This window comes from Myodes glareolus, chromosome 20, assembly GCF_982192425.1.
Source record: "Myodes glareolus chromosome 20, mMyoGla1.1, whole genome shotgun sequence".
Lineage (NCBI taxonomy): Eukaryota > Metazoa > Chordata > Mammalia > Rodentia > Cricetidae > Myodes > Myodes glareolus.
The window spans coordinates 63,454,982-63,743,339 of NC_142045.1; the positions used below are offsets into that span (position 1 = coordinate 63,454,982).

The 288,358-nt window shown below is 42.1% G+C and overlaps 3 protein-coding genes, 2 long non-coding RNA genes and 1 pseudogene across 10 annotated transcripts; 2 read left to right on the forward strand and 4 right to left on the reverse strand.

Moving 5' to 3' along the window:
- Positions 1-53,086: 53,086 nt before the first annotated feature.
- Positions 53,087-53,384, forward strand: LOC125412131 (large ribosomal subunit protein eL36 pseudogene; annotated as a pseudogene).
- A 5,668-nt stretch (positions 53,385-59,052) lies between these two features.
- On the reverse strand, positions 59,053-126,101 carry LOC148118872 (myeloid cell surface antigen CD33-like). The gene is made up of 5 exons (XM_087899414.1): positions 126,096-126,101; positions 114,038-114,209; positions 113,454-113,732; positions 112,517-112,628; positions 59,053-59,164 (listed from the first exon to the last, which is right to left on the reverse strand). The coding sequence occupies exons 1-5, from the start codon at positions 126,099-126,101 to the stop codon at positions 59,053-59,055; spliced, it is 681 nt and encodes a 226-aa protein (XP_087755540.1).
- Positions 126,102-136,094: 9,993 nt separating this feature from the next.
- LOC125389776 (uncharacterized) lies at positions 136,095-144,001 on the reverse strand. 2 transcript variants are annotated; one of them, XR_015735803.1, is made up of 3 exons: positions 143,889-144,001; positions 142,031-142,096; positions 136,095-136,468 (listed from the first exon to the last, which is right to left on the reverse strand). It is a non-coding gene; the product is annotated as an uncharacterized LOC125389776 (long non-coding RNA). The 2 variants fall into 2 exon arrangements; XR_015735802.1 differs by lacking the exon at positions 142,031-142,096.
- Positions 144,002-144,065: 64 nt separating this feature from the next.
- On the forward strand, positions 144,066-183,666 carry Tubgcp5 (tubulin gamma complex component 5). 5 transcript variants are annotated; one of them, XM_048452595.3, is made up of 23 exons: positions 144,066-144,224; positions 145,610-145,663; positions 145,757-145,877; positions 147,260-147,356; positions 148,108-148,187; positions 149,188-149,323; positions 153,132-153,249; positions 153,841-153,930; positions 154,734-154,827; positions 155,487-155,733; positions 157,268-157,470; positions 162,242-162,357; positions 162,915-163,183; positions 170,523-170,721; positions 171,322-171,510; positions 172,251-172,433; positions 174,121-174,205; positions 174,289-174,409; positions 175,526-175,704; positions 177,105-177,230; positions 177,694-177,782; positions 182,114-182,214; positions 183,061-183,666. In XM_048452595.3, the coding sequence occupies exons 1-23, from the start codon at positions 144,109-144,111 to the stop codon at positions 183,105-183,107; spliced, it is 3,060 nt and encodes a 1,019-aa protein (XP_048308552.3). In that variant the 5' UTR covers positions 144,066-144,108; the 3' UTR covers positions 183,108-183,666. The 5 variants fall into 5 exon arrangements, 4 of the variants coding, with proteins under 4 accessions (XP_048308552.3, XP_048308553.3, XP_048308554.3 ...); XM_048452596.3 differs by having other exon boundaries at positions 153,135-153,249; XM_048452597.3 differs by having other exon boundaries at positions 145,757-145,865.
- A 21,019-nt stretch (positions 183,667-204,685) lies between these two features.
- Positions 204,686-206,901, reverse strand: LOC148118873 (uncharacterized). Its single transcript, XR_015735804.1, has 2 exons — positions 206,701-206,901; positions 204,686-205,314 (listed from the first exon to the last, which is right to left on the reverse strand). It is a non-coding gene; the product is annotated as an uncharacterized LOC148118873 (long non-coding RNA).
- A 44,192-nt stretch (positions 206,902-251,093) lies between these two features.
- On the reverse strand, positions 251,094-252,218 carry LOC148118874 (endogenous retrovirus group K member 5 Gag polyprotein-like). Its single transcript, XM_087899415.1, has one exon. The coding sequence runs from the start codon at positions 252,216-252,218 to the stop codon at positions 251,094-251,096; it is 1,125 nt and encodes a 374-aa protein (XP_087755541.1).
- Between the last annotated feature and the right edge of the window lie 36,140 nt (positions 252,219-288,358).

Sequence of the window (288,358 nt, forward strand, 5' to 3'; positions counted from 1 at the left end):
CTGTTTGGGTGGAATGTTCTATAGATGTCTGTTAAGTCCATTTGATTCATTACCTCCAATAATTCTCTTATTTCTCTGTTAGGTTTCTGTCTGATTGACCTGTCCATTGGTGAGAGAGTGTTGAAGTCTCCTACTATTATTGTGTGTGGTTTGATGACTGCCTTGAGTTCTAGAAGAGTTTCTTTTACATAAGTAGGAGGCTTTATATTAGGGGCGTAGATATTCAGGATTGAGACTTCCTCCTGATGAATTGTTCCTGTTATGAGTATAAAATGCCCATCTCCATCTCTTCTGATTGATTTTAGTTTGAAGTCAATTTTGTTGGAAATTAGAATGGCCACACCTGCTTGTTTCTTAGGTCCGTTTGCTTGAAAAACCTTTTCCCAACCCTTTACTCTGAGTAGATGTCTGTCTTTGTGGTTGAGGTGTGTTTCTTGTAAACAGCAGAAATGTTGGATCCTGTTTTCGTATCCAGTCTCTTAGTCTGTGCCTTTTTATAGGTGAATTGAGTCCATTAATATTAAGTGATATTAATGACCAGTGGTTGTTGACTCCGGTTATTATTATTATTTGTTTGTTTGATTAATAGAGTTTGTATGTGTCCCTTCTTTGAGTTAAGCTCGTGAAGGGTCGCTAGATGTCTGAGTTATTTTAAGCAGTGCTGGCAATGTTGGACTCCTTGGGTTGTGATTTTCCTTCTATTACTTTCTGTAAGGCTGGGTTTGTGGCTGCGAATTGTTTAAATTTGTTCTTATCCTGGAATACTTTGTTTTCTCCATTGATAGTGAATAGTAGCTTGGCTGGGTATAGTAGTCTGGGCTTGCATCCATGGTCTCTTAGTTTCTATAGTACCTCTATCCAGGACCTTCTGGCTTTCATGGTTTCCATAGAGAAGTCCAGTGTAAGTCTGATAGGTTTACCTTTATAAGTTACTTGACCTTTTTCCTTTGCAGCTCTTAATATTCTTTCTTTAATCTGTTTGTTTTGTGTTTTGATTATTATATGGCAAGGGGATGTTTTTTTTTTGATCAAGCCTATTTGGTGTTCTGTATGCTTCTTGAACCTTCATAGGAATATCATTCTTTAGGTTGGGAAAGTTTTCTTCTATAATTTTGTTGAATATATTTTCTGGTCCTTTGATCTGCAGTTCTTCTCCTTCTTTAATCCCTATTATTCTTAGATTTGTTTTTTTATTGTGTCCCAGATTTCTTCAATGTTTTGTGATGAGAATTTGTTGGATTTGCTGTTTTCTTTGATCAGAACATTTATTTTCTTTATGGTATCTTCAGACTCTGAGATTCGTTCTTCCATCTCTTGTATCCTATTGGTTATGCTTGATTCTGTAGTCTCTGTTCGTTTACCTAGATTTTCCATATCCAGCTGGCCCTCGTTTTGTGTTTTCTTCATTGATTCCATTTCAGTTTTCAATTCTTGAACTGTTTCCATTACCTGTTTGATTGTTTTTTCTTGGTTTCCCAGTGTATCATTCATGGATTTACTCATTTCTTCGATCTTTTTGTTATATTTTTCACCCATTTCTTTACTCATTTCTTCAATCTTTTTGTTATACTTCTCATCCAGTTCTTTAAGGGAGTTATTCATATCCTGTTTAAGGGACTCCATTGCTTTCATAATGGCATTTTTTCCTGCTTCTTCTGAATTAAGTGGTTCAAGTCCTTCTATTGTAGGGTCCTTGGGATCTGGTGTTTTCAGGTTGTTTTTCAGATTGTTGGATGAGGTCCTGCCTTGGCGTCTGCCCATCTCTTACTTCAGATGTTCTCTATTGGAACTTCTGTTACCGGGTCAGGTTCCCTTCTTGGGCAGGGACTTCACTGACAGAATGCCCACCTTTCCTCAGGCAGGCTATTGAAGCACAGGCACTCCCTCTTTCCGGGATGTGCTTACAATGCAGGCCCAGCTTGCAAGGCAGCTGAGCTGGGGAAATTTTATGGCCCCAGGAGGAAGGGAGAAATATAGGAATTCGTACCTGAATGGGAGCTGGGATGGCAGGCGGGAGGCGGTAGCCAGCACTGCAGGGCGACCTGGGCGTCTATGGGGTCGGGGAACGCCCAAGCTCCTCCTCACCGGGACCCTGCCCTGGCCCGAAGGAAACTCACCCCTCCGATGGCCCTCTGCTAGAAGTCAGGGCCCCTGCTGGTCAGGAATGTGGCTGAGCTGGTCCCTGGTCCACCTGTCCTCAGGGGGGCCTTTAAGACCCAGCAACTGCCTCCAGCCGGTATGCACCTGCAGCCCAGGTCCAGCTCGCAAGGCAGCTGAGCTGGGGAAATTTTATGGCCCCGGGGGAAGGGAGAAATATAGGAATTCGTACCTGGATGGGAGCTGGGATGGCAGGCGGGAGGGGGTAGCCAGCACTGCAGCTGACAACTTTTTTATTTGCCTGTTTTTATATTAAAATCCAATGGAGTTGTTTGACATTTTAGTGACTTCAAAAGAATGCCTTTTTCAGAAAATCCGGCCACATTCAGAGAATCTGGTTGGATCACATGCTCGTTCAGTCACGGTCCATCTGGCCTTGGTAAACTCTCATTAGATCCGACCCCTTGTATCAGTGGGTGATAGTATCCCTCGCAGTCCTTCGTCATTTTCTTCCTTCCATTTGGATTTTTGGGATCCAGTCTGTTTGGATGCTCACCTTCCTGGACCTGGAGGGAGCGGGGAGGAACTTGGACTTCCCACAGGGCAGGAGACCCTGACTGCCCTTGGGGACAAAGAGGGAGGAGAAGAGGGAGGGGGGGGAGTGGGAGGGCGTTGAGAGGAGGGGCGTAAATGGAAACTCTTTATAATTTAATAAAATTACTTTCAAAAAAAAAAAGAATGCCTTTTTGTTGAAGACAAGGCTTAAAGACTTTTTTTCACCATAAAGGAAAGAAATCTGGAGCTTAATGGCAAATAAATGTTTCTATTTAAAAAAAAATTCAACCACTCAGGTGACGGTGCCCATGCATGGCTTAAATTCCAGCACTTGGGAGGCAGAGGCAGGTGGATCGCTATGAATTTGAGGCCAGCCTTGTGTACAGAGTAAGATACAGGACAGCCAGGACAATGTAGAAAGACCTATCTCAAAAATAAAAAAAAATCAACCCTAATATAAAGAAAATTTTATACCAGTTCTGAAAAGAAAGGTCAGTGATTAAGATATATAGGGGTTATTTATTCTTTTTTTTCCTATATGTTGGTAATTGGGTTTTAAAATATAGTTTACCATACTGAGGTGTGTATCTTCCCTGGAAGGGAATACTTTATTAAAATATCGACAGTATATACGGCACTAAGCTATTGACCTTCAGGAAAATAAAGGCGTTAAGAAAACTCTTGTCTATCCTAGTGTCTCAAAGAATATTATTCTTGAAGCTTTAGTTTTTGTCTAGAAGGTTCAGTATTTCTGTGTGCGCATGTGTGCACGTGCGTATACATGTGTGTGTGTGCATGTGTTGGGATGTAGGATGTACTCTATTCACAATAAGACAATGCAGATGTTTATTTTATCATCCAAATTTTCCTTTCTTTTTTTGTTTGATTTGAGTTAGGATTAATCATTTTATTGGTTATACAGCATACTAAGTTTATGAAAACACTCTTTCCTCTAAAATAGTATGAATATTTTGGCAATATTTATTTATTGACATACATCAAGATAAAATTCTCTGTTTTGTTAATATTCAGTAGTCAACTTAAAATTGATTAATTCACACATACAGCTGAGAAGTATTCACACATACTTCTGGAGCTCTAGAAGGTGGAAGTTGGTTCCCCCTCTAGTGGTTAAAGTCTTCATGCTGATAGCACACATACACAGGAAGCTCTCAGACTTCAAGGGATTGTCTTTAAACACTGTCGTGTTTACTCTTACCTCTGCTATCAGGTATATATAAAATGTTTCACTTTTGCAGTCGATACATTACTATTCAATCTAAATTGCTTCTTAAATTAATCTACCAAAAATGTACCCACTGTTTGCTGAATATAGAAGAGCAGCTGGTTGAACAGTGATGGATCCCTTAAGAAGTGAGTTAAGAATCTACTCTTTAACTAATAAGAGTGAATTCATCTTTCATTTTATTTTGTGCAACAAACACAAAATAAAGGATGCAATCTCTCATGTCCCCCAACCTTAACAATAACTCTGTCGAAATTTGAAATACGACCATAATTGAATAAATTTATATCAAATTCATTCTAAACTTATCTAATCTTTAATGAGAATACTTAAAAATCAAGTCAGAAAATGATTTATAGTGAAGCTTTTCAAAAACTCCTTCTGCTAATCTATAAAATCCCTATCCAAGGGATAGTTGGATGGCCATGCTGTATGTTGGAGGTGATAAACCTTTACTATTTCCGAGGCAGTTGCTAGTTTTCCTTCTGGACTTTGACCAAGCTAACTTTTAAGGATTTTTCCATCCTATTGCATGCCTGCTCTCACAGCAATATTTTCCTGATCATTTTAGTTTCCACTCAAAATAATGACTGAAAGTCATTCAAAAAGAAAGTGGATCATAAAAATGGGGCACCTGTACACAATGAAACAGTGAAGTTTTGTGGGGAAGCTAAAGGAACTAGAAAAGGTTGAGTGAGGTGATCTGGTCTTAAAAAAAAACAAGCATGATGTATTCTGTTTCCCACACAGATCCTGACTCTTAATGCTTGTTGCAAGCCAACTCTTTCTATTTCCCCCATGTGACCAATTAGAATTTTCTCAACTTTCTTCTGGGATTGGGAAGAAAACAGGACAATGTAACACTCTGCTCTGATTATTGTCATCATTTTTTTTAAACAAAAAGATTTTTAAATCAAAAAAGTGTGAGAAACAAAGCATACAGAGAGAAAAGGACAGCATGGGGAGATGCAATCCCTTTGTGTATTCTTCCAGTCAATGAGTTATCTCTTTCCTCTACCTTTTCTTTATTTAAATTTGACTTCCTGCTGTCTCTTTTCTTGCATACATTTTTGAACAGTCAGTTCTTATTCCTCATTTAAATTGCTCTGCCTTTCTAAATTTTGCATCGTGATGAGATAGAGAGCCTCAAAACTCCTTTATCATTCCTTAATACTGAAACTTAAATTCAAGCCTCTTTTATGCCCCAGACTTGAACTAGGTTGTGAGGTTAGTAAAAGATCATCACATGTGGTGGTCAGCTTGGAAGCATGAGGTCCAGCCTGCAGTTCTTTTCCTTCTGACATCAATCTTTGTGCAATTTTGCCATGAGTCAGTGGCCCAGTGTGACCATCTTCCTCCTTTTAGTCTCATAAACAGGTCACGGTCATAATAACTTTATGGACTGAATAAAGTTCATAATCATATAGCTGTGGTTTCAATGGAGAGGACTCCAGAATTTGCAGCCATCAAAGTATTAAAATGCTTAAATTTTGAATTAATTTAAACATGATATGTTTTTATATGTGTGCATGTATGGACTCTCCTGCACCTGTTGTACATGTACATGTGCAGGCAGGAGATTACCCTCAGGTCTCTTTCCCAACTCCTCTCTACCTTATCTTATGAAACAGGGTCATGAACTAAACCTGAAGCTCAGTGATAAAGCTAAACTTGCTGGACACCAAGTCCCATAGTTCCATCTGCCTTTGCCTTCCCAGTGCTGGGGTTGCAGGTAGATGGTGTGGTACCTGGCTTTAACACAAGTCCTGGGGATTGAACTCAGGCCCTCACATCTATGCACACATCTTTACTGCTCTGTTACATGTTTGTATCCATTCGTTGTTAGACTTATTTGTAAATAATATTTTTTTTTCTCTGAGATCAAAAAGTAGAGTCCAATAGGAGTGCTGGAAGATTTTATATTTTTAATACAGTCTTTAGAAACTGTGGTATAAACTGTGCTGTGCAGAGTCTGACATTTTTGATCTTACAAATAAAGTACAGCACCCAGCCACAATGCACTCTCAAGGCTGTTCACTTACGTGCTCCATCCTCTTCAGCATTATATGGCTTTGTAAGGAATAAAAGGAAAATGACAGAATCATAAATCCTAAGATTCAGAAAGCCTTTTAAAGGTCACACTGTTCCACATTTCATAACTTGTGTGAGTATCTAATATACCTTATAAATTTGACATTGTTTACTGTACATTGGTGAAGACTTGTGATCAGACTTTACACATATTTTGTGCTAGAGATAAGGAATTAGATACAGCCTCAGATACACTTTTATGGAATTGTGTGTGTGTGTGTGTGTGTGTGTGAGAGAGAGAGAGAGAGAGAGAGAGAGAGAGAGAGAGAAAGAATGAGAGAAAGAAGAATGCCAAAATGCCTCCTAGCAAGAATATCCAGAATAGCCAGTAGGTGAAGAGAAGTGTCTATCATCGACAAAATGATAAAAAACATGGGATATTACAAGACAGTGAAAATATTACTTGACAACAAATAGAATGAGTGTCAGTGAGAATCGTGTTAAACCTGTTTCAGTTTTAAAACACTATGGTAAGGGAAAGGTCTGTCACAAATAAGCATCTAATTAATTTATATAGAATTATAAATAAATGTATATATTTGTAATTAGTGATAATGAAATGGAAATCCAAAGGGAGGCAGAGTAGAGGGGGCCCAGTCTTTGTTAACTTTTTGTTGATTCTTTGTGGATTTCACATCATTCATCCTGATCCCACTCATCTCCTTGTCCCTCTCTCCCACCCTCTGCCCTTGCATCCTCCCCCTGCCCACACCAGAACAAAATTTAAAGTAAAAACAAAAAAGAAAAAGAAAAAAATCTTGGCATGGAAGCTGTCATATGGCCCAGTAAGTCACACAGTATACCTTTTACTCCATACATTTTTACTTATTTATTGCATTGAGTCATTGGCCTGGTCAAGGCCTCTGGATTCTGCTACACTATCGATTGTGGACCCTCACTGGGCTTCTCTTGGATATCCTGTTGTTGCCTTGTGTCATGGAGATTCTGAAGCTTTGGATTTGTAGGTTGATCCCCTTCACATGCTCCCGCAGATCATAGATGAGGGGAGCACTGGTGTGGTCTACATCATGGCACTAGTTCTAAGCCTGGGTGGTAGCTGAGTTGGTCAGACTGCCAGTTTTCCCTCATCATCACCACCAGGGCAAACTCTCCTTCCCTAGTCAGTCAAGTCACCCAACGTAGCAGGCAGCAAGGAGTGGGCAGGTTCTCCTGCTCTCACAGCCTGGTATCTAGCTCACCACACTCATACCACAAGACCAGCTCTACTGTTTTGCCCAGCCGAGGTGCAGGGCCCACTCTCCAGACTGTTGGAGTTGGTGAGGGGCAGGGACAGCTCTTCTGTTCTTATGCCCCTGATATTGGCTTTCCCACCTGTTGCAAGGGTAGGGGAAGGGCATATTTTTCCTACTCCTGTCATCCGTGACATAAAAGGGAGTCAGCAGGAGATGGTCTAATGAGCTGTCCAGGTGAGGGTTCAGGCATGCTCTCCTGTGTGCTGCAGCTGATGAGGAGCAGGGCCAATCCTCCCTCCCTCATGGCCCCAAAGGCAGCTGTCTCACCTGCAGCAGGTAGCAAGGAATGAGGGGAGGGAGGACATTCATTTCCTCACCTATGCCAAAGTGGCCCTTTTAAAATTAAACTTATAATTTAAATATTAGAGAGTATTTGTATCATTTTATTTTTGCAATAATTTTATTTTGAATCTCTTTTTTTCTATCATTCAAAGCTGGATCCAGAATCTACACTACCTTCCTATAGGCTAAAGAGCTGTCCACAAAAATGTATAGTAGTTTTATTCCACTGTATCATAGACTAAAGCCCTATGTAAAGCTTTCCTTAAAAAGAATTTCACAGACTGGAGATCCACTTTAGTGAATATTTGCTGAGTAATTATCACTGAGTTAAAAATTCCAGAAAACACATGTAATTTTAACTGACAAGTTGACACTATCAAAAATTACCTATAAGAAGAGATTTCTCGCTCATTTCCTGGCTGCTCAGACCCAAATAATCACACAGAAAGTACATTCATTGTTATTCCTTTGCTCTGGTTCCTTTAAGGGCAAGCCACTCCCACTCCCAGCCATTTCTGACCTCCTGGTCGCCATCTTAACCTCTTCTGTACCTTCCTCTCGGTGTGTGCACACATGTCTCCTTTGTCTCTATGTTTTTATGTCTTTATGTCTCTCTGTCTCTGTCTCTCTGTCTCTCTGTCTCTTTTTTTAAGTAATAAATGTTTAGCTTTATGTTTAGCCTTATGTCTATTTACTATTATCCGCCGCACCCGCCCACCTGTCTCGCCCTGCCACATGGCGGGACCAGCCTGCCACCCTGGAGATCTTGCAGGGACCCACAGCTGTCCTTGTTGGACTAGCAACTGCTCTGCGAGCCTTCCAGGGAACATGCCATCATTAAACAACAACATTGGTGCCGCGGACTCGAGAGATTCACCCGCCCAGGGCCAGGGTCCCGGATTCGGTTATCGTCCGGGACTCTGAGCTCCAATTTCCGGGATTGAATCAGGACCGAGGACTTTCTCAACACCAACCCACATGTTCCATCTGCCTGGACTCATTCCTACAAACAACACCGGCTTCTAATCGTAAGTTTCCCCACTCTGGTCAGCTTAACTGAGTCTTTTAACCCAGGATTGACATGTTTTCCCGCTGTTTTTAGACTGGGGGGGGACTTCTCTGCCCCTTCGCTGGTGTTCATTATGGCTTGTATCCTCTGTTAAACCCATACCTGGGACAGCTGGCTTGGCCAGCTCCCAGCACTCCTGCACCTGGGGACTCGGGGTTCCCAGCTCTCACCTTTCCTCCTTTTTCATTCCTTTCTTTCTTTCCCTTTCGTTCTCAAGGTCAGCTCATGGTCGGCTCACGGACTGGCGGATAAGGTTCAGCCAATAGCATCCCACATGTGTACCTTGGATGCCTGGGCACATGTCCAGATATTCACTTGCATCTCACCTAAACGGGGAGCCGTTCCCGCTGTAGGCTCAAGATGCCATGGTTTTGTGGGTTTTTTCACGGTCTTGACCTGGGAAAGCAAGTCGTTCCAGCCTCAATATGCCTTACTTAAAATCTTCCACACTTATCCATCTTTAAATTGTCTGTTTGCGTGGATTTTCACAATTCAAGACTCTGGATAGCAACCGCCCATGGCAGGTGGCCCCCAGCTTTTAACCTGCCGGCTTTTCCTTTCCAGCCGTGACATGGTGCAGTTTTTTCAGTTTCAGCATTTTGTCCCCCTCTGTGGCTTATGGTTCAGCATGGTGGCTCAGCAACAGGGCAGGTCATGCCTTTAGGTCACTCTTTATTAAGCTTAGAATCCTTACAGCTCAAAAATTGTAACTTTTCCCCCACAACACGTGGTTGCCACCATGTTCACTGGGGTCAGGTAACTTTATTGCTATCTCGGCTGAGAGCCAGGTCACATGACCAATTCTCCCATTCTTATGTATGTCCTGCCTTTCCTCTCTCCCTCTCTCCTCGGTGTTCACTGAAATCCTCTCATTACAGGTGTTTTGCATACTGACATGTTTTTGATAGGGCCCATCAAAAGCATGCACGTTGCCTAATTCCTGTTCAATCTTTCTATATATAATAATTGTTCATTACATCTCATTTTAGACTACAAAATCATAAGTCTCATATTTTAAACTGGTATGTACTTTTAACTCTCTTATATTTAATATTAAGCTGCTCTCTACCATTGTCAGTTCTGCCACTAATCTTAATGTTACAGACAGTTTTTTTTCTTTCTTTCTGTCTTTTTACAAATATGAATCTTACCTGTTAAGAGTCAGTACAGTCAAGCTCAGACCCAAACTTCCAGACAGATTCTATACTGCAGATATATCTAATAAACAGCCCTCAACTGCTCAGAGATCTGGGGAATGTGATATTTAAGTATTTAATTATTTAAAAAAACTTTTCATGACAAAAAAAGACAGGTTGGCTCCTAGAAAGCACTCTCTTTGCTCCAAGAAGACAGAAGATAAACGGTCACAGACCAGCATCCATCTACAGTTCGCTTCAACTGCCAAATGCTGACCATTGGGCAAAACTGCCTTTCACCTAAACTGAAGACCTCCAGATGTGGACAAAATCACTGGAATTGACAGCTAGCTGCCCGGGTAAGGTAGGCCTGTCTTCCTACAGATTTCTTAGCCCACAGGGTCTTCTGGAGCCTGACAGGCTCTGTGCTAAACAGCAAAGGTCAAATGCAACCTTCAGCGACAATGGAGGACCCAAAAGAGTAGCTCTGGGTGCCAACCAAGTAAGTTCTCTGTCATTTTTTAATCAGTAACTCAAGTAAAATCTTATCCTTCTCAAAGATCTCTGACAGTTTGATAGCTGAGAGGTTTTGCCAGACTGCCTCACCAAATAAAATACCTTTCATTGTACAAAAATATGTCACAGCCATTATACAATACATATGTCTAAAATTTCTGTTTTTACAAACCCAAGGAGTTCTTGTGAGTTCCAGGGAGCTGAATTAAAGAACTCACCGTAAACAGGTCAGATACATACCCCTCAATTCCCTGGACCTAAAATTTTTTTCTTAATTTAATTTTGTCCTCTGTCCATACCCTAACCAGGTACAAAAAACACCAGACATTTCCATGCCACAGACACCTGTTGGGAGCAGAGACCAACTATGCCAAAATGTGACCAGCACCCAGCCTTCTCTCGGATCTCCCCCCCTAAAGACGATGCCCACAAATCAGCCGGAAGCAGTCTTGAGAATTCGCCGCCCCAATTCTTTCAAACTGTAATGTCTAACCTTCTACTTTTTATTATAAAAAGGATCCGGGAATGTTATTCCTTTGCTCTGGTCCCTTTAAGTGCAAACCACATCCACTCCCAGTCACTTCAGACCTTCTGGTCACCATCTTAACCTCTTCTGTCCCTTTCTCTTGATGTGTGCACACATGTCTCCTTTGTCTCTATGTTTTTATGTCTTTATGTCTCTCTGTCTCTGTCTCTCTGTCTCTCTATCTCTTTTTAAGTAATAAATGTTTAGCTTTATGTTTAGCCTTATGTCTATTTATTATTATCCACCGCACCCGCCCGCCTGACTCATCCGGCCGCATGGTGGGACCAGCCTGCCACCCTGGAGATCTTGCAGGGACCCACAGCCATCCTTGTTGGACTAGCGACTGCTCTGCGAGCCTTCCAGGGAACATGCCATCATTAAACAACAACATTCATTACAACACTGCTTGACCAAAAACTTAGGCAAATTCCTAACTAGCTCTGCATCTAAACTAACCCATTTCTATTGATCTGTGTATCACCACGAAGCGGTGTCTTATCAGTAAGGTTATGACATCCTCCCCTCCAGCAAATACATGGTATCTCTTTGATTCTGCCTGCTCTCTCTATATCTTTGTTTAGTTTGTTTCTCTGCAAAGCCATTGGCCCAAACAACTTTATTCGCCAACCAATAAAAGCAACACATACACAGAAAGGCATCTCACATCACCTCCCCTTTTCTGTCTAGTAAAAGTAAAATTTTAAATTTAACATAGTAAAATGACATATAACAAAATAGGTATCAAGCAAAAATTACAGTTACAATATTTCTTTGCGAATCTAAAGTTTCATATCTAATTTATATTTATCATAACTAAGGAAAACTATAATTGTCTGTCTTTAAAAACCCAAGAAGGATATAGTAGTACCTAAATAAACAGGAAGTGCATTTTAAGCAACTTTCAAAGTTCTAGAATTGACAAAGACATCTTGATATCTAGAGAGTCACTCAAAGGTCTTCTGTAATATTGGGGTTTCCATCTTCAGCCTACAGGTCCATAATATCTAGCAGATTTCTTCATGAAGCAGGAAATTTGAAGATCTGTTCTGCCTTGTAATGGCAAAGTTCATCAGTAGCTTTCTTCTGCATTCTATAGAATGTTTGGCAGTTTTCTCTGTGAAGCAGGAACCCTGAAGGAGCATCCCATCTTCTGGAAAGTTCAGCAGTCACCTTTCTGTGGGTCCCACATGTCCAGTTTATACAGCATAACATTAAACAGTCTAGGCAAGAACAGTTTCTTGTACAAATGGCTATCATCGTCACATGGAAGACAAATTTCCATAATGAGTTTCTTGAATGCCCATCAACTTCTCTGAAGTAATTGGTGCTGCCAGAAGCAGACATGTCTCATTGTCAGGAAAAGGCTAAGTTCTTAAAACATTTTAAATGCTGTATTCCATGGGTCTTTGAAGTGTTAAAGATTGTCTATCTAACTGAAATATATCTCTGTATATCTAGAAAACCTAACTAATATGACTACAAGTTTGATTATTATAGATGACTGTCTATTAACCTATATTTCTTAATTACACATTACATTTTTAAGTGAATTATATAAACTTAATACTTTTTAAATGAGATTTATAAGCAAGAGCAGAAATACATATAAACAGTATAACAAAATTGACCTCAAATCTGTATCAATAGACCAAGATCCATACCAATGCAAAGTATTCATCTCTATATCATATCCTCCTTTATGTGAAAGCAAACATTTATAAACAATCATTTTGGGAATTTGGGCATTGTTTTCTCCAAACTTCTTTCTGCTGCTTGCTGGACAAAGTATTTTTAGGGTTCACAGAGAATTTTTGGGGGGTGGTGGTCTTGCTCCATCAAAAAAACAATTTCATCCACATTAACCTGGAAGGAATCCACAGGTTCTCATCTTCTGTGGAAAGGAAAAAAAGCAAAATAAACCTCTTTTTCAAAGTAACATATCCTTATACTCAAATTTTGAAGTCAAGATTATATTTATATATATATATATATATGTGTGTGTGTGTGTGTGTGTGTATACATATATATGTGTATACATATACACACACACATACATACATACATATATACATACATACATACATACATACATATTGGTTTACCTTGGCCACCCCCAGAATCAAATGTCTCTCTGTGGTCAAAAAATTCAAAGAAAACACTAATATCCATAATTCAGACTCACTGTATATATTCCATCTTTACATGATTTTGTTTTTTTACTCCTTTAATGTATGACTGCCTGTACTCTTATATATTACTTTTACTATCTCTTTAAAGACTTTGCTTTATTTTTTTAAGAAAATTACTTTTTTTTAGAACTGTCTATACTCTTTTCCTCTCTCTCCCAATCCTATGTACATTTTTAAGCACACTGTGACCCATTCAGTAGTTTACTTTTGTCTGTCATCTTTATTTTATAACTGTAATCATTTCCTGACCAGGAGTGCTGACTTTTTAGATGCTTAGTGAACATAGCTAGGATTAACTCCATGCCCTGTCTATTGGCTCAATCCTGTCCAACATGGCAGAGGTATGTTCAGCACCTCTGTGAGCCATACTCACTGCCCCCACTCCAGGGACACAGAGGGTCTACATTGCCATTAAGAAACTAATAGCATGCTGCTCACAAACTCTATTTATGTACAGGACCTTCTGAAAGTACTGGTTTGTGTTGGAAGTATAGATGGAGCGACCAAACTAAGAATGATGAGACAGAGAATGGTGGAGTCAGAAGATAACATAGCCACTAAGCAAGCAAGGTATGTAAACAGTGAAGTATCAAGTCATGAGTTGCATGGCAAAGCATAGATAGAAAGATGGGTTAATTTAAGCATAGGAGTTAGCTAGTAACAAGCCTGAGCTATTGGTCAAGTATTTATAATTCATATTCAGCCTCTGAGTTGATTATCTGGGACCAGAAAGCTAGGACAGGAATTGTTCATTTACAATCCAGTCAGCAATTGAAATTCCTATTTCTGAAGTGTTTTTCCAATGTTTTCTTGCTCAAAATCAAATTTATATCTTATGCTAATGTTTTTGGGGCATTTCAAATGAACTCTTCGGCAGGTGTAGAAATAAGGATGCAGTTTCATTCTTCTACATATAGAAATCCACTTTTCTCAACAGTATTTTGTTTATTGAAAATAGATTTTTTTTTATACAACACTTTCTGGTAAGGGTTTCCCCTCTCCCAACTCCTCCAAATTCCTCTCCCCTTTTCCTCCCATCTGGATCCAAACCCTTTCTGTCTCTCCTTATAAATCAAATCATCTTAGTGGTTAAAAGCAGTGGCTGCTCTTCCTGAGGTGATGAGTTCAATTCCCAGCATCCAAATAGTGGTTCAACAGTAAATAATTTTGCAGTGCATGTGTCAGGAATTTCGTTAAATAAACCATGGGTTTATTTCTTCATCCTTTAGTTTTATGCTACAAGTAAGAAGAAAAGCAAATTACACTGTGAGCTAACTGATTTGTGGCATGTTCTCACAAGAGTTATACTTCAGAATAGAGCAACTGGTATAATAATGAGTAATTTGAATGAAAGTATAATAATTTGTTTAACAAATTGTGATATATCATCATTATTCTCATGTCAAAACCCTTGCCTCCCTCTCTCTTAAGACCTCATCATTATTTTGCCAGACTCTTGATTTATATTTTCCTGCCAACTCTGCCATCAATTACACATTAAGTCCACTGTCTGTGTTGTTTGCATTATACACTCAGGAGACTCACAGCCTGGCTTTGAAAATTAGAATTCATGGAAAGTGCTTCGTTCCTGGACTTTGCCCTTTAAATGCTAGCTTTGCAGCAGCCTGTACAATTTTATTCTGTGGTTTAATTATCTTAAACTCAGTCAATAAAACTGCTTTCATAAGAGTTTCTTTAATCCCAAAAGTACCCACCAAATTTTGAAAACTTACCCCAATATTCCCAGTAATCTCTCAGTACTACTCTGTCATTAATTCTAATGAATATTGGCAGTTCTGTGAGTGACAATATCAGTAAATACCTCCATGGTTTTAACTTTCACTAGCAGTTCAAACCAAAGAAAAAATACTATAATGCATTTGCCATGGTTGATGCTAAGCTTTTTATAGTTAAATGAAAGCAATGTGAGAAGTTATAAAAATTCAAAAGAAAAACGTCCACCTTTGTAAGAGGAAACAGCAAGCTGAGGTCAGATAAATGTGCATATGAGAACAGTGAAACATTTTTACTAATACATTGTACGAAAATTAAATTTTTGCATCCTACTGGGGTATAGTCTTTTGAAAATAAGTTGTAAGGTTGTAAGTAGCAATGTTTCTATTTACTCTGTAATCTGTACATAGGAAATACACTTAATCACTGTAATTCCAATGAAGTATAATTTTATATGCAGAACTTTTCATTAGTGCATCATTAATTAATAAAACTATGCTGAAAATGGAGTTAAACAACAGTGGAATGCTATATCAATAAAATCTATCTATGAATTACAATTGCTATAAATAATGAAGAAAATCGGGCAATATATTTTTCATATTATATGAATACAGAATAGCTATATTTAAGTAACACAATTATGCATTTTTGCAGAAAATATATATTTTCATAATTTAGTTGGAAATCAGAAGTGAAAACGATCAGAAAGTGATTAGATCAATATATTTTATTTTGATTATAGTTTACTTGACTGAAGTAACTTCAAACTCTTCCAAGAGTATTCCTTGTGATAGATGAACCAAGCACCTGCCAAATGTATTCCAGTGATTAATTTCTTCATATCCATCTTCAGGGACTCATGATATTTGAAAATCTTCCTTATTCTTTTATTGAAATATATTCTTTGATATAATTTATCCTGATTATTATTTTCCTTCTCTCTACTCCTCTCAGTTTCTCCAGGTCTTCCCTCCCATTTAGATTTACTCCCTTTCTGTCTCTCATTAGAAAACATAGAGGCTTCTAGGTAATAATGATAAAATAAGATAAGATGAAATAAGAATATTGAAATGAGACTAAACAACAAACAGAAGGACAAGAATCCAAGAGAACACACAAAAAACAAAGACACACTTGTTCACACTCAGAAATCTCATGAAAATGTCTGGGACTGGATGAGCATGTGATCAAATCAGACTCTCTGAATGTGGCAGACAATGCTTTTTGAAGGGATACCTCTCTCAGCCTAAATACATTGGGTAGGGCCTTGGTCCTTCCTCAAAATGATGTGTCAGACTTTGCTGACACTTCATGGGAAGCCATACCCTATCTAAGGAATGAATGGGGTGGGGTGGGAGAAGGTGGGGGAATGGGAGAAGGGGAGGGAGTGAGAACAGGGATAAGTATGTAAAATGAGAAAAGATCTTTCTAAAAAGACAAATTATAAAAATATTTTATCTATGTTCATAAGGTAAGTCATCTGTAATTCTCTTTTTTTGTTGGGTCTTTATGTTGTTTAGGCAACAGAGTAACTGTGGCTTCAAAAAATAAATTGGGCAGTGTTTCTTCTGTTATATTTTATACTAAAAATATCAGGTCCTGGACTTTTTTTTGTTTGGAGACTTTTAATTACTATTTCTATTTCTCTGAGGTTTATAGGTCTGTTTAAATTGCTTATCTAATCTTGATTTGTATTTGGTAGTTGGTATTTATAGAGAAAATTCTCCATTTTTGTTATTTTCCAATTTGGTGGAGTACAAGTTTCTAAAGTTAATTTTTATGATTCTCTGGATTTCCTCAGTATCTGTTGCTGTTTCCCCTTTCCATCTCTAATTTTGCTAATTTTAATCTTCTCTCTGTGTCTTTTAGTTAATTTGGATAAGGGTTTAGTTAATTTTGATAATTTGTCAATCTCATTGATTTTCTCAATAAAACAACTCTTCTTTTTCACTGATTCTTTGTACTGTACTGCTTTTTGTTGGTTGGCTTACTACTATTTTAATGATTTAAACCCAGAGTTTGATTATTTCTTGCTGTTTAATCCTTTTTCATGTGATTCCGTTTTTTTTTTTTTTTTGCTCTAGAATTTTCAGGCACATTGTTAAACTACTAGATTGAGATCTCTCCATTTTTTTATGTAGGTACTCAGTGCTATGAACTTGCCTCTTAGAATCTCCTTCATTATGTGCCATAAGTTTTGTATACAGTGTAGTTTTCTAGTTCATTTCTAGAAGGTATTAATTTTTTCTTAATTTTTGTCTTAATCCATTTTTCATTCAGTAATCAGTTTCTCTGTTTCCATGAGTTTGTAAGTTTTCTATCTTAGCTTTAATCTGTGGTGGTCCAATAGGAAGCAGGTTGTTATTTCAGTCCTCTTGTGTCTGTTGATACTTGCTTGGTATCTAAGCACATGATCAATTTTGGACAAACTGGACATGGACAGCATCCATGAGGTGCTGTCACACTGGTGTATTCTTTTGTGTTTGGGTTAAATATTCTGTAAATATCTGTTAGGTCCATTTGGTTTATAATGTCTGTTAGCTCCAACAATCTATGTTTAGTTTTTGTCTTGATGGCATGTTTATTGGTGGGGTATTAAAATCAGTGTATGTGGATCAATATGTAATTTAAGCTGCAGTAGTGTTTCTTTTACAAATTGGGTGCCCTTATGTTTAGTGTATAGATATTAAGAATTACAATATCCTCTTGGTCTATTTTTCCTTTGATGAATATGTAGTATTTTTCTGTATCATCTGACTGCTTTTGGTTTGAAGTCTACTTTGTTGTATATTAATATAACTATACCAGCTTGTTTCTTAGGTCCATTCGCTTGGAATATGTTTTTCCATCCATTTACCTTTAGGTGATATCTATCCTTGGTGGTAAGGTATGTTTCATCAATGCAATAGAAGGGTGGATCCTGTTTACACATATATTCTGTTAAGGGTTTGTGACTCTTTATTGGGAAATGAGACCATTGGTCTTGACAGATATCAAATAGCAATGTTTATTGGTTCCTGTTTGTAAAGTCTCATATGTAGGTCCTTGTGATCACAGATACACACTAAGGAAACCAGGAATGTTAAACACATGGAGTTGTCTCATCAAAGGGAGAAATGTCTAATTTGTTTTGTGTGCAGAAACTATCAGCAGAAATGTTTAACAGCCTGGTAACCTCTGAGCTATCTGCTTTGTTGCACACACCACAAGATTGAGTTAATTGTCAACAGGACTCCTTTTCCCCAAATTTTGTTGCGCTTAAATATGCCTAAAATCAACTGTTCAGTGTCAGATTCTTGAACGTTGTTTTATTGATTTTTATTGTGCTCTACATTTTTCTTGAACTTTAAACCAAAACAAACACCTGCTACTGAGTCATGTTGAACCAGCTGTCCTTTCTTCTCTCACAGAGATCAACACTCTGCTGGCCTTTATGGTCATAGAGACACTTGAGCCTGTTATTTTGCTGTTTTGGTAGTGGTGGTAGGGGGTAGTGTGTGTGTGTGTGTGTGTGTGTGTGTGTGTGTGTGTGTGTGTGTGCACTTCCCATATGATTTGCTGATCTGGAATTCTTTACTCCCTGTGATTTCTTTGGTGTGGTTAACACCTTTATGTTGGCATTTTCCTAATTTCAATAAATATTTATTTGTAACCTTTTTAGAGACCTCAACTCTACAGATTCAAAAGAGTCATGTTTGATTTCAGAATCACATAATAATAAAATACTAAATAATCTAATCTCCTGAGCTTGGAGGTATTTAATAATATATGGCCTTAAGTAGCTAAATGTGATTATTATTTGAGAATTACTATTCTTCACCATCTGCTCATCATTTCTCAATTCTCATTCTGAATCCTGCCAAAAAGAATTTTTCATTAATAATAATAAGTTTTAAAAAATTAGTCATCTAACTGTGTTGTTTAAATTTGATAAAGTTTTGGTTCTCTAATTCTTAAGGGAGCTCAAGTAAATATCTTACATGAAAAATACAATCAAAATACATGCAACAGTATTATAAAGTCCCTGTTAGCTAATTTTACAGACAAATTAGGCAATGTGGATTCAATAATTTGTTGCTGTGCAGGAAATGGTTTGAGGTAACAAAAGTAATTCTTTGTAGTCTTATACTCTTGCTACTATGAAGATAGGGCCTTTTATGTAACATGAGGGAGGCGACTTGTTGGGGTTTTCTTCCTGCCCAGTTCCCACAGCTGTTTAGCCCCAAAGAAAATCACATAAGTTATAAGTTGATAGGCCCATTACCTCAGGCCTTTTATTAGCCCTTGTAGCTTATATTAACCAATTATTCTGATCTATTTTAGCCATATGGCTCAGTACCTTTTTCAGTTGGCAGGTCACATCCTGCTTCTTTGGTGATCTGGGTAGGACTGGGAGGAATCAACTTCCTCCTTCCCAGAATTCTCCTGTTCTCATTGCATCATTTCGATTTCCTATCTGATTTTCCCACCTATACTTCCTGCCTGGCCAATCAGCATTTATTTAAAACATGATTGACAGAATACAGACAATTCTCCCACACCACTTCCCCCTCTTTTTAAAAAAAACGGAAAATATTCATAGTCCATTTTTTTGGGGGGTGGGTGAATATGGGCGTAGTATTCTGGGCTACTTCCAGCTGGTTGGGGGCACTGATAATCTTATAGGGACTTAAAGAAAATTTATAGTTATGATCAAGTCCTGACTGAAGTATCCTGAGTCTTGATCATCTCAGGCAGCAGTCCTGAATCTGTTCTGGATGAAGAACTCAGACATCTGGGCCATCTATTCCTGCCAGAGATTTCTCAGGTGGTCTTCCTTGATCAAAGCTGATTTTTCTTAAAACTGAATAAATCCAGAGCCTCTCATTTTCTGTAGAGAAACAAAAGCAAAATCTCTTCTCCAAAGTAACATATCTTTTTACTTCAATTTTGAAGTCAAGGTATTTTCAAAATACCTATCTTGGATTAATTCTGCAGCATTTATAAACATTTATAAGCTTTTATAAGCAAATATCTTATAAAATATCCTTCCTCAGCATTCAAACAATTTAAAAAGAGCATAATAGCTTACAGTATCAAGATTCTCTGTGTATTTTCCATCTTTATTTGACTTTATTTTAGCCACTATTTCTTTTATTTTTACTTTTAACTTTTGGCTTTTTGAGACAGTGCTGGAAGCAAAGACCTGTATTTTGAGATCTGCATTTTGTTTACAGCCATCTTAAGCTCACAAGTTAAGAAAAATTTTATCTCTCCCCCTTGCAGGGTCTTGAAAATTAACCTGGGGGCTCATCTCCTAACAGAGACCTGCAGGAACCAGGTTCTGGGAACTCATTAGCATTTTACTTTGTTAGTCAATAATCACAGACCCTCAGTATTTACCTACCAGCTGAGAGTGCCTCCGGACCTGAATTCCAAGAGACCTGAGTTTCCTGACACCCTTCCCTTCCCCCTTTACCCTTTTGCTATATAACAGCTTCTGAGGAAATAAACTGAGGCGGCTTGATCAGAAATCCTGTCTTGCCATCATTTCTCATGTTTCTTGTCTCCTTTCATTCCTCTCCATTAGCTTTATCAGGGACCCCCGTTTGTATCCTGCTGGCCAGGATAAGACAGGTTCTCTGTGTATCTTCTTCCGGGAACTCCCTCTGTAAACCAGGCTAACCTTGAAATCACAGAGATCCATCTCTCTCTCCCTTCCAGGCAAATCCTACCTACGTGTGCCAACATAACTGGCTTCTTTCTTTCTTTCTTTCTTTCTTTCTTTCTTTCTTTCTTTCTTTTTAGTTTGTGAACTTTAACCTTTAGCCTGTATATATTTTGAACACACTGTAAACCATTTAGAGGTTTTCTTCCTTTTTGAATCTCTCTTTACTGTATATCTCTCTTTTTCTGACAATGTGGATCTTTAGTTTGCTAAGGAATATGGAGAAGATTAAAGCCCGTGGCTTTGATGACTAGATCCAGCCCATTCCTTAGCTTTATGAAATTCCACTTTCATGGTGGAGGAACTGGTTGTAGCCACATTTCTTGCCACAGCTCTATAGTGTTTTAAGGTCCTTGCCAGTAAGCAAGCTGCAACTGTATGTCCATAAACAACACTTAAATCTCCTATGGCATTTCAACATCCTTGCCAGAAAGCAAGGTGCAACAGTGTGTCCATTAACAACACTCAAAAGTTCCATAGTCTGGACCGCCTGCTTGAAAGAGTCAGAGTTTTCCCTGGCAGGATGGCCCAGAAAGCTGGCATTTTAAAACAGTGCAGCTTTTTTTTCTGCTATGGCTGAAAACCAAAATGCTTTACGTTAGTCTTTTCCAAGCTTTCTCAGGCTTTCTGTGGATCCAGTTATCCACATGGGTGCCATTCTGTAACATGAGGGGGCTGGCTTGTTGGGGTTTTCTGTCCTGCCCAGTTCCCACAGCTGTTTAGCCCCCCCAAAAAAATCACACAGAGGTCTCCATAAGTTATAAGTTGATAGGTCCATCAGCTCAGGCTTCTTATTAGCCCTTGTAGCTTATATTAACCCATTATTCTGATCTATTTTAGCCATATGGCTCAGTACCTTTTTCAGCTGGCAGGTCACATCCTGCTTCTTTGGTGATCTGGGTAGGACTGGGGGGAATCAACTTCCTCCTTCCCAGAATTCTCCTGTTCTCATTGCATCATTTCTACTTCCTGACTGGTTTTCCTACCTATACTTCCTGCCTGGCCAATCAGCATTTATTTAAAACATGATTGACTGAATACAGACAATTCTCTCACACCACTTTTAAGCCTCTGGAATCTACAAGTGTAAATGATAATAAGATTTTAATTGTGTTTGATTAAAGTATAGTTTTACTCAAGAGTCTGGGATCAAATCTGAATCCTAGGCCATAATATGTTCTTAGAAAGTGTTTTGTAGAATTCACCATTTTTATTTTCTAAATGATATCAGAGTAGAGAATAATAGTTTTTAGCAAATATCACTTATCTCACCAGTTAGCGGGAAGCAATGTTAACCACTTATCAATCTCTCCATCCCTACAGCCAAATAATTTTTAAGTGGCTTGCTGATACCCAGGAAGCTAGAATTATAAAGAAATAAAGCATATGTCTTTTAAGATGATTATCACTTACTGTAACTAGCACAACAAGGAACATCTAACCCATCAGTGCACTGTGGAGTACTACAGTGGAAAAGTTCACAAAGTTAACATTTCAACATGGAAACAACAACTAGTTAAATACCTTAAAGCATATTACAGATAATACAATATGCCTAATTGTTTTTATAATTTTATTCTGTAGAGAGGTAGGTGTGTGTGTGTGTGTGTGTGTAATTGTACAATAAAACCTTGAGCTGTTAAATTAAAACACATGGATACCTAGTGGTGGCATACATGATGAACGTGAGCTAGTAATCTCTATTGGATAGGTTCATTGAGAAAACTCTATGTAGACATTGTCTGCCCACTAAGAATCAACTTTTGTGCTATCTTCTGTAGGACAGAGCATAGATAAGGTGACCTTGAAAGGCATTTTTGAAAGCAGACTCTCCTAAGTCTATGACTTATCAATTGTATTAAAACAACTAATAAGAGCTAGGTTAAATACTTCAAATTAAATGGCCAGTGGGGACCCTTCTTAAGCTACTGTGTACAGAAGTACTGAATTCTCTAGCATTAGTTAAGTTACTACAAAATAATACAAGAAACTTGATGAAAAATGTCATCAGAAAATGATGAGTCTCAAGTACAAACCAGACCAATGCTATTTTCCTTTATAAAATAATGGCCTAAATTATTTCTTTTGATATTAGTAAAAACTAGATTTGATGTGTATTAATAGAAAGTATATTACCCTATTTGTACCTTGATGTCCTTACTTAAAAGTTGAGCAATGTTAGTGTCACAAGATTGTCGCCAAGTGGTGTAGCATAAGCCTTTAATCCCAGCACTCAAGAAGCAGAGGTAGGCAGATTCCTATGAATAGAGGCTAGCTTTGTCTATAGAGTAAGTCCCCAGATAGCCAAGGCTACACAGAGAAATCCTATCACAAAAAACAAAAACAAAAGCAAAAAAGTCACAAGACTGTCATTAACACTAAATATCACAGTATATATATATATATATATATATATATATATATATATATATATATATTAATAACAGCAATAACTTTGTGAGGAAAAATCCTAAAAATATTTATACTGAAACAAGCTATACATAGAGGAAAGCAGTTAAATGTCTGCTATGACCTTAATTAGAAATCTGCATTCAATTCACTGTTTTCTATAGTAATTGTGATATTAAATTATGACTTCAATTTCAAGTTATTTTAGTCAAGGAATTTGGAAAAATGCCATTTTTATTTTGTTTGAAATTATCATCATCAATACCTAGGAGTAAAATCTTTTACAACAAACAAGTACTTTTTATAGACATTTATTGGAAGACAATCTATAATATCCATCACTAATTACATAAGAGAACAATTTACAGAAAGGCAGTAATTTTTCCCACTGTGATGTTTAACACCAAGTTTAAAATAATGGTATAAAATGAAAATGTTATAGTTGTCAAAAACAAATAATTATAACTTTCAGGTTTAGAATTTTCTAAAGAATATGACTTCCAAGTGGAGATGTGATCATTTTAAGTACACAGTCAATCACTTTTGAGATCTAACAGGAACAATTCAATTTAGAAAGTCTTGACTATAAAGCTATACAAGTATTTTAAAAATTATGTTAATGTCATTGCTTCAGTAGTTATCATACAACCTCAGATTTTACAAAATATGTCTCTCATAACCATTTCAGGAAACTGAGAAATTAAATATTTTCTGTTTCACAAGAAGTGTGCTACTGAAATTTATTTGTAATTATGATCACCTTGCTCTAAGCTAAATGGAAAACCTTGCAAAACAAAGGGAGTGTATAACTTAGCGGGAATAAAAATCTACAAGGAAGTGTTTAGCAGTAGTTTGCAAATCATCTCAGCTCTTGAGCATCTGAGGCAGCAGGATCCTAAAGAGTTCAAGACCAGACTGTGGTACATAGGAATTCCAGGAAAACCTGGGATACAGCATGGGACCATGCCTTAAACAAACAGACAATCAAATTAATCAAGCACAACAGTGAACGGATGATTGCAACTGAGCTAGATATGGGGACAAGAGTCCCTGGTGCCACACCTTTCTCTCAAAGGAAGCTGCTCAATACAGTTTTGTCCAGAGACTCTGTATCACCCTTTCTCACAGACTCACGTTAAGAAATCAGCAAATTAAGAAATGAATTCCCTATTAATGATTCACTAGCAAATATTGTCTAACTATAATTTTAGATAGAGAAAACCGGAAAACTTATTCAAACATGGTTTTATATGAGATACGGATGTAACATGCTGGTCCTCTAGTTCACTTGCCTTGAATAGGATTTGATGCTTTCTCAATTTCTGTATCTTTTAGGTAGGAAATTACTATCATAAACACATTGCATACACATTTGTGCAAGGCATTTGGGGGGCGACTGACTGCTGTGAGGACTATATTTCACTTTCAGAGGCCACCGCTTATGAGTGATTATGAAAATCATTATTTGAAGCAATCAAATTAAATAGGAGACTTTCTTGCTCATCTTCTCCCTCCTTCTGCTCTTCAACTGGACCTTGTTTGTAATGAGAAATTTTATCATTATTTCTTGTGTTTATTTTGAATTGTTCAGATCTCCTCCACTTTATGCTAGTTAACAAAAGTCACACTCCTCTGGCATTGGCAGTACAGATGACAAGTTCTGTCAGTCTCATCCAGAGGTACTTAATCAGATCCACAGTGCAAGAGGAGCCACCAATCGCCACAGGTTCCCTGTCAGTTCCTGTCTGTGGCATTAATAAAGAAGTAACTGAAGGGCCATAGACACCTGTCCATGATGGGGCTGCAGTCTAATCTCTCACAGATGATTGCCTTACAAACTTACAAAACCACCTTCATCATCCAAGAACTTGCTTTTTAACATTTCATTGAATCACTGACAAAGGACACCAATTATTAACAATTGTTTCTCTGCACTCTGCAATGTGGGGCTGTCTATATTCGTGAGAGAGGGACATCTGAATGTACAGTTACTACCCAACCGATCTCTAAGTGAGAATCAGTAAGTCTGAGAGAGACCCCAACATCACTTATTACTGGCATTTACAGAGCATGGGGGTCCTCACAGATGGACCTCAGGAGACTGATTATGGAGATGGCATTTCATCTTTGTATCAAAAAATGTTAAAATTACTATTTTACTAAAATCACTTCATGTTCTCATAAATATAATTAATTTGAGAATTTTTCATAAGTTTTGAGAAATCATTTTCTGTACTGAAAGCTCCCAGTTGTGTCATGCTGTCTTTCATCATGCCCACGTTCGCCACTCAGGACCACGTGGCCATTTATACGCTGTCTTAATTCATGTTGGGTATCATCTACAGGGAAGATACATCCTTGACAGTGAAAATCACCAATTGTTTAGCTGCTCAGCATACTGTAAGACAGTCTTAAAATATCACTATGACAAAGCAAAATGAACATTCTCAACAAAGCAAAGCTGGATGGCAATATTGAGGTATCATTTAGTGTTAGAGCAATGTTATACAGAACATTCTTCGAGGGCCTTAAACATTAGAATTTTGCTCTAAAATACAATTTCAAAGTTTCATTGAAATTTAAAAACATGTTTGATCATATTTTCTTTTGGGTCACTCTATTAATAAATAAATAAATAATAATTTAGCTACTATTGAGAGTTTCAAACTTGTATATAAAGTGTTTTGATCAATTCTAATGCTATTCCCTCACTTCCAATCCCTCCACTATCTCCTCCACCAACATACTCTCCCAACTTCATGGGTTTTAGTTTTCAAACCACTTAGTTGTGGTGCTGCCAGTGTGTGCCAGTGTAGAGGCCACCTGCGGGAACATATCTCTCCTGGCATGTTTTCCTTACCCCCTTTCCAGCAGCCATCAACTGCCAATAGCTCCTCAGGCAGTGGTGTGACCTGAATGCTTTCAACTTCCATGCTGGGATTTCATCTGGCTTAATCTTTTTTTATTAATAACCATCAGTGTATTTTACTATTTATCACATCGAAGTGATAATTTGATATGTCAAATTTGTTTTTTCTAACTTTTATTTTTAATTCTTCTCCTGACAGTACATACCGACCATTCCCCTTCTCCAACCTCCCAGTTCCTCCCACTTTCCCTCTCCGCAGATCCATTAACCTCTATTTCCCTTCAAAAAGGAGCAGGCCTCCCAGAGATAGCTACACAACTAAGCCTAACAAGTTATATTAAGACTAGACACAAACCCTCGTCTGAGGGCTCGGCTAGGCAACTCAGTAGGTGGAAAAGGGTCCCAAGAACAGTTGAAGGAATCAGACACCCTCACTTCCACTGTCAGAAGTCCCACAAAAACACCAAGCTAAACAATCATAACTTATTTGTTGAGGACCTAGCTTAGTTCATATAGGCTGTGTTACTGTCACGTTAGTATCTGTGAGCCCCTATGACCACAGCAAGATTTAGTTGATTCTGTGATGTCCTTACCCTTCTGGATCCTACACCTTCGCCTGGAAAACACAGTAGAGCTGGCCCTGAAGGTGTAAGTGTGGAAGAGCTGACCCTGAGGGCATGAAAACAGGTTTTTTCTCTTAAATTTTATTTCATTTTATTTGGGTGAGGGAGGTTGCAAGGGCAGATGGTGGTACAAAGGGAAAGGAAATGAAAGGGATCAAGATGCATGATGTGACTGACACAAAGAATAAATAAAGAGAAAGTTTAATAGAAAATAGTGGTGAAAATAAATGAACGATGCTTTATTGCCATTCTGAAACAGAAAGAAAAAAGCTCCTAGAAATATTGTCCCAGAAATACTGTCCATCATTCATTTTATGGTACAAAAAAAGTGCCAGACATAATCCCAGGGCTTGGAAGGTTGGAAAATTGTGAGTTGGATGCCAGCCTGGGCTATATAATAATATAATTATTATATATATTTGAGATATATATAAAATATAAATATATTATATATATTTTTGAGACTATATAATTGTCACAAAACAATGTAGATTGTAATACATGCATTTTTATATACATAAAACCATGCTTCTATCCTTCAAAAACTGCAAGAAGATATCTTAATGAAGAATGACTTTTCTTATTTAAAGGGAAATGCCATATTAGAGAAATTGTGACACATTTTTTGGTTTCATAGAAAAATACAATGTGTTCTTATTACATCCTTTATATGAAGAAGGCTATTCTCATGTTACTGTTTTACTGACTGTACAATTAAAATGTGTCAAATATGACATGCTAGTCACTGATAAGCCTGGAATTCCAACTCCAATAATTCCATGGTTGTAATAAATGTTTAGTTTCTCTTATCATAAATTTCTAGTCTATACAAAGTCAACACAATATTGATCCCACTCAGTGCCTGTCTTCATTATGATACTTTGTTTCAATATGTATCTTCACCTATCTCTCAAGTTTACAGTCAATTATTATATAATTACAATCATTCTGAAAATAACAATTAAATAATGTCAATAATTTACATAGATTATATGGATAAAGATTCATATTTCATTTCTATATAGAATCTTGGCAAAGGATTCAGAGATTGAGGGTCCCTCATCATTATCAATATTACTTTGCTGTTTATCCATGAACTGTAGCATTTTCACTAATAAGAGTAGGCTTTCAGAGTGGTAAACATATTTTAAGGAAACAGTTTTCTCAGCAGAGGTCACTGCAAAAATATGTGTGCCACATTTGCTTACATAATGTGTCCCTTTATTTCTAACTTACATAATTGGATCATTCCTGCTGGGCTACTGATCAATATGATATTCACAGACTCAGTCAAAAAGACAATCTCTTAAAACAAGAATATGAAAAACATGAAATCCTTTCAAATTACTTTTTTTAGTATCATGCACTATCTGATGGTTATTTTGGATTAATCTGCATTTTTATATCTTATTCTCTAATTGACTGTTTTCATATTAAATGAGCAGGATATTGAATAACTGAGTATACAAATTGCCATAATTATTTTTAAGCCCAAAGTATATACTTAAATGTTATCAATTATGTACTGATAAGTAAAGATATAGTTTAATCAGAGCTTGAAACCCCAAAGCCCCATCATTTGCAATTTGATTGTCTAATATAAAATGTGAGGCCTCTCAAGTCATTCTGACTTTCTCCTACAATCCATTGCAGCAAGACTTTTTTATTATTTTGCATACAAAATTAAGGACCTTAGCATATTTTTTCTTAAAATGTGATTCTTATGAAATTTACTGGCCAAAGCTTCCTGATTTTCTAATTCAAAAAAGAATAAGAATGAGAAGGAGAAGGAGGAGGAGGAGGAGGAGGAGAAGAAGAAGAAGAAGAAGAAGAAGAAGAAGAAGAAGAAGAAGAAGAAGAAGAAGAAGAAGGCGAAGAAGAAGAAGAAGAAGAAGAAGAAGAAGAAGAAGAAGAAGAAGAAGAAGAAGAAGAAGAAGAAGAAGAAGAGGAGGAGGAGGAGGAGGAGGAGGAGGAGGAGGAGGAGGAGGAGGAGGAGGAGGAGGAAGGAGAAGAAGAACAAGAACAAGAACAAGAACAAGAACAAGAACAAGAAGAACAAGAAGACATTCAAAAGCAGTAGGTTACATGGAGTGCATTTGCTGTTTATAGAAACAGTGGGGACTAAAGAAATCTATAATTTCTAGGAATTGCTCCCCACAACCCTAAACAGTTTCTGAGGAGTGGGAAGCTCAACCATGCATGATCCCACTTACCAAGGGATTCCAAATAGCAGTGGGGTTCATGGGGTAAGCTTGGGAGAACATTCTGATTCCAGGAATGAAAGAAAGGCAAAGATTGACTTCTTGTTCATTTCTTTCTGGGCCTTAGATCCTACATTGTCAGTTAGGGACAAGAAAAGAAGCTGGGATTTCCTGTCAGCTTCTCTTTTATCTGTTGCATCAGTCAAACATCCCACTACTATCCTCATGCAGTTTTAGGAAGAAAATGAAGACAATTGTCCTCAATTATCAACTTCACCAAAACATACAGAGTAAAGCATACAGTACCTAGCATACCCTAGCATTCATTGGGACCCACCTTGCCATCCCCGTAAACCTCATGATTCACCAACCATGGCCTCATTGTATCAATTTTCATGGACTACATTTTCAAAGGAGGGTATGAACAAATGTCTATGAACCCAGACAGGACACTGACCAGAAACCAAAAAGGCCAAGTCAAACTTAGGGAGTTTTTTGTGGGGGAGGGGTTAGTTTAAAAGTTTCCTTAGTTTGGTGAGTTTTATTACTTAATGTTCTTTATAAGCCCCACTTTTCTCTCCTAAGGAGAATGTTTCCTTTTGGAAGAAAGAACTAACCCACACCAGTATAACCATGAAACAAATTCTATGAGTTATTCAAGGTCACACCTAGAAAATCTTCAGACCATGGAATGGTGCCAATCACATTCAGGATGACTTTTTACCCTTTGTTTAACCATTTCTGGATCCTGTCATGCTGACATGTTTTAAAGTATGTTTTCATACTGCCATTAAACCAGTCCTGTTGGCAAATGAAGGTTAACCAGAACACTTAGCAGTCCCTGGACTCCAGAAATTATGTAGGTGATGGAAAACTGTTTTGAAGAGGAAATATGCTCATAAGAATCACACTGGGAGAATGCCTTAATCATATGTCAAATAGACCAGAGTATGAGACATAGGAAATGACAGGGTTGTGTCAGAAGTCATGTTGTAGGATTCCCCTCTGTACACTATGAATATGTTTTATTACCATTGGATAATAGAGAAGTTGCTTTGGCCTGTGGCAGGGTAGAATATAGATAGGCAGGAAAATTAAACTAAATGCAGGGAGAAAGGAGGAGTCAAGCAGACACTATGTAGCTACCCAATAAGCAAGATGTGAGGTAACAAACCACAAGCCTCATGGTAAAATATAAAATAATACAAATGGGTTAATTTAAGAAGAAGGAACTAGAACTAGCTAGGAATACGTCTGAGAGATTGGCCAAAGAGTATTTTAAATATTATAGTTTCTTTGTAATTATTAAGGTCTTGGAAGTCAGGAAACAAAAGTGCAGTCTCCAACTGAAGATGGACACTAAAATGAAATCCCATACTAGCTCAGAATTGAGTATAATAGAGAGTTATTTGGTTAGTGGTAGATTCACAGTCCTCTGCTCAAACGAGGTACAGCAGCCGAATCCCACAGCTGGAAGAGAGGACAATCACATGCTTTACATCAGCATTTATAGCATAAGAAGCCATGCCCAAGTTGGCAGGTAACTTAAAGGCTACTGGCTGTAGGAATTCCTACAGCACCTCCTCCTTTTGTTTAAATAAGAGAGTTCTAAGCCTAATACAAAATTATATACAATAAGAACAAATATCAGGTATAAAAATTAGAATTATAACTAGCATAAACAATATCAAGCAAGAAATATGTGATAATTGTTTCAATAATTAGGGCTACCCTGAGTAGTTTAAGTCTTGTACTATAAATAACTTGGCTGAGTCACGAGAGGAAAGTAACTACAACTATCTAGTCTTCAATTCCATTGATGATCCGAGAAGGAAAATAATATTACTTGAGTAAGCAGGAAGTACAATTAAACAACTTCCAAAATGTACAACAAGTGACAGAGACAACTGGATACCTGGGAAATCACCCAAAATCTCATTTGTGATTTAATTGAAGAGGAAGTCAGGCATTGAAGAGGCTCCTTATGGAATTTGCTAGGCATTTGGGAGAGAAACTGCTCTTTTCTGGACTGCTTGATGTTAGGCTGTATGAACTGTACATGCAGTACCCACAGAGAGATGACTGCTGAACTTGCCTAAAGGTAAGATGGTCCTCCAGGGTTCCTGCTTCATGAAAGAGTCTGCAAGACATTCTGCAGGACACAGAAGAAAGTGACTGACAAACTGCCAATATAGTTGGAACTGTCTCCTGCTTTGTGGAAAAGTCTGCTGAATACTTTGGGCCTGTAGGGTGAATATTGATGCCCCAACGGTACAGAATAACTTTAGGTGACTGTCCAGGCAGCAAGATGTCTCTGCTAATTCTATAGTTTTCAGAGTTGTTTATAATGCACTTCCTGTTACTTAGGTAATCTTATATCCTTCTGGAGTCTTTGTTGGAGTTGAAGAATAGATACTTATAGTTTTCCTTAGTTGTGATAAAAGATAAAGTAGATATAAAAATTGTAACTGTTATTCTTGCTTGGTACTTGTTTTGTTATATGTAATTTCATGGTGCGAGAGAATTGTCTGTATTCTGTCAATCATGTATTTTGATAAAACGTTGATTGGCCAGACAGGAAGTAGAGGTGGGGCGATAACAGGAGAATGCTAGGGAGGAGGAAGCTCCCCTCACCATTCCTGTCCATACCACCAAAGAGGCAACATGTGAGCTGACAGTTGAAAAAAGCACCAAGCCATATGGCTAACATAGATCAGAATAATGGGTTAAGATAAGTCATAAGAACTAATAAGTAGCCTGACCTAATGGGCCAATCAGTTTATAACCTAATGTAGACTCTGTGTTATTTTCTTTGGGAATTGCCAGTTGTGGGGTACCGGGCAGGACAGATACCCCAACAAGCCAGCCCTTCATGCTACAGATGTCTCCCATGAGGATAACTGAATCCACAGAAAGCTTGAGAAAGTTTGGGAAAGAATAGAGTAAAGCATGTTTTCTTGGTAGCAGCAATTTCTCGGGTCTGCTCTGCTTACTAGCGGCAAGCAATCACTCTCATCTAAGAGAAGCTTCCTGACTCAGCTTTAGCTGCAAAACTGCAGCTCCTTTAAGAGGTCCTGTCTCTAAACATTTAAACTGTGTTGAGGAAAAGCTGAACACATGCTTTCGATTTTCAGCCATAGCAGGAAAAAAGCTGTGCTGTTTTAAAGTTCTGTCTTTCTGGGCCGTTCTGCCAGGACAAACTCTGACTCTTGCAGGCAGGGAGTCCAACTGAGTGTGGTCTGTGAGCAGAATGCTGCAGCTTGCTTGTTGTCAGGGACCTTGAACCGCCACAGAGTTGTGCTAATAAAAATGGCTCCAGCGGTACCTCTGTCATGAGGCTGGAAAGCTAAGGTATGGGCTGGATTCAGCCATCAAAGTCATGCCTTTAATCCTCTCCAAAAAGACTCATGTAGTCAGAAAGCGAGATATACAGTAAAGAGAGATTCAAAGATGAAGAAAACCTCTAAATGGTTTACAGTGTGTTAAAAATTTATGCAGGCTAAAGGTTAAAGTTCTTAGGGTAAAAAAAAGGAAGAAGAAAGTAGTTGGGTGTGGAGGTACACACCTGTAATCCCAATGCCTGGGAGGCAGAGACAAACAGATCTCTGTGAGTTCAAGGTGTTGTAGCACACACCTTTAATCCCAGCACTGGGGAGGCAGAGACAGAAGGATCTCTGTGAGTTCAAGGACATCCTGGTCTACAGAGTTATTTCAGAAAAAAGATATACAGAGAACCTGTCTCAAAAAGTAAAAGTAAAAATAAAAGAAATAGAGGTTAAAATAAAGATGGAGAATACACAGAGAATCTTGATACTGTTTGTTATTATGCTCTCTTTGAATTGTTTGAATGCTGAGGAAGGAGAAACAGCTGCTAAAAGACTTTTGTTTATAAATGCTGCTGAACTAACCCAAGATAGGTGTTTTGAAATTACCTTGGCTTCAAAACTGAAGTCAAAAGGCATGTTACTTTGGAGAAGAGATTTTGCTTTTGTTTCCATGGGAAATAAGAGGCTGTGGATTCATTCTGAGCTAAGAAAAATCAGACTTGATCAAGGAAGACAATCTGAGAAATCTCTGGTAGGAACGGATGGCCTGGATGTGTGAACTCTACATCCAGAACAGATTCAAGACTGCTGCCTGATGTGATCAAGACTCACAGGATACTACAGTCAGGACTTGATTATAACTCTAAATTTTTTTAGGTCCCCATAAGATTATCAGCGTCCCCAACCAGCAGGAAGTAGCCTGAAATACTATGCCCACATTCCCAACAAATAGACTATGAGAATTTTCCTTTGTTTAAAAAAAAAAAGAGAGGGAAATGGTGCGGGAGAATTGTCTGTATTCTGTCAATCATGTATTTTAATAAAACGTTGATTGGCCAGGCAGAAAGTAGAGGCGGGTCAACCAGACAGGAAGTAGAGGCGGGGCAATGAGAACAGGAGAAGGCTAGGGAGGAGGAAGCTCCCCTCACCATTCCTGCCCAGACCACCGAAGAGGCAACATGTGAGCTGACAGCTGAAAAAGGTAGCAAGGCATATGGCTAACATAGATCAGAATAATGGGTTAAGATAAGTCATAAGAACTAATAAGTAGCCTGACCTAATGGGCCAATCAGCTTTATAACTTATAGAGATCTCTGTGTGATTGATTTTTCTTTGGGACTAAACAGCTGGGGGGCCGGGCAGGACAGAAATTCGAACAAGCAGGCCCGGCCCCTCATGTTACAATTTCACACTGTTAAAGTTAAAGCGTTCCTTTTTGTTTAAACAGAAAAGAGGAAATTGTGTGGTAGTTCCTTCTGTGTATGTGTTGCTTTTATTGACTAATGAATAAAGAAACTACTTTGGCCTATAGCAAGGCAGAACTTAGCTAGGCGAGGAAAACTAAACTGAATGCTAGAAGAATGAAGGCAGAGTCTGTGAGAAGCCATGTAGCCCCACCGAAGACAGATGCCAGAACTTTACCTGGTAAGTCACAGCCTTATGGCGATACACAGATTAATGGGGATGGGTTAATTTAAGATATAAGTTAGCGAGAAATAAGCTTAAGCTATTGGCCAAAGAGTATTGCAAATAATATGGTTTCTGCTGATTATTTCAGGGCTGACCAGCTGGGAGCAAACAAGCTGCCTCTTACAACATCCAATTACAAAGACCCAAGCTGAATAATATAAGAAGCTAAGCTAAATTTCATCATTTATCTGTCTGCTTTCTGAGTATAGATGCAATGTGATCTGCAGCCTCCTGTCCCTGATACCATACTTTCACATCTGTGATGCCCTGTGATTTCGAACTGTGAATCCCAAGAAAGCCTTCCTCCTTTATTTTTCATCAGAGAGCAACACACAACTATTATTTTAGAAGTAATAGGTCCCCAGCAAGCAGTTTTAAACTGGAATTTAGAATTATTCCTGAAAAATGATAAAAACAAATCTGCCTTAGAATCAGATCTCCACATGCTACATATACACCTTTTATTCTTTATCCCATGTCTCAAGATTTCATTAGGAAACACTCAATAGTGGCCAAGAGGATCTCATCCATCCTCCCCAAACCAAAACATCTATTATTGTCCCTACTTACCCACATTTGTGTATTTCTTCATGCAGACATCTATTGACAGAAAAGAAATCCTAAGTGACTTAAAAATCAACATAGTGTTTGCTATAGGGTGGAGTGAGGGAACAGCTGATCCTTTCTGTTATCACGTATGCTAGATTCCAAGGAAAACTGCATTGTTTCCTGATTTATTAACTTTAACAAACCTGAATCCATAAAGCATTACTCCCTAGAAGTCATGTGGTAAGATGCACAACTCATTGATATAACAAAGATGCTTCTCAACTTGGGCAATCACTACTGGGAAAAGCAGCCCTTTGAATAACACTGTGGAAGCATCACCACTCTGCATCACCAGGGCAAATGGGATTAACGGCGCAATCCTGGGGATTGCTACCGAAAAGGGGAGTCTCAAAGGATTATTGTCACTTATATTTTATAAATAAAAGAGATGAGGGACAAACATATTAGATAAATTTTACATTCAAAAATTATAATCATTGAAATGCAAGTCCTCTAGAACTAGAATTTCTAGTTTGTACAAATTCGTAGAGACTTTTCCCTCTTTTTCCTGTATCAGCGCAATGATGATTTTCTCTTTTAAAGGATGCTCTATAAATGCACTTTGTACAATAGCGTTGCTTTAATTTCTACTACCATTAAAGAATTTGAAAAATGAGTTTCCAATTGCAGCCACTGCTGTTTTGCTGATTTTCATAATTTAGGATGTAGATAAATTACTTATGGGGCTCATTTTAGACATATATTATTTAGGAGATTTATAGTAGAAGCCAATCCAAGCCAGCTGATTCACATTGGGGAAATATCTTAGAGGAAAATGTTCATATAAGCCCCAAAAGAAATTTCTCTCAAGAAGAACTTTCTAAAGAAAAGGAATAACCTGAAAGGTTGAGATGTTCCTCACTTGTCTTTGTGTCTCACAAAACTCAGCACTGGTTATTTCTCTTCATTATTTCCAAATGGTATAGATTTTCTTTGTATTTTTTCCAGAACGCGGGGAAAGGTCATGTCCATCTCCATTGCTGTTTTTCATATAATTATACGATCTTTATAATGATACTCATCTATGTCTTATTAGTAATTTGAGTGATCTAGGTAGAGCTATGTGTTTGGCTCACTTTCTATCAAGCTGCAGCTCACCACAGGGAGCTCCTGTGGGAAGAGTGTGGCTATAGAAGAAAACAAAAGCTTAGATTTTCAGACAGATATGTGAGGAAAACGAATTATTTTATGGATATGGGTCTGTCATTGCTCATATTTTTCCAATTCCATGAATAGTTGATATTCCAGAAGGCAAAATGAGTCACTGTGATTTGGTAAATATTACAAATTTATATGTGAAATTAATGATAAAATTCATACAGGATTTTAATATTTTTATTTTATTTTAATATTTTCTATTTATCTACAAACCTTATCTGTTAAGCATTAATAATTAATACTCTGGTTTATCTGATATCCACCATAACTGTCTTCAAAAAGTGCAGAGTTAAATTGCGAAGAGTGTAATTGTGAAATCACTGTGGCAGAGAAATGTTTCTCCTGGAATTCTACTCTGCCTAGGTTCCAACTAGAACTGGCCAACAGACATTAAAAGGCTCATGTGCTATGGCAGCCAAAAACCACAGGACACCATTAAAGTCATATTGAAACACGGGTAAATGCAGAAGCATTTGGTGCATTCCAGGTCTCAATTTCACATTAGTTTTATAATCTCACTTCCTAAGTCTCTGCAACAATTATATAATGTAACCAGCATCCCAAACACTGTTTGAATAGCTTTGTGTTGTTCTGTTAATTTTAGCAGATGCAACGATATATATACCGGTGATGGTTGGTATCCCATTGCCTATAGAGTAATATGAATTTCTAAAGATGCTAAGTATAGTAATCATTATCATCATCATAAAATTCTCCTCAAATTGGTCAAATTTGTCCATCTTATAGTGAAACTACATATTGATTTATACGTGTTAACATGTATAAATCTATATTCATGAATATGCTAATTTTCTATTTTAAAAAACTGTTCGTTACTTTTTTCCTTGAAAAAACAAAGTCAGTGCCCAATCTCACATTTTATACTTTTTTCAGGTTTGAGTACATTTCCTGATATGAGTTCACATTTATTACACTACAATCTTCAGTTTAAGGTTCCTCTTTCATAATAATTAAAATCACCCAACTCCTTCATTCATTAGATGAAGCCAATTCCAGAATCCATCATAACATTCAGAGACTACTGAGTTGATAACATGACCCATATGTCCTGTTTAGAGCTGAGCATGCCATAGTCTTTTATTGATTCCACAGTGTGGGTCTCTGTATTCATAAATATCTCTTGCAGAAAGAATCTCTGGACTCAGGCATCACTGGAATGAGATGGATGAGAAAGATGGAAGAGAGGATGGAAAGGTTGTCAGATCCAGAGGGGGTTGATGCCTAGACTGGGGGAAATGTATTTACCAGAGGTATCAAACTGTTTCACACATGAACAAACCACAGCTGGAATTATGTACACAAGACTTGCCCAAGATCAAGCTACCCAAAATCCCAAAATTGATGGAGATACAGATAGAAGGTATTTTATGAAATACTACCCCTATTTGTGGAGATATTGGTAATTGGTGGTTCCTAGGACAGGCTGAATCTGTTCTCAGGTATGCAATATCTGAGAGTTTACTCATGCTCCAGTAGTAAATCCCACACCCAAATACAGACTGGCAGTGCTGCATTGATGAGAGACAGAGAAAAAGAAGAAGGGAGGAAGAGAAGAAAGGAGAAAGGGAAGGAGGGAGAAGGAGGATAAAGTTAGGAGAAAATGGTGAGGGACGATAGGAAAACTGATGAGGATTTCATCCGCTCATATGACAAGCCTGTCTGAATGTTAGGTAAACCACCTCTAAGAGAACAGCCGTATAATAAGTAGAGCAATATGAATTATACAGGTCACATTATGCCTTAAGTGAGTATCCATGCCTGTCTCAGCTTAAAACTCAGCCTCAAAATCTTTAATAATTCTCCTATTGAAAAGTGGAATTCATTCATTTTCTCTTGAATAAAAAAAAAATTTGTGATTATCTGCCCAACAACAACAAAAAATCTCTGACTCCATGTTCTTATCTGTATCAATTTTAACTCATAGTATATATTTTACATAATGTGAATTTTGGGTTATTAAGACACTTTATATTTTATTATTGATATTTGTATATATATATATATATATATATATATATATATGTATATACAGTTACATCAATTCCCCGTTCTCCTTCCTCTCCTCAGTCCCTCACAAGCCACCTCTCTTTAACTTCTTCCACATCCCCCCACTCTAAATTTGGCAGTTGCTTCTTCCCCACCTTTGTCCAGTGCAATATTCTTTCTTTTCTATTTATTGGGTACATGTGCTTAATATGATGTAGGAAGGAGCCACTACTTTGTTCCCAGCTGCTTAGCCCAAAAATAATCACACAGAAACTGTATTAATTAAATCACTACTTGGCCCATTAGCTCTATCTTCTTTTTTTTTTGAAAATGAAAACAAAAACTCCATTTTGTTTATTATTAGATACAGCAAACACAAAAGTGCAAGCCCACTAACTTTCTTTAAACTACACCAAATGATCCTAAACTCTCAGACTTTGTGTTTACCTGGTCACAAAGCATCCACCCTTAATCTGTTTAGTAGAACCACCCTGTGGGGCACACTGAGAGTCTATTGGCTATGTCCAGTTGTCTCCTCGAGTTTGTTCAGAGTTAGGCAGATTTACAGGGACAGATGTAAGATATCATATCACCTCATCTATATAACACTTGATATTAAGCCTTCACCAAAAAGAATCAGTCTGTGTTTTAGCAATTCATTACTAGTCATTTTCAAACATGAAGGAAGTTACTTTAAACCACTGCAGCCCTCACTCTGTAGAGATGATTTTTAAGTCAGAATCAAAAGTAAACTAAAACTCTAAGCACATGTCTTTTTGTCTTTTTTTCCATGAAATTATTTAACAAAATCATCACCCTGAATTTCTTTCCAGCACAACAATTGTCCATGTCAGTATTAATTAGTTTTCTTTTTTTAAATTTATATATTTATTTATTTATAAAAATTTCTACTTCCTCCCCTCCTCCCCATACCCTCCCATTCCCCCCACTCCCTCTCCTCCTACCTCTCCAGTCCTAAGAGCAGTCAGGGTTTCCTGCCCTGTGGGAAGTTCAAGTTCCTCCCCCCTCCCTCCAGGTCTAGGAAGGTGAGCATCCAAACAGACTAGGATCCCAAACAGCCAGTACATGTAGATGAAACAAGACCCAGTGCCATTGTCAATGGCTTCTCAGTCAGCCCCCATGTCAGCCACATTCAGAGAATCCCATTTGATCACATGCTCTTTCAGTCCCAGTCCAGCTGGCCTTGGTGAGCTCTCATTCGATCAGTCCCCTTGTATCAGTGGCTAAACGCACCCCTCGCGGTCCTGACTTCCTTGTTCATGTTCACCCTCCTTCTGCTCCTTATTTGAACCTTGGGGGCTCAGTCCAGTGTTCCAATGTGGGTCTCTGTCTCTATCTCCATTCATCGTCGGATGAAGGTTCCCTCTGGTCCTGCCTTCTTTGCTCACGTTCTCCCTCCTTCTGCTTCTCATTTGGACCTAGGGAGCTCAGTCCAGTGCTCCAATATGTGTCTCTGTCTCTATCTCCATCCATCGCCAGATGAAGGTTCTATGGTGATATGCAAAATATTCATCAGTATGCTTATGGGCCAAGGCCAGTTCAGGCATCCTCTCCTCTGCTGCTCAGGGAACAATTTGGGGACCTCTCCTTGGGCCTGGGAACCCCTCCAGAATCAAGTCTCTTGCAAACCCTAAAATGGCTCCCTTAGCTGAGATATATAGTTTCCTGCTCCCACATCCATCCTTCCTCCCTCCCCCCATCCCATTCCCCCAAGCCATCCCCCATCGTTTCCCTCTCCCTTCTCTCTAACCATCTCCCCTTACTTCCATGCCAACACCCGTCGTGCACCCAAGTTTTCCTGGCAATCTTGTCTACTTCCAATATCCAGGAGGATAACTACATGATTTTCGTCAGGTTCACGTTCTTATTTAGCTTCTCTAGGATCACGAATTATAGGCTCAAAAACCTTTAACTATGGCTAGAATCCACTTATGAGTGAATACATACAATATTCCTCTTTTTGGGTCTGGCTTACCTCACTCAGTAAAGCGTTTTCTATTTCCATCCATTTGCATGCAAAATTCAAGATGAAATTGTTTTTGACCGCTGAGTAAAACTCTAATGTATGTTCCACACCTCTTTAACCATTCTTCTATTGAGAGGCACCTAGGTTATTTCCATGTTCTGGCTATTATAAATAGTGCAGCTATGAACATAGTTGAAGAAATGTTTTTGTAGTATGATAGGGTATCTCTTGGGTATATTCCCAAGAGTGGAATTGCTGGGTCCTGAGGGAGGTTGACTCCCAGTTTCCTGAGAAACTGCCACACTGATTTCCACAGAGGCTGCACAAGTTTGCATTCCCACCAACAATGGATGAGTGTTCCCCTCACCCCACATCCTCTCCAGCATAGGCTATCATTAATGTTTTTGAGTTTAGCTATTCTAACAGGTGTAAGATGGTATCTCAAAGTTGTTTTGATTTGCATTTCCCTGATCGCTAAGGAGGATGAGCATGACCTTAAGTGTATTTTGGCCATTTGAAGTTCATCTGTTGTGAATTCTCTGTTCAGTTCAGTACCCCACTTTTTAATTGGGTTAATTAGAGTTTTAGTGTCTAGTTTCTTGAGTTATTTGTATATTATGGAGATCAGACCTTTGTCTGATGAGAGGTTGGTGGAGATCTTCTCCCAGTCTGAAGGTAGCCTTTTTGTCTTAATGACAGTGTCCTTTGCTTTACAGAAGCTTCTCAGTTTCAGTAGATCCCATTTTTTCATTGTTTCTCTTATTGTCTGTGCTACTGGGGTCCTACTTAGGAAGAGGCCTCCTGTGCCTATATCTTGTAGACTACTTCCCACTTTCTCTTCTATCAGGTTCAAAATGGTCAGATTAATGTTGATGTTTTTAATCCATTTGGACTTGAGTTTTGTGCATGGTGATAGATATGGATCTACTTTCATTCTTCTACAGGTTGACATCCAGTCAAGCCAGCACCATTTGTTAAAGATGCTATCCTTCTTCCATTGTATACCTTTAGCTCCCTTGTCGAAAATTAGGTGTTCATAGGTTTGTGGTTAATATCTGGGACTTCTATTCGATTCCATAGGTCAACTTCTCTGTTCTTATGCCAATACCAAGCTGTTTTCACTACTGTAGCTCTGTAATGGAGTTTAAAGTCAAGGATGGTAATGCCTCCAGAAGTTCCTTTGTTGTATAAGATTGTTTTGGCTATCCTGGGTTTTTTGTTTTAACATATAAAGTTGATTATTGTTCTCTCAAGGTCTGTGAAGAAGTTTGATGGGATTTTGATGGGGATTGCATTGAATCTATAGGTTGCTTTTGGTAGAATTGCCATTTTTACTATGTTGATTCTCCTAATCCAAGAGTGAGGGAGGTCTTTCCATTTTCTGGTATCCTCCTCAATTTCTTTCTTCAAAGACTTAAAGTTCTTATCTAATAGGTCTTTCACTTCCTGGGTTAGAGTTACCCCAAGATATTTTATGCTATTTGTGGCTATCGTGAAAGGTGATGTTTCTCTGATTTCCCTCTCTGCTACTTTATCCTTTGTGTATAGGAGGGCAACCGATTTTTTGAAGTTGATCTTGTATCCTGCCACATTACTAAAGGTGTTTATCAGCTGTAGGTGTTCTTTGGTAGAGTTTTTTGGGTCACTTACGTAAACTATCATATCATCTGCAAATAACGAGAGTTTAACTTTATCCTTTCCAATTCAAATCCCCTTGATCCCCATATGTTGCCTTATTGCTATTGCTAGAACTTCAAGAACTATATTGAAGAGGTATGGAGAGAGTGGACAGCCTTGTCATGTTCCTGATTTTAGTGGAATGGCATTGAAATTTGAATGGTTTCTCTCCATTCAATTTGATGTTAATTGTCGGCTTGCTGTATATTGCTTTTATTATATTTAGGTATGATCCTTATATCCCCAATCTCTCCAACACCTTTATTATAAAGGGGTGTTGAATTTTGTCAAATGCTTTTTCAGCATCCAATGAAATGATCATATGTTTTTTTTTTCTTTCAGTTTATTTATATGATGGATTACATTGATAGATTTGCGTATGTTGAACCAGCCCTGCATCTCTGGGATGAAGCCCACTTGATTATAATGGATAATTTTTCTGATGTGTTCTTGGATTTGGTTTGCCAGTATTTTATTGAGAATTTTCGCGTCGATGTTCATGAGTGAGATTGGGCTGTAATTTTCTTTCTTGGTTGAGTCTTTGTGTGGTTTTGTTATCAGGGTAACTGTAGCTTCATAAAAAGAGTTTGACAATGACTCTTCTGTTTCAATATTGTGAAATACATTAGGGAGTGTAGGTATTAGCTCTTGCTGGAAGTTCTGGTAGAATTCTACATTGAAACCATCTGGTCCTGGACTTTTTTTGGTAGGGAGATTTTTGATAACAGCTTCTAATTCTTCACGACTGACAGGTCTATTTATATTGTTCACCTGGTTTTTGTTCAACTTTGGTATATGGTACTTATCTAAAAAAAATATCCATTTCTTTTACATTTTCCAATTTTGCAGCATACAGGCTTTTGTAGTAAGATCTAATGATTCTCTGAATTTCCTCTGTGTCTGTGGTTATGTCCCCCTTTTCATTTCTGATCTTATTAATTTGCATGTTCTCTCTCTGCCGTTTGATTAGTTTAGATAGGGGTTTGTCAATCTTGTTGATTTTCTCCATGAACCAGCTTTTTGTTTCATTGATTCTTTGGGTTGTTTCTGTGTTTCTATTTTGTTGATTTCAAACCTCAGTTTGATTATTTCCAGTCTTCTACTCCTCCTGGGTGAATCAGCTTCTTTTTTCCCAGATCTTTCAAGTGTGCTGTTAAGTCTCCAATGTGTGCTTTCTCCGTTTTCTTTAATTGGGAACTTAGTGCTATGAACTTTCCTCTTAGCACTGCTTTCATAGTGTCCCATAGGTCTGAGTATGTTGTGTCTTTATTTTCATTAAATTCAAGGAAGACTTTAATTCCTTTCTTTATTTCTTCCTTGACCCAGGGGTGATTTAGTGGTTGACTGTTCAACTTCCATGAGTTTGTTGGCTTCCTTGGGGTAGTATTGTTGTTGAATTCTAACTTTAATCCATGGTCATGTGACAAGACACAGGTGGTTACTAATATTTTTTTGTATCTGTGGAAGTTTGCTTTGTTACCGAGTATGTGGTCAATTTTCGAGAAGGTTCCATGAGCTACAGAGAAGAAGGTATATTCTTTTCTATTTGGGTGGAATGTTCTATATATGTCTGTTAAATCCATTTGATTCAATACCTCCAATAATTCTCTTATTTCTCTGTTAAGTTTCTGTATGATTGACCTGTCCATTGGTGAGAAAGAAGTGTTGAAGTCTCCTACTATTATTGTGTGTGGTTTGATGACTGCCTTGAGTTCTAGAAGTTTTTCTTTTACATAAGTGGGTGGCTTTATATTAGGGGCATAGATATTCAGGATTGAGACTTCTTTCTGATGAACTGTTCCTGTTATGAGTATGAAATGTCCATCTCCATCTCTTCTGATTGATTTTAGTTTGAAGTCGATTTTGTTAGATATTAAAATGGCCACACCCACTTGTTTCTTAGGTCCATTTGCTTGGAAAACCTTTTCCCACCCCTTTACTCTGAGTAGGTGTTTGTCTTTGTGGTTGAGGTGTGTTTCTTGTAAACAGCAGAATGTTGGATCCTGTTTACGTATCCAATCTCTAAGTCTGTGCCTTTTTATAGGTGAATTGAGTCCATTGATATTAAGTGATATTAATGACCTGTGGTTGTTGACTCCGGTTATTTTAGTGGGGGGGTAGTAGAGTGTATGTGTTTCCCTTCTTTTGAGTTGTGCTTGTGAAGGGTCGCTAGATGTCTGAGTTATTGTAGGCAGTGTTGGGAATGTTGGATTCCTTGGGTTGTGATTTGCCTTCTAATACTTTCTGTAAGGCTGGATTTGTAGCTACGTATTGTTTAAATTTGTTTTTATCCTGGAATATTTTGTTTTCTCCATTGATAGGGAATGATAGCTTGGCTGGGTATAGTAGTCTGGGCTTGCATCCATGGTCTCTTAGATTCTGTAGTACCTCTATACAGGACCTTCTGGCTTTCATGGTTTCCATAGAGAAGTCCAGTGTAAGTCTGATAGGTTTACCTTTATAAGTTACTTAACCTTTTTCCTTTGCAGGTCTTAATATTCTTTCTTTTATCTGAATGCTTTATGTTTTGATTATTACATGGTGAGGGGATTTATTTTTATCCAGTCTATTCGGTGTTCTGTATGCTTTTTGAACCTTCATAGGAATATCGTTCTTTAGGTTGGGAAAGTTTTCTTCTATAATTTTGTTGAATAAATTTTCTGAACCTCTGATCTGCAATTCTTCTCCTTCTTCTACCCCTATTATTCTTAGATTTGTTTTTTTTTATTATGTCCCAGATTTCCTGAATGTTTTGTGATGAGAATTTGTTGGATTTGCTGTTTTCTTTGGTCAGAGCGTTTATTTTCTCTATGGTGTCTTCATAATCTGAGATTCGTTCTTCTATCTCTATTCTTTTGGTTATGTTTGTTTCTGAAATCTCTGTTCGTTTACCTAAATTTTCCATATCCAACCAGCCCTTGGTTTGTGTTTTCTTCATTGCCTCCATTTCAGTTTTCAATTCTTGAACTGTTTCCATTACCTGTTTGATTGTTTTTTCTTGGTTTCTCAGGGTGTCGTTTATGGATTTACTTATTCCTTCAAACTTTTTGTTATACTTCTTTTCCATTTCTTTACTCATTTCTTCAATCTTTTTGTTATACTTCTTTTCCATTTCTTTAAGTGAGTTATTCATACCCTGTTTAAGGGACTCTATTGCTTTCATAATGACACTGTTTTCCACTTCTTCCGAAATAGGGTGTTCAAGTCCTTCTGTAGTAAGATCGCTGGGATCTGGTGTTTTCTTGTTGTTTTTCAGATTGTTGGAGGAATTCTTGTTTTGGCACCTGCCCATCTCTTCCTTCAGATGCTCCCCAATGGCTCTTCCCTCCACTGGATCTTCTGCTACATGTTCAGTGCCCCTTGCTGTCCAGGAATCTCCCTGACTGCAGTCCTACCTTGCTGCAGGCAGGTTATTAAAACAAAGGAACTCCCTCCTGCCCGGTTGCACTCACTACCCTGTCCTGGTGCCCACACAGGCTGGGCTGGGGGATTTTAGGCCCCGAAAAAGGGAAGGAGGAAGGGAATGTGTTCCTTGGTGAAAGTGGGTATAGGATAGGAGGAGAGAGGGTTTTGCAGGGTGAAGCTGCCCCTGCCAAATAATCAGGGAGATAAAGGTGGCTGGGAAATTGTGTGTTCCCTTACCAGGCTTCTGTGGCAGGTCAGGAGCACACTTACCCCTCCATTGTATCTTCTGCTACAGGATCAGTGCCCCTTGCTGGCCAGAAATCTCCCTGACTGCAGTCTTACCTTGCTGCAGGCAGGTTATTAAAACAAAGGAACTCCCTCCTGCCTGGTTGCACTCACCACCCTGTCCCAGGGCCCACACAGGCTGGGCTGGTGGATTTTAGGCCCCAAAAAAGGGAGGGAGGAAGGGAAGGGGTTCCTGGCTGAAAGCGGGGATGGGATAGGAAGAGAGAGGGCTTAGCTGGGGGAAGCCGCCCCTTCCAAGTAACTAGGGAGATAAGAGTGGCGGGGAAATTGTGTGTTCCCTTGCCGGGCTTCTGTGGCAGTCAGGAACACACTTACCCCTTCATTGTATCTTCTTCTACAGGATCAGTGCCGCTTGCTAGCCTGAAATCTCCCTGACTGCAGTCCTTCCTTGCTACAGGCAGGCTATTAAAATAAAGGAACTCCCTCCTGCCTGGTTGCACTCACTGCCCTGTCTTGTCTCCCACACAGCTAGCTCTAGCTTCTTATTGGATAATTCTTACATATTAATTTAATCCATTTCTAATAGTCTGTATATCACCATGTGGCTGTGGCTTACCTGAAAAGTTCTGATGTCTGTCTTCAGCAGGGCTACATGGCTTCTCTCCTACTCTGTCCTTCTTTCTCCCAGCATTAAGTTAAGTTTTCTCTGCCTAGTTCTGTTCTCCTATAGTTCTGGTATAGGCCCAAAGCAGTTTCTTTACTAACCAATGATATTCACAGCATACAAAGGGGAATCGCACATCAGTATGAGACCCATCCTCTTAGAAAGCCTTTTTTGTCATCTATGTTTGTAAGTTAATGTATCCAGTTTTCCTAACTGACAATTGCACTGGCACATAGAGGAGCTAACTCTATGCAAATGTATGTGTTGTTTAATGTTCTTGAACCCATAAATACCTACTTTTTATTATAACATAAAGTCTAAAAACATAAAACCATTTTAAATTCACCAACGATTTTTAAGGTTGTAAAACAGTCCTTAACTCAAAGTAGATGTTCAAAGAATGTGTTATCAAACTTGCTTGGAACTGATTTGTCACTGATATAATTAGTTTAAGGTTTACAAAGCAATAGTTTTACAATTTCTTACTTGTCCTCTTTGTACAACAGCTTTCTTGTGAGCCTTTGTTTATTAAAAGTAAGAATTATGAGATCTATAAAGAGGTTCTAATATAGAACAAAGTAAAAACACATGAAAATTTGATTTTAATTACATTTTCTTTCGTTTACCTCTGTGATTACCTTTACCTTCAAAATATTGAGATTCTGAAGAGGATATTTTATGACATACAAACAGTATTCAGCATTGAGTTTCATCTTCATAAATACAGCTTACCAAGCCACAATCCTGCATTTATATGCTACCTCTGACTGCTTTCCCATTGTATATGTCTACATTCCTGCATATGGTGTAGCACATATTTCCTGCAAAATTTAATTCACCATGGAGATATTTTCAGAGAAAGATCACTTACTTTTGTTAGAAAATGGCTTTTGTCTTGGAGAACGTACATTTAAGCAGTGTTTTCCATTTGTGATGAGACAGGTGAACTATAATAAGCACTTCCTTCTGTCAAAATGACATCTGGTTCATTCTAAACATCATAGGATGAAAGCTTTCATTCCTACTCACTTAATTGGAATCCTGGCACTACTTTGTTCTATGTAGGATACTTGAACTGGTTGCTTGTTCATCTCTCTTTCTCTGTGATCATCCATGTATTTGTATTTGTTAAGATTAAATTAACATTGATATGTATGTATTAATTATGATAGTTGTTTAGTTTAATGATTCTTAAGTAAGGACACACTTATTTTCCAGAACAGAGGTAACATGAAATTTTATATTCAGCAAGGTGTCTCGGATTTTCAGACACTAGCATTATTATGCATTTTCTATGGTAATAATGCTTAAGTAAGGCTTTGCACACATGCTGTTCACACTGGACATATAAAGAAGACCTCTGTGAGGTCTCTTCAAATGCTTCTTCTGTGCAAATCTGCAAATGCACCCCTAGGACAAGTGTCCTCTTCTCCCTCTGAATCTGAATTCTACAATAGAAACCTTGTTCCTTTCCCAGAATGTTAAACAGAACTTATTTTTCTGCTTCCATTCTTCTTTTCATAACTGATCATCACTATATTGAGAGATGCTTTATCAGTCACTATAAATAAAATCCTCAGTTGTTTCCAAAGCAACTCAAACAACTTACAGGGAAAATTCTGCATCTTTTTTGACTTCTTATAGAGGAATAAAATCCCTGGATATGTAGGGAGCCACCTGGAGGCACAGGTGGTCCTGCAGTTTGGAGGTATACAAGTCCATACCTGGCTTAGCCACGTGGGGCTGAGCACCCATGCCTGCACATGTGCAGACTAGCAGAATGGCATCAACCAATCAGGACAGCATTCAAGCCTCTCCACCGTTTAAAAGCAGCTGCCTCTGGGCTCTACTTCCTCTCTCTAAGCTTTCTCTTGTCCCTGCACTCTCTCTTCCCTTCCCCAATTTTCCTCAATCAAGGGCTCTGAATAAAGACGTGATAGAGAAGGAATTCTTGTTTTTAGTGGCGTTCATTCCTGCTGGTCAGGAAGCGCGCCGCAACTGGTGAAAGCCCGGGAAGAAGGAGCTGAAATCAGACACTGGACACAGAGAGCCGAGATATTTCAGAACTCTGCACGTGGAGCGGTGAGTGACGTCAGTTAAATCCTCCAGAAAGGGGAAGAAAAAGAATGGAAAAAGTATAGGCCTAAAAAGAAAAGAAAATAGAAAGAATCAAAGTTAAGGTATCTGAAAGAAGGTACAAAAAGCAACGGGGAAGAAAAATCCCTTAAGTTCAGTGCAGGTGGAGCTGAGAAAAAGCGAGGTTTACGGTTGGGAGATCCGCGACTTCCTCCGTCCCAACTCGCTAACAGAGACTGGGGGCAACAGTCTCGTAGGGAGGTGGGCTTGATCGTGTTTGAGGACTGCCTTCCCTGTTCTTAAAGAGCCACAGAGTTTTTGAGGTGATTCTCACCTAATTTTGATGGGAGAGCTCTATGCTTGGCTCTCATATGCATGTTTGAAATACTGGGCAACCGTTGCAGCGGCTAACTGACACGGAAGTAGCCAGACGCGGTGGCGCACGCCTGTAATCCCAGCTACTCAGGAGGGAGACGCAGAACAGCACCGGAGAGTGCTAACTCGTCCGGGAGGCGTGGCCATGCTAACCAGTTGCTGGCGGGGAGTTTGCTGAAGTCCGCAGAGGCGTGCAAAAAGCCAGGTCACTGTGGCGACATGGGCGGGCTAAAGTCCGAATGACATCAGAGGCTATGTGTCCCAGCCTTCTGGCGGGGCTATGGTTTTCGGAGGATTTTTTCAACACCTGAGCGGACTTGCCCTGACTGAGGCGGAAGCTGCGTGGTGAGCAGCAGTGGCTCTGCTAAGGCAGAGAGGGGCTGAGCTCTGAGCATGTGCTCTGCGAAAAACCGCGTTTCCATAGCAACATGGGCGGGCTCATTCAGGGTGCACAGATCGCCCGCGGAAACACGCACAGCCAAGGGCGGGGCCATGCCTTTGTTTGGGCCATGCGGGGCGTGCCACAATGGGCCTCAGAGGCGGAGCTGTCGCAGCCGCCGCCGTCCGCTGCTGCTGCTGCCGCCACTCACAGCCAAGGTCGCCAAAAATTCAGTCAGATAAAAACATTTGTCGCCAAAAAATTCACAGTTAGATAAAAACATTTATCCCCCAAAAATTCACATCGTCCCTTCGTCAGCAGGAAGCAGTCAGATTGATTGTCGACGTCCATTTTCCCTCAAAGTCTTCAGGCAGGACTGGTCCTAATTATCATAATAAGAGCGCGTCAATCTGGTTACCGATATCCTAGGTAACAAAGGCGGACCTATTGCCTGAGGCAACGGGTGGGATAAGCAATGCTACCTAGAGGTTTTTTTCATCTGAATGGGCCTGGAGAAATGGCTCAGAGGTTAAGAGCACTGCCTGCTCTTCCTGAGGTTGTAAGTTCAATTCCCAGTGATCACAACTATTTTGGTTTTAGACAAAAGAGGTCTAAAAAAAAAAAGCTAGCAGTGACAGCTTCCCCCAGAGAAAGGATTTCTCTTGCATTCTTTACACTTAATTTTTAATTCAAAATTTTGCTGGAAAAACAGCAACAGACAGACATGCTCTGTTTGAAAGCAATTCCATCTAATTCTAAGGCCTGCTGTAATGGCACAGGCAAACAAGATTTGCTCTTTGAAACAGAGACCTGCAGGTCTCTAAGTTCAAAACCAGCCTACTTCCAGTACTGACTGTGCTGAATTTTTACACTGAGAGTTTTTAGTACTCTTAAATGTTAATTTGGGAGGAGAGTTTTGTTTATGTTTTTCTAGGAATGCTGACATACATCTGGATGCCAGCGAGACTGACAAGAGAAATAAAGAAGAACGATGACCCAGTGGATGCTGAGTGTCCTTCTGTGGAAGATTCATGCGGAGACAGCAGAGATGACCCTCTGGGTGGTGTCAAGAGCAGCTGTTTCACACCATCGACTTGAACAGCACCCTGTGCAACCTCTTATCTCTTAACAATTTTCTGGCTGACTCTATTTTGCCTTTTCCTTCCTTAGGAATGGGTGGGAACAGAGATATTCTTGGCATGCTGTGTCTAGGTGGAAGTGCTGTATGTCTTTGATTGGTGTGCTACCTGCTAGCCCAAGTGAGGTGGGACAAGGTCTTTGTGGCACAGGCCTTGGCAGCCTTGGAATGTGTATCCTCACCCCAAGTTTGGTTCTCAGCCTCAAAAGAGCTCATAGGCAATTAGCCATGCATAGCCTTTGCACCCTCTAGGGACCAGATAGTCCCACAAAGCACGGAAGAAGGTATGCATTGGCGGAGGGTGTGCCTTGTTTTTCTTTTCTTTAATCGGTCCACACATCATGAGGTGGGGACCAGATTGGAAAATAGTTTTGCCCTATTGCTCTTATTAACAATAGTAGGGGGAGCTGTAGGGAGCCACCTGGAGGCACAGGTGGTCCTGCAGTTTGGAGATATACAAGTCCATACCTGGCTTAGCCACGTGGGGCTAAGCACCCTTGCCTGCACATGTGCAGACTAGCAGAATGGCATCAACCAATCAGGACAGCATTCAAGCCTCTCCACCGTTTAAAAGCAGCTGCCTCTGGGCTCTACTTCCTCTCTCTAAGCTTTCTCTTGTCCCTGCACTCTCTCTTCCCTTCCCCAATTTTCCTCAATCAAGGGCTCCGAATAAAGAAGTGATAGAGAAGGAATTCTCGTTTTTAGTGGCTTTCATTCCTGCTGGTCAGGAAGCGCGCCGCATGGATAGAAATGAATACTTTTATCTTACGTGATTATTAAACAATAAAGATAACTTGGAAATAAAAGAGCTGTCATAAAATGAAGTCTATTCTTTCTTGTATGGAACTTAAAATGCTTTATAGATCCTCTCCTTCAAAGGCAAAATAATTCCTGAAACCACAAGCTTTTCACCTAAACTGATGTCCTATGAAAAGAAGGGCCTCTCTACTAAGCCTCCATTCAGAGACACCCCTGACACAGGCCAGGCCTCAGTGACTTTCTTTAGTATGGAGGCGAATTCCATAACCCATTTCTTCTATCCATAACTCTAAATCCAGAACAACATGGCTGAAGCTGCCAAGTTCTGCAGCTTACTGGGGCTGGACCAGGCTCCCCTCATTCAATTACATCTTCACCAACTTTCCTGTCCTTCACTGCCTAAACTCGGTTGTCCTGAAATTTGCTCTGTAGACCAAGCTGACCTCAACCTCTGAGATCCACAAGCTCTACACCCCCCCCTGCCCTGTGCTAGAATTAAAGGTGTACCCTTCCACACCCAGCTCTAAGCTTCTCTTTAGTTCCTTTTCACAAGTTGGAGTTTACCTGGATGGAATCTTGCCCTGAGGTCAACACTCCCTATATTCCATTTCTTTTTTCCCTTTTTTTAAATTAAAAAAAAAAACTTTTCAATTTGCATACCAACCCCAGTTCTCTGTCCCTCTCCTTCTCCCACATCCACATCTCCCCACCTTCCCATCCCCTATCCACTCCTCACAGGGAGTAGGGCCTTCCTTGCAGAGTCAACAAACTCTGATATGCCAAGTTGAGGCAGGACCAAGCCCTTCTGCCCCCTTTTGGGGACAAGAATGAGCAAGATATCCCACCATAGGGAGTGGGTTCCAAAAGGCCAGTATATGCACCAGGGAAAGATACTGGTGCCCCTGTTTGTGTGCCCCCCAACAGATCAAGCCACAAAACTGTCACCCACATTCAGAATGTCTAGTTCAGTCTCATGCAGGTTCCCTAGCTGTCAGTCCATAGTGAGCTCCACTAGCTCAGGCCAGCTGTCTCTGGGGTTTTCCCCATCATGATCTTGACCTCCCCTTGCTCCTATAATCTCTCCTCCCTCTCTTCAACTGAATTCAGGAGCTCAGCCAGTGTGGATCACTGCATCTGCTTCTACTAGTTACTGAATGTAGGTTCTATGATGACAATTAGGGTAGTCACTAATCTGTCTAAGAAGGCTCTTTTTAGAAACCCTCTTGCTGGGATCATCCTCATGGATTCCTGAAAATTTCTCTAACACCAGATTTCTCCCTAACTCATAATTGCTCCCTCTATCAAGATATATCTTTCATTGCTCTCTCCCTCTGTCCCTTCCCTAAATCGGTCTTCTTGATCCCTCCAGTTCCCAGCCCCCATCCACTTCCTTCTCCCCCCCCAAGTTTATTCAGGAGATCTTAAATATTTTCCTTCCTGGGGTACTCTAAGTGTGTCTCTTATAGGGTTCTCCTTTTTACCTAGCGTTTCTGGAATTGTGGATTATTCTTTGCTTGGTTATTCTTTGCTTTGCATCTAATATCCATTTATGAGTAAATACATACCATATTTATCTTTCTGGGTCTGAGTTACCTCACTCAAGATGGTTTTTCCTAATTCCATCCACTTGCCTGCAAATTTCAAGCTGTCATTGTTTTTTTTTACCACTGCATAGTACTCCACTGTGCTAATGTGTCATTTTCTTTATTCATTCTTTGGTTAAGGGACACCTAGGGTGTTTCCAGATTCTGGCTATTACAAGTAATGATGCTATGAACATAACTGAACAAATATCTTTGTGGTATGATGGGTAAATGCCCAAGATATTGCTGATATTGCTGTGACTTAAAGTAGATTGATTTCCAGTATTTTGAGAAACTGCCATACTGATTTCTAAAGGGGCTGTTTTTTTTTTTCTTTTAGCTTTTATATGGTGGAATACATTGACAGATTTTCATATGTTGAACCATCACTGCATCTCTGGGATATAGCCTACTTATCATGGGGGCCAATTACATTCAAAGTACCACTTAGAGAATAACAGAGACTGAACCAAAAACCAGGGAGCCTACATGGACCTGACCTAGGCTTTTAACATGTGTATGACAGTTGTATGGTTTGGTCTTCTTATGGGACTCCTAACAGTAGGAGAAGGGATTGTCTCTGACTCTTTTGTTGGCTTTTGGATCCCTATTCCTCATACTGGGTTGCCTTGTCCAGCCTTAATAGAAGGAGATATGCTTAGTCTTACTGCACCTGATATGCTGTGTTTTGTTTATATCCATGGGAGGTGTGTCCTTTTCTGAATAAAAATGAAGGACTGGATGGGGAGTTGGAAGGAGAGAAGGGAGGAGAAATTTTGGTCGTGATATAAAATATACAAATTAATAAATCGAGGTGAAGTCTGGAGTGAAGCTAGTATTTGTAAATATTGACAAGTCACTTTTGTGTTTTATAAAATTATAAAATTTTATATTATATTATATAATACTTTTTATATTATAAAATACACTTTTATGTATTTGCAATTCAGTCAATCAGTAAAATGAGACTAAAATTATTTTTTACTGTAGAAATGTTGGGATACATAAGTTACCATATAGACATATTTAGAATAATTTCTTAAAGTTCGGACATATTCATCGATATAAAGATTGGAGTGAGATAAGGAAGAAATATTGTGTTTTCTTCATCTTCCCATGGATTGAGTTGTCAACCCTGGAGCTGATTCTACTCCACATCAAGAATGAATGGCATTAAGAAATTTATATACAGTGTCGTGTTCACGTAGAGAATACTATCCTTAGTCAAAAGTGCCTACATGTTATTCTTCACTGCAACTTGGTCATCATTCTGCCATGGTATCAATCTCTCCACCTCAGGTTTTCTGGAAAAATATATTGTAAAATCTACTTTTAAAAACCTCTTGTCTCACTGTTCCCATCTAGTTGAGGGAATGGCTTTACTTCTAGAGGAGAGGATAAGGTTCAGAGCAACACAAGCATGCCCATGTTCTATTGGCATGAGTAGTTTAATAAATAGTCACAAACCTTCCTATCGCGGCCTCCACTGGAGAGGAACAGCTATGTCCCTGTGCTACCCCATGGCTGTGGGCCTCAACAAGGGCCAGAAGATGAAGAAGAACATGAGCAAGCTGAGGCACAGCCGGTGGTGTGGGTGCTTCACAAAGCACACAAATTTCATGGGGGACACAATCCAGGAGGTGTGCAGCTTCACACCCTATGAGCTCCACAGTGCTGCTCAAGGAGTCCAAGGACAAGCACTCGCTCAAATTCATCAAGAACAGGGTGGGTAAGAGGAAGAAGGAGGAGCTGAGCATGGTACTGACTGCCATGAAGAAGGCAGTGGCCAAGAAGGACTGATACCCCCCCCAGCCACTCACAATAAAAGTTGTTGTGGCACAAAAAAAGAGAAAAGAATAAATGTGTCCACACTCTTTTATTCAGTCCTCTACATTGATTTCCTCCTGTGCATTCTGCTTTGATTGTTGACAGTGTAGAACAAAATATAGAGGTACACTGTTGTTTTGGTTTTATTGTAAGTCTTTCGAAACAAAGTAGGAATATTTGAGCATAAAAGATAAAAATGTGCTAAATTCTGTGGTTTTTTTTCCAAAACATGACATTTATTTGAAAAATCTATGGGATGTAATGAAGCGTCAGTCTTCAAGATGAAATAAATGTAAAATGATCATTGTCTTTCCATATTTAGAAAATGCATCTTATCATCTTCCCCAGCTTGTGTTGGTCTTACTCTCATACTAGACGGAGATGACTTTCAGAGTGTTCCCTACACAAATGGGAGGTTAGGTAGGAAAACATGGCGATGAGAAACTGAGAATCACAGACTGGGTTACAGTGAACGTTTGTCTTCATGTCTTGAAAGCGGATGTGTTATGAGGGCCAGGTGGACAAATGATGCTCATGAGAACTATTAGTTGTTTTTACTTTAGCTACATCGTATATATCTGAGAAAGTTTGTTGTCCTAGCAACTGGAAAACTGCTCTTCTAAGTGATGAAAATTTGAGAAAACTGCAAAGAATCTTCCAAAGGGTATGAAAGAAAGCGCTGAGGAAGAGAGTTGGCTATTCTGATGTTTGTTTTTAAGATTTCAAAGAATGAAGGGATTGTCCATTTTCCATGGATATGCAATCTTGAACTTGAAATATTGATTATATAATTTTCTGTAAGCCTCCGCACTTTCTGTGGATACCCAGGCCTAATCCAGGAGCGCGCTTTCCTGAACCAGGGCCATGAGAATGGATGATTGTCCTAAGGGTTTAAATAGACAAACACAAGAGACCTGCTCGCTTGCCAAAGAGTAAAAAAGCCCTTTATTAAACTCAAGTCGGGTATTTATACCAGGAGGCAAGAGGGTTCAAAAGGGCATGGCCCCCTCCCATCAGGAGCAGTAGAATAGATTGATACATTCCCAGTGCCTCAGGTAGAATCAGCTACGGGGGATGCAGACGTGGGAGGCGTGTAGGGCCCGCAGCTGCAACCTTGTTTACAGGTGGAATTACCATAACAAAGACAGCCAAGTTCTTTCTAAGCTACCCTCAAGCCAGTGCTAGTGCAGAATCTCCAGGGGCCAGAGGTCAAACAGCCCTGTGAAATGCCAAGGAAGAAAAGGGAAAAAGACCTGGGTACCTACAAGTCTCCCTTTAAATATATATAAATATGATGGCAGAAACCTGTCTTAGGTGTCACCGGGATCCAGGACAAATCCGGATCTGTCGTCAGGATCACGCCTCAGGTCCAGACGTGTCCCATGTCTTAGATTGGAAAAGCCTGCCCAGTGATCTAGGCCCGTCTCTGGTTAAAGCCATCCTCCAACACGTTCAGCCGGTTTTATGCTGAAAGATATTCCAAGGCGAACGCCTATTAGGGCCAGGCCATGGCAGACCTGAGAGCCATTGGCCAGATGAAGACGCTCCAGCATACACATAAGCATTCCTGGAAGAGATAGTGCTTGCACAATAGCTGAAACGTTTGCTCAGAATAGAGCTCCTTGAGTAGGGCTACAGCACCGGCCAATGGGACCCCCGGCATGACTATTCAAACTAAATTAGAGCCAATTAGTAATTTGTATTCTGGGGTCCGAGGAAAAGCAGCAAAATCTTGACCTGTGAACAGCAGAGGTCAAAATCCACACCCAGTTTGTAAAGATCAACTACAGCATCCAATCGAGAATTTAGATTACTTTGAATAGTTATGGTAATTCTGTCTATCTGGCAAGGTTTTTGCCACGAGAGCTCCCAACGCTGCAATCAGGGCAGGGGAGGTTGCTGTTTTCCCCTCAGGGGGTCAAGCAGCCTGGGCAGATCAAGGCAGAGCAAGACAGAAGGCTGGGAAAGGGGGAAAATCAGGTGCTGGATCATCTCTCAGGAATCTGCCAACTCCGCCGCCGCCTCCACCGCCGTGTCCGTGGGAACTCTTGATCTCGCCTCATCCTCAGGACTCTGAGTAGGGGAATTCACGGTCCACACCAGACGTTCAGGGACCCAGATCGGGAGCTCTGCATCCTGTGGAAATACACAAACCGCTCCTCTGCCCCAAGTTAAGACCCGGTCCGGACCACACCAAGTGCCGTTTGCCAGATTTTTCCACTTTACTAAGGGCTTCCCAGGGGAGCTAGGCTGCCAGTGATTCTCGGCCGCTGTACGGGAGCCAGCATCCACAGTCAGAAAGTTTAAAATGTATAAAATGAATGATAGATGCTCTCTGGGGGTAGAACTGTAATCCCCCCTTTTAGTTTTGTGCAGATAAGCCTTAAGAGTTCGGTGGGTCCTCTCTACAACTGCCTGCCCCTGGGGGTTATGGAGTATACCAGTTTTGTGAGAAATATGAAACTCACAGCAGAACTTAGCAAAACCAGCACTGGTATAGGCTGGTCCGTTGTCCGTTTTGAGAGATTTAGGGACCCCCATGTAGGCAAAGGCCTGCAGACAGTGGCTTTTAACATCCCGTAATTTTTCTCCTGTATGAGCTGAGGCAAAGATAAGGTGTGAATATGTGTCCACAGTAACATGAACATACTGCAAACATCCAAAAGAAGGAACGTGGGTAACATCCATCTGCCATAAATGGTTGGGAGCCAGCCCACGAGGGTTAACTCCCAAATGGGGAGCAGTCAAAAATTCTACACATAAAGGGCACTTCTTAACAATATCAGTGGCTTGCTCCCGAGATATTTTATAATGAAATCTCAAAGACCCCGCATTGAGATGAAAGCGATTATGAGCTTCCTTAGCAGCTTCTTAAGATTCTTGACTAACTGTATAAACCTGGCGAGTGAGTTCATCAGCCAAGGCATTGCCTTCACTCAAGGGGCCAGGAAGATCGCTATGTGCCCTCAAAAGTCCCACGTAAATGGGAACAGACCTGGCCCAAAGCAATGCCTGAATAGCCAGAAGCTGAATCTGGACTCAAGATACAGAAGCAATATAAGCTGCAGTTTCTAAAGGTGCAAGAATTTTGCTAATATACTGACTGTCAGTATAGAGGTTAAATGGAATGTTAGCATATTTTTCCAGAGTCAGTTGTACTGCGGTTAATTCAGTTACCTGAGCTGAGTTAGTATCAACGGTCTGAGTGCAAACATCGGGTGGGGAGAACACCACAGCTCTCCCGGTGGAGGAGCCATCAGTAAATACATTCCTAGCCCCAGCCAAAGGCCTTAAGGAAATAATTTTAGGGAAACACACCGGATGATTTTTGAAAAAGGTGACTAGCTTATTAGAAGGGTAATGATTATCAAGCTTACAGGGATTGGTGCATGGAAATAAGGTCCAATCAAGCTTACAGGGATTGGTGCATAGAAATAAGGTCCAATCCTCAGCAAAATTCTGCAGCCAAGTTATTTCTGGCTGGGTATATGGTATTATAACTTTATCAGGCAACATACCAAAGGTTTGCAAACACAGTTTATATTCTTTCTGAATAATGCGCACCACAGCTGATGGATAAGATATAACAATTTTTACAGGTGACACGTGTTCATGCACCCATAGGATTGGCCCTGTTTGCCAAAAAACTCCAGTAGGGCTATGTTTGGAAGGAAAAATTATTAAGAACAGAGGTTGATTATAAAGGGCTTTCTTTTTACTCTTTGGCAAGCGAGCAGGTCTCCTGCGCCGTGTCACCTTTAATCCTGGTGCCTAGCTTTTCCACGAGCTGCAGTAGCTTATCTGCTAACTGCCCTTCTAACTCTGAAGTGGACATTTCGGCACCCATTTTCCTCAAAATCAAGTTTATTCACCCCCTTATCATATGTGCACAATTGCACACTACAAAACTGGCCAGTTTCCAGATCGTGGGGGGACCCTTACCTCTTGGGCTCTTGTGGTGGATCCACAGACAGCAGAACACGGTTCTTCAGTCCTTCTTTAAGGGCCCACCCAGGGACGCCATCTGTAAGCCTCCGCACTTTCTGTGGATACCCAGGCCTAATCCAGGAGCGTGCTTTCGTGAACCAGGGCCACAAGAATGGACGATTGTCCTAAGGGTTTAAATAGACAAACACAAGAGACCTGCTCGCTTGCCAAAGAGTAAAAAAGTCCTTTATTAAACTCAAGTCGGGTATTTATACTAGGAGGTAAGAGGGTTCAAAAGGGCATGGCCCCCTCCCATCAGGAGCAGTAGAATAGATTGATACATTCCCAGTGCCTCAGGTAGAATCAGCTACAGGGGAGGCAGGCGTGGGAAGCATGTAGGGCCCGCAGCTGCAACCTTGTTTACAGGTGGAATTACCATAACAAAGACAGCCAAGTTCTTTCTAAGCTACCCTCAAGCCAGTGCTAGTACAGAATCTCCAGGGGCCAGAGGTCAAACAGCCCTGCGAAATGCCAAGGAAGAAAAGGGAAAAAGACCTGGGTACCTACAATTTTCTATTTTTGATTTTTTTTCAAGGCAGTGTATCTCTCTGTGTAGCTCTGGCCATCCTGGAACTTACAGACCAGGATGGCCTTGAACTTAGAGATCTACCTACCTCTGCATCCCAAGCACTGGGATTAAAAGCATGGGTGCCATGCCTATCAAATTACATGATTCTATTTTGCAATGCACATGGTGTGCTAACAATACATATCAACTATAAATCAACTACCAAAAATTAATTGTAACCACTAAAGGTCAGGGACAGGGTCGGGGTAAGAGTCACAGTCAAAGTCAGTGTCAGGTTAGGGGTTAGGGGTCAGGGTTGCTGTCAGAGTCAGAGGGAGGGTCATTGTCAGGGTCAGAACCATGGTCTGGAACAGGGTCAGGATTAGAGGATCAGGGTTGGGTTAAGGTTAGAGTTAGAGGGGTTAGGTTGTTAGGGTTAAAATCAGGAGAAGAATCAGGCTCAGGATGATTAGAGTTACACAAAAGGTCAAGGTTAGGGTAAGAGATGTAGTGCTATTGTTAGAGGTTAGGGTTAGAATTCACAGTTAGGGTAAAAGTTAGGGTTGGAGATAGGGTTTAGAGCTATGGTTAGGGTCTTTATGAAAAACTAATAATTGTGTGTGCACATAAATGTATAATGTGTGTGCTTGTACATGTATATATTTTGTTTGCATGTTTACATTAATGTTTATACATATGTACATATGTGATGTATGTATATTTGTCTATGTATATAGATATATTTGTGTTTACATGTGTATACTTATGTATATGTATATTTGAGTATTTATGTGTGTACATTTGTATGTTCTGTGTTTATATGTGTATATTTGTGTTTGTATGCCCACTTGAAAACATATATGAGTACGTGTGTATATACTGTGTGTACATGTGTACATCTGTGTTCATGTTCATTCATGATACATTTATGTGTTTGTACATGGACATGTTTATGCATGTTCATGTGTATTGGTGTGTCTTCTTGGAAGTGCTGCATTTTGATGCCGTGTGCTTTATTGATGGGCCTCCTCTTGCTTTGTGGCCTCCTTGGATTGAAGAGGCTCCACATGTTCATCATCTCCAGAAAGCCCTTTCTTCTTAAAGGTGTTAGCTTTGAAGGAAAGTTTCTTCCGTTCCCTCTGTCGCTTAGACTTCCCTCTTTTTAGATTTTGGCTTCTCTTTTCTATCTTGCTTCTCACTCGACTTCAGCAGCCTCTCCACGTTCTCCTTGACCGTGTCTGATCCCAACGTGGAAACTCTGTGGAGTTTTGGCAACATTGTGCAGCATGAGCTGCCAGGCCTGTCAGTTTCTTTGACCTCATACAGAGTAAGAGAGAAGGCACCAGGAAGCTTAAGATGTGACGCTTACAACATGACACTTATGTGCACTTGCACTCATGCATGCATCTCCACACACAGTAATAATAAAAATAGATTTTAAAAATAAAAACAAGATGTCTTCGGTGCAATATTTGTTAAAATATGCTTTTGCTCTTAAAACAATCTACGAATTCATATCTAGCAATGTGGACTCACCTTGCAATGTCTCCTTCCAAACAGATTTTTAATATGTGTACTTATATACATTGTTATCTACTATAGAATGAATAACAAAATTCATATGGTTTCTTCAAGATTGTTTTAATATAAAACTATTCATTAAGATTGGACTATATATAAATAAATAGATAATGGTATTTACTGAAGATCTCTATAATAAGTTTAGTTTTTACAATGAGGCTTATAAAAAATATAATTTAAACATGGCTCAGGGCTGCTGACTGACTCCAAAAAACATTGCCCCCACTATGGAATATGTTGTTTTTCCTATTAGACATATATGGTTTATATGAAAGTGTATTTTTGAACATGAACATTTTAAGGATTTTAAAGGTTAGTTAGTTTTTTTTTTAACATCTACAGTGTCTTTAAAAACAAACAACCAAATGGGTTATTCAGGATCCTTATTTTAGACAGGCCTATGCAAAAGAAACCCTAAGTATTTTTTAAGTAGACATTTTAAAAACCTATTTTGAGGCTGATATAGAAACCTCAGGGTTTCTGGACCATCCTCATATGTTAAGAACTACAGTGAAGTCACACATCCCGAACTCTCATGCCACTGATGAAAAGGGACCGCTGACAATAACAATGAAAAGTGTTTTATGAAACCTGAACTATTAATATACTTTACCTGTGATATAACTGTTAGATATTTGAGATAGGATGATTTCTTATTTTAGATACAGCCTCCTAACCTTTCATTTAAAATTACCTCATTAAAATGGTTTTCCAAATTTTGTAATAATATTATTTAAGATTTAAACATGTTTTAAAATTATTTTAAATGAATATGGCTATAACTACATTAAAAAATAAAGACTATAAAATTTTTAAGGTTAATTTAATACACTAAGAGAAAATTAAGGATTCATTTTCTACAATTTTTCTTAAGTATTAAATTGTTCTTAATATTATTTCACTGACATTAAAAACCTATGACTAAATTTTAATTTCTTATGTTTTTCTCATTGGACTAAGTTCTTACTTTTTGGATAGTCAGCTATTGCTTTAAACATTAATAATGCCTAGTTAGGCTGTTCCAATTAGATCAGGATTGAGGTGACATGGAAATAAAGGAAAGCAGACAATCATCTGCAGGAGAAGAATTGCTCTTTAATAAGAACAGCCGAATGGGGCTGCATTCTCTCTGTGGTGTGGGGCAGTGTGTGCATGTGGGGGAGGGGGATGAGCATTACCCTCCCACTGAGTCTGTGGTGGGTGCATCTAGAAAACAAATGGTCAAAGGTCTCTAGTCGAGAGATTACAAAAGAGAGTGAGAGAGAGTGTTCTGTATAGACCAAGTCAGGGTAGCCCATCTGTGAGCTCTGGAATCAATAAGAGACACTGTCTCAGGCTAGCTCATCTGTGAGCTCTGGGATCAGTGAGAAACACTGTCTCAGGCTAGCCCATCTGTGAGCTCTGGAATCAGTGAGAGACACTGTCTCAAAACATAAGGTGGAAAGTAGTAGAAAATTCTCAGTGGCATCAATAGGACAAAACCGCAGCCTACAGCAAAAGAAAAACCTTCACCAACCACACATCAGACAGAGGGCTGACCTCCAATATATATAAAGTACTCAAGAAACTACACATAAAAAAAACAAAGAATCCAATTTAAAAATGGTATACAGATCTAAACAGAGAGTTCTCAACAGAAAAATCTCAAATGGCAGAGAAACACTTAAGAAGATATTTAGCATCCTTAGTCATCAGAGAAATGCAAATCTAAATGACTCTGAGATTTCATTTTATGCCTGTCAGAATGGTTAAGACCGAAAACACTAATGACAGCTTATGCAGGAGAAGATGTAGAGTAAGAGGAACACTCCTCCATTGCTGGTGGGAGTGCAAACTTATACAACCACTTTGGAACTCAGTATGACAGTTTCTCAGAAAATTGGAAATCAATCTACCTTAAAACCCAGTAAAACCATTCTTGGGCATATACCCAAAAGAAGCTCAATCATACCAAAAGGACATTTGTTCAACTATGTCCATAGCAGCATTATTTACTATAGCCAAAACCTGGAAATAATCTAGATGTCCCTAAACCAAGGAGTGGATAAAGAAAATGTGGTACATGTACACAATGGAGTATATGTTAAAAACAATGACATTAGGAAATTTGAAGACAAATGGATGGAACTAGAAATAAACAATCCTGAGTGAGATAACTCAAACCCAGAAAGGCAAACGTGGTGTGTACTCACTCATAAGTGGATATTACCTAAAGTAAAAGACAATCATGCTACAATCTGCAGTCCCAGAGAGGTTAGGTTATAAGGAAGGACCAAGGGAAGAATTCATGTATGGGACAAATTCTCATTGGTATTATTAATAAAAACCCAGAGTCATATGTAGGGGTTAATGTTGAAAATCAAAGAAGCAGTGTGGCCAACCACAATGATTTCTTTGACTTCTACGATGCTCAAACTGAAGGGGCAATCCTGTCCTCATATTGACTGATCCTCAGGCTGCCCTGCTTCCTGTCTCCTTCTGCCTTATATATCTCTCTCCACCCACCCATATCACTTCTATCTCTACCTCCGTAGGAGGTAGGCAAACAGATTTCTGTGAGATTGAGGACAGTCTGGTCTCCAGAATTCCAAACCAGTCAGGGCTACACAGTCCCACCCTGTCTCAAAAAAAAAAGAAAAAGAAAAGAAACACAGCTACAGAACAAATAACAAAGCAGAGAGAGAGAAAGAAGGAAGGAAGGGAGAGGGAAGGAAGGAAGGAAGGAAGGAAGGAAGGAAGGAAGGAAGGAAGGAAGGAAGGAAGGAAGGAAGGAAGGAAGAGAAAAGGTTGTGTGAGGAAACACCTCATGCTGAGGCCTGTGGACATTTCCCTCCCTTCCTTTTCCTTTCCTTTCTTCTGCTTCTCTTCCCTTTTCTCTTCCCGCCTCCTCTTTCTCCCCTTCCTCTCTATTTGCATTTCTCTTTTCCTTCCCCTCTCCTTCAAAAGAAGGGAAGAAGGAAGATGGCTGCCATCTCCATCCTGGAAAGAAAGCTCTGGGAACGCTAAGGAAGCACTGCACAGCTGAACCGTGTTTGGTGCTGGGACAGGCAGAGCTGTGAACAGACATGCCCGTCTGCCATGCGATGGTGCTGGGACAGGCAGAGCTGTGAACAGACATGCCCATCTGCCATGCGATGGTGCTGCAGCAGGAATCACTCGCAAACACAGGTGCAAATACTTATGTTCACCTTGCCCCATGGCGGTGCTGGGACAGAGGAGACTTACGAACAAGTGTGCCCAGGCCATGTGGTGTTGTGGTGGCATAGCAGATATGTAAACAAACATTCCCAGGCCCCCATGCAGCAGCACTGAGATACAGTCAGTGTGTAAATGGTTGTGCACAGGCTCCCATGTGGTCCTGGAACACGACAGTCATGTAAACAGGAAGCCCAGTCACCATGTGGTCTCTCCAGGACATGGCAGGTTTGCAAGTAGGAGTTCACAGGTCACGTGTGGCAGCCCTGGACACACCAGATGTACAAACCAGTTATTCCCAAGTGGGACATGGCAGGCATGCGAAAGGTGAAGTCGTCACTGCCATATGGTAGCACTGGGTTTCAGGTCATATGTAAGCCATTGAGCCTGTTCTGTCAAGTGCTCAGACAAGGGATACAGGCGATCAGGCACATGCTTACACATGCCCAGGCTGCCACCTGGTGACCCTGGGACATGGTAGGTGTTCAAATAGGCATATCCAGGCCACCACATCGTGGTGCCAAGACACAGCAGGAATTTGAACCTGAAATGTAAGTTTCTAGTTTAGATAGTGTCACTTCTAGCAAACAAGACGTGCTGTCTATGTGGATATTGCTGGTGCTCGTGTCTCAAGAGAGAAGAGCAGACATGGCAGGTTTCAGAAGAGAGAAAGGGACACACATTCACAAAGCAGAAGTCAGCAGCTCGGTGTCAACGCTGCTCCCTCGTTATGTTTTCTCATGCCTGTATAGACTGATGTCGCCGAAGGAAGTCTGTTCACCGTAAAGCTTGCTATTTTTCTTTTTCTTCTTCAGTCTTCCCTTTTTGGAGCTTCTGAATTTCATATAAAGGCTCCAACTTTGGAATTCTGACTCATCGGGAACCAGACTGCTACCTAATAAGCAGATCTAGAAGTCAACATCATTTTAAGCTCCTACCCAGGAGATCAGACAGTTTAGGACATGGGGTCCAAACAACAGACTCAAAGTGTTTAGGAGGAAAGCCCCTGCGAAAGATACCAGGTAAGTTTTCCCATTTCAGTAGCTACCCCAGGAATTACAGATATTTTAGTGCTTTTTTTCTCCCTTCTTTTTAACCATGTCTCTATCACAATAACAACATCCTTAATATAAGAATGCCATTGTCTCTTCTCTGCTGTTAATAGGAGCATTTCAGCGAGGGATTCCACATGATTCTGTGTTGATCTTAATGCTTCAGACAGCTGCTCCTTGTCCTTTATAGTCTGGTTAGGCAGATGATGGTGCCATATTTATAAAGACAGTGTTCTTCTAACACCCAGTCCCAGGTTAGCTGTCATTCGCACCCACTGCTAAGGAGATGAGAATAGGAAGCTCATTTAATTCTGTTAGGGGGCCTCTACTGGTAAAATGGGAGGTTTGTTCCATTGAGCTGTACGTGAACTAGAGTAGAGAGCCCATCCATTTAGGGGGAAAGCGTTGGCAGGCCCATGTTTCACTGTATAAAATTGAGTCTGTCTGTGGCTTACTTTCAACAGAAAGACAGTGGTTCGGCTTCCCTTTGTCTGGGGACCAGGTGCATAGTTTGATTACATAACTCTTGCTTTAGCATTCCCATAAGAATGCTTCCCTTGAGTGTTCTATGACACCATGAAGCCCTATTGATATTTTAAGTATTTCCAATCTGGAGTTGTAGGACCTGTTTGCCTTCAGTGAAAAGGTTCCACATACTTAGGCATATAAAAGGCCCTGAGTTTGTTCTGATCTCAGCAACTCCAGAACATTTTGAGTGGCCCTTATGCATGCCCTTAGGGCAAAAGAAGTCTTCTTCTATAAATGTTATCCCAGATGTATCATCATATTTATTTTTATCAGCTACAAGATCCTATGTTACTTGTCGGAGAATATTCATATTATCTGCTTTAGAAAAAGCTGTTACCTGGGAACATAACCAAGCACATATCAGCAAGACTCCCTCAACCCCAGACAATAAAAATAACAATTCCTAAGGATATCAAGGCTAACATAACCTTTTGTGCCAGGCTCCCAACCTGGGAACCATTGGCCCATATTCCTTTTCCAAACCTGGTCGTGTAACAGGGATGTAATGGTGTTATAGTCATGTTGAGCCATATGCCATCTCTAAGGCTGGTCACATTGGGGGCTGTAATCTTGTTAGCCCACTGGTAATTTTGAAGCTATTCGTATTGGAAGGTATGGGTCAGTTGTACCACATGCCACTACTGAACTAGGTCCAATAAGTCACATACGAACATGCTAAAGAACACGGCATCACCAACTCCATGGACATGTATGAGGGCCATGGTGTGCTGGTCCACATGCAGTCTCCAAACCTGGTCATATCAGGAGCTGATGGGCAGGGTGGCCCACGTCACATTGGGGGGATGCTAGGACCTGGCACAGGTGGCACTGGGACACACACAGCATGGGGACAAACAGGTAGGCCTGTGCCACCACACTGCAACCACCAAGTGGTGGCCCTGGAACAATGTAGGCATGCAAACTTGTGTGCCCAGGCTGCCACTGGGTGGTAGTGGGATGCAACATACATGTTAATAGACACTCCAAGACCACCATGTCACGGTCCTCGGATAAGGCTGCCATTTGTCAGTACTAAGAGACAACAGGTTTGTGAACAGGCATGACCAGACTATTAAGTGTCAGCATAGGACATGGCAGGTATGGTAACAGGCATGCCTGCACTGCTAAGTGGTGACTGTAGGCATGCAAACAGCTGTGCTCAGGCCACTAAGTGCATGCCCTGACACATGGCGGGCATGCAAGCAGGTGTACCCACTTGACTGCTTAGCTGGAATAGGGCAGAAGTAAGAGCAGACATGGTCGGACTGCCACATGGTGGCACTGATGGAGAACAGTCTTTCAAATGGGCATGCTCAGGTGGCCATGTGGCACCAGTGGGACATGCAAGGGTATAAACTGGAGTGCCCAGGTCACTGGGACATGTTAGGGGGTGAGCAGGCATGCCCAGGCTCCTCAGTAATGGTACGTGGTCACCACCCAGACCTCCATGACGTGGCAACAGTGGACACAGTAGTCTTGAGAACAAGTATGCTCAGACTGCCACATTTCGGCCCTGGGATATGACAAGCGTGCAAACAGGCCTCTGCAGGCCACATTGTGGTTTCCCTGAGATACAAGTATGCAGAAAGATATACTCAGGCCACCATGTAAATTGGCAGCCCTGGGACACAGCACATTGTAAACAGGTGTGTTCAAACTGCTATGTGCCAGGACTGGGACACGGCAGTCACTGCAAACAGCCACTGCCACACCACCACATGGTCACTCTGGGACACAGCAGGCATGTATGGGGCAAAGGCATGCTGCCCAGGCCACCATGTGTCATCCATGGGGACATGATAGATGCCTGAACATGTGTGTTCAGGTGTGCACTAGGTCGGCACTGGGACATGGCAGGCATGCAAAAAGGTATATCTATGCTGTCATGTTGCTGTACTAGGAGAGGGGACATGTACAAGAACATCTGTATAGGCCACCATGCATGGGAACAACCAAGTGTTGGCACTGGGACACAACAGGTGTTCAAACAGGTGTGCAAACAGGTATGACCATACTGTGTTGCAGAACTGGACATCGCAGGTGTGTGAAGAGACACGCACAGGCCACTCCAATAGTGATGCTGGAATACAGCAAGTGTGCAAGCCAGCAGGCCCAGGTTGTCAGGTGGCAGCTCAGTGACACAGCAGAAGTGTGGAAAGGAGTGCCTAGTGCACCACATGGTAGTGCGGGGTCATTGAGGGTAGTCAAATGATGTAGCCAGACCAGCATGTCATGGCATCGGGACATGGCATGTGCATAAATAGGTGAGACCAAGCCACCGAGTGGGGACACAAGGGCTTGGGAAGCACACATGCAAACAAACCTGCCCAGGTTGCCAGATAACAGAACTGATACATAATGATCTTGTTTACAGACAGGCTAAGGTTACCAAGATACAGCACAGACATGACAGGTGCCTGAACAGGTATGCTTACTCCACCACGTTTTTGAGGTGGGATACAGCATGTATGCAAAAAGGCCTGCCCAAGTCACCACTTTTCTTTTATTGTTGTTGTTTTGTTTTCTGTTTTTTGTTTGTTTGCTTTTTGGTTTTTCAAGACAGAGCTTCTCTGTGTAACAGTCCTAGCTGTCCTGGAACTTGCTGTATAGACCAGGCTGGTCTCAAACTCACAGAGATACGCCTGCCTCTGCCTCCTGAGTGCTGGGATTAAAGGGGTGCCCCCCCCCACCAAGTCACCAATTTTCAATACTGGGACACAACAGGCATGTTGCACTGAGATATGACAGGCATGCAAACAGGGGTACTTAGCCCTCCCTATGGTGGTACTAGGGCACAGCAGGCATGAGAATAGGCATGCTCAGTGGCAGTATTTGAAGAATGTAATCATATAAAAAAGTGTGACCACATCAACTGATAGTTCTGTGATGTGGGATTTCCCTCTGTATGCTGTGGATATGTTTCATTACCACTGGTTAATAAAGAAGCTGCTTCAGCCTATGGCAGAGCAGAAAATAGCCAGGCTAGAAGAGATAGAAAGAGAGTAGGCAGAGTCAAGGAGACATCATGTAGCTGCAGAAGGAGATAGACACCCCAGAACTTTGCCGGTAGGTCACAGCCTTGTAGTAATACACATATTAATATAATATAATATAATATAATATAATATAATATAATATAATATAATATAATATAAGACCTAGCCAATAAGAAACCTGAGCTAATAGGCCAAGCAGAATTGTAATTACTATAGTTTCTGTGCAATATTTTGGGTCTCGGTGGCCGGGAAGTGTAGCCTCCATCTACAGTTCTGAAACGTGGCAGTGTGTGAACAGGCTTGCCCATTTTGTTGCTTTGTAAATTTAGGACATGGAGGACATGCAAACAGGTGTGCCAAGGCTGCCAAACTGCTGTGCTGGTACTTGGCAAACATGGGAACAGGTGTGCTCAGGCTACCGTGTGACAGCCTGGGAACACAGTAGGCACGTGATCAGACATGATCAGGATGCTGCATGGTAGGTGTGCAAACAGGTGAAACCAGGCTGGTGTGTGGATGATTTGGGAATCCCCTCTGTATGCTGTGAATACCGTTGATTAATAAAGAAACTGGCTTGGCATGATAGGGTAGATAGGCGGGGAAAACTGAACTGAATGATGGGAGAAAACAGGCAGAGTCAAAGAGAAGCTGTGTAGCCCAGACAGAGACAGACGCCAGAACTTTAGCCAGTAAGCCACAGTCACGTGGTGATACACAGATTAATAGAATAGTTCCCCTTTCATGGAGGATCCCACCACCAATGGGTAAGTTGTTCACCTTTCCAAAAATCCTCACCAGGATGAGCTCTTATTTATTTTATTGATCTGACTGCTGATGAAATTGCAAAATAGTTTTGATCTGTATTTCCTTAATAACTAAGGATGTTGAACATTTAAGTGATTCTCAGACATTTGTGTTTCTTTGTTTGAGAACTCTGTTTAGTTCTGTATTCCATTTTAGTTGGATTATTTGCTTTCTTGATGTCCAGTTTTTTTAGTTCTTGATATCCACTTTTTTTAGATAATTCTCATCTATCAGGTATGTGTTTGGTAAAGAAACTTTTCCATTCTGTAACCTGCTGCTTTTGTGGTTTTAGTTCTTTGTGTCTTTTGCCATGCAAAAGCTTTTCAGTTTCATGAGGTACCATGAATGAATTGTTGGTTCTGCTGCTTGTGTTACTAGTGTTCTGTTCAGAAAGTCATTTTCTGCATCAATGAGTTCAAGACTATTCCCCATGTTATCTTATTTCAGATTTGGACTAGCTAGCCTTATGTTGAAGTCCTTGATCCATTTAGAGTTGAGTATTGTGCAGGGTATAAGTACGGATCTATTCATATTCTGGCATCTTTGTCTTTGGCGGCTATATGGCATCTTCTTGACTCCACCTACTCTCTCTCTCTCTCTCTCTCTCTCTCTCTCTCTCTGTATATATATATATATATATATATATATATATATATATATATATCTTCAGATTTCCTGCCCAGTTTTACTCTGTTAAGACATTGGCCAAAACAGCTTTGTTCATCAACCAATAAAAGCAACACATATACAGAAGAATATCCCACATTGTCTAGGTCCATTCAGTTTATGATGGCATTTAATATCAGTGTTTCTCAGTTTAGTTTTAGTCTGGATGGCCTGTCTATTGAAAAGTGTGGTTTATTGATATCACTGACCATCACTATGTGACTTAATAGTGTTTCTGTTACGAATGTGGGTGCATAAATATTTGGAATTGCAACATCCTCATTGTGGATTTTTCCCTTTAGTAAGTATGTAATAGCCTTCCCTATATCTTCTGATTAGTTTTGGTTTGAAATCTATTATTTCAGATATTAAAACAATTATATCTGCTTGCTTCTTGGTTCCATTTCTTTGAAATATCTTTTTCTATCCTTTTACCCTGTGAATATATCTATTTTCAATGGTAAGGGGTGTTTCTTGAATGCAGGAGAAAGATGGATTCTGAATTCTAATTTCATGAATCTGTGTCTTTTTATTGCAGAATTATTATTATTACTGAAGGTTATCAATGAACAGTGCTTGTTGATTCCTATTATTTTGTTGTTGTGTTGTGAATTTTTCCTCCTCTGTTGATTTTCTGTCCTGAGATTATTTATTCCTTGTGGGTTTGTGGGTATGGTTAATCTCTTCAGGTTGAGGTTTTCTTCTAGCATTTTCAGTATGTCTGGAACTGTATGTATATAGATACTGCTTAATTTTTTGTTTTATCATAGAATGTTTTAACCCCTCTGTCTATTGTGATTGATAGCTTTGCTAAGTATAGTAGTCTGGTGTTATTCAAATGAGTCTAATTTTATATGGTAACTGGTATTGTCCCCCTTGCAGTTTCTAATAGTCTTTATTTGTTTTATACATTTAGTGTTTTGATTATTATGTGTCTTGGGGAATTTCTTTTCTGATCCCATCTATTTAGTGTTCTGCCTGCATAGAAACATCTTTCTTTAGGAAATTTTTTGTTTGTTTAGGAATTTTTTAGGAATTTTTTTGTTTGTTTCTGTGGTTTTATTTAAAAATGTCTTCTGTGCCTTTGATCTGGGCTTCCTCTGCATCCTCTATTCCTATTATTCATAGATTTGGTCTTTTCAAAGTGTCCCAAACTTTTCTGGAAGTTTTATGCCTGGATTTTATTTTATTTTATTAGATTAAATATTTTGTTTGCCTGAAGCACCATTTCTTCCATCTTGTCTTCAATGACTGAGAGAAATTCTCTCTTCTGTGTCTTGTACTTGCATGTTGGTGAGGCTTACCTCTGAGGTTTTTGTTTCACTTCTTAAATGTTTATTTCTAGTTTTCTATGTTTGGGTTTTCATTAGTGACTCTATCTTTACTTTCAGGTCTTGAACTATTTTCATTATCCCCTTTGCATTGTTTATATTTTCATGGTCTTCACTAAAGCATTTATTCATATCTTCTTTAAGGTGACTGAACATATTCAAAATTGCTATTTTGAAGTTCTTGTCTTATGGTTCAGCTATGCTGCCTTTCTCAGGGCCTATAAACACTGTAACAGTGTTTCTGGGTTCTTGTGGAGGTGCATTGACTTAGCAGCTGATGCTTGTGGTTTTTGGACTGGTATTTAGGCAGCCAGGGTTAGAATGACTGTGGTATTTCTAGGTCTTGATATCCAATTCTGTCTTTGTTGGGTGAGTGGTCTGTTTTGTGGTTTCTGTTGCCCTCTCTAGATCTTAGGAAAGTATGCTGCTGTGGGCTTCCTGCTAGTGAGTATTTTTGCAGCTAAATGGGTGAGAACAGAGGTGGTATAGGAGAAAAGGACGAGGGGGCTTCAGGGAAGAACTGAAGGGATCCTGTCCATACCCAGAGGTGGGGTCCTTAGGGATGAAATGGCTATAGGGGCCCTGAGTCTTTACCACGAGTTTATGTCTCCAGTGAATGGAGTTGAGGTGGGAGAAGGGGCTCCTATTAGCAAGCAGTTCCTGGACTGAGGGTGAGAATGGAGGACAAGAAGAATCCTGTGAATCACACAAACAAGTCCCCACCAGGTGTGGCCACTGTGGGTCCCAGGCAGAGGGTGCATCTAGATATTGGCAGATGACTACAAAGGAATAGGTGCAGGCTAAAGGGAAGACTGAGAGAGTCCACAAATGAGAGAAACCTGGGTCTGCCGTGAGGTTCAGCAGGTCCCTAAGGAATGGAGGTAGGGTTGGAGAAAAGGTACCTTGCATGCAGTCTGCTACAGGGCTGGGGAAGAGACTTGAGCTAAGCTAAGGTGGGCACACGTATTTGGAGGGATAGTATTAGCCAAAATTCCTGCAGATCAAGAAATACAGTTCATTGTTTCACTAGTTTTTTTCTGGTAGCAAAAGTGTCTGAGGGTATAAAGAATTCACAGCTGACCATTAGATGGTTTCACAAGTGTTTAAGATAAGGCATTTGGCTTTCTAAAAAAAAATCATTTGCCTATGAATGGAATTAAGTTTGTTTGAAATAAACTATTGTTTGATGAGTTCTCTCCATAATATTTACAGCCAAGATAGAGATTCCTTGGAATCCAGCATGGTCTCAGGTAGCTGCCCAAACCCCCATCATCTGCACAATCCTCAGTGATAACAGGTAAAACAAACACCAACTCAGAACCTGTATGGATGATAGGCCATGGATCCAGACATGGCCCTAGACAGGCAGCCTGGGCCCACATGACACCATGTCCCCGTGTGGCAGCATAGGCCACGGGAACAACATTGCCCCAGTGACGGAACAGTCCTCAGACACCAACATATTCACAGGCTGTGACCCAGACCTCAGGCATCTATGTGGTCTTTGGTGTTACCATACCCCATGGACTGCCACAAAGACTCCAGCTGTAGTAGGACTATGAACCCAGACATGGTCCTTAGTAGCAGCCCGGGCCCAGATGTCATCATGGTGGCAGTGTAGGCCTTGGAGATCAGCATGGCCCCTGGGGCAGTGGGGCCCTCAGACACCAACAGAGTACCAGGTGACAACCCAGAACTCTGGCATTGGTATGGTCTTCGACAGTATTGTGTGCCACAGACATCAACACAGACGCTGGCTGAAGTGGGTCCACAGACTCAGACATGGCCCCAAGTTGCAGCCCAGATTTCACCATGGTACCTGTGACAGTGCTGGACATTCAGAGCTGCGTGACCTTAGTTGTAGTATGATCTTCAGCATTTTATTAAACAAGGACAAGAAACAAATCTTTACAGGGTAAAACCATTGTCCCTCAGCACTTCCCTCCTCTTTTTTTCAAAATAAGAACTCTGAACCAAATCTCCCTTGTTTAATTTTCTTCCTGACCATTATTCATACAAATTGTAACCAATACTCTAAACAAAGAAAAATATCCACAGTCCATATTTTGGGAATATGGGCATAGTTTTCCAGGATACTTCCTGCTGATTGGGGATGCTGATAATCTTATGGGGACCTAAAGAAAATTTAGAATTATGATCAAGTTATGACTGGAGTATCCTTTGAGGCTTGATCATCTCAGGCAGCATTCTTGAATCTGTTCTAGATATAGAACTCAGACATCTGGGTCATCTACTCCTATCAGAGATTTCTCAGAGGGGTCTTCCTTGATCAAACCTGATTTTTCTTAATCCAGAATGAATCAATAGCCTCTCATTTCCTGTAGAAACAAAAGCAAAACATCTTTTCCAAAGTAACATATCTTTTGACTTGTATTTTAACGTAAAGGCATTTTCAAAATATATATGCTGAATTAATCCAGCAGCATTTATAATCAAATATCTTTTAGTAGCTTTTGCTTCTTTCTCAACCATCAAACAATTTAAAGACAACACATTAGCAAAAACTATCCAGACCCTCTGTGTATTTTTTCATCTTTATGTGGCTTTATTTTGAACTCTGTTTCTTTTATTTTATTTTTAATTTTTGGCTTTTTGAGACAGGGTTTTTTTGTGCATCTTTGGCTGTCCTGGAATTGACTCTGTAGACCAGGCTGTCCTTGAACTCACAGAGATCCACTTGCCTCTGCTATCCAAATGCTGGGATTAAAGGTGTGTGCCACCAAACGCAACTACTCTCTTTCTTTCTTTTTTTATTTTAAGGACCTTATTCTTTTTCTTTTCTCTCACAAGTCTACATATATTTTTTAACACACTGTAAAGCATTTAGAGGGTTTTTTTCATCTTAATCTATCTTTACTGTATCTCTCTCTTTTTCTGACCACATGAGACTTTAATTTGCTGACTATGGGTTGGATTAAAACTGTGGCTTTGATGACTGATCCAGCCTATTCTTTAGCTTTCTGAGAGTCTAGCTTCATGGCCATGTTTATTGTCACAACTCCATGGCATTTCAAGATCCCTGCCACTACCAAGAAGCAAGCTGTCAGCAATTCATAAATACTGTTAAAGCATTTTCTGGCAGGTCCTCTTAAAACAGTTGCAACATTTCTATAGTTAAAGCTGAGTCAGGAAGCCTGTCTTGAATGGGATGTATTTACCTCTAGCAAACAGAGCCCACCTGAGAAAAATGCTACCAAGAAGCCATGCTTAACTCTGTTCTTTTTTGTCTAGAATTATTTCCCAAACTCTCTCAGGTTTTCTGTGGATGCAGTTGTCTACACGTTGGGTGCCATTTGTTGACAGAAGATTCTGTTCTGCCTGGTCCCACAGTCATTCAGTCACAAAGAAATACAGAAGGGTCTACATTAATCATGAACTTCAGATGTCTAAGTTCTACATCCAGAACAGATTCAAGACTGCTGCCTGAGATGATCAAGCCTCACAGGATACTCCCGTTACAACTTGATCATCCTTTTAAATTTTCGTTTGGTCCCCATAAGATTATCAGCACCCCCAATCAGCTAGATGTAGCCTAGAAAACTATGCCCACATTCCCCCCCAAAAATGGATTAAGGATGCTTGCCTTTCTTTAGAATGTTGGTTACAATTTGTATGGATAATGGTCAGGAAGAAAGCTAAACAAAGGAGATTAGATTCAGAGTTCTTGTTTTGAAAAAAAAGGGTGGAAGTGCTGTGGGATTAAATAAGGTCATGTTAATCATACTATAATACAGCTTTTGAAGTTATCTCTCATTTTTGTGTGCAAATTTATTATGGCTATGAATCAATTTTTATTTTAAGTAAGTATCCACTGTGATTCTTTTCAGGCATCTTTATGGTTTGAGTTTCTGCCCTGACATCCTTTGAGGATGAACATAGATATGAAAGTGTAAGTCACATAAACTTTTTCTACTGAATTTGCTTTTGGTCATGGTGTTTCATTGCTGCAATGGTGACCCAAATTAAGGCCATCTATTAAACATGACTTAATATCTATTTTTAACTTTTGCATGATATCTTTTAAAAGTCCTTTTCCATGCATGGTGAGCAATTCAAAGACTCTGGAAATCTGAAGCCCTAAATAGGATGTACTCATGGTGGAAAGAGGAAACAGACTTGCTTTGCTTTGGGAAAGTGGTATCAGAATGATAAACCATTGTTTGAAATGTTAATTATCTAAATGTCTCAGATGGACTGAAATGCTTTGAACAAGAACGTTGACTTGACACCAAGGGAAGCTTCTAATAAGGAGATCCCACCAAAATTACTGGTATCAACCCCTTCCAGAATTGGGATGAACTGGACAGCAGATGGATTCTTCCATCCCCAAAGTTTTCCTTTTTCATCCTATAAAATACCAATGCCCCCACACCACATGTGCACAGTCTCCACTCTTGCAGAAAGACTGTGTGGCTCTTTAGTTATTCTGATTGAAGAACAATTATGCTTCTGTAGAGCCCCCTCTGCCTTCTTTTGTCTCCAAGACACATCCATCAATATCAATCCTGAGCTAATGATAGTACTGATCATCTTTTCAGATTTTTGCTTTGTATATGTAGGCTGTCCTGTGGGTACTGAAAACTGAATAGAGATTCTCTAGAAGAACAGCAGGTGCTCTTAACTGCTGAGCCATCTCACCATCCCTGAGAAAATAATTTTCTTAATGACCACAATTAGAAAAATTGTAGCTGACATTACTTTTAAGATATGTTAAGGGTCTGAGCATATTTTCATTGAAAATATGTGGTTTTGCTTCCAGTAAAGAGTTTCACATTTCTAGTTCTAGAAGCCACATGCATAGATTGTACATTAGTATTGAAGCAGTGTTTAAGAATCAAATTTTGAGCCAAAATGTAATATAGGTAATCAACTGTAATATCCCATTGTATTTGTATTTTTGACTCATTGACAATGTAAGACAACTGTTGTAGGAGGCTGCTAGTTGGTTCCCAGACACTTGGCCCCAAAATAATCACACAGAAACTGTATTAATTAAATCACTGCTTGGCCCATTAGCTCTAGCTTCTTATTGGCTAACTCTTATATCTTAATTTAACCTATTTCTAGTAATCTGTGCATCACCATAAGGTCATGGCCTACCAGCAATGTTTAAGCGTGTCTGTCTCTGGCAGAGGCTCCATGACTTCTCATTAACTCTTATAATTTACATTAGCCCATAATTCCTGTCTGTGTTAGCCACATGGCTTGGTACCTTTTTTGGTCGAGACAGTCACATCTTCCTTGCTCTGTGTCTGTGTTCCTCTGTGTCTGGGTGATGATTCCAGGCTGACTCTTTCCTCTTCCCAGAATTCTCCTGTTCTCCTTGTCCCACCTCTACTTTCTTTTTTTTTGTAAAAGATAAGTTTTTTTAGACTTTGAAAATAATTATTCATTAAATGATTTTTGCATATAATATTACCCAAGATTAGTTCTTAAAAAATTCTATAGGACATTGATTTGTGATTAATTCACATAACCACCTCTACTTTCTGCCTGGTCACTTCACCTATACTTACTGCCTGGCTACTGACCAATGAGCATTTATTTAAAATACAAGTGACATGCTACAGACCATTGTCCCATTGCAATCTCCCCCCTTTCTTTTAAACAAGAACTCTGAATTAAATCTTCTTTGTTTAGTTTTTCTCCTGACCATTATTCACAATAACTTGTAACCAACATTCTAAACAAAGGCAAACATCCATAATTCATTTTTTGGAATGTGAGCGTAGTTTTCCAGGATACTTACTGCTGATTGATAGTGCTGATAATCTTATGGGGACCTAAAGAAAATTTAGAATTATGATCAAGTCCTGGCTAGAATATTCTGTGAGGCTTGGTCATCTCAGCCAGCAGTCTTGAAGCTGTTCTGGATGTAGAACTCAGACATTTGGGTCATCTACTCCTATCAGAGATTTCTCAGGGGGTTTTCCTTGGCCAAACCTGGTTTTTCTTAATCCAGAATGAATCCACAGCCTCTCATTTTCTGTGGAAACAAAAGCATAACCTCATCTCCAAAGTAACATATATTTTGTCTTAAATTTTGAAGTCAAGATATTTTTAAAATACCTATCTTTGATTAATTCAGCAGCATTTATAAACAAATATATTTTACCAGCTTTTGTTGCTTCCTCAGCCATCAAACAATTTAAAGACAACACAATAGCATACAGTATCCAGACTCTGTGTGTATTTTCCATCTTTATGTGGCTTTATTTTAAACTCTATCTCTTTTATTTTTATTTTTTATTTTTGGCTTTTTGAGAAAGTGTTTTTCTGTGTATTTTTGTCTGTCCTAGAACTCACTCTGTAGACCAGGCTGGATTCAAAGTCACAGAGCTCCACCTGCCTCTACTTGCTGAGTGTTGGGATTAAAGGCATGTGCCAAAACCAGGCTCCCCGATACAAAGAATCTTAAATGGCTGAAAGACATTTAAGGAATTGCTGAACATTCTTAGCCATCAGGGAAATTTAAATCAAAACAAGTCTGAGATATCAACTTATACCTATCAAAATGGCTAAGATCAAAAACATTGAAGGCAGCTCATGTTGAAGAGGATGCAGAGTAAGGGGAACACTCTTCCATTGCTGGTAGGAGTGCAAACTGTGCAATCACTTTGGAAATCAGTATGGTGGTCTCTCAGAAAATTGGGAATCAATCTACCTTAGGACCCAGCAATACCACTCTTGGGCATATTCACAAAGGATGCTCAATCATACTACCAGGATATTTGTTCAGTTATGTTCATAGTAGCATTATTCATAATAGCCAGAACATGGAAATAACCTAGATGTCCCTCAACTGAAGAATGGATAAAGAAAATGTTGTCCACTTACACAATGGAGTACTACGCAGCAGTGAAAAAAACAATGACATTTTGAAATTTACAGGTAAATGGATGGAACTAGAAAAAATCATCCTGAGTAAGGTAACCCAAACACATAAAGGCAGATACAGTATATACTCAGTCATAAATGTTTATTAGTCACAAAGCAAAGGATAACCAGGCTACAATCCACAACCCAAGAGAAGTTAGATAAAAGAGAGGACAATATGAGGGACACATGTGGAGGAACCCAGGAAATTGAAATAGTTAAGATATCCTGGGTAAACATAGAGGGGGTATAAGAAAAGGGATGGAGTGGAAACATAAGGGATTGAGATATCTAAGTTGGGAGAGGGATAAATAGGAAGAACAATGAAAGAGATATCTTGATAGAGGGAGCCATTATGGGTTTAGAAAGTAACCCGGTATTAGGGAAATTCCAGGAATCCACAAGAATGACCCCAGCTAAAACTCCTAGCAACAATGGAGAGGGTGACTGAACAGGCCTCCACCTATAATCAGATTAGTGACTACCTTAATTGTCATAATAGAACCTTCATCCAGTAACTGATGGAAGCAAATGCAGTGACCCACAGGCAAGAACTTGGCTGAGCTCCTGGAGTTCAGATGAAGAGAGAGAGGTGGGATCATGTGTGCAAGAAGGTATCAAGATCATGATTGGGAAAACAACAGAGAGAGCTGACCCAGCTAGTGTGAGGTGGGGTTCCCTTCTGTATGCTGTGAATATGTTTTATTACCTGGTATAGGAGGTTCTTCTGTTCATGTGTTGCTTTCATTGGTTAATGAACAAAGAAACTGCTTTGGGCCTAATAGGGTAGAACTTAGGTAGGCAGAGAAGGCAGAATGCTAGGAGGAAGAAAGCAGAGTCAGAAAGAAGCCATGGATCTGCCAGAGTCAGACATGCCAAATCTTTCCCAGTAGGTCACAGCCACATGGCAATATACGGATTAAATAGAGATGGGTTAAACTAATATGTAAGAGTAGTCAATAAGAAATTAGAGCTAATGGCCAAGCAGTGTTTTAATTAATACAGTTTCTGTGTGGTTATTTTGGGTGTAAGCTAGCCAGGCAGCTGGTACAAAGGAGGGGCCCACTCCTCTGCAACAATTACCATTGGTTAATAAAGAAGCTGCTTTGGCCTATGGCAAGGCAGAATGTAGATAGGTAGGAAAATAAACTGAATACAGGGAGAAAGGCAGAGCCAGAGAGTGGCCATGTAACTGCTGAAGGAGAAAGACATCAGAACCTTGCTGGTAAACCATAAGCCTCATGATAAAAATATATAATAATGAAAATGGGTAAATTTAAGATATAAAAGCTAGATAGGAATATGCCTGAGTCATCAGCCAAACAATGTGGTAATTAATACAGTTTCTGTGTGATTATTTGGGTCTGGATGGCAAGGAAATGTAAGCACAGTCTCCATTTACACTAGTGGGAGCTCACAAACTATGGACTGACATTTGGGGAACCAGCATAGGACCAAATTAGGCCCTCTGGATATGGGTGACAGATATGTAGCTTGATCTACTAAGGGGGGGGTGGCAGTGGGAACAGGAGTTTTGGAGTCTGTTCGCTATGATAGGATACTTTGCTCATCCTTGATATGGGGGAAAGGGCTTGGTCCTGCTTCAATTTTGTATGCCAGATTTTGTTGACTCCCCAAGGGAGGCCTTACTCCCTCTGAGGAGTAGATAGGGAGGAAGGGAAAAGGTTAGGGGACCAGGAGAAGGGGAGGGAGGGGAAACTAGGGTTGGTATGTAAGATGGAAAAAGTTTAAATAAAAAAGCTACTGATGCAATAGTTTTTAAAAAAGACCTCTAAAAAGATATAAAAATGAAAATTTTATATTTCTGAAGAAACATATTAAGAAAGGCACTAAAAAATAGAAAGGCAACCAATGCTCATGGATTAATATAATTAATATAATGAAAATCATCATCATACCAAAAGTTATTTACAGACTCAATGTAACCCTAATCAAAATACCCATCTCATTCTTCACAGAAATGGAAAAAGAATCCTAAAATTCATTCAGAACCACAAAAGACCCAAAATAGTCAGGGTTCTGTGCTATTGGCATAAAAACCAATATGTACTTCAATGTACAAAATAGAAGATTCAAAACTCAGTCATCTGATATCTGACAAAGATGCCAAAATATGAGCTGGATTGAAGAAAGCATCATCAACAAATGATGCTGAAAAAGCAGAATGTCTTCAAGGAGACAAATGAAATCAGATCTATTAACCTGCACAAAAATCACCCCCAGATGGATCGAAACCTGAAACATTCACACCCTACTTCACAGATACTTGCTCAGTTATGTTTACTATTGTTTTATTCTCAATAGCTAGGAAGAAAAACAGCATAAATCTCCTTCAACTGTCAAATGGAGTCTGAAAATATGGAGTAAACATACAGAAAAATACTACTCAGGTGTAAAGAAAAATAAAGTTTTCAAGTAAATGGATAGAACTAAAAAATACTATATTGAGCAAGGTAATCCATACCCAAAAAATAAAATGTCACATCTAGTAACTGATTTTTTTTTATGCTTTGGTGTCCCACCACCCAGCTCCCAAATAAATACAGAGACTCATTCTTACTAATGAATGCCTGGCCTTAGCTTGGCTTATTTCTAGCCATCATTTCTTAAATTATCCCATCTACCTTTTGCCTCTGGGCTTGTACCTTTCTGGACGCTGTATACCTTTCTTTCCTTCTATTTCATGGTTGGTAGTGTGGGTGGGTGACTGTCTCTTGGTGTCCTCCTCTTCTCCTTTTCTCATTCCGCTCATCTCTTCTCTATTTTTCCTCCTCTTTATTCTCTCAGCTGGCAGCCCTGCCTATCCCTTTCCTGCCTAGCTATTGGCCATTCAGCTCTTTATTAGACCAATCAGGTGTTTTACACAGGCAAACACAGCTTCACAGAGTTAAACAAATGCAACATAAAAGAATGCAACACATCTTTGCATCATCAAACAAATATTCCACAGCACAATAATCTATGTGTATTTACACGTAGATGGAGAGCTGAAGTTATTTCACCTGACCTGATAATGTTCTCTGAAGAGCCACAGATTAGCTAACAAAAACCCCAGGACTAGGCATGAGAAACATACTTTTGAGTTGTTACTTATAGGATTTCAAGAGACTCCTAAAGCAATATAGACTATCGTTACCTTTGGTTGCTTTCCAGAGGTTGAAGGTAAGTCCCTATTGCTGAAGATATCATGAATACAGGACACAGGACTGAGAGGATCTGATCTGGATCTGACCTGCAACATCCTACTCCCTGGGAGCTCAATTTCATAATTCCAGAAGGTGTGAGCTGCCAGGAGAGGGAAGCCACCAACAGTCCTACACAGCTGCAACACCTATGAACCACAACAGTTACCATCATGGCAAAATATTCATAATGGTATAAGAAATGGCATTCACATGTTAATGTAAACCAGCAGCTGTCTAACTGAACTTAAAGCTTGGATTAACAGGGAGGGATTGAAGCCTAGTGCTAGAAATGTAGCTGAGGTCATTGGAAAAAGAATGGTCCCCATAAACTTCTAGATTTGGATACTTGTACCCTGGATTGTGGAACTGGTTGGGAAGGATTGATTAGGAGGTCTTGCTTTGTTGGAGGAGGTGAGTTCCTGGGGACAGGCATTGAAATTTCAAAAGACTCATTCAATTCCCACTCTTTTTCTCTCACTCTCCCTTGCTCTCTCACTTGCTCACTCACTTTCTTGCTCTCTCTCACTTTCTTGCTCTCTCTCACACACTCTCTCTCATTGCTCTTGCTCTCTTACTCTTTTTTGCTCTCTCTCTTGCTTGCTGACTCTCTTTCGATCTCTCTTGCTCTCTTGCTTTTTCTCTCTCTCACTCTCGACCGCTTACTCACTCTCTTTTGCTCTCTTGATCTCTCATTTTCTTGCTTTCTCTCTCACTCTCTCTCTCACTTACTCACTCTCGCTCTCTCTCTCTCACTCTCTTGTTCTCTCTTGCTCTCACTCACTCTCTCTTTCTCTCTCTCTCTCTCTCTCTCTCTCTCTCTCTCATGATTGTGTATCAATCTGTGAGCACTCAGCTATTCCTCCACATCTCCATCATTTACCTTAACCATCTGAACCCATTAACCAAATTCAATGATTTTTTTTGAAAGTAAATTTTATTAAATTATAAAAGTTTCCATTTCCGCCCCTCTTCCCAACACCCTCCCACTCTCCCCACTCCCTCTCCTCCTCCCTCTTTGTCCCTTAGGGCAGTCAGGGTTTCCTGCCCTGTGGGAAGTTCAAGTTCCTCCCCCCTCCCTCCAGGTCCAGGAAGGTGAGTATCCAAACAGACTGGATCCCCAAAATCCAGTATATGCAGAGGAAACAGGTCCCAGTGTCATAGTCAATGGCTTTTCAGAAAGACTTCGGGCCAGCCACATTCAGAGAATGCGGCCAAATTCCGAGAATCTGCTTAGATCCCGTCCTCGTTCAGTCCCAGTCCAACTGGCCTTGGTAAACTCTCATTAGATCCGTTCCCTTGTATCAGTGGGTGATAGCATGTCTCGCAGTCCTGATTTCGTTTTTCATGTTCTTCCTCCTTCTGCTCCTCATTTGGACCTTGGGGGACTCAGTCCGGTGCTCCAATGTGGGTCTCCGTCTGTATTGCCGACCTTCGCCAGATGAAGGATCTATGGTGATAAGCAAAATATACATCAGTATGGTTATGGGCCACGGCCGGTTCAGGCACCCTCTCCTCTGTCCAGAGAACAATCTGGGGGATCTCTCCTTGGACCTGGGATCCCATATATAATCAAGTCTCCTGTAAACCCTAAAATGACTCCCTTAGTTGAAATATATTCTTCCCTGATCCCATATTCATCCTTCCTCCCTCCCCCGCCCCATCCCAGGCCACCGAGCTTTCCCCATTCCTCTCCTACTCCCTTCTCTCTAACCCTCTCCCCTTCCATCAACCCTCCCACCCCCCCCATGCACCCGAGGTTACCTGGGACTCTTGACTATTTCCTACCTCCTGGCGGATAGCTAAATAATCTTCATCAGGTTCATCTTCTTATTTAGCTTCTCTAGGATCACGAATAATAGGCTCAGAGACCTTTAATTATGGTTAGAATCCACTTATGAGTGAATACATACCGTGTTCCTCTTTTTGGGTCTGGCTTACCTCACTCAGTAAAGCGTTTTCTATTTCCATCCATTTGCATGCAAAATTCAAGATGTCATTGTTTTTTACCGCTGAGTAAAACTCTAATGTGTATATGTTCCAGATTTTAACCATTCTTCTATTGAGGGGCACCTAGGCTGTTTCCAGGTTCTGGCTATTACAAATAGTGCTGCTATGAACATAGTAGAACAAATGCTTTTGTAGTATGTTAGGGAATATCTAGGGTATATTCCCAAGAATGGAATTGCTGGGTCCTGAGGGAGGTTGACTCCCAGTTTCCTGAGAAACCGCCACACTGATTTCCACAGTGGCTGCACGAGTTTGCATTCCCACCAACAATGGATAAGTGTTCCCCTCACCCCACATCCTCTCCAGCATAGGCTATCGTTGGTATTTTTGACTTTAGCTATTCTGACAGGTGTAAGATGGTATCTCAAAGTGGTTTTGATTTGCATTTCCCTGATCGCTAAGGAGGTTGAGCATGACCTTAAGTGTCTTCTGGCCATTCGAAGTTCATCTGTTGTGAATTCTCTGTTAAGTTCAGTACCCCATTTTTTAATTGGGTTAATTAGAGTTTTAGTGTCTAGTTTCTTGAGTTCTTTGTATATTTTGGAGATCAGACCTTTGTCTGATGAGGGGTTGGTGAAGATCTTCTCCCAGTCAGAAGGCAGCCTTTTTGTCCTACTGACAGTGTCCTTTGCTTTACAGAAGCTTCTCAGTTTCAGTAGATCCCATTTTTTCATTGTTTCTCTTATTGTCTGTGCTACTGGGGTCCTACTTAGGAAGTGGTCTCCTGTGCCTATATCTTGTAGACTACTTCCCACTTTCTCTTCTATCAGGTTCAAAGTGGACGGATTAATGTTGATGTCTTTAATCCATTTGGACTTGATTTTTGTGCATGGTGATAGATATGGATCTACTTTCATTTTTTTACAGGTTGACATCCAGTTATGCCAGCACCATTTGTTAAAGATACTTTCCTTCTTCCATTGTATACCTTTAGCTCCCTTGTCGAAAATTAGGTGTTCATACGTTTGTGGGTTAATATCTGGGTCTTCTATTCGATTCCATAGGTCGACTTCTCTGTTCTTATGCTAATACCAAGCTGTTTTCAATACTGTAGCTCTATAATAGAGTTTGAAGTCAGGGATGGTAATGCCTCCAGAAGTTCTTTTATTGTATAAGATTGTTTTGGCTATCCTGGGTTTTTTGTTTTGCCATATAAACTTGATTATTGTTCTCTCAAGGTCTGTGAAGAAGTTTGATGGGATTTTGATAGGGATTGCATTGAATCTATAGGTTGCTTTTGGTAGAATTGCCATTTTTACTATGTTGATTCTCCCAATCCAAGAGCAGGGGAGGTCTTTCCATTTTCTGGTATCCTCCTCAATTTCTTTCTTCAAAGACTTAAAGTTTTTGTCAAATAGGTCTTTCACTTCCTTGGTTAGAGTAACCCCAAGATATTTTATGCTATTTGTGGCTATCATGAAAGGTGATGTTTCTCTGATTTCCCTCTCTGCTTCTTTATCCTTTGTGTATAGGAGGGCCACTGATTTTTTGGAGTTGATCTTGTATCCTGCCATGTTACTAAAGGTGTTTATCAGCTGTAGGAGTTCTTTGGTAGAGTTTTTGGGGTCACTTATGTAAACTATCATATCGTCAGCAAATAACGAAAGTTTAACTTCATCCTTTCCAATACGAATCCCCTTGATCTCCTTATGTTGTCTTATTGCTATTGCTAGAACTTCAAGCACTATATTGAAGAGGTATGGAGAGAGTGGACAGCCTTGTCGCATTCCTGATTTTAGTGGAAAGGCTTTGACTTTCTCTCCATTCAGTTTGATGTTAGCTGTCGGCTTGCTGTATATTGCTTTTATTATATTTAGGTATGATCCTTGTATCCCCAGTCTCTCCAACACCTTTATCATAAATGGGTGTTGAATTTTGTCAAATGCTTTTTCAGCATCTAGTGAGATGATCATATGGTTTTTTTCTTTCAGTTTATTTATATGATGGATTACATTGATAGATTTGCGTATGTTGAACCAGCCCTGCATCTCTGGAATGAAGCCGACTTGATCATAATGGATAATTTTTCTAATGTGTTCTTGGATTCGGTTTGCCAGTATTTTATTGAGAATTTTCGCGGCGATGTTCATGAGTGAGATTGGCCTGTAATTCTCTTTCTTGGTTGTGTCTTTGTGTGGTTTTGGTATTAGGGTAACTGTAGCTTCATAAAAGGAGTTAGGCAATGACTCTTCTGTTTCTATATTGTGGAATACGTTAAGGAGTATAGGTATTAGCTCTTCCTGGAAGTTCTGGTAGAATTCTGCATTGAAACCATCTGGTCCTGGGCTTTTTTTGGTAGGGAGATTTTTGATAACAGCTTCTAATTCTTCGCGACTAACAGGTCTATTTAGATTGTTCACCTGTTCTTGGTTAAACTTTGGTATATGGTACTTATCTAAAAAAAGGTCCATTTCTTTTACATTTTCCAACTTTGTGGCATATAAACTTTCATAGTAAGATCTAATGATTCTCTGAATTTCCTCTGTGTCTGTGGTTATGTCCCCCTTTTCATTTCTGATCTTATTAATTTGTATGTTCTCTCTCTGCTGTTTGATTAATTTGGATAGGGGTTTGTCAATCTTGTTGATTTTCTCCAAGAACCAGCTTTTTGATTCATTGATTCTTTGGATTGTTTTCTCTGTTTCTATTTTGTTGATTTCAGCCCTCAGTTTGATTATTTCCAGTCTTCTAGACCTCCTGGGTGAATCAGCTTCTTTTTTTCTAGATCTTTCAAGTGTGCTGTTAAGTCTCCAATGTGTGCTTTCTCCGTTTTCTTTAATTGGGCACTTAGTGCTATGAACTTTCCTCTTAGCACTGCTTTCATAGTGTCCCATAGGTTTGAGTATGTTGTGTCTTTGTTTTCATTAAATTCAAGGAAGAGTTTAATTTCTTTCTTTATTTCTTCCTTGACCCAGGGGTGATTTAATAGTTGACTGTTCAGCTTCCATGAGTTTGTTGGCTTCCTGGGGGAAGCATTGTTGTTGAATTCTAATTTTAATCCATGGTGATCTGACAAGACACAGGTAGTTACTAATATTTTTTTGTATCTGTGGAAGTTTGCTTTGTTACCGAGTATGTGGTCAATTTTTGAGAAGGTTCCATGAGCTGCAGAGAAAAAGGTATATTCTTTCCTATTTGGGTGGAGTGTTCTATAGATGTCTGTTAAGTCCATTTGATTCAATACCTCCAATAAATCTCTCAATTCTCTGTTTGGTTTCTGTCTGATTGACCTGTCCATTGCGGAGAGAGGAGTGTTGAAGTCTCCTACTATTAGTGTGTGCGGTTTGATGACTGCCGTGAGTTCTAGAAGAGTTTCTTTTACATATGTGGGTGCCTTTATATTAGGAGCATAGATATTTAGGATTGAGACTTCCTCCTGATGAATTGTTCCAGTTATGAGTATGAAATGTCCATCTCCATTTCTTCTGATTGATTTTAGTTTGAAGTCGATTTTGTTAGATATTAGAATGGCCACACCCGCTTGTTTCTTAGGTCCATTTGCTCGGAAAACCTTTTCCCGACCCTTTACTCTGAGTAGGTGTCTGTCTTTGTGGTTGAGGTGTGTTTCTTGTAAACAGCAGAATGTTGGATCCTGTTTTCGTATCCAATCTCTAAGTCTGTGCCTCTTTATAGGTGAATTGAGTCCATTGATATTAAGTGATATTAATGACCAGTGTTTGTTGACTCCGGTCATTTTTTTTTTTTTACGTAGTAGAGTGTATGTGTTTTTCTTCTTTGATTTGTGCTTGTGAATGGTTGCTAGATGTTCGAGTTATTGTAGGCCGTGTTGGGAATGTTGGATTCCTTCGGTAGTGATTTTCCTTCTAATATTCTCTGTAAGGCTGGATTAGTAGCTACGTATTGTTTAAATTTGTTTTTATCCTGGAATATTTTGTGTTCTCCGTTGATAGTGAACAATAGCTTGGTTGGGTATAGTAGTCTGGGTTTTCATCCATGGTCTCTTAGTTTCTGCAGTACCTCTATCCAGGATCTTCTGGCTTTCATGGTTTCCATAGAGAAATCCGGTGTAAGCCTAATAGGTTTACCTTTATAAGTTACTTGACCTTTTTCCTTTGCAGCTCTTAAAATTTTTTCTTTAATATGTATGTTTTGTGTTTGATTATTATATGGCGAGGGGATTTTTTTTCTGATCCAGTCTATTCGGTGTTCTGTATGCTTCTTGAACCTTCATAGGATATCGATCTTTAGGTTTGGAAAGTTTTCTTCTATAATTTTGTTGAATATATTTTCTGGGCCTTTGATCTTCTCCTTCTTCAATCCCTATTATTCTTAGATTTGGTTTTTTTATTGTGTCCCAGATTTCCTGAATGTATTGTGTAGAGAATTTGTTGGATTTGCCATTTTCTTTGACCAGAGCATTTATTTTCTCTATGGTATCTTCAGAATCTGAGATTCGTTCTTCTATCTCTTGTATTCTATTGGTTATGCTTGATTCTGTAGTCTCCATTCGTTTACCTAGGTTTTCCATATACAGCCGGTTTTCGGTTTGTTGTAATATGACGGGGTCCGGCTTGTTGGGGCTTCTGTCCCGCCCGGTACCCCAACAGCTGGCAAATCCCAAAGAGAAATTACACACAGGACTCCATAAGGTTATAAACTGATTGGCCCATTGGGTCAGGCTTCTTATTAGTCCTTGTAACTTATATTAATCCATTATCATTATCTATGTTAGCCATAATGGCTCAGTACCTTTTCCAGCGGAGCAGCTGCATGTTGCTTCTTCAGTGATCTGCGCAGGAGTGGCTGAGAAACCTCCTTGCTTCCCAGAATTCTCCTGTTCTCATTGCATCACCTCTACTTCCTGTCTGGTTTTCCCACCTATACTGCCTGCCTGGCCAATCGGCGTTTTATTAAAATATGATTGACAGAATACAGACAATTCTCCCGCATCAGTTTGTGTTTTCTTCATTGCCTCCATTTCAGTTTTCAATTCTTGGACTGTTTCCTTTACTTGTTTGATTGTTTTTTCTTGGTTTCTCAGGGTCTCATTCATGGATTTACTTATTTCTTCAAACTTTTTGTTATATTTCTCATCTAATTCTATACTCATTTCTTCAAACATTTTGTTATATTTCTCATCCAATTCTTTAAGGGAGTTATTCATATCCTGTTTAAGGGACTCTATTGCTTTCATAATGGCACTTTTTCCACTTCTTCTGGGTTAAGGTGTTCAAGTCCTTCTATTGTAGGGTCCTTGGGATCTGGTGTTTTCATGTTGTTTTTCAGATTGTTGGATGAGGTCCTGCCTTGGCGTCTGCCCATCTCTTACTTCAAATGTTCTCTATTGGAACTTCTGTTACCGGGTCAGGTTCCCTTCTTGGGCAGGGACTTCACTGACAGAATGCCCACCTTTCCTCAGGCAGGCTATTGAAGCACAGGCACTCCCTCTTTCCGGGATGTGCTTACATGCAGGCCCAGCTCGCAAGGCAGCTGAGCTGGGGAAATTTTATGGCCCCAGGGGGAAGGGAGAAATATATAAATTCGTACCTGGATGGGAGCTGGGATGGCAGGCGGGAGGGGGTAGCCAGCACTGCAGGGCGACCTGGGCATCTATGGGGTCGGGGAACGCCCAAGCTCCTCCTCACTGGGACCCTGCCCTGGCCGAAGGAAACTCACCACTCAGATGGCCCTCTGCTAGAAGTCAGGGCCCCTGCTGGTCAGGAATGTGGCTGAGCTGGCCCCTGGTCTACCTGTCCTCAGGGAGGCCTGTAAAACCCAGCAACTGCCTCCAGCCAGGATGCACCTGCAGCCCAGGCCCAGCTCACAAGGCAGCTGAGCTGGGGAAATTTTATGGCCCCGGGGGAAGGGAGAAATATAGGAATTCGTACCTGGATGGGAGCTGGGAAGGCAGGCGGGAGGGGGTAGCCAGCACTGCAGGGCGACCTGGGCGTCTATGGGGTTGGGGAACACCCAAGCTCCTCCTCACCGGGACCCTGCCCCGGCCCGAAGGACCACAGGTTTTAAACTACAGTGATTGGCCCCAGACTTGCAGGGTACAAAGACACACAGGTCCTTTTGCACCATCACCTTCCCTTCTCCTCAAGGTATAATTCTCCTTGGCCTCCTTATCACCCACCACCCCTTCACCCCCTAGAGTGGCAGCAGCAATAGCAATAGGGCTACCAGGAAAAGTCTGTCTCTTTGAAGAACAAAGAGATGTAAGGCCTTCCTGAAGCTGGGGGTGAGGCCAGCACAGTGGCTGCCTCTGGAGGAGGAGCTTCAGACCCAGGTTAGGTTCCTTGGAGATCAGTCACTTACCATGGGTTACTTCTGGAACCCTAACACCAACATGCCCTATAAATGACTCTGCTGCTGTCCATCATCATCCTTCCCTGTGGGTGACATTTTCTGCACAGTGAAAAAGGGGTCCCCTTTGACCACACCCAAGAGTTTTCCTTGACACTGTAGATGTTGAAGAGGTTGGGGTAGGTGACAAACAATGGGGTGGAGTGCCTGAAGGAAGACCAAGATTCTAGGCACATGATAGTGGACAATATAGGAACAGAAACAGACCCCTGGTGTTGCGTTCAGGGGACCTGGAGTGGAGACTCCCAGGCTGGGGATGTCTAACTCTTGCTGCTATTGGGGGAAATATTTTCTAACTGTGTAGGCAATGGCTCTGTTTCCATGGATTTATTGCAAATTCTCCACATTATGATAAGTGGGCAAGTCAGGGCCTTGGCTGGTGAGGGACAAATAAGGCACACAGATAGACCTTGAGTGTGGAGTTTACTGAGATATAGGGAATGGGGAGGAAAGAGGGAATGGGAGGGAGAGAGAAAGAAGAAGAAAGAGACAGAGAAGGACAGAAGCTGCTTCCTCAGACAAAGGAAAGAAAGAAAGGAGAGCAGGAAGACAGCGGGAGTAGGCAGGGCTTGTTTCTTAAAGGGACAGAGTACTGTCTGCCAGACATGATGCCAGGCGCAGGGCTTGATGCACTGTGCCAGGCTCCCAAGGAGCAGAGCCAATGGTGTTCCTTAATGCTAATAATCATGCAGTTCAAAATTCTCTTGACTTTTGTTTTTTTCCTGCTTTATATTTTATAAACATGAGATTTAGCTTCTCAATTTATAGCTGTCTGAATCTGTGTGTCTGAAATCTTTTATTGAAATATTGTCTACAGTTGCTTGAATTCATGGACCACTTTTTGGATAATGGGTGCTTTGATTATGTTATGTCTTTCAGTTCATTGATATGCTGTAATATTATGATATCATGTATATTATGATATCATGTACACGTATAATGTTAAATAGAATTCATGTTAATTTCCTTGGATTCCTCCATTTCAGCAAGTCTTAGGTGTGTAAGGTCATTGTTGTTGTTGGTTTTTCTGATTGTTTCTCTGTTTTGTTTTTCAGGAAAGGGTTTCTTTGTGGAAGCCCTCTCTGTAGACCAGGCTGTCCTCAAACTCACAGAGATCCACCTGCCTCTGCCTCTTGAGTGCTGGGATTAAAGGCATGAGCCACCACCAAGGTTGTAAGTCTATTATTGCCTTCAAAAATTTTCTTTGATTTGAGATTCTGGAACACTTGAGAGGGGAGAGCAAGCACAACCCTAGTCAAGAAGTTATTTCAGATCGAAAACAACTTATAAAAAACAGAATAATTTTCTCCAATAGTTTCTCACAGAGTATATAAACTACCCTTAAGGGCAGGCCCCGTGCTCACCAGTTGACAGCCAACTTAAAATGAACTCTGATATTTTTGGAGATTTTTCTCATATTGCTTTGCTTGGACATTTTTAACTTTAGTAGTACTTTTCTCATATATCATGATTTCCAGTTTTGTGTTTTTATGTATTTTTTTCATGTGTGTGTTTCTCATACCTTTTCTTTTTAAAAATTCTGGCTAGTTTGTTTCATTAGCCTGCTTATTTTCTAAAGAGAAAGGGAAAGAAGGCATGGGGTTAGATGGGAGGGAGGTGGAGAGCATCTGGAGGAAGTGAGGGAGGGAAAACCATGATCAGAATATATTATATGAACTTATTTTTAAAGAAAAAAAATTTTATAATAAATTTTTTTCCTGACTTTAACAGTAAAATTGAGTCACTTAAAGTTGTCTGAATTTCCCCAAATATCCTTCATTATCTGAAAGGGCAGTAGTGATATTTTTTACTTGCAATTTCAGTCCCTGTTTCTCATCTCCGTCAGAAAAATACACGATTGGGGTCAGGGGAGATGGATGAGTGAAGTGGCTGCTGCAATAGAAAGCGACCTGGGTTCAGATTGCCAGAACTCACATTAATATAAAAAACAGGCGTGGTCGCATGCACCTGTAACCCTGATGCTTGGGTTTGGGCATGGAGTGTGGAATTATTCAGAAATGCAGAGTTTGATGGCCTCCAAATATAGCCAAAATGGGGGGCTCTGAGGTCAACCAGAGACTTTGTCTTGAAAACAGAATATAGAAAGTGAAAGGAAGATATCTAGTCTACCTCTGGCCTCCACATGCACACGTCAGCACCCCCTACATACACCAGTGCACACACATAGATCACACACACATATATATAAGACCAAAGCAAATATGAATTTCTACATACATATATATATACACATGTATATTGATATATATGTATATATACATACATGAATATCATTTCATATCTTCTAGTCATTACTCAATTTGTTGACAATTAGAAATATTTCTTTCCCACTGTAAAGTCTTTGTCACCAATATGATTCCCCCCACTGGTTACATAATCAGGTAATAATCTGTCTTCCTCAGGTTGAATATCCTTCATTCAGAAGTTTAAAATCTAAAATGCTTTGAAACCTTGAACTTACTGAGCAGTTTCAGGTTTTACATGTCTAGTTGTGCTACCAAACCATCTTGTCTTTAATTCTGTGTTTACGAGCATTTTGCCTACATGTATGTTTGTGAATCACATGTGTGCCCAGTGCCCTCAGAAATCAGAAGAAGGTGTCAGATTCGCCTGGAACTGGATTTATGGATGGTTTTATACCACTGTGTAGGTGCTGGGAACTGATCCTGAGACCTCTTCTAGAGCAGCAAGTATCTTAGCATCTGAGCCATTTTTCCTGCCCCTAAAGATTTGTTATTTATTCATGTATATGCATGTATCTGTGTCATTGAATATCATGTGTGTTGAGGTGTGCCCTCATAGGCCAGAGCTGGAGTGATAGGCGGCTGTGAGCCACCTACATGGTGCTGGGAACTGACCTCAGATTCTCTAGAAGAACAGTAAGCACTCGTTTTGTTTTAATTAAAACACTACCTGGCCCATTAGCTCTAGCTTATTGGCTAACTCCTACATCTTTATTTAACCCATTTCTATCAATCTGTATATCACCACAAGGTTGTGGCCTACCAGAAAAGTTTCAGCACATCTACCTTTGGCCAGAGATCCATGGTGTTCTTCTGACTCTACTTTCTTCCTCTCAGAATTCACTTCTGTCTTCTCCACCTTCCTAAGTTCTGCCTTCTCAGGCCAAGGCAGTTTCTTTGTTCATTAACCATTACAAGCAACACACAGAGGGGACTCTCACATCACCTCCCCTTTTCTTTTTAAATTAAAAGGAAGGTTTTAACTTTAACATAATATAATTACATATAACAGGTATCAAGCAAGAATTGCATTTACAATATTTATAACTACTTTATCTTTTATCATAACTAGGGAAAACTATAATTAAATAACTATAACTATCTATTCCTCAACTCTATCAAAGACTCCAGAAGGATATAATATTACCTAAGTAAACAGGAAATGCATTGTAAACAACTTCCAAAACTCTAGAATTGACAGAGACATCTCACTGCCTGGACAGTCACTCAAAGTTCTTCTGTACCATTGGGGCATCCATCTTTGACCTTCAGGCCCATAGCATGTGGCAGATGTTTTGATGAAGCAGGAGATTTCAAAGACAGTTCAGTCACTTTTTTCTGTATCCTACAAAATACCTTGCAGTCTTTTATGAAGCAGGAACCCTGAAGGATCATCTCACTTTTAGGCAAGTTCAGCAGTCATTTTTCTGCAGGTACTGCATGTCCAGTTCAGCAGTTCAGGCAAGAGCAGTTTCTTGCCCAAATGGCTAAGGAGCCTCTTCAATGCCCATCTTCCTCTCAAAGTAATTGGTGCTGCCAGGTGCAGATGTGCCTCATTGTCATGAAAAGTCCTAAGTTCTTAAAACATTTTAAATGCCATATTCTGTAGTCTTTGAAAGATATGAAGAATGGCGGTCTCTCTGAAATATATCTATGCACATCTATAAAATCTTACTAACATGACTACAAGCTTGACTATTATAGATGATTATCTTTTAATCTGTATTTCTTAATTATACATTACATTTTAAATGAGCTACAAAATCACAATACCTTAATCAAGATCAGAAATACATATAACAAAATTGACCTTAAATTTGTATCAATAAGCCAAGATCTGCCTGCTTCTGCCTCCTGAGTGCTGGGATTAAAGGCATGTGCCACCACTGTCTGGCTCATCCAGTGTATTCTGGTTACACCTTTTTTTTCTCCCCCAACTCCACTCAGATCCTCCCTACTGCGCTAGTCCAAATCCACACTATTTCTTTTTCTTTTTGATTAGAAAGCACATAGGCATCTTAAAAAAATAAAATAAGATAAAATAAAACCAAAGCAGAATAAGACTAAACAAACAAAACAAACAAAAAGAGCTAATGAAAAAGATGTGTGTGTGTGTATGTGTGTGTGTGTATGTGTGTGTGTGATGGCTCTCTTTTTATTGTTTAACACATTCATACATTTATACAGTAGAATTTGTGGCTGTTTTACTTCCCTTCATTCTACAAATGAAGACTAGACTGGAACTCAAAGACTCTTCCAGGTGGGAGACAAGGCATGGGATAGAAGTGTGTAATCACAAATGAGTACAGATATTCCCCCTCTTTAAAATTATCATATTTTTCATACAATATATTTTGATCATGTTTTCCCCATCCCATCTCTACCAGATCCTACCCATCTCCTTACCCAGCCAAATTTATGTTCTTTTTGTCTGTCTTCTTCAAAACAAAACAAAACAAAACAAAAAACAAGAAACAAAACCAGACAAGAAAAAAAAATCAGACTTTCTCAAGCAACTGGCCAGTAGAGCTTCTAGCATTTCTAACATGGGAACTTTTGTACTTTAAACCTCTGCCTAAGACTCTCCAGAAACTGTGATTACAGGTGCATGTCACCACACCTGTTGATGGTCCTTGGCTGGTCCACATCTCTACTTCCCGAGCAAGTGTGCTTGAAAGTACCTTCTCTGACTCAAGGAGGTCTCTCCCACCTTTTCATTTTTTGTCAATTATATATTCTAGGGAACAAGAATTTCCAGTGTGAGTGTACTTAATTAACTTTTTCTCCCTTGTTATGGCTATCTCCAGAACATGAAATATGTGCCCACATTTTTATAAAACAATATTTTTTTCATGTTCTATCACATCGTGAAATAGCATTGCTCTGATTGGAAATCTAATGGGTGGTTATTAATGACATTAAACTAGCTCAACCGTTATAGTATTAAAAGAAAAAAGTCCTTTTTTTTCTCTTAAGAGAAAGTATAGAAATGCCAAAGTTTTAGAACATATTTACTTTTAATTACATTTCAGAAATTTTGCTATTTAAGTGAAATATCTCGAAAGCAGAATTCATTGGCTCGTCCACCAGCAGGTGAATTGCTTAGTGAAAGAACTCATGCCTTCAGTGGTGAAAGTGTGCTTTTATGACTTCAGTATATCCTTCAACACTCCACACTGACTTATTTGAAAATTCTTGCTTTATAGATCAAAAAAATAAAAAACCCACAGAAACTGGACATGAAAATGCTAATCAACCCAATTAAAAAATGGGGTACTGAACTGAAAAGAGTATTCTCAGCAGACCAAGGTCAGATGGCCAAAAGACACGTAAGGTCATGCTCAACCGCCTTAGCCATCAGGGAACTGCAAGTCAAAACAACTTTGAGATACCATCTTACACCTGTCAGAATGGCTAAAATCAAAAACACCAATGATAGCCTATGCTGGAGAGGATGTGGAGTAAAAGGAACACTCTTCCATTGCTGGTGGGAATGCAAAATTGTGCAACCACTTTGGAAATCAGTGTGGCGGTTTCTCAGGAAATTGGGAATCAATCTACCTCAGGATCCATCAATACCACTCTTGGTAATATACCCAAAAGATGCCCAATTATACTTCAAAAGCATTTGTTCAACTATGTTCATAGCAGCATTATTTGTAATAGCCAGATCCTGGAAACAACCTAGATGCCCCTCAATGGAAGAATGAATAAAGAAAGTATACACATTAGAGTACTACTCAGCGGTAAAAATAAATAAATAAATAAATAAGTAATAATGACATTTTGAATTTTGCATGCAAATAGATGGAAATAGAAACATCCTGAATGAGATTACCCAGACCCAAAAAGATGAACATGGTATGTACTCACTCATTAGTGGACTCTAGCCGTAAACAGAGGACATTAAACCTAGAGAAGCCAAATACCAAGGTGAACCCAAAGAAAAACATACATAGATCATCTTGGAAATTGGAAGCAAACAAGATTGCTGGGCAAAAGTTGGGAGCATGGGGGTGGAGGAAGGGGAGAGGGGGAGAGAGAAGGGACAGGGGAAAGACTGGAGAGAGCTTGGGGGAGTGGGAGGGTGGAGATGGAGGAAGGGTGGATATAGGAGCAGGGAAGAAGTTATCTACATTAAGGGAGTCATTTTAGGGTTGGCAAGAGACTTGGCTCTAGAGGGGATTCCAGGTGTCCACGGGGATGTCTCCAGCTAGGTCCTTGGGCAGTAGAGTAGAGGGTGCCTGAATTGGCCTTGCCCACTAACACACTGATGATTATCTCGAATATCACCATAGAATCTTCGTCCTGTGACGGATGGAGATAGAGCCAAAGTCCCCCATCAGAGCAACAGACTGAGCTCCCAAGGTCCAATTGAAGAGCAGAAAGAGGGAGAAGATGAGCAAGGAAGTCTGGACAGCGAGGGGTTGGTCCACTCACTGAGACAGTGTACCTATTCTAATAGGAGCTCACCAAATCCAGCTGGACTGGGACTGAATGAGCATGTGACCAAACTGGACTCTCTGAATGTGGCTGAAATGGGGGGCTGATTGAGAACCCATTGATAACAAACCTTCATCTGGCAATGAATGGAGATAGAGACAGAGACCCACACTGGAGCACTGGACTGAGCTCCCAAGGCCCAGATGAAAAGCAGAAGGAGCGAGAACATGAGCAAGGAAGTCAGGACCATGAGGTCCATCCACGGAGACCGTGGGACTGATCTAATGGGAGCTCACCAAGGCCAGCTGGAATGGGACTGAACGAGCATGTGATCAAATCAGACTGTCTGAATGTGGCTGACAGTGAGGGTGGAATGAGAAGCCAATGATAATGACACCAGATTTTGATTCTACTGCATGTACTGGCTTTTTGGGAGCCTGTCTGTTTGGATGCACACCTTCCTAGACCTGGATGGAGGTGGGGGGGGGGCTTGGTCTTTCCACAGGGCAGGACACCTTGACTTCTCTTAGCACTGGAGAGTGAGGGGAGGGGGAGGGGAGGAAGTGGGAGGGAAATGGGAGGATGGGAGGAGGTGGAAATTTTTAATAATAACAAAAAAAGAAACTTGCAGGCCAATAAATATCTCCAAAATTCTTTAAAAAAAGATTTATGTATGTGTTCTGAAATACTATATCCATTTTAAAAGAAAAAACTTGGCAAAACTGATGTTACAACTTGTAAAGTAAATATCTGATATTCAGGACATCTGATATGTGACATCTATGAACGGGTCATTCGACCCTCAGGTTGAGAACCACTGATTTAGAAAATGCCAACATTAGCCAAGAACTACAGGATTAGGGTCCCAAAATAAATTCTACCATAGCTGAACAATCTCAGAAAAGTCTCACTATTTGATAACTAAGGAGCAATCCAAAGAACTGTCAAAAAAAAAACTCCTCAGGAACCCCAAGAGCTCACACAAGTTCTAAAATTCACAGATGTTTGCTGATTAAAATGTTCCTTGTCAGTCATATCATTTTTCTTTATTAGAAAAGGAAAGCTGAAATCATATCAGGACCAAGAAGAACTGAAAAGAAAAAGATTTTAAAAAATAAAAGAAGAAGAAAAAGCACAGGAAACACATAGAGATGCAGAGACACAACAGTGGCACACAGAAAATTCATAAAAACAAAATAAAAAAAAAACAGAAGACCAGCAAGGTAAAAAGCTAAAACAAAGACAAAACCCTCCAAATATATTATCAAGTTAGTGTTGGGTTGGTTATCTATTATAGGGCGCAGGACTAGACTTTAAGTGTATTTGTGTCCTTAGTGAGTCTCACTTGGGGAAAACTGATGTTTTTCCTTTGTGAGATAACTTCAGGGTTAGAGATGGGACTAGTGTCCACTTTTCCCTTTTGGTGCTGGTACTTTATCTGGCTTAGACCTTTGCATACTTTTTAAATTTAAAAGTGTGTTATAAAGAAAATATATAGCAAAGTGACTTGCTAGCTTCCTTATCCGTGACTCTGCCAGTCTCCTCCTATGAGTGAACACACACCATTCCTCTCTCATTTGACCGCTGTCTTCTTTTAACAATATAGTCAAGTCTTGTGGCATAAGATGAGTAACGTTCCCTTGTGTGTGCCTTGGACATACATAGCTCTGTACTGGTACCCAGCTGCTCCCTGCTATGACCTGCGGTGATCAACAATGACATGGCTACGGATCTTGGAAGCTCCATGAAGAACCCGGTTTCACCCATGAGGACACACTGTCAGAGGTGGAGCCACTGGATCAGATGCTCGTGTATCTGTGGCTGTTTGGAGTTCCACTGTGGAGCTTTCTGCGGCAGCTGCATCACATTGCATTCTCAGCAGCAGTGCCCCTGAGTCCCAGTTCCTCTGTCCCCTTAAGCCACTTCCCATTTTTAAAAGTTATTCTTGAAATGGGCATAGAGTGGTATTTGATTGTGGTTTTAAGTTACTGTTGGCATATGTTCATTTTGAGGGTCATGTTGACATTTCCATGCATACCTAGCATGTGACTTGATATTTACCCCTCCTCTGCTCTCTCTTACATCTCAGTTCCCCTCCACCAACCCCTTCCCCCACTATCCCTAGCTGTTGCTCTTCTACTTCAGTTCTTGTGCCGTGATGGCAAAAGGAACCCCATTTTATGCCAAGCGTTGATCTTCGTACCCACTAGTATTTGTTCCTGATTCCTGTCCCTGGAAGATAAGTTCCGAGAAACCCTGACTCAGTGACCCTCACCCAAAAGTCTACAGTCGTGGCCATCTATTTGTTATGATATGACTACTTTTTTTCGGCTTCTGTGACCTGCTTAAGAAGGTTCCCAAAGATTGTTCTGAGTTGCCTTCACCACTTAACTTGGCAGCACAGACCAGTCTTTGATTGCTTGCATAGATATTGATGGTCTTCAAGTGTTTTTCACCTTTAGAAATCCTCGCCTCAAATGCAACTCAAAATGACTCTGAGATACCATCTTACAACTGTCAGAGTGACTAAGATCAAAACCGCGATGACAGCTTATCCTGGAGAGGATGTAGAGTAAGGGAAACACTCCTTCATTGCTGGTGGGAGTACAAACTTGTACAGCCCCTTTGAAAATAAGTATGGCAGTTTCTCAGAAAACTGGGAATTAATCTACTTTAAGACCCAGAAATACCACTCTTAGATGTATACCCAAAGGATGCTCAATCATTCCACAAGGACACTTGCTCAACTATGTTCATAGCAGCATTATTTGTAATAGCCAGAACCTGGAAAAAAACCTAGATGCTCCTCAACTGAAGAATGGATAAAGAAAATGTGGTACATTTACACAATGTAGTATTACTCAGTGTTAAAAAAAATGACTTGTGAAATTTGCAGGCAAATGGATGGAACTAGAAAAAAATCATCCCGAGTGAGGTAACACAGACCCAGAAAGACAACCATGATATGTACTCACTCATAAGTGGATATTAGATGTATGGCAGAGGATAGCCAGGCTACAATCCACAACTCCTGAGACTCTAGGTAGCAAGGAGGACACTAAGAGGGATATGCATGGATTCCCCCCAGGAAGGGGAATGGATGAGATCTCCTGAGTTAACTGGGGTGAGGAGTAAAGGGGAGGGATTGTGGGATTGTCAAGTTGGGAGAAGGATGGAGAGGGAGAACAATAAAAGAGATATCTTGATAGAGGGAACCATTATGAGGTTAGGGAGAGACTTGGTGCTAGGAAAATTCACAGTAATTCACAAGGATTACTCCAGATAAAACTCCTATCAATAGTGGAGAAGGTTCCTAAACCAGACTTCTCATATAATAAGATTGATGACTACCCTAATTGTCATCATAGAACATTCATCCAGTAACTGATGGAAGCAGATGCAGAGATCCACAGCCAAACACTGGGCCAAACTCCTGGAATCCAGCAGGAGAAAGGGAGGAGGGATCATATGAGCAAGGTGGAGTCAAGGACATGACAGGGTAACACACAGAAACAGCTGACCTGAGCTAGTGGGAGCTCACGGACTCTGGATCAACAGCTGGGGAGCCTACATGGTACCGAACTAGGTCCTCTGAATGCAGATGACAGTTATATGGCTGGGTTTCTTTGTGGGACCACTGGCAGTGGGACCAGGATTTATCCCTGGTGCATGAACTGGCTTTTTGGAGTCCATTCCCTATGGTGGGATACCTTGCTCAGACAGGGCAGAAGGGCTGTTCCTGCCTTATCTGGATATGCTAGGCTTTGTAGAGCCCCCATGGGAGACCTTACCTTTTTTGAGGAGTGCAGAAGAGATGGGAGGAAGGTGCAGAGGCAGGAAAAGGGGAGGGAGGGAAACTTTGGTTGGTATTAAAATGAATAAAAATGCGTAGCTTATTATAAAAAATATCCTCCCCGCACCCCTCTTCTCATGGCTATCTCAAATTTGGCTCAGAGATTGTGGTCCTGTTATCCTGCTGGCAGTAACAAATACATTTTTAAATAATAATTGGATTTAGTCTATGGTCTTTTCTCAGGGATTACAAACTCCTTAGCAGTAACTTTTCTACGCTGCATACGGCAGAAAACATTTCATATTTTCTGGCTTACATCACCTAACATGATGATGTTCATTCTATATGCTTTCCTGGTAACAACATAAAGGTCATGATTTTATTTATGTAATTATGCATGTAATTATGGTCCTCAGTCTGCCCTTGAACTCACTATGTAGTCATGGATGACTTTGAGCTTCTGATCTTCCTGCATCCATCTTCCACACACTGAGATTACAAGCATGGGCCACTCTCTTAGCCAGTGTTCTATTGCTGTGAAGAGATACTATGATCACAACAACTCTTACAAAGGAAAGCACTTAGTTTAGGCTTGCTTACAGTATCAATGTTTTAGTTCATTGCCATTATATCAGGAAGCACGGTGGCATCCAGGCAGATATGCTGCTGGAGAAGGAGCTCAGAGTTCTACATCTGGATCCACAGGCAGCAGGGAGAGAGAGTCACTGGGCCTGGCTTGGGCTTCAGAAAACCTCAAAGTCCACTCCCAGTGACACACTTCTTCCAACAAGATCTTACCTCCTATCCTTTCAAATAATGTCACTTCCTGGTAACCAGTCATCCAAATACATAAGCCCATGGGGGCAATTCTCATTCAAACCATCACAGCCACCATGCTGTGGTTCCGTGCATCCTGGACCAGTTCTCTTCCACCTGTGCTGCGTTCCTAGCCTCCAGTTAGAGACTCTGACTTATATTTAGAATGCCTAGTTATGTTTGAGCATTTTGTCATGTGTGTATTAACTGTGTATGTGTTTGGATTTGGAGAGCTGTCTGTCCATATCCTCAAATAATAGCAATTGCTACTACTACAACAACAACAACTACTACTACTACTATTACTACTAATAATAATAATTTTGGTTTTTCAAGACAGGGTTTCTCTGTGTAGCCCTGGCTGTCCTGGAACTCACTCTGTAGATCAGGTTGGCCTTGAACTCAGAGATTTGCCAGTCTTTGTCTCCCAAGTATTGGGATTAAAGGTGTGTGCCACCGCAGCCCAGTTCCCTGAACTATTTTCAAATGCAATTATTATTCCTTTATTGTGAAGCCACTGCTTTAAAAAGGAAACAAGGCAGTCTCTTTCTACTTGTTTACAGTCTTCTTTAGGGTAGGGTTACATGAGATGCAGGCTGACCTTGAACAATTTTGTAGGTGAGGATGAGTCTGAACTCCTGATCAATCTATTTCCAACTCTCAAATGCTAAAATGACAGGCATGAGACACAACACCCACCCAGTTTCTGCGGTACTCAGTGTAACATGAGGGGCCGGCTTGTTGGTGTTTCTGTCCCGCCCAGTACCCCACAGCCAGCATACCCCAAGGAAAATCACGCACAAGACTCCATAAGATTATAAACTGAATGGCCCATTAGGTCAGGCTACTTATTAGCTCTTATAACTTATGTTACCCCATTATCCTTATCTCTATCAGCCACATGACTCAGTACCTTTCTCAGCTGGGCAAGTTACATGCTGCCTCTTCGGTGGTCTGCGCAGGAATGGCAGAGGGAGCTTCCTAGAATACTCCCAGTCTCTTTTCTCCACCTCTACTTCCTGTCTGGCTTTCCTGCCTATACTGCCTGCCTGGCCAATCAGCATCTAATTAAAATATGATTGACAGAATACAGATAATTCTCCTGCACCATTTCCCTCTTTTTTTTTAAACAAAGGAAAATACCCATAATCCATTTGTTGGGAATGTGGGCGTAGTATTTCAGGCTACCTTCCTGCTGGTTGGGGGCACTGATGATCTTATGGGGACCTAAAGAAAATTTAGAGTTATAATCAAGTCCTGACTGGAGTTTCCTGTGAGTCTCAATCATTTCAGGCAGCAATCTTGAACCTGTTCTGGTTGAAGAACTCAGACATCTGGGTCACCTGTTCCTACCGGAGATTTCTCGGGTGGTCTCCCTTGATCAAAGGCAATTTTTCCTAACTCTGAATAAATTCAGAGCCTCTCATTTTCTGTGGAAACAAAAGCAAAATCTCTTCTCCAAAGTAACATACCTTTTGACTTCAATTTTGAAGCCAAGGTATTTTCAAAGTACCTATCTTGCATTAATTCTGCAGCATTTATAAGCAAATATTTTTTAGCAGTTGTTGCTACTTCCTCAGCATTCAAACAATTCAAAGAGAGCATAATAACACACAGTATCAAGATTCTCTGTGTATTTTCCATCTTTATGCAGCTTTATTTTTAACCTCTATTTCTTTTATTTTTACCTTTACTTTTTGAGACTGGTTCTCTGTATATCTTTGTCCTGGAATAACTCTGTAGACCAGGCTGTCCTTGAACTCATAAAGATCCTCTGTCTCTGTCTCCCCAGTGCTGGGCTCAAAGGTGTATGCTACCACACCTTGAACTCACAGAGATCTGTCTGTCTCTGCCTCCCAGGCATTGGCATTAAAAAAAAAGAAGGAAATGGTGTGGGAGAATTGTCTGTATTCTGTCGATCATATTTTAATAAAACGCTGATTGGCCAGGCAGGCAATATAGGTGGGAAAGCCAGACCTGTCTGGGAAGTAGGGGTGGAGCAAAAAGACGGGGAGTATTCTGGGAAGCAGGAAGCTCTTCCGCGATTCCTGTGCAGACCACCGAAGAAGCAGCATGTAAGCTGCCCTGCTGGAAAAGGTACTGAGTCATGTGCTAACGTAGATAAGGATAATGGGGTAACATAAGTTATAAGAGCTAATAAGTAGCCTGACCTAATGGGCCAATCAGTTTATAACCTAATGTAGACTCCGTGTGATTTTCTTTGGGATTTGCCTGCTGTGGGGTACCCGGGCGGGACAGAAACCCCAACAAGCAGGCCCCTCATGTTACAACTCAGGATGAAACCTGGGGTTCTATGTTTCCATGCAGGATCTCGCACAGTGGGGACCATCCTGCATCACATTTTATTCACATCCAATCACTAGTGTCCCTTGGGTTGCAGGTGCAAGGGGGTTCATATGACTACAGAGGCAGAGACAGGAGTGTCAGGACAGGAGGCCAGCATGTCATTGGCCTCCACCACCTGGAGAGATAAGAGGTAAAAGCCAATTCCTAGCTCTCTCTACAGGGACAGTTACCCATGTGACACTGACTTTACCACGGGCACTCCAATCTCAGTTCCTGGTCTGCTGCACTGAAAGAGGGAACCATCTGTGTTTTAGACACCTGCTGTGCGTGACTGTGTCAGGGGCCATCAGAGACTCATGGGGCCGCATCCACTAAACAGCCCTGGCCGGCCCAGGGAAGAAGGAAGACAGAGGATCTTCACTGTTGCAGTAGCCTTTTCCATTTTAAATTGTATTTATCAGTGTGTGCTCAGTCTGCAAAGGGAAGGTTTACTAATCTTCCAGCCTAGTACACCACACATTTCTGCTCATATGCATTCCCATTATATTCTCCCATCTTTACTGTCACTTTTTTTTTCTGTCTCTGATCAACTTTCATGTTGTGTGTGTCTGTGCACATAAAGAAACCTACATTCCATGTATGAGAGAAGCATAGCATTTGTGCCTTTCTGGTTCAGCTTACTCTGTTCAGCATACCAATCTCCAATTCCACCTGTTTTCCCCAAAATTACATCATTTAGTTGTTTATCTGACTACACTTCTCATAGGGATGCCCATATTCCCCCAACCCACATCCCTTCTTCCAACCTGGCTGACCTCTCTCCAACTAAGTCTCACCCCAGTTCCCATGGCCCCATCAGAACAATCCCTGTGAGTGGTCTTGGGCCCTAAACAGGAACAGCCCAGAATAGATAAAAGCATAAAATGTGGGGCTTGGGTTAATCAATGCTGTGAGAAACCTGGACTCTCACTTCATAATAGCAAGCACGGGAGAAGCAACATTGTTGGGGGATATTCATTCGATCACTATGAACCCTGAGTTTGCTTTTGCATTAATTAAATAAAATTAACCTTGGGTCAGGAGGCTGAGTTAGCAACTAGCTAACAGAAATTAATCACAGAACATCAGATGGCATGTGGAAGAGACAGAGAGAGAGAGAGAGAGAGAGAGAGAGAGAGAGAGAGAGAGAGAGAGAGAGAGACTGACTCACCAGAAATAGTAGCAAGGGGTTTTGAGTGGCGCACGTTTATCTTTGTTTTTGTTTTTCTGAGCATAAGAACAGGCCCTTTGGAAGATACTAGCAATGACAGAAGGTTAACTAGATGCCACTCAACCTCTTTGAGCTAGCAGGGTATCACCCCAGCCTTTTGGTCTTGAGTTTTATTAATAAATAGAAAACAGAGATTTAGTTCAAGCTACCTTTAGTGGCAGCAACAGAGGCAGATCCTGTGGGAACAGATTCCTGCTAGATTGCAGCCCAAACAGCAGGGGCAGTAACTACTGAGCCACAATTGCTGGCTGAAATAGCAGTAGATTGAGGCACAGCCACTGTGTCTGTAGGTAAAACACAGCATGGTGAAGCCAGGTCGTTCACGACCATCCTGTTTATTTGAAAGCTTATTGGGCATATGACCTTGTCACATCTGCAGGTGACAGGCAAGCTTGGCTGTTAGTAACTCTCTGCTCTACTCTTTTAGTTTGGATCGATGTGGGTAGACTACCACACTATAGCAGGGGACCAATCTTTTTGTTCACTTGTAGCTAGACTTAAAGTGGCTCAAGGCATTTTCATTTTGAAAATGAACCCATCACTTTTTTTAAAACAAACAAACAAAAAAACCTCCTACAAATACCACTAGAGAACAAATGGCAGGTTTGGACCAAGGATTAGTAAAACTTGAATATGACCTACCCATACCCCAAGAACAGGATAAGCTAAAATACATAAATGGAATTGGTTCAAAATGCAAGACTGCTCAGCTAAGCAAGTGAATGCCCCATCATACACACACGGCATCTAAAATCCCTTCTCCTGACCTTCCACATGGATTAAACACACAAAGGACCTGCCTGGTTCAGGCCACCATCACCTCCTCCAGGATGCAGAAGCTCCTTCTCATTAAGTAAAGTCTGAGTATGGAGTGGTCCCTCCCCAAACCTTGCTCTCCCTTGCCTCCCAGCAACCATAAGGAGAGCAGACCTCCTTTAACATGCATTTGCCCCATAGTGTACTCTGTCACTATTGGCCAATAGCAATAGAGCCAAACAGTAGTGCGGACTCAAACCCTGATTCATACCAACCCTTTCAGCCTTCGGGTGTTTTGTCACAGTGGTGAAAAACCTATGGTTATACCCTTCTCTTTGCAGCCCTAGGATCTGTGTGGTAGTTTGTGTGGCTCCCATAATCCCATAATCCCACAATCTCATATTAGGAGGTGTGGCTTTGTTGGAGTGGGTGTGGCCTTGTGGGAGGAAGTGTGTCATTATGGGGGTGGACTTTGGGATTTCATATACTCAGGATATCACCCGATGTCAGTCAACTTCTTGCTGCCTTCTGATCAAGATGTAGCCAGGACCACGTTTACTATCACGCCCCTACGTGCCCCATCATGAAACCTCTGAACAGTAAGCAAGCCACCCCAATTCACTGTTTTCTTTATAAGAATTGCCACGATCATGATGTCTCTTCACAGCAATAGGAACCCTAAGACAATCTGCCTTGTGTGGTTCTCATCAGGGCAGCCATAGAAGCCTGTTAAGGTGAAAATGCATATAGCTTTGTTCTCATCAAGGGCTTTACATTCTTGCCTCACCCTGAAGTCCTCTCATTTGGCAGCCTGCCATTCTCTGTTCTGAACAACCATCTTTTTCTGTGGGTGACACGATGCACCAAATGCAGGTCCCCACACGACCTGCTGAGCTAAGCAAGCTGTTTCTGCCTCTGAGCCTTTCCCCCTGGGACACTTCCCTCCAGGAAATGCACCAGACATCTTTAGTCCTGCCATCACCCCTGATGCCTTCAGATTAGAAGACTGTCCCCAGTCACCAGGCCCTCTCCTGCATGATTTTTCTGAACTTCACCCATCATCCCCTGATTTGTTCTAATTTGTTGTGTTTATTTTTTCATTCCAGTTATGATAATGAGTTTGACAATTTCTTCCTGACAGAAATGGTGGTGCATCTCTAGCCCTTACAAAAATGCTAATTCCTGGAAGGAGCTCAGTATTATTCACCAAGATAGTGCACACTTAGTGGCTGGTGTCACTCCTACACAGAGCCCTGTGTGCATCACAAGCCCTCATCACCCAAAGTGACACACAGACATAGGCAGAGGCTTCTCATTCGTTCATGGCAGCTTATGCCTGAAACAATCACTCAGAAACTATATTATTTGCAATACTGTTTGGCCAATAGCTTGAGTGAATTGCGAGCTAGCTGTTACATCTAAAATTAATCCATTTCTATTATTTAATATTTTACTATTAGGCTCATAGACTCCTGGCAAGGTTCCAGCTGCCAGCTCGCGTCTTTTCCCTCTGATAGCTACATGGCATCTCACAACTCTTTTTTTCTCCAGCATTCAGTTTAGTTTTCACTGCCTAGTTCTGTTCTGCCCTGCTATAGATTCAAAGCAGATTCTTTATTCATTAACCAATAAAAGCAACACATGGCAGAAGAACCTTCCACACCACATAGGCCGAGCCTGAGGAAGGTGGAAGGGTATTGAGGAGTGGGCCCAGCACAGGCACAATCTCTGGTGCAGGAGAGTGGGGTAGGCAGGGTGACAGGATCATCATGAAGGATGGGGGAGCTCAGGGTGAAGGCACCATGAGGCGCCCAATGCAAGCTGTCATGGTTTTCAGTCTCTATCCATGGCAAGAACACAACGTACTCAGACCATGGAGGGAGAGGGTGACAACTGCATCCACAAGTACATCCTGGAGCCAGTACTAGGGAGACACGAAGGTATTGTGGGGTATCCACCAGAGAAGACTGCTTGGGCATGGGTTTAAGCCAATATAAAATCTTTATTAGCTGGCCGGCAGTTACCCTGGGTATTTGCAATCCCAGTGTAACACTGAACTTTCTCCAGTGTGAGCTTTGAAGCACAGACATACTGGTCTGGGATGGCACACTCCACCTAACAAGAACAGTTAGCCAGAAGCAAAATTACAGAAGCCAAAAGGTGTGGACTTGGATAGACTAGGTCTTTATTTTTGTTTTGGTCAGTGGTACTGACGATGCTGAATTTTACGGCCTGAGTGGTACTCCTCAAGAAATCAGCTGTGGTAAGGTCTGAGGGCCTCCTAAGGTCTGAGGCCCTGTCACATTCTCCACTGGTCTTAATGAATCAGTCAAAATGTGAACTCATACTATTTTAGTTTAAGATGCAGGACCCCTGTGTTAATCCAATCAGAAGTAGAGACCCAGCCAGTGATGAGAGTGGAGTAACTGCTGTGGGGGGGGCAGGGGGCAAACCAGGAGAACAGACTCATGTCAATTAATTGGTTTTTGTCTGTGTCTCTTCTCTTTTTGAGTCTTTTTCCTCCCTAGCCACAGCGAGATTTTTTTTTCTAATTACTCCTGATTGATTAGCATACAAACAGCAGGTTTCTTCCAAAGCTATTTATTGTTGCCTTTATTTTAGGTGTTCCTAAGCCGAAGCCCTTCCAGTGTTTTAGGACTGTTTCAGTATCTAACTGTATATGACTGTAGCTTTAGTCCAGAAACAGAGCTGTTTAAAACCTCTAGATCCTGATCAACCTGTCACTTAGTTTGGAAAGCATTAGAAAGGGCACATTTAGTCAAACCATTGGTATGTGCCTACCAATTAGTCTCAGGGGCTTGGTAATATTGCTGGTGTCAGGATGTGTTAACCCACAAGGCCAAATAGCAGGTGTCAGAATAAAGGAAAGTGCCTAGGTTAAAGATTCAGGAATAGTAGACAAGTTTTAGTCTCTTGTAAGTCCCCATAATTTGGGTGGTCCCCAGTCACAGTGAGTTGTCATTCAATGGGCTGACAGGCTGGTTAGTTCCTATGTAGTATGGGAGCTGGGTATCTAAGCATAACTAGCAATCCTGGCTGATTTCTGGCTGGGAATGAATAACTCTATTCCCAGGGTCCCTTCCTACGGCTTAGAGTGATCCCCCAAGTTTTCCAAAGACTGGAATCTTTTAAAAGGATTTTTCAGGTTTTTCTAACTACAGTTTTTGAATTGGAAAAACCTTTGTTCCTGGCACCTAAGGGGCCCAGCCTTAGAGCATGCATAGAATTGTAAACTCAGTATTTCTATCTTAAAAGATAATCCCCCATATCTTTGCTTTGTTTCAATATAACCAATTCAATTCAATAAAGTGGGGATCAGCGAGCAAAGGTCAGATGAATATAGTTTGCTGGCCTATAGTCAACTAGCCAAGACATATCCTGTATCTGTCTTTCTCAGTCCTAGGTCGAGACCTGAGGCCCGTGGGGGGTCAGACCATAACTCTATACTCATACCCTTCATACCCACAGAACAAAGCATAAGACTCAGGAGGAGGTAGAGGGGCAGGGAGTGAAAAGGCCTGGGGCCCAACGAAACCTTAGTTTTAATGTGTCCATAGTCCAGAGACAGTCCAGTTGGCATCATCGTCCATGACTTCTACTTACTTGACCTGGGTGTGGTGAATCTGTTGTGTAATGCCAGCTACCTTCACAGCCACAGGAATGGAGAGAATCTCTTTGTAGGGTCATTTCTAAGTGGTTCCAGTGCCCCTTTGGCTACCTGCTAGAACTAAAGAGTATCAACAGACTCCAGCAAGGAGAAACTGGTACTTTGAGGTCAGTTGGGTCTCTCAGATAGCCCAGCAAATACAATTTTTGGAGGACTGGAGGTTCTGTTGTGACTTTAGAAAAAAAATGGTTGGAGGGTTCTGCCAACTGCTGGTCTCTGGGCCTGGGAAGCAGTGGAGGAGGTCTTCCAAATATCGTCTCATGGGTAAATTCCTTCCTAATGGGGTACAGCAGGTCTAAAGCCAAAGAAAGAGGTCTATCCACCCTTCTCTGGACTCTCAAGACAGTTTCATTATAGTTTTATTTTTTTTGTAACATCCTATTTTTTTTCTACCTTCCCAGGACTTTGAGTTTTATAGGCACAATGAAGTTTTCAGTGTATTTTGAAAGCTTTAGCTATTAACAGAGAAGTTTTGGCTTTGAAAGCCTGGCTACTGTCAGGTCCCATTGGCTAGGAGTAGGCCAAATCAGGCAACCAGTCTTTGGAGGGGCTTTTAAGCTTCTACTTACTATCTGAGCAGTTTCAGCCCAGGTGGGGAATGCATTTACCCACCCAGAGAAGATGGCTTGTTTCTATAAAAACCAGCAAGTATTCTTATATGCCCCTGGCATGCCAGATCACTGTGAAGTCAGTATTCTCAGAGCATCCCAGTGTTGGTGGATCTACTTAGGCACAAGATTGTAATCTGGCTGAGGCATCCTGAGCTAGCTATAACAACCTAGCTGGTCTGAGCAACTCTGCTCTGTGAATCTCAGGCAAGTAGCCTAATAAAGGTCAGTCCCAGGGTCCCACCAATTGTTTCTGGAAGAATGCTATTTCCCTCTGTTGTCCTCCATCAACCTTTTGGTTTGAACTGTCTGTTTCTTCTTAATCAAGGAGTCTCAAGCAACACTGGGTTGGGGTATGTCATCAGAGTATCAAGAAGACCCCTCTACTCTTCATGCCATTCATTGGACAGCAAGATTTTCGTGGTCCCATAGTGTGGGTTAAGACCTCTTTTGTAATGTCTTTTGTTTGTGGGCAAACAGATGGAAAATCTTTTGAGACATCTGGAAGAGCTAGGGCTATAGCAGACATCAGGAATGTTTCATAAGTCTCAAATGTATTTTTTTAGGTCTCAGTTCAGGTTTGGGGCTCAATGAGTGCCCCTCTTTGTGCTGGTGTGTAGAGAGAGCCCTTGCTATTTCCATAGACTCTGGCATCCAGAAGCAGAAATACCCAGATGCGCTTAGTGACTCTCAAGCCTGTCTCAGTCTTCGGAGCTGGGATCTGAAGGATGGCAGCATCTTACTATGAGACAGGCTCCCTTTGCCTGCCCTCAACTGGGACTCAAGATCGGCAGCCTCTTATGCGTGGAGCTGGGCTTTCTTAGTTGGTGTTCACTAGCACAATGTAACTCTTGCGGCAGCCCCTCAGTGGCCCCCTTACGATATATTTTCCTAGGAAATCCCTGATAGAAGGGAAGGAGGAATACATTTCGTGTCTTTAAATCCTTGGGACAACCTGGTCCAAGTATACTGCCTGCTGTAACACTCCTCTAGGTCTGTCTGCGTAAAAGCAAACATGGTTGACTCACCTCTGCCAGTGGGAGGCTAAGGTCTAAGACAGTGTACACTTGATTTTCTAGAAGAATCAGACTCATGAGAACCAGAGGTCTCAGGTTTCATCACAGGTAGGAGAGGTGTATTCCAGGGTAACTAGAAAGGACACCAGGATGCCCGTCTCTCCAAGCCAGGCAACATGGACTGCAATTTCCCTTTTCGTTTCCAGGGTCATTGGGTATTGTTTATAATCTGGAGTAGTTGAACTGGTTAGCTGAACAATTTTAGGAACCTGGTGTTGGGTCAGTCCTGGGAGTTGATTTCCACCCATAACCTCAGGAATCTTTGTCTTCAATCTGAGAAATAATCCACTGTATCTTTTGACTGGAGGCAGAACTTGCAGCTAGGAGGGTAAGACACCACAATTTTGCCGGGTGTCTGTTAGTCTAACTGAGTCTCATTACAGAGAAGGTGACAGTGGTTTTTGGTTTACACTAAAGTCTCACCCCAATCAGTTGTTTGTTGTCAAACACCTTTTGAGCTACCTGCTGCAACTGGGACCTATTTATATTTTTAGCATTTTAAAACTTTTATAAGTTTTTTCTAATATCTGGAGCCAACTAGGTGATGAGAGAAATCTTTTTAGCACTTGTCTTTAATTCTTTTAAAAAGAACCTAGTGGAAATTGTTTAAAGTTTCCTTGGACAGTGTTGGTCATAAGGGAAAAATCTGTTTTGCCCAGATGCACTGTCTGGCATTGATCCCCCAGCCTGGCCCAGGGTTGGGTTTTTTACTTTTCTCAGAGAAGGGTGTTTTCCAACTATACAGATCACTAATTGAAAAGAAGACATAAATCATGAAAGAGAAAGGAACAGAGCTTTCTCTTTTCCTTGGGGCTCATCCAGGGGGAACTTCCCCCTTCTTTAGGGCTGCTTAGAGCAGGCACAGAGCAGAGGGAATGCTCACCTGGAAAGTATATTCTCTTTCCTTGTGCATTAAATGGCAGGTGTTTTGGATGAGACACATCTCCCCACAGGGACCAACACTGAGCAGGAGTCAAGCAACAAAACAAGCAAGTACTCTCAGTCCTGGAATGGGGCAGACAGGTGAGATTGTTTTTTCAGGAGTGAGGTGGGATATTTCTCTGGGCAACCTGACAGAGACAAATGGATTTGGATCTCCAACAAGAGGACCACAGGTCTCAAGCCAGGGGATTCTCACTCTCATTGGTTTCATTTTGGAGTGGATGTGTCCAGTTTCTCTGAAGTGTTAGGCAGTAACTAATGCAAGAGAGTCTTGCGGACCTAGAACTCAGTTTGTGTACCCTCTAGGAGCTCTTTGGCCACCACACTCTTTCTCATTTCGAGGGGTGGCCCTGAGACCCCCAGTATCTCAAAGTCTGGTCTCTGGGAATCTTGGTAGAACTTCCAGAAATGTTGTGGGGATACCTTCTAGAGCAGACTACTTGGTTTAAACTAAGAAAAAAAAATCTATATTAGTTGACCAGAGACTACACTTGGTGTTCAGAATCCCAGTGCAGCATCAAGACATTCTCAGTGTGAGCCTTTAAGCCCCAAAACACTGTTCTTGGTTGACATACCTTGGTTAACAAGAACAGTTAGCCAGAAGCAGAATTGCAGAGGCTAAAAGGCAACGTTAGCACCTTTAGAAACTTTCCTAGATCTATGGACTTTGATAGATTAGATCTTTGTTTTAATTTTGGTAGGTGGTGCTGACGATGTGCTGAGTTTTATGACCTGAATGGTAGTCCCATCATGGAGTCAGGTATACTAGGTTCTGGGGCCCTGCTACAGAGGCAGGAGGTGAGAAAGAGTCAGTGGCCAGGGGAAGATAAAGTTCAGGGATGATCAAGGTTGGGTGGATAACGGGGTCAGTATGGGATATGGGGTGAGGGGTTCAGAGAGGCGACAGCAGAGATTCCCAGCTAGTTCTGGAAAGAGATGGAGCTGCTGATCCAGGAGCACCATGGGAGGAGGGTAGCGGGTCACCAGTGGCCATGCTAAGCCAGGCCATACCTGGTCCATCACAGGAAAGAGTTCCGAGGGACACCAGTGCTGGGCGGCTTCCACATCACTCACCTGAGAGACTAACCCATGGCAGTTTTCGCGTGGTCCACCTGTGTTGCTGGCCTCTCTACTTTCTTCCTCTGGGATTTTACGCTGAGTGATGAGACCAGAGCTTTCAATGTGGGCATGAAGGAGACCAGGTACAGCAGTCACCTCCCCTGAGCCCCAGTCATGGGCTGTAAGGGTGGCTGGGAGGGAGCTAAACACCCAGATGGCAGGACCCAGCCATGGGAGACAGCCTTCTTCCTGTGAAGGCTGTTGGAATTAAGCCAAGTGGCTGGCCACTACTGTTGAGGATTTTTCTTGATTGACTCATTTAAGGTGGAAAGACCCACTCTAAATCCAGATCTATCAAGATGGGGAGATCTACCTCCAATCTGGGCCACACCTTCTGGTGGCACTCTCTAAAACGGACATGGAAGAAAAAAGCTCTTGCCCTTTGCCTGCTTGCTCTCACTCTGCTTGGCAAGTCCTTTCCTTCATGGGTATCAGAGCCTACTTCTTTGGGATGTCAGTGTATACTGAAGATCATCTGAGACATCCAGCCATCCAGCCTCATGGACCGAACAAATGTTGAACTCCTGGACTTTCTGTCAGAAGACAGGCATTGTTGAAAGAGTCAGACCAGAGACCATAATCTGCAATCCACTCTAATAAATTAATAAATCCAGTCTCTCTCTCTCTCTCTCTCTCTCTCTCTCTCTCTCTCTCTCTCTCTCTGTATATATATATACATCTTTGTGTGTGTGTGTGTATGTGTGTGTAAGTGTACTTACAATTCATCAATTCTATTTCTCTTGAGAACTCTGACTAATACACTCCCTCATCTGCCACATTTGACAGCTCCAGCTTGGTGAGGTCAGTACCCAGGAGGTCCCTGCCTGGATTCCATCCCTTAAAACCTGCATCTTGTCTCCCAGCACTAGTAATCTAAGATTCAGTCCTGTGTCTCTGCCCTCATCACACCTCCACTTTGCCTCAGGAGCAGCACTCACCTGAGGAAGAAGAAGCAGATCCCAAGACGCAGGAATTTGGTAGTTGACAGGAATTTGATAGTCACCTCCCCGATGGCCACGAGAACCACCTCTGCCAGGGGCCCTGATATCCCTGAAGAAATGTAGATGGACCTGAATTTACCTGCTAATCCCAGACTCCACTCTCTCCATAGAACTTAGATCTGATCCTCCAAATCTTCCTGCATCCCAGATCTGAGACGCATCCTGTTGCCAACAATATAGCAGAAAAAAATCACTCTCTTCTTTCATAATTAAAGCTTCCATCACAGAGGCATGGTGGATGTCTATAATCACACTACTCAGAAGGACAAAGAAATAGGACCATAGGTTCAAAGCCAGCTTAGGTTACATAGCAAGATTCTGCATCAAAAGTCAAAACCAACAATTCCAATTGAAAATATCAAGGACTTACAGAACTGAAGAGTATGTTTGTATATGGTAGTAATGGGCACACAAAAAGAACTTTTCAAAATTTTTATATTTTTATTTTCCTGCATGTATGTATGTGCACACATGAGTGCCTGATACCCTCTGAAGCCAAAAGAGGCTTTCAGCCATTCTGGAACTAGTGTTACACATAGTTAAAGGCTGCCATGTGGGTGCTGAGAACTGAAACTTGGTAGTCTACAAGAGCAGCCAGGATAAGGAAGGATGGACCCTGCTCTGAGCTAAAGAGATTCTGTTCCTGCAACCCAAGATGACTCCCCCTACCTGGACTAGCTCCTCCAGGGGCATGGGTTGTGGCATTCTGTGTAGTATCTTGGAAAAACAAACAAACAAACAAGTCTCAGGTTTCAGCCCTATTCCCCACAACTGTCCAGAAAGCACAGAATCTGAGCTGTATAGGACCTGTGTCTGTCTCAGTCCCCAGCCTATGACACCATCACCATGAATCCCAGCCCTGGGTTGAACTCACAGGAGACATTGATCTGGACAGTCTTTTGAACAGTCACACTGACTCCAGGGAAGGCCACTTGGCAGATGAGGTTGGTGCCATGGTCCTGGAACCTGGGTGTGAGGGTCAGCACTGAGGAGAGGGTGGTCCTGGGGCCCAGAGATGCGAGGACAGTTGTCATCCAGGAGAAGATAGGAGGTGTCCCCCGCTCACAGGCCCAGGGCACAGAGCATGTCACGTTGCTAGGAAGGCCAAGCTCCAGCATTTGTGGAATGTCGATGTTGGGGGTGTGAGTGAGGGCTGGTGAGGAGAGAAAGACATGCAGGATCAGTTGGGGGTGGATAGCCATTGAGAGACACAGGCTGGTGAGGAGAGAAAGACATGCAGGATCAGATGGGGAGGATAGCCATTGAGAGACACAGGCTGGTGAGGAGAGAAAGACATGCAGGATCAGATGGGGAGGATAGCCATTGAGAGACACAGGCTCCCACCCCAACTCCTCTGTTACTCTCCTCCATCCCCAGTGACTCTCAGGCTGGGATCCTAGAGCTGCTCTGTGACACCCACGAGCTTCCTCTCTGGCCAGCGTGGAGCCAGTACTTTACCTGTCACCTGCACAGAGAGCTGATTCTTGTAGTAATTCCACTTGAAGGAGTCTTTTTCAATCCTGAAAAAGTAAGAACCGCTGTCGATCCTCTGCACATCTCTGATGTCCAGCGAGCAATCGCTGTTCCTTGGGGTCCCGGAGAGATGGAACTGGCCCTGATTCTTCACCGGCTGGGGGTGAGCAAACGGAGGGAGACACAGGCACAGCTTTCTAGAAACTGAGAAAGCTGCAGAAAATCAACAGATTGTGGCTCACAGAAGAGGAACCAAAGACTGCAGGTGGCCTGAGTCTTCCTGTCTGCAGAGAACACATGAAAACCCAGCAGTCAGACAGCCAAGAGGCCAGAGAGACCCAGCCAGAGAGGAACAGAGGAGGAGAGCGATGGAGGCAGCTCTGTGAGAGGTTTTGTCGCACAAGCATGAGGAACTAAATTTAGATTCACAACATGTACGTAAAACCTGGGCGTGACATTGCGTGCCCGTAATTCCAGGGTTGGGAAGACAGAGAGCCAGGAGGATCCCTAGCACGTGTCTGCCACTCATTCTACCCGAATTGGTCATCTGTAGATTCGGTGAGACACCCTCTCTCAAAAACTGAGAGACACTGGAGAGGTGTTTCAGCGGTTTAAAGCACTTACTACTCTTGCAAAGGACCCAGGATTAATTCCCAGCACCCATGTGGTGTCTCACAGTCATGAATAACTCCAGTTCCAAGGGATTTGACATCCTCTTCTGGCCTATACACATTTACATCCAGGCAACTCATGCACTCATACACATAAGATAAAATAATAAATTTTAAAAAATATTTTAATGAGGCAGAGAGTAGTTCAGGAAGACATCAGCTGTGGAGGGCCGGACCACATTCTCCATTGCTTCTAGGAACAAAGGTAGAGATTGACCTCTATGACCTCAAGGCATGGTAGTATATGCCTTTGGTCCCAATGCCTGGGAGGCAGAGACAAGCAGATCTCTGTGAGTTCAAGATGATGTAGCACACGCCTTTAATCCCAGCGCACGTGCTTTGTAACTCTCTACCGCTGCGTCCCTGCCTACTCCCGAGGCATCATCTGGGATAATGGGCAACGGACCGATTCAAGAGTGACACGTCAGAAGCGAGGACTGTTTCCTTTATAAGGGCTGGGTTCCCCTCATTCTGGGTCTCCGCTTTGGAAGCTGATGCTCTCCCTCTCAAGAGGCATTAAAGCTTTACTGCAGAAGTATCCTAAATGCCCCGCGTCGTTCTTGCTGGCGAGACCGTAGCGCGGGACAACTGGTGCCGAAACCCGGGACGCCGAGGGACCCTGACAACTGCTCGCACCGCCGGAGACCCCTTGGACACAAGGAGGATTCAGAACTGCAGGGTGTTTACTCAGAGAGATATGACTATTCTTGGATTTTTCGGTTTTGGGCTTGACTTGTTTCCGCATTGGGAAGGTGTCGTAGGGGCCTTGCTACCTCTTTTAGCAGTCCTCTTATATTTTGCCAAAAATTGCTTAGAAGATAAATCCTGCCAGGCTGTTGTTGCGGACGGACAAAATGTATTGGAGGAAGTCCAGGATAGCATATCAGAAACTGAATGCAATGAGAGGTTAGGCGCGCCTACAAGAAAAAGAAATAAGGAAATTGGATCCCCCGATGGTTCTGAGAAAATTAGAATGGGGGAGAAGATTGACCTACAAGGTCAAAAGCTTTCTGATATCAATAATAAGAAAAAAGAAAAAACCAGTAGTTTATATCCTCTGCAGGGGCTTGAAGCTCTGCAAATTGAAAATGACCATGAAAATGAGCACGAAAGTTCTGGCTCAGGAGAAGAGGAAGGAGAACTGGATACAGAGGAGGAAGTAGAATTAGCCAGCGGCAGGGCCATGAGGTCATCCCAAACGGCCCATCCGCCTCCTTACGAGCCGCGCCCTCCCCCAACTTCCCCTTCGGCGCCTCCTTATGAGGAACGCCTTGGGCCAAAGACCTTTTCATTTATGCCTGACAAGGTCAAAAGAAAGTTACACCTGGCCTTCCCTGTTTATGAAGGGGAAAATGGGCGAATACATGCGCCTGTGGAGTACAACCAAATCAAGGAGTTAGCAGAGTCAGTCAGAAAGTATGGAGTAACGGCTAATTTTACCTTAGCCCAGTTGGACAGATTGGCCTCGTCTGCCATGACTCCAGCAGATTGGGAAGCAGTTGCAAAAGCGTCGCTCATCAGCATGGGTCAATATTTAGAATGGAAAGCGCTATGGCACGAGGCAGCCCAGGAACAGGCCAGAGCTAACGCTCAGGCCTTAACTCCAGAACAACAGCAATGGACATTTGACCTCCTGACTGGGCGAGGGCACTACGCCATGGCCCAGACAAACTACCCTTACGGCGCCTACCGCCAGATAGCCGATACAGCTATAAGAGCATGGAAAGCCTTGACAAAAAAGGGAGAAGGGAGCACTCCGCTCACCAAGATTATACAAGGGACGCAGGAGCCTTTTTCAGATTTCGTGGCAAGAATGACTGAGGCAGCAGGACGCATTTTTGGCGATACTGATATGGCCACGCCCCTAATTGAACAGCTTGTCTTTGAGCAAGCCACGCAGGAATGCCGTGCCGCCATAGCCCCTAGGAAAAATAAAGGGCTACAGGACTGGCTCAGGGTCTATAGAGAACTAGGAGGACCCCTGACGAATGCAGGTTTGGCTGCAGCCATCTTGCGGTCACAACAACGCCCTTTTAAAGGACCAGACACAAGAGTTTGCTTTAAATGCAGGAAGCCAGGACACTTAAAAAGGGACTGTAGATCATCAGAAAAGGAGAGAGCGCCCCCTATGCTTTGCTCACGCTGTGATAAAGGTTATCATAGGGCAGAACTCTGCCGCTCCGTTAGGGACGCCCATGGTAAGATCCTCCCACCATTAGGAAACCCACAGATTGATGATCCAAAAAACGGGATGGCGGGCCCTCGGTCCCAGGGCCCCCAAAAATATGGGAACAAGCTCGTCAGGGCAACGACCGAGGGACCCTCGGAGGCAGAACAAGGATGGACTTATGTGCCTCCACCGACTTCTTATTGATGCCTCAAATGGGGGTACAGCCCGTCCCTGTGCAGCTGCCTGAGCCCCTACCCCCTGGAAGCATGGGCCTGCTTTTAGGACATGGCTCGCTTACCCTACAGGGATTAATCGTCCACCCAGGTCTCGTTGATAGTCAGCACACTGCTGAAATACAAGCCCTATGCTCCTGCCCTAGTGGAGTTTTTTCCATCAATAAAGGAGACAGGATAGCTCAACTACTGCTTCTCCCGGCAGACATCCGCCAGAGGCCGGAGAATAGATTAATGGGGTCAACAAGGACAGGATTCAGCCTACTTGGTTGTTAGCCTTCACGATCGACCCAAACTGCCCCTTTGGGTCAATGGTAAATGCTTCGAAGGCATTTTGGACACCGGTGCGGACAAAAGTATTATCTCATCGCGCTGATGGCCGCGGTCCTGGCCCATTACCGAGTCGTCTCATGCCCTACAGGGCTTGGGCTACAATGCAAACCCCACCATTAGCTCCACCAGATTAACTTGGAAAACAGACGAAGGGCAGTCAGGATATTTTACACCATATGTCCTCCCCCTGCCGATCAACTTATGGGGAAGAGACATGATGCAGGGCATGGGATTGACCTTATCTAATACATATTCATCTCAGGCCCAAGATGTTATGATCAGAATGGGTCATAGGCCAGGAAGGGGCTTGGGTTGCTCCCAGCAGGGAATACGGGAGCCAATAAATCCTAAACCTAATGTCGATAAACAGGGCCTGGGTTTTTCCTAGGCGCCACTGGGGCAACACGGCCCATACCATGGAAAACAGAGACCCCCGTATGGGTTCCCCAATGGCCACTTACTTCTGAAAAACTGGAAGCAATGAATCAGCTAATTAATGAGCAGTTGGCTCTGGGACACATAGAACCATCCACCTCTCCGTGGAATACACCCATTTTTGTCATTAGAAAGAAATCCGGAAGATGGCGCTTGCTGCATGATTTGAGAGCCGTTAATGAACAAATGCACCTCTTTGGACCTATGCAGCGAGGACTCCCGGTGCTTTCAGCTTTGCCCAAAAATTGGAATCTGATAATAATAGATATTAAGGATTGTTTCTTTTCTATTCCATTGCATCCTGCTGATAGGCCTCGCTTTGCTTTTACTGTTCCTTCAATTAATCATATAGAGCCTGATAAACGTTTTCAATGGAAAAACCTCCCTCAGGGTATATGTCTCAGTCCGACCATTTGTCAGATGTTTATGCAGGAGGCTCTTAAACCGCTTCGTGAACGGTTTCCATATTTGCTTATGGTTCATTATATGGATGATGTACTTATATGTCATGAGGACTTACAGGTCCTAAAGGAAGCCTACCCACTGCTCGTTAAAAGTTTACAGCTATGGGGTCTTCAAATAGCCGCTGAGAAGGTCCAGATTGCAGATACTGGCCAATTTTTAGGTTCTGTTATTCTTCCTGAAAAGATTCTGCCTCAAAAAATAAAAATTTATAGGGATGATTTGCGAACGTTAAATGATTTCCAAAAGTTGTTAAGAGATATTAATTGGCTGCGACCGTTTTTAAAAATCCCCTCTGCTGATTTGAAGCCATTGTTTGATATCTTGGAAGGGGATACTCATATTACCTCCCCTCGGGCTTTGACGCCGGCAGCAGAGGCAGCCTTATTGCTAATGGAGGAATCCATTAAGGAGGCACAGCTGTGCCATATTGATGAGACTCAACCATTTGCTCTATGCGTGTTTAAAACAAGAAAGCTACCCACTGCTATGCTATGGCAGGACGGACCGTTACTATGGATCCATCCGCATGCTTCTCCTAACAAAAGTATTGATTGGTACCCCGCCGCTATAGCTCAAATTGCCCTTAAAGGCCTTAAAATGTCTATTAGTCATTTTGGCAAGCACCCAGAGGTTATGATAATTCCCTATACCTCCTCTCAGGTACAAACTTTGGCCGCTGCCTCTGACGATTGGGCCATTTTGGTTACCACCTTTTCAGGGAAAATTGATAATCATTATCCTAAACACCCTCTACTGCAGTTCGCTGCATGTCATCCCATTATGTTTCCCCGAATTACATCTTTTGCTCCGTTAAAAGACGGGATGACGGTTTATACAGATGGCTCCAAGAATGGTATGGGAGCCTATGTTGTCAGTTCTAAAACATATATAAAGAACTTTTCTGCCACCTCGCCCCAGGTGATGGAATATATGATGGTTTTAGAGGTTCTTCAAAGATTTCCTTGTCCCCTTAATATTGTTTCTGATTCTGCCTATATGGTTAACGCTGTTAAATTATTAGAAGCCGCTGGAATTATAAAACCTACTAATACAATGGCAGCTCTTTTCCAGAGGATACAGGATTGCTTACTAAGTAGGAGAGCTCCATTTTTTATCACACACATAAGAGCACATTCGGGGCTTCCAGGCCCAATGAGTCTAGGCAATGACCTGGCTGATCGTGCTACGCGGCTTGCTGCAGTAGCTCTTGCCTCCCCGTTGCAGACCGCTAAAACCTTTCATGACAATTTTCATGTTACAGCTGAAACCCTGCGCAAACGTTTTTCTCTTACCAGAAAAGAGGCTTGCGATATTGTAACCCAATGTCACAGCTGTTGCCAGTTTCTTCCTATCAGACACACTGGCATAAACCCCAGAGGGATTACGCCCTTGCAAATATGGCAGATGGACGTAACTCATATCACTGCCTTTGGAAAACTTCAATATATGCATGTGTCGATTGACACATGCTCTGGCATTATTCATGCCACACCGCTTACAGGAGAAAAAACCTCTTATGTCATTCAACATTGCCTTGAGGCATGGAATGCTTGGGGCAAGCCCACATCTTTAAAAACGGATAATGGGCCTGCCTATACTTCTCAAAAGTTTAAGCAATTCTGTGCGCAGATGCAGGTCACCCACATTACAGGCCTGCCTTATAACCCCCAGGGGCAAGGTATCATAGAACGAGCGCATCGCACCCTCAAATCTTATCTACTTAAACAGAAAGGGGGAATATTGACAGAGCTGCCCACGACGCCAAGGGTGGCCATCGCCATGGCTCTGTTCACCATAAATTTTTTAAATCTGGATGATAATGGCCAAAATGCTGCAACACGACATTGTTCGGATCCGCAGCGGCCCAAAGATTTGGTTAAGTGGAAAGATGTGCTTTCTAATGAATGGAAAGGCCCGGATCCCATCTTATTGAGATCCAGGGGAGCTGTTTATGTCTTCCCACAGGATCAAGAAAGCCCATTCTGGCTGCCAGAGCGATTGACCCGAACAGTGAAGAGTGATCCACAACACACGGATTCGCCTGAGGACCTGGCTGCTGTTCCTCCTGCCATTTTGCGGATGGATGACAGAGCACCGATGGAGGACACTCTCAGCCTTCCTGAAGCTGTTACCAGTCAACCATAGGATGGCGGTGTCTCCCCGATTTTTTACAACCAATAAGACTCTGGGCCCCCTCCCTACCGTCCTAGAGATGATTTATAAGCTTGGCCGTAGGACTCCAGTCCTGGGCCATGTCTCTCATTCCCCTACTTCAAAGAATGGGTGGGGGTGGAAATGTTTTGGAACAGTCCTATGCTATGGATTAATGTTTCTCCTCTGGATGGTCTGCTGACTCAAATCCCAAAATCGTAGGGACAAAATGGTTATTGCACAAGCGCTGGCTGCCCTGGAACAGGGGCCTCTACTGATATGTGGCTATCTATGTTAAAGCAGTAAGGTTTAAGCCAACCAGCTCCTGCACCCCTAGGACTATGGTCCATTGCACAGGATGGAATGCTGGGCTTAGCTAGCCCTAAAGGTTGTCGAACTGAAGAGCATCGCACAGAGAATGGCCCTCTCTGAGAGATAAGTCGCTCTGCTTAAGGGTTTCCTGCCGTATATTCCCTTTCCCAGAAAATTGGCAGAGGGCAGGCCGGATAGGTTCCAGGTGTCATGAGCCTAGGGACAGATTCCATGCAAGCCCATCGTAATGTTTTCATTTTGGGAAATGCGACCTCTATCTTTACCTTCCTAGGGAGTTGCCTTTCTGCAAAGAAGTAAAAAAAGGGGGATATGTGGAGGGCCGGACCACATTCTCCATTGCTTCTAGGAACAAAGGTAGAGATTGACCTCTATGACCTCAAGGCATGGTAGTATACGCCTTTGGTCCCAATGCCTGGGAGGCAGAGACAAGCAGATCTCTGTGAGTTCAAGATGATGTAGCACACGCCTTTAATCCCAGCGCACGTGCTTTGTAACTCTCTACCGCTGCGTCCCTGCCTACTCCCGAGGCATCATCTGGGATAATGGGCAATGGACCAATTCAAGAGTGACACGTCAGAAGCGAGGACTGTTTCCTTTATAAGGGCTGGGTTCCCCTCATTCTGGGTCTCCGCTTTGGAAGCTGATGCTCTCCCTCTCAAGAGGCATTAAAGCTTTACTGCAGAAGTATCCTAAATGCCCCGCGTCGTTCTTGCTGGCGAGACCGTAGCGCGGGACAATCAGCCTTGGCCCTCACACCCACACTTGTGCGTGAACACCACGCGCGTGATACACAGATTTATGCACACACATGTACACAAAAAGAGAGGGGAGAATGATGGGTGGATGGAGGGAGTAAGAAGGGAGGGAGAAATAGAGGATGTTAAGGAGCACGTTCTGAGGCACTTCCTCCAGCACCGAGGTGGTCTCCCTTAGGAGGGAGAACTTCCTCCAGCACCGAGGCGGGTCTCCCCTAGGAGGAGATCTCTGTTGTGTCTGCACTCTCACTTCTCCAGGAAGCACACAGTGAGCCGTGGGCATTGCAGAGCTCGACACAAGGGAACCTGGTCCCCTCCTGTGCTGCCTGCCATGCAGGTGCCTCAGACTCTCAACACACTGATGCAGCTGTCTTCAGGACTGCTGGCACTGGGGACTTCTCCACCTGCTGCAGAGGCATATGGGATATATCTATAAAGTACGAGCTGGGAACTATTTCCCTCATGTCTAATGGACTAATTCCTGGGTATTAATGTCAGTAGCACTGTCAAGGTGACACAAAAGCAGAACATGAATTATCAACAGTACAGGATAAACAGCTTCCCATGGTGTGGTGTGGACAGCAGTGACGGATGTCATTACCTTGCAGACCAGCACTTCCTCCCCATCTCAGATCTCTATCTCCCAGGGAAAGAATGGACTATCAGAAAAGATTCAATTTTTGGTTCAACTCCTATGATTTTCCATGTCACAGAATTTGATGTTACAAATATACATATATATTTAAATTTATTTGCTGGGTGTGATGGTGTATACTTTGAATGCCAGCCCTTGGAGACAGAACCAGGCAGGCCTCTGTGAGTTGATGAGCCTGGTCTACATAGTGCCTTCTAGGCCAGCCAGGACTAAATAGTGAGACACTCTCTCAAAAATATTTTTATTAATTCTTTGAGGATTTCATACAGTGTATTTTGATCATATATACCCCTACTTCCCTATCCACCCACCATTGTGCTTTTATTTTAAATAAAACCCATTGATTTCAGTTTATGTGACCCCTATACTCTTGGGTTTGTGACCTCCTGCTGGGGTGTGGTCAACCTACCAGGAGCCACATCCTTAAATTCTGACTCTCCCTATCCCAGCAGCTGTCAGTTGCCAATAGCTCTTCAACTAGGGGGCAGGGTTTCATGCTCATCTCTCCTCTCCAGCTGGGACCTGGTCTGACTTGAGGTTGCACAAGTCTTATGCATGCTATCACAACTACTATGAGTTCTTATGTGCAATAGCTCTGGTGGGAGCCGAGGATGCTTCTTGCTTGTAGTCATCCACTGCCTCTGGTTCTTACATTCTTTCCACTTTTCCTTCTGCAATGATTCCTGAGCCTAAGGAATGGAGAGTGGTGTAAATGGCCTATGTAGGGTTAAGCACGATGCAATTTTTGTACGCAGTTCTCTTTTTGTTGTTGAGTAGGATCTTATATTCTAAAATTGGAATTGTTTCTGTTTGTTTATAAATTGTTTAATTAAGAGTCCTTAGTATGCAGTGAATACCTGCTTTAGATGTTGTCTCGTGGCATGTAATATTTCACCATCTGTGCAGCCTTTTTCGGGACAGTAAGAAGTTACAGGTATCTAAACCTTCTTGGTGTGTACAAGGAGACCCATGATATATCCAGGAGGAAGAAAATAAAGATTATTAAGGAGGCTGGTTCAGACAGGAAATCATCCTGGAGAGATGGTCACAGACCAGCTCAGCCCAAAGAAACTCAAGGCCCCTTTGCCTGGGACCTCTAAAAGTTTCCTTTCTCCTGTGAATGGTCTTGGTGTGACTAAGTGAAGGACTTTGCCCACTGGGGACCATCCTGTATTGTCTATGGCCTTCAGATCCAATCACAAGTGTTTCTCTAAGGTAAAAGCACAGGGATACGGGATGCTGATTCAGGGTCGAGGCCATGTAACCCCAGAGGCAGAGATGGGAGTGGTGGAGAGGGGACAAGGATGACAATGACTTCCACTGAGTGGGGAAGCAAGGGTGGATAGTCCTTCTGACCTCTTCAGGGACCATTGTAAGAGGTCACTTGTTTGTTCCTGGCTGCTCAGACCTGAAATAATTACACAGAAACCATATTTTTTGCAATACTGTTTCACCAATAGCTTAAACATATTTCTGGCTAACTCTTTTATTTTAAATTAATCTGTATATTGCCATAAGGCTGTGGCTTACTGGGTAAAGTCCTGGCATCTGTCTTCAACAGGGCTACATGGCTTTTCCTGTCTCTGCCTTCTTTCTCCCAGCAATCAATTTAGTTTCCCCCACCTACCTATATTCTGCCCTGTGTAGGTCTAAGACTTTATTAACTAACGGTATTCACAGCATAGAGAAGCAAATCCCACACCACCTCCTTTTATCTGTTTAAAAGAAAGGTGTTTAACTTTAACATAATAAAATTACATATAACAACACAGAATTACAGTTACAATATTGATATCTACTTTATCTTTTATCGTAACTAAGAAAAACTATAATTATAACTATCTATTCTTCAACTTCATCAAAGACCCCAGAAAATGTAATATTATCTAAGTAAACAGGAAGTACATCATAAGCAACTTCCAAAACTCTAGAATTGACAGAGACATCTCACTACTTGGACAGTCACTCAAAGTTGTTCTGTACTGTTGGGGCATCCATCTTCAGCCTACAGGCCCATAGTATTTGGTAGACTTTTCCATGAAGCAGGAAATTTCAAAGACAGTTCTGCCTATATTGACAGTTTGTCAGTCACTTTCTTCTGTGTCCTACAAAATGTCTTGCAGACTCTTCCATGAAGCAGGAACCCTGAAGGATCATCTCACCTTTAAGCAAGTTCAGCAGCCATTTCTCTGTGGGTCCTGCATCTCCAGTTCATACAGCATAACACTGAGCAGTCTAGGCAAGAGCAGTTTCTTGCCCAAATGGTTAGCAAACTCCATTAGGAACCTCTTCAGTGCCCATCTTCCTCTTGAAGCTAGATTGGATACTGCCAGGAGCAGATGTGTCTCACTGTCATGAAAAGTCTAAGTTCTTAAAACATTTTTAATGCAACATTCTGTAGTCTTTGAAAGGTTTGAAGAATGCCTATCCATCTGAAATATATCTCTATACATCTAGAAAATCTAATTAACATTGATTACAAACTTGACTATTATAAATTACTCTCTATTATTCTTAATTATGCCTTTTAAAATGAGCTGCACATGAAAAAAGGATGTCAGGACCGCGAGGAGTGCATTCACCCACTGATACATGGGGACTGATCTAATGAGAGCTCACCAAGGCCAGCTGGACTGGGACTGAACGAGCATGTGATCAAACCGGTTCTCTGAATGTGGCTGACATGGGGGCTGACTGAGAAGCCATTGACAATGGCACTGGGTCTTGTTTCGTCTGCATGTACTGGCTTTTTGGGATCCTAGTCTGTTTGGATGCTCACGTTCCTAGACCTGGAGGGAGGGCTGAGGACCTTCAACTTTCCACAGGGCAGGAAACCCTGACTGCTCTTAGGACTGGAGAGGGAGGTGGAGAGGGAGTGGGGGGAATGGGAGGGTATTGGGAGGAGGGGAGAAAGTGGAATTTTTTATAAATAAATAAATAAGTAAAAAAATAATAATGCAAAAAAATAAAATAAAATTAGCTGCACAAACACAACACCTTAATCAAGAGCAGAAATATACAAATAACAAATTTGACCTTAAATTTGTATCAATAAACCAAGATCCATATCAATTAAAATCTCTCTAGCAAGGGACAGTCACCCATGTAACATGTTGCTTAGCATCCAAGGAACCTGACTTTAGATTTCCAACCTTTTGAACCACAAGAGAGGAAGCATCTGTGTTTAAGACACCTGCTATGTGTGGTTGTGTCTGGGGCTACCAGAGCTTCATGAGGAGGAAGCTCCTGAGCAACTCTGACAGGCCTTAGGGAAGGACAGGGGCAAACTTCCCCCTGAGGACCAGTCTCTGTGTTCTGGTGTTTAAAAGCTTTACTAGTTTCCGTTGAGCCCACAAAATGAGGTGTTATAGACTAATATTTTCCTTCTCATATGGCATGTGTGAACACATCAAAGCCAAGTGCAACTTAGTGATACATTTTCCAATCCATTTCCCTATTACCTTCTCCTATTTCTCCTTTCCCCTCTCACTAATCCCCTTCTGTATTAGTTAGGGTTCTCTAGAGTGACCAAGCTTGTAGACGAAATCTTTATTAGAATGACTTACAGGCGACAGTATGGGAGAAATAATACCAAGTATTAGACGCTGATTCAAAGTGTATGCCACCTTCTGGAGAACACTGCCCCAGCCACCCAAGCTGCTGTCCCCTAATTGATATGGCAAGTGTGTCTGCAAAAGGCTATTCTTTCATTCTGTTAGGCCTACTGCTTCTGGATGGAGGGGACATGGTAAGACCGTGGATTCCATCATCTTGGGCCCACTGTCACACTTCTATGGCTGTGAAGTGAGTTCCTTGGTCAGAAACAATACTGTGCAGAGTACCGCCATGGTGGATAAGACATTCTTTAAATCCACGGATGGTGGTTTTAGTCAAAGTATTATGTACAGGAAAGACAAATCCATAACAATAAGTATCTACTCAGTAAGGACAAAGTTCTTTCCACAGAGAAAGTGGTCCAATGTAATCAGCCTGCCACTGGAACACCGGCTGGTAACCCCAGGGAATGGTAATCCCAAAATGGTAGCTATCTCTTTCTCACTTGGTCCAATTAGCACAATGACCAATGTGCGACTGGGGCTCAATGTTGGCCTCTAGTGTTGGCAGCAGTAGTTGTAGCCAGGTCAGCCTTGGTGAGTGGTAGTCATGTTGTCAAGTTCATGCATAATCCCCCATCTCTGTCACCATGTCAATTTCGATCATGGTCCCAATGGGTAATGACAAGATTCTGGGGAAAGAGGTTGGCTGTCACAGAATGGGTCATCCTACCTACTTGATTACTGAACTCCTCCTCAACATAGGTCACGTTTTGATGAGCATTTACATGGGACATACGTATCTTTACATCTTTTATCCACTTGGAAACAACACACATCTGCCCTTCTTTTTCTCCAAAAACTGTGTACTGCCCAAAGTTCTGCCTGCTGTAAAGATTTCCGTTTACCAGTATCTTTCAGGATTGTCCCAGGAAGGGGCTGTAAAACTGCAGCTGTACACTTCTGGGTGATGCCTATACATGCAGAGCTATCAGTAAACCAGGTCCAAATCTTCTCTTTCTCAGTCAACAGATCATAGGGCACACCCATGACACTTGGTGGCAGATGGTGTTGTAATGGGAGTTGAAACAACAGGCATTTGAGAAACTTCTTTCTGTAACTTGTTTGTACTTTCAGGACCCGATCAGACCCAATCATGTAAATATCACTTCCATTTGATTCTGGATTGCTGCTGTGCAGTGACTTGGCAGGTCAGGTAACACACAGATCATGATAAGCAGCCCAGGTTGCATGGTAACTTGGTAGCCCACTGTCAAATATTCAGTTTCCATGAAGGCCCAATACCAGGGCAAGAGATGACTCATAAAGGGAGAATAGTGGTCTGCAGGTGATGGTAGAGCCTGTTCCCAAATCCGAAAGATCTCTTATGTAATTCACCTAGAGGGGGACTACCAAAGGCTCCAAACGGCATCTTTATCTGCCACTGACACCTCAAATACCACATTGTTCAAGGGATAAAGTAGCCTGTACAGCAGCCTGGACTTGTTGAAGAGCTTTTTCTTCACTCTGTTCCAGGATTCACTCAAAGATAGCAACTTTGGGAGTCTTGTGGTATTGGGACAAAATAGCAAACTCAGGTGAGAAATGATCCTTCTCCAGAATTCAAATAGGATGACTTAAATGTTGCTCTTCCTTCTTGGTGGTGACAGTGGCCAGTTGTAATTACTTATTCTTCACCTTAGTAGGAATACCTCTGCATGTTCCACCCCACTGGACTCATGAGAATTTCACTGAGGTAGAAGACCCTTGAATTTTATTTGGATTTATTTCACATCCTTTGATATGCTTATGTGTTACCAACAATCCCAAAATGGTAGCTATCTCTTTCTCACTTGGTCCAATTAGCACAATGACTTTAAAATAAGGCATCGATGTGATATCTTGTAGAGGGAATGGATGATCTAGATCCCTTCTAAGTGAGTTATGGCACAGGGCAAGAGAATAAATATATCCTTTACGTTGAACTGTAAAGGTCTACTGCTGGCCTTGTCAACTGAAAGCAAATTGCTACTGATGATTCTTAAGGCAAGTACAGAGAAAAAGGCATTTGCTAGATCAATAGCTGCATACCATGTACCAGGAGATGTGTTAATTTGCTCATGTAAGGATACCACATCTGGTACAATAGCTGCAATGTGAGTCACTACTTGATTGAATTTTTGATAGTCAACTCTCATTCTCCACGATCCACCTGCTGCACTTGCCATCTTTCAAGTCCTTGATGGTGGCTCATTCCTGCAACACCACTAGGGATGCAATACTGGTTTTGATTCATCATTTTTCTTGGCAGAGGCAACTCTTAAGGCTTCCATTTAGCCTTTCCAACCATAATAACACTCCCTCCAAAGGGCAAGGAACCAGTATGAGAATTCTGCCAACTTCTAAGTATAGCTATCCCATTTATACATTATGGGACTGTGGAAATAACCACAGGATGAGTTCAGGAACAGACTGGACCTACTACAAGTCAGATTTCAACCAACTCCATTAATTACTTGACCTCCAAAAGCCCCTACTTTAACTGGAGTGATAGAATGTTTTTTGGGGTCTCCTGGAATAAGTCAGTTCAGAGCCAGTATCTAATCAGAAAGTTTGATTGTTACCTTTCCCCCAGTGTACAGTTACCCGTGTAAAAGACTGTAGGTCCCTCATGAAAAAGACTGAAGAAAATCTTATAGTAAAACTTTTAGATATTTTTATCAAAGTTCTTCCATACTGTTCCATCATTCAAAGGGTCTACAAACTGGCTCAAGTCTGGAAACTGCATCCCTAGCCAAGATGCCTTTCTGCCATGAGCCAATGTAGCTTTTCTTTTATTTGTCTGAGAATGTTTCCATGTATACAGAGCCAACAAAAATGAAATAGGCTTCTGATCTATCTTGTGCCTGGAAACACCACGATTGATTAGCTGGTACCAAAGGACAATACGAGTCACGTCACCATAAAATTCACCTTGTTGACCATTCTGGCTTGGGCCATTATGAGCATTGCTTGTCTATGCTTGTCCATCATGATATCTTCAATACCTTTGCCTTTGGTAATTGAGTGCTGTCACCTAGCCCCTGCTACCTCAATACCCAATAAAATTCATAGCACTGAATTCATCTCTAGTCCAAAGGTCTGGCATAAAGAAAGTGTAACACAAAATTCTTCAAATGTGCTGGTGCTCCCTCACCATTTTCTGTCTTATATGATTAGTGAAAGAAATGTCTTCTGGGTCTTCCCATTGTGGAGGATTAGGTTTTACACAATGCATTCACTCTACCATTGCAATTTTCTTGAGCCTAAACATCCCTTCATCATTAATCTGAGTGTCTTAGTTAGAATTTCTATTGTTATGGCAAAACATCATGATTAAAAGGCAAGTTGTGGATGAAAAGGTTTATTTGGCTTACACTTCCATGCTGTAGTCCATCACTGAAGGAAGCCAGAACAGGAACTCAAACAGGGTCAGAACTTGGAGGCAGGAACTGATGTGGAGTGCATGGAGGGGTGATACTTAGTGGCTTACTCCACAAAGCTTGCTCAGCCAGGTTGCTAGCTTCTTCTCCCTCTACTCTTCCCAATTTCTCCCCTTCTCTTCTTCCCTCTGGACCAAATCCTTCTCTGACTCTCACTAGAAAACAATAGGCTTCTAAGAAATAACCAAATATGACAAGAGAAAATATAATAAGATGAAGCAAAAACTATCATATTGGAGTTGAATACAGCAACCCAACAGGAGGAAAAGAGTTCCAAGATCAGGCACAGGAGTGAGAGACCCACTTGCTCTCACAGCCAGGAGTCCCATAAAAATTCCAAGTTAGCAGTGGGGTACCTTGCTGAGCCTTGATGGGGAAAAGGGGCTTGGCCCTGCTTCAACATGGTTTGCAAGACTTGTTTGACACCCTGAAGGCAGCCTTACCCCTTCTGAGGAGTGGATAGGAGACGGAAAGAGGAGAAGCTGGGATGGGAAAAAGGGAGGGAGGGGGAACTGAGGTTAGTATGTAAAACAAAAAAATAAATAATAATAGAAACATGTTTAAAAACAACAACAACAAAATTCTAAGTTAATAGCTATAATATATACACAGAGGACCTGGTACAGACACATGTAGACCCTGTGCTTGCTATTTATGTCTCTATGAGCTCATATGAACCTTGCTAAGCGGACTCAGAGGTCTTTGTTCTCCTGGTGTCCTCCATCCCCTCTGGTTCTTATAATCTTCACAGGATTCCCTGAACTCTGAGAGGAGAGATTTAATGGACACTTCCCACAGACTCTCTCTGCATAATGTCTGACTGTGGGTCTCACTATCTGTTCCCATCATCTACCAGAGAAAACCTCTCTGATGATGCCTGGATAATGCTATGCCCAGATCCACGAAGTCCCTCAGAAACCAACAATGAGACTGAGTTTGTATGTAAAAGTGAAGAGACTTTATTCTTACATAAGTTTGCAAACTTGAACTCGCTGCATATCCAAAATATTGAAATGATAGGAGAGCCCTGAGCTCAGTTACGATTCAGTGTTTTATAGTAACAAAGGTCAGGGTGAGGGATTTCTAAGGTTCAGAACACCTGATTGGCTGACATTTGTCTAGGGGTGTTCTGGTGAAAAGCAATGGGTGTGTGCTGGCAGGCGATTCTTTCTACAACAATTGGAGTATTAGAAATTGTCTTTGGTTGGTCTGTTCATGGGTGGTGCCTGGGTAGTCTCAGTTTGTAGTCTTTCTTAGAACCAGACATTGCCTTAGGGTAAGGTAAACTATTGAGACTCAGGCCTCTATTGAACTTGTCATGTCTGGGTCTTACAGATAAGGCACTGACCTATGAGTATATCAGAATATCATTAGAGCCCATCCTCTGACAGAACTCAGGACCACCAGCCCAGGTATAGAACCATCAGTTAAGAAAATGCCCCACAGACTTGCCTAAAGCCTGATTGTAATGGATTAAATAAAAAATGCTTCAGGATGCCCAGCGGCTGCAGTGACAGAAGCGCTGCAGGACCCCAAATGGTGGCAGCAGACCATGTGGCGGCAGGCAGTGGGCAGCGGGTCCCAAAAGCAGCCAATCCCAGGCAGGGATGGTGCAGTTCCTCGAGTGACTGCAGCAGGCTACAAGGAGAGACAGGCAGGTGGGCCTACCATGAGACCATGCCGCTGGTATCTGAAGGCAGCTGGTTTCGGGCAGGGAGACACAAAGTGATGGGTGAAAGACAGAGACATGGATAGGCATGCCATTCAGAGTAAGGTTAGATATTTATTTAGTGGTTTATTGAAGGAAAGAGGGAGAAGGAGAAGAGAGGAGAGAGAGAGAGAGAGAGAGAGAGAGAGAGAGAGAGAGAGAGAGAGAGAGAGAGAGAGAGAGAGAGAGAAAGAAAGAGAAAAGGGGGGGTGAAAGGGAAAAGTGGGAATAATGGAGCAAGGCAGAAGCTGCCTCTTTGGGAAGAGATAGAAAAGGAAGGAACTCAGGCTGGAGGCTGAAGATCAGCTTGCCTTGCTGGATGGGGGAAGGAGTGGGCATGGCTTGTCTCTTGAAGAGACAGGACAGACCATTACACTGATCTTATGGGGGCATTTTCTCTGTTGAGGTTTCTTCCTCTCAGATGACTTTAGTTTGTGTCAAGATGACGTAAAACTATCCAGCATACCAAAGGATATCAGGCATCTCCAACTCCTTTTTGACAGCCATTTTGACAAATGTGTTTAGGCTACCATTCAAACAAACTTTTGACACCTCTTTTTTAAGCCTTGTGAGCTTCCATATTAAACCTAAACTCTCCACTCAAAGGGCCTATATTGAGAAACTTAGCCTAGCCCAGGTTTATGTTTCTTCCACCATTACCCCACACTCATAAAATCCATCCACACACATATTCACGAGACTTCATATTGAATGAATTAACAAACTCATAAACTTCTTTGAAGTATAGCACACCTCCTCATGGATCACACTTTCTTCCTTCCCTCTGGGAGCCTGCTTATTAGCCTCACATCTTATTATAGGTCTAGAGGTAACTATTGGTGGGTCTTGAGGGACTTCAGTATATCTTGCCTGGCATTTCCTTCAGAGAAAGTCACTGCTGGTTCAGCAGACAGTGAAAGATTAATTGCCTTAGTCAAAGGTGAAAAAAGGCAGTATTTCAGGGGCTGGAGGTGTGAACTCATCTGTTGAAGGTGAAGAGACTGCTTCAGGGGGTACAAACCCTTGAGAATCTGAAGGTTAAAGAGTTCTCAGCTTCAGTAGGGTCCTCCCTCACATCCTCATCCCAGGTTGCAGGTTTCAGTTCTTTATCAACTAATGCCCTTAGTTTAGCCGCTGACACCCTCTGAGGCTGGTGCAATGGTAAAAATAAAACAGTGCCATTCCTCAAGGGTCAGCAGCAGGCAGCAGACCATGAGGGGAGCGGGTCCCAGGCAGGGAGCGGGTCCCAGGCAGGGAGCTGTATGGTGGGTGAGAGACCTCAGAGGGTCAGTCAGTCCCATGAGGAGCTGCGGTTGGTGATAGAGAGACGGATAGGCACACCATGTAGAGTGAGGTAAATATTTATTTAGTGGGTTATGGAGGGGAAAGGAAAAGAGAGAAAGGGAGAAGGGGGAGGAAGAGAGAGAGCAGTAGGAAGAGGCGGAGTGGGGAGAAGGGAAAGAGGCAGAAGCTGCTTTTTCAGGAGAGAGGTGGAAAAGAAAGCTCAGGCTGGAAGTGGAAGGAAGACCCACTTGCCTTGGTGGATGGGGGTCAGGAGTGGGTGAGGATCTATGGCGTTTTACTTTTACCATAATAGGTTGGCCCACAGAAGGAGTATCCAGAGAGCAGGGACAGACACTCTTGGCACGGCTAGGGTTTCCTTGACTGACTGCTTTCATTGGGACCTCTGCCTCCCAACCCTTGAGATTTGCTGTGTGAGTTCAGATCCCTGAAGATTTCTCCATAGGAACTGCTGATGTAGCTTGAAGGTTTCCCACTTCAGGACTTGACTTGGGACATCTACTTTTGGACCCTCACATTCATGTTTTATGGGTTTGGGTCACTAAAGCCTAATCCCTTATGAGAAGTGAGGTCTCAAAAGCCAGTAAAAGAGTCAGAGAAAGCCTCTGCTCCTGCTGTTAGGAGTTCCATAAGAGGACCAAGCTACATAACTGTAGCATATATGCAAAATGCCTAGGCCAGTCTTGTGGAGGCTCTCTGGTTGTCAGTTCAGTCTCTGTAAGCTTCTATGAGCCAGGGTTGATTCTATAAGTTTTCTTGTGGTGTCCTTGACCGCCCCCAGGCTTCTATAATTTCCTTTTCCCTCTTTTGCAGGATTCCCTGAACTCAGCCTAGTGTTTAGCTATGGGTCTCTTTCTGTATCCATCACTTGCTGGGTGAAGCTTCTCTGATGACAAGTGGGCTAGGCACCAATCCCAGCACATCCCATAGGCAGGGCAGATTGTAGGTTGAAGGTTATGTGGCTGGGTTGGTTTTCTGCTCCCTCCACTTGAAGTCTTGCCTGCTCACAGGAGATGGCCAGTTCAGGCTATGTGTCTGATACTGATAGGAGTCTTAGCTGGGATCACCCTTGTAGATTTGTTGAAGTTTTCTTTTTATCAGGTTTCTACCTACTCCCAAATGCCCACCCTTTCAGTCCATCCCTTTCAGTACCCTTTCTCCTCCATCCACTCCTAGCCTGATCCTTCAAGTTCTAATCACCACTCTCCCCAAGTCAACCCAGGAGATCTCTTCTATTTTCTTTCTCCAGGGAGATCCATACATTTCCCACCTTGGGCCCTTCTTGTTATCTAGTCTCACTGGGGCTGTGGGTTGTAGCATGGTTGTCCTTTATTTTATAGCTAATATTCACTTATGAGTGATTACATACTATGTTTGCCTTTATAGATTTGAGTTGTCTCACTCAGGATGATTTTTTTTCTAGTTCCATACATTTGTCATCAAATTTACTGGGTCATTGTTTTTAATGGGTGAGTAATACATTGTGTAAATGTACCACATTTTCTTTATCCATTCCTTGGCCGAGGGACTTCTAGGTTGTTTATAGGTTCTGGTTATTAGAACTAAAGCTGCTATGAACATAGCCGAGCAAGTGTCCTTGTGGTATGATTGCACACCCTTTGGGTATATGCCCAAGAGTGATGTAGCTGAGTCTTGTGGTAGATTGGTTCCCAATTTTCTGAGAAACCACCGCACTGACTTCCAAAATGGTTGTACAAGTTTGAACTCCCACGAGCAATGGAGGAGTGTTTCCCTTGCTCCACATCCTCTCCAACATGAGCTGTCACTTGTGTTTTTGACCTTAACCCTTCTGACAGGTGTACGATGGAATCTCTGTCATTTTGATTTGCATTTCCTTGATGGCTAAGGATGTGAATGTTGTAATTTAAAAAGTGCTGTGTGAAAGATGCCATGCAATAGAGCTTATGTGGAGGGGTTTTTATTAGGAGAATGGGAATATAAAAAGAGGAAAGGAGGGGGGGAGACCAGCCTCAGGGGGTCAGGAGCAGCAAATGAGAAGAGAGAGGCAGAGAGAGAGAGAGAGAGAGAGAGAGAGAGAGAGAGAGGAACAGAGAGGAAGAGAGAGTAAGATGGGAGGTGGGCAAGACCCTTTTAAAGGGAATGTAATGAATGTATACAGCAGGTGCTCTTTAGGTGCTGCAGCTGAGGATATATCCTGTCAGAACACCTTTTTATTTATTATAAAAAGGCAAGGAGTTAGAAAAAGGTAGCAAGTAATTGGGAAATGAGGGATGTCATGTTCTCAAGACAGTTTCCTTGCAACCTAGGGGCATCAATCATCTTTGGGGGACCTGGGAAAGCTGGGCTGCTGGCTACTTCCTGGAGTATCTGGCTGTTTCAATTCACTATCCAGGCTCTGTGGAAACATCAGGCACCGCCTGGACCTGGTGAAATGCTGTATGAGGTGGACCCAAGTTGACTTTTTATGGTTTAAAGCACCTGATTCTTTTCCATTACCACAGCCTCACCTGGACATGTTTGATAGTCTTACGCCTCCAGCTCTATGGCCAACATCATAGTTCTGTAACAATAACTGATTAGAAGTGGTCAGTTGGTCTCCAAAAATTATCCCAACGGGAACAAGGAGGTATAAATGATGACAATGAAATTACCTGGCGCAAGTGAGAAGGAAACACGTAACATGCAACAAACCCATTTAGGAGTTGATTAAAAGAGGTGTGCACAGGCCAGGGGAAGTCAGTGTGCAGAGAGAGAGAGAGAGAGAGAGAGAGAGAGAGAGAGAGAGAGAGAGAGAGAGAGAGAGATTGATTGTGTGTCCAGCTTTTAAAAGCTACCTAGCGCATGTGCACAGGGGGTTGTTGTGGCTACGTCATACATAGATAGTGGGGCTCACGCATGCATGCAAGGGCTTAGCTGAGTCATATATGGATGATGCGGCCATGCATGTGGGTCATGCAGGGGTTCTTGGGGCCATTAGGCACTTCTGCCTGAGGGCTTGTCCATGCATGCATGATCCTAGAACCTGGAAATGTCAGCCTTATTGTGGCTGAAATCATTACAGACACAGTTCCCATAAATGAGGCAGAGAAGTAAGACCCAAGTGTCCACAATTCCTATTGTCCCAGGAATTCAGATAAGATTAATTTTGATATGGCACATACTGCTTTGAGTTTGGTTAAACTGAACTGAAGACCCTGACCTAAAACCACACAACTATGGACATCTGATTTTCTATGAAGAAGCCAAAATTATATACTGGAAAGAAAAAAAGCATATTTAACAAATGGTGCTGGCATAACTGATGTCAGCGTGTAGACAAATGCAAATAGATTCATATCTATCCCCATGCACAAAAATCAAGTCCAAGTGGATCAGAGACCTCAATATAAATCCAGTTACACAACCTAGTGGAAGAGAAAGTGGGAAACAGTCTTGAGGTTTCTGTGATTTATGTGGGGCCCAGAGCAGTCTGGCCACACTGTCATGACAGGCAGCACTAAGTTCCAGGAAAAGCCATAAGCTGACAGGGAGAGCCAACATCTAACCATTAGATAACATTAAGATAAGACCATAAGATGTCCCTAAACCCAGGACTCACCTAATCTCTTTTTACTAAGACTCCTAGACAAATGTCAACTAATCAGGGTTCTGAATCCTGAAATTACTCTCACCCCAACCTCTATTATGATAAAACCCCTCCCTGACTGGTCTGGGCACTCTATACTCTCAACTGCTGTGTTGGACAGATGGAGAGTCCAAGTTTAAACTTGATTCAAGGCTCTTGGCTTTTACATATGAGTGTCAACTCTGTGGTGGCTTTTGGGGGACCCCGCAGTCTTGGTGTAACAATTTATTGAGTTGTTTTTACTGAAGGAGCTGTACAGTCATTGTGTGACTTTGGTCACAAGTATTCATGGTACACCTGGAACTCTCATATTACTGAGTACTGTAACAGTGCACAATGAGAACTGAAGTTGCAGGGGTGTGATTCTCTCCTTCAAGAAACATATGGATTACATCATGGACTTTGGCATGAACTTGTTTTAACCCCCACCCCACAAAAATCTATTATGTAATAATCAACAACCACACCTCTGTATGGCTATTCAGGATTCAGTCCTTCGAGGTTGAGGTTGAATCTTCCTACCACTTGTAAGGTCTGGAGTGACCCCCTTCCTTTGATTGTCCTGCAAAACATGGAACAGACACATTGTTACTGCCTCTACATTTGTAATTATATTCCTGTCTTTACTTTTCTCAAAGACAGATTGTGAAAGCATTTGGAACTTTGGGCTGAAAAAGTCAATGAGGGCTCAGAGCTTATAATATTTTTTTATTTAAGATTTATTTTTTATGTTTACAGTGTTCTGCCTGCATGTGTCCTGGCAGGTCAGACGAGTTCACTAGATCTTACTATTACAGTTGGTTGTAAGCCACCATGTTGTTGCTGGAAATTGAACTCAGGACCTCTGGAAGAGCAGTCAGTGTTCTGAACCGCCAATCACAGAGCTTATGAATTGATGTGGGTATAATGGTAAAAATAAAATGGCACCGTTCCCCGAGGGGTGGCAGTGGGCAGCGGGCCACAAGGGGCAGCAGCTCCCAGGCAGGAAGTCACACAGCAGATGAGGGACCTCATCGGGGCAGCCGGTCCCATGAGGAGCTGTGGTGGGTGAGAGACAGAGATGGATAGGCATGCTATGCAGAGAAAGTGGGTGAGAAAGTGGGTATTTATTTAGTACGTTATAGAGGGGAAAGAAAAAGGGGGAAAGGGAGCAGGGGAAAGAGCAGAGAGAGTCAGAGAGACAGAAAGAGAAATGATGAGGGAGAGGAGAGGAGAGGAGAGGAGAGGAGAGGAGAGGAGAGGGGAGGGGAGGGGAGGGGAGGGGAGGGGAGGGGAGGGGAGGGGAGGGGAGGGGAGGAGAGGAGAGGAGAAGCTACCTCTTTGGGAGAGAGACAGAAAGAGATGGTCAGGCTGGAGTGGGTGGGGCTTGTTTCTTAAAGGGACAGGACAGACCATTACAGTGGGTGCTTTCAAGATAATGCTGAGAAAAATACAGACAGTAAGAAGCTTGGCTTGGGGTTTCTGAGAAAGCTGAGACTCATCAGGGTGTTTGTGTGATATTTGAGATTGGGAATCTGTAGTTGCCAATTAGTTGGGGACAATCTCAAGAGGCCCACCCCCTGAACAAAGAACTATAGACCCTTCGGGTTTTCTAAGGAACTTTGCCCTTGACTCATGGCAGCAAACCTCAGCTGCTCTCTAAGACTTCCAAACCTTCAAGACTTGATTTTTACATATTGACAAATTAAGCTATCAGTTGGACATACAGCCTTGCCCTTGACACAGACATACAACCATGTCTTCAGTGCTGACCTTGAATATTTAGGCATGTTAATTATGTGAACCTAATTCTTTGGTAGCTGGATCTTGGTAGTCAGTCTCGGGTGAAGGAAGTGGCCAAAGAAGGGAATAGACCATGGTGGCCAGATTTAGAATGGTAATCTAACAGTTAGCAAAGGCAGAGGGAATAGGGCAGAAGGGCAAAGACTGCCAGAGGCATAGACTACAGTGGGCTAGTGTCCCTTCAGTTAGAAACTAGGCTGGCTTAGTAAAGTTGAGTAGTGAGTTCTTCTCTAAGATCTCTTATGACTTTACTAGCCCCAGGCAGGTGGGTAGTTCTTAGCTAAATTTCTGTGGCTGTGCTAAAACTCCATGACCAAGACAACTCATAAAATAAATCATTGAGACTTCTAGCAGAGGACCATCGGTGGGGTGAGTTTGCTTCGGGCCGTGGCAGGGTCCCGGTGAGGAGGAGCTTGGGTGTTCCCCGACCCCATAGACGCCCAGATCGCCCTGCAGTGCTGGCTACCCCCTCCCGCCTGCCATCCTAGCTCCCATCCAGGCCTCCCTGAGGACAAGTGGACCAGGTGCCAGCTCAGCCACATTCCTGACCAGCAGGGGCCCTGACTTCTAGCAGAGGGCCATCGGTGGGGTGAGCTTGCTTCGGGCCATGGCAGGGTCCCGGCGAGGAGGAGCTTGGGCGTTCCCCGAACCCATAGACGCCCAGGTCGCCCTGCAGTGCTGGCTACCCCCTCCCGCCTGCCATCCCAGCTCCCATCCAGGTACGAATTCCTATATTTCTCCCTTCCCCCTGGGGCCATAAAATTTTCCCCAGCTCAGCTGCCTTGCAAGCTGAGCCTGCATTGTAAGCGCATCCCGGAAAGAGGGAGTGCCTGTGCTTCAGTAGCCTGCCTGAGGAAAGGTGGGCATTCTGTCAGTGAAGTCCCTGCCCAAGAAGGGAACCTGACCCGGTAACAGAAGTTCCAATAGAGAACATTTGAAGTAAGAGATGGGCAGACGCCAAAGCAAGACCTCATCCAACAATCTGAAAAACAACATGAAAACACCAGATCCCAAGGACCCTACAACAGAAGAACTTGAACACCTTAACCCAGAAGAAGTGGAAAAAAGTGCCATTATGAAAGCAATAGAGTCCCTTAAACAGGATATGAATAACTCCCTTAAAGAATTGGATGAGAAATATAACAAAAAGTTTGAAGAAATGAATATAGAAATAGATGAGAAATATAACAAAAAGTTTGAAGAAATAAGTAAATCCGTGTATGAGACCCTGAGAAACCAAGAAAAAACAATCAAACAAGTAAAGGAAACAGTCCAAGAATTGAAAACTGAAATGGAGGCAATGAAGAAAACACAAACCGAGAACCGGCTGGATATGGAAAACCTAGGTAAACAAACGGAGACTACAGAATCAAGCATAACCAATAGAATACAAGAGATAGAAGAACGAATCTCAGAATCTGAAGATACCATAGAGAAAATAAATGCTATGGTCAAAGAAAATGGCAAATCCAACAAATTCTCTTCACAAAACATTCAGGAAATCTGGGACACAATAAAAAAACCAAATCTAAGAATAATAGGGATTGAAGAAGGAGAAGAACTGCAGATCAAAGGCCCAGAAAATATATTCAACAAAATTATAGAAGAAAACTTTCCCAACCTAAAGAACGATATTCCTATGAAGGTTCAAGAAGCATAAAGAACACCGAATAGACTGGATCAGAAAAAAACATCCCCTCGCCATATAATAATCAAAACACAAAACATACATATTAAAGAAAAAATTTTAAGAGCTGCAAAGGAAAATGGTCAAGTAACTTATAAAGGTAAACCTATCAGGCTTATACCGGATTTCTCTATGGAAACCATGAAAGCCAGAAGATCCTGGATAGAGGTACTGCAGAAACTAAGAGACCATGGATGCAAACCCAGACTACTATACCCAGCCAAGCTATTGTTCACTATCAACGGAGAACACAAAATATTCCAGGATAAAAACAAATTTAAACAATACGTAGCTACTAATCCAGCCTTACAGAGAATATTAGAAGGAAAATCACTACCGAAGGAATCCAACATTCCCAACATGGCCTACAATAACTCGAACATCTAGCGACCATTCACAAGCACAAATCAAAGAAGAAAAACACATACACTCTACTACCTAAAAAAAAAAAAAATGAAAAAATGACCGGAGTCAACAAACACTGGTCATTAATATCACTTAATATCAATGGACTCAATTCACCTATAAAGAGGCACAGACTTAGAGATTGAATACGAAAACAGGATCCAACAATAATCAAGTTTATATGGCAAAACAAAAAACCCAGGATAGCCAAAACAATCTTATACAATAAAAGAACTTCTGGAGGCATTACCATCCCTGACTTCAAACTCTATTATAGAGCTACAGTATTGAAAACAGCTTGGTATTGGCATAAGAACAGAGAAGTCGACCTATGGAATCGAATAGAAGACCCAGATATTAACCCACAAACGTATGAACACCTAATTTTTGACAAGGGAGCTAAAGGTATACAATGGAAGAAGGAAAGTATCTTTAACAAATGGTGCTGGCATAACTGGATGTCAACCTGTAAAAAAATGAAGTAGATTCATATCTATCACCATGCACAAAAATCAAGTCCAAATGGATTAAAGGCATCAACATTAATCCGTCCACTTTGAACCTGATAGAAGAGAAAGTGGGAAGTAGTCTACAAGATATAGGCACAGGAGGCCTCTTCCTAAGTAGGACCCCAGTAGCACAGACAATAAGAGAAACAATGAAAAAATGGGATCTACTGAAACTGAGAAGCTTCTGTAAAGCAAAGGACACTGTCAGTAGGACAAAAAGGCTGCCTTCTGACTGGGAGAAGATCTTCACCAACCCCTCATCAGACAAAGGTCTGATCTCCAAAATATACAAAGAACTCAAGAAACTAGACACTAAAACTCTAATTAACCCAATTAAAAAATGGGGTACTGAACTTAACAGAGAATTCACAACAGATGAACTTCGAATGGCCAGAAGACACTTAAGGTCATGCTCAACCTCCTTAGCGATCAGGGAAATGCAAATCAAAACCACTTTGAGATACCATCTTACACCTGTCAGATAGCTAAAGTCAAAAACACCAACGATAGCCTATGCTGGAGAGGATGTGGGGTGAGGGGAACACTTATCCATTGTTGGTGGGAATGCAAACTCGTGCAGCCACTGTGGAAATCAGTGTGGCGGTTTCTCAGGAAACTGGGAGTCAACCTCCCTCAGGACCCAGCAATTCCACTCTTGGGAATATACCCTAGAGATTCCCTAACATACTACAAAAGCATTTGTTCTACTATGTTCATAGCAGCACTATTTGTAATAGCCAGAACCTGGAAACAGCCTAGGTGCCCCTCAATAGAAGAATGGTTAAAATCTGGAACATATACACATTAGAGTTTTACTCAGCGGTAAAAAACAATGACATCTTGAATTTTGCATGCAAATGGATGGAAATAGAAAACGCTTTACTGAGTGAGGTAAGCCAGACCCAAAAAGAGGAACACGGTATGTATTCACTCATAAGTGGATTCTAACCATAATTAAAGGTCTCTGAGCCTATTATTCGTGATCCTAGAGAAGCTAAATAAGAAGATGAACCTGATGAAGATTATTTAGCTATCCGCCAGGAGGTAGGAAATAGTCAAGAGTCCCAGGTAACCTCGGGTGCATGGGGGTGGGGGGTGGGAGGGTTGATGGAAGCGGAGAGGGTTAGAGAGAAGGGAGTAGGGGAGGAATGGGGAAAGCTCGGTGGCCTGGGATGGGGCGGGGTAGGGAGGAAGGATGAATATGGGATCAGGGAAGAATATATTTCAACTAAGGGAGTCATTTTAGGGTTTACAGGAGACTTGATTATATATGGGATCCCAGGTCCAAGGAGAGATCCCCCAGATTGTTCTCTGGACAGAGGAGAGGGTGCCTGAACCGGCCGTGGCCCATAACCATACTGATGTATATTTTGCTTATCACCATAGATCCTTCATCTGGCGATGGATGGCGATACAGACGGAGACCCACATTGGAGCACCGGACTGAGCCCCCCAAGGTCCAAATGAGGAGCAGAAGGAGGAAGAACATGAAAAACAAAATCAGGACTGCGAGACATGCTATCACCCACTGATACAAGGGAACGGATCTAATGAGAGTTTACCAAGGCCAGTTGGACTGGGACTGAACGAGGACGTGATCTAACCAGATTCTTGGAATTTGGCCGGATTCGCTGAATGTGGCTGGCCTGAAGTCTTTCTGAAAAGCCATTGACTATGACACTGGGACTTGTTTCCTCTGCATATACTGGATTTTGGGGATCCAGTCTGTTTGGATACTCACCTTCCTGGACCTGGAGGGAGGGGGGAGGAACTTGAACTTCCCACAGGGCAGGAAACCCTGACTGCCCTAAGGGAGGAAGAGGGAGGAGGAGAGGGAGTGGGGGGAGTGGGAGGGTGTTGGGAAGAGGGGCAGAAATGGAAACTTTTATAATTTAATAAAATTTACTTTAAAAAAAATAAAAAAAATAAAACCTGTGTCTTTATAGACACATGAAAATTTTAAACCAAACCTGTACGACTGGCTGACTGATTAATCCAGAAGAAACTGCCTTATGGTCCTTCCTAGGCAAGGATTCACCCTTTTAATGCTGTGTAGTTTGAAAGAAAACGGCCCCCAAAAGGAGTTGTGGCCTTGTTGAAGGAAGTATGTCACTGTGGCAGTGGGTTTTGAGGTCTCCTATGTGCTCAAGTCACATCCAGTGAGACAGTTCACTTTTTATAGCCTGCAAAATGTAGAACTCTCATCTCCAGTACCATAAACGCCTGCACCCTACCATATCCCACCATGATGATAATGGATTAGTCTCTAAACTTTAAGCAACCTCAATTAAATGTTTTTCCTTTTTATAAGAGTTGACATGGTCATGGCATCCCTTCATAGCAATAGAAACCCTAACTAAGACAAATGCCCCAAAGAAGTTTTGGGAGCAGAGCTGGGGATGCGGATAAGACAAGAGAGTAAAGCCTAGAGACAGTAGCATCAAATTAATACATGAATAAAGCCAGTGTTAGGGAGACTGGACTCTTCCCCATCTGATTTTTATAAAACAAAGACTGAGTCTGAGTGCTTGTGCTGTGTCTTTCCACAATGTCAGAATTTATTGAGTAACAATAAATTCACAAGGTTTGCTGGTTTTAATGATAGCAATTTGCCATAAATATCTACCTACCTTGGTAGCTTGGCCTAGGCGAATACAAGTTCTTTATTCCAACATTAATTACCAATATCAACCATCATATTACACAGCACACAGTTAATATATTCAAGACTCTGTATGTGTAAGGTACAGAATAAATACCATCACAGTGGTAGGGGGTCTATTGCTTTATGGGGTCCATGGGAGGGAGGGATATGCTTTGCTTTACTCTATCTTGTGTCTGAGAAGACCTTGGGCCTGGTTTACCTGATACGGTTAGACTATGCCATGAACCCTCACAGTTCCAATTCTCCCCCATTGGACTCACAGGGTGGCTCCCTCTCTATCCTCAGGGATAAGTTAACAGCCTTTGCTTGACAGGAATGTGCAAAGATGATTTTTCTGGGTCTACCTAGCAGCAGAATGAAGTCAAAAGCCTCTTAGGGCAATGCACAGTGTGACTGGAAAAACCTGTATTATACAATTCGGAGTACCTTAGTTCTTCCTCTGATAGGGGTCACCTATCAGATAATTTACATTATGATTCTTTACAGAAGCAGGACTACAGTTATGAAATCGCAATGAAATAATATTGTGGTTCGGCTCACCACAACATGAGGAGCTGCATTAAAAGGTCCCAGCTTTAGGAAGGGTACCCCTGTAATAAACGGACCCTATTTCTGTTTTAACCGTGTCCCTGGTCTAATCAGAACCGTGTATTTTAATGGGTGGCACCGAGAACCCAATTTGGATCATTTGGCAGAGAAACCGAAGCTCGGAGCATGAGTAAGTAAATAATTTTTTATTTATTTCTCTCGAAATACGATGGGAACCGTACACTGAAATGGAAACCCGGTTGCCCTCAGAATACGTCAGAACGCAAAGCATGAACCGAAGTTATCCAGAGACCCTTATTAAATACAATGATGATAAGAAATAACGCTAAAAACCCTAAGGACACTAATTTCCCAACGTACAAGCAGAAAGAGCACACATGCTCACCGCACATGGAGGCACTGCATCCCGCAAGCCGAGACGCTGTTACAAGCCAGCCCACGTCACCCCGGAGCCCAGCAGGCGGCTGTCGGGACTCTCGCAGGCAGGACAGCCTCCACTTCCGGCGTCGTCGGGACCGCGCGAGCCGGAAGTCTCGCGAGAGCAGCCGCCGGGCCGCGGAAACTCCTGATAGGCAGGTGGCGGGCATTGGGCTTCCGGGAGCCGGATGGACCGAGTGCTGGAGCGCGATGTGTTTGAGCTCGTCCGGCGGGTCACTGGCCTGCGGGACCAGGCTGACCCCAACTTCCGACTGGCTCTGGACTTCGTGTGGTCCAACTTCAGGTGTGGGGTCGCGGCTGAGGGCGGGCGGGTGGGTCGGGGGTGCGGCCTCCTGGGAGCCGCCGGCTGCTGCTGTGCCTCGGTCTCCCTGAAGTGCCCTTGCGAGAAACATGCTTTGAAAACGGAGTCAGCTGTTGATTGATTGTGCTCTCCCTAACGAAGTCCACTGCACATCAAAAGTCTTTTTTTAATTGCTGAGAAAATGAATGTTAAGTCTCACCAACTCCCCTCTTCTTGCTCAGGCCGCTTGCAAATTTTCCCCATTCTGTGCCCTCCTTTCGCATAAAAGAAACTCAGGTTCTACTACTGAGCAATGTGTAGCATGCCCAGTAAAATTCACCTTGAACACGGAGCAGTTTGTCAAAGTCTGTGATCCTGATTTATAAGCCCAGACATAAGCATCTTCCTAGTTTGTGAGGATACCGACCTCTCAGGTTCATGGAAAGCATGCCAAGTGTCCAAAATAAAAAGTGCAGTTTTTAATTGTAATCTATAATGATTCATAAGTCATGTAACTCAAAAAGTAATTGCGTCTTTAGCAATTTTTCTCATATTTCTAGTGGCAGGAAGCAAGTGTTCATGTTAGAGTTGGGAAAGAATTAAGATGTTGCATGGTAAAACAACAGTAGCAAAAGCATATCGATCACCAGGAGAAAAGGTGTCTTTCACATTGTATTACAACTGCTTCAGGTTATTCCCAAGTGTTCTTTATTATTACATTAATGACAGTCTTTGGTCCCACTGATGATGTTTAGGTTCTATTGTTTATATGTATGAGTGATTTGCCTCTATGTACATGTGTGTGTGTGCCATTACCATGGGTGTGCCCCGTGCCTGTGGAGACCAGAAGAAGGTAGCTGCCTTGGAACTGGAGTTATAGACAGTTGTGGGTGCTGTGAATGTAAACTGGGTCTCCTGGAAGAATGGCAAGAGCTCTTAATCTCTGAGCCATCTCTCCAGACCCTTACCAAAGCTTTTTAAATATTTGGTAATTGTACTTGAATATGCTTGCTTTTCTTTGTATTTCATTTTGTGTGTTTAAAACGCAAAATTACTCAGAGGATGGGTGTTAAGACTTCCACAGGACTCTCTCTTACATTGAAAAGACAAAGAAAACCCAGGCATAATGATGCATGCCTGTAATTGCAGCACTTGGGTGGCTCAGGCAGGAGGATTGCTGTGAGTTGCAGGCTATCTTTAGCTTTCCAGTGAGTGCCAAGCCACATAGCAAGACCTTTCAAAAACCCTACGAAACTTTGTTATACTGAATGTGGGATCTGGAGAACAGGGTTGTGAGGAGTATCGGGTGTATGTATGAGAGCTATGGCTCAAGCTTGCTTGAGCTATATGGCAGAATTGGCATTAAAAACTGCATTTATCTTCACCAGATTTCATCGTTTCTTGGATGTCAACAGTCACAAGATACAAAAAACAATAGACGGGTATGTTGAGTCTCTGTATATCTGCATATATTCATTAATGTGTTTTCATCAAGACCCTTTGCTATCTGTTGATTTTTTTAAAAAATATTTTAGGATTCATGAAAAATTCACCATTCATTCTGACCTCGGCAAAGCTGCTAGTTGGAAGAGACTAACCACAGAGTTTCTAAATGCATCACTCCCTGGTGTGCAGAAAACGAAGGTGAGCCATCAGGTGTGTGCTCTCCTTCGTGCTGTATTCCTTCTCTCCATGCTGTGTTTGTTCTCTGCGGTGCGGTTGTCATCAGCCCGGCATCTCTTCCAGACATCCCCTGGTTGGAGCAAGTTAGCTATTGCCTCAGATTTGCTGTGAAGTGAGCAACATGCTCTTGTTTGCTCTTCTCACTTGGTATTTGCTGCTGTTATGAAATCTGCGGTTGGCATAGCTTACAGCACTGCCTTGTTGCCTCAAACTTTTCAGATAGCACCTGCTACATCCCAAATGTCAGGAGCCCCAAGGTCTCCCCTAGGTGCAGTGATTTGCTACAAGAACTCTCAGAATTTCAAAGTCTGGTAATTTCATTGTTGCGGTTTATTACCATTTACAAATATAGACTGTAGTCAGGAGAGATGGTGAAGGTGAATAGAGCAGAAACGAAGCACGTCTGTGATAGGCTGTGCCTTGAGTTTGTGAGTGTACTCCGTAAGGCTCACCCAAGACAAGACTACCTAATGATGTACTTCTCAAAGTGTTAAGTGAGTCTTGGTTGGTGAAATTGAGATTACATCTTTTGTTTGCTATAATGAGGGTGTTTGTGTGTGTGTGTGTTCTTGTGTGCTCTCCCTTATTTTAGTTGTTGGTAGTATATGCTAGGTCTTTTGAGAATTTCCTACAATGAGTTTTGACCATGTTCACCCCACACCAAATCCTCCCAGATTCATCCCTTCTTCCCTACCCACCTGATTTTGTGTCCAATTTATTTTAACCCATCAAAGCTAATTTTTTAAAATAATTTGTTTAGTTTTATATCATATAGTTTGGTGTTTTGCCTGCATGTAAGTCTATGTGGGGGTGTCAGATCTTTTTGTTGCCATGTGGGTGCTGCAAACTGAACCCAGGTCCCCTGAAAGAGCAGTCAGTGCTCTTAATTGCTTAGCCATCTGAATCCCCCCCATCAAATCTAGTTGTGCTGTCTGTGTAGTCGTGGGTGTGTGGCTTTCCACTGGAACATGGTCAGCCTGCTGACAACACTCCTAAGGCAGTGATAGTGTACAGTCCTTTAATCCCAGCACCTGGGAGGCAGAGGTAGGCAGATCTCTGAGTTCAAGACCCGCCTGATCAACAAATCATGTTCCAGGACAGCCAGAGCTGTTACACAGAGAAATCCTGTCATGGAAAACCAAAGAGAAAAGAAAAGAAATAGAGAACCAGACTTAATGCCACTTAGGTTTCATATCTGTGTAAACATTTGGACTGTGAAGAACGTTTAGAGTTAAGAATTTTTTGGATGGTAACTCATGGTTTTTGAGACGAGGAAAGTACGAATGTAAATTCCTCTCTCCTCCTTGATCTACTCTTAGAAACACTCACCAACCATCCTCACTTTCTTTTTACAGACGGATACCCATTATTCCATACTGTCCCTCCTCCTGTGTCTGTCTGATTCTCCTTCCAACAGCAGCTATGTGGAGACGCCAAGAGACAAAGAAGTGGGTATGTAATTAGACACAGAGTGATTTCATTACCTAGTAATTGTTTGGATTTTTATTGAAAGCTGTAAACAATCCTTGGCAGGGCTACACAGAGAAGCCCTATCTTGAAAACCAAAAACTTGTAAAATCAGGAAATTAAATTATTTCTGTTGCTTTGGATGGACTTGCAAAATTTCACTTAAAATGTAAACTCTGTGCGCTTGGAGAGATGGCTCAGTGGTTAAGAGCACTGACTGCTCTTCCTGAGGTCCTGAGTTCAATTCCCAGCAACCACAAGGTGGTTCATAACCATCTGTAATGAGATCTGGTGCCTTCTGGCAGAAAGGCATACATGCAGGTAGAACTTTTTATAGTGAATTAATTGAAGTGATAAAAGATACGTTAAGTTTGGATTTATTGTTTCTCTCTCTTTTTTTTTCTCTTTTTAAGAGAAAGTTCCACACATACCAAACTGGCTTCAAGCTCACTATGTAGGCAAGGATGGCCTTGAATTTCCTTAAGGTGTTTGCTGCTATGCCCAGCTAATTATTAAAGAGCCAGCCCATGGCTTCGTGCATGCTAGGCAAACATCAGCCACTGCCCCAGTCAGAAGTATCTCAATATTTGTTAACATGATTTTTTGAAGGTATTTTGAGTTTCATGTGGATTTCTTTTCTTATTGTTTTGTGGTGCTTAGGATTTTGTTGTTGTTTTTTTTTTTTTCTGCCAGATATTTATGATAAAGCTAACGAGGTTCCTTTGTTAAATTTTAGAAAAGAAAGATGATTTTGACTGGGGGAAATACTTGATGGAAGGTGAAGAGATTGGCCTTGGTCCAGATGGCGACACACCAGTAAGCGGCTGCGGTTTTGACACTGTACATATAAGTACATACCCATTTGGCAGCAGTAGTCCTAGTGTCTCTCTGCCATAGAACATGCTATCTAAACAGGAATTCTCTTCACTAAGCCGGTGAGTTTGGCTTCTCAGGCAAAGGGTCTTAGTGCCAAACCTGAACACCTGAGTTGGATGGAGAGAAACAACTTGTGCAAGTTGTCTTCTGACCTGCACATGTGAGCCATGGTGAACAGCTCATTCCTGTGTGTACATAATATTCACTCTCTCTGAGTAAAATTAATAAAGTCATGCTTTAAAAAGTTAGCTATGAAAGATTTATTAGGATTTTGGGCCAAATCAATGTATGTCAATACAGTGTACTTATTATGTAATACTGTAGTAGAGCTATTTGGTGTATTTTTAAACAAAAAAAATGAAAACGTCTCAGGTTACTATACCCTTCTCTAGAACAGAAATGTGTAGATAGATCAGTGCAGTAAATGTACCAGTGACTGATCACGTTTAGTTCCTACTATTGGTCAAGAAAATTGAAAAGCAATACTTACTCTCATAGACACTGCCTCAAAGAAATAGTGCATGCTGGATTCTTTAGAATTCAGAATTATTTCTTGCTATTTCTAGTCACAGAAATTTGGATGCATATATCCACAAAAAATAAAACTGATGAAGTTCAAACTAGGAAAAATGTAGTTTTCTGTAGTCTTCGTGAATGACTCACAGACACTTTCATTTGCACTCTGTCCTTCCTTGTCACCTGTTAGCCTCCTGGGTCTCTGTTCTGAGATTCACCTTTATCTCCACTACTCAACATACATGTAGATGTCATACTTCAGTCTTGGGATTTTTATCACCTCAAACTATTCTATTCCCATTAAGGAAACTTTGAAAAGACAAAATTTTAATTGGCTTTTGCTTCTCTATGGAACTGTTCTTTGTTTTTACAACTAAGTCACTGTAATTGCCACAGCCTCAAGATCCCTTTCTCCTTCACTCAGAACTGGTCTGAAGACAGTGGTGATGAAGACGCACAACAGCCCCTGAGCAGAGAAGACTCAGGGATACAGGTAGACAGGACCCCATTGGAGGAACAAGATCCCAGCAGAAAGAAAGGACTTCAAGTCGCCTGGGAAGGTATTCTACATGGCTGAGGGCTGGTGTAGTCTCACTAGAGGTCTCAAGTGACAGGTTTAAGACTGCTGGTGTTGATGAGACTGTTGATAAGCCCTGACAAGTGACAGGTTTAAGACTGATGGCATTGATGAGGCTATTGAGAAGCCCTGACATTCTTAACGAACCCTAAACTGTCTTAAGTGCGTGCCTAAAAAGTAACACTGTCGCTTTTATCCCTTATATCACTTCAAATAAGAAAAACAGCACTATAAAATGTAGAGTGTAGGGTTTTTCTAAATTTTTTATTACTATTTTATGTAGGGGTGTTCCTTGTTCCTGCTTGTACCATGTGCATGCCTGGTATCCAGAGATCAGAGGAGGGCATCAGAGCCCCTAGAACTGGAGTTACACATGGTTGTGATCCACCATATGTGTGCTGGGGGTCACTCTTGGGTCCTCTGCAAGTGTAGCCAGTGCCCTTAACCATTGAGCCCTCTCTCCAGCTCTAAAAGACAGGTTTTCAGAAGTAGTTCTAACTGCCTAGTCTGAATATTATCTTTGTTGTTGTTATGAAACCTCTCAGCAAGAGGAGAGTTTATTTTTTACTTGAATGCTTATCTTTTTGTCAGTGAGCAATATGAATTGGTAAAAATTTTACGAAACTGGAAGATTATAAAGTCATCCTATTGTACATATCTTGTCCGCTTTTCTCTGATTCCCAGTTTTATTTCCTCGTTCCTGTCAGCGAGTTTTAACACTTGTTCTAATATGTTTGCTGTCTATATGTGCCATTGTTTCTGCATTGTGAAACATGCTCGCTGGTGTGTTAAATTCCATGATTACCAGTAACTTGTCTCCGACCTTTCCTTAGGTCTCTCTCCAGAGACTCGTCCACATTGGTATGGGCACTTCCCTTCCTCTGTTCTTAAACTTCCTGAAGTGTGGAGGATGCAGTTTCAGACCCCATCTCATGTTCCCTTTTGATAGGCCCCAAGTAACCTGCACAGTCTGGACTTGTGTGAGAATTTGACTGTGATCCACATTCCTGCCCCCATAGTCTCCTAAGTGTTGGATTAGGTCTGCTCCACTGACTGATTATTTAAAGACTCTTGTACTTGTTGACTGTTCTGTGTATTTCTTGATAACTGCCATTGTTTACTTGTTCCACTGAAGTTTAGGTTGTTTCTAGATAGGGTCTCTTTGTAACTTGAGCCCATCCTCATCTTTCTTCCTCCTGAGTGCTGGGATTAGAGAAGTGTACCATCATGCCTAGCTTCATCTGGGTTTCCTGTCCATTGCCCTCTTCCCCAGAGCTCTTTGTTGTGTCTGTAAATGAAAACTGCTTGTTTGTTTCCCAGCCATCTGGACTTAAGTAATCACACCAAACTTTATTAATTACAACACTGTTTGTCTTATTATCTAAAGCTTCTTAAGTAACTCTTACATCTTAAATTGGTCCATTTCTATTAATCTTGTATAGCCACAAGAATGTGGCCTACCGGTAAGGTCTCAGCTTGTCTTTCCCTTGGGCAGCTACATCTGATCTTCTTGACTCTGCCTATTTTCTACATCTCTTCCAGCCTGACTATAGTCTGCCTTGCCATAGGCCAAAGCAGCTTTATTTGTTAACCAATAAGAGCAACACATATACAGAAGGACCTCCCACATCAGGTGTCAGTTCTTAGACTTTAGACATTTTGCAAATAACTTTTACTCTTCTTACTTAGATAAAAAGAGAAACTGTTCTTTTTTTTTAAAAAAAAAAAAAATCAAATGTGAATTTGAGCCACTGAAGAAGTGGCTGAGCATTTACTTAAGAGAGCTTGCTGATCTTCCAGAGGACCTGAGTTCTAAGCATCCAGTGAACTGCTCACAACACCTGTAATCCAGCTCCATGGAATCCAGCACCCTCTTCAAGCTTCCCTGGGTACTGCACACGCATGTGTGCATACACATACTCACACATGCACATACAAACATATATACACAAATATACATGCACATAAATAAAGTTTAAAATCTTAAAAAACATTTTAGATAGTCAGTGTGTGGTCTTGGGATTTTTGCTTAAAACCAACATTTCCCTGTATTTTTTGAGATTATAATATAATCGCATCATTTTTCCCTTGACTTTCTCTACAAACCTTACCTTTGTTCTCTTCCAAATCCATGGCTTTTTTTTTTCATTGTCATTACATATGTAAATACAGCCTACTCTGTATGTTTCTTGTACGTGTGTTTCTAGGGCTGACCATTTAGGGGATGACTAATTGGTGTGCTCTTCCCTGGAGAAGACTACCCTCTCCAGCTCTCATCTCATTCCTTAATTGCCTAGAGTTCTGTGTGTGGGATTGAGACCACATGAACTCTCCTGAATCCACATTAGCGTGTTTATTGGTGTTGTCCTTGTTCAGGTCATGTTTAGGCAGCCATGTTGGTGGGACTTTATGTATATATTTTCTGACATTCCTTGGAGACACAATCTCAAAGCAAACTTCCTCTTCTGCAATGATCTCTGAGCCTTAGATGCAGTAGGCTTGTAGATGCATCAATTGGGATTGGGCTCCACAGATCTACCTTTTGGCTGGCTGTGGTTTTCTGTAGTGGTTTCCATCTCTTGCAGAGAGGTTTCCTTGATGAGGGTGAAGGCTGCACTCACCTGGCTAGACCCTGGAGAGGATCACATTTGGATTGATAGGTCCTAGGCCTACTTCTTTATATGACACGAGGTTAAAGGATCTACTTACTGTCCAATGAGGCAGTTTTTCCAGCAGCATCGTTGTTTGGTGGTTTTATCTTGATTGTATATCAAGCTTTCATTTGTACTTTTTTACAGATCTTCTGTTTGTTATTTTAGTGTTCGTCTACCCAGGAACAGACTCTTTGTTTTTGTGGCTTTGTTGTTCTGTCGTAATACATAGAATACATATCCCATCCTTTGCTCTTTATGAACTTAGACTCTTCCATGGACATTTAGAAGCAGTGTGTTAGACGAATCCAATTGAATTTTTTGATTAGCTTAAATTTATAAAGTTAGCTTGGGGAGGCCAACAATACCTCCATTGTTTTTAATTATATTAAACTTAGAAAATTTAATTATTATTTGCTTGGAAATTAAACATAGAGCATTGTGAATGCTGAGTAAATGCTGTGCCCTGAGATACATTCCAGTGCTATGAAGTTTTTTGGGTTTTTTGTTTGTTTATTGGTAATATTCTTTTCTAAATTCTCAAGTATTCATCTAGTGATTTCTGCATGTGCTACAGTTTTTATTGCTGAGAATCTTGAGCAGTTTGTTTTGCTTTGTTTATGTAGGGATAGGAGAATGCTGTTGCTTTCTGCAGTTTGTCTGTTAGACATTCTTGGTAAATCTTCATCTTAAATTCGATAGTTTGTTGGTTTTATTGGTATCAATCTGCAGACCTCCTAGTTTTATCCCCTCCTTCTAATTCTTAGACCTTGCATCATCTTCTTTTTTAAAAAAAAAATATTTATTTATTTATTTATTATGTATATAATATTCTGTCAGTGTGTATGCCTGCAGGCCAGAAGAGGGCACCAGACCTCATTACAGATGGTTGTGAGCCACCATGTGGTTGCTGGGAATTGAACTCAGGATCTTTGGAAGATCAGGCAATGCTCTGAGCCATCTCTCCAGCCCCCTTGCATCTTCTTTGTGACAGCACAGGTCAGCCCTCTCACTTACAGTCCAGGTAGGGGCCATGGGAGGTCCTCATAGACAGGGACTCATCCCAAGTGAACACTTCCCGTCACAAGATGAAAGGACCTAGCACACTATGAAAACTGATACCTAGTCCACTTCTTCCAGCAGATGAACCAGACAGCCGGAGCTGGCTGGACCAGCATGTCGTCCATCAGTACTGGATAACCAGGCGCTCCCGGATCCCACACAGTCTACATTTGCATTCCAATTTAGCTGCTGTCTGGTAAGCTAAACTTTTCGTTTAATATAATGATAGATATTTAAAGATTTGCTTTTGATTTGTGATGTAATCAAGTCCGTCCTTGAATTGTAAGCCCATTAGTTTTAAACAGCTGTAGTGGAGTATGTATGCAAGCATGCACACGCGTGGTGCTGGGAATGTGGTCGCTGGCCTTAGAGACACGCACAGTTTCGCTGAGCTGAGTCCTGCTCCATTGAGTAGTTTGTAATTAGTATTGAGTACAGTGAAATTGCTTGATAATAGCATTTTTGTTATCAGTGTAAGTGGACTGGTGTACGCTAATGTATATCTAGTTTCCATTTTAGTGTACTTTCTATAAAAATATGCTGATTTTTGAAAAAGCATTACATAGTTTTAAGCGTTTGCTTGATTGTATGATAAACAATTGTGATTACTCTGACCATGCTTCACTAAAAAAATTTCAGTGACTGTGGTGAATTAATGTGGAGTGCACTGAAGGCGTGTCCTGTGTTTATTTGCTGATTGCTGAGTATAAAATTGCAGATATTCATTGAGGCAAGTAATGTTACCTAAAAACTTTTCTGTTTACCTTTGGTGTTTGCTCTTTAATAGGGACCAACACCTGTACAACAGTGATCCACTGTATGTTCCAGATGACAGGGTGGTGGTTACTGAGACACAGGTTATTCGGGAAACCCTATGGTAAGATTCATTTGCCTGGGAGATTTTATTATTGAGAAGTAAAATAATATTCTTTTGCTTTTAAGAACTATAACCAAGAATTTCCACCTGCAGGCTGGAAACAGGCCTTAAAAGATGAAGTTCATACTTCAGATTTCACTGTGACGTTGTGTGATTTTGATATATTCTTTCCTATTTTAAATAATTTGAGATTGAGAAAGACCATCATTTTTGACTATCTGAATTCAAAGCAAGATTTGCTGCATAGTGCTTTGATCTGAAATGTCTATGAGGGTTCTCTGTGCTAGTTCCCCAACACTACAAGTCTAATCCTGCCTATGATAGCTCTGGGTACAGGGGCTCCTGCCAAGAGCTGTACTACTCACATTCTGCCAGCATTCTGGCTGTTGTAGACATGCAGTGGTCTCTCTGTATCCTAAGGAATGTAGCAGAGGTGTGTGTGCGTGCCTGTGTGTGTGTGTATGTAGGGGTGACTGTTGAAGTTCGTTTGCTTGCTTGCTTGTTGAGACAGGGTTTCTCTTTATGGAACTTGATTTGTAGGCTGCCGTCAAATTCAGATCCTTCTTCCTCTGCCTCCCAAGTACTGGGATTAAAGGTGTGCACCACCGCCACCCAGCTAACTGTTGAACTTGTAGAGTAATGCTAGAATATCTTGAGTCTTAGCTTAATCCCATGAGGTTTATGATCTTGTTATCAAGCTATTTTGCTTCCCAGCTCTGGGTTTTCAAAATAAATTTGTCAGCCGTACTTTAGTGACGGTTTTATTAAAATTTGAGTATATTGATCTTTTGATTTCATTTCAGGTTACTTTCAGGGGTAAAAAAGCTGTTTATATTTCAGTTGATAGATGGAAAGATAACTGTGAGAAACAATATTATCATAACTCATTTGACACATGTAAGTATTTGTATTTACTGTCACTTAAAAATTAAAATTAAGCAGTATTTTAAATGGTAATATAACTTTAGAATGTTATACAATATCATATTTATTGAATATAGTAAAAACTCTAAAAATCAAAATTAAGTCGTGTATCATTGCAGGGCTTAGCTGGTTCTTTTTTTAAAAAAAAAAAAAAGATTTATTTATTTATTATGTATACAACATTCCTTACATGTGTGCTGGCAGGCCAGAAGAGGGCACCAGATATAGATGACTGTGAGCCACCATGTGGTTGCTGGGAATTGAACCCAGGACCTCTGGAAGAGCAGTCAGTGCTTTTAACCTCTGAGCCATCTCTCCAGCCCCGCTTAGCTGGTTCTTAAGGATTATTTGTGACATTTAAGTTTCATTTCATTCTCCACTTTCTTTGATCTGTACTGAGAAAGCTGTATAGTCTAATTTTTCCTGTACTTTCAGTGTGTTTTTAAATGGTGTAAACTATAATTGACGTTCATTGTGTCTTTTGAATATGAGCTAAACTCATCATTATGTTACTTTGTCATGTACCAAAGTCTAAAACAGTTGTAGAAGCAGTCTTTGTCAGTGTAAGAGAGGTTAGTGTAAACATTTGTGGAAGATGAGATATAAATAATTATACCTGGCTTTTGTTGCAGAGCTGTTTACGATCTGTGCTTGAGCAGATAGCAGCATATGGCCAGGTTGTGTTTCGGCTCCAGGAGTTCATTGATGAAGTCATGGGACACAGCTCTGAGAGTCTGTCACCCGGAAATGGCTCTGCACCTAAGAAGCCACCTGAAGCTCCATTTAGAACATACCAGGCATTCATGTGGGCCCTCTACAAGTATTTCATCAACTTCAAAGAGGAGCTCGCAGAGTTTGAGAAGTCCATCATCAGTAGCGGTAGGGAAATTTCATTTAATTCATAAGCTATCTAATTCGTTTTGAATATTATTAAAGTTATTTATTTTTGATAAAAGGTTTCAAAATTATATTGCAAATCAGTAATCCTTATGAATTTAAATTCATTTTAAAAGTGATTTAGGGTGGGGGAGTTAGCTCAGCTGATAAAGGTATTTGCCACCAAACTTTACAACCTGAGTCCAGTCTGTAGGCCTGCATGATGGAGAAAACCAGTTCCTGTGGTCTATGTCCTGCCTCCACATGTGCCTTGTGGCACACATTTCTACCTACCTCCCCCACCACCACCCATGCCCACGTGTATACACATGCACACACACACAAATACCACGTGTACACACATGCACACACATACAAATACGTAAGTGTAACAAAAATGTTAAGTAATTTTGAATCTGTCTTAAATTGTTATTTTTAAACGATTTGTCTCTCTAAAAATCCAAAAAATACAGAACAACTTCCATTGAACAGTTTTTCTTGTTCTAGGTCCCCCTCCCAAGACAAGCAGCTTCTTGTGCATCCCTTTAGAGGCTACTGTGTGTGCATATGAGAGCTCCCTTATTTCTTTTTACAAAAAACTGTTTTGTTTCATACTGTAGCCTAGTTTTCAGCTCTGCTGTTACTAGTGTAGCTACAATGATTATACATATACATACCGTAATTACACATATGCATAATGGAATTAATAGGTCAGAGAATATATATAATCACATATGTGGCTTCTGCTAGATTTTTATGTATTTCTCTACAATTAAATATAGGTACATTTGTGCTCTGCAAGCAGGTTCTTGTGATATGTTACTAAACAAATTTGTTTTTCACGAATATAAAAGGTATAAGTGGTCAACCAGTGTGGGTTTTTTTTTCTATCTTTAATTTTCTATTTTATTATTAGTACTTTTTTTTTAAGTAAAGACTGAGTAGCACAAAGAGCTCCTGTGTTCCCTTGTTTCTCTAAGTGATAAGATTTTCCATAATTATAGAATCAGCTAGCATACTCAAATGTCACAGTAGCCAGACCACAGGCCCAGCAGTATGGGCCAGCGTAGTGTCGTTGTGACGTGCTATTCTGCCACAAGGATAGACCTGAACAACTGCCCTGATGTTCAGGAACTTGACTGAGGCCCCCTTTGTAGCTTCCTTGCCCCTCACTGAACTAGGCTTGTGGTAGGGGAGTTTGCTTTATATAGTGTGATTTTAGTTTATGCTCTTTTAAATGAAGTTGAATACCTTTCCATTACATTAAAAGTTATTGGCTTTCTTTTCTGAGATCTGTCAATTGCCTTATACATTATTTTTGTCTGAATTATCTTTTCCCCCTTGTCTTATTGGAGTTGCTTCTTTGAGGAAAATGTAATGTTAAAGATACGGTATTATGATATGATGCTAAAACTCACCATCCTCCATTTGGCTGTGCCTTGTCATATGTCACAGAAGTAATCTTATTAGCATTGTTATTATATGTTGGTCACAGATGTTTTTCTTCGCTGTTGTTTGATTTATTGATGCTTAACAGATACCACGATAACACTTGCAATCGTGGTGAACAAGTTGGCCCCTCGATTGGCTCAGCTAAAAGTCCTGCACAAAGTGTTCAGTACTGGAGTAGCAGAAGTCCCTCCTGACACTCGGAATGTCGTCCGGGCATCTCACCTGCTTAACACCCTCTACAAGGCCATTCTTGAATATGACAATGTGGGAGAAGCCTCTGAACAAACGGTATGTTGTATTTCTGCCTCATCTGAAGTGCATGATAAAAGGGTAGTGGAGAGCCTGTCCTAATTCCTTGATAAATGAGGTTTAAGTCATGGTATGCCAGACAGTTGTTCAAAGTTTTACAGTTAGCTTCCAAATTAATGCCTGGCTTATTAGTTTTAATTACAAACAAAAGAGAAGGGAAAAAAAAGAAGGATGAAACAAAATGCAAAAAAAATACCTACTTTGCTTATATAGATATTTATAATAAACCCTTTTTACATAAAACACACCCACAAATGGTGTGTTTTATGTAAAACACACTTTACATAGGATTTGTTAGGATTTACATAGGATTTGTTACATAGGTTTGTTAGGATTAAAACTTTAATCCTAACACTCAGGAGGCAGATGCAGGCAGATCTCTGAGTTGAAGATCAGTCTGGTCTACATAGCAAGTTATAAGCCATCAGAAGCTACATAGTGAGATTCTGTCTTAAAAACAGAAAGGAAACTAAAGAAAGAGGTCACAAAGCGAGTTTCAGGACTGCCAGGACTGTTAAACTGAGAAACTCTGTCTTGAAAATCCAAACCAAACTGAACAAAAAAGAAGTATACCATTGAAGGAACCCAGGGTAGTAACCTGTCAGCAGAGATTGAAACCGAAGACATGGGGGAATGCTGCTTACTGCCCAGCCAGCTCAGTCGGTAGAACATGAGACTCTTAATCTCAGGGTCATGGGTGCCCCACATTGGGCACCATTTGTTGACTGAGGTTTCTGACCAGCCCAGTCCCACAGCTGTTCAGTCCCAAGGAAATACACAGAGGTCTACTATATTAATTAAACACTGGTTGGCCTATTAGCTCAGGCTTCTTATTAACTAATTCTTACATCTTAAATTAGCCAATTATTCTTGTCTATGTTAGCCACATGGCTTGGTACCTTCTTCAGCGAGGCATTCTCATCTTGCCTCATCTATGGGTGGGTCATGACTGCAGACCGCACTTTCCTCTTCCCAGAATTCTCCTGTTCTCATTGCCCCGCCTCTACTTCTTGCCTGGTCGCGCTGCTTATACTTCCTACCTGGCCTATTGACCAACTAGCCAATCAGCATTTTATTAAACAAGTACAAAACCCAATCTTTACAGGGTGAAACCATTGTCCCACAGCAACTCAGTGTGCTTTATTCAACAACCTAAGGCCCCATGTCCAGAGTGACATCACCCCCAATGTAGGCCCTCCATAGCAATTATTCATCAAGAAAATGCCCCACAAGCTTGCCTATAGGGAGTCTGATGGAGGCACCTTCCCAAAGTGTGGCTTCCTCTTCCCAGCTGACCCCTTATCAGTTTGACACACAGACACGTCACTACTTAACCATTACCAATTTGTTCTTGTTTATTTCTAGTATCTCATGTTATTGTTGCAGTATAAAACAGTATAACTTTAAAAGTTCAGTCCCTTTAAAACAAAGCGTCTCTAAACATCCAAAATCTCTTAACTATGATCTCTTCATGTATAAGAAGAGATCTTACCAAAAATAAGCTACTTCTTATTCCAAGGGAGAAGAACAAAGACACAGGGATAATCTGAACAATGTAAAATCCAGCTCTTAACTTTACAGTAAACCCTGTGGCTCAGTGCCCTGCATCTGGGATTCAGTTACAGTTCCCTGGGCTCCAAAGAGCGTGGGCCTTTCTAGCTCTTGGATTGTCCATTTAAAGCATACAGCTCATCTCATAGGTTCAGGTCAGCTTCACTCATAGCTGCTGCTGTGCTTGGTAGCTGTCCTTCTGTCCTGGCATCTCTGTTATGCTGGGGTTTCTACCGGCTGCACCTTCACCAATGGGCTCCTGGCTTCTCTGCCTTCAGGGACTCTGACCCTACCACAAACTCTGTCCATCCATTAGTCTTCACTACATCAGAGGCTATACCATCACTAGTACCACTCTCCTTGCTTCTGTGGTTCAAGTCTCAGTACATCCTAAGAGACTCTTACATGGTGCCAAGTTCAGCTGCCAGCATTCAGTGCAACCTTAGCCCTCTCTGAACCACAGCTTCTGTGTTCTGACCCTGAAGATTCTGTCTAAAAGATGCTGGTCTCCTCTTAATCACAACTGATTCTTCAGCACTAGGTGGCCAGACACCACACACTTTTTTTTTTATTATTTAAATCACTGCCTGGCCTATTAGCTCTAGCTTTTTATTGGCTAGCTCTTGTATCTTTCCTTAACCCATTTCTATTATTTTGCATTTTACCATGAGGCTCATGGCCTACCTGCAAGGTTCCAGCTAGCAGCTTGCATCTTTCTTCTCTGGCGGCTCCATGGCTTCTTCTGACTCCATCTTCTTTCTCCCAGCATTCAGTTCAGTTTTACCTGCCTACCTCTGTTCTGCCCTGTCTTAGGCCCAAGCAGTTTCTTTATTCATTAACCAATAAGATCAACACGTAAACGGAAGGACTTTCCATACCATTTCTCATTTTTTGTTTAAATAAAAAGGAAGGTTTTAACTTTAACATAATAAAATTAAATATAACAAGATAGGTATCAAGCAAGAATTACAGTTACAGCATTTATATCTATCTTTTATCATAACTAAGGAAAACTATAATTATTGCTGTCTATTCTTAATTCCATCAAAGACTCCAGAAGGATATAATATTACCTAAGTAAATAGGAAGTGCATTGTAAGCAACTTCCAAAACTCTAGAATTGACAGAGACTTCTCGTTGCCTGGACAGTCACCCAAAGTTCTTCTGTATCTTTGGAGCAACCATCTTCAGCCTACAGGCCCATAGTATCTAGCAGACTTCTCCATGAAGCAGGAAATTTCAAAGACAGTTCTGACTAAAGGCAGTTTGTCAGTTATTTTCTTCTATGTCCTGCTAATATCTAGCAGACTCTTTGATGAAGCAGGAACCCCAAAGGATGGTCTCACCTTTAGGCAAGTTCAACAGTCATTTTTCTGTAGGTCCTGCAAGTCCAGTCAAGAAGTTCTGGCAAGAGAAGTTTCATGCCCAAATGGCTAACAAACTCCATAAGGAGCATCTTCAGTGCCCATCATCCTCTTGGTGCTACCAGGAGCAGATGTGTCTCACTGTCATGAAAAATCTGTAGTTTTCGAAAGTTTTGAAGAATATCTGGCTAACTGAAATCAGCTTGACTATTAAAGATAATTATCTATTAACCTATATTTCTTAATTATACATTGCATTTTCAATGAGCTGCACACACCTTAATCAAGAGCAGAAATATACATATAACAAAATTGACCTTAAATTTTTATCAATAAACCAAGATCCATACCAATGCAAAGTATCCATCTCTATAGCAATCCCCTTTAAATGCAAACAAGCATTTATAAACAATATTTGGGAATTTGGCATAGTTCTGTCTAAACTGCTTCCTGCATTTTGTTGAGCAAAGTATTTCTTTGGTGGTGTTCACAGTGACCTTTTGGGTTGTCTTGGTCCATCAAACATCAGTCTGAAGGGATTCTAAAGGTTCTCATCCTCTGTGGAAGCAAGCAGAACCTCTTTTCCAAAGCGACAAATCCTTAGACCCAAATTTTGAAGTCAAGATACCTCTAAAACATATATGTTGATTTAGCTTAGCAGCCCATACAATGAAATGTCTCTCTGTACTTAGTTTATTCATAGTCAAAATATCAAAGAAAACACAATAATATTCATAATCCAGACTCTGTATATTCCATTTTTACGCACTACACATTCTTAATTTGCTTATGTCATGTGAATGTTCCCCGTGGAGTCTAAGAGGCATTCTCAGACTTGTCGCTGAATCTTCACAAGCCAGGTCATCAACTGCATTGTTCTTTCTTTCTTTGTTTTTTGAGACAGGGTTTCTCTGTGTATCTCTGGCTGTCCTGAAACTCAGTCTGTGGACCAGGCTGACCTCACACTCACAGATCCTCCTGCCTCTGCGTCCTGAGTGCTGGGATTAGAGATGCACCAACCCTGCCCAGATCTTCTCTTGCTGTTCTTGTCTGCGAAGCTCCTGCCCTCTCTCATCAAGCTCTAAGTACTCAGTGACTTTTTCATACTAAAATTCAGAGTTTTTGCTCAGTCCTCCCCAGAACAGAACTTCAGGTCTCTCACAGCAGGGGCCTATTCTGTTCAGTCTGTCTTAATTTGCTTCCTTCTGCCATGGTAAGCACCATGACCAAAGGCTCCTAGGGAGGAGAGGGTTTGTTTGGCTTACACATCCCTGTTGGAGTGCATTGTCAGGGAAGCCAGGGCAGAAACTCAATGCGCTCGGGAGCAGAGCAGAGGTAGGAGGCTTGGAGGAGTGCTTCTTACTGGCTTGCTCTTCATGACTTAGCTTGTTTTTTTTTTTTTTTTGTTTTTGTTTTTTTGGTTTTTTTTGTTTGTTTGTTTTTAAATACAACCCAGGTCACCTGCCTAAGTACCATCAGTGGGCTGCACCAGTCCACATCTATCTAAATCAGGAATGTGCCCCACAGACTACCTGATGGAAGAATTTCCTCAGCTGAGGGTCCCTCTTCTCAGATAACTCTAGCTTGTGTCAAGTTAACATAAAACAACTCAGCACAGGAGGTTTCTCCTAGGAATGATGAAGTTTATATTTATCCCATATTTAGATGGATTTTTCTAGTAAGAATCTTAAAGTATATGTTTGAGAATTTCAGCTTTTTTGTTTAAAAAAAGGTTGAAATAAAGCCACTTTTAAAGACATTTTAAAATGTTTAAATTTAGTCTTAGCCTAGTGAGAGGAGCTGTGAAGAGTGACCAGGCAAGGTCTCATCCTTAGGTCTCGCTCCTGTTCTCTCTCTGGGTGGAAACGGTGCGGCCCTACCTACAGACTGTAGATGAATGGATCATGCATGGACATCTGTGGGATGGTGCAAGGGAGTTCATCATACAGAGGTGAGGATTGTGTTGAGTCCAGGGGATGCTAGGTGGTGACGTGGGTCTGACACCACATCCAAACTGAATCTTTGGGGAGTTTCCCACAGAACCGAGACAGTATTTGGTGATAGAGGTGTACTGCTACCATAACACAGACTCGCTCTGCAGCATCTTTAGAAAGATGCCAGGTCCCAACCAATGAGTTCTATAGCCGTTCACATCTTTTCATAGCAGTTTATACTTCTTCTATAAGATGAACAACTATTTCATTCTAAGTTATGAACATATGATAATCGTATAGGATTTTAAAGCATTTATTTCTTAAACAGGATATTATCATCTTAACATAACACTTAATAAAACAAATAAATATCTTAATCCATTTATAACAATTTCCCTCTAGTTGACTTCTCTAAACTCATAAACTGCAATGGAAAACTTTGTAATGTTTTAAAGGGAACTAAATAGTCATATTCTGTTTAATTCCAATTCAGGAAAATATTTCACTTAAATTTTATTTAACTTGAGAGTATTTATTTTTGTATAACACTTAAAATTCTTTTGAATCTTCATAGGAACAAAAATGTTCCGGTAAACCACAGAGACTTCTGGTATGCAACATACACACTGTACAGCGTGTCAGAAAAGACGGAAAACGAAGAGAAAATGAGTGACAATGCCAGCGCCAGTTCTGGCAGTGACCAGGGCCCCTCCAGCCGGCAGCACACCATGGTGTCCTTCCTCAAGCCCGTCCTGAAACAGATCATAATGGCCGGCAAGTCCATGCAGCTGCTGAAGAACCTGAACTGTGCCGAGGGCTCTGCATGCCAGGCAGCAGCCAGAGGTAGACCGTTCTTTCTGTCCACGTCCCTTTGGCTGGTCTCACTGTCCCACTCACTGTTGTTGTTTCCAGACACAGATCCAAACTGTCTGTTTATGTCAGTGGGACTTAGCACCTGCTTCTTTATTTGTATGGTTTGGTTTTTTGAGACAGAATTTCTCCCCTAGCCCTAGAACTCACTCTGGCTGGTCTGGAATTCAGAGATCCTCCTGCCTCTGCTTCGCAAGTGCTAGGATTAAAGGTGCTGGCTGTCACACTCACACATCACCCTGTTTTTTTTTCCTTTTTTTATTTTTTTTTAAATTCATTTATTTATTAAAAATTTCCACCTCCTCCCATTTCCCTCCCACTCCCCCCACTCCTCCCACTCCTCCTCCCGCTCCGTCTCCAGGCCTAAGAGCAGTTAGGGTTCCCTGCCCTGTGGGAAGTCCAAGGTTCTCCCTCTTCCATCCAGGTCTATGAAGGTGAACATTCAAACAGACCAGGTTCCCACAAAGCCAGTCTATGCAGTAGAATCAAAACCCAGTGCCATTGTCCTTGACTTCTCAGCCCTCATTATCAGCCACATTCAGGGAGTCCTTTTTGATCACATGCTCCATCACTCCCAGTCCATCTGGCCTTGGTGAGCTCCCATTAGACCAGTCCCACCACCACAGTGGGTGGATGCACCCCTCACGGTCCTGACTTCCTTGCGCATGTTCTACTCCTCTTTTGGACCTTGGGAGCCCAGTCCAGTGCTCCAGTGTGGGTCTCTGTCTCTATCTCCATCCATCGCCAGATGAAGGTTCTATGGTGATATGCAACATATTCATCAGTGTGTCTATAGGATAAGGCCAGTTCAGGCACCCTCTCCTCTGCTGCCCAAGGAACAAGCTGGGGACATCTCCTTGGACACCTGAGAACCCCTCTAGAGTCCAGTCTCTTGCCAACCCTAAAATGGATCCCTTAATTAGGATATCTACTTCCTTGCTTTCATATCCACCCTTCCTCCATCACAACCATCCCATTCCCCCAAGCTCTCCCCAATCCTCCCCTTCTCCCTTCTTTCTTCCCATCTCCCCTCACACCCACCCCACCCCCACCCCCGTGCTCCCAACTTTTGCCTGGCAATCTTGTCTACTTCCAATATCCAGGAGTTTAAGTATATGATTTTCTTTGGGTTCACCGTATATAGCTTCTCTAGGATCACGAATTATAGGCTCAATGTCCTTTAATTATAGCTAGAATCCACTTATGAGTGAGTACATACCATATTCCTCTTTTTGGGTCTGGGTTACCTCACTCAGTAAAGTGTTTCCTATTTCTATCCATTTACATGCAGAATTCAAGATGTCACTGTTTTTTACCGCCAGGTAAAACTCTAAAGTGTCTATGTACCACACTTTCTTTATCCATTCTTCTATTGCGTTTCCTGATCGCTAAGGAGGTTGAGCATGACCTTAAGTGTCTTTTGGCCATTTGAACAACTTCTGTTGAGAATTCTCTGTTCATCTCAGTTCTCAAGGTCTGTGAAGAATTTTGTTGAGATTTTTATGGGGATTGCGTTGAATCTATAGATTGCCTTTGGTAGAATTGCCATTTTTACTATGTTGATCCTACCAATCCAAGATTATGGGAGATCCTTCCATTTTCTGGTGTCCTCTTCAGTTTCTTTCTTCAAAACCTTGAAGTTCTTGTTGAATAGATCTTTCACTTCCTTGGTTAGTGTTACCCCAAGATACTTTATGCTATTTGCGGCTATTGTGAGAGGTGAAGTTTCTCTGATTTTCCTCTCTGCTTCTTTATCCTTTGTGTATAGGAGGGCAACTGATTTTTTTTTTTTAGTTGATCTTGTATCCTGCCACATCACTGAAGGTATTTATCAGCTGTAGGAGTTCTTTGGTAAAGTTTTTGGGGTCACTGATGTACACTATCATATCATCTGCAAATAACGAGAGTTTAACTTCTTCCTTTCCAATTCGAATCCTCTTGATCCCCTTATGTTGTCTTATTGCTATTGCTAGCACTTCAAGCACTATGCTGAAGAGGTATGGAGAGAGTAGACAGCCTTGTTGTGTTCCTAATTTTAGTGGAAAGGCTTTGAGTTTCTCTCCATTCAATTTGATGTTAGCTGTCGGCTTGCTGTATATAGCTTTTATTATATTTAGGTATGATCCTTGTATCCCCAATCCCTCCAACACCTTTATCATAAAGGGGTGTTGAATTTTGTCAAATGCTTTTTCAGCATCCAGTGAAATGATCATATGGTTTTTTCTTTCAGTTTATTTATATGATGGATTACATTGATAGATTTATGTATGTTGAACCAGACCAGCATCTGGTTCAGTAGGTGAAGCCTACTTGATCATAATGGATGATTTCTTTGATGTGTTCTTGGATTCGGTTGCCAGTATTTTAATGAGAATTTTTGCATTGATGTTCATGAGCGAGATTGGTCTGTAATTCTCTTTCTTGGTTGAGTCTTTGTGTGGTTTTGAAATCAGGATAACTGTAGCTTCATAAAAATAATTTGGCAATGACTCTTCTGATTCTATTATGTGAAACATATTAAGGAGTATAGGTATTAGCTCTTCTTGGAAGGTCTGGGAGAATTCTGCATTAAAACCATCTGGTCCTGGGCTTTTTTTGGTTGGGAGCTTTTTTATGACAGATTCTATTTTCTCATGACTTATAGGTCTGTTTAAATTGTTCACCTGGCCTTGATTTAATTTTGGTACATGGTACTTATCTAAAAAAGTCCATTTCTTTTACATTTTCCAAATTTGTGGCATACAGGCTGTTGTAATAAGACCTAATGATTCTCTGAATTTCCTCAATGTGTTTTGTTATGTCTCCCTTTTCATTTCTGATCTTGTTTATTTGTGTGTTCTCTCTCTGCCTTTTGATTAATTTGAATGGGCTTTTTCAATCTTGTTGATTTTCTCAAAGAACCAGCTGTTTGTTTCATTGATTCATTGATTCTGTGTTTCTATTTTGTTGATTTCAGCCCTCAGTTTGATTTTTTCCAGTCTTCTACTCCTCCTGGATGAGTCTGCTTCTTTTTTTTCTAGAGCTTTCAGCTGTGCTGTTAATTCTCTTATGTGTGCTTTCTCCGTTTTCTTTAATTGGGCACTTAGTGCAATGAACTTTTCTCTTAGCACTGCTTTCATAGTGTCCCATAGGTTTGGGTGTGTTGTGTCTTTTTTTTTCGTTGAATTCAAGAAAGACTTTAATTTCTTTCTTTATTTCTTCCCTGACCCAGGGGTGGTTCGGTAGTGTCCATGAGTTTATAGGCTTTCTAGGGTAGAATTATTGTTAAATTCTAACTTTATTCCATGATGATCCGATAATACACAGGTGGTTGCTAAAATTTTTTTTGTATCTCTGGATGTTTGCTTTGTTACCGATTATGTGATCAATTTTTGAGAAGGTTCCATGAAATATTGAGAAGAAGGTATATTCTTTCCTATTTGAGTGGAATGTTCTATAAATGTCTGTTAAGTTCATTTGATTCATTACCTCTGTTAGGCAATTCATAAACTCTGTTAGTTTTCTTATTTCTCTGTTAGGTTTCTGTCTGATTGACCTGTCCATTGGTGAGAATTGAATGTTGAAGTCTATTAGTGTGTGGTGTTTGATTGTGTGCTTTGAGTTCTAGTAATGTTTATTTTACATATGTGGGTGCTTTTATATTAGGGGCATAGATATTCAGAATTGAGACTTCATCCTGATGAATTGTTCCTTTTATGAGTTTAAAGTGTCCATCTCTTCTGATTGATTTAGTTTAAAGTCAATTTTGTTAGATATTAGTATAGCCACACCCACTTAATTCTTAGGTCCGTTTGATTGTAAAACCTTTTTCCAACCCTTTACTCTGAGATAATATCTGTCTTTGTGGTTGAGGTGTGTTTCTTGTAAATAGCAGAATGTTGAATCCTGTTTTCGTATCCATTCTCTTAACCTGTGCATTTTTATAGGTCAATTGAGTCCATTGATATTAAGTGATATTAATGACCGGTAATTTTTTTTGGTGATAGAGTTTGTGTGTTTCCCTTCTTTAAGTTGTGCTAGTGGAGGGTTGTTAGATGTCTGAGTTATTATGGGTGTTGTTGGCTTCCTTGGGTTGTGGTTTTCCTTCTAGTACTTTCTATAAGGCTGGGTTTGTAACTATGTATTGTTTAAATATGTTTTTATCCTGGAATATCTTTTTTTCTCCATCGAGAAACTTTGCTGGGTATAGTAGTCTGGGCTTGCACCCATGGTCTCTTAGTGTCTGCAGCACATCTATCCAAGACCGTCTGGCTTTCATGGTTTCCATAGAGAAGTCAGGTATTATTGTGATAGGTTTCCCTTTATATGTTACTTGACTTTTTTCCTTTGCAGCTCTTAATATTCTTTCTTTATTCATGTGTGTTTTGTGTTTTGATTATTATATTGCGAGGGGATTTTTTTGAGGGGGGAATCCAGTCTATTTGGTGTTCTGTATGCTTCTTGTACCTTCATAGGAATATCCTTCTTTAGGTTGGGAAAGTTTTCTTCTATAATTTTGTTGAATATATTTTCTGGGCCTTTGATCTGTAATTCTTCTCGTTCTTCTACCCCTATTATTCTTAGGTTTAGTCTTTTCATGGTGTCCCAGATTTCCTGGATGTTTTGTGATTAGAATTTGTTGAATTTGCTGTTTTCTTTGATCAATGAGTTTATTTTCTCTATAGTATCTTCAGCATCTGAGATTCTTCTATCTCTTGTATTCTGTTGGTTATACTTGTCTCTGTAGTTCCTGTTCATTTACCCGATTTTCCATGTCCAGGTTTCCCTCTGTTTGTGTTTTCTTCATTGCCTCCATTTCAGTTTTCAAGTCGTGAACTGTGTCCTTTACCTGTTTGATTGCTTTTTTTTTAGTTTTCTTGGGTATCTTTGAGGGATTTATTCATTTCTTCTAACTTTTAGTCTTCTCATCCATTTCTTTAAGGGAGTTTTTCACATCCTGTTTAATGGTCTCTATCTCTTTCATAATGTTACGTTTAAAGTTGATATCTTCTACTTTTTCTGGATTGTGGTGTTCAAGTCTTCCTGTTGTATATTCTCTGTATTCTGATATTACCATGTTGTTTTTCAGGTTGTTGGAGGAATTCTTGCATTGACGCCTGCCCATATCTTCCTTCAGCTGCAATCAGGAGAACCTCGGCGGCTTGGTCCAATCTTTACTGTGGCCAAATGTGTACTTGGGGGTTTTTCTTGTTCTGCCCTCTCTTAGGTCCCCTCAGTACTGGAGTTGGCTCTCAGATCCACTCCTCCCTAAAGTAGGCTGTGGTGGTGGAACTAAAGATCCCACGGATGGAAAGGAGTACTTGGGGGCAAGATGGGATGGGATAAATAGAGAAAGCTAGTAGCCCGGGGGAAGCCCCGCTGAATGGACAGAAAGTTTAGGGGATTGGAAGGTGCCTGTACTCCTTTCACAGGGCGCCAGACGGACACACACTTAGCCCTCCAGATGTATCTCCTGGTAGTGGAGTGAGCTCTACATTTTTCTCAGCTCCCCTCCCTGCCTTTCCCCTTCCCCCTTCAATCCTCCCCCAGGTCCCCATGCTCCCAATTTACTCATGAGATATTGTCTTTTTCTATTTTCCATGTAGATTAGATCTATGTAAGTCTCTCTTAGTGTCTTCATTGTTGTCAGTTTCTCTGGGATTTTAGTTTGTAAGCTGGTTTGCTTTGCTTTATATTTAAAAACCACTTATGAGTAAGTACATGTGATAATTCTTTCTGTGTCTGGGTTTCCTCACTCAAAACAATGTTTTGTAGCTCCATCCATTTTCCTGCAAAATTCAAGATGTTATTTTTTCTTTCTGCTCTGTAGTACTCCGTTGTGTAAATGTACCACATTTTCCTTATCCATTCTTCGATAGAGGGATATTTAGGTTGTTTCCAGGTTCTGGCTATGACAAACAAAGCTGCTATGAACATAGTTGAGCACATGTTCTGATGGCACAGATTGAGCATCTTTTGGCTATATGCCCATCTTTTGGCTATATACTGGGTCTTGAGGAAGGTTGTTTCCTAATTTTCTGAGAAATCGCCACACTGACCTCCAAAGGGGCTGTAGCAGCTTGCACTCCTACCAGCAGTGCAGAAGTTTTCTCTTTCCCCGTAACCTCTCCAGCATAAGTTGCCATCAGTGTTTTTGATCTTAGCCATTCTTTCAGGTGTAAGATGAAATCTCAGAGTTGTTTTGATTTGCATTTCTCTGATGACTAAGAATGTTGAACATTTCCTTAAGTGTCTTTCAGCCATTTTAGAATCCTCTGCTGAGAATTCTCTGTTTAGGTCTATACTCCATTTTTTTTTTTATTGAATTATGTGTTCTTTTGGTGACCAATTTCTTAAGTTCTTTGTATATTTTGGAGATCAGACCTCTGTCTGATGTGGGGTTAGTGAAGATCTTTTCCCATTCTGTGGCTGTCGTTTTGTATTGTTAACCATGTCCTTTGCTTTACAGAAGCTTTTCAGTTTCAGGAGGTCCCATTTATTAATTGTTTATCTCAGTGTCTGTGCTGCTGGAATTATATTTAGGAAGCAGTCTCCTTTGCCAGTGCGTTCAAGCGTACTTCTCACTTTCTCTTCTATAACGTTCAGTGTGGCTGGCTTTGTGTTGAGGTCTTTGATCCATTTGGACTTGAGTTCTGTGCATGGTGATAGATATGGGTCTATTTTCATTCTTTTACATGTTGATATCCAGTTATGCCAGCACCACTTGTTAAATATGCTTTGTTTCTTCCATTTGATTTTTTGTTTGTTTGTTTGTTTCTTTGTCAAAAATCAGGTTCTCGAAAATATGTGGATTGATATCTGGATTTTCTATTCAGTTCCATTGATCCTCCTCTCTGTTCTTATGCCACAGATTTCTTCTTGTAAACAGTTTCTAGCATTGACTTTGTGTGTGTGCGGATCTGTATTTTGTATGACATGTATGTTTGTGAAGGCCATATTGGCCATTGAGTTTCCTAACGCTGGAGTCACAGGCAATGTGAGCCACTTGAAGCAGGTACTGGGAACCAAACTCCGGTCCTTTGCAGTAAGAGTATGCTTTCTTAGCCCCCTAAGTCTCCTCTTCATCTCCACCCCCAGCTTTATATGTGTGTGTGAGCATATGTGAGTAAGGGTGGTGCGGAAAGACTGGCGAGGGTGGCAGATGCTCTGCAGCTGAAATAACAGGCTTTTGTGAGCATTCTGATGTGGTCACCGGGAACCAAACTGACCCTCTGCAGGAGCAGTGGGAGCACTGCATGCTCATCCCTCCAGCCTTGAGACGTACCTAGACTGCTTTTGAGAACAAAATCCATCCAATGTGCTTGTATTTCAGATGCAGAAAGAAAATGCTTATATACCCTCTTTCTGGAATCTATACAGTTGCGTCTTCAACATGGAGAAGATTCCACTCCACACATTCTTACGGAACAGCAGACAACCAAAGAGAACCTAATAAAGATGCAGTCCATTGCTGAAAGGCATCTGGAGCTAGACGATGCTCATGACCCACTGCTGGCCATCAACTTTGCGAGGTGATACATGCATACCATGTTTGCAGGGACTGAGATAAGCTTTGAGTAGTGCGGAGTGAGTGGTTCTCTGTCATTATTTCTGCCAGCTGGGTCTTTCCTTCTCAGAAATAAACCCTTGTCATTGCTAACAGATGGGTGCTAGACGATGTGTTCACCTGTGCCAGCTGTATAATCCTCGTTAATGGACGTATACAGATGTCACCCAGCTGACATCTCTGTACCCTGCCCCTAAGAATATCGTAGCTCACCTAGAACATGCTGCCGAAAGTCTGGACAGACTCTGCACTGTCTCCTGTATTACACCTTCACTCTCTCCTGTATTACACAGGAAAGGGCCTTAGAATCCTTCTGGGACTAACTCCAGTGGAACGAGCCACACTTCCCTTGTGACTTCATGTCTGATCACCATTCACGGCATAGCACTATCGGAAGGGCTCATCTAGCACTGATCCAGAAAGGATGTGCTGGGGGAAAGGTTTCTTTCTGTAATACTTGATAGTCTAAAGCTAAAGGTGAAAATGGGGATCTAGGTTTGGTTTATTAGAATTCTGTCAACAGCAGCTCACACAATCAATGCTCATTCACGTTTTAATATTGAAGGTTGTATTTGGAGCAGAGCGACTTTCATGAGAAGTTTGCTGGTGGTGACATTTGCGTGGATAGATCATCAGAGTCTGTGACGTGCCAGACTTTTGAATTAACACTAAGGTCTTGCCTCTACCCTCACATTGATAGACAGTATCTGCATTGCTGTGGAAACCTCATGCAAACCTTAAAAAGAGATTTCAGGTAAAAAGAAGTAATTTAGCTCTGGAAGTGATCAGTTGTTAATAACTATTGGATGTTTTCCCTCTGCTTCCCTATATTTCCTTTCTTTCTTTCTTTTTGGTTTTGTGTCTTGTTTGTTTTTAGTACTGAGAGTCAAGTACTAGAGCCTTCTGTAGATTGAGCGTTAAAGTCTATGTCACTTAGAGGATGGAGATGCAGTTAACAGTCTTCCTTTGAAAAGATCAGTTAGCCATCAAGGTTTAAGTATGTTGTAACTAATTCATTATGTGAGACTCTGTGTCAAGAGACACACCAGAAGAATAAAAGAAACCCTCCAAACATGTGCACAAACTGTCCTCTTTGGAGGAAAACATAAACCTACTTCTTGTAGATCACTAACTCTAATTCTCACTTATTCTTATTCATTTGCAATCTCCATAAATTTCATAAATTTGCTTTCTCTTGCTGTGATAAAAACAGTGACCAGAAGCGACTAGGGAGGACAGGTTTTATTTGGCTTACACTTAGTATTCATCATTGAGGGGGCTGGAGCAAGATTGGTGGAGTATACATGTGTGCTCTTCCGTGTCTGACAAATGACTGTCATGCGTGACCCTTGCATTGCTGTAGAACTCTGCAGTACAGACAAACGTGTGTGCTCTTCCGTGTCTGACAAATGACTGTCAGGCTGACCCTTGCATTGCTGTAGAACTGTGCAGTACAGACATACGTGTGTGCTCTTCCATGTCTTTCTTTTCAAGATTGGTGGAGTATTTACAGGCCATGAGGAATTTTTTCTTGATGGAAGGTGGAGATACCATGTATGATTTCTATACCTCAATTTTCGATAAAATAAGAGAAAAGGAAACCTGGCAGAATGTGTCTCTTCTGAATGTCCAGCTCCAAGAAGCGGTAGGACAGCGCTATCCTGAAGATAGTTTACGGTAACTATGGGGACCCTCTCACTTTAAGAAGTATAAAGTGAACCATTTGCCAAGAAATCAGCTGAATTACCAAAATTTTTGACCAAAATACCTTACAGAAGCAAGTCCAGGGTAGTTTATTTCAGCTCACAGATTGAAAGACTTGCGTGTTTCATCTCAGCCTCCTGTCTTACATACTTACACCATGTTCAGCCTTGTACTGCATCTCATACTGCAGGTGTGTGCAAATGTGTGCTGCTATTCCTCACTCCTAGGCCTTCTGTGGTGTGCTCTCCCTCTCGTGGCCTAGCAATCAGTCTGTTTACTCACTAGAAAACCTTGTGTTTTCTGTGCCATGCAAGCAGCTCTGCTGACCTGCACTGGAGGCCGGAGAATCAGATTCCATCATCTGCATAGTAAGCACTTAAGTGAGTGTTGATGGAGCAAAGTGCTGAAAACTACAGCAGTTTCCTCAACTTCCTGTGCTGTGAAATATGTTGGCTGTCATTCACACACTGCCCTTGCCTATTCCCTGGCTTTCCTATTTTAAATCTTCCATGACCTGCATCTGGGCTATCATCTGCTAGTATCTCAGTAACAGTAGTGAGATAGATCGCTATAGGACCTGGAAATCCACATGAGGAAAGGACATCTTCTTGACTGGCATGTGAATATTTCTGTTCTGTGTTGCTTTCTCTCTTGGGAAAGCAGTGTTCACACCCATCCAGGTGCACAAGTAGAGCAGTGCACAGCAGTGTTCACACCCATCCAGGTGCATAGATAAAGCGTATACAGCAGTGTTCACACCTGTCCAGGTGCACAGGTAGAGCAGTTTACAGCAGTGTTCACACCCATTCAGGTGCATGGACAGAGCAGTGCTAGTACCTGAGGATATGCAGACCCCATGGGGAATGGCTCGTGGAGAAGGAGCAGTCTTCTAGCCCTTCCGCCAGCACCTGAACTTTAGGCTCAGTCTTTTTAGCCTGACTTTCACAAGAATTAAATTCCCAGTCTATCCTTAAGCTATTTTTAATTCTAATTAAGTGGCTAGTATTGTCAACTGTCTATTTTATAACAAAACCCATTATTTTAAAACTAATTGGATGGTGGTGCACACATACCTATCTTTGCATGACAAAGGTTGAAAGTCATGAGGATCTCCACAGGCAGCCTACAGTTCAGTCAGAGACTGTCTTGGAAACCAGACAGGGTAGCACAAACATTTGGGAAGCTAAGGCAGGGAGGTCTTTGCATTCCGGGTTGGATACATACCAGAACCTTGTCTCTGAAAACAAAATTGCTGGTTGAAGTAGCTTCATATTTGTAATTATAATGTTCCGGAGGCTGAGGCAGGAGGATTGCCATACACTTGAGGCAAACTTGAGCTTTACAAGGAGACACTGTCTCAAGAAGTGGGCACAGAGAAAAAGGAACCAAAAACAACTGCCATTCATTTCTAAAACCAAATTCCTGTTCTGAGGTGCTGGAAAATATAAGTTCGTCTGCATATTTATATTGGATGGAAGTTCTAGGGGGATTGGTTGTTGTGTGGAACTATTATTTTCAGGACCTCAGTCACAGCACCCAAATGTTGTATCCCTGGGGGAATGCTCCCTGCCCATGAATCCATGAAAAGTGTTAGAATATTTTATATGTACTTTATATGAATTTTATTATCACAAACTAAATCTGAAACTTCTTCATTTAGTTTGTCTATATCGTTTGAAAATGTTGATACAGCTAAGAAGAAACTACCCGTTCATATCTTAGATGGTCTTACCCTGAGCTACAAGGTAAGCGCTAATCATTTTTTATAAAAATTGGTTTTTTATTGAAACTAGGTTGTGCATGTAAAATTTTATTTTTGTTTTTGTAGGTACCATGGCCTGTGGACATTGTTATAAGTTTGGAATGTCAAAAAATTTATAATCAGGTCTTCCTTCTCCTATTGCAAATAAAATGGGCAAAATACAGCCTGGATGTTCTACTGTTTGGTGGTAAGATTTGATTTCAATAAACTAACTCTAGTTTGATTTTGGTCCTGAAAAATTTTGTATAAGTCTTCATATTTTCTATATGTGAACAAATACCAGCCTGGCACAGGAGTATGGCAGCAGTTTTACCAAGCCTACTACAGGAATGAAGTGTGGGGCTGGAGGGTAGCTCACCATTGGAGTGCTTGCTGCTCTTCCAGGGGATCTGTCTCAGACAGCCTGCAGCTACTTCTGACACCAGTGCATACACGCAAACACATAGAGCATGCATTCACTGTTGTGAAGAGCATGGGGCCCCTTTGTTCTGTCCCGCCTGGTTAGCTTACACCCGAAATAATCACACAAAAATTATATTAATTAAATTACTGCTTGGCCCATAAGCTCTAGCCTCTTATTGGCTAACTCTCACATCTTGATTCAACCCATTTCTAATAATTTGTATGTCACCACGAGGTCGTGGCTTACCAGGAAAGATTCAGCATGTTTGACCTGGCAGCTTCATGGCGGCTTGGCCCAATCTGCTGCTTTCTTCCTCCCAGAATACAGTTCTGTCTTCTCCGTCTATCTAAGTTCTGCCCTAGCAGGCCAAGCAGTTTCTTTATTGATTAACCAATGAAAACAACGCAAATACTGAAGGACCTCCTACACCAATTCACTCATACAATGTCCGCTCCAACATACACAAAAATAATAAAATGTCAGGAACTCATAGGGTTTATCTTAAATGTAATAACTTATTAGGAATTGACATCCAAAAAGTTGAGTAAGGGTCTGACAGGGATTTTGCATCTCAACAGTGATAACAAGGATTTAATTATCATTTATTTGCCTTCCCTGTGTCTACTCAGTGCTGGAATTAGCGGATGTGTGCCATCATAGCTGGTTTTTTTGGTGCTGGGAAGTGAACACAGAGCCTCAGAATGCTAGACAAGCACTCTACCAGCTGAGCCACAGCTACAGCCTCTTGAAATTTGATATTTTATCTTCCCAAGGCACAAATGTGCCCTTTAGGTTCCCGCCCTGCTGATGCTGCATTCCTCATCTCTTCATGTAAGGGTCCATATGGTGACTTTTCCTTAATTCTTTTTCTGCTCGTTTTCTCCTTTCAACCTTTTATAGAACTGGCTAATGCTGCTGAAAGATCTCAAGCAAAAGAAGGCCCTCTACGTGAACAAGATACACTCCCCCAGTTTGGAGCACCGAAAGAGTCACTGAGGCAGCAGATCCATCGCATGTTTCTTTTACGTGTGAAGCTCATGCACTTTGTGAATAGCCTGCACAACTACATCATGACCAGGGTTGGTATTATCTGTCCGTCTCCTCGGTTCTTTTGTCCCACGTAGGCAGTAGTTCAAAGAAAACACCGATCATGTCTTTACAACTGCAGAAGAGCCATAGAACACGTAGAGATTGAAAAGATGAAAGCTAGCCATAATTTCATCATAAAATAGCATGGCAGTGAAAGGTAATATATTTTTCAATAAATATTTTTGTTGTCTGAGAATTTCATACAATGTATTTTGGTCATATGTATCTCAGTCCCTCCCTTGACCTACTCTCAGATCTACTTCCCTACCCACAGCTTTGTGTCCTGTTTAGTTTTACTTAACACATGAACTCCTGTTTGTGCTGTCCATGCATTCCTGGTTTGTGACACCATCCATGGCAGCATGCTTGGTCTATTACAAGCCATACTCCTAAAAATTCTGACTCTCCCTTATAACATGAGGGCCGGCTTGTTGGGGTTTCCTGCCCAGTACCCCACAGCCAGCAAGTCCAAAAGAAAATCACAGAGTCTACATTAGGTTATAAACTGATTGGCCCATTAGCTCAGTCTTCTTATTAACTAATCCTTACATCTTACAGTAACCCATAATTCTTGTCTGTGTTAGCCATGTGGCTCAGTACCTTTTTCAGCTGTCAGCTCACGTGTTGCTTCTTCAGTGGTCTGGGCAGGAATAGCAGAGGGAGCTTCCTCCTCCCTAGCCTTCTCCTATTCTCATTGCCCCGCCTCTGCTTCCTGTCTGGTTGACCCACCTATAATTCCTGCCTGGCCAATCAGCATTTTATTAAAATACATGATTGACAGAATACAGACAATTCTCACGCACCACTCCCTCCCCCAAAAGCCATGAGCTGTCCACAGCTGCTCAGATATGGGAACTCATGACTCCCTTCCCACTCTGCTAGAATGCTGGCAGGCTTGATCGTCTGTCAGCCCCACAGCTGCCGTGAGCTCTTGTCCCTCAGACTCTGTTTGCTCTGCCCTCCCTCATCACCTGGCTCTTAACAGTTTCCTCATTTCCTCCTACACTGAGAGAGAAGAGGCTGGCAGGAAGGGCAGGTAGCTCAGTTGGTAGAGTACTTACTGAAAAGGCATTGATGATTGAGCTTGAATCCCCAGTACCCATAATAAAAGCTGTGGCTTGGCAGTGATGGCACACACCACCACTTGGGATGCAGAGGCAAAGAGATACCTCTGTTTGAGGCCACCCTGGTCTACAGAGTGAGTCCCAGGACTATATAGAGAAACCCTGTCTTAAAAAAGAAAAGAAAAGAAAAAAAACTCCAGGTGTGGTTACACACACCTAAGGAAGGAGGCAGAGACAAGAGAATCCTGGGGCTTGCTGGCCATGCAGTCGGGACAAACGGAAAAATGGGTAAGTGCTAATTAAGCTTCTTGTCTTTCTCATTCAAGATTCTCCACAGTACAGGACTGGAGTTCCAGCATCAAGTTGAGGAAGCCAAGGATTTAGATCAGTTGATTAAAATTCACTACAGGTATTTGTCAACCATCCATGATCGGTGTCTGCTGAGAGAAAAGGTGTGTACCAGCGGGGCAAAAGGGCCATGTCTTCCTACTGTGGGATTTTGAATTCTAAAACTGCTGTCCAGTGCAGTCGTGTCTTTGGAAAGGACAGGTTGGATGGGTTACAGATGTATGCCCACTACCAGCAGTTACATTAAAGGAAACGTAGCTGTACTGAAAACTTCAGTCTGCAGTTAGGCAGTGGGCGTGCACCAATCCATTATGAATATGTAGAACTCATAGTTTTACAACCACTGGAACTTGTGTCTCACGGCCTCTGATGAATATAAATGGCTTTCAGGAGTAAAAACTTGCGTGCCGTCCTGGAATGCAGGTTGATATCCCATGTACCTTCCTATACACAAAAGACAATCATTGTGATGTGCATTTTCTGTGACGTAAGTCAGGAGAAAATATCGGTGTCATTGTCCAAACGTTGTCACTAAGCCCATATTGTGTCTCAAACATTGATCTTCAGGTCAGCTTCGTGAAAGAAGCCATCATGAAAGTGCTGAACTTGGCACTCATGTTCGCAGAAGGCTGGCAGGCGGGCCTAGGAGCTTGGCAGTAAGTGTGTGCTATGTGACGACCCATATTGTGACCATTTCCGCAGGCAGGTCTAGGAACTTGGCGTGACTGTGTCAGCGCCCTTCTGACAAGCTTCGTTTGAAGAGTCTTTCCACACCCAGTCCTGGTAATGGTTCACATACCATTGTAACTAAGAATTCAAGTTTTTAATTTGAAGAATGGAAGTATAGTTCATTGACTTGCCTACCGTGCGTAAGGACTGAAATTGAATCCTAAGTGCAACAATAATAGAATTTATTTAGTTAAACTAGATAGCATAAAAGTTAGTTTTCTTATAAGAGGCAAAACAGTTTTTTAAAAAAATGAGGTCTTTTAATTAAAATGAAGGAACATTCTCAGAGTTTATACTCTGACTTGATTTTATTATAGATACCTATATTATTTTATACTCTGACTTGATTTTATTATAGATACCTTCAAATGTATGGAGAAGTGTAAAGCCTGTGTGACTAACCACAGTTCTGGGTCATTATCCCACCCCTCACACTCGCTGAGACATTTTAAAGTGAGTTGTGGGCATCATACTGGGTGCTGTCCAGACCTCCATATCTGTAGGCTCTAAAAGGCAGTGTGTGTTTATAGAGTGTTTTCACCTGTGTACTAGGCTTAAAGTCAGTATACAGGAAGAGGCCAGGAGTCTTCCTTCCAGTCTGGCAGGAATGTTGTAGGATGAAGCGGGCTGTGTCCCACCGTCCGGCTAGCTTAGCCCCCAAAATAACCACACAGAAATTGTATTAATTAAATTACTGCTTGGCCCATAAGCTCTAGCCTCTTATTGGCTAACTCTCACGTCTTGATTCAACCCATTTCTAATAATCTGTATGTCACCATGAGGTCGTGGCTCACCGGGAAGGATTCAGCATGTCTGACCTGCTGGCTGGCTCCATGGCGACAATCTCTGACCCTGCTTTCTTCTTCCCAGAATTCAGTTCTGTCCACCCTGCCTACCTATGTTCAGCCCTATCAGGCCAAGCAGTTTCTTTGTTAATTAACCAATGAAAGCAACACATAGATAAAAAGGACCTCCTACACCACAGGAACATCTTCAGTTTGTTCTGTTCCTGTGTTGGGAGCTGAACTCGGGACCTTCGTGTGCTGTGTGAGTGGTTTACCACTGAGCTATACTACTAGACCAGCTATATTCATTTGTTAATTTGAATATAAATTTCAGTGCTTAGCCTCTTTCTCATTTATGAATTGTTATATATGCAATGGTAATTCACTTTGCTGAAATTAAAGTTCATGTCTGGTGGACTGGAGGTTTTGTTGGTGTGCCTGGGCCTATCTGAGGAGTATATTTACACAAATATGTGAAAATATCAGTCGCGGGCTGGTGAGATGACCTAGCAGGTAAAGGGATTTGCCACACAAGCTTGACAGTCTGAATCCAACCCTCAGGCCCACATAAAGGGAGAGACAGAGCCTCTTTTTTAGCCTTGTTGCCTAAAGTTGTGTGTGTCCTGACATAATCATGCATGCGATGGCACACACACAAACACACACATTAGTCACAGACATGTTCAGTAGTAGTACACTCAAGAAGAAAATCAGGAGCTGGGAATGTAGCTTGGTTGTGAAGCACTTGTCCAGGGTGGCCCATGCCCTGAGTTCCATTCTTGGCAATGCAAAAGAAAACAAACACCTTCCTCGCTTGGTGATGTCCTCTCAGAGTATACGAAATTCCTTTTCTCTGTAACACTGAGGCAGGTGAGAGAATGGCTACTCCATATGCTTTCCTAAATTTCTGTAACAAATGACAGCAAAAAGTAGCAGTGGGGAGGACTTCAACACCTCACAGCTGGTGTGGGAACATAAGTCTTGGCATACTTGGAAAGTGGAGGCTGAAAGATCATGAGTGAAGGCTAACCTGGGTGACATAGAGACTCTGCACACCAGTGTTGATGGATGTTTGCATGTTTCAGTGTGGGGCTGCAGACATGGCTCAGTAGTTTTGGGGTCACTGACTGTTCTTCCAAAGGACCCAGGTTCAATTCCCAGCACTGGGACACCTGACACCCTCACACTGATATGCAGGCAAAACACCAATGCATATTGAAAAAAAAAATTTTAATGTAGCAAATTTGCTGCTAAGTAAGCACTGTGGTAAGGCTGAGGAAAACTTGTTGGCTCTTGCTAAGTGACTGACAAAGATGGTTGATGAGTTGTTGTGTCACACACACACACAGACACACATACACCTGCTCACCCCAGAAAGGAAATCCATGACAGACCAAAGTAATGGAAGCACCCAAGTCCAACTTAATGAACAGTGAGTACACGCTGGAGATATTAACAGGAGTCTAGATGAAGGTTACTTAGAAGAGCCCACCAGGACACGGGTAATGCTTCATCAGAGCTTCCCTGGAGCTCCTGCAGGGCCTGCAGGCAGCTTGACAGAACCTCCCCTCACCGCTTCTGGGCAACCTCTTTCCCCAGCAGTTATTTACCTAATATAACATGGAAGGGGACAGCAGAAAGATTCCTAGATTCCACTCTGCCAGACATGTGACCTATTATGAGTCTCCTAGCATCTCCCTACTCTCCTGCCTTGGGAGGGGGCTGATTCCAGTGTGTCTAAATGTGTCAGTTTAGAGGAAACCCCTGTACAATATGAGTTTATTATGAATTCAGTGTTTTCCTATGTATATTGCTTATTTCCCTATTTAAAAAGACAAAGTCTACTGATGACATGAAAGTAAAAGCTAAACTGTCAGGGGAACATATTTGCATGAACGTGGCCTGATGTGACCCTAGGTACTGGAAACTTGTTTCCTAAGCAGGTCTGCAAGCTCACTCATTGAGTATATACTGTGTGCAAGTATAAGAACCTGAGTTCAGCCCCCAGAATCCCCATAAGAAGGGAGAGTATGCTTGTGTGCACTTGTAATCCTAGTGATGGAAAGGTAGAGACAGATCCTAGGGCATGCTGGCTGCCAGGTCAGGGAGAGACCTTATCTCAAAAACCAAGGTGGCGTGTAGAAAGGGCTGGGCACAGGAAAGCTGGAAGGAGGAGGTGGAGGCGGGGATAATCAAAATACATTATATGCATGTAGGAAATACTCAGTTCTTAAAAAAAAAAAAAAGACTTGGTGATGGTGGCTCATTTCCTTAATCCCAGTATTCAAGAGGCAGAGACAGGCAGGCAAATCTCCGAACTCAAAGCCAGCCTGGTCTACAGAGACAGTTCCAGGATGGCCAGGGCTACACAATGGAACTCTGTCTTGGGGGTGGGGGGGGGGGACAAAAATAACAACCAAAACAGGCAGTGCTGAAGAATAACACCAGTGGTTAATCTTTGATTCCCACATCACGTGAACACGTATGCCCATGTACCCACACACGCAAATACAAGCACATAGACAAAACATTCCTGAAACATGATGATAGTTGCATAACACTAAGCATAATTACTGCCTGTGAGTTTCACACTGAAAATAGTTAAAATGGGACATCTTATGTGCTACGTACTTCACCATTTTCTAAAGGTCTCTTAAATAATTTTAAATTTTAAGAGTTTTATATCCTTAGTGTATGCTTTACTTTATAAATAATATTTGTTTGTAAAAATATGTATTCAGAACTAAGTAAAGGAAAAGGGAATATCTCCAGTCATGGCTCCAGAATTAAGTGCTCACCAGAAAATGATTGATTTTATATCTTAACTGAATCTTTCCTTGGGACTTCTTTTTAGAGGCAATGTCTCATGTAGCCAATGCTAGCTTCAAATTTGCTGTGTAATTGAGGGTGATCTTGAACTTTGAAAGGTTTATTTGTTTTACTTTATGTGTATGGGGGTCTGGCCTATATGCACGTCTGAGCACCGTCTCCATACTGTGCCTGTGAGGGCAGAAGAGAGTCCTGCAATTACATGTGGGTGCTGAGCAGAGCCTGGGTCCTTTGCAAGAGCAGCTACTACTGCTCTTAACCGCTGAGCCCTCTCCAGCCTGCCTCTGCCTCTTGAGCTTGGGACTAGAGCACACCACACCCAGTTTCATGTGGCTCAGGAGGGCACCCAGGGCGTCAGACATGAGGCAAGTGCCAGCCTCTAAGGACTTTCATCTTAAAGAAAGGCAGGCTGGAGTTCCAGAAGCCTGGGAGCTAAGGCATTAAGATTTTAAGTTGCTGTCAGTCCTAGCCAACATAATGAGACCTTGTCTGTGAAAACTAATGCAAACTAATGTAGTCTATGATGTTGCATATTTAAGAATCTTTAGGCTTAGGATTATAGAAATTACTTCATTGATAATATAGCCTATCTATTACTAGTTTCTGTGAATTTAATATAAATCGAAATTTCATTTCTTCCTTAGAATGGAGTCTATAGAGAAAATGGAATCTGATTTTAAAAACTGCCACATGTTCCTCGTAACCGTTTTAAATAAGGCTGTCTGTAGAGGATCCTTTCCCCATTGTGAGTACACCATCCTATATTGTCACCATGTCATAATCTTATTGTAACTATATCTGTGTGTCAATAGCTGTTACTAGTCCCACGGAGAGTTTGTGTTTCTCCCATTTCAAAACTGGGAAGTTCTAAGCCATGGTTTGAATTGGTGTTGCAGAACTGTGATGGGGTGGCTAAGTACCAGATGGCTGGCACTAACCTGAAGGACCTGTTCAGTCATGTCTTTTATTCCCGTGGGTTCCTAACATGGAAATGCAGGACTTGGAGAGTCAGTTTCTCACTCCTGACTGTTGTGCAAAGCCACTGTAAGATACAGACCCTTAGCAATTTCAGAACTTACAAGACTGTCTTCTTGCAAAGAAGTATGGATTTTGCAGTTCAGAATCTAGGCTGTGAGGGAGCTGAGCGATTTCTGAGGAAAATGGTTAAGGTTTTAGGCTGTGGAGACAGACTAAGTGGTGTCTGCATCCACTCTCTCTCCTTTTTTAGTAAAGACCGTATGTGCTTTGAATCTCTTCTCCATTTGTGCTTACTCTGACCGCAATACACTGCTAAACACAGCCAGATGTGAGCTGTGATCTGCCTGCTTAGGCGGTAACATTCTTGCATTTGTCCACGTTCACCCATAGATTAGAATGCGACACTGCATTAGAAGCTCTCTTGGGAGTTATGCTGCTTCAGTGAAATGAGTCAACATTTAAAACTCTTAAGTGCCATTTATAGTAACAAATGATGATTTTAATTAAAATTATAATAGATCTTTAAATACTTTAAGTTTTGAATTCACTGCCTTAATTAAACATTTAAACAAATTTAGACCTAATTTTTAACCTTTTTTTTTTCTTCCCACAGTGGAATCTCTAGCACTGTCCCTCATGGCCGGCATGGAGCAAAGTTAAATATCTCTAACGTAAGAAGAACCTTAGACTTCATCATCGTCCGTGTACATTTTCACCATTTGCAGCTGAGGAAAAATCTTTTTATTTTTACTTATTAACCTATCTAGACAAATGATTTAGGTATTTTCTCTAGAGATTGTTTGCAAGTATGTAGAATTATGTATATAAGGTTTTGTATCTAATTGTAAAATATATATAGGTATTATATAAAAGTAGATTATCTACTCATTTGTTTCATTTTTATTTTATATATAAAAGTATTTGCCTGCTTATACATATGTGCATCATGTGCATACTGGGTGCCCAGAAGCAATGAGAGGGCGGCAGATTGCCATGGAAGCTTCACATTTACCCATCCCTTAAGGTGTCCTGGATTTGACTATCCTTGAAGTATTTAAGCTTTTATGTGCACAGAAAGGTCCCAAAGGATAATAACAACTAATATCAGTGTACAATTCCAATTTTACTATGGCCATTGTGTGGTACATTTACTATGTACCAATGTGTATAATATCTAACCATGTATATACTATGTCAAATAAAATTATGTCTACATTCAGTTTTCCACATTTTTCATGTGTTGCTCAGTAGACACTATATAGGGGCAGATGAATAATGTAGACGATAAATTCAGTAAGGACATAGAACTGAACTCTAGCCAGCTAGGTCAAACTGACTATCCTCATCTACCCATAACTGATCGACCTTCCTCAGCTTATATAACATTCATCAAGGTAGTGTGTAGATTTTGTGCATGAAATAGACATGACTTTTTTGGTTTTTTTGGGTCTTTTTTTTTTTTTTTTGGTTGGTTGGGTTTGGCTTTGGATTTTGTTTTTTTAGGTTGTTTGTTTGTTTTGGTTGGTTGGTTGGCTTTTTTCTTTAGTTGATTTTCTGAGGCAGGGTTTCTTTGTTCCAGGAACTCACTGTTCTGTAGCTCACTCTGTAGACCAGGCTAACCTCGAATTCTGAGATGCTGGGACTAAAGGCCTGTACCACCAGCTTTGTTTTTGTGTGTGTTTGGTTTGGGTTTTTGGGGGGAAGGAGGGGTGTTTGTTGGTTTGGGGTTTTGGTTTTCAACCAAGGCTTGTCTCAAACCTAGAATTCTTCTGCCTCGGTTTCCTAAGTGCTAAAATTACAAGCATGTACACACACTGTTTTAGATGTGGTTGCTGTTGCTGTGAGAAACACCATGACCAAAACCAAATTAGGGAGGAAAGGGCTTATTCGCCTTGCACTGCCACATCTCTGTTCATCATTGGAAGAAGTGAGGGCAGGAGCTGATGCCAAGGCCGTCGAAGAGAGTGGCTCACTGGCTTGTTTATCATGGCTTGCTGCTCACCCTGCCTTCTTATAGAGCCCAGGACCACCAACCCAAGAGTGGTCCCCACCCAGAATGGACCAGATCCTCCCCCATCTAATTAAGGAAATGCCCTGCAGTCTTGCCTACAGATGGATCTTATAGAGGCATTTTCTCAACTGAGGATCCCTCTCACATGACTCTAGCTTGTGTCAAATTGACATAAAACTAGACAGCAGGCTTACTCTTTAGAAATAGAAGTTACGCTGGGTGGTGGTGGCGCACACCTTTAATCCCAGCACTTGGTAGGCAGAGGCAGGCAGATCTCTGTGAGTTCGAGGCCAGCTTGGTCTACAAAGAGCAAGTTCCAGAACAGGCTCCAAAGCTACACAGAGAAACCCTGTCTTGAAAGAGAGAGGGAGAGAGAGGAATAGAAGTCACATAAAGTATACTCTGAGTCACAGTGCAAGTAAAATTAACAATAACAAGGACTATAGGTGTCAGGTTTTATAGAGTACTGAATCCAAGATCTCATAAAGAGACTTAGGTCAGTCAGGATATTTCTGTGACTGACAGGAAGTAAAAATCTGTTAGGCTGAAGACCAAATGAGGAGCAGCTGACGGACTGTCCAATAGGGAAACTGGCCAGGTGGGCCTGTGTCTGCTGAGATCAGGAGATGCACAGAAAGGCAACATAAAGTCCCCATGAGACTAAGTACCACAGCACTGCAACAAAGCAGGAGGCATTCAGTACTAGCTCTGGGTGCTGTTTCTCTTACCCAGGTTATGGAGCCTGGTATCTTTGAGTCTCGATCAGACAGGACCCAGAAGCTCTGGGGCAGTGGATGTTGAATTGACTCAATTCATTTTTCAGTTTAATGGTCATGCGTGCCTTTAATCCCAGCACTTGGGAGGCAGAAGCAGGCAGATCTCTGTGAGTCTGAGGTCGGCCTGGTCTACAGAGTGAATTCTAGGACAGCCAGGGATACACAGAGAAACCCTCCTCAAAAAACTATCAAAGCAACAAGTGAAATTAAAGTTCGTATAATACATGTAAAAAATAGGGTTTTTAATTCATTCTTTTCATGTAAATAACCAGAATAAGACTTCTTCATTGAATTTTTGAAATCCACTAATCATAGATGTATGAGTTTTTTTTTCTATGTGCTTAACTCTATTCCCTTTTATATTCTGTTCTTAACTTCCAAGATCAGACAAGATCAAGCACATTTGGGGTAGTATAGTGGAGGCTTGTAGGGTGGTTTTACATCTATGTTTGAGTCATGTAATTTTATTCATCTTCCACCTAGATTATTTTGTCTACTCTAGACCTTTTACCTTTATGAATATTGAGATCAGCTTTTCTAGCTGCCAAAAAGATCCCAGAAATCTACATAGTGAGCACACTGAGTCAGTACTCAGGTGTGAATGATTCAAGCCACCGTCCATGAAACAGTCTGTCTCCAGACATTTCACTGTCAGCTGGGCCTGTGGGTGGGCAATGTACCTGGTGCTCTCCAAGGCAGAATGCACGGACTTCTGAGTGGAACTGTCTTCTCACTTTGTCCCCATGTCCCTGAACGGCAGAGTAGAGAAGACATAGCTTTGCTGTGTATTTCTGGGTACCTTCTAGAAGACATAGCATGTGTTGCCACTACTTCTTACTATCATCATGGAGTTCAGTCCCATCATTGCCTGCGGTTGGTTTTCATGCAGCTGCTGCCACCACCGCCACCCCCTCCCCCCCCGCCACTCCATGTTCTTTCATGAAAGTAAAGGAAAACGAAGAGCAGGCATCTTCCACACCACCCACACACACACTGGGTATCCACACCCCACACCAGCTTCACTAACCTCCCCCACCTTCCACAAGCCTACAGCTCTTCTCATTCATTCCTCCCCCCTCCCCCTTGGGCACTTCCTACCAGGTAACCCTGTGGCTCATCTGCCTCCAGCTGGATGAGGCCATCTTGAGGGCACCCATGTTAGGCTTCCTCTTGGCATCCTGACACTTGGCACACATGGCGCTGCAGATATTTGTTGAATTAATGAGTGACATTTCTAATTAGAGTTCCTTTGAGTTTAGGTTGCTGATTAGAATCTTTAAGCACTTTATGCCAGGTAGTTTTTAACTGTGAATGTTTGTATCTGTAGTCAGCTGCAGTAGTTATGGAGCAAACTTAACTTACCGTATTTCAAGACCCTGCGGGCCCAGGGGGAGCATGGGTTCTGAGAGGGAAATGCAATTTGTTTCTGCTAAATCTTCCTTTAACCTCTTGGTAAGAGGGTGTTGGCTATTAATCTCTTCCATCTGTTCAAACTCAGACTGCAGGTGCTGCGGGAGGGCTTTGCAGCTGACGATGCCCTTGGGCCCCTTGGGCTGTGGTATGAGTTGAGTGTGCGACTGAATGTGAAGGCTAAAGGCCATGAGTACAAGAGGTTCACCAACGAAGGGTACAGTTGGAGGGACTCCCCCCCCCCCAGAGCCTGATGGTACAGGGGGAGGGGCTGGGGAAGACCAGTCAGACCTCCTGGAGCAGAAGCGGGCAGATAAGGATGAGGGCTGTGGGCCTCTCGGAGACCTTCTCCACAGACCTCCACAGACCGCCTTCTGGTATGCGACCATAGATAGTGTTAGAGTCCTGGAGCAATTAGGTGATCGCAGAATGCCACCCAAGCTTGCTAATGTCATAACAAAACAAAACAAGCCAAGATGCTGCCCGGAGTTGGCTCTCAGAAGCAGCAGATGGCCCCTCTGTCCCATCCTGCATGCTCCCCACCTCAAAGGTTGGTGGCACAGCCCTGAGCTACCCATAGCTGGGATCACAGAGGGGGCCTAGGGCAGTGCCACCTGTACCAGCTCACGTGAGTGAACGTGGGAGAGGAGCCTTGGTGTCTGTCTTTGAGCCATCTCTGCAGCAGGAACAGCATAGAGGCACTCAGTTAGGGTGCGCTGTGGAAGGGGACACCCAGCGGCCAGATTGTGCTTACGCCATCGCTGCGATGCTCCCTCGACTCCTCAATTCCTGCTAATGAGCTGGGTGAAGCTGCTGAGTGGTGTGGGCACTCTGCCCACTCCAGCCGCCAACCCACACAGGGTGGTCCAAGTCCATGCTTGGATCTTTGCGCTGGCTGACCTTAGAACAGGCCCATCTCATTCGTTTCATGAGGAAGGAGCCGGTGGCAACAAAGACCAGAGAGAGAACCCAGAAACCCCTATGACATAGAGGTTGTCCACAGGCAGGGCCAGGCTGAAGTGGGAAAGGGCTTTTGTTCCCATCTTTGAATACGGGAAACTAATTCCACCATCTGGAGGAGAAAGAGGCCTGGAAGACGTACATTAAAATACTCAGCCATAGAAAGCCAGTCATGCCTCCCTAAAGACATAGTATGTTAGAACGCGTGTTTTCCCTTTCGCTTGAAGAGACCCATTCACTGGGGTGGGGGTGGGGCACCATCTGCAGTTAACAGTATGAAACTCCTTGTGTACCACCCTCTTCAAATGCCACTCTGAATCAGTCTTTTGAAACTTAGGCCTGGAATTTTGTTAACAAATATTTAACTAGGGGGAGGAAAAAAACCTGCAGTAGCAGGTTGTGAGTCAGACTCTGGAGCCAGCCTTTAATCCATTCCCCAGAAGAAAAGCCAGCATGGGCCGCTGCTTCACCAGATTGAAGGAAGCTGTTTCTGGAAGTCATGGAGGTGACCCACATGCCCTTAGTGATGGAGGAGGCTGTGTGGATGTTTGGTTCCCCTAGCATATGTGGGTACCCACTCCTGCATCTCTCGTAGCCATGGTAACTTGGGTGCAGCAGTGAAAGAACAGGCTGAGGGCTTTCAGGTATGTCCTGGGCTGTTGGCTCTGTCTTGAGGGGGCTAACTTGTGGGGGTGGGGAGTTAGGGCCTAAAATGGACTCTCAGGGGTATTTGCAATTCAAAACAGAGCTCAGTGAAATTATTCTGGAAGTCACTTGAAGGGTTCCTGAATGGTCAAGAGCTTGGAGCCACAAGGGATGGCGGCTCCCTGTTCCATTCCTGTTGGATGATGGGGCCTTCCATGGCTGGGCAGAGCTCTAGGGACTGAGTGTCTTCTCTACAGGATTTACAGGGGCTGAGTGGTCTAGGCTGCTGGGGTGTGTAGTGCTGTGGTTGTTAGCACACCATCCTCACCTTTATACCTGGTTCCTCACAACTTCCTTTTGCCTCTTCCTTTGGTATTCTGGGATGAGGGGTGTGAGCAGTGCTCCTGTAGGTGGGTCTAAGAATGAGGATGCCCTGTGTTGGTGTAACTGCTGACTGTCCTCACCTGACTGTGGTATCTGACGCTGTGGGTACTAATAACTTTGGTCTTTGCTCTTTTGCTCGTAGATAGGTACAAGGTTGGCAGGGTAGAGCCTTGTCATAGCTGTACACTTAGGATGATTTTGTTCTCTAGAAAAATATTAGAGTAAGACAGCTAAAGAGTCCCCTGGAGCTGGGCAGCGATGGCCAACGCCTTTCATCCCAGCACTCGGGAGGCAGAGGCAAGTGGATCTCTTGAGTTTTAGGCCAACCTGGTCTGCAGAGGGAGTTCCAGGACAGCCAGAGCTACACAAAGAAATCCTAGAAAAACAAAAAACAAAGTAAAACAAACAAAAACAAAAAAGCTATCAGGAGCCTGAGAGGCTTCCCTACACCGTGCACATGACAAGAGTATTCTGGACAGCTGTTGCCCAAGCTCAGTCCCTGAGTCTTTCTGTGTCCCATGTCCTCCTCCTCCTCCTCAAGGTAGCAGACTTGCTCTATGCACTTCACTGTGCTGTTGGGGGATCCAGTGGAGTCACAGAAACATGACAGTCCTCATGGGAGGGCAGAAAGACCAAGCTGCTAGGTTTGACTGATGGGGAAACTGAGCCAAGATGAGATTCGTTAGTTCACCTGAGATCCTGGAGGAAGTGGGTGCACAGTGGGATTGCGAGCTGCGATCCCTTAAGTAGCTGTTGGACACCTCATGGTTGTCTGGACATCCCTGGGTGATGGATAGCATGGCTTTTTCCCCTCCCCATCCTGATGCTGTCCTCTGGGCAGCTGGTGACATTTTACAACTTGCCTTGGCATTCTTCTAAATAGGAATAAAATAGTCCTGGGGCTCCTATTTGAGTCCTTTTAAATTATTTTATTAATGAGACTAAAAAACCCATAGAGGAAGCATGGTTCCATTGTCGCTGACTTGTGTCTTCTGTCTTTCTTCTCTTGCCATGGAGATGATTTGATTTCTCCTTTGCTGTCATCTTTGCAGTTTGTTGCCTTCTTGGGCTGGTGGCTTGTCTGGGCTGGACAGCATTTTTGCTTTCTGACTTTTGGCGGTGTCTCCCAAGAGAACATTGAGCCAGTGCCTTTGGTCATTATCCCTCAATCCAGAGCACTGAAAATCCAAATAAAGTTGTGAAAAAGTCCTTTGACAGAAAACCTGACCCAGACCAGATGAGACCAGATTTCCCATCTGTGTGGCTGTGCTGTCTGCTGTTGTGGAAGGCAGAGCATGTCTTTGAGGTACAGGTTGCTGTAGCAGGTACCTGAGAGAAACAGAAACAAAGAAAAGACCATTTCTGACGCATGTTTTCATAGGCCTCAGCTAGGCGTCGTCTGGGTCCATTGCCCTGAGCCTTAGTTATGGCAGAAATATGGCAGCAAGAATGTGCAGCTGGAGAGGTTGCTTTCCTTGTGGTGGCCAGGAAGCAACAAAGTAGAAGAGGAAGCTATGTCATGATACATTCTCCAAAAACCCACCTGATAAGCCACTTCCTCCAGTCAGGTCCCACCTCCTGTGACATCTCCAGCCTTCCAGTAGTTTACTCAATATGAACCCATCAATGAGTTAATGTATTGATGAAGTCAGACCCCTCATGGACTGGACACCTACTGGGCACCTACTGGGCACCAAGCCGTCAGCACATGGACCATGGACATCAGAACTCCCCACTCCCCACAGATGTCAGATAAAGGATTTGGGGTCTATCTCGGTGACTGTGTCCATGGTGGCTGGCTCAGGGGTTGAATTATAGCTCCACACCACTGCCTATGGCGGCTTGAGGAGTTCCCCTAAACTTTGGGGGACCTGAACTCAGGTCATCCAAGGATATGTGGTTTTGATGTAGAAAAGGGAAGGATTTTAGGACTAGACAGTAAGAGACAGAGTCGGAGGTTTAAGAAAGATATTTTAATCCAGACTTTAAGAAGGAGCGTAAGACAGTGAGAGGCACTTAGAAAGTAAGACACAGGACTGGAAAGATGGCTCAGCAGTTAAGAGCTCTGACTGCTCTTCCTGAAGACTCGGGTTCAATTCCCAGCAGCTACCAACTGTCTGTAACTCCAAGATCTGACACCCTCATGCAGACATACATGCAGTCAAAACTGGTGGCACACGCCTTTAATCCCAGCACTTGGGAGGCAGAGGCAGGCAGATCTCTGTGAGTTTAAGACAAGCTTGGTCTACACGAGCTAGTTCCAGGACAGGCTGCAAAGAGAAACCCTGTCTCGAAAAACAAAAACAAGCAAACAAAAAAAAAAAAAAAGAAAAGAAAAGAAAAAAGAATAAATACTTAAAAAAGAAAGTAAGGCACATCCAAGAGCATAGGTGTGGTCTTCTTCAAAAGAGAGTCTGTTTACTAAAAGACTTTTAACACAGAGAGACACACTCAGGGCAAGAGGAAGACATCCCCAGGTGTGGGTCTGGACTCTTCAGGAACTGTAGTAAAGACAGCATTAGCCCTCTGTACCACTTGGGTGGCTCTCAAGTTACCGTTCAAAGGTTGCTAAGAACCTTTCTCTCCCCTTTGCTTTTTGATAAGTGCAATTATAGCGTGGCTCTAGAGGTGCCCACAAAGAAATTATAATCCGATGAGATAGAACCAGGAACTGCTAAGGCTTCATGAAGGATTTCTGTGCGAAAATTGCAGGTTGACAGCTGGGACGGGGAAGAGGCTTTTCAGCAATTTTTAACTGTGCTGGCGGTCTTCCTTGCCAACGTCTCCAGGGTGTGGAGGGCTCATCCCTCAGGTCTTTCTCCCACCAATGGATGAGGCATCTAGCTGGAAGCCAGGACTGCCCCGAAGTCTCTCAAAGCCCTAGGTCAGTGCAAGCTGCTTCTCTATAGACAGAACCTGGCAAGTACCGCCCGCATGGGTGGGGCGGGGTGTTCGCTAAAGACTCTCCTCTTTGTTGTTCATTGCCCTCTTGGGCGGGTGGCATGCATGTCTGGGACTGGAGAACATATGGCTGACTGTTGGCAAGTGCTCAGGACACCTTGTTGTGCTGGATGGCATCATCTGGCTTCGAACCAGGCACTCACTTAAACCCTCATTGTTGGTTAATTTTTGCCTGGGGGAGCTTCACCCATTTTGCTAGGAGGAGGTGGAAAGGTGGCTTTCTGGCTGTGGCAGGGAAGAGTGAAGCTGGATGGCTCCCCGCTGGCCCAGCCAGTGTCACCTTTGGGGCCCAGCTGGCAGCGGGAGCCCCAGACAGTGCTGACAGGAGATATGGAGGGCTGACCTTGGCAGTATCTGGGGCGCTGAGTCAGGAGCCCCCAAGCCCAGCTGCTTCCTACACTCTGGGTACTTGAGAGCCTTAACTAGAAGACTCCAGCTTGTGTCGTCTCCCAGAGCAGGGTGGTTGCTGGCTACTAGTCTGCTCCCACAGACATTGGACAATGGAGATGGTTTTGGTTGTGACAGCACAGCGGGGGAGGCGTGTGTACTCTCTACTGGGTAGAAGTCAGGTATGCTTCACAATGTCCTACAGTGAGCCACCTCCTGCAGGTCACAGGTCCCCAGTGTCAGCCCTGCCCTTTGAAGTTGTCGTTTGAACGAGAGGATTTGGAGCTCTGAAGTTTCAGGCACTCACCGCAAGGGTTCTTGCTGGCTGCTTCTGAGGCTGGCTAAGATCTTGCTCAGTGTGGGAGGAAGGATCTGCTGGTGGGGGGTCACACACCCACCGGGGAACCTTGCCGCCCCAGTGCTGGCTGGAGTTCTACAGGGTCTAGGCAGACAGTCTCCTCACATGTTGGCTGTGGGCTTGTTCGTGGCTGTGGTGGCAGCAGAGAATGCTGCAAGGTAAACTGAGCTGGAGTCTGCTTTCTCTACCTAACTGCTCCCAGCCCTGCTTAACCCCTTAGCAGATGTTCCAAGGCTTAGACCTACAGCAGCTGACCTGGTTTTCTGTGGAGCAAACCAGAGGTCAGGATGGGTGATGGCTTGTCAGCGCCTGAGACCTGGGACCAAATTGTCTGCACATCCAGTTAACTTCTCTGGCACCAACATTCAGATGATTGCCCCGTAAACAGTGTGCTAATGGTTTGGTATTTTTGCTGATCGCTTCTCAGCCTTTTGGCTAAGATCATGTGTATTTTTGCTGCCTTCGTGTTCCCAGTATGTGTTCCCACTTCGTGTTCAGGTGCTGCAGCAGGAGGCAGACACTCATGGTGGAAGACTGAGAATGCAGAAGATACACCATGGGTGGGCAGGTGGAAGTTCTGTCTCATGAACTCCGTACCCCGTGCTCTGGGGAACTGAATTCTCAGGAATGGAGCAGCCTACAGGAACTCCTGTCCATGCCACATCTGCAGAGTGTATGGAGGTCTAGAACGAGGCCATGCTGGATGTTCAGGAGTTGCCTCTGCTCCATAGCAAGTCATTGTCCTTTCGAACACTAAGTGGCATTGTTTATAAAACCAGCAGTAGGAGCGACCTTGGGGATGCCTTCCCCTGTGACCCAGAGTGTGTAGTCTTCCCATTTAAATAAGACAAATGCCTCAGTGGATGTTCTGGAGATGGGAGTTAGGAAGAAGGGGCAGGCCACCGTGCTGGTGGGCCCTGGAATCTTGGACAAGCCCGGCAGTTGCTGGAAGGTCACTGACAGCAGGGAGATGCCAGGTGGCCTGAGGGAGACTTTGTGCCGAGGCCTGTCTGCCTCCTCTCAAGAGCACAGGTCATGGGGGACCTAGGGGGTGGAGCCTGGAAACATTTTAAGTTAAAAGGAATGTGTCGAGGGACTCAGGTGTGAAGAGTGGTGGTGCTTTTTGTGGCCAGCTTCCTAAGGCTAGGATACAGGCTTTCCTAAAGAAGTGTGGGACCCAAAACAGGTGTAAGAATTTAAGCAGTGGTCAAGTGTTTGTGGAGGTGGGCAGGCAGCAGGCACTAGCGGGGAGTGGGAAGAGGGCGCTAGAATTGCTTTGGCTGTCTAAGTTTTGGGGCAGACTCAGTGGGACCAGTAGGAAAAAAAGACCCCTCCTCCAGCTCCAGGGAACAGCCATGGAAAAATACGATGCGGGTTCCAAATAGGAAGAGACCCTAAGTGTGAGTGAGTAAGGGTGGGTCAGGAGAGACCAGTGGAAACAGGACCCAGCAGTGGGTGGGAGAAAGGGCCACTGGCTTGGTCCTTCACATCCCTGGCAACAGAGGTCCTGCAGTGGCAGACCCCTGTGGCACCCTGTGCGCTGGCTGCAAGGTGAATATAGGTCCTTCCCGAGCCAGCACGGGTGGCCTGCTTTGTCACAGCACCAGTGTGTGGAACCATTCCTGATAGCCCGTGTCTCCATCCTGAGGCTGGGGAGGTGGGGCGCTGTTGCTCCCCACAAATGGAACAGAAGCAATATTCTCACCAATACCCACCATGCCCCACCACCTGAGCATAGACTACACCCTGAAACCTCCTGCCACGTTGTCCCATGACATCCAGCTTTTGTTTTCCATGGAGGAGGGGGGGATAAAATAAAATTAAAAAAGATGTCCTCAGGGCAGGAGCCAGATAGTACCTGCTGTCTAGTCTCAATGTGGACTCAAAAGTCCTTCCCTCTTGGCTTCAGGGAGAGGCACCGAGAGCCACAGTTCTCAGGGGCCTTGTGCCTATGGAGTCCTCGAGAATAATAGGAACTGGGGACAGGAGCACAGGGTCTGGCTATAATCTGCTGCTGGCTGAGGTGCATCTCCCCGAATGCCAAGGCCATCACAGGTTAGAGCTAGAAAAGGGACGGGTTTCCACATGGGTAGATGGCACTGGCTTCCTCTCAAGCTGTTTGTCCCCAAGGCTTTGTTGTCTTAACAGGTCAGAATCTGACCTTTTCTACTCCTAGTCTTCGGCTGTGCCAGCTCTTCCATGCACCCTACCCTCCACTGGTGGGGCCTTTAAGTCTAGCAGTAGGCGTGACCCAACTGGGCATACACCATTGCCTGTGCTGTTCTGCCTCACCTGTAGGTGCCCCTTGTGATCCTGTCCACACTGATGAGGACCTGTCCCTATGGTTACTCCCTTCTGCCTCACATAAGCATTAAAATCCCACAAGGTCAGCAGCAGCCAGGGGACGTCTATCTCCTGCCTCTGTGGTCTTGCTTCAACTATGACCCTGTTGCCCTGTGCTCGTCTTTTTTTTTCTTTTAAACTTTTTATCTATTCTTCATGTCTTTCACATCATGCATCTCGATCCCATTCATTTACCCATCCCTTTAAAACTGTCCTCTGCCCTTGCAACCCCTCCCAAAATAAAATAAAATTTAAGAGAAAAAAAAGAAAATAGAAGGGAGGGTAAAAAGGAAAAATCTTGCCATGGAAGCTGTAGTGTGACCCAGAGAATCACGCAGTAAACCCTTTTGTTCGTATTGAAAACTTTCTGTACCCTGATAAGCCTCTTCGCTGATGAAGCAATCCAAATCAGACCAAATCAAACTACATCAGAAAAAGCCCAGGTTTAATAGATACAATGGTCCCAGATGATTTTTCAGCCCCCCACAGAGAGGAGATGTGTAGTATGAGGTGAGCGGTGGGCTGTGTCCCGCCACCTGGCTAGCTTAGCCCCGAAATAATTACACAGAAACTGTATTCACTGAAATACTGCCTTGCCCATTAGCTCTAACCTCTTATTGGCTAACTCTCACATCTTAATTAACCCATTTCTATTAAATCTGTGTATTACCACGTGACTGTGGCTTACCAGGAAATATCTTAACCTCTGTCCATCTTGGGCCAGAGATTCATGGCATCTGCCGTACTTCCCTTCTTCCCAGCATTCTGTTCTGTCTACTCCGCCCACGTAAGGGCTGCCCTATCAAAAGACCAAGACAGCTTCTTTATTTAACCAATGAAAGCAACATGTAGAAAGAAGAACCTCCTACACCAGAGATGGGAGAGGAAGACTGGAGAACCACACATCTGTTCTCTGTAGGGCAATCTAAGTACCCTGTGGGGGAGTGGTCTTGAGCACCTCTTGGGGAAGGGTCATTATTTGGTGGACTTTCTGAGATGCAGCAGGTTTTGGAGAGAGAGGTGGGGTGGGGTCTTGGGGTGGAGCTTTCACCCAATATGTCTATTTTTACTTGTGCAAGTCTTCATTGCAAAGATCTTGTCAGCTGGGCAGTGGTGGTGCATGCTTTTAATCCCAGCACTTTGGAGGCAGAGGCAGAGGCAGAGGATCTCTGTGAGTTTGAGGCCAGCCTAGTCTACAAGAGCTAGTCCCAGGACAGGCAACAAAGCAACACAGAAAAACCCTGTCTGGAAAAACCAAAATAAATAAATAGACGAATAAACAAAACAAAACAAAAAACAAAGATCTTGTCATTGGTCTGGTTCAAGGCTGCTGTTTTTTGCTACACTATTGATGTTTGGCCTGCACTGGGACTCCTCTTGGATATCCTGTGTCATGGAGATCCTTCAGCTTTGGGTTTGAAGGACCAGTCCCTTCATATGCTCCTACAGATCATAATTTGGGTGGATATTGGCGTGGGGCAACTCATAACCCTGGTTCTGGGCCTTGGTAGTTGCAGGGTTCATCAGCCTGCCAGCTCTCTCTGGTCCTCACCACCAGGGTGAGCTTCCCAGCATTGCTCCAGCTAGTTAACCACTTACAGAGACGAGCAAAGGATGGGGCCAGTTCTCCTGCTTTCACGCTCTCAGGGTTGGCTCTCCCACAGTTGGGCCGTCTTGACTAGCTTTACTGTGTTGCCTAGGTGAGGTGCAGGGACCACTCTCTGCAGTGCTGCAGCTGGTGAGAGGAAGGGACAGCTCTGTCTCTCTTCTGCTCTTGTGACCTCAGGGCCATCTCTCCCACCTGACACAGGTGGTGGTGGGGTGACCCCAGGTTTTTATGCATTCTATGCTAAATAATACTCACTAATTTATGTTCATCTGAAGTCTCAGATTGGGTCATTAGCTGAAAACAATCTGCCTTATATGGGATGCAGAGTGCCCTTGTCCAGTGACTGGTGTCCCTGAACAAGGTCCCATCTGTGTCCCCAGATGGTACTTTGTAACCTCTGCTGGTGTCAAACTCATGATATCTTACTGCCTCAGTTTCCCAAGTACCGGGATTGCAGGGAACCACAGGAACTGGCTCTACCCACTTGTGGATTCTGGAGTTTGCTTTTAGATTGGAGAGGGTAATCGTACTGTTGTAAGTCACTTGGTCACAGTTGTGTCATGGCACTTTGAGGGCAGGGACGTCTTCCTCCCTCTTACTTGCCAGGCTTGCCTGCCACCTTTTCTTCTTTGCACGCCCCTTTCTGTGAAGCAAGTTCCATCCCTCCTGGTGGTGGCAGTGATGGCAATACCCTCTGCCCTCCATCCTCTTGCCGCTGTCCCTCTCCCATCAGAGGATCAGGCATCAGGCTCTACCCCTAACCGTAGCAAATATTGAGAGCCCCTGCTGGGGGATACACCAGAGCCTAGTGCCCTGCCTTCTTCCTGTTGTTGGGTACAGCATAATAACATCTGAGAAGCTGAATCGGGCTGCTTGGGGGTGCTATAGCATCAGGCTGCTTGGGGTGCTATAGCATCAGGCTGCTTGGGGTGCTATAGCATCAGGCTGCGTGGGGGTGCTATAGCATCAAGCTGCTTGGGGTGCTGTAGCATCAGCCTGCTTGGGGGTGCTGTAGCATCAGGCTGCTTGGGGTGCTGTAGCATCATGCTGCTTGGGGATGCTGTGAAGCCAGTGGCAGCTATTGGCTGCCTGCACCACTCTCACAGATGTGGGTGGAGGAAAGTCCTCAGCTCTCGTCTGGGAAGCTGTATAATCCCACAACTTTCCGAAGTCAAGCATCTTGACCCTGCACACCCAAACTGGCTGCAGAAAAGAAAACAGGAGAAGTTATGGAGGAGAAAGTTAGTGCTCTGCACCTGTGCATTCAAAGGCTCTAGCAGTGTCCGTCACTCAAAGCTGCCAAGGGCATTGAGAGCCTGAGATACTGCCACAGCCCAGAGGCTCTGTGCCTGAATGTCATCTGGGATTTTGGGTGGGGTCCTGGACAGGAAAACAATGAGTAAAGATGTAAAGCGAACCTGCGGGCAGTGTATACTGTGGCTAGTAGGCATTGAAATGGCCCACAAATGACAAGAGTTGTCCCACACTAATGTGTGATGTGGTTAATGGGGAGGGCAGGTGTGTGGTGTTCATGACCTCTCTCTTCAGACATTTTAAGCAAATCTAAAGCTGCTCTAGAATGGAGTTTATTTAAAGTCAGTGGCATAGACAGAACCAGTATCTACGTGGCAGATAATACCCAGGGTGAGTTCTCCGGGCTCATGAGCAAATGGGATCTTGTTTTATCTTGTGTAAAAGTGGTGGTTTCCTACCTTCTTATACCCTGTTATCTAGATCTTCCCTGTTGACTGGTATTTGTCCCTGGCTTGTTTTCATTGCGTGATTGGCCCGTCCTTCATTTCAGTGATACCACGGTGATAGGCATGTGGGTTTGTGTCCTGAAGGCAAGGTAAGTTGCAGGCTTGACCCAAAAACCCAACCCAGAGCACTTAAGCCACACAGGCCTCTGGGCTCAGCCTTGGAGGAAGTTAACATCAGGGCTAGCAGTAAGGAGCATGGGTCATGCTTCTAGCCCATCAGTACCAAAAGCTGTTTCTGCAGGTGTGTGTTTGCCTTGTCCCTGAATGAAGATAGGTCTCCCTTAGGCTGTGGTTCCTTGTTTTGGTGTGTTTCTTGCTGCTGTGCCTTTCTGGACTGCTCCTGTAAGGGCTGAGCCTTGTGAGTCCCCACTCCACCCTGGGTTCGAATATCACAATGCACTACAAGAAAGGAGGTCTGGGCTCTTAACTTAAAAATCACAGGACCTTTAACAGCCTAAGCCAGGACAAACAAACCACTGTGTGGGTAAAGAATGTTTTGTTACAGCCTGCCACCAGGAAGCAAGCACTGTCCTACTCAAACGGCTGTGACAAAACCAAAACAAACAGCTATGAAAGCATGGCTGGGTGGAATGCCATCTCTGGGTGTTCTTCGTGCCTATGTTAGTGCTGGAGTGGACGAACCAGCAGGCTCCCATTCTCTGCCCTCCCCCTTCATCCACACTGGTTTATCCAGACATTTCAGGGAATGTTCTAGAAGTATCAGTGCACATAGTACTTGTAGAATACAACCTGGAAGGTCTTGTTCTAAGGACTCTCAGAAACAGACAGTGGAAATAAGTGAGACTGTGGCCACTCCTGAACAAGGAGCAAAATCAGGGATGTGGGGATTTAGAGGGGTGCTCAGCATGGAGACCCCAGGAAGATGCTTAGCATGGAAGCACCCTAGTGCAGGACAGGTATGGTCGGAGGGTCCTCAGTGAGGTGCAGGTAGCTGAGACCTGGGTGGGGAGGGAGCATTCAGTGGATGATGAGAAACACAGCAGTCCAGGTAAAAAAAATCAGGACATATACCAAGTCCCTGAGGTGGATTGAGTGACGGCAAGATGACTGAGGTGTCACTATGGCGATGACGGAGGGCCGTGGGCACAGACTGTGAAGTACCGTAGATGGGGTTTCAGGTATAGATTTTATTCCAGGTGTTATTAGCAGCTGCAGGCAAGTGAGGTGATGTAGCTGCATTTTAAGACATTCACTATGACAGGCATGGGGATGATGGTGGAGAGAAACTGAGGCAGGCAGATTTGGAGATGTGTGGACCCTATACACATAGTCTAGTGATACCCCTCAATTATAATCAGGCTTTAAAATTTTTTAAATTTTGTTAAATACACTTAAATCATAATCTTAACCATTTAATGAATACATCTTAGTGTCATTAAGAATGCTCACATCTATTAAAATTTTATTTTATGTGTATGGATGATGTCTTGCCTGCATGTATATATGTGCACCACATGTGTGCCTGGTGCTCACAAGGCCAGACAGAGGTGTAGATTCCCCTAGAAGTGTGGCATTATAGAAGGCTGTGAGCCACTGTGTTGGTGCTGGGAACAGAATCCAAGTCCTCTGCAAGAACAGCCACTGCTTTTAAACCCTGAGACATCTGTCTAGCCCCAATTACATCCTTCCTCTAATTAAAAAAAAATTTGAGAGAGACTATAAATTGGAATGTGTGAGTATCCGGGCTTATATAGCTTTCATTTGGAGGTCAGGTCAACATGAGGAGTCAGCACCTCCGGTATGCTGAGTGGGTCCCTGGGGATCCAATGCAAGACATCGGGCTTCCGCGTTTCCAGTCTCAAACCTCTGTCTTCAGACTGTTTTCTTCCCTATCTGAAACCCTGCACCTGTCAAGTGCCCACTTCCCACTGCAGCTTCCCCCAGCCTAGCAAAACGCCTGTTCTGTGTCTGTCCGCAGAGTTCACTCCTCAGGGGACCTGGCGAGTGGGAGCCCTTTGCAGATGATATTAGTGCAGAAGGTGGCACCAGTGCAGTTAGCACATTTTCGGTTTGGTCTCAGGTTCTCCAGAGGACCGAATGAAGCCTCGAGCCTGGCTGTGACTCCCCCCAAGTGCCTTGTGACTTGGGGTATTGCTGGGAGAAGCTGGTCTCCCCCATCACAGCTGTGCTGCTCCTGAGTGTAGACTTGACATCGCTCTATCTCATTTTCCTCATCTGGGAAACGGGGACAGGGTCAGTGCTGTTGAACCCCAGGTAACCAAAATACCTAGATCCAGAACGGTGATGTTTCTTCCCTGTGAGGACAAGTCACATGACTAATAATCCCTCTCAGAAATAACCATGGCTCCTGGTGCCCAGAGGAGAAGCATTAGGACACTGAAGTTGTCGTGGGTGTTCCCTTTTGCCCTAATGGCTCCTTGCTGTTCTTGTGTCTTTGTGGCTTCCGGGTTTTGTCACTTGGCAGCAGCCTCTCAATGATCTCTGGCTGACCATTTCCCAGAACCAAGTGAAAACAGGGTCCAGTTCCCTGCCTGGCTTCTGCCTTCCTTCTGGATGGGGCTCCTGCCTATGCTGAGCTCTTTTAGTGAGCAAGAGAAGGTCTTTCACAGAAGAGGCCTATGCCCAAAAAAATCAAGTCAGGGCTTATGGCGGGGTTACAGGGAGCCATGTGGTAGGGTGGGTGAGGATCCCTGTGCTATAGACAGCCAAGAGTCTAAGATATGCATGCCGGGAAATAGTCCAATTTGCAAGTGTTTCTCAGGTTTGAGGTACACCTAGGAGGCAAGGAGGAATCACTTGGATAGAGCCCTTCATTGATGTTCTGTGTCTAGGAGCCACCAGTTTCCCTGCGTGTCCTGGACATCCCAGTGGTCAGTCCCTTATATACCTGTCTCCTGATTCTTGGCTAGAGGTTTATGTGCTTAGGTTCACAACTGAAGTCACTTTTTCATTTGGTTTTGAAATTCCAGGTGTGTTTCCAGCACTGGAAGATATTCAGGGACTGGCCAGTTTGTGCTGAGACCTTAGGAGGCCCTGCCCTGGGTGTCTCTGCCGTTGGTGAGATGGGGCCTAGCTTCCCTCCTCTTGGGAAGTGTGGGTATCTCTGTATTACTTGCTATTTGTGCTAGAGGGCTTGCTGGTCATCGCAGATGAACTCACTTGAAGATGGGGAGGGAGCCAGGCCCTAAACTGAAGGTTCGGCTAGTGTGCCTCCTCTTGGAGGCTCCCGTGGGAAGCCTGCTTGCCTTCCAGCATCCGGAACCACCTGTGTTGCCCTTCACATCCCCTACCCTTGCATCCCACACTCTGACCTCCCGACCTGCCTCCCACCGGATCCCGTGATGGCTTTGTCTCTTCTCCCAGTAATCCAGTTGACCTCCCTCTCCTGGTCCTCAATGTGTCCCATCTTCAGAGTGCCTTTTGCAGCATAGAGACCGAGTTCTCAGGCATTGGGTGGCATCTTCTTTGGGTTCATAATTTTGTGATTACCACCTCTGGCCCCACCAGCCCCTGGCACCCACTGGACTGTCAATAAAAACTTGCTAAGGGCATAAGAGAGCTAGCAGACCCTGTGACTTTAGCTTGGCTGTTGTCTCCACACACCCACCCCCGTTTTAATGCCACTGTGGAACTCTAATCATCAAGCTTTGCTGGAGAAACTGAGCCTCTGACCTGAGCGGTGACCCCAAAGGACTTTAGGGAATGTTTCCCTCTGCCATTCTCCGCCCCATCCATTTTCCCCATAGCACCAGACAAAGCCCCTCTGTCTTGCCTGGGACCACAAGGTCCAGAACAAGAGCTATGAAGGCATTGACTCAAAGCAACAAGTTTGCACAAGACCTGTTCAAGGGAGGTCTCCTGGGCACACCACTGTGTGTGTGTGTGTGTGTGTGTGTGTGTGTGTCCCATTCCCTGAAGACCCAGGGTCTTCAGCATCCCTGCTGGGGCTGGGTACATGGTCCTGAGGAGCTACACAGTCCTGAGGAGCTACACACTATAGTATCCTCCTCAGGCCAAACATTTGTGCGAGTGCATGTGTGTGCATGTGTGCATGTTTAACATATCCATCTGTGTGCTGGTAGTTCTGTCTGTGGGGGCTGTAGAGTTTCCAGTTGGCTGTAATTCAGACTTCCAGACAGACCCCCACAACCACAGGACAAAGCCTCCCTACCTGTTCACTCCCTCCCAGTCGCAAGGTCTTCCTTCCCCACCCCCTCCTTTCCTTCTGCCTCTGTTTCTCTTCCCCCCTTCTTTGTTTCTCTCTCCTTCCCTCCTGTTCCCCTTCCTTCTGTTTCCATGTCTCCACAGCACCATAACTGACAACAACTGTTAAAGATTGTGTGAAAGGGCCAAGGAGATGGCTCAGTGGGGCAAAGGCACTTGTTGCACCATCCTGGCAGGTGAGTTTGATCTTTAGAGCTGTGTAAAGGTGGAAGGAGGGACCAGCTCCAGTCTCCTGACCTCTACATATTCACAGAAGCATTCTCTCTCTCTCTCTCTCTCTCTCTCTCTCTCTCTCTCTCTCTCTCTCTCTCTCTCTCTTCTCTCAGAAGGTGTAGGTGGGAAAACCAGACAGGAAGTGGAAATGATGCAAGGAGAGCTGGAGAATTCTGGGGAGGAAGAAGTTGATTCCTCCCACTCCTGTCCAGATCACCGAAGCAGCAGGATGTGAGCTGCCCCACTGAAAAAGGTACTGAGTCACATGACTAAAATAGATCAGAAAAATGGGTTAATCAAAATGTGAGAGTTAGCCAGTAAGAGCCTGACATAACGGGCCAATCAGCTATATAACTTACGGAGTCCTCTGTGCTATTTTCTTTGGGGCTAAACAACTGGGGGCACTGGGCAGGACAGAAAAACATAAACTAGCATGCCCCACTCATGTTACAGTATATGGTTGAGGGTTGGGGAGGAATTTTATAAGCACAGGAATCTTTAAAAAAAGAGGGATAATTGGATTATGGGATAATAGATTTGTACTTGTGAGTTATTGTTTTTAGACAAATATATTGGTATCGATTCTTATATATTGATACAAAGTTAAATTATGTTGACTATTGTATGCATGCATGCTTCTACCTCTGTTTAAAACATTTTAATGTATTGATATATATATATATATATTGTATTGGTATATGTATATTTACCATATTGCATTGTACATTTCTACCTCTGATTAAAATACTTATATATTGTTTATGTATTGATATATATTTACCATATTGCAATGTATACTTGTACATTGTTTATATTTGGAGGCCATATTGTCCTCATTTATTGCACAGTTGTTTATTGTCTCTGTCTTTAAGTTAGATAGGTATTGAGAATTATATAGATCAATAGTCATCTAAGTTTGTCATTTATAATTAGACTAATCAGGTTCTTTAGTTACATAGAGATTATATTCAGTATAGATAGATAATCTTCAACCTCTTCAAATAGCTGTAGAAAATGTCCTTTAATCTAAGTCAGAGTTCTGTGGTAGTGAGACATAATCGCTCCTGGAAACACTGATCTATTCCAGAGAGAATGTTGAGCACCAAAGACACTCTACCTGGAGCCTTTCTTCTTGGCAGAACTGGCCTTTGGGTAAAGAAATGCCCATACCTCAACTACTGACAGAGTTACAGAGTATCTGTAAATGGATAAAACAGGACTGTCATATCCTGCCAAGACAGGGTAAGATAGTTTTGAAAAGTTTCTTTCCTTTGAAAATGGTATGTCAGTTACGTTAGGCCTTAGCCAAAGTTGCTTGCTTCAACACTGCAAATGTGACTTTGGGTGTTTGCCCACGTAGCCAGTTGTCTCTGTGATTTGTTACATGTTCTGGAAGTTGTTTGATTACACTTCCTAATTACCCAGGTAACATTATTTCCCTTCTCAGATTTTTGATGGGGTTGAAGATTATATAAATGTAGTTACTTTCCTCTCATGACTTGGCCAAGTTGTTATACAAGACTTAAGCTAGTTAGAATAGGATATTTGTATTTATTGTATATAATTTCGTAGGTTTGTACTTATTGTATATAATTTCATAGTAGGCTTAGAACTCTCTTACTTAAACAAAAGGGGGAGATGCTGCGGGAGCTCCTTCCACTCCTTCAGCCAATAGCCACTGAGATACCAGCTCACTGGGGCGTGATCTCTCTCTCTTTAAAAAGCAGTGACTGTCCTCTACTCTCTCTATGGCTTCCAGCTCTGCTTCCGGCTCCTAGACTCCTTTGCTGATCATGCAGAGGGGCTGTTGTTTGGGACGGTAATCTGTAAGTTTTTTCCCCTTTGAATAAATAACCATTCTATCAATCATAAATCAAAACTGGTGTGAGATTGTTTGTGACTTATGCCTTCATGCTCCAGGGCATTTCTCTACACAACTCTCTCCAGTCTTTTCCATGTGGGTTTATGTGTCTGCAGCCTTAACCAGGCTGAGGCCCGTGTCCCTTGTGGGCAGGGACCTTGTGACATGCTCCATGAATTATGGAGTTCAGCAATCAGGTTGCCTAAGCTAAGCTTACCTTGGTGTGGATGGAGGGGCTGTCTATGAAATGGGGAAGCAGGGTTGTAACATGAGGGCTGGCTTGTTGGGGTTTCTGTCCTTCCCAGTACCCCAACAGCCGGCAAGCAACAAAGAAAAATTACACACAGGACTCCATAAGGTTATAAACTGATTGGCCCATTAGGTCAGGCTTCTTGTTAACTCTTATAACATATATTACCCCATTATCCTTATCTATGTTAGCCACATGGGCTCAGTACCTTTCTCAGTGTGACAGCTTACATGTTGCCTCTTCGGTGGTCTCCGCAGGAGTGGCTGAGGGCTTCCTGTGTCCCAGAATACTCCCAGTCTCTTTACTCCACTTCTACTTCCTGTCTGGCTTTCCCGCCTATACTGCCTGCCTGGCCAATCAGCGTTTTATTAAAATATGATTGACAGAATACAGACAATTCTCCCGCACCATTTCCCTCTTTTTTTTTTTTTAAACAAAGGAAAATACCCATAGTCCATTTGTTGGGAATGTGGGCGTAGTATTTCAGGCTACTTCCTGCTGGTTGGGGGCACTGATGATCTTATGGGGACCTAAAGAAAACTTAGAGTTATCATCAAGTCCTGACTAGAGTATCCTGTGAGTCTTGATCATCTCAGGCAGCAGTCTTGAACCTGTTCTGGATGAAGAACTCAGACATCTGGGTCATCTATTCCTGTCGGAGATTTTTCAGGTGGCCTCCCTTGGTCAAAGGTGATTTTTCTTAACTCTGAATAAATCCAGAGCCTCTCGTTTTCTGTGGAAACAAAAGCAAAATCTCTTCTCCAAAGTAGCATACCTTTTGACTTCAGTTTTGAAGCCAAGGTATTTTCAAAATACCTATCTTGGATTAATTTAGCAGCATTTATAAGCAAATATCTTTTAGCAGCTGTTGCTCCTTTCTCAGCATTCAAACAATTCGAAGAGAGCATAATAACACACAGTATCAAGATTCTCTGTGTATTTTCCATCTTTATGCGGCTTTATTTCAACCTCTATTTCTTTTATTTTTACTTTTAACTTTTGGCTTTTGAGACAGGTTCTCTGTATATATCTTTGTCCTGGAATAACTCTGTAGACCAGGCAATCCTTGAACTCACAGAGATCCTTCTGTCTCTGCCTCCCCAGAGCTGGGATTAAAGGTGTGTGCTACCACACCTTGAGGTCACAGAGGTCAATCTACCTCTGCCCCTTGAAGTCACAGAGGTCAATATGCCTCTGCCTCCCAGGCATTGGGATTAATGGTGTGTACCACCACACCCTATTTCTCCCTTTCTTTCTTTTTTTATTTTTAATGACTTTAACCTTTAGCCTGCATATATTTTTAACACACTGTAAACCAGTTAGAGGTTTTTTTTTCTCTTTGAATCTCTCTTGACTGTATATCTCTCTTTTTCTGACTACATAAGCCTTTAATTTACTAAGCAATATGGAGAGTCATGGCTTTGACGGCTAGATCCATCCCATTTCTTAGCTTTTCAGCCCCCTGGCTGAGATACCAGCCAGAGCTGTGTTCACTGCCACAACTCTATGGTGTTTCAAGGTCCTTGCTAGCAAGCAAGCTGCAGCATTCTGCTCACAGACCACACTCAGTTGGACTGCCTGCCTGAAAGAGTCAGAGTTTGCTCTGGCAGGACAGCCCAGATAGCCGGCATTTTAAAACAGCACAGCTTTTCTCCTGCTACAGCTGAAAACTGAAAAGAATGCGTTCAGCTTGTCATCAACAACATTTAAGTATTTTGTGGCAGGACCTCTTTAAAGAGCTGCAAGGTTTTGCAGCTAAAGCTGAGTCAGGAAGCCTCTCTCAGATGAGAGCGCTTGCTTGCCTCTAGCAAGCAAAGTAGACCTGAGAAATTGCTGCCACCAAGAAGCCATGCTTTACTCTATTCTTTTCTAAGCTTTCTCAAGGCTTTCTGTGGATTCAGTTATTCACGTCTGGGCGCCATATGTAACATGAGGGCCGGCTTGTTGGGGTTTCCGTCCCGCCCGGTACCCCAACAGCCGGCAAATCCCAAAGAGAAATTACACACAAGACTCCATAAGATTATAAACTGATTGGCCCATTAGGTCAGGCTTCTTGTTAACTCTTATAACATATATTACCCCATTATCCTTATCTATGTTAGCCACATGGGCTCAGTACCTTTCTCAGTGTGACAGCTTACATGTTGCCTCTTCGGTGGTCTCCGCAGGAGTGGCTGAGGGCTTCCTGTGTCCCAGAATACTCCCAGTCTCTTTACTCCACTTCTACTTCCTGTCTGGCTTTCCCGCCTATACTGCCTGCCTGGCCAATCAGCGTTTTATTAAAATATGATTGACAGAATACAGACAATTCTCCCGCACCACAGGGTGGAGATGGGGAGGCATGTTCCCTGGTTGGGAATGAGTCAGCAGCATTTGACTCTGAGCAGAACACCTGGCATGTTTGGGGAATGCCAGATTCTGAACCATGAACTCTTAGAAAGGGACAAAGTTAAATCATGACAGTAAGCCCTGAGAAGATTTATTTCATCAAAATGGCACTGTTTGGAAGGTGTGATAGAAAGCGAAGGATGGAGTACTCTGGGTCATGGAGTGACCCTGTTTCAGAAAGGAAAAATGATAGATCAGGTTGGGCTCAGCAGACAAAGGCACCTTCCGCCCACCAAGTCTGTCAACCTAGAAAAAGGAAGGAAGAAAGGAAGGGTGTGCTGGAGGTGGCTCAGGCGTTAAGAGAGCTTGCTGCTCTTCAGTTTGGTTCCTAACACCAGCTCCAGGCATTCCAACACCCTCCTCAGACCTTTGCAGGTACAGGCATGCACAATCAAGCATGCAGACACACACACACACACACACACACACACACACACACACACATGTGCTCTCTCTCTTTCTCTGTCTGTCTGTCTGTCTGTCTTAGAAATCTAAGACCAAAGCGAAGCAAATCCCTTACAGTGGCTCTCTGAGAGCATTAAGGATGCAGGACTCCCAGACTTTGACTTGTATCCTTCTTCTGGGCTAAGATGACTTGCAGAGTTAGAAACCATCACAGTCCCAGCCTCTAGTGTGCATACTGTATGGTCAAGCTGGCTGCTCTGGGTTGGCAGTGTTGAGTGCATGCATAGAATGTAAACTGAACATGCCCACCCCCACTCCAGGGCAGCTGGCTAATCACGTGCAGAGAAGTCATGTGAGCGGTAAGTCGAAGGAAAGGCCTTAGTGGACCAAGATGTAGCTTTGACACATTGGCTGGAGTGGCAGCTGTGACGGATGCTCTCACAAAAACAGCAAAGCAGATCCTGGGTCGGTACCCGAGGACCTAGAGTTGACTCCAAGGAAAGTATTAGAACCTGGAGTTGAGATTCCATCCCAGGCTGGAGTAGCATACCTGAAGCCCAGTGACCACAGCTCACAGTGCCCTATATAAAAGTGGTGTGTTTAACCCTACAGCTAAGTTTTCTTTGTGTGGATATCTACCCACACTGCTTGGACCTGTAGATGAATGATGTTGGCTTTGTAACCTTGTGGATTAAACTCAAACGTAAACCATTGCCTTGGATCTGGGGAGCCCTGGTGCTGTATGATTTTATCCCACAAGCACTCGCCAGTACCTGCTGCATACCCCACTCTTCTCAGATGCCCCCTCACTATGGGCACCAGTCCAGCACCCTAACATGCAAGGCACCCACTGTGTACCAGATGTTTTCAGACTTAACCCTAAAACAGCCCCTGTGGCTACATCCCCACCCCACGCTCCCACATTCTGGTGCTGTAAGTGGGGCTGGGAGAGATCCTAGGTCCTGGACCTATTCAGAAAATAGTGACACTTCCTATGGGGTGAGCCCACAGTCAGGGACAGGCTTGGGGAAGGGACACAGTGTGACCTTCAAAAGCTGAGGGAGGGGAACCCAGATCAGCCATCACTGGGTTTCATCATCAGTGACTGGACAGCTGCAAAGTCCCTGGAGTGATGCCCTAGGACCTGGGTTCCTGGGTGGAGAAACAGTGTGCAGGTGCTTGGGTCTATGTGAAGATTAGGGTGGTAGGATGAGGTCCTAGGAGGTGAGAATGGTAACGGAGTATTGGGGGAGGTGAAGCCCAGCAGTGTGTTGTTGGCTTCAAGACTCAAAGTCAACTTCCCTGGACAGATGACAGAACTTCCACCCCAGGTTGGCGTGGGGAGGTCTGAGCTGGAGGTGCCAGGAGATGATGGTAGGAATTTGGTGTGCTGGGTGGGGTATGTTTGTTGGGAGGGACCAGAGAGGCTGCAGGCTGAAACTGGGTGGGCTGTTGCCTGTGTGCTGAGATGTACAGCCTTCTGCTTGGGAGGGGAATGGTCAGAAGGACCATCCCCTGAACCATGGAACACAGCCTGGGAAGCCCCCCCACAGTCTCAGGACCCTGGTCTTATAGAGGTCACACCAAACAGACATCAGTTCTGGGAAAACAGAGCCAAGAATGTGGCCTCACTGGGAAATCAGGTCTTTGTAGATACAGCCAGACACTTGAGGTGAAGTTATACGGGACTTGGGATGGACCCTCTTCCATCTTCAGGGTCTTTAGGAGATAAAGTGTGTGTATTGGGGGGACTAGATACCCCTGAGGCCTTTTGGGGTCTTGGAGAGGAATTCCTGGGCTTCAGGAGAGGAAGAGAACCCCATGCTCAAGTGACAGGGCTGAGCTGCCACATTGCCATCCAACAGCCAGGTGGAACTGGAGATAGGAGCGGCTCACAGGGCAAGGCTGGCCGCCTTTTCTGCTGGGAAAGTTTGGGTATTTCCTGGATCCCAGAGCCTCCCAGGTCTGCTACTCTCAGGCCTTGACTGTGGGGAGGGTGATGGCAGGGCTCTTTGTCTTCACAGTTTAGTGAGCACAGTGCCAGACTGTCTCTGGGGCAACTTTGTTCACAGTGCTGGGCTAACATGGAATATAGTAAGGCAACACTCCTGAGGGAGGGAATGTGAAGTGTTCTGAAGGAGGAGAGATGTATCTTAAGCTCAATCTGCACGTCAATGATGGGTACTCACAAGGACTGCTTCGAAGGGTGTGAGTACCGGCTGACGTGTGAGGGTGAGAATGTGTGTGTGGGGGGGTACATATGTACATGGTCTGTGACGGGCGAGTGCAGCTACAGGTGTGAGCATGTGTGTGTGAGGTTGAGACTGAGTCTGAGACCATGGGTATAAGGACTCATGTAATGGTATGTTTACAAGAATGTGCACATGGGCACGTTGGTGAGGATGTAATGGTATGTTTACAAGAATGTGCACATGGGCACGTTGGTGAGGATGTAATGGTCTGAGTGGGTCACCTGGGGTATATGATGGCAGGAGTGTGCAGGTATGCGTGCAAGCATGCAAACTCAAAGCTCCCTGCAGAGTGACCAAGCCAAGAGCCATGACAGGCAGAGCGGCTGGGAGAGAAAGTGTCCACTATGATAGACTTGAGATGAACAAGCACCAGGCCAGCTGCAGCTTACTTCTGTCCCTGTTTCTCTGGGCCTATCTCAGCTGATGCAGAACCAGTAGGTGGATGAGAACACACCCTCTTGATCTAAACCTGGCCTATGCCTGGCCTGGCCCCAGAAGCATTTAGGATCTTTCCATGGCCTGCGTGTTTGTGAAGGTGTATAGTGGATTAGCGATGCAGATTTGTTCTCTGGGATACAAAGGCAGCAGCTTGGGACTCAGTGGGACTCAGCCCTGACCCAGTCAGTAGAGGAGAACTCCCAAGGAAAGATGGCCCTATTAACCCGTCATCTTTGGGTCACCTCCAGAGCAGGGTTTTTCTGATACTTTGAGAGCAGCCCATGTGGCTCTGCAAGCTGACAGCAAGCTCTGCCAATGATCCAGGTCCAGGTGTCCCTGTGGCATCTAAGCCTCTAAGCCTGAGTCCTCTCTCATCAGCAATCAGCTGTGTGTCTCAGGACATCCACAATCTACTGGCTCTCTCTTAGTCACTGTGCTGGCTACTCTTTATTAACATGAAGCATCTAGAGTCACCTGGACGTCGAAGACTTCAACTGAGGGGCTACCTCCATTAGATTAGCTTGTCAGGGGCATGTCGGTGGGGTATCTTCATGATTAATGACTGATGTGGGAGGCCCAGTCCACTGTGGGTGGAACTATCCCTGGGTTGTATAAGAAAGCAAACTGAGCAAGCCCTGAAGAGCAAGCCAGTAAGTATCACTCCTCCATGGCCTCTGCTTCAGCTCCTGTCTTTGGGTTCCTGCCTTGACTTCCCACAATGACAAACAATAGCTGAAATAAACCCTTTACCCCTCAAGTTGCCTTTGGTCAGTGTTTACCACAGTGAGGGGCAAGGAAGCAAACCAAGACAACCTTCATGTGACCTCCGCTTTCTTCTCTAGGGGAGCATTGCTAGGTGAATGTTCACTCAGGCTGCTGTGCCAGTGGAGTATGCAAAAACGGGGGTACCTGTGTGAACCTGCTTATCGGAGGCTTTCACTGTGTGTGCCCTCCTGGCGACTAAGAGCATCCCTACTGCGAAGTCAGCACCAGGAGCTTCCCACCCCAGTCCTTTGTCACCTTCCGAGGCTTGTGGCAGCGCTTTCACTTCACCGTCTCCCTTTTGTAAGTACAGCCCATGTGCATGAGTATCCCTTGGGAAGGTACCTTCACTTTCTAGGATCGGGGTGGCTAAGGAGGCTTGTTCAATGTTAGATGCCAGACCAGCTGCTCAAGGGTTGGGTCGTTGCCGTGTTATAACAGAGGAGACTATTTCTGCACAGTGACCACAGAGCATCAGCGCTGCTGCTTTTGAGAGGGGAACAGACAAAATCCCAGGCCTGGAAACTGACCTGGCTATGTGGGTCCTGTCCAGCAGCCAACATGTGGACATTGTTGACATGTTCATAGCCAGTGGGGCAGGCCCTGGAATCAGACCTTCCATTGCACATGTGTGTCACAAGGCAGGCTGCTCAGACCCCAACTGCCCTGCCTTGGTCCCTATCTGTGACAGGCTGAAGTGTGCTGTCCGTACCTTCTCCCCCAGAAGAATTTAGATGCTACCTAAAAATATTTGTATCTATCATTTGGGACCGGTGAGATGGTTTAGTTGTTAAAGTCCTTGCAGGCATGAAAGCCTGAGTTCAAATCCCTGGAACCATGTAGAAGGCCAGGCACAGTGGCACATACATGTGATTCCACATCTGGGGAGGCAGAGACAGGGGGACTCTAGGGACTTACTAACCTGCCAACCTAGCTGAATAAGAGAACTTTCTCAAAATATAGTGTGCGGAAGCCAGGTGATGGTAGCGCATGCCTTTAATCCCAGCACTCAAGAGACAGAGGCAGGTGGATCTCTGTGAGTTCGAGGCCAGCCTGGTCTACAGAGAGAGTTCCAGAATAATCAGTACTGTTATACAGAGAAACCATGTCTTAATGCCCCCTCCCCCAAAAAAACTGCGTGGAGTGATCAAAGACACCTGATGTCAGCCTCTGGCCTCTGCACACACATGCTCCTGCACACATGTGTACAGATATACACGCAGAATATCAAATGAACTCATTGCATTCTAGGCAGCATGAGCCCGTCACAGTTGCTCAGTTAAGAGAAAATCTAAAATTTCCATTTTGAAGATCTCTGCCAGGTTAAAGTTGGTTTCTGCTGGGTGTTTTCGTGGGCATTTGCAGTGACTCTCTGCAGCTTAGCTCTCCAGACAGGAGTGTGGTAGTCTCTGTTCTTCCTGTGTGGGTCACCCAACAGCTTTTTCTTCACTGAGCTGCCTGCTGAGGACCAGACCTCTCAGGATGGACAGATCAGGAGCCTGTCCCTGTGTTCTGCCCCAAGGATGAAGCCCTCCTGCAGAAGTCCTTCAAAACATAGACAAGCGGCTTCTATGTACTCATCCGCTGTACACTGGGCTACCGTGGTCTCTCCCATTGGTGCATGGTCCAAGGATGTGGGGTGAGCCTGGTACCTAAGACTTGGTATTGTCCCCCCAGCCTAAATATGTCTGATAAAATAAACAGTGTCTGCCTGATAGCACAGTACACACTGAGCCCTGTTCAACCAAGCTGGAATAATTGTTCTCTTTGCTCCTTTGTGTCAAGACTCTCGTCCCCCAGCAAAAGGCTGCCCTTATGGCACAAGCCTGCAAAGCAAGGACCCTGCAGTAGGATTCCCCTGTGACATGGTATCTGCAACAGAGGATTCCCATAAATAGCCATCTTCCACATTAGAGGAGCGTTGTGTCCCCTGGTGAATGTGTCACAGCATGTGATGGGCGTGAGCTGGGGGGTTTGTAACTCTGGGGTGTAGTCATGGCTGCCTCACACCTTGGTATGGCCAACAGCTCAGTCATGTGCATTGTGGTGGCTTTTGGTGGCCTTTACATGTGACTGCCTTAAAACTCAAAGTCATAAGAAAGAGAACAGAAAGCTCCCCCAAAATTCTGCTCACAAATGAGCAGTGGACATCCAGTCACATGGTTTCCCAGAGCACACATCCTGGAAGCTGCCGAGGCTGAGGCCCCTCTTACCGCAGAGTTGCCTTTGTCTCAGGTGGCTTCTGTCATAGCCCATCTGCTCTTTCTAGTTTCTATTTACCGAGTGCTGGGGCTCCCAAGTGGGCCCCACTCCCAGCCGCCTTTTATCCCTTTTATTCTTGGCTTCTTCTCCTCCAGTCCCACAAACCTTGGTTTCTATTTCTGTCTTTCCTTATTTTACTTGCATTTTTCCCACCCTCCCCTCAGCCCTGGGCCCCGGCCCGGTCTCTATTTCTTCTCTGTCTTTAGCAATGGATGGTGCTTGCCAGATGGTACCATGTAAGAGGGGTTCGGACACAGAGAGTCCAGGATCAAATGGTCCCATGGGTACGAGAGGCTTAGGGCAGAGACATTGGTGCTAAAGGGGCACTTTGGGGGGTCTCATTGGACTCATAGCAGAAGATAAACTACTTGCGTTCTGCCTCCAGACATGCTTCTGGTTGGTAAATAGGCTATCATCCTTTTGAACATGTAGTCTCTCTCTCTCTCTCTCTCTCTCTCTCTCTGTCTTTCTCTCTCTCTCTGTCTCTCTCTCTCTCTCTGTGTGTGTGTGTGTGTGTCTGTGTACACGTACATGAGTGAATGTGGAGGCCCAATGTTGATATCGCATGCCTTCTCCAATCACTTTGCACTGTACTTATTGAAGCAGGGTTTCTTCCTAAACCCAGTTTTCCCCGACTCCAGATAGTATCGCCGACCCTGAAGGTCCCTCATCTTTGCCTGCTAAGTGCAGAGATTACAGGTGGTTGCCATACCTGTCTGGTTATTGTACACGGCTCCTGGGGGCTCTAAACTCTGATCTTCATGCTTGCACCAGCAACCTTGATTCGCTCCTTCCCTTTCCCCCGCCCACATGGAGTCTTTCCACACTCTGCCGCCATCCCGGTGTCCCCAAGGCTCTGGTGCATGAATCAGGTCTGATGAGCCTTCAGCAGCTCATGATAAGAGTGCTGGGTCAGTTTCTCTCCTGAACCGTGGCCCTCTGGGCTCACCCCCTTGACTGACCGTGTCACCCCTGTGTATCTTCATGGCCCTGGGGTCCTTCATTTGTGTGACATGCCGCTCACCCACAGGTTTGCCACCCAAGACAGGAATGCCCTGCTGCTGTACAATGGCCACTTCAACGAGAAGCATGACTTCATTGCCCTGGAGATTGTGGAGGAACAGCTGCAGCTCACGTTCTCGGCAGGTGCAACCTCCTGCGGCTACAGGAGCATCTCCCAGGCCCTTTATGGATTAAGTTTATCATTGTCCTCATAGCAATGCCCAGCTGCTCACCCTTCCAATTCTAATTCTGTGTCTAGGAATCTACCCTCTAGAAGAAATCAGAGTACAAGAAAATGACGTTGTTGCAGTGGGGATAGAGAGATGGCTAGTTCCGCGGTTAAGAGCACTTGCTGTTCCTGCAGAGGACCCCGGCTCTGTTCCTACCACCTACGTGGCAGCATACAACTGTTCATAACTCCGGTTCCAGGGTATCCAATGTCCCTTTCTGTCTTCTGAGTGTACCTGGCACGCATATGGTGCACATGGAAGAAAAACGCTCATACACATAAAAATCAAATAAATCTAAAAATAACAATAAAAAGTGCAATGCACCTATAAAATAATGTGATAACTTACACCAGCATGTGGGGAGCAGACAGACACATATATGAGGAATAGGGAAGTGGGGGGGTTAAGATGGGTCATCCTGACTCAGGTTAAAGTCCTCAATGTAGGGGTGGGGTAGGGGATGGCTTCCCATGGTGGCTGTGCCTAAGAAAAGTACACACAGTCAGTCTTTATGAACAGCATGTCTACCTTGTAGTCTGGAAGCCTGGTTGAAGGACCCCAAGCCTCTCTCTCTCAGACTGTCCCTCTTGCCATGCAGGTGAGACCACGACAATGGTAACCATGTAGGTTCCTGGTGGTGTGAGTGATGGGTGGTGGCATTCACTGTTGGTGCAGTACTACAACAAGGTAGGAAGGTACCTCGGGGCCTCCTTGCCTCCTATTCCGGCCAGTGGGGGACCAGTGGGTTTTCCACTTAGGACGATGTTCGATGTTCGTACTCTGCAATGTAAAAGTGAGCACCATTGGAAGGGAATGGAGCGGATGATATCAGTGGAGGGTTCTGTGAACATAGACCCGCCCTGAGCTGGAGCTGTGGGGACAGGCAGGGACTCAGATACACTAAGATCAGATGCAGAGAACTGGTTTGTCTGTGGCTTCCCTCAGTTCTAGTTGGGCTAGACATAGCTCGGATGCAGAGCTGCCCTGAGCTGTGACTGGAAGGTGCATTCCCAGATCTGAAGACAGGTATCTCGGGTGTAAGGAAACATGCAGTCACAAGGTCATGTGCTTTCCTGGGCTGTGATTTTGCATACACACACACAGAGTCTGGCTCTTACTGTGAGTCCATGTTGGTCTGTCCTGCCCCTCCCTGATCATGGTCACAGTCCTCCCCAAACTTTCTAAGATCCAAGTCTAGGCTAGATCAGCATATGGGAGATGAGGAACCTCCTTTCTATGCAACTTGTATGGTGGCAAAGGTATTTTCTGAATTTCCTGTTCAAGCCACGTCAGGCCTTCGGTACTTGGGATGGCATCTGCCTATTCTTGGGGCCTTAGAGTATGGGGGCTTGACTCTCATTCATCCTTCCCTGCCAGTCACTGCTATCTCCCTTTCTCCAAGGTCATCCCTTACATTCGCCCTGGGCATCTTTTCATTTCTGAAGGCTTCCCCACCCACCCACCCACCCACCCACCCATAGATTCCAAGAGTGGCCTTTGATCCTCATTCTATGTCCCTAGCTGGGGGTGGAAATGGTCTCTCATGGGGTAAGTGTTAGCCCAGTCAGTCTCTGTAACCCTAATGGTGATACAGAGGACAAGTTGCCAGGGCTTGGGGCCAAAGGCTCCCTGGGGCCCTTGAGGGACACTGAGCTGGTCAGCAATACTTAGACTGGGGTTTGGACTTCCCCAGGCCTGTCCCCAGTAGTGGTCGTGGTGTTGCACAGGGCACAGCTGCCAGAGAGAAGAGCGAGTCTCTACAATCCACCCTGTACTGTTTCAGAGACTTTCATTTGATCATAAAGTGCTGACCCTGTGGATTTGGGGACAGTTATTATCAATATAAAGGATGCTGTTTACACATCCCCTGACTGACTCCCAGTAACCCCATGGGAAGCAGCAGGATGTGTCTCTCCTCTCCATTCTCTCCTCCCAGAACTCACAGTTGCATGGGGTTTCCTTTCTGTGATATCTTAATCTCATTGTCTCATCTATTTCTTTGGGGGTGTCACTCCCGTTTTCTTCCATGGTCTTTCACTGCACCATATTCTGCTTTGTAAATCAGTGATTCTCACCATGTTCTTACCCCAGAGAAAGGGCATTCTGCAGCCATCCATCCTTGTTATGGCTAAAGGATGGTTGTGACCTCTGGGCACACAGGTGAGGGCTATGCTCCTGTGACTGGGGCACTACAAGCCTCTGGAGTTTGGGATTGCTTCTCTGTGTCCCTGTGGAGAGGGGCGTAGTCACCTGAGATGCTCAGACACTTTGATTGCTGTCTGTGCTGTATGGATAGCGGGCCAGATGATGACAGATACAGGCTGCTCACAGGAAGTGGAACACACTTGGCTCAAGGATGAAGTGTCTATGGTTTTGTGCCCCCAAATGCTCCCTTCTCTCTCTCTCTCTCTCTCTCTCTCTCTCTCTCTCTCTCTCCCTCCCTTCCTCTCCCTCTCTCTTTCTCTGCTCCTTCCCCTCCTCCTTCCTTCCTTCCTTCTTTTGCTTGTTTCTTGCTTGTTTTTCTGAGACAGGGTTTCTCTGTGTAAATGCCCTGGCTGTCCTAGAACTTGCTCTGTGGACCAGGCTGGCCGTAAAATCAGAGAAATCCACCTTCTTCTGCCTCCTGAGTACTAGGATTAAAGGCATCTTTTGAGTAGAAAGACAGACAGATAATCCCACAAAAGGATGATGGCCTTGCAGGCCTCTGTTCCTGGAAAGAATAGCTAGGGACGTTCACCTTGTCACCTTGCAGCATGCACTTTGATCCTGTGGTTTCTCTTGTATATTCCTCCTGCCTCCTAGTCTTTAATACCCTGGGTGAATGCTCCCAGTGTCTTTTGCTTCCAGAATGGACAGGTCTGTCAGAATGAACCATAGGAAGCCCTGGGCTGTCAGGGAAGCACAGTGTGTATTTCCTTTCTTGATTATGTCAGAGATGTACTGTAGAGAGCTGTGTGATGCCACGCCTTAAAGGTGGCGCTGGTTTCCACCTTCCACCTTCCTAACAGTGAATGCTCTCAGCTGTGAACAACTCCATATATGGTTAATGCTAAGAATCTGGCTTGCTTCCGCGTTTCTTAACCTATCTGCATTTCCCATGTGGCTTGCTGGGGTTGACTACCCAGAGGTTATTTAAGCTGTAGACTGGCTTTGCCCCACAGAGAGAGGGTGAGAAAGTTGTTCAAAGGTGCTGAATAAAATCGCAGTTAGAAGAGTCCGGTGTTGTGTCTTCCTTGCTGGTGAGGCGGACGCAACAATTGGTGGCCCGTACGGGGAACAGCAAGTGGCGTACGTGGACACAACCTCTCCTCTGGACTCAGAACTTGGTGCAGACAGGGTAGTGCACTGGTAAGTTCCCAGGTAAAGGGGAAGACTGCTTCAAGAGCGGGGTTAAAGTAACCACAACAAAAAACTGGTAGTCTGTTCTCCTTTGTAAATAGAGAGTGAGCAGGGAAAGATAGGATAAATTAGGATAAGATAAAATAGGATAAGGTAGGATAAGTTAAGATAAGTTAGGATATGGTAGGATGAATTAAGATAAGATAGGATAGGAAAGATAGGATACCTTAGGATAAGTTAGGATAAGTTAGGAGGGTTAGCAAACCTGTAAAAAAAAGTGAAAGTGGTGCCACAAGCTGTAAAACAGAGAGAAAGAACAGGTGCCATAAAATATCAAACCAAAAGTTAAAGTTTAAAAGACAGTACACACTGTACACAATGGACAAACTGGACACAATATACACACTGGACAGAATGTACACGCTGGACAGTCTGTAAACACTGGACAGTCCGTACAAACACTGAACGGAATGTACACACTGGACAGAATGTACACACAATGGACAAAATGTACACACTGGACAGTCTGTACACACTGAACAGAATGTATACACTAAACAGTATGTACACACTGAACAGTCTGTACACACACTGGAAAGAATGTACATACTGGACAAAATAACACACTGGACAGAAGGGACAAACAGGACAGGCTGTACACACTGGATACAATTTACACACTGGACAGTCTGTACACACTGGACAGAATGTACACACTGGACAGTCTGTACACACTAGACACTCTGTACACACTGGACACTCTGTACACATGGGACAGAATGTACACACCGGAAAGTCTGAACACACACTGAACAGTCTGTACACACACTGGACATTCTGTGCACTCTGGACAGAATGTACACATTGGACAGTCTGGACACACACTGGCAGAATGTACACACTGAACAGAAAGTACACACTGGACAGAATGGACAAACTGGACAGTCTGTAAACACACTGGTCACTCTGTACACACTGGATAGTCTGTACACACTGGAAAGTCTGGACACACTGAACAGAATGTACACACTGGACATTCTGTAGACACACTGGACACTCTGTACTCACTGGAAACATTGTACACACTGGACACAATATACACACTCGACAGAATAGACACACTGGAGAGTCTGTACACACTGGACAGAATGTACACACTGGACAGTCTGTATACACTGGACACTCTGTACACATTGGACTGTCTGTACACACTGCACACTCTGTACACATTGGCAGTCTGTACACACTGGACAGAATGCACACACTGGAAAGTCTGTAGACATTGGACACAATGTACACTGGACAGTCAGTACACACTGGACACTCTCTACACACTGGTCAGTCTGTACACACTGGGTAGAATGTAAACACTGAACAGTCTGTACACACTGGACATAATGAACACACTGGACAGTGTGTACACACTGGACAGAATATACACAATGGACAGTCTGTACACACTGGACTAAATGTACACACTGGACAGTCGGTACACACACTGGACAGAATGTACATACTGGACAGAATGCAAACAATGGACAGAATGTACACACCGGACACATTATACACACTGGACACAATGTACACACTGGAAAGAATGTACACACTAGACAGAATGTAAACACTGGACAGTCTATATACACTAGACAATCTGCACATACTGGACAGACTATACACACTGGACAGAATGTACACACTGGAAACAATATACACACTGGACAGAATGAACACACTGGGCAGAATGTACACACTGGACAGTCTGTACACACTGTACAGAATGTACACACGGGACAGTCTGTACACACACTGGATACAATGTACACACTGGACACAATATACACACTGGACGAAATGTAAACACTGGATCATCTGTACACACTGGAAAAAATGAACACACTGGTCAGCCTGTACACACTGGACACTCTGTACACACTGGACAGAATGTACACACTGCACAGTCTGTACACACAGGACACTCTGTACACACTGGACAGTCTGTACACACTAATCAGAATGTACACACGGAATAGTCTGTGCACACACTGGACAGAATGTACCCACTGGACAGTCTGTACACACTGGACAGAATGTACACACTGGACAGTCTGTACACAATGGACACTCTGTACACACTGGACAGAATGTACACACTGGACAGTCTGTACACACTGGACAGAATGTATACACTGGACAGTTTGAACTAAGGAAAGAATGTACACAGTTGACAGAATGTACACACTGGACACTCTGTACACACGGGACACATTGTACACACTGGACATGCTGTATACAGTGTACAGTCTGTACGCACACTGGACAGAATGTTCACATTGCACAGAACATTCACACTGGACTCTCTGTACACATGGCACACTCTGTACACATAGGGAGTCTGTACACACTGGACAGAATGTACACACTGTACAGTCTGTACACATTGGACATAGTGTACACACTGGACAGTCTGTACACACTGGACAGAATGTACACACGTGACACAATATACACACTGGACAGAATGTACACACCGGACAAAATATACACACTGAACACAATGTACACAATTGACAGAATGTACACACAAGACAGTATGTACACACTGGACAGTCAATACACAGTGGACACTCTGTACACACTGAACAGTCTGTACATATTGGACAGAATGTTCACACTGGACACTCTGTACACAACTTGACAGTCTGTACTCACTGGACAGTCTGTACACATACTGGACATTCTGTATACTCTGGACTGAATGTACACATTGGACAGTCTGAACACGCACTGGAAAAAATGTACACACTGTACAGAAGGTACACACTAGACAGAATGTACACACTGGACAGTTTGTATGCACTAGACATAATGGACACACTGGACAGAATGTACACACTGGAAAGTCTGTACTCACTGGACAGTCTGTACACACACTGGACTGTCTGTACACACTGGACAGAATGTACATACTGGACAGTTTGTACACACTGGACACAATGTACACACTGAACGGAATTACACACTGGACAGTCCGTACACACTGAACACTCTGTACACACTGGACGGTCTGTACCCACTGGACAGAATGTAAACACTAGAGAGTCTGTACACACACTGGACAGAATGAACAAATTGGACATAATGTATACACTAGACACTCTCTACACACAGGAGATTCTTAACACACTGGACACAATATACACACTGGAGAGAATGTGCACACTGCACAGTCTGTACACACTGGACAGAATGTACACACTGGACAGAATGTACACACTGGTCACTCTGTACACACTGGACAAAATGTCCACACTGGACAGTCTGTCTAGAGTGTACAGTCTGTACGCACACTGGACAGAATGTACACAATGGACAAAATGAAGCCCCTGGACACTCTGTACACACTGGACAGTCTGTACACACTGGACTGTCTGTACATTCTGGACAGAATGTACACACTGGACAGTTTGTACAAAGGAAAGAATGTACACACTTGACAGAATGTACACACTGGACAGTTTGTATGCACTAGACATAATGGCCACACTGGACAAAATGTACACACTGGACAGTTTATACACAGTGTACAGTCTGTACAGACAATGGACAGAATGTACACACTAAACCGTCTGTACACATATGGACAAAATGAATACACAGGACACTCTGTAAACACTGGACAGAATGAGCACACTTGACAGAATGTACACACTTGACAGTCTGTACACCCTGGACACAATGTACCCCCTGGACAGAATGCACACACTGGACACTCTGTACACACACTGGACAGTCTGTACTCACTGGACACTCTGTACACACACTGGATACTCTTAACACTCTGGACAAAATGTACACACTAGACAGTCTGAACACACATTGGACAGAATGTACACACTGTATAGAAGGTACACACTGGACAGTCTGTACACACTGGACAGAATGTACTCACAGGACACAATATACACACTGGACAAAATGTACACACTGGACAGTTTATACACAGTGTACAGTCTGTACAGACAATGGACAGAATGTACACACTAAACCATCTGTACACATATGGGCAAAATGAATACACTGGACACTCTGTAAACACTGGACAGAATGAGCACACTTGGCAGAATGTACACACTGGACAGTCTGTACATACTGGACACAATGTACAAACTGGACAGAATATACACAAATGACATTCTGTACACACTGGACAGTCTGTATTCAGTGTACAGTCTGTACGCACACTGGGCTGAATGAACACATTGGACAGAATGTACACACTGGACTCTTTGTACACATTGCACACTCTGTAAACATTGGCAGTCTGTACACACTGGACAGAATGTACTCACTGGACAGTCTGTACACACTGGAAACCATGTACACCCTGGACAATTGTATTCAGTGTACAGTTTGTACGCACACTGGACCGAATTAACACACTGGACAGAATGTACACACTTGATTGTCTGTACACACTACATTCTCTGTAAACATTGGAAGTCTGTATACACTGGACAGAATGTACTCACTGGACAGTCTGTAGACACTGGACAGAATATACACACTGGACAGAATGTGCACACTGAGCAGAATGTACACACTGGACAGAATGTACGCACTGGACAGAATGTATACACTGGACAGAATATAAATACTGGACACTTTGACAACACTGGAAAAAATTAACACACTGGACAGAATGTACACACTGGACACTCTGTACACACTAGGCAGTCTGTACACATTGGACAGAATGTACACACTGGACAATCTGTACACAATGGACAGTCTGTACCCACTTGACACAATGTACACACTGGACACAATGTACACTCAGGACAGAATGTACCCACTGGACACTCTGTACACCCTGGATGGTCTGTACACACTGGACACAAAATACACACTGGACAGAATGTACACACTGGACAGAAAGTAGACACTGGACATAATGGACAAACTGGACAGTCTGAACCCAGTGGACACTCTGCACACACTGGACAGATATACACAATGGACAGTCTGTACACCATGGACAGTCTGTACACACTGGACAGAATGTACATACTATACAAAATATAAACACTGGATAAAATGTAGAAACTCGACAGTTTGTGCACAGTGTACAGTCTGTAAACACACTGAACAGAATGTACACACTAAACCGTCTATACACACTGGACAAAATGAAGACAATGGACACTCTGTTTACACTGGACATTCTATGCACACAGGACAGAATGTACAAACTGGGAACAATGTACACACTGGACAATATGTGCATACTGGAGAGAATGTAAACACTGGACACTCTGTACACACTTGACATTGTGTACACACTGGACAGAATGGACATTCAGGACAGTCTGTATACATACTTGACAGAATATACACACTGGACAGAATGTACACACTGGACCGACTGAACACACTGGATAAAATGTACACCCTTTACAGAATCTACACACTGGACAGAATATACAAACTGGACAGTCTGTACACACTGGACAGAATGTGCAAACTGGACACAATGTACACACTGGACAGTCTGTACACACTGGAAACAATGTGAACACTGGACACAATGTACACACTGGACAGTCTTTAAACACTGGGAACTCTGTATACACTGGACAGTCTGTAACCAGTGAACAGAATGTACACCTGGAAAGTCTGAACACACACTGGACAGTCTGTAGACACTAAACAGAATGTACACACTGGACAGTCTGTACACACTGGCCACTCTGTACACAATGGACACAATGTACACACTGTACACAATAAACACATTAAACAGAATGTACACACTGGACAGTCTGTACACACTGGACACAAAATACACACTTTACAAAATGTACACATTGGACAGAATGTACACATTGGACAGTCTGTAAACACTGGAATCTCTGTAAACACTGTACAGTCTATATACACTGGACAGAATGTACACTGGACAAAATGTAAACTCTGTACAGAATGGACAAAGTGGACAGTCTGTACACACACTAGACACACTTTTCACACTCTACAGTCTGTACACACTTGACAGTCTGTACACACACTGGATACAATGTATACACTGGACAAAATATACACACTGGACAATCCGTACGCACACTGGACAGACTGTACACACTGGCGAGTATGTACATACTGGGCACTCTGTACAGACTAGACAGTCTGCTCACACTGGACAGAATGTACACACTGGACATTCTCTACACTGGACAATCTGTACACACATTGGACAGAATGTCCACACTGAAAAGAATGTACACCCTGGTCAGTCTGTACACACTGGACACTTTGTACATACTGGAAAGTCTATACACACTAGAAACAATGTACACACTGGAAAGTCTGTAAACACTGGACAGAATGTACACATTGCAAAGTTAGTACAGACTGAACGGAATGTACACACTGGACAGTCTGTACACACGGGAGAGAATGTACACACTGGACAGTTTGTACACAAAATGGACAAAGTGTCCACACTGAACATAATGTACACTGGACAGTCTGTACACACTGGACAGATTGTACACACTGGACAGACTGTACACACTGGACAGAATGTACACACAGGACAGTATGTACACACACTGGACAGTCTGTAAACACTGGACACTATGTTCACACTGGAAAGTCTGTACACACTGGACACTTTGTACATACTGGAAAGTCTGTACACACTAGACACAATGTACACACTGGAAAGTCTGTAAACACTGGACAGAATGTACACATTGAAAAGTTAGTACAGACTGAAAGGACTGTACACCCAGGACAGTCTGTACACATGGGAGAGAATGTACACACTGGAGAGTTTGTACACAAAATGGACAAAGTGTCCACACTGAACACAATGTACAGTGGACAGTCTGTACACACTGGACAGACTGTACACACTGTACAGAATGTACACACATGACAGAATGTACACACACTGGACAGTCTGTAAACACTGGACACAATGTTCACACTGGAAAGTCTGTACACACTGGACAGAATGTACACACTAGACAGTCTGTACACACTGGACAGAATGTACACACTGGACAGTCTCTAGACGATGAGAGAATTTGCACACTGGACAGTCTGTACACTCTGGACACTGTGTACACACACTGCACACAATGTGCACACTGGACAACATATACACACTGGACAGAATATACACAATGAGCAGAATGTACACACTGGACAGTCTGTACACACTTGACAGTCTGGACACAATGTACACACTGGACAGAATGTACACACTGGACAATCTGTACACACACTGTACACATTGTACACACTGATCACAATATACAGAGTAGACAAAATGTAATCACTGAACACTTTGTACACCCTGAACCGTCCATAAACACACTGGACAGAATGCACTCACACTGGACAAAATGTACACACTGAACAGTCTGTACACACTGGACAGAATGTAAAAACTGGACAAACTGTCAACACACTGGACACTCTGTATACACTGGACAGTTTGTACACACCGGAAAGTCTGTACAAACTGGACAGAGTGTACACACTGGAAAGATTGTACACTCTGGAAAGGATGTACACACTGGATAATCTGTAAACACTGGACAGAATGTACACACTGAACAGTCTGTATACACTAGGCAGAATATACACAATAGACAACCAGTACACACTGAAGAGAATGTACATACTGGACAGTCTGTACACAACTGGAAAGTCTGTACTCACTGGACACAATGGACACACTGAACACAATATATACACTGGACAGAATGTACACACTGGACAGTCTGTACACACTGGACAGAATGAAAACACTGGACAGTCTGTACAAACTGGACAGTCTGTACACACTGGACACATTGTAAACCCTGGACAGAGTGTACAAACTGGACACTCTGTACACACACTGGACAGTCTGTATACACTGGACACTTGTACACACTGGACAGTCTGTACACACTAGACACAATGTACACACTGGACAGAATGTACACACTGGACAATCAGTACACACTGGACACTCTGTACAAAATGTACAGTCTGTACACAAGAAGAAATGTACTCACTGGACAGTCAGTAGACACACTGTACAGAATGTACACACTGAATGCAGTATGCACACTGGAAAGTATGTACAGGGTGGACAGTCTGTACTCACTGGACAGTCTGTTAACACACTGGACTGTCTGTACACTCTGGACAGAATGTACACACTGGACACTCTGTACACACTGGACAATCTTTACACACTGGACAGAGGGTACGGAATGGACAATCTTTACTACTGGAAAGAATAAACACACTCTAAATTCTGTACACACAGGACCGAATGTACACACTGGACAGTGTCTACAAACTGGACACTCTTTACACACTGGACAGTCTGAACACACTGGACACAATGTATATACTAGGCAGAATATACACACAGGACAGAATGTACACATTGGACAGTCTGTCCAATTTGGACATTCTGTACATACTAGAGAGTCTGTACACACCTGGACAGAATGTACACACTGAACAGTCTGCACATACTGCACAGAATGTACACACTTGACAGTCTGTACACACTGGACAGAACATACACAATGGACAGAATGTACAAACTGGACAGACTGTACACACACTGTACACATTGTACATACTGAACACAGTATACACACTAGAGAGAATGTACTCACTGGACAGCCTGTACACTCTGGACAGAATGTACACACTGGACAGTCTGTAAAAACACTTGAGAAAATTAACACCCTGGACAGCATGTACACACACTGGAGAAAATGTACAAACAGGACAGTCTGTACTCATTGGACAGAATTTACACACTGGAAAGTATGTACACACTGGAAAGTCTGTACACACACTGGAAAGTATGTACACACTGGAAAGTCTGTACACACACTGGAAAGTATGTACACACTGGAAAGTCTTTACATTGTGGACATTCAGTACACTGGACAATCTGTACACACTGGACAGAATGTACACATTGGACATTCTTTACACACTGGACAGAATGTACACACTGGACAGTCTGTACACAATGGAAACTCTGTACATAGTGGACATTCTGTACACACTGGACACAATGTACACATAGGACAGAATGTACACAGTGGACAGAATGTACACACAGGAGAATTTACACACACTGGACAGAATGTACACACTGGACAGTCTGTACACACTCAACACTCTGTACACAGTGGACAATCTCTAAACACTGGCCAGAATGTACACACTAGACATTCCGTACACACTGGACAGAATGGACAAACTGAATAGTCTTTACACATACTTGACATTTTGGACACACTGGACAGGCCGTAAACCCACTGGAAAGAATGTACAAACTGGACAGAATGTATACACACTGGACACTCTGTACATTCTGGACAGTCTGTAAACATACTTGACACAATGGATACACTGGACAGAATGAACACACTGAACACAATATACACACAGGACAGAATGTACACACTGGACAATCTGTACACACTGGACAGAATGTACACAATTGACAGAAGGTACAAACTGGACAGTCTGTACACATACTGTACACATTGTACACACTGAACACAATATACACACTAGACAGAATGTTCTCACTGTACAGTCTGTACACTCTGGACAGAATGTACACACTGGACAGTCTGTAGAAACCCTTGAGAGAATGCTCACCCTGGACAGCATGTACACACACTGGCCAAAATGTACAAACAGGACAGTCTGTACTCACTGGACAAAATTTACACACTGGACAGTATTTACACACTGGACAGTCTGTACACACACTGGACAGAATGTACACACTGGTAAGTCTTTACATTCTGGACTCTCTGTACACACTGGACAATCTCTACACACTGGACAGAATGTACATATTGGACATTCTGTTCACACTGGACAGAATGTACACATTGGACAGAATGTACACAATGGACACTCTGTACACACTGGACAATCTGTACACATTGGACACAATGTACATTCTGGACAGAATGTACACACTGGACAGAAAGTACACATTGGACAGTATATACACACTGGACAGAATGTACACACTAAGCAGTCTGTACACACTCAACACTCTGTACACAGTGGACAGTCTGTGCACACTGGACAGAATGTACACACTGGACAGACTGTACAAATGGGACTGAATGGACAAAGTGGACAGTCTGTCCACACACTTGACACTTTGTTTACACTGAACAGTCCGTAAAAAAACTGGACAGAATGTACACACTGGACGGAATGTGCACACACTGTACAAAATGTACATAGTGGACAGTGTGTAAACATTGGACCAAATGTACACACTGGACAGTCTGTACACACACTGACAATCTGTACACACTGGACAGAATGTACACACTGGACAGAATGTACACACTGGACAGAATGTACACAATGGACAGAATGTACACACTGGACAGTCTATAATCACTGGACAGAATGTACACACTGGACAGTCTGTACACACTCAAAAATCTGTACACACTGGCCAGTCCGTGCACACTGAACAGAATGTACACACGGAACAGTCTGTCAGACTGTTCAAACTAGAACAGTCTGTACACATACTTGACACTTTGGACACAATGAACAGTCCATAAACCCAGTGGCAAGAATGTACAAACTGGACAGAATGCATACCCACTGGAAAAATTTTCACACTGGACAGACTGTACACACTGGACAGAATGTACACACTGGACAGTCTGTACAGATTGGACAGAAGGTATGGAATGGACAGTCTGCACTACTGGACAGAATGTACACAATGTACATTCTGTACACACTGCACAGAATGTACACACAGGACAGTGTCTACTCATTAGACACTCTTTACACACTGGACAGTCTTTACACACTGGACACAATGTACACACTAGGCAGAACATACACACAGGACAGAACGTCCACATTGGACAGTGTATACATACTGGACATTCTGTACACACTAGAGTATCTGTACACACTGGACAGAATATACACACTGCACAGTCTGTACACACTGCAAAGAATGTACACACTGGACAATGTGTACACACTGGACAGAATGTACACAATTAACAGAATGTACAAACTGGACAGTCTGTACACACACTGTACACATTGTACACACTGAACACAATATACACACTAGACAGAATGTACTCACTGTACAGTCTGTACTCTCTGGACAGAATGTACATACTGGACAATCTGTAGAAACCCTTGAGAGAATGCATACCCTGGACAGCATGTACACACACTGGCCAAAATGTACAAACAGGACATTCTGTACTCACTGGACAGAATTTACACATTGGACAGTATTTACACACTGGACAGTCTGTACACACACTGGACAGAATGTACACACTGGAAAGTCTTTACATTCTGGACTCTCTGTACACACTGGACAATCTCTACACACTGGACAGAATGTATACATTTGACATTCTGTACACACTGGACAGAATGTACACACTGGACAGTTTGTACAAAATGGACACTCTGTACACACTGGACAATCTGTACACACTGGACACAATGTACATGCTGGACAGAATGTACACACTGGAAAGAATGTACACACTGGACTTTATATACATACTGCACAGAATGTACACACTAGGCAGTCTGTACACACTCAACACTCTGTACACAGTGGACAGTCTGTACACACTGGACAGAATGTACACATTGGGCAGTCTGTACACAAGGGACAGAGTGGACAAACTGGATAGTCTGTTCACAAACTTGACACTCAGTTCACACTGAACAGTCCATAAACAAACTGGGCAGAATGTACACACTGGACAGAATGTACACATACTGTACAAAATGTACACATTGGACAGTCTGTTCACATTGGAACTAATGTACACACTGTACAGTATGGACACACACTGAACAATCTGTATACACTGGACAGTCTGTACACACTGGACACAATGTACACACTGGCAGAATGTACACACTGGACAGAATGTACACACTGGACAGTCTATAAACACTGGAAAGAATGTACACAATGGACAGTCTGTACACACTCAACAATCTGTACACACTGGACAGTCTGTACACACTCAACAATCTGTACACACTGGACAGTCTGTACACACTGGACAGAATGTATACACTGGACAGTCTGTACACACTGGACAGAGTGGACAAATTAGACAGTCTGTACACAAACTTGACACTTTGGAAACACTGAACAGTCCGTAAACACACTGGAAAGAAAGTACAAACTGGACAGAATGTATACACACTGGACAAAATGTACACACTGGACAGACATGTACACACTGCACAGAATGTACACACTGCACAGAATGTACACACTGCACAGAATGTACACACTGCACAGAATGTACACACTGCACAGAATGTACAGACTTGAGAGTTTGTACACACTGGAAAGAATGTACACACTGGACAGTATGTACAAACTGGAAAATCTGTAAACACAATGGACACTCTGTACACACTGAACAGTCTGTCCACACTGGAAAGTCTGTACACACTGGACAGAATGTATACTCTGGACAGTCAGTACACACTGGACAGAATGTACACACTGGACAGTCTGTACACACACTGGACACTCTGTAATCACTGGACACAATAGAAACACTGGAAACAATATACACACTAGACAGAATATACACACTTACCAGTCAGTACACATAGGACAGAATGTACACTTTGGACACTCTGTACACAAGGACAGAATGTAGACTCTGGACAGTCTGTACACACAGGACACTGGTTACACACACTGGACACTGTGTACACACACTGGACACTCTATACTCATTGGACACAATGTACACACTGGACAACATATACACACTGGACAGAATGTACACACTGAACAGAATGTACACACTGGACAGTCTGTACACACTTGACAGTCTGTACACACTTGACATAATGTACACACTGAACAGAATGTACACACTGGACAATCTGTACACACACTGGATTCACTGTACACACTGGACAGTCTGTTCACACTGGACAGAATGTACACACTGGATATTCTCTACACAATGGACAGATTGTACACACTGGGAAGTCTGTACAAACTGGAGAGAATATACACACTGGATAGTCTGTACACACAATGGACAAAATGTCCACAATGGACACAACGTATACTAGACAGTCTGTTCACACTGAACAGAATGTACACACTGGACAGTCTGTACACACAATGGACAGAATGTCCCAACTGAAAAGAATGTACACACTGGTCAGTCTGTATACACTGGACATTTTGTACATACTGGAAAGTCTGTACACACTAGACACAATGTACACAGTGGACAGTCTGCAGACACTGGGCAGAATGTACACATTGGAGAGTTAGTACACACTGAACGGAATGTACACACTGGACAGTCTGTACAGACTGAAGAGAATATACACACTGGACAGTCTGTACACACAATGGACAAAATGTCCACACTGGACACAATGTATAATGGACAGTCTGTAAACACTAAACAGCCTGTACACATTGGACAGAATGTACACATTGGACATTCTGTACACACTGGACAGAATGTACACACTGGACAGTATATACACTGGACAGAATGTACACACTAGTCTGTCTGTACACACTCAAAACTCTGTTCACAGTGGACAGTCTGTACAATGGACAGAATGTACACACTGGGCAGTCTGTACACAAGGGACAGAATTGACAAACTGGACAGGCTGTTCACAAACTTGACACTCAGTTCACACTGAACAGTCCATAAACAAACTGGACAGAATGTACACACAGGACAGAATGTACACACACTGTACAAAATGTACACATTGGACAGTCTGTACACATTGGACCAAATGTACACACTGGACAGTCTGTACACACACTGAATAATCTGTACACACTGGACAGTCTGTACACACTGGAATCAATGTACACACTGGACAGAATGTACACACTAGACAGAATGTATACACTGGACAGTCTGTACACATTGGACAGAATGTATACACTGGACAGTCTGTACACACTGGACAGAGTGGACAAACTAGACAGTCTGTACACATACTTGACACTTTAGAAACACTGAACAGTCCGTAAACCCACTGGAAAGAATGTACAAACTGGACAGAATGTATACACACTGGACAGAGTGGATAAACTAGACAGTCTGTACACATACTTGACACTTTGGAAACACTGAACAGTCCGTAAACCCACTGGAAAGAATGTACAAACTGGACAGAATGTATACACACTGGACAAAATGTACACACTGGACAGACTGTACACACTGGACAGACTGTGCACAATGGACAGAATGTACACACTGGACAGTCTGTACACACTGGACAGAATGTACACACTGGACACTATGTACAAACTGGAAAATCTGTAAACACAATGGACAAATCTGTACACACTGAACAGTCCTTCCACACTGGAAAGTCTGTACACACTGGACAGAATGTATACTCTGGACAGTCTGTACACACTGGACTGTCTGTACACACATTGGACACTCTATATTCACTGCACACAATACAAAAACTGGACACAATATACACACTGGACAGAATATACACACTTACCAGTTGGTACACACTGGACAGAATGTACACACTGGACAGTCTGTACACAGGGACAGAATGTACACACTGGACAGTCTGTACACACTGGACACTGTGTACACACACTGGACACTTTGTACTCATTGGAAACAATAAACACACTGGACAACATATACACACTGGACAGAATGTACACACTGAACTGAATGTACACACTGGACAGTCTGTACACACTTGACAGTCTTTACACACTGTACAGAATGTACACACTCAACAGAATGTACACAGTAGACAATCTGTACACACACTGGACTGCCTGTACACACTGGCGTGTATGTACACACTGGGCACTCTGTACACACTGGACAGTCTGTTCCCACTGGACAGAATGCACACACTGGATATTCTCTACACAATGGACAGATTGTACACACTGGACAATCTGTACATACAATGGATTGAATGTCCACACTGAAAAGAATGTACACTCTCGTCAGTCTGTACACACTGGACACTTTGTACATACTGGAAAGTCTGTGCACACTAGACACAATGTACACAGTGGATAGTCTGTAGACACTGGGCAGAATGTACACATTGGAGAGTTAGTACACACTGAACGGAATGTACACACTGGACAGTCTGCCCAAACTGGAGAGAATATACACACTGGACAGTCTGTCCACAAAATGGACAAAATGTCCACACAGGACACATTGTATACTGGACAGTCTGTACACACTGGACAGCCTGTACACACTGGACAGAATGTACACACTGGACAGTCTGTACACACAATGGACAGTCTGTACACATTGGAGTGTATGTTCACAGTGGACAGTCTGTACACAATGGACAGAATGTACACACTGGACAGTCTGTACACACTGGACAGAACTTGCACACTGGGCAGTCTGAACACATCAGACAGCATGTACAAACTAGACAGTCAGTACAAACTGGAAACTGTCTACAGACTTGACAGAATGTACAAACTGGAAACTCTCTACACACTGGACAGAATGTACACACTTGACAGGCTCTACACACACTGTACAGAATGTACACACTGGACAGAATGTACACACTGGACACAACATACACAATGGACAGAATGTACATACTGCACAGTCTCTACAGACTGGACAGAATGGACGAACTGGACAGTCTGTACACATACTTGACAATTTGGACACACTGAACAAGCCGTAAACCCACTGGAAAGAATGTACAAACTTGACACAGTGTACACACTGGACAGAATGAACACACGGGACACAATATACACACAGGACAGAATGTACACACTGGACACTCTGTACACACTGGACAGTAGGTATGGAATGGACAGTCTGTACTATTGGACATTATGTACACACTGTACATTCTGTACACACTGAACAGAATGTACACACTGGACAGTGTCTACACACTGGACATTCTTTACACACTGGACACAATGTACACACTAGGCAGAATATAGACACAGGACAAAATGTACACTCTGGACAGTCTGTACATACTGGACATACTGCACACACTAGAGAGTCTGTACACACTGGACAAAATGTACACATTGGAAAGTCTGTACACACACTCTACACATTGTACACACTGAACACAATATACACACTAGACAGAATATACTCACTGGACAGTCTGTACATGCTGAACAGAATGTACACACTGGATAATCTGTAAATACACTTGAGAGAATGCACACCCTGGACAGCATGTACACACACTAGACAAAATGTACAAACAGTACAATCTGTACTCACTGGACAGAATTCACACACTGGACAGTATTTACACACTGGACAGTCTGTACACACAGTGGAAAGTCTTTACATTCTGGAAACTCTGTACACACTGGACAATCTCTACACACTGGACAGAATGTACACATTGGACATTCTGTACATACTGGACAGAATGTACACACTGGACAGTCTGTACACAATGGACCCTCTGTACACACTGGACAATCTGTACACACTGGACACAATGTACACCCTGGACAGAATATACACACTGGACAGGAAGTACACACTGGACAGTATATACACACTGGACAGAATGTACACACTAGGGAGTCTGTACACACTCAACACTCTGTACACAGTGGACAGTCTGTACACACTGGACAGAATGTACACACTGGACAGTCTGTACATACGGGACAGAATGAACAAACTGGACAGTCTGTCCACAAATTTGACACTCAGTTCACACTTAACAGTCCGTACCCAAACTGGACAGAATGTACACACTAGACAGAATGTACACACACTGTTCAAAATGTAGACAGTGGACAGTCTGCACACATTGGACCAAATGTACACACTTGGCAGTCTGTACATACACTGAACAATCTGTACACACTGGACAGTCTGTACACACTAGACACAATGTACACACTGGACAGAATGTACACACTGGACAGTCTATAAACACTGGACAGAATGTATATACTGAACAGTCTATACACACTCAACAATCTGTACACACTGGACAGTCTGTACATAGTGGACAGAATGTATACAGTGGACAGTCTTTACACACTGGACAGAGTGGACAAACTAGACAGTCTGTACACATACTTGACACTTTGGACACACTGAACAGTCCGGAAACCCACTGGAAAGAATGTACAAACTGAACAGAATGTATACACACTGGACAAAATGTACACACTGGACAGACTGTACACACTGGACAGAAAGTACACACTGGACAGTCTGTACAGACTGCACAGAATGTACACACTTGACAGTCTGTACACACTGGACAGAATGTACATACTGGAGAGTATGTACAAACTGGAAAATCTGTAAACACAATGGACACTCTGTACAACTGAACAGTCTGTCCACACTGGAACGTCTGTACACACTGGACAGAATGTATACTCTGGACAGCATGTACACACTGGAAAATTTGTAAACACAATGGCCACTCTGTACACACTGAACAGTCTGTCCACACTGATAAGTCTGTACACACTGGACAGAATGTACACACTGGACAGTCTGTACACACACTGGACACTCTGTACTCATTGGACACAATAGAAACACTGGACACAATATACACACTGGACAAAATATACAAACTGAGCAGTCGGCACACACTGGACACAATGTACACACTGGACAGTCTGTACACAAGGACAGAATGTACACACTGGACAGTCTGTACACACTGGACACTGTGTACACACACTGGACACTCTGTACTCACTGGACACAATGTACACACTGAACAACATATACACACTGGACAGAATGTACACACTGAACAGAATGTACACATGGACAGTCTGTACACACTTGACAGTCTGTACACACTGGACAGCATGTAAACACTGAACAGAATGTGCACACTGTACAATCTGTACGCACACTGGACTGACTGTACACACTTTTGAGTATGTACACACTGGGCACTCTATACACACTGGACAGTCTGTTCACCCTGGACAGAATGTACACACTGGACATTCTCTACACAATGGACAGATTGTACACCCTGGACAGTCTGTACACACAATTGACAGAATGTCCACACTGAAAAGAATGTACACTCTGGTCAGTCTGTACACACTGGACACTTTGTACATACTGGAAAATCTGTACACACTAGACACAAAGTACACAGTGGACAGTCTGTAGACACTGGACAGAATGTACACATTGGACAGTTAATACACAATGAATGGAATGTACACAGCGGACAGTCAGTACAAACTGGAGAGAATAAACACACTGGACAATCTGTACACACAATGGACAATATGTTCACACTGGACACAATGTATACTGGACAGTCTGTACACACTGGACAGCCTGTACACACTGGACAGAATGTGCACACTTGACAGTCCGTACACACAATGACAGTCTGTACGCACTGGACAGTATGTACACACTGAACAGTCTGTACACACTGGACAGAAGGTACACACTGGACAAACTTTACACACACTGGACAGACTGTACACACTGGCGAGTCTGCACACACTGCACACTCTGTATACACTGGACAGTGTCTACACACTGGATACCATGTACATACTTGACAAAATGTACACTTTGGACAGTCTGTACAGACTGGACAGAATGCACACACACACACTTGACAGTCTGTAGACTCAATGGACACATGTTCACACTGGACAGAATGTACACACTGGTCACTCTGTACACACTGGACACTCTGTCAACACTGGACAGCATGAAACACTGTACAAAATGAACACACTGGACAGATTACACACACTGGACAAAATGTACACACTGGACAACATATACACACTTGACAGAATGTACATACTGGTTAGTCTGTACACACTGTAAACATTGGACACACTGGACAGAATGTACACACTGGACAGACTGTACACACTGCACACATTGGACACACTGGACAGTCTGCATTAACTCGACAGAATGTTCACACTTGACTGTCTGTACGCACTGGACAGAATGTACACAGTGGACAGTCTGTACACACTGGAAAGAATGTAGAAACTGGATAGTCTGAACACACTGGACAGAATGTACACCCTGAAAATTCTGTACACACTGGACAGTCTGTAAACAATGGACAGTTTGTAAACACTTGACAGTCTGTACATACTGGACATAATGTGCACCCTGGACAGTCTGTACACACTGGAAAGAATGTATATACTGGACAGTCTGTACAAACTAAACAGAATGTAAACACTGGACAGAATGTACACACTGGAAAATCTGTACACACTGGACAGTCTGTTAACACTGAACAATCTGTACACACTGGACAGTCTGTACAAACTCGACAGAATGTTCACACTTGACAGTCTGTACGCACTGGACAGAATGTACACAGTGGACAGTCTGTACACACTGGAAAGAATGTAGAAACTGGATAGTCTGAACACACTGGACGGAAGTACACACTGAAAATTCTGTACACACTGGACAGTCTGTAAACAATGGACAGTTTGTACACACTGGACAGTGTGTACACACTGGACAGTTTTTACACTCTGGATAATCTGTACACACTGGACAGTCTGTACACACTGGACTGTCTATAATCAGTGGACAGTCTGTACACACTGGACAGAAAGTACACACTCAAAAGAATGTACACACCGGACATTCTCTACACAATGGACAGTCTGTACACACTGGACAGTCTATGTACACTAAACACTCTGTACAAAATGGACAGAATGTACACACTGCGCAGAATGTACACACTGGAAAATCTATACCCACTGGGCAGTCTGTAAACACTGAACAGTCTGTACACACTGGAAAACATGAACACACTGGACAGTCTGTACACACTAGACAGAATGTACACACTTGACACAATATACACACTCGACAGAATGGTCATACTAGACAGTCTGTACACAGTTGACAGTCTTTACAGACTGGAAAGAATGTACTCACTGAACAGTCTGTACACACTGGAAGTCTGTACACACTGAACAGCATGTAAAAACTGGACAGAATGAACACACTGGACAGTCTGTAAAGACTGAACAGTCTGTTTACACTGGAAAGAATGTACACACTCGACAGAATGTACAAACTCCAGAGAATTGTCATACTGGACAGTCGGTATACAGAGGACATTCTGTACACACTGGAAAGATTGTAATCACTAGACATTCTTTACACACTGGACAGTCTGTATACCCTTGACAGTATGTAAACACTGGACATAATGTACACACTGAACAGTCAGTACACACTGGGCAGAGTGTATACACTGAAAGTCTGTATGAACTGGACTGAATGTACATAATGGAAAGTCTGTATACACTGGACAGTCTATACACACTCGACAGAATGCACACACTTGAAAGAATGTCCACTGGACAGTCTGTACACACTGGACATTCTGTACAAACTGCACAAACTGTACACACTGGACAGAAGGTACACACTGGACAGTCTATACACACTGGACAGTATGTACAAAATGGACAGTCTGTATACACTGGACAGTTTGTACATAATGGACAGAATGTACACACTGGGCAGAATATACACAATGAAAAATCTGTACACACTGGACAGTCTGTAAACACTGAACAGTCTGTACACACTGGACAGTCAGCACACACTGGATGGTCTCTACACACTGTAGAGAAAGTACTCACTGGACAGTGTGTCCACATGGACAGTCTGTACACACTGGACAATCTGTACACACTGTACAGTCTGTATACACTGGAGAGAATGTACACACTGGACAGAATGTACACAATAGACAGAATGTACACACTTGACCAAATGTACACACTGGATAGAATGTACACACTAGACAGTCTGTACACACTGGACAGTTTGTATACACTGGACATTCTGTACACACTGGACAGAAAGTACACAGTGGACAGAATGTACACACGGGACAGTCCGGACACACTGGACATTCTGTACACACTTGACAATCTGCACGCACAAAATAGTTTCTACACACTGTAAAGAAAGTACTCACTGGACAGTGTGTCCACCCTGGACAGTCTGTACACACTGGACAGTCTGTACACACTGTACAGTCTGTATACACTGGAGAGGAAATACAAACTGGACAGAATGTACACAATAGACAGAATGTACACACTGGACAGAATGTACACACTGGACAGAATATACACACTAGACAGTCTGTACACACTGGACAGTTTGTATACACTGGACATTCTGTATACACTGGACAGAAAGTACACAGTGGACAGAATGTACACACTGGACAGTCTGTACACACTGGAGAGTCTGTACACAGTGGACAGTCTGCACGCACTGGAGAGTCTCTACACACTGTATAGAAAATACTCACTGGACAGTCTGTACACACTGGACAGTCTGTACACACTGGACAGTCTGTACACACAGGACAGTCAGTACACACTGGAGAGAATGTACACAGTGGACAATCTGTGCTCACTGGACAGAATGTGCACACTGGACAGAATATACTCTCTGGACAGAATGTATACACTGGACATTGTCTACATCCTGGACAGTCTGTAGACATTGGACACAATGTACACAATGGACATTCTCTAGACATTGTACAGTCTGTACACACTGGACAATCTCTACAAACTGGACAGAACGTACAAACTGGAAAGTTTGCATACATTGACAGTCTGTTCAAACTGGACAGAATGTACACAGTGGACAGAATGTACACACTGAACAGAATGTACTCACTGGACAGTCTGTATACATTTGACAGTCTGTATACACTGGACAGTTCGTACATCCAGGATGGAATGTACACACTGGACACAATGTACACAATAGACAGTCTGTACACACTGGACAATCTGCATTCAACGGACACTCTGTATACACGGTACAGTCTGTACAAACTGGACAGAAGGTACACACTGGACTGAATGTAAACTCTAGACAGAATGTACTCAGTGTAAAATCTGTACACTGGAAAATCTGTAACATTGAACAGTCTGTATACAATGGAAAATCCGTAAACACTGGACTGTCTGCAAACACTGGACAGTCTGTACACACTGAACAGAATTTATAAATGGGACAGAATGAACACACTGGACAGTCTGTACACACTGGACGATCTGTACACACTGGACAGTCTGTACACACTGGACAGAATGTACACATTGGAAAATCTGAAAACACTGGACAGTCTGTAAACACTGAACTGTCTGTACACACTGGAGAGTCTAGACAAAGTGGACAGTCTGTACACACTGGACAATCTGTATACACTGGACAGAAAGTATACACTGGACAGTCTGTACAAAATGAACAGAATGTACACACTGGACCGAATGTACACACTGGAAAATCTGTACACACTGTACACTCTGTACACACCTGACAGAATGTTCACAATTGACAGTCTGTACGCAATGGAGAGAATGTACACAATGGGCAGTCTGTATACACTGGACAGTCACTACACTATGGACAGTCTGTACACACTGGATAGTCTGTATATGCTGAACAGTCTATACAAACTGGACAAAATGTACACACTGGGCAATATGTACACATTGGAAAATCTGTACACACTGGACAGTCTGTATACACTGGACAGTATGTACACACTTGAAAATTTGTATACACTTTACAAAATGTACACACTGGACAGAATGTACACACTGGACAGTCTGTAACCACCTGAAAGTCTGTATACACTGAACAAAATGTACACACTGGACAGAATGCACACTTGACAGTATGTGCACACTGGACAGAATGTACACACTTGACAGTCTGTACACACTGGACAGAATGAACACACTGGTCAAAATGTACACACTGGACAGAATATACACACTGGACCGTCTGTACACACTGGACAGTATGTACACACTGGACAGAATGTATACACTGGACAGTCTGTTCACACAGGACATTCTCTACACAATGGACAGAACGTACAAACTGGAAAGTTTGTATACAGGGACAGTCTGTGCACACAGGACAGAATGTACACACTGGAGAGAATGTACACACTGGTATATCTGTACACACTGGACAATAGGTAAACACTAACAGTCTGAACACACAGGACAGTCTGTACAAACTGGCCAGAATGTACACAGTGGACAGAATGTGCACACGGAAAGAATGTACTCACTGGACAGTCTGTACACCTGGACAGTCTGTGTACAGTGGACAGTCTGTATAAACTAGACAGTCTGTACACACTGGACAGTTTGTACACACTGGACAGTTTGTACATCCAGGATGGAATGTACACACTGGACACAATGTACACAATGGACAGTCTGTACACACAAGACAGTCTGTACACACTGGACAGTCTGTACACAGTTTAAAGAATGTACACAGTGGACAGTCTGTACTCACTGGACAGAATATACACACTGGACAGAATGTACATACTGGACACAATATACACACTGGACAGAATGTACATACTGGACACAATGTATACACTGGACATTGTCTACATACTGGACAGTCTGTACACACTGGACATAATGTACACAACGGACATAATCTACACACTGCACAGTCTGTACACACTGGACAGTCTTTACATACTGGACAGAACGTAGAAACTGGAAAGTTTGTATACAGGAACAGTCTGTGCTTACTGGACAGAAATTACACACTGGAGAGAATGTACACACTGGTATATCTGTACCCACTGGACAATCTGTAAACACGGGACAGTCTGAACCTACAGGACAGTCTGTTCAAACTGGACAAAATGTACACAGTGAACAGAATGTATACACTGGACAGAATGTACTCACTTTACAGGCTGTACACACAAGACAGTCTGTGCACACTATACAGTCTGTATACACGTGACAGTCTTTATACACTGGACAGAAGGTACACACTGGACAGAATGTACACACTGGAAAATCTGAAAACACTGGACAGTCTGTAAACACTGAACTGTCTGTACACACTGGATAGTCTAGACACACTGGACAGTCTGTACAAACTCGACAGTCTGTACACACTGGACAGTCTGAACACACTGGACAGACTGTACACCATGGACAGAATATACACACTTGACAGAATGACAACACTCGAGAGAATGGTCATACTGAACAGTCTGTACACACTGGACAGTCTGTACACACTAGCAAGAATGTACTCACTGGAAAGTCTGTGCACACTGGACAGTCTGTACACACTGGACAGTCTGTATACACTTGACAGTCTGTACCAACTGGACATAATGTACACATGGACAGTCTGTACACACTGGACAATCTGTACACATTGCACAGAATGTATACACTGGACAGTCTGTACAAATGAACAGAATGTACACACTGGACCGAATGTACACACTGGAAAATCTGTACACACTGTACAGTCTGTACACACCTGACAGAATGTTCACACTTGATAGTCTGTAAGCACTGGAGAAAATGTACACAATGGGCAGTCTGTATACACTGGACAATCACTACACAATGGACAGGCTGTCCACACTGGACAATCTGTATACGCTGGACAGTCTGTACAAACTGGACAAAATGTACACACTGGGCAATATGTACACACTGAAATATCTGTACACACTGGACAGTCTGTGTACACTGGACAGTATGTACACACTTGAAAGTCTGTATACACTGGACAAAATGTACACCCTGGACAGAATGTACACACTTGACAGTCTGTACAAACTGGACAAAATGTACACACTGGGAAATATGTACACACTTGAATATCTGTACACACTGGACAGTCTGTGTACACTGGACAGTATGTACACACTTGAAAATCTGTATACACTGGACAAAATGTACCCTCTGGACAGAATGTACACACTTGACAGTCTGTACACACTGGACAGTCTGTACACACTGGACAGTCTGTACACACTGGACAGTCTGTAAACACTGGACAGTCTGTGCACACTGGACAGTCTGTATACACTGGACAGTCTGTACACACATGAAAGTCTGTATACACTGGACAAAATGTACACACTGGACAGAATGTACAAACTTGACAGTCTGTGCACACTGGACAGAATGTACACACTGGACCGTCTGTACACACTGGACAGTCTGTAAACACTGGACAGTCTGTGCACACTGGACAGTCTGTATACACTGGACAGTCTGTACACACATGAAAGTCTGTATACACTGGACAAAATGTACACACTGGACAGAATGTACAAACTTGACAGTCTGTGCACACTGGACAGAATGTACACACTGGACCGTCTGTACACACTGGACAGAATGAACACACTGGTCAGAATGTACACACTGGACAGAATATACACACTGGACAGTCTGTATACACTGGACAGTATGTACACACTGGACAGAATGTACACACTGGAGAGAATGTACACACTGGTATATCTGTACACTCTGGACAATAGGTAAACAATGAACAGTCTGAACACACAGACAGTCTGCACAAACTGGCCAGAATGTACACAGTGGACAGATTGTACACACTGGATAGAATGTACTCACTGGACAGTTTGTACACCTGGACAGTCTGTGTACAGTGGACAGTCTGTATAAACTTGACAATTGTACACACTGGACAGTTTGTACATCCAGGATGGCCTGTACACACTGGACACAATATACATAAAGACAGTCTGTACACACTGGACAGTCTTTATTCACAGGACACTGTATACACGGGACAGTCTGTACAAACTGGACAGAAGGTACACACTGGGCAGAACGTACACAATGGACTGAATATACATACTAGACAGAATGTACTCACTGGAAAATTTGTACATTGGACAATTTGTAAACACTGAACAGACTGTATACAATGAAAAGTCCGTAAACACTGAACTGACTGAACACACAGGACAGTCTGTACACACTGAACAGAACTTAAAAACTGGACCGAATGAAAACACTGGACAATCTGTATGCACTGCACAATCTGTACACAATGGACAATCTGTACACACTGGACAGAATGTATACAATGGAAAAATCTGTAAACACTGGACAGTCTGTAAACACTGAACTGTCTGTACACACTGGACAATCTGTACACACTGGACAGTCTGTATTCACTCGACAGTCTGTACACACTGGACAGTCTGAACACACTGGACAGTCTGTACACAATGGATAAAATGTATACACTGACAGAATGTACACATTCGAAAGAATGGTCATACTGGACAGTCTGTACCCATTGGACAGTCTGTACACATTGGCAAGAATGTACTCACTGGACAGTCTGTACACACTGGACATTCTGTACACACCCAACAGAATGTTCACACTTGACAGTCTGTACAAACTGGACAGAATGTTCACACTGGACCGAATGTACACACTGGAAAATCTGTACACACTGGACAGTCTGTACACACCCGACAGAATGTTCACACTTGACAGTGTGTACAAACTGGACAGAATGTACACAATGGACAAGCTGTATAGACTAGACAGTCTGTACACACTGGACAGAATGTACACACTCGAAAGAATGTACACACTGGACAGTCTGTGCACACTGGACATTCTGTACACACTCTACAGCCTGTATACACTGGGCAGTCTGTACAAAGTGGACAGAATGTACACACTAGGCAGAATGTACACACTGGAAAATCTGTACACACAGGGCAGTCTGTACACACTGGACAGTGTGTATACAGTGGACAGTATGTATACACTTGACAATCTGCACACACTGGACAGTTTGTACATCCAGGATGGAATGTACACACTGGACAAACATTACACAATTTACAGTCTTTAGACACTGGATAGTCTGCATTCATGGGACACTATGTATACACGGGACAGTCTGTAAAAACTGGACAGAAAGTACACTCTGGAGAGCATGTACACTACACAGAATGTACTCACTGGAAAATCTGTACACTGGACAATCTGTAATCACTGAACAGTCTGTATACAATGGAAAGTCCGTAAACACTGAACTGTCTGTACACACTGGACAGTCTGTACACACTGAACAGAATGTAAAAACTGGACAGAATGAACACATTGGACAGTCTGTACACACTGGAAAATCTGTACACACTGGACAGTCTGGAGACAGTGGACAGAATGTACACACTGGACCGAATATACCTACTGGACAGATTGTATACACTGGACAGTGTCTACATACTGGACAGTCTGTACACACTGGACACAATGTACGCACTGGACTTTCTGGACACACTGGACAGTCTGAACACCCTGGACAGTCTCTACACACTGGACAGAACATACAACTGGAAAGTTTGTATACAAGGACAGTCTGTGCACACTGGACAGAACGTACACACTGGAGACTATGTACACACTGATATATCTGTACACACTGGACAATCTGAACAACTGGACAGTCTGTACACACCCCACAGAATTTTCACACTTGAGAGTCTTTACGCACTGGACAGAATGCACACAATGGACAGTCTGTATACACTGGACAATCTGTATACACAGGACAAAATGTACACATTGGACAGAATGTACACACTCTACAGAATGTATACACTGGACAGCCTGTACACACTGGGCAGTCTGTTGACACTGGACAGTCTGTACAAACTGGACAGTCTGTACACACTGGAGAGTCTTTATACACTGGAGAGTCTGTACACACTGGACAAAATGTACACATTTGACAGAATGTACACACTGAACAGAATGTACACACAAGGCAGTCTGCACACACTAGACAGTCTGTATACACTGAACAGTCTGTACATTCTGGACAGAATTTACACAGTGGACAGAATGTACACACTGGAGAGTCTGTACACACTGAACAGTCTGTACACATTGGACAGTCTGTACACACTGAACAGTCTGTACAGAAGGGACAGTCTGTACACACTGGACAGAATGTACACACTGGACAGTCTGTCCACACTGGACAGAATGTACATACTGGACAGAATATATTCACTGGACAGTGTCTACATACTGGACAGTCTGTACACACTGGACACAATGTACACACTGGACATTCTGTACACACTGGAGAGTCCTTACACACTGGACAGTCTTACACACAGGACAGAACGTACAAATTGGAATGTTTGTATACAGGGACTGTCTGTGCACACTGGAGAGAATGTAAACACTGGAGAGAATGTACACACTGGTATATCTGTACACACTGGACAATCTGTAAACACTGGAGAGTCTGAACACACAGGGCAGTCTGAATAAATGGCCAGAATATACACAGTGGACAGAATGTACACACTGGACAGAATGTACTCACTGGACAGTCTGTACACACTGGACAGTCTGTATACACTGGACAGTCTGTATTCACTTGACAGTCTCTACACACTGGACAGTTTGTACATCTAGGATGGAATGTACACACTGAACACAATGTACACAATGGACAGTCTGTACTCACTGGACAGTCTGTATACACTCGACAGTCTGTATACACGGGACAGTCCGTACACACTGGACGGAATCTACACACTGGACAGAATGTACACACTGGACAGTCTGTACACACTAGACAGTGTGAACACATTGGCCAGTCTGTACACACTGGACAGAATGTACACACTGGACAGTCTGTACACACTGAACAGAATGTACACACTGGATAGAATGTACACACCAGTAAATTAGTACACACTGGATAGTGTCTACACACTGGACAGAATGTACACACTGGACATTGTCTGCAGCAAGATTGAATGTACACACTGGAAAATCTGAACCCACTTGACAGTCTCTACACACTGGACAGTCTCTACACACTGGACATAATGTAAACAGTGGACATACTGTACACACTGGACAAAATATACACATTGGGCAGACTGTCCACACTGGACAATTTGTAAACACTGAAGAGTCTCTACACACTCAACAGAATGTACACACTGGACAGTCTCTCCACACTGAAGAGTCTGTACACACTGGACAGTCTGTATACACTCGACAGTCTGTACACATTGGACAGTCCAACACAGTGGACAATCTGTACACACTGGACAGTTGTACACAAGGGACAGTCAGTACACTCTGCAAAGAGTGTACTCACTGGACAGTCTGTACACCCTGGACATTCTTTACACGCTGGACAGTCTGTACACCCTGGACATTCTTTACACACTGGACAGTCTGTATACACTGGACAGAATGTACACACTGGATTATCTGAACACACTGGAAAGTCTGTACAAACTGGACAGTCTGTACACACTGGACAGTTTGTTTACACTGGACAGTCTGTACTCACTGGACAGTCTGTACACACTGAACAGTCTCTATACACTCCACATTCTGTACAAACTGGATAGAATGTTCACAATGGACAGAATGTACACACTGGACAGTTTTTACACCCAGCAAAAAATATACTAACTGGAAACAATGTACATACTGGACAGTCTGTACACACTGAACAGTATGTACACACTGGAAACAATGTACTCACTTGACAGTCTGTACACAATTGACAATCTGTGCACACTGAACTGTCTGTATCCAATGAAAGTCTGTACACACTGGAAAGTCTGTACACACTGGACAGTCTCTACACACTCGACAGATTGTTCACACTTACAATCTGTAAGCAGTGGACAGATTGTACACAGTGGACAGACTGTACACAGGAAAGAATGTATAAACTGCACAGATGTACACCCTGGTAAATCAGTACACACTGGACATTCTGTAAATACTGGACAGTCTAACACACTTGAGAGTCTGTACACACTGGACAGAATGTGCACACTGGACAGAATGTACATACTGGAGAGTCTGTACACACTGGACAATCTGTAAACACTGGAAAGAATGTACACACTGGATAGTCTGCATACACTCTACAGTCTGTATACACAAGACAGTCTGTACACACTGGACAGAATATACACACTGGACCGAATGTACACACTGGACAGTCTGTACACACTGGACAGAATATACTCACTAGACAGTCTGTACACACTGGACAGTCTGTACACACTGGACAGAATGTACACATTGGACAGAATGTACACACTGGACAGAATGTACACACTACACAGTCTGTACACACTGGACAGTCTGTATGCACTGGACAGTCTGTACACACTGGACAGAATGTCCAGAGTGGACAGAATGTATACACTGGACACTTTGTACACACTGGACAGAATGTACACACTGGACAGTCTGTTCACACTGGACTCACAGGTACAATGCACCATTGCAGGTGTCAATCCTTTATCATCAGTATTTAAATGATTTAATACAAACAAGGTATGTGATAATAAATGATGAGGAGCAAAATATTCATGTGCTCTTTGAAGCCTTTCAACCTGTCATTTTAATGTTTGATGTGTCCTTTCAATAATACCTTGCCCCTGGGGGTTATATGGGATGCCTGTAGTATGTATAATGTGCCATTGTGCACAAAAAGTCTCAAAAGCTTTAGAAGTATAAGCAGGACCATTATTTGTCTTTACCTGTAAAGGCATTCCCATGATTGAAAACATAAAGTAAGATGTTGAATAACATCTTTAACAGCTTCTGTACGTGCTGAAGCAACAATGTAATGAGAAAAAGTATCAACAGTCACATGTACATAACATAACCTTCCAAAGGAGGGTACATGTGTTACATCCATTTGCCATAGCACATTAGGTTTCAATTCTCTAGGGTTGACTCCCATTTTTACGGGATGATGTACAGGAGGACACTGCGGACATTGTTTAACAATGTGTCTTGCTTGTTCTCTAGTAATTTTAAACATTCTTCTTAAGGCCAATGCATTTTGATGATGCATAGCGTGACTCTCTTGAGCCTCTTGTATTGTCAATGTACCTTCTTGTGTATAAAGATCAGCCATAGCATTACCATGAGCTAAAGGCCCAGGTAATTTACTGTGTCCTCGAATGTATCCTATAAAAAATTTCTGAGTCCTCTGATGAATTAATTGCTGTAACTCCTGTAACAAGGGGAGAATAGGGGATTTTCCAGACAACAGAGCTGTTTCTATTGCTGGAAAAGTGTAACTACATACTTAGAATCTGAATATAAATTAAATGTTTGAGGAAAAATTTTAAAGGCTAAAATTACAGCTCGAATTTCTGCTTGTTGTGCAGATGACCTGATTCCTGTTTCCACATGCACAACAACTTCATATGTAAAAACTGCAGCCCTTCCTGAGGAAGAACCGTCTGTAAAAATACAGAGGGCCCCATCTAGGGGCTCAGAAGAAACTCTGATAGGAAAAATAAATTCCACACTGTTAGCAAATTCCACCAAAGGATGTCTAGGAAAATGATACAATATCTGTCCTGCAAAACCTTGCAGGGATAATATCCAGTCTTCATCGTGTTGCATCAATTGATCTATTTGATTTTTATTGTATGGTGTTACAATAATTTTTGGTTCATAGCCAAACATTTCTCTGGATCTTTGTCTTCCTCTACTAATAAGCAAGGAGCACATATAAGGATAATCAGCTAACATTTTTGACTGTGTGTGTGGTAAGTGTAACCATTCTAATACTCCCTGTTGCCATAGACATGCTGTAGGAGTATAGGATGTTGCAAAAATTAACAAAGACCATGGTAAGGAATAATTAATCTGTTTTACCATAGCTTTAGCTAAGGCTTCTTCCACTAGAGATATGGCTTGCAAAGCCTCAGGAGTTATGTAGCGAGAGGATTTTGGATTAGGATCCCCATGTAGAATAGAAAACAGAAGACTAAGAGCTCCTGTAGTAATTTTTAAATAAGGCCTAATCCAATTAATATCTCCTAATAATTTTTAAAAATCATTTAATGTTTTTAATTTATCTTTTCGAATAGTCAATTTCTGAGAGCTAATATACTCATCATGTATATTATGTCCTAAATAACTCAGAGGACAATTCCTTTGTATTTTTTCAGGTGCAATTACTAGGCCATGCAAAGTTAATTCCTGTATTGTATCTGTTAACAATACTTCTAATGTTTCCTTATTATTATGAGCAAGTAAAATGTCATCCATATAATGAACTATATAAACTGATTTAAATTTTTGCCTAATATTCTTTAAAGCTTGATCCACAAACTTTTGACATAACGTGGAACTATTTTTCATTCCTTGTGGGAGAGTAACCCATTGATATCTCCTAAAAGGTTGCTTAAAATTAATAGAAGGAACACTAAAGGCAAAATGCTCACAATCTGCTGGATTTAATTGAATTGTAAAGAAACAATCTTGTAAATCTATAATAATAATATTCCAGCCCTGAGGTACAGCCACTGGAGATGGTAATCCTGGCTGTAAAGGTCCCATATCTTTTATTACTGCATTAATTGCTCTAATATCCTGTAACAGCCTCCATTTCCCTGATTTTTTCTTTATAACAAACACAGGAGTGTTCCAAGGGCTATTGGACTCCACTATGTGTCCCTTTTCTAGCTGCTCCTGAACTAATTGTTCAAGAGCCTCCACCTTCTCTTGAATTAGGGGCCACTGACTCACCCAAATGGTTTCCTGAGTAAGCCACTCTATTTTATCAGCATATAATCCTTCTGCAGTGGCCCCTATATAAAATTTTGCACACCTAATTAATCAGATGTTACTAATTGCACATCTAGGGATTCCAACATGTCTCTTCCCCATAATGTAAAAGGAAGAGAGGGTATCACATAAGGCTGGATCAACCCTTTTTTTCCATCACTCTCCCATTTCAGATGTGCAGAACTCTGCATAATTCCTGAAGCAGATCCCAGTCCAAGAAGAGAAGATCCTGTTTTATGTATGGGCCATGAACTAGGCCAGTCTGTGGCAGAGACACAAGTTCTGTCCACACCCGTATCCAGCAGGCCCTTGAACTTACGTCCATTCAACTTAATTATTTTAAATGGGCGTTCACCTAATTCCTGAATCCAAAAAACCCCTTCAGTGGACCCAAATTGTCCTTGCCCTCGTTCATTCTTCAAAACTTTATTAGGTAAATTAGCATAAGGCGGCAGTAATAGTTGAGAAATTCTTTGTCCCTTATGAATCTGAATAGTCTCAGATAATGGCTTCACCATGACCTTAATGTCATTTTCTGTGTCTGCATCTATGACGCCTGGTACAACCTCAAAATTCTTTTGATAATTGGAACTTCTTCCTATAATAAGTCCCACAGTTTGTGGCAACAATGTTCCTTTTACTGATGCAGGTACTAAGGCAATGCCATCCCATTTAGAAAGAATCATATCCTTTGAGCTAGCCAAATCAAGGCCAGCACTACCTGGTGTTGCTCTAGGAAACTCATGTATGGTAAACTCTGGAGCCTCAGGATTTAAAATTCCTGGCTCTGATTCTTTAGCTGGCTTCTCCTCTCCCTTTGGTGCGGGGTTAGGAGAGCACCCCTGATCTAGTTTTTTTACTCTTTCGGTTCCTCTTTTCCCTCCTTAGGGAGGGGGGAACCGTCCTTATGCCACTTTGATTTACATTCATTTTTCCAGTGCTTTCCCTTTTTGCACCGGGGACAAAGTCCAGGAGTTCCTCTTTGCCCTGTTCCATTGGGCTTCCTGCAATCTTTCTGCAGATGCCCTGGTTTCCCACAATTATAACAAGTGGGAGATGAGGAGTCTCTTACACCTCCTCCATATGTCTTTTTAACATAGGCGCTGAATTTTTGACCCTTCATTGCTGCAGCATAAGCCATTCCTTGGACTATAGCTGGTGAGGCATCAAGACATGCTTTAATGTAGTCTTGAATGGTTCCCATTTTTCTTTGTGGACAAATTAAATCTCGACATAGAGCATTGGCATTCTCCCAGGCTAACTGTTTCAGCAAAATATTCTTTCCTTCAGATGGAGGAAGCATTCTATGAATAGCCTCCTCAAGCCGGGAAATGAATTCCTGATAAGGCTCTTCAATACCCTGTTTAATACTAGCCAATGCTTCTCCCTTGGTTCCTGGAGGAGGCAATTTGCGCCATGCCTGCACTGCATTCTGCGTAATGGCCTCAAGAATTTCCTTCTGTATCCTAGTTTGAGATTGAGGCGTTGTGTAATCTTCTGTCCCCATTAACATAGACATTGTGGGCTTAGGACCTCTCTTTTTAAGGGACTGAATTATAGTCTCCTTTGATCGATCCTCATAATCAGTTGTCCACAATATATAATCACCAGGCGATAAAGTCGCTTTAGCAGTTTGTATCCAATCATAAGGTGTGAGCCACAGGCTTGCAACCATGTCAAGAACCTGTAAAGTATATGGTGCAGAGGCTCCTACCGTTTTAACGGCACTCTGCAGTTCTTTTAATGTCTTCAGTGGCATAGGTTCCCATACGGGAGCTTCATCTTCTCCTAATTGCTCTGACACGGGGAATGTAGCAAAGGTAGTGTCACCTAATTTACGAGCCTCAGCCATTGCACCTCGAAACCCCACGGGGGGTAGAGGAGATCGGCTGCAACTCTTAATGGGCCCCGTTTTTCTCAAATCTAGAGGCTTGTTGTCTGAGCGATCTTTAAATTCGTCTTCAAACTCTTCCTCTGCCATTTGATCACTTAATCCCCCTTTTTTTATCATTATTGTTAGCACTTAGCCCCTTAGAACAAGTTGCTGCATAATTTGTAGGAGCAGATGATTTAAGAGGCTTTCTCTCCTCCTCAGTCCCATCTTCTGGACTGACCTCATCATATGCGGGGAGTTAGGCTCAGAGGCCGTTTCCCTAATAAATCCTTCAAGCGGAGTCTCCTCTGTGAGGATCTCGCGTATTTGCAACCACAATGAATATGCTTGTGGGGGCAGCGTCTTTTCTCCGTTCTTTTGAACATATTGACGCATTTCTTTCCCTACCCTTTTCCATTCATCAAGAGTCATAGTACCTTCCTCCATGAACCAAGGGCTAACATCCTTAATGAACATCAAAAACTGCCCCAAAGTTTTAGGAGACACCAGGAACCCTGACTTTATTAACATTCTTTGTAACATAGTTACCAACATTCTTTCATTTTTTGTCATTGATTGCCCCATAATTTCTTACGATTACTTACACTGTGACTGGCAAATCTTCTTCCGGCGGGACTGCAGATCCCTGGTAAGAGCCGTTCCTGAAAACTAATAAAAGGAAAAGAAAGAAAAGAGAAAGATTACCTGTCCTTCAGGTTCCTGTTCGGGCTCCACCTGCTACGGACCGGCTCAGGGGGGCCACTCAGACTGTAGGGAATCAGGGCGAAGGCACAGGAGAGATCAGGATACGGCGAAGAAAGTGACACACAGACACTCTCAACATTGAGGCATGCTGTGGTGATTTACTTACTTCAGTGCAGGATTATATATATATATATTTTTTACAATCAAAGAACTTGGCAAAGGCATACATCATCAAATCATAAAACAGAAAAGAACAGCATAAAACAGTTTACAAAAAGAATCTTTGAAGATGCTTTGACTTGGGCACAAGGACTTCTGCTTTCTCACACTTTACAAAACAAACTCTCTCCTCTTGCCTTCAAAGAGATCACTGCCCTTGAGCTAGATCATCTTTATTAGCTTGCAGGTGGCTGGTTGGTTTGAGCTAAGTGACCTTGTGTGTCTGAGTGAAAAAGGAAAAAGGCTACTATCTCCCTGGGAAAGCTTTCTGCTAGGAAAATTCTAATACATAGCCTTGAATCTTTCTGAAGTTTACTTTATATCACTAACTTCAACTTTCCTCCCTTCTCAATTCTCAGGCTCAGATATTGTCAGTTTAGGCTAGGTCTTTTTCTTCCCATAAGAAAGGTTTCATAGGCTTTCTGTTTACAATTGCACATATTTCTAAGGCAAATGCCTAAAGCTTCTAAGGTGTTTCCTAGTAAAATTAACTCCTTTTGTTCCACATCATCAAGGAATTGTCCTAATGATGATTCTGGCAATTCCCAGAACTGGCTACTTTTTTAAGGCTTTGATTAATAGTGGAGCAGAATTCAAAAATGTCCTTAGCAGTCTTGTTTGTATCCGCAACCACCTGGAATAGTCTGATCTATTAGTAATCTGCAAGAATCACAAAGAACACACAGACAAAGGAAAAGACACACATATGGCTCCAAGGACAGCCAGGTCGAGTCAATACTAATGGCGACTCAGGTAGCATTACACCACAACTGGTTGCCAAGGGACCGCCTGGAACACACAGCTCCTAGAAGCACAAATCCCAATCCTGTCGGCAATATTTGCCCATCCAGTCAGCATTTCTGCTACACTGGCGAGACAGCCGTGGATGTAGCATATATCTGTACACACTGGAAAATCTGTAAACACTGGACAGTCTGAACACACAAGACAGTCTGTACAAACCGGCCAGAATATACACAGTGGACAGAATGTACACACTATACAGAATATACTCACTGGACAGTCTGTACACACTGGACAGTCTGTATACACTGGACAGTCTGTATTCACTTGTCAGTCAGTACACAGTGGACAGTTTGTACATCTAGGATGGAATGTACACACTGGACACAATGTACACAATGGACAGTCTGTAAAAACTGGACATTCTGTATTCACGGGACACTCTATATACACGGGACAGGCTGTTAAACAGGACAGAAGGTACACACTGGACAGAATGTAAACACTAGACAGAATGGACTCACTGAAAATCTGTAAACGGGACAATCTGTAAAAACTGAACAGTCTGTATACAATGGAAAGTTCGTAAACACTGGACTGTCTGTACACACTGTACAGTCTGTACACACTGAACAAAATGTAAAAATTGGACATAATGAACACACTGGACAGTCTGTACACACTGGACAACCTGTACACACTGGACTGTCTGTACACACTGGAGAGTCTGTAGACACTGAACAAAATGTAAAAATTGGACATAATGAACACATTGGACAGTCTGTACACACTGGACAATCTGTACAAACTGGACAGTCAGTACACACTGGACAGAATGTATACACTGGACAGTGTGTACAAACTGGACAGAATATGCTATTGGACCGAATGTACACACTGGAAAATCTGTCCACATGGACAGTCTGTACACACCCGACAGAAAGTTCACAATTGATAGTCGGTACACACTGGACAGAATGTACACAATGGACAGTCTGTATACACTGGACAGTCTGTACACACTGGACAGTCTTTACACACTGGACACTGTACACAATAGACACTATGTACACAGTGGACAAGCTAGTCTCTATATACTTGACAGTCTCTACACAGTGGACAGAATGTAAACACTGGACAGTCTGTACAACGGGACAGTTGGTACACATTTGGCAGATTGTACACAGTGGACAGTATATACACAGTGGACGGAATGTACACACTGAACGGAATGTACACAGTTTAAAAAGTGTAAACACTGGATAGTCTGTACACACTGTACAGTCTGTACACAATGGAAGGAATGTACACACTGGACAAAATGTACAAACTGGACAGTCTGGACACACTGGACTTTCTTTAAAAAATGGACAGTATGTAGACTCTGGACAGTCTGTACACACTGGACAGTCTGTAAACTGTGGACACTGTAAACAATGGACACTCTGTACACAATGGATAGTCTAGTCTGTAATCACTGGAATGACTGTACACCCTGGAGAGTCTAGTCTGTACACACTGGACAGAATGTACACACTGGACAATCTGTACACACTGGAGCATCTGTACACACTGGAGAGAATATACACTTTGGACTGTCAGTACACACTCTGCATTCTCTACACACTGGACTGAATGTACACACTGGACAGTCTGTACACACTGAACAGAAAGTACACATTGTACAGACTGTACACACTTGACAATCTGTACAAACTGTACAGTCTGCACACACTGGATAGTCTGTACACACTGGAACGTCTGTACACAGTGGACAGAATGTACACACTGGACATTCTGTACACCCTGGACATTCTGTACACACTGGACAGTCTGTACACACTGGACAGTCTGTACACAATGGACAGAATGTACAATCTGGACAGTCTGTACACTCTGGACACTCTGCACACTGGACAGTCTGTGCACAGTGGATAGAATGTATACACAGTACAGAATTTACACACTGGACTATCTGTACACACGGGAGAGAATGTACATATTGGACAGTCTCTTCAAACTGAACAGTCTGAACACACTGGAGAGTCTGTACACACTGGAGAGTCTGTACACACTGGACAGTCTGTACACACTGGACAGTCTGTACATACTGGATAGTCTGTACAAACTGGACAGAATGTACACACTGGATGGAATATACACACTGGAGAGAATGTACACACTGGACAGAATGTACACACTGGAAAGTCTGTTCACATTGGGCAGAATGTATACACTGGACAGAATGTACACACTGGACACTCTGTAGATAATGGACATTCTGTACACTGAACACTCTGAACACACTGGACAGTCTGTACAAACTTGACAGAATTTACACACTGGAGAAAATGGACACACTGGACAGTCTGTACCCACTGGACACTGTGTACACAGTGGACATTCTAGTCTGTAAATACTGGAATGTCTTTACATATTGGAAAGTCTAGTCTGTACACACTGGACGGAATGTACACACTGAACAATCTGTACACACTGCACAGTCTTTACACACTGGACAGAATGTGCACACTGGACAGTCAGTACACATTCGGCATTCTGTACACACTGGACTGAATGTACACACTGGACAGTCTGTAAACACTGAACAGAAAGTACACATTGTACAGTCTGTGAACACTGGACAGTCTGTACACACTGGACTCTCTCTATACACTGGATAGTCTGTAGACACTGGAGAGTCTGTACAACCTGGACAGAATGTACACACTGGGCAGTCTGTACACACTGGACAGAATATACACATTAGACAGAAAGTACACACTGGATAGAATGTACACACTGGACAGTCTGTAGACGCTGAACAGTCTGTACACACTCTGCATTCTGTACACATTGAACAGAATACACACACTGGAACGTCTGTACACACTGGACAGATTGTACACACTGGACAGTCTGTACAATCTGGACAGAATGTATACACTGGAACGTCTGTACACACTCTGCCTTCTGTACACATTGGACAGAATGTAGACACTACAAAGTCTGTACACACTGGACAGAATGTACACACTGGACAGAATGTACACACTGGACAGAATATACACACTGGAAAGTCTGTATACATTGGACTGTTTGTACAAAGTGGACAGTATTTACACACTGGACAGTCTGTAGACCCTGGACATTCTGTACACAATGGACAGGATGTACATACTGGGCACTGTGTAGACAATGGACAGTCTGTACACACTTTACCGTCTGTATACATTGGACAGCCTTTACACACTGAACACTGTACACACTGGACACTATGGACACAGTGGACAAACTAGTCTGTATACACAGGACAGGCTATACACACTGGACAAAATGTACACACTGGACAGAATGTACACACTGGACAGTCTGGATACTCTGGACTGTCGTTACAAAATGGACAGTATGTACAACGGGACAGTCTGTACACACTGGACATTCTGTATAAACTGGGCCGAATGTATACATTGGACTCTCTGTAGACAATGGACAGTCTTTACCCACTGGACAGTCTGTACACACTGGATAGTCTGTACACAGTGAACAATGTAATCACTGGACACTCTGTAAACAGTGGACAGTCTAATCTGTAAACACTGGACAGTCTGTACACACTGAACAGTCTGTACACACTGGATAATCTGTACACACTGGACAGTCTGTACACACTGGACAACCTGTACACACTTTACAGAATGTACACACAGAGACTGTCCATTGTGTAGAGCTTGTCAACTGTTTACATACTCTCCATTGTGTACAGACTGTCCATTGTGTACAGACTGTTCATTGTGTTCATACTGTCTATTGTTTACATTCTGTCTATGGTGTATATACTCTCTATTGTGTACATACTGTCTATTGTGTACATACTGCCCATTGTGTACATACTGATCATTGTGTACAGACTGTCCATTGTGTACAGACTGTCCATTGTTTACAGATGTTCCATTGTTTACAGACTGTCTTTTGTGTACAGACTATCCATAGTATACAGGCTGTCCATTAAGTACATTCTGTCCACTGTGTACAGACTGTCCATTGTGTACAGACTGTCTATTGTGTACAAACTGTCCATTGTTTACAATCGGATTATCCGTGGTGTACATTCTGTCTATTGTGTACATGCTATTGTGTACAGACTGTCCATTCTGAATAGACTGTCCAATGTGTACAGACTCTCCATTGAGTACATTCTCTCCATTATGTACAGACTGTCCATTGTGTACATACTGTCCTCTGTGTACAGACTGTCCGTTGTGTACAGATACTCCATTGTGTACAGACTGTCCATTGTGTACAGACTGTCCATTGAGTATAGACTGTCCATTGTGTACTACAGTCCATTGTGTACTGATGTCAATTGTGTACAGACTGTCCTTTATGTACAGACTGTCCATTGTGTACAGATTCTTCATTGTGTACAAACTGTCCTTTGAGTACAGACTGTCTATTGTGCACAGACTGTCCATTTTGTACAGACTGTCCATTGTGTACACACTGTCCATTATATACAGACTCTCAACTGTGTACAGACTTTCCATTGTGTACAGAGTGTGCACTGTGTACAGACTGTCCACTGTTTATTGACTGTCCTTTGTGTACAGACTGTCTTTTGTGTTGACTATCCATAGTATGCAGACAGTCCATTAAGTACATTCTGTCTACTGTGTACAGTCTGTCCATTGTGTTCAGACTGTCTATTGTGTACAAACTGTCCATTGTTTACAATCAGATTATCCGTTGTGTACATTCTGTCTATTGTGTACATGCTATTGTGTACAGACTGTCCACTGTTTATTGACTGTCCATTGTGTACAGACTCTCCATTGTGTAAAGACTGTCCATTGTGTGCAGACTGTCCATTGCGTACTAATGTCCATTGTGTACAGTCTCTCCGTAGTGTACAAACAGTCCTTGTGTACAGACTCTCAATTGTCTATATACTGTATATTGTGTACAGACTGTCCATTGTGTACTACTGTCCATTGTGTACAGCGTATCATTTGTGTAAATACCTTCCAATGTGACCATTCTGACCATTGTGCACAGAGTGGGCATTGTGTGCAGACTGTCCATTGTGTACAGACTGTCCATTGTTTACTGACTGTTCATTGTGTACTTTCTGTCTCTTGTGTACAGACTGTGCATTGCGTTGGGACTGTCTTTTTTGCACAAACTGTCCGTTATGTACAGACTCTCCAATGTGTACATACTTTCAATTGTGTACAGACTGCCCATTGTGTACTATTGTACATTGTGTACAAACTGTCCATTGTACACAGACTGTCCATTGTTTGCACACTGTCCATTGTGTACATTCTGTCCATTGGGTACATTCTGTCCATTTTGTAACGGGTGTCCATTGTGTACAGACTGTCCATTGTGTACATACTGTCCATTGTGTACATACTGTCCATTGTGTACAGACTATCGATTGTGTGCAGAGAGTCCATTGTGTACACACTGTCCATTATTTACGCACTGTCCATTGTGCACAGAATGTTCATTATGTACATTCTGTCCATGGGGTACATTCTTTCCATTTTATACAGGCTGTTCATTGTACACAGACTGTCCATTGTGTACAGACTGTCCAATGTGTACATACTTTCAATTGTGTACAGACTGTCCATTGTGTAGAGACTCTCCATTGTCTGCAGATTGTTCGTTGAGTGCAGACTCTCCAATGTGTACATACTTTCAATTGTGTAGAGACTGTCCATTGTGTACAGACTTTCCATTGTATAGAGACTGTCCATTGAGTACAGACTGTCCATTGTGTATATTCTGTCCATTGTGTACAGACTGTCCATTGTGCTTAGACTGTCCACTGTACAGGCTGTCTGTTTTATACATACTGTCCGTTGTGTACTTACTCTCCATTGTGTACATTCTTTCCAGTGTGTACAGACTTTCCATTGTGTACAGATTCTCCATTGCGTACAGACTGTCCATTGTGTACTATTGTACATTGTGTACAAACTGTCCATTGTGCACAGACTGTACATTGTTTGCACACTGTCCATTGGGTACATTCTGTCCATTGGGTACATTCTGTCCATTTTGTACAGGCTGTCCATTGTGTACATACACTCCATTGTGTACAGACTATCGATTGTGTGCAGAGAGTCCATTGTGTACACACTGTCCATTATTTACGCACCGTCCATTGTGCACAGACTGCCCATTATGAACATTTTGTCCATGGGGTACATTCTTTCCATTTTATACAGGCTGTCCATTGTGCACAGACTGTCCATTGTGTACAGACTGTCCATTGTGTATATTCTGTCCATTGTGTACAGACTTTCCATTGGGTATAGACTGTCCATTGTGTAAAAACTGTCCTTTGTGTACAGACAGTCCAATGTGTAGTGATGTCTATTGTGTACAGGCTGTACTTTGTTTACAGACTGTCCATTGTGTACAGACTATCCATTGTGTACAGACTATCCATTGTGTACATTCTGTCCGTTTTGTACAGACTGTCCATTGTGTATAAACAGTCCATTGTGTACAGACTGTCCATTATGTACTACTGTCCATTGTGTACCACTGTCCATTGTGTATATACTGTCTATTGTGTACATACAACCTGTGTATTGTCTACATTAATCCTGTCTATTGTATACATACATACTGTTTTTTGTGTATATACTGTCCATTGTGTACAAACTGTTCATTGTGTACAGACTGTCCATTGTGTATATTCTGTCCGTTTTGTACAGACTGTCCATTGTGTACACACTGTCCATTGTGTACAGACTGTCCATTGTGTACTCACTGTCCATTTTGTACAGACTGTCCATTGTGTACAAACTGTTCATTGTGTCCAGACTGTAAATTGTGTACAGAGTGTTCATTGCATACAGACTCTCCATTGTATCCAGACTGTCTGCTGTGTACAGACTGTCCATTTTATACAGAGTGTCCACTGTGTGCAGACTGTCCATTGTATGCAGACTGTCCATTGTGTAGAGACTGGCCATTGTGTGCAGACAGTCTCTTGTGTACACACTGTCAATTGTGTACTCACTGTTTATTGAGTATAGACTGTCCATTGTGTAAAGACTCTCCATTGTGTAAAGACTGTCCATTGTGTACAGTCTGTCCATTCTGTTCAGACTGTCCACTGTGTACATCCTGTCCATTGTGTACAGACTGTCCATTGTGTACATACTGTCTATTTTGTACTTACTATTTTGTTCATACTGTCCATTTTGTATACCCTGTCCATTCGGTACATATTGTCCATTGTGAATATACTGTCTATTGTATATATAACCTGTCTTGTGTACATTCATCATGTCTATTGTGTACCTACATACTGTCTATTGTGTACATACTGTCCATTGTGTACAGATTTTCCATTGTTTACAGACTCTCCATTGTGTCCAGACTGTCCATTGTGTACATTCTACCTGTTTTGTACAGACCGTCCGTTGTGTATAGCCTGTCCATTGTGTACATCCTTTCTATTGTGTAAAAATTGTCCATTGTGTACAGGGACTGCCTATTTTGTACAGACTTCCTATGTGTACATTCTGTCCATTGTGTACAGCCTGTCATTTGTGTACAGACTCTCAATTGTGTACATTGTGTCAATTGTGTACATACTGTCCATTGTGTGCATACTGTCCTTTGTGTACATAGTATCCATTGTGATCATACTCTCCACTGTGTACATACTGTCTATTGTGTTGTGCGCCTACTGTTTATTGTGTACATTCCATTGTGTACATACTGTCCATTTTGTACAAACTGTCTATTGTGTTGTGCACATACTGTCCATGTTGTTCAAACTGTCTATGGTATATATACTGCCCATGATTTACATACTGTTCTTGGTCTACATACTGTTCATGATGTACATACTGTCCATGGTGTACATACGGTCCATGCTGTACATACTGTCCATGGTGCACATACTCTCTACTGTGTACAAACTATTTTGTTCATACTGTCCATTGTGTACATACTGTCCATTGTGCTCAGACTGTCCATTGTATACAGACTGTCCATTGTGTACACACTGACCATTGGGTCCAGACTGTCCATTGTGTATAAACTGTCCATTGTGTACAGACTGTCCATTTTGTATAGACTCTCCATTGTGTACAGACTGTCCACTGTGTACATTCTGTCGGTTGTCCATTATGTACAGACTGACGTTGTGTACAGACTGTCCATTTTGTATAGACTCTCCATTGTGTACAGACTGTCCACTGTGTACATTCTGTCGGTTGTCCATTATGTACAGACTGTCCATTGTGTACACAGTGTCCATTGTGTACAGAATGTCTATTGTGTACACACTGTCCATTGTGGACATGCTGTCCATTGTGTAAAGACTGTCCATTTTGTACAGATTGTCCCTTGTGTACATGCCGTCTATTTTGTACATTCTATTTTGTTCATACTGTTCATTCTGTACATACTGTCCATTGCGTACATACTGTCTATTGTATACATACTATTTTGTTCATACTGTGTAGGGAGCCGCCAGGATGTCGCCTTGGCGAGATAGTGCCAGCAGTCCTACAGCCTGGAGGTATACAAATCCTTTGATGTTGCTGCTCAGGCCAGTGTGCTTGGAGCCTTGTTTTGCATTTCAGAGACTTGGTTTCCTGACCTGTTCTGTGGCCTTGGGCCCTAGCAGAATGGCATCAACCAATCAGCATTCGAGCCTCTCACCCTAGAAAAGTGGCTGTATTTGGGTTTTTCGCTCTCTCTAAGCTCTCTCTAAGCTCTCTCTAATCTTTCTCTCATCCCTGTGCTCTCTCTTCCTCTCTCCATTGCTCTCCCTTTCTCTGTCTTTTCTCTCTCTTCCCTTCCCCCAATTTTCCTCAACCGAGTGCTCCGAATAAAGACGTGATAGGGAAGGAATCTCGTTTTCATGGCCGTTCATTCCTGCTGGTCAGGAAGCGCGTCGCAACACTGTCCATTGTGTACAGACTGTCCATTGTGTACATACTGCAAATTGTGTTCATACTGTCCATTGTGTATATACTGTCTATTGTATACATATGGTTCATTGTGAACAAACTGTCCTTGTGTACTTTCTGTCCACTGTGTACATTCTATCCACTGTGTACTGACTGTTCATTGTGTCCAGACTGTCCATAGTATACAGACTCTCCATTGTGTACATTCTGTCCATTGTGTATGGACTTTCCATTTTGTACAGAGATTGTCCATTGTTTAAAGACTGTCTATTGTGTACAGGCTCTCCATTGTGCACATTCTGTCCACTGTGTACAGACTGTCCATGGTGAACCGATTGTCCTTCGTGTACAGTCGGTCCATTGTTTGCATTCTGTCCTTTGTGTGCAGACTGCCCACTGTGTGCAGACTGCCCACTGTGTGCAGACTGTCCATTTTGTAAAGTCTCACCATTGTGTACATTCTGCCCATTGAGTGCACACTGTCCATTGTGAACATACTGTCCACAGTGTACAGACTGTCCACTGTGTACATACTATCCATTGTGTAGAGACTGTCCATTGTGCATATACTGTCCATTGTGTACTGACTGTCCATAGTGTCTATTCTGTCTATTGTGTAAAGACTGTCCATTGTGTAAAGACTGTCCATTGTATACAGACTGTCCATTGTGTATATTCTGTTTATTGTGTACAGACTGTCCATTTTTTAAAACTCTCTATAGTGTGTATTCTCTCTATTATGTACATACTATCCATTGTGTACATACTATCAATTGTGTACACACTGTCAATTGTGTACATACTGTCCATTGTGTACATACTGTCCATCGTGTACATACTGTCCATTGTGTACATAATGTCTATTGTGTACATACTGTCCATTGTGTACATAATGTCTATTGTGTTCATACTTTCCATTGTGTACATACTCTCCATTGTGTACATACTGTCCATTGTGTAAAGACTGTCCATTTTGTACATTCTGTCCATTGTGTACTGACTGCCAATTGTTTACAGAGTGTCCATTGTGTACAGACTGTCCATTGTGAACAGACGGTTCATTGTGTACAGTCTGTCCATTGTGTACAGACTGTCCATTGTGTACATCTTGTCCTTTATTTACAGGTTGTCCATTGTGTACAGACTGTCCATTGTGTACATGCCGTCTATTGTGTACATTCTATTTTGTTCATAGTGTCCATTGTGTACAGACTGTCCATTGTGTACTTCTGTCTACTGTGTATATACTTTTCATTGTGTTCATTCTGTCTATTGTGTACATACTATTTTGTTCATATTGTTCATTGTCTACATACTGCAAATGTGTACATACTGTCCACTGTGTATATACAGTCCATTTTGTACATACTGCCTATTGTATTGTGCACATACTGTCCATTGTTTCCAGACTGTCCTTGTGTACATTATGTCCATTGTGTACAAACTGTCCATTGTGAACAGACTGTCAGTTGTGTACATACTATTTTGTTCATAAAGTTCATTGTGTACAAACAGTCCATTGTGTACTTATTGTCCATTGTGTACATACTGTCCATTGTGTACATACTGCAAATTGTGTTCATACTGTCCATTGTGTATATACTCTCAATTGTATACATATGGTCCATTGTGTACTGACTGTCCTTGTGTACTTTCTGTCCACTGTGTACATTCTGTCCACTGTGTACTGACTGTTCATTTTGTACAGACGGTCCATTGTGTACAGACTCTACATTGTGTACATTCTGTCCATTGTTTATGGACTTTCCATTTTGTACAGAGATTGTCCATTGTTCACAGACTGTCTATTGTGTACAGGCTCTTCATTGTGTACATTCTATCCATTGTGTACAGACTGTCCATTCTACACAGAATGTCCACTGAGTATAGACTGTCCATTGCATAAAAACACTCCATTGTGTACAGACTGTCCATTGTGTACATATACTGTCCATTACGTACATACTGTCCACTGTTTACAGACTGTCTATTGTGTTCAGACTGTCTATTTTGTACAGACTGTCCATTGTGTACATTCTGTCCATTGTGAGCACACTGTCCATTATGTACATACTGTCCACTGTTTACAGACTGTCCATTGTGTACATCTTGTCCTTTATTTACAGACTCTCCATTGTGTGCATTCTGTCCATTGTGTATATTCTGCCCATTGTGAACATTCCGTACATTATGTCCACATCCTCCATTTTGTACAGACTGTCCATTGTGTAGTGCCTGTCCATTGTGTACATTCTTTCCATTGTGTTTACACTGTCCATTGTTTACACACTGTCCACTGTGTACAGACTGTCCATGGTGAACAGACTGTCCGTTGTGTACAGTCTGTCCATTGTTTGCATTCTGTCCTTTTTTTGCAGACTGTCCCTTTTATACATACCGTCCACTGTGTATACACTGTCAATTCTGTACAAAATTTCCATTGTGTACAGACTGTCCATTGTGTATATTATGTCAATTGTGTGCACACTGTCCATTGTGTACATACTGTCCACTGTCTGCAGACTGTCCATTGTGTACATTCTGTCCATTATGTACACACCCTCCCTTGTGTACAGACTCTCCATTGTGTACACTCTGTTCGTTGTGTACAGATTGTCCATTGTGTAAACACTGTCCATTGTGTGCATTCTCTCCATTGTGTACAGACTATCCTTTGTGTATATAATGTCCACTGTGTACATACTGACTATTGTGTACATACTACTTTGTTTATACTATCCATTGTGTACCTACTGTCCATTGTGTACAGACTGTCCATTGTGTACAGACTGTCCATTGTGTACTTCTGTCTACTGTGTACATACTTTCCATTGTGTACATTCTGTCTATTGTGTACATACTGTTTTGTTCATACTGTCCATTGTCTACATACTGCAAATGTGTGCATACTGTCCATTGTGTATATACTGTCCATTATGTACATATTGTATATTGCGTTTTGCACATACTGCTCCTTGTATACATACTGCCCATTGTGTACAGACTGTCCTTGAATACATTGTATCCATTGTGTACAGACTGTCCATTGTGTACAGACAGTTCTTTTTGTGCAGACTGTCCATTGTGTACAGATTGTCTATAGTGTACATACTAATTTGTTCATGCAGTTCAATGTGTACAAACTGTCCATTGTGTACTTATTGTCCATTGTGTACATACTGCCTATTGTGTTGTGCACATACTGACCTTTGTATACATATGGTGCATTGTGTACCCAGTGTCCTTATGTACATTCTGTCCATTGTGTACAGAATGTCCATTTTGTACAGATTGTCCATTGTGTACAGATTGTCCATTAAGTACAGACTGTCCATTGTGTACTTCTGTCTAGTGTGTACACACTTTCATTGTGTGCATTCTATCTATTGTGACATACTATTTTGTTCATACTCTCCATTGTGTACATACTGCAAATTGTGTACATACTCTACATTATGTATATACCTTCCATTGTTTACATACTGTCTACTGTGTTGTGTAAATACTGTCCATTGTATACATATTGTCCATTGTGTACAGACTCTCCTTGTGTATATTCTATCCATTGAGTGCATTCTTTCCATTGTGTACAGACTATCCCTTGTATATCTACTGTCCACTGTGTACATACTGTCCATTGTGGACATACTGTTTATTGTTTACATACTATTTTGTTCATACTGTCCATTGTGTACATACTGTCCATTATCTACAGACTGTCCATTGTTTACATTCTGTCCATTGTGTACTCACTGTCCATTGTTTACTGACTGTCCACTGTGTACAGACTGTCCATTGTGTAGAGATGGTCCATTGTGTACATACTGTCTATTGTATACATACTACTTTGTTCATACTGTCCATTAGTACATACTGTACATTGTGTACATACTGTCCACTGTATACAGACTGTCCATTATGTACAGACTGTCCATTGTGTACTTCTGTCTAGTGTGTACATATTTTCATTGTGTACATTCTGTCTATTGTGTACAAACTAGTTTGTTCATACTGTCCATTGTTTACATACTGTCTACTGTGTTGTGCACATACTGTCCATTGTATACATACTGTCCATTGTGTACAGACTCTCCTTGTGTACATTCTGCCCATTTTGCACTGCCTGTCCATTGTGTACATTCTGTCCCTTGTGTAAACCCTGTCGATTGGGTCCAGACTTTCCTTTGTGTACAGACTGTCCATTGTGTATAGACTGTCCATTATGTACACACAGTTCATTGTGTACATTCTGTCCAAAGTGTACATTCTGTCGATTATGTACACACCCGCCATTTTGTACAGACTGTACATTGTGTACACTCTGTTAATTGTGTGCAGACTGTCCATTGTGTACACACTGTCCACTGTGCACAGACTATCCATTGTTTGCATTCTGTCCATTGTGTACAGAATGTCACTAGTGTACATACTGTCCACTGTGTACAGACTGTCCACTGTGTACAGACTGTCCAATGTGTACAGACGGTGATCATGTACTGACTGTCCATTGTATACAGACTGTCCATTGTGTACATTCTGTCCTTTGTATACAGACTGTACATTGTGTACAGACTGTCCATTGTGTATTTCTATCTACTGTGTACATACTTTCCATTGTGTACATTCTGTCTATTGTGTACATACTGTTTTGTTCATACTGTCCTTTGTCTACATAGTGCAAATGTGTACTTACTGTACATTTTGTATATACTGTCCAGTGTGTACATATTGTATATTGTGTTTTGCACATACTGTCCATTGTATACATACTGTACATTTTGTACAGACTGTTCTTGTGTACATTATATCCATTGAGTACAGATTGACCATTGTGTACAGACTGTTCATTTTGTACAGACTGTCTTTGTGTACATACTGTCTAGAGTATACATAATATATTGTTCATACAGTTAAATGTGCACATACAGTCCATTGTGTACTTATTGTCCATTGTGTACACACTGTCCATTGTGTACATACTGCAAATTGTGTACATACTGTCCATTGTGTATATACTGTCCAATGCGTACATAGTGTCTATTGTGTTGTGCACATACAGTCCATTGTATACATATGGTCAATTGTGTACAGACTGTCCTTGTGTACATCCTGTCTATTGTGTACAAAATGTATATTGTGTACAGACTGTCCTTTGTGTTCATAGCATCTATTTTATACATACAATTTTGTTCATACTGTCCATTGTGTACATACGGTCCATTGCATACATACTGTCTATTGTATACATACAACTTTGTTCATACTGTCCATTGTGTACATACTGTACATTGTGTACATACTGTCCACTGTATACAGACTGTCCATTATGTACAGACTGTACATTGTGTACTTCTGTCTAGTGTGTACATACTTTCATCGTGTACATTCTGTCTATTGTGTACAAACTAGTTTGTTTATACTGTCCATTGTTTACATACTGTCTACTGTGTTGTGCACATACTGTCCATTGTATACATACTGTCCATTGTGTACAGACTCTCCTTGTGTACATTCTGTCCATTGTGTACTGCCTGTCCATTGTGTACATTCTGTCCCTTGTGTAAACCCTGTCCATTGTGTCCAGACTTTCCTTTGTGTACAGACTGCCCATTGTGTACAGACTGCCCATTGTGTACACACTGTCCATTGTGTTCATTCTGTTCAATGTGTACATTGTGTCGATTATGTACTCACCCTCCATTTTGTCCAGACTGTACATTGTGTACACACTGTTCATTGTGTGCCGACTGTCCATTGTGTATACACTGTCCACTGTGCACAGACTATCCATTGTGTGCATTCTGTCCATTGTGTACAGAATGTCACTAGTGTACATACTGTCCACTGTGTACAGAGTGTCCAATGTATACAGACCTTCCATTTTATCCATTATGTCTATTTTGTATAGACTGACCATTGTGTATATTCTGTCTATTTTGTACATACTGTCAATTGTGTACATACTCTCCATAGTATACATACTGTCTACTTTGTTCATACTGCCCATTGTGTACATACTCTCTATTGTGTACATACTGTCCAGTGTGTACAGACTGTCCCTGGTGTACAGCCTATCCATTGTATACTAACAGCCCATTCTTTACAGCCTGTCCATTCTGTAGAGACTGTCCATTGTGTAGATATGTCCATTGTGTACATTCTGTCCTTTGTGTACAGACTTTCTATTGTGTACAGACTGTCCATTGTAAAAAGACTGTTCATTGTGTACATACCGTCTATTGTATACATACTATTTTGTTCATGCTGTCCATTGTGTACATACTGTCCATTGTGTACAGACTGTCCATTGTGTACTTTTGTCTATTGTATACATGCTTTCCATTGCGTACATTATCTCTCTTGTGTACATACTATTTTGTTCATACTATCCATTCTAAACATACTGGAAATTGTTTACATACTGTCCATTGTGTATATACTGTCCATTGTGTACAGACTGTCTATTGTGTTGTGCACATACGGTCCATTGTATACTGTCCATTGGGTACAGACTGTCCTTGTGTACATTCTGTCCATTGTGTACAGGCTGTCCATTGTGTACAGTCTGTCTATTTTGTGCATACTGTCCATTGTGTACAGACTACCTATTGTGTACATACCATTTTGTTCATACTGTTCAATGGGTACAAACTGTCCATTGTGTACAGACTGTCTATTGTTTACAGACTGTCCATTGTGTACAGACTGTCCATTGTGTAAAGACTTTCCATCGTGTACAGACTGTCCATTGTGTACAGACTGTCCATATAGTACATTCTGTCCTTTGTGTACAGACTGTCTATTTTGTACAGACTGTCCATTGTGTACAGACTCTCCATTATACAGACTGTCCATTGTGTAGACTCTCCATTGTGTAAACACTGTCCATTTAGTACAGAATCTCCATTGTGTACACACTGTCCATTGTGTTCAGAGACTGTCCAATATGTACAGAGTGTAAATTGTGTACATTCTGTCCATTGTGTACATTCTGTTCCTTGTGTACATTCTGTCAATTGTGTACATTCTATCCATTGTGTCCTGACTGTCCATGTTGTACAGACTGTCCATTGTGTACAGACTGTCCAATGTTTACACACTGTCTATTGTGTACATTCTGTCTATTGTGTATAGACAGTCCATTGTGTACATACTGTTCAATTTGTACATACTGTCCATTGTTTATATACTGTCCATTATGTACATACTATCCACTGTGTACAGACTGTCCATTGTGTACAGACTGTCCATTTTGTACTTCTTTCCATTGTTTACATACTGTCCATTGTGTACCTTCTGTCTATTATATACATACTCTTTTGTTCTTACTCTCCATTGTGGACATACTGCCCGTTTTTTGCACACTGTCCATTGTGTTCAGACTGTCCATTTTGTACAGACTGTCCATTGTGCACAGACTCTCCATTGTGTACATTCTGTCCATTGCGTACAGACTGTCCATTGTGCACAGACTTTCCATTGTGTACATTCTGTCCATTGTGTACAGTCTGTCCATTGTGGTCAGACTGTCCATTGTGTACATTCTGTCTATTGTGTACATTCTGTCTATTGTGGACAGACTGTCCATTGTATGTAGACTGTTCATTGTGTACAGATGTCAAATGTGTACATACTGTCTATTGTGTACATACTATTTTTTCATACTGTTCATTGTGTACAAACTGTCAGTTGTATACAGACTGTCCATTTTGAACAGTCTGTCCATTGTGTACATAGTTTCCATTGTATACATACTGTACATTGTGTTCATACTCTCTATTGTGTACATAACATTTTGTTCATACTGTCCATTGTGTACATACTGTACATTTTGTGCATACTGACAATGGTATACATAATATTTTGTTCATATTGTGCGTTATGTACATACTGTCCATTGTGTACATATTGTCAATTGTGTTCATACAATTTTGTTCATACTATCCATTGTGTACATACTGTACTTTATATACATACTATCCACTGTGTACATACTTTCCATTGTGTACAGACTGTCCAATTTGTATTTCTGTCCTTTGTGTACATACTGTCCATTGTGTACCTTTTGTCTACTGTGTACATACTCTTTTGTTCATACTCTACATTGTGTACATACTGGCAATTTTTTAAACCCTGTCCATTGTGTACAGACTATCCATTGTGTACAGAATGTCCATTGTGTAGAGACAGTCCATTGTGTACATTCTGTCCATTGTAAAATGTCTGTCCATTGTATTCAGAATATCCGTGGTGTACAGACTCTCCATTGTGTTCATTCTGTCCATTGTGTACATTACGTCCATTGTGTACAGACTGTCCATTGTGTACAGATTGTTCATTGCATACAGACTGTCCTTTGTGTACTTTCTGTCCATTTTGTACAGACTGTCCATTGTGTACAGACTCTCAACTGTGTACATTATGTCCATTGTGTACAGACTGTCCATTGTCTACATTCTATCCATTGTGTACAGACTGTCCAATGTGTACAAACTACCCATTGTGTACAAACTGTCCATTGCATACAGGTTTTCCATTGTGTACAGACTCTCCTATGTGTACATTCTCTCCATTGTGTGCAGACTATCCATTATGTACAAAGTGTCCATGGTGTACAGCGACTGTCCATTGTGGACAGTCTATCCATTGTGGACAGACTTTCCATTGTGTACATTCTGTCTATTGTGTACAGACTGTCCATTGTGTACAGACTCTCAACTGTGTACATTATGTCCATTGTGTACAGACTGTCCATTGTCTACATTCTACCCATTGTGTACAGACTGTCCATTGCATACAGGTTTTCCATTGTGTACAGACTCTCCTATGTGTACATTCTCTCCATTTTGTACAGACTATCCATTATGTACAAAGTGTCCATGGTGTACAGCGACTGTCCATTGTGGGCAGTCTGTCCATGGTGGACAGACTTTCCATTGTGTACATTCTGTCTATTGTGTACAGACTGTCCATTGTGTAGAGACTGTCCATTGTGGAGAGACTGTCCATTGTGTACATTCTGTCTATTGTGTAAAAACTTTCTATTTTGTACATACTGTCCATTGTGTACATACTGTCCTTTGAGTAAATACTGTCTATTGTGTACATACTTTCCATTGTGTACATACTGTCCATTGTGTATATACTGTCCATGTGTACATACTGTCGATTGTGTTCTTACTATCCATTGTGTCCATACTGTCCATTGTGTATATACTGTCCATTGTGTACATACTGTCAATTGTGTACTTACTATCCATTGTGTCCATACTGTCCATTGTGTATATACTGTTCATTGTGTACATGCTGTCCATTTTGTACAGACTTTCTATTGTGTACATACTGTCCATTGTGTACGAACTGTCCATTGTGTACATACTCTCCTTGTGTACATATTGTCCATTGTGTAAATACTGTCTATTGTGTACATAGTATTGTGTACATAATTGTCCATTATGTACATACTGTCCATTGTGTACATACTTTCCAATGTGTACATACTGTCCATTCTATACATACTGTCCGTTGTGTACATACTATCCATTGAGTACATACGGTCCATTGTGTACATACTAATGAGTATATACTGTCCATTGTGTATATACTGCCCAATGTGCACATGCTGTACTCTGTGTACATACTGTCTATTGTGTACATACAATCTATTGTGTCTATACTGTCCATTTTGAACATACTGTCCATTGTTTACATACTGTCTATAGTGTACATATTGTCCACTGTGTCCATACTGACCATTGTGTACATATTGTCTATTGTGTACATACTCTCCATTGTGTACATAGTATTGTGTACATATTGTCTATTGTTTACATACTGTGAATTGTGTACTTACTGTCCATTGTGTACATAATGTCGATTTTGTACATACTGTCTATTGCGTAGTGTACATAATGTGCATTGTGTGTATACTGTCCATTTTGTACATACTGTACATTGTGTACATATTGTTTATTGTGTACATACAATTATGTATATATTCTCTAATATGTACATGCTAATTTGTACATACTGTCCATTGTGTATATGCTGTCAATTGTGTACATTCTGTCCATTGTTTACATACTGTCTATAGTGTACATACTGTCCATTGTGTATATACTGTCCATTGTGCACATGCTCTCAATTGTGTACACACTGGCTATTGCGCATATACTGTTCATTTTGTACATACTGTCCTTTGTGTACACATTGTCCATTTTGTAATCCTGTCTTTTGTGTTGTGTGCATAATGTGCATTGTAGGCATACTGTCCATTGTGTACATAATGTCAATTGTGTACATACTGCCTACTGTGTACATAGCCTCTAATGTTACATACTGTCTACTGTTTATATGTCTACTGTGTACATACTCTCCATTGTTACATACTCTCCACTGTGTACATACTGTCTACTGTGTACATACTGTCCATAGTGTACATAGTGTCTATTGTGGTGTGTACATACTGTCCATTTTGTACATAGTATCAATTTGGTACGTACTGTCCATTGTGTACATACTGTCCATTGTGTTCATACTGTCCATTGTATACTTACTGCCCACTGTGCACGTAATGTCTATTGTGTACCTACTGTCTATTGTGTACAATCTCTCTATTTTGTTGTGTATATACTGTGCATTGTGTACATACTGTCTATTTTTTACATACTGTCCTTTGTGTACATACTGTCCATTCTGGACATACTGTTCATTTTGTACGTACCGTCCATGGTGTACATATTGTCCATTGTGTACATACTTTCAATTGTGTACATACTATTCATTGTGTACATACAAATTTGTAAATACTGTCCATTGTGTATATACTGTCTATTGTACCCATGCTGTCCATTGTTGACATACTGTCTATTGTGTACATATTGTCCATTGTGTACATGCTGTCTATTGTGTACATTCTGCCCATTGTGTACATACTGACCGTTGTGTCCATATTGTCCTTTGTGTACATATTGTCCATTGTGTTCATACTGTTCATTCTGTATATACTGTCCATTTTGTACATATAGTCCATTGTGTACATACTGTCCATAGTGTGCATATGGTCCTTTGTTTAAATACTATTGAGTACATACTGTCCATTGTGTACATGCTATTGTGTACATACTGTATAGGGTGTACATACTCTCTATTGTGTACCTATTGTCTATTGTGGACATACCGTCTATTGAGATGTGTACATACTCTGCATTGCGTACATACTGTCCATTGTGTTCATGCTGTCCATTGTGCACATACTGTCCATTTTGTACTTATTGCCTATTGTGTACATACTATCCATTGTGTACACATTGTCCATTTTGTACATACAATTGTGTACATACTGTCCATTGTATACATACTATTGTGTATATACAGTATATTGTGTACTACTATCTATTTTCTTGTGTACATATTGGCCATTGCATACATACTGTCCATTGTGTACATACTGTCTATTTTGTACATACTGTCCATTGTGTACGTACTGTCCATTGTGTACATACTCTCCATTGTATAGATACTGTCCGTTGTCTACATACTGTCCATTGCTTACTTACTGACTTTTGTGTTGTGTCCATACTGTCCATTGATTACATACTGTTCATTGTTTACATACTGTCTCTTTTGTACATACTGTCTATTGTGTACATAGTGTCCATTTGGACATACTGTCCATTGTGTACATACTGTCCATTTTGTACATACTGTCCATTGTGAACCTACTGTCCATTGGGTAATCTATTGTGAGCCTACTGTCCATTGTGTACATACTGTCCATTATGTACATACTGACGGTTGTGTCCATTTTGTCCTTTGTGTACATATTGTCCATTGTGTCCATATTGTCCATTCTGTACATAGTGTCCATTTTGTACATACAGTCCATTGTGTACATACTCTCCTTTGTGTTCATACTGTCATTTGTATAAATACTATTGAGTACATACTATCCATTGTGTACATACTATTGTGTACATACTGTATATGGTGTACATACTCTCTATTGTGTACCTATTGTCTATTGTGTACAAACTGTCTATTGAGTTGTGTACATACTCTGCATTGCATACATACTGTCCATTGTGTCCATACAGTCCATTGTGTACATACTGTCTATTTTGTATGTAGTGAGTAATGTGAATATAGTGTCTACTGTATACTACTGTCTACTGTGTACATAGTGTCCAATGTGTACATACTGTACATTTTGCATATACGGCCCAATGTGTAAATACTGTCAATTGTGTACAAACTCTCTATTGTATACATATATTCTATTGTAATGTATACATAATGTCCATTGTGTACATACTGCCCATTGTGTACATATGGTCCATTGTGTATGTGTACAATGTGTACGTGTATGTATATGTCCAATGTGTATGTGTCTAATGTGTACATACTGCCCATTGTGTACATAGTGTCCATTGTGCATATACTGTCCATTGTGCACATGTTGTCAATTTTGTACATACTGTCCACTGTGTATATAATGTTCCTTGTTTAAATACTGTCCTTTAGGCACATACAGTCTCTTTCATACATAATGTCTATTGTACATACTGTCCATTGTTTACATATTGTGCATTGTGTACTTACTATCCATTGTGTACATACTCTCTGTTGTGTTCATACTGCCATTTCGTATATATCGTCCATTGTGTACATACTGTCTACTGTGTTCATACTGACTATTGTGTTATGTACTTACTGTCCATTGTGTACATGCTGTCCATTGTGTATTAAATATCCATTGCATATATACTGTCCAATGTGCACATACTGTCCATATGTACGTATTTCCTATTGTGTACATACTGTCCATTGTGTACATATTGGCCATTGTGTACATAAATTGGGTACATACTGTCCATTGTGTACATACTATTGTGTATATACAGTATATTGTGTACATAATGTCTAATGTGTACCTACTGTCTATTGTCTACATACTATCTATTGTGTTGTGTACATACTGTCCATTGCATACATACTGGTTATTGTGTACATACTGTCCATTGTATTGTGTACATACTGTCTATTACATTGTGTACATACTGTCCATTCTGTACATGCTGTCCATTTTGTACATACTGTCCATTGTGTACGTACTGTCCATTGTGTACATACTGTCCATTGTGTACATACTGTCCGTTGTCTACATACTGTTCATTGTGAACATGCTATTTACTCTTTACATACTGTCCATTGTATATATATTGTCTTTTATGGTATGTACATACTGTCCATTGTGTACATTCTGTCCATTGTGTACATAGTGTCTATTTTGCACATACTGTCCATTTTCTACATACTGTCTATTGTGTACTCACTGTCCAGTGTGTACATACTGTCCCTTTGTTTACATACTTTCTATTGTGTACATTCTGTCCACTGTGTACATACTGTCCATTTTTTACATACTGTCTAATGTGTACATACTGCGTATTGTGTTGTGCACATATTGTCCACTGTGTACATACTCTCCATTGTGTTCATACTTTCTATTGTGTACATACTGTCTATTGTGTACATACTGTCCATTGTGTACATACTGTCTATTTTGTACATACTGTCAATTGTGTAGATATTGTCAATTGTGTACATTTTGTCCATTGTGTACATATTGTACATTGTGTACATACTGTCTATTGGATACATACTGTCCATTGTGCACTTGCTGTCCATTTGTATAGTACCTATTGTGTACATATTTTCCATTGTGTACATACTGTCCATTTTGTACATACTTTTGTGTACATACTATCCCTTGTGTATATACTAATATGTACATACTGTTTAGTGTGTATATACTCTCCACTGTGTACATGTTGTCTTTTGTTTACATACTGTCTATTGTGTACGTACCGTGCATGGTGTACATACTATTGTGTATATACTGTCCATTTTATACATGCTATTGTGTACATACTGCCTATTGTGGACCTACTGTCCATTGTGTACAAACTGTTCATTGTGTACATACTGTGTATTGTGTTGTGTACAAATGTGCATTGTGTGCATACTGTCCATTGTGTACATACTGTCCATTGTTTACCTACTGTCCATTGTGTACATAATGTCCATTGTATACATACTGTCCGTTGTGTACATACTGCCATTTTGTACATACTCTCTATTGTGTACATACTGACTGTTGTGTTGTGTACATACTGTCCGTTGTGTACATACTGTCTATTGTGTACATTCTGTCTCTTTTGTACATAATGTCTATTGTGTACATACTGTCCCTTGAGTACATACTGTTCATTGTCTACATACTGTCTCTATTCTACAGAATGTCTATTGTGTATATACTGTCCATTGTGTACATACTGTCCATTGTGCACATACTCACTGTTGTGTACATACTGTCCATTGTGTACAGAGTGTCCATTGAGTACATTCTGTCCATTGTGTACATAACGTCCATTGTATACATACTGTCCGTTGTGTACATACTGTCCATTGTGTACATGCTGTCTACTGTGTACATAGTGCCTAGTGTATAAATACTGTCTAGTCTGAAGGTACTGTCTATGGTGTACATACTCTCTATTGTGTACATACTGTCCATTGTGTACTTGCTGTCTTTTTTATAGTGTACATATGGTCCATCATGTACATATTGTCCATTGTGTACATTCTGTCCATTGTGTACATACTGTCTTTTGTGTACAAACTGTCCATTGTGTACATACGTTCTATTGTGCCTTTATTGTCCATTGCGTACATACTCTTCATTGTGTATATACTGTCCATTTTGCACATGCTGTCAATTCTTTACATATTGTCAATTATGTACATTCACTGCATTGTGTACACACTGTCCATTTTGCACATGCTGTCAATTCTTTACATATTGTCAATTATGTACATTCACTACATTGTGTACACACTGTCCTTTGTGTCCATACTTTCTACTGAGTACATACTCTCTACTGTGTACACACTGTCCATTGTATATATACCATTTATTGTGTACATAATGTCTATTTTGTACATACTATTGTGTACTTACTGCCTATTCTTTAATACTGTCTATTGTGTACATACTGTCTATTGTGTACATACTGTCAATTGTGTACATACTGTCAATTGTGTACATGGTATTGTGTACTTACTGCATATTCTTTACATGCTGTCTATTGTGTACATACTGTCTATTGTGTACATAGTGTCCATTTTGTACATACTGTCCATTGTGTACATATTGTCCATTTTCAACATACTGTCCATTGTGAACCTACTGTCCACTGGGTAATCTATTGTGAACCTACTGTCCATTGTGTACATACTGTTCGTTATGTACATACTGACGGTTGTGTCCATATTGTCATTTGTGCACATATTGTCATTTGTGCACATATTGTCCATTGTGTACATACTGTCCATTGTGTACGTGCTCTTCATTGTGTACATACTTTCTACTGTGTTCATACTGTCTACTGTGAACATACTCTCCCTTGTGTACATACTCTCCATTGTGTACATACTGTCCATTGTGTACATAATGTTCATTGTGTACATACTGTCTATGGTGTACACACTGTTCATTGTGTACATACTCTCCATTGTATATATACTGTCTATTGTGTACATATTATCTACTGTGTACATACTTCCATTGTGTACGTACCTTCCATTGTGTAAATACTGTCTATTGTTTACATACTGTCCATTGTATACATACTGTCCACTGTGTCCATACTCTCCATTGTGTACATACTGTCTATTTTTACAAAATATTGTGTACATACTGTCCATTGTGTACCTACTGTCAATTGTGTACATACTGTCTATTGTTCTCATAGTGTCTACTGTGTGCATACTCTCTACTGTGTACATACTGTCTACTGTGAACATACTTTCCATAGTGTACATACTGTCCATTGTGTTCATTTTTTCTACTGTGTGCATACTGTCTACTGTATCTATGTTGTCCATTGTGTACATGCTGTCCATTGTGTACATACTGTCCATTGTGTACATACTGTCCATTGTGTACATACGGCCTCTTGTGTATATATTGTCGATTGTGATTATACTGTCCACTGTATTCATACTGTCCATTGTGTACATAGTGTCTATTCTGTACTTACTGTCCATGGTGTACATACTGCCTTTGTATACATGCTATTGTGTACATACTTGTCCATTATGTACATACTGTCCATTGTGTACATACTGTCTATTGTTGTGCGTGCATATTGTCCATTGTGTAAATACTATTGTGCACATGCTATTCTGTACATACTGTCTATTTTGTACCTACTGTCTATTGTGTACCTACTGTCTATTGTGTTTCAACTGTCTATTGTGTTGTGTATATACTGTCTATTGTGTACATGCTGTCTATTGTGTACTTACTTTCCATTGTGTACATACTGTTCATTGTGTACATACTATTCATTGTGTACATACTGGCTATTCTGTGAATGGAATCTTGTTTTACTTTGTAAATGCTGTAGTTTCAAAGATAATCACTTTCTGTTGAAATTGTATTTAGCTTCTTAGAAGGATTCATGAAAAACTAACACTTGTCCCTTTTAAACAGTCTGTTCAATCATTTCAAAGCACTGTGAGAAGCAATTGAAGTGCTGCTTTAGTTTGCAAATGCTGTAATTTCAAAGATAAACACTTTCTTTTGAAAGTACATTAAGTTTTTTAGAAGTATCCACGAGAAATTCACATGTGATTCTCTGAAAGAGTACTAATCTGCTCAAACACTTTAAATCACTGTTGGCGGTGAAGAGAGCTTTGGTTTACCTTGTAAATGCTGTAAATTCCAAAAAATTACCTTTTTTGAAAGTGAATTAGCGATCTAAGAAGCATTTACAAGAAATTCTCAAGCGTTTCTCAAAGAGAAGCAGGATGCTCAAACACTTAAAATCTTCAAGTCACTGTGAAATGTGAATTGAGTGTTGCTTTACTTTGTATGTACAGTAGTTTCAAAGATAAGCACAATCTTCTGAAAGTTCATTAAGCTTCTACGAAGCATTCATGAGAAACTCACTTGTGTTGCCGTTATAGGGAAACAGTCTGTTCATACACTTCAAATCACCATGAGAAGTGAATTGAGTGTTGCTTTACTTTGTAAATGCTTTATTTTCAAAGATAATCACTTTAATTTGAATGTGTATTAAGCTTCTTAGAAGGATTCAAGAAAAACTAGTATATGTTCCTCTGAAATTGAAGGAATCTGTTCAAGCACTTCAAATCACTGTGAGAAGTGAATGGAGTGTTGCTTTTCTTTGTAAATGAAGTAGTTTCAAAGAAAATCACTTTCTTTGGAAAGTGCATTATGCTTCTTAGAAGCTTTCATGAGAAATGCACATGCATTTCACTGAAGCAGTCTGATTAAACACTTCCCATCAATGTGAGAAGTGAATGGAGTGTTGCTTTAGTTTTTAAATGCTGTAGTTTCAAAGATAATCACTTTCTTGAAAGTGCATTAAGATTCTAAAAAGCATTCACAAGAAATACACATGTGTTTCACTAATAGAGAAGAACTCTGTTCAAAACTTCAAAGCACTCTGAGAAGCCAAAGGAGTGCTGTTTTACATTCTAAATGCTGTAGTTTCAAAGATAATCACTTTCTTTTGAACGTGCATTAAGTTTATCAGAAGCATTCACGAGAAATGCACATGCATTTCGTTGAATGAGAAGCAGTCTGTTCCAAAATTTCAAGTCACTGTGAGATGTGAATGAAGTGTTGCTTGACTTTGAAAATGCTGTAGTTTCAAAGATAATCACTTTCTATTGAAAGTGAATTAAGCTTCCTAAAACCTTTCAAAAGAAATGAACATGCGTTTCACTAAAGGAGAAACAGTCTGATCAAACACTTCAAATCACAATGAGAAGTGTATGGAGTGTTGTTTTACTTAGTAAATGCTGTAGTTTCAAAAATAATCACTTTCTTTTGAAAGTTCATTAGGCCTCTTAGAAGCTTTCATGAGAAAGGCACAAGCCTTACTCTAATAGACAAGCAGTCTGTTGAAACACTTCAAAGCACTGTGAGAAGTAAATGGAGTGTTTCTTTACTTTGTAAATGCTGTAGTTTCAAAGATAATCGCTTTGGGACAGTGCATTAAGATTCTAAAATGCATTCACGAGAAACTCACATGAGTTTCTCCAGAAGGGAAGCAGTCTGGTCATACACTTCAAATCACTGTGAGAAGTAATGGAGTGTTTCTTTTCTTGGTAAATGCTGTAGTTTCAAAAATAATGACTTTCTTTTGAAAGTGCATTAAGCTTCTTAGAAGGAATGAAGAAAAATGATATGCTTTTCTCTGATATTAAAGCAAACTGTTCAAACAGAAAAATAACTGCGAGAAATGACTGGATTGTTTTTTATTTTGTAAATGCTGAAATTTAAATATAATCACTTTCTTTTGAAAGTGCATTAAGCTTCTTAGAAAGTTTAATGAGAAACAGACATGCTTTTCTCTAATAGAGAAGCAGTCCGTTCAACCATTTCAAGTCACTGTGAGAAGTGAATGGAGTGCTGCTTTACTTTGTAAATGCTGTAGTTTCAAAGATAATCACTTTCTTTAGAAAATGCAATAAAATTCTTAGAATTATGAAGAAAAAATTGTATGCGTTTTCTGAAAGAAAAGCAATCTGTTGAAACATTTCAAATCACTGTGAGAAGTTAATGGAGTGTTGTTTGACTTTGTAAGTGCTGTACTTTCAAAGATAGTCACTTTCTTTTGAAAGTGCATTAAGCTTCTTAGAAAACTTCAGGAGAAACTCACATACATTTCTCTGAATGGGAAGCAGTCTGTTCAAACACTTCAATTCACTGTGCGAAGTGAATGGAGTGTTGCATCACTTTGTAAATTCTTTTATTTTAGAGAAAATCACTCTCTTTTGAAAGTACATTAAGCTACTTAGAAGCATTCATGAGAAATTCACAGGCGTTTCTCTGAAGGAAGGTCTGTCTTTCAAACACTTCAATTCACTGTGTAAAGTGAATGAAGTGTTGCTTAACTTCGTAAATGTTGTCTTTTTAGAGAAAATCAATTTCTTTTAAAAGTGACTTAAGTTTCTTAGAAGCATTCACGATAAACTCACCTGAGTTTCTCTGAAAAAGAAGCAGTCTTTTAAAAGACTTCATTTCATGTGCGAAGTGAATGGAGTAGTTCTTCACTTTGTATATGATGTAGTTTCAGAGAAAATTACTTTCATTTGACAGTGCATTAAGCTTCTTAGAAGCATTCACGAGAAACTCCCTTGCATTTCTCTGAAAGAGAAGTCTGTTAAAGCACTTCATTTCACTATCTAAAGTGAATGGAGTGTTGCTTCACTTTTTAAATGCTGTCCTTTTAGAGAAAATCAGTGTCTTTTGAAAGTGCATTAAGCTTCTTAGAAGCATTCTCGAGAAACTCACATGCATTTCTCCGACAAAGAAGCAGTCTGTTCTAACACTTCACTGTGCGAAGTGAATGTAGTGTTTCTTCACTTTGAACATGCTGTAGCTTCAGAGAAAGTCACTTTCTTTTGAAAGTGCCTTAAGCTACTTAGAAACATTCACGAGAAATTAACATGCATTTCTCTGAATGAAAAGCAGTGTGTTCAAAAAGTTCAATTCACTGTGAGAAGTGAATGAAGTGTTGCTTTACTTTGTAAATGCTGTCATTTTAGAGAAAATCACTTTCTTTGAAAGTGCATTAAGCATTTCAGAAGCATTCTCGAATAACTCCTTTGTGTTTCTCTAAAAGAGAAGCTGTCTGTTCAAAAACTTCAATTCACTGTGCGAAATGAATGGAGTGTTTCTTTACATTGTCAATGCTGTAGTTTGAGAGAAACAAACTTTCTTTTGAAAGTGCCTTAAGCTTCTTAGAAGGATTCAGGAGAAACTCACATGCGTTTCTCTGAATGAGAAGCCATCTGTTCAAACACTTCAATTTACTGTGCTAAGTGAATGGACCTTTGCTTCACTTTTTAAAGCTGTCTTTTTAGAGAATTTGACTTCCTTTGAAATTGCATTTAGCTTCTTAGAAGCATTCTTGAGAAACTCATAGGCATTTCGCTGAAAGAGAAGCTGTCTGTTCAAACACTTCAATTCACAGTGTGAAATGAATGGAGTGTTGCTTTAATGCAGAATTCTACCAGAACTTTCAAGAAGAGCTGATACCTATACTCCTTAAGGTATTTCACAATATAGAAACAGAAGAGTCATTGCCAAACTCTTTTTATGAATCTACAGTTTCCCTGATATCAAAACCACATAAAAACACAAACAAGAAAGAGAATTACAGGCCAATCTCACTCATGAACATTGACGCAAAAATTCTCAACAAAATCCTGGCAAACCGATTCCAAGAACACATTAGAAAAAATTTTCATTATGATCAAGTAGGCTTCATTCCAGAGATGCAGGCCTGGTTCAACATACACAAATCTATCAATGTAATCCATCATATAAATGAACTGAAAGAAAACCACCATATGATCATCATTAGATGCTGAAAAAGCATTTGACAAAATCCAACATCCCTTTATGATAAAGGTATTGAAGAGATTGAGGATACAAGGATCATACCTAAATATAATAAAAGGTATTTACAGCAAGCCAACAGCTAACATCAAACTGAACGGAGAGAAACTCAAAGCCATTCCATTGAAAACAGGAACAAGACAAGGCTGTCCACTCTCCCCATACCTCTTCAATATAGTGCTAGAAGTTCTAGCAATAGCAATACGACAACATAAGTGGATCAAGGGGATTCAAATTAGAAAAAAAGAAGGTAAACTCTTGTTATTTGCGGACAATATGATAGTATACATGAGCGACCCCAAAAACTCTACCAAAGAATTCCTACAGCTGATAAACACCTTTAGTAATATGGCAGGATACAAGATCAACTCCAAAAAATCAGTTGCCCTCCTATACACAAAGGATAAAAAAGTAGGGAGGGAGATCAGAGAAACTTCACCTTTCATGATAGCCACAAATAGCATAAGATATCTTGTGATAACTCTGACCAAGGAAGTGAAAGACCTATTTGACAAGAACTTTAAGTCTTTGAAGAAAGAAATAGAGGAGGATACCAGAAAATGGAAAGATCTCCCTTGTTCTTGGATTGGGAGGATCAACATAGTAAAAATGGCAATTCTACCAAAAGCAATCAATAGATTCAATGCAATCCCCATCAAAATCCCATCAAACTTCATCAAGTTTATATGGAAAAACAAAAAACCCAGGATAGCCAAAACAATCTTTTATAATAAAGGAACTTCTGGAGGTATAACCATCCGTGACTTCAAACTCTATTACACAGCTACAGTATTGAAAACAACTTGGTACTGGCATAAGAACAGAGAAGTCGACCTATGGAATCAAATAGAAGACCCAGATATTAACCCACAAACCTATGAACACTTGATTTTCGACAAGGGGGCTAAAGGTATGCAATGCAAGAAGGAAAGAATCTTTAATAAATGTTGCTGGCATAACTGGATGTCAACCTGTAGAAGAATGAAAGTAGACCCATATCTATCACCATGCACAAAAATCAAGTCCAAATGGGTTAAAGACCTCAACATTAATTGGACCACATTGAACCAGATAGAAGAGAAAGTGGGAAATAGTCTACAAGATATAGGCACAGGAGGCCACTTCCTAAGTAGAACTCCAGTAGCACAGACAATAAGAGAATCAATGAATAAATGGGACCTCCTGAAACTGAGAAGCTTCTGTAAAGCAAAGGACACCATCAGTAAGACAAAAAGGCTACCTTCTGACTTGGAGAAGATCTTCACCAACCCCTCATCAGATAAAGGCCTGATCTCCAAAATATGCAAAGAACTCAAGAAACTAAACAATAAAACTCTAATTGACCCAATTAAAAAATGAGGTGCTGATCTGAACAGAGAATTCTCAACAGAAGAACTCCGAATGGCCAAAAGACACTTAAGGTCATGCTCAACATCCTTAGCGATCAGGGAAATGCAAATCAAAACAACTATGAGATACCATTTTACACTGGTCAGATTAGCTAAAGTCAAAAACACCAATGATAGCCTATGCTGGAGAGGATGTGGAGAGAGGGGAACTCTCATCCATTGTTGGTGGGAATTGAAATTTGTGCAGCCACTGTGGAAATCAGTGTGGCAGTTTCTCAGGAAACTGGGAGTCAATCTCCCTCAAGACCCAGCAATTCCACTCTTGGGAATATACCCAAGAGATGCCCTATCATACCACAAAAGCATTTGTTCAACTATGTTCATAGCAGCACTATTTGTAATAGCCAGAACCTGGAAACAACCTAGGTGCCCCTCAATAGAAGACTGGTTAAAGAAGGTGTGGAACATATACACACTAGAGTTTTACTCAGCAGTAAAAAACAATGACATCTTGAATTTTGCATGTAAAAGGATGGAAATAGAAAACGCTTTACTGAGTGAGGTAAGCCAGACCCAAAAAAAGGAATATGGTATGTATTCACTCATAAGTGGATTCTAGCCATAATTAAAGGTCTTTGAGCCTATTATTCGAGATCCTAGAGAAGCTAAAGAAGAAGGTGAACCTGAAGAAAATAATGTACTTATCCTCCTGGAGATTGGAAATAGACAAGAGTCCCAGGTAACCTCGGGAGCATGGGAGGAGTGGGAGGGTTGTTTGAAGGGGAGAGGGTTAGAGAGAAGGGAGTAGGGGAGGAATGGGGAAAATTCGAGGGACTGAGATGGGGGGAGAAAGGAAGGATGGATATGGGATCAGGGAAGAATATATTTCAACTAAGGGAGTCATTTTAGGGTTTACAAGAGACTTGAATATAGATGGGATCCCAGGTCCAAGGAGAAATCCCCAGATTGTTCTTTGGACAGAGGAGAGGGTGCCTGAACTGGCCTTGGCCCATAACCATACTGATGAATATTTTGCTTATCACCATAGATCCTTCATCTGGCGAAGGATGGCAATACACATGGAGACCCACATTGGAGCACCGGACTGAGCCACCCAATGTCCAAATGAGGAGCAGAAGGACGAAGAAAATGAAAAAGAAAATAAGGACTGTGAGGGATGCTATCACCCACTGATAAAGGGGACGGATCTAATGAGAGTTACCAAAGCCAGTTGGAGTGGGACTGAACGAGGACGTGATCCAATCAGACTCTCGGAATTTGGCCGGATTCTCTGAATGTGGCTAGCCCGAAGATTTTCTGAAAAGCCATTGACTAAGACACTGGGACTTGTTTCCTATGCATATACTGGATTTTGGGGATTCAGTCTGTTTGGATACTCACCTTCCTGGACCTGAAGGGAGGGAGGAGGAAGTAGAACTTCCCACAGGGCAGGAAACCCTGACTGCCCTAACTGACGAAGAGGGAAGAGGAGAGGGAGTGGGGGGAGTAGGAGGGCGTTGGGAAGAGAGGCGGAAATGGAAAATTTTATAATTTAATAAAATTACTTTCAAAAAAGGTGCTGTAGATTCAGAGAAAATCAATTTCTTTGAAAGTGCCTTAAGCTACTTACAGGCATTCACACGAAACTCACACGCGTTTCTGTGAAAGAGAAGCAGTCTGTTCAAACACTTAAATTCACTATGCGAAGTGAATGGAGTGTTTCTTCACTTTCTAAATGCTGTAGTTTCAGAGAAAATCACTTTCTTAACAAACTGAATTAAGCTACTTACAAGCATTCACAAGAAACTCACATGCGGAGCTCTGAAAGAGAAGCAGTGTGTTCAAACACTTCAATTCACTGTGCGAAGTGAATGGAGTGTTGCTTCAATTTCTAAATGCTGTACTTTCAGAAAAAATCACTATCATTTGAAAGTGCCTTAAGCTATTTGCAAGCATTCATAAGAAATTCACATGCGTTTCTCTGAAAGAGAAGCACTGTATTCAAACAGTACAATTCACTGTGTGAAGTGAATGGAGTGTTGCTTCACTTTATAAATGCTGTAGTTTCAGAGAAAATCACTTTCCTTTGAAAGTGCCTTAAGCTACTTACAAGCATTCACAGGATACTCAAATGCGTTTCTATGAAAGAGAAGCTGTCTGTTCCAACACTTCAATTCACTGTCCGAAGTGAATGGAGTGTTGCTTCACTTTCTAAATGCTGTCCTTTCAGAGAAAATCACTTTCCTTTGAAAGTCCCTTAAGCTACTTACAAGTATTCAACAGAAATTCACATGCGTTTCTCTGAAAGAGAAGCAGTCTGCTCCAACACTTCAATTCACTGTGCGAAGTGAATGGAGTGTTGCTTCACTTTTAAATGCTGTCCTTTCCTTTCAGAGAAAATCACTTTCCTTTGAAAGTGCCTTAAGCTACTTACAAGCATTCACAAAAACGCAAATGCGTTTCTATGAAAGAGAAGCTGTCTGTTCCAACACTTCAATTCACTGTGCGAAGGGAATGGAGTGTTGTTTCCCTTTCTAAATGCTGTCATTTCAGAGAAAATCACTTTCCTTTGAAAGTGCCTTAAGCTACTTACAAGTATTCACCAGAAACTCACATGCATTTTTCTGTAAGAGAAGCAGTCTGTTCCAACACTTCAATTCACTGTGCGAAGTATAGGGAGTGTTGCTTCACTTTCTAAATGTCCTAGTTTAAGAGAAAATCACTTTCTTTTAAAAGGGCCTTAAGGTACTTTCAAGCATTCACCAGCAACAAACATGCGTTTCTCTGAAAGAGAAGCAGTCTGTTCCAACATTTCAATTTACTGTGCGAAGTGAATGGAGTGTTGCTTCACTTTCTAAATGCTGTAGTTTCAGAGAAATCACTTTCTTTTAAAAGTGCTTGAGCTACTTACAAGCATTCACCAGCAACTTACATGCGTTTCTCTGAAAGAGAAGCAGTCTGTTCCAAAACTTCAATACACTGTGCGAAGTGAATGGAGATTTGCTTCACTTTCTAAATGATGTAGTTTCAGAGAAATCATTTCCTTTAAAAGTGCCTTAACCTACTTACAAGCATTCAACAGCAACTCACATGCGTTTCTCGGAAAGAGGAGCAGTCTGTTCCAACACTTCAATTCACTGTGCGAAGTGAATGGAGTGTTGCTTCACTTTCTAAATGCCCTAGTTTAAGAGAAAATCACTTTCTTTTGAAAGTGCCTTAAGCTACTTTCAAGCATTCAACAGCAGCGCACATTCATTTCTCTGAAAGAGAAGCAGTCTATTACAACACTTCAATTCACTGTGCGAAGTGAATGGAGTGTTGCTTCACTTCTAAATGCTGTACTTTCAGAGAAAATCACTTTCTTTTAAAAGTGCCTTAAGCTACTTCCAAGCATTCACCAGCATCTCACATGCGTTTCTCTGAAAGAGAAGCAGTTTGCTGAAACACTTCAATTCACTGTGCGAAGTGAATGTAGTGTTGCCTCCCTTTCTAAATGCTGTAGTGTCAGAAAATCACATTCTTTAAAAAGTGTCTTAAGCTACTTACAAGCATTCCAAAGAAACTCACATGCGCGTCTCTGAACGAGAAGCAGTCTGTTCCAACACTTCAATTCACTGTGCGTAGTGAATGGAGTGTTGTTTCATCTTCTAAATGCTGTACTTTCTGAGAAAATCACTTTCTTTTAAAAGTGCCTTAAGCTACTTACAAGCATTCACCCGCAACTCATATGCGTTTTTCTGAAAGAGAAGTAGTCGGTTCCAACACTTCAATTCACTG

Bases quoted from the DNA above. Each gene is read 5' to 3' on its own strand.
- LOC148118874 (XM_087899415.1), bottom strand. From the start codon at position 252,218: ATGGCAGAGGAAGAGTTTGAAGACGAATTTAAAGATCGCTCAGACAAC.
- Tubgcp5 (XM_048452595.3), top strand. From the start codon at position 144,109: ATGGACCGAGTGCTGGAGCGCGATGTGTTTGAGCTCGTCCGGCGGGTC. The intron at 148,188-149,187 runs GTAAGCGGCTGC...TCCTTCACTCAG, and splicing joins GTCCAGATGGCGACACACCA to AACTGGTCTGAAGACAGTGG. The intron at 162,358-162,914 runs GTGAGGATTGTG...GAATCTTCATAG, and splicing joins AGGGAGTTCATCATACAGAG to GAACAAAAATGTTCCGGTAA.
- LOC148118872 (XM_087899414.1), bottom strand. The intron at 113,733-114,037 runs GTAAAGTACTGG...TCTCCTCACCAG, and splicing joins GCTCTCTGTGCAGGTGACAG to CCCTCACTCACACCCCCAAC. The intron at 59,165-112,516 runs GTGAGTGCTGCT...AAAACTCCACAG, and splicing joins ATCTGCTTCTTCTTCCTCAG to AGTTTCCACGTTGGGATCAG.